This window comes from Plecotus auritus, assembly GCF_963455305.1.
Source record: "Plecotus auritus genome assembly, chromosome: 3".
NCBI lineage: Eukaryota > Metazoa > Chordata > Mammalia > Chiroptera > Vespertilionidae > Plecotus > Plecotus auritus.
The window spans coordinates 19,303,015-19,591,372 of NC_137772.1; the positions used below are offsets into that span (position 1 = coordinate 19,303,015).

Below are 288,358 nucleotides of genomic sequence, written 5' to 3' on the forward strand. Positions count from 1 at the left end.
TGAAAGTATGGGATGCCATCCTTCAAGATGCAGCATATGCACGAAACCAGAGACCTCTACAAAGTGCTGTGCCCTCAATAGGAAGACCACATGAATCTGAGAATCAAGGGTGTGGATGCAGGAATGGCCTTACCATCACTAAATGTGACTCACTGGGCGAGTTTGTGCTTCCTGTCCCCTCAGCTCTGGGCTCTGCAGGATTAGAGGTTCTGGTCCCCAAATGGGGGCACATTCTTGCCAGTTACAGCTGCTGCCTGGGCACTTTGAACTCCTCATGCCTAGGAACCAGCAGGTTAGGAGAGGAATCACAGCTTGGGCAGGCATAATTGACCCTCATCAGTAGGAGATAGTGTTGTTTTAAACAATGAGGGCAGGAAGAAAGAGATGTGAATAGAATCCACATGGCTCCCTCTTGCAGTCTCTTGGTACTTCCAAGCCCCATTGCATCTGCTAATGGAACTGTGCTGCAACCTCGACCGGAGAAGGGTATGGTTACAAGAGATCAGACCCCTCACCAATGAAGGCTGAATCACACCACCAGGTAAACCAATGAGTCCTGCCAATGTGAAGCCTGAGGGTGAGGGATCATTAGCATGATGGTGGAGGAGGAAGAAGAAAAGTTCCTGCTGTGGCCCTGAGATCAAATGCAGGGCCAAGGGTTGTGCTTTATTCTACCAACTTCCCTTTTCTGAGTTGTTCTCTTAGGAATCAAGGTCTGTAGGGACCACATAGAAGGTGGTCCTTCAGCTTAGAGGAAGACGTAGATCTGTGCAGCTCAAACAGAAGCCTGTGGTGGCCATGAAAACACATCTCTCAGTTTTCCCTTAATTGACTCACAGACCAGCTGCTGGCCTCTGAAATCAATCACCACGTTTGCATTGAGGCTGTGCTTCCCAATGGCCTCTCCCAGCCAGTGCCTGAGTGTGGCAGGGATACTAAGCATGTTTGTACCTCTAAGATGCTGGCTGCCTCTGCAGGGTGACTTTGGCTTTGGACTGTCCATAGGCCTGGCTTGAACTTTCTTAGAACTGTAAGAAACCCTCTTCCTAGTTTCTTCTTTCTTTTCCTTCAGAGGGGACAGACCTGCATAATCTTCTGATGGCTCCTCCACCAGCTCCTTCTCCATTTTCCCTCACTGGCATTTCCTCTAGTAAATCTCTGCACATCTAATCCCATCTTGGAATCTGCTTCTTGGAAGACCCAGACAGATGGTTTGCATATGTGCCTGTGGGCATCTAAGGCAGGATGGCAAATACATCAAGCTTGTATGCTAAGTTTAGTCAACTCATGGCTGTCAGGAGTTCTGAGTTGAGACAGATTCTAGAGCTGTATCTGATCCTTCGTAAAGAATGCCATGATCTATTGGCAAGGTCTGCCATGAGGGCAAGGGAGGAGGGCCTTGACCTTTCATTATAGCTATTTCTGAATTGGGATGCTTCCAAAATCTCTATCGAGAAGGTCATGGTGAGAGGGGTATTGTATTTGAAGCTGTTGTTAATGATGAATGATATTCATAATGATAGTAATGATTACTAATAATTATTACTAATAACGATATAATGATGATATGACATAATGATGTAATAATATATAGTGACTATATAAGTAAAGATAATGTTGAATTCGAAATAGTAATTATAAAATGGTATATCATTAAGGAGCTGAAAATCATTATAATATAAAACAATATGTAGTTTAATTGTATTAGATAAGCAATAATATTTTCACACTGAAAGTGTCACATGGCATCTAGAAGAAAAAATTCAAAGCATAGGACTTGTTAATGGTCTCCAGCTCTCACTTGGGGTGACTGCTCTGATGAGCTGATGTGATTATTTCTGTTTCCTTAGCAGGTCTGTATTATGGAGCCCATCATAACATGCTGCTCTTCATTAATATTACTTATTTCCCCATGTGACTTTATACTTGTCAAACAACATTATGACATTAATTCGATTTCATAAATAGATTTTCCTACTAGAAAGAGAATGTACTGATCAGTTGATTATAGGTATTCTTATCTATCTAGCATTTATTTCCTTCCTGTAAAAACTCATTTCTAAAATTATAAAAATAACACAGGCTTATCATTAAATAATTTTAAAAGTATAAAGCAAAATTTAAAGTCCACTTCTTACACACAGTCTCCTTTCAGTCCTACTCTGTAGGAGTAACACTTTTTTTTTTGTTGTCAATGAATTTTCTCCACTGGATACCCAATTCTCCAGGTGCTTTCTTTATGACTTTGTTAAAAAGAATTTCTTGTGTATTTACCCAGAATGAACTAACAAAACTGAGCTTCTAAATACACAAAACCGAGGGTCAACCCTTTCATTCAAAGTTCTTTTTATCTTTATGAGTCATTCTTTCATTAAGTCTTTTATGAAGGCAAACATATGCTTTGCAAAAAGTGTAAGCTTTAGCTACCTCTCCCAGAATATAAGAGATTAATTTGGGAGATTATGTGTAATGCTCAGTGCTCACTGCATTTTATGGTTTATTCAGTCTTATGAACTAGCACCACTTATTTGTTTTTGTGTGAATTATATTACTTTATAGTTATTTTCCCAAGGAGACTTTTCATTGTCCCAAGGATAAAGTGTGTGTGGGGTGTCTGGTGTGTGTGTGTGTGTGTGTGAAAAGTGACTTAGTGTGAACTCAGTAGGCACCTATTTCAACAATTAATGAAGACAACTCAGAAATGATTTTAATCAAGCATGGAAAACTCACGGCCATGTGGCCCACAATGAATATTTTTGCAGCCCAGCCATTATAATGGTATGTAAGAAACATTTTAATAAAATTTTGTAACTTAATTTTTACAATATCCTGTTATACATAACTAGAGGCCCGATGCATGAAGATCCATGCAAGAATGGGCCTTCCTTCCCCTAGCTGCCGGCACTGCCTTCGCTCAGGCTGGAGCCGCCTTTTTGCTCTGACCAGAGGCCCGGAGCAGCTAGGGTGGTGTGCAACGCCTGCTCAGCACCTGCATATGCAAATTAACCTGCCATCTTTGTTGGGTTAATTTGCATACTCACTCCTGATTAGCTGGTGGGCGTCTCGAAGGTACGGTCAATTTGCATCTTACTCCTGTATTAGTGTAGATTATTAATAATGAACTACAACGTTCACTAATGACTGATTACTATAATCGTGTTGCATTCATTTCCCTTACGTGCCCTATGCGCAGGCACACTGTTTCTCTCCACTAATACTAGCAGCAAATATTTTAGCAGCCGATTGCCATGTCATTAGTCTTGTACTGACTTGTTAGGTGTGAGCAACAGGAAATATTTCCCTTTCGGAGAACAAGAAAAATAGGTTTTAATAAACATTACATTTATTAATTTGTGCAGTTTTCAGTGTCTGGTAAGTTAATGTTCAAGAAAAAATATTAATTTTTATTAAAATGTTCTATTATTTTATGCCAATGATTACTCATTTATTTCAGCCCTTTGTATTCAGCATGTCTCTATTGAAATAAACTTACGTTTCTATGAAAATTGAAGCTTTTGTTTTTTTGTGGCTCACATAAACTTAAACCTTGTTTATTTGTCCCATGTTAGCCTTTGAGTTTGACATGCTTGATGTAGATTATAGATTAGCTCTTTTTAAAAAAATAAAGTTAAGATTATTATTGGCCATTTTCAAACTCAAAGCAATTTCTGATGAGAAAAATTAGTTTCTTAAGATGAATAAGGGTTAAACTTTTAATGTACATGAAATTTATTTCAAAAAACACTTCTTCAATGGAGAACATCTGGATTTTTTTTTTTTGAAAGTGCTTTTATTCAAGGGTTTATAGATGAGATCCTTGAGCTTAAGATTCCCAAGGGAAATTCTTATTTTAGAAACAGAAAACACAACTTATCAAAATATTGTTGAGCCGAAACCAGTTTGGCTCAGTGGATAGAGCGTCGGCCTGCAGACTGAAGGGTCCCGGGTTCGATTCTGGTCAAGGGCATGTACATTGGTTGCGGGCACATCCCCAGTGGGGGGTGTGCAGGAGGCAGCTGATCGATGTTTCTAGCTCTCTATCCCTCTCCCTTCCTCTCTGTGAAATATCAATAAAATATATTTAAAAAAATATTGTTGATAAAACAATAAAGACAAATATAATTTTGTAACTCTAGAAAAGCTTAAATAATGGTTTTACTTAAAGAGGGAGAGACTATATACTTTTCCTAAAAGAATCAACTTACAAAGTGTACTCATTTTATTTAAGATTGATAATTTAAAAAAAGAATCTATATATATAAAAGCTTAAGCAACTGTTACGATGAAATGACCAGTCGCTATGATGCACAATGACCACCAGGGGGCAGATGCTCAAGTCAGGAGCTGCCCCCAGCCCACAGGCTCCTATCACCAATGGGGCCTGCGACCAAGCTCCCAGACCCTCCCCCTGGCTGGCAGGCCCCAATCTCCTGGGCCCCTGGGCTGGGACGTGGAGCCAGGGGTAGGTGGCGGTGGACATGGCTCCTTTCCCAGGGGGGCCGAGGGCCAACTCCCTCCCCAGGGTTGGCCACCACCTCCTGGGCTGGGACAGGGAACCGGTGGTGGGTGGCAGCGGACATGGGCAGCGAGGGAAGGTGGCGGGGAGGCGGGAGGCGGGGAACCACATGGTTGCAGCGCACAGGTGGCAAGGGAAGGAGAAGGCAGGGAGGCGGGGAACCACATGATGGTGGAGTGCAGGCATTGAGGGAAGGAGGAGGCAGGGAGGCAGGGAGGAGGGGAACCTAATTGGCCCTGATCACTAGCCAGGCCTAGGGACCTCACCCTTGCCTGAATTTTGTGCACCGGGCCTCTAGTTTCATATAAAACCCAAGAAAATTTTGTGAAAATAATTTTTAGGTGGGACAAATATTATGATGAACAATAACACATATATCTGGTAAGTGTGGGGATAAAAATTAGAAAATTTTTTCATGTAGATTAATTTGCACATTTTCCCCAAAAAAACAATTTATTTTCTCATCCTTTCATAAAATTAGAATTAATTTTTTTATTAACATCAAAATATTACCACAGAAATAAAGATACTCTAAAATATTCCTAGACCTACTTTCTAGGAATTTAGATCTCTTTTTGATTAAAGAAAACATGGAATTATTTTGTAGCATATTTCTTATTTGCCAGTTTAATAAAATGGAATGCTGTAAAGTCACTTGCAAAAATGATCGCTACAAATATCCAGCATGAGTCTGTGATTTAGTAAAAACTGCACTTGTTCAAGGAAGTCCTGGAGGTGCACGCCCAGTGTTCATATTGCCTCTATTCTCTAAACTTCATTCCAATGTTAGGAGTTAGATAGAATTTAATAACTATCTGAGGCAAAATTACTGTACCTTTCACTCTTCACATAACAAAGATCCATAGCAGAACGAGAATGACATTTCAGTTGTCGGACCCACCAGGTTAGATTGATAGGTTTGATCATCTATTTGAGATCAATGATTGTTGCTTGAGGAGCTTTAACAGATTTGCTTTGATCTTTTCTTTTCAAATTGAAGGTCACTCATGGTTTAGGCAAAATACCAAGGTCAGAATGAAAATTTGCACACTGCCTTCATATTGAATTTATCTCTGGCTTAGGAGAAACACTGCTGTGCCTCCATGAGGATAACAGCTTCACTTGTCCCAATGCTGTGTGATTCTTAGTGCAGGTGCTAAAATTAAAAATGCAGTAAGACCACTGCATAGGTTTATGCCATTCTGGCATACGATATCAGTTTACCCTGAAAAGTTCCAATTTTATTTTTTTGTCCTTATTTTCATATAGGTGGAGTGCAAATTTACTTTAGATATCAGCATACACGAATAACCTTTGCATTGCCATTTGAATTGCAATAAAAGTTTGAAGGCATAGTTGGCAAATGTTATCTCCTGGCTCAGCCAGATGATAAAACATTATTAATAAAGTACTAAAATAAACAAATGCTCTCTAATGGCACATTTTTTGGTCTTCTCAACTTACATATTTTTCAGGTCTGATAGGCCTAGTTTTTATAGATCTGATCTAAACTTGAATTTAGAAGCCAGGCCAACTGGATTTAAATTCCCAAAGATACCACAAATTTGGGGGCACAAATCAAATAACAAAATAAATACACGGTAAGATCAAATTTTGATTGATATGAGGGCCCAGTGGAACTAATCTGCTTTCTGAAAAAGAAATAAGAATCCAAAGTAATATTACACACATATAAACCAGTTTATTAGATTGTCAGTGATACTTTGAGACATATTCAAGTTATTTTATTTTACTTCATATAAACAGAGGAAGGGAAGAAAGTTTTAAACTTCAAGCTTTGTTCAGCATGTGTGCAGTTAGCATCCACAAAAGCACCATTGGATATGGAAGAATTAGCACCACAGAATTTTAGGACCTAACTGTTAACATGCATCACTGAAACACTTGGGACATGAAAACACAAAGAAGTACGTGGTATGGTCCATTATAAACAATACAAGGCAATTTATGATTTGCTTTCATATAGTACAATACAATCACCAATCGATGAGAACCTTTTAAGTACAATACAGGACAAAAAACACTTTGTACCCTGTTAACACTAAAGCAGTTACAGATTTAAAAACATGTTTCTTATGAGAGGCAGGGGACTGAAATTATCACTCCTCATCAATTTTTAAATTCAGAGTTATATAGTTACATGATCTCTTAAGAAAGTATTTTCAAATTTATGTCTCTCTACCGCAATGTTGACAGATGTTTTTTTTTAAACTGAAATACTTGATAAATTTTAAAAAACAAAAACCTGATAAGAGTCAAGAAGTACTCCAGCGTGGTGGAAGATATTCCACATAAGATCAGTTTGAAAAGGATGCCAATGGTGTTGACACTTGTCTTCCCTTCCGTGGAGGAATGTCAAGTACAGAAGCCTTGCATTTGCGTTGAACTTCAGTTCATTTCTTCCACTCAATGTCTTTATTCTGCAGTGTAATATAAGAGACATTCCTTATTCCTCAACTGTTTTTGTAGTGTTACAGGGCTGTTCCTTATGCTGGATTTGACAACAGCGAAAAGGGTTGATATTCTCTCTGGATTTAGGGTAAATTGTGAGCTAAAGAAAAAATTTTAATTTAAATTTAGCATATGTGAAGTTTTAAAGGGAGTTTCACTATTTTCACAGTACAAACGCATAATGAATTATCACTGAAAACCTTTCTGTTAGAAAGCATGTAACAAACCCTCGATTTTAAGTTGGGTTTAGGCCAATTTTGGCATATTAGAAGATTACTGTATAAGAAACGTGCAATAAGAATAGATAGGTACAGGTATATTCAGATCTCAATGCACTGTCGCCAAGGAAAATATATTTTTAGTCACCAAGAGAAGAATATATCCTGAAGCATCCATGCAGACACATGAGTCAATCATGTGTCTGCCCACCTTCTAATTCTGGAATAGTGATAACAGGGTCATGTAGGAAAAAGTACTCAATAACAGTATGGCAGCAATTTTATATTATGTATTTTAACAGCAAAACATTTTTGAAAATAGATTCAGTACTATATGGTAAGTTTACAATTCACCATTTCTATACTTGTAATACATGCATATATTTGTTTTCCCAGTTGTTTTTTTAAAAAAACAAACCCACTAGGACCAACATCTTTCAGAACAACAATCTAACATTAAACAAAACCTTCTAAGGAAAATATTTTGCATCACAGAAATTTGAGAAAACTCGGTTACTCAGCATCACCAAATACTCAATAGATGTACATTTGAGATTGTTCATGCCATGACATAACACACCTTTGGGTTAATATATCTTATTATAAAAAGAAACAAAAGAAAGAATTGGCATGGAATTTATCTTTAGCCTGTCCTTGGTTAGAGAAGACCGATCTCTAATAAACTTGACTCCTTTCCGCAATGATAACTGTTTCTATGAAGCAGCATTTATATTTAATAAAACTGCTTAAACTAGTGATGGAAAGAATGGTCACCACAGAGAAAAAATTAAAGATAAGTAAAATTATAGACAAATGTTTTTTTCTTAAATGAACCATTCCCAAACAAAAAAGAAAGCAAAGTTTGTTCACTTTCAAACGTTCTTCTGTTGAAAAACATTCTTGGAGGAAAGCTAGCCTATCCTTATAAATGTCAGGAAGATGTAAGTTTTCACTTGAGAAAAAAAGTTAACTTTTGAAAAAAATTATCTGTTGCTTTTCTGTTGAATCAAATCCATTATAGAAATGAACTAGTAATTTTCTGAAGAGAAAACAGCTATACACAGCAGCACATCCGTGATACTAATTTCAATTTGATGATTCAGCAGGCATGGCTGACTTGAGCTGGAAGAAACAACTGATTTCTTAATGTCTTAGGGTTGCGTTAAAATAACCTCAAATAAAACAAAATTGAATTATGACAGGCTGGCTTACTAGTTTTGATTACCTTTATATTGGACCAACATTTCAATACAAGATAGTAGCAATTAAAATAAGATTTAAAAAATAAAAGCTGTCTAAAATTGTTCAATGAAAAAGCCTTGAAAGTTTGCATTGTAATCTCAAATGATTGTAAGACTTAGACGAACAGTTTTGCCACTATCACATCACTTTTGTTACTCCATTGTTATTTCTGTATTGTTCATTGGTTATATTATATAATACTATTTTCTGATAAGTTAAAAAGGTTTGACTTATTATATTACATAAGAAGCTTTAGAAAGACACATAGGTAGGATACACTTATAAAAGGATAAGTAATATTTTTATGGTACTTTAGATGAATTCTATACAGATAAATAAATAGTTCAAGGTCATAAAGTGCCTTCATTTCCAGGTAATTAATTTTTCACTAAAATATTTTAAGGCTTTATAATATCAGAAGCTTGATAATATATGCGTTTTGTAATTAATTAGCATTCTTTTGTAATCCTTATTTCATTTAATCTTTTAATCCATATTAGGTGATTTTTTAATAATTAGGAGCTTAAAAAGATGACATTTGAATTGTAAATTATGAATTCATTTTGAGAGGAAAGGAAAAGATGTGTAATTTCTAAATGCTGTGATTTGTACATAAGACTCACATGTTTAAAAAAGAGACTCACATGTTGCTTCTGAACAATCCAGCTTATATCATAATATACTAGAGGCCCAGTGCACAATTAAATCGTGCATGTGTAGGGTCCCCTAGGCCTAGCCTGCCATCAGGGCCATGTCAGCCACCCCGAGACACCTCGCATGCTCCATGGATGCTGCCGGCGCCCCTCCCCACCCGCCGCGAGAGCTGCTGCTCGTTTGGTCGTGATGCCATTACAAAAGGCCTGTGGTTGTGATGCTGTTATGGCGTCACGACCACAGGCGTTTTATGATGTAGATAGCAGCCAACAACGCTCAAAAATTCAACAGAATATTTGATCCCTTGGCAAACAGGGCCATCATTTCATTCATTTATATATTCTGTTGTCTTTACACTTAAAATGATTGTGCAGCCTCAAATAAAAAAAAGACTATAAAAAATCTAAGATGAATTCTTCAAATACAAGCACAATAAATATATTTTATTGCAACAGCTTGTGTATAATCTGTATTGATGCCAACATCTAATGTTGAAGCATTTATATTTGTTTTCATTTTGCTTCTACCCCCCATGAATGTGTCACAGTAAAATACTGGTAACCTCAGAGAAGTGTGTATAATAGCCATAATCATACAGAATTCTCTTTCTTCTTACCAACTCTTTATGGAGGGTATGAGGGTATTTATGCACAGCTGTGTACATAGTTGTGCTGGCAGCTTCAGATTTTTAGATAAATTACAATTTTATGGACATCAACTTACTTAATTGGTTATGACCAATAAAAACTAATTAAAATGCTTGAATATTATATTTCAGGAACTTACTAACATGAGGCACAAGATTAAATAGCCATGATACTTAAAATGCTTTGCTAATTACCATTGGATTAATTTAAAATGTTCCTTAAATTAAAGGGTTTTGAGGTTAGGATGAAGGAGGAAAGTTAAAACTCACTGCACAGAATGGTTTAAATGAAACGTTCCACATAATTAGGAAAGAGGAACTTACCAGTAGGGAAAAAGTGCTAGTCTTAAAATTGGTTTTGGTTTTGAATTTAAAGCCTGATACAGGCAATTCCTGGGAATTAAAACTATTTTAAATGGCATAAACTTTTCTAATTGCACATTCCTTTACCAAAGTGCCACAAGTTACTTTTTTTTTTAATGCACACAATGCTACTTTTCAAAATATAAGTACATATGAAGTTTTACTTTTTTCATAATAGTATAGTACAGTTTCACACAAACTTGGCACAAATATAACCAGGACGACAAATTTTAACTTCCTAAATACAGTATAGTGTAATTAAAAAAAATAACTGTTAGAACCTTGGTCATGATGAGATTCAAATCCAAGTCTAGCCAAAGCATTGCCATAAAATCTAAAAACATCACAAGAGTTTATTTAGGTAAATTTTAGCAATACTCTGCCATGCAATGCACAGACATACGTTTTTTTAAAAAACATTGGTTCACTTATCCTTTTTTAATCTGACTACTTATTATACTTACTCTCTTTAATCATTGAAGCCACAATACATGTAATAACTGAGTTTTGAGAACAGTATTAAACACTGAGGTTTCTAGCTCATTCCCATTAAGCATATGAATGTTTGATGCATTGGCTATTAATTTTTATGCTTCTGTCTCTATTCTAAACAGAAGAACTAAATAGAAATGTATAGAAATAATATAATAAGAACAAAATGACATTAGAAACCAAAGCACCAATATATAGAACAAATCTATACTAATAAAAGGGTCATATACTAATTAGACAGGGAGACCTTCCGTACGTCCTTCCAGACAAAGCCATGGTGGCGGGGCCAAGGCAGAGGTGGTTAGGGCAGTGGTCGGCCAACTCATCAGTCAACAGAGCCAAATATCAACAGTACAACGACTGAAATTTCTTTTGAGAGCCAAATTTTTTAAACTTAAACTTCTAGCGCCACTTCTTCAAAATAGACTTGCCCAGGCCGTGGTATTTTGTGGAAGAGCCACACTCAAGGGGCCAAAAAACCACATGTGGCTTGTGAGCCGCAGTTTGCGGACCACGGGGTTAGGGGCAATCAGGCCAGGAGGGGAGGGAAGTTGGGGGTGATCAGGCCGGCACGGGGGCCAGTTCGGGGCAAGCAGGCCGGCAAGGGGGGGCAGTTGGGGGCAAGAAGGCTGGTAGGGGAGGCAGCTGGGGGCGAGCAGACTGGTGGGGGCGGACAGTTGGGGGTGAGCAGGCCAGCAAGGGGGGGCAGCTGGGGACAAGCAGGCCGGCAGGCAGAGTGGTTAGGGGTGATCAGGTAGGCAGGCAGGTGAGTGGTTAGGAGCCAGTGGTCCCAGATTGGAGAGGGTGCAGGCCGGGCTAAGGGACACCCCCACCCCGTGCATGAATTTCGTGCACTGGACCACTAGTAAAATAATAAACAAGTATGTGAAAGTTCTTCATATTAATAAACTTACGTCAGGGGAAGACAATAAAAACTAAGATCTTTTTACCAAGTAATAATTTTATTACTATATATTTAAAAATTAAGTGGAATGCATATAAAGTTCAATTTTAAATATTTTGTTGTTGTTTGAGTGTGATGAAGTTGAACTAGAGATGTGTGTCATTATAATCTGAGGGACCCTCCCCCCCCACCAAAATCATATCCTTTAGAGGAAAGATAATATAAGATCATGATTCTCAATGACAGGCCACCTGTCTTCTATTATGTCACAGGCTAAACATTGTGTTGTAGTACCTCATTTGATTAGGGTGAAAATGCTGGTAAAAATATAAAAGTGCTCATGTTAAAATTAGGAGTAGTTCATCATCATGGAACATTAAATGACTATCAAAAGAGAACCCCTTCCTTTTTCAATAGTTTGAGAATCTCAATCTTGGATATAAAGAATGATTATATAAAAGCACATAAAAGAAATACCCAAGTCTATAAATTCTCCATCTTCTGAAGATGTAAAATGGCATATAAATTGGTATCTTAGTCCTCTGAGAGAATTAACAAACTTTAAAAACATAAGTAAAATCAGAAGGGGTCAGGCATGATAAATCATTCATAACAACTCCCCCAAACCCAGGATACTGATAGGTGAATCACAGAAATGTTAGACATCCATTCTATATAACTCAACAAACCTTCTTATAGTTTCTGAGTATTAAAATATAATCCCTTGTTGGTATGTAATAGTCTTGGATAGTGGCAGCATTTAAAAATGGTTAGAGAATTACTTCAAATAAACATGGAAATGCAGACTCTTAATAGATGCTGTAGACATGTGGAAACTACACACTACATATGATATGCCAACCTGAGTTAGCTCATGTAATACCCAAAATAATATAAGATTCCACAATCTCTCTTGCTAATACACAGATATTTTCTTGACTTTGAAAAAGGTAGGCAATTGTATTTACCTAATTTAGTTTTTCCCTGGTAGTAGTCCTATCGTGATGACATAAATACTGAACATACCTATGAGAATCATTCATTCCTACGATATCATTTAATCTTGTTTTCTATTATTCAGCTCTTTTACAGCACTTTTCGTTTCCAAAATGCTCTGCAATTAATTATAACAGTTATTTCTCATTGTATTGCTACAAGGAAGGCAAAGTTAATAAATTGCTTGTGCAGTGGGGGAGCTACACAGGGTTTTAAAAGATCATATGTATGTTCTCTGCCCTGTAGGCAGGTATCTAGCATTGCCCTATGCTGTGAATCTATACCACATGCTCCCTGGGGCCAAAGACTAGATCTTGTTGCCTGCTGTATATCCAGACCTAGCAGAGTGCTTAACTCATGCTGTATGCAAAATAAATATGTTGATTTAATAAAGGAGAAATGGGATTGAGAAAATAAAATAAAGAACTTCAACATACTTGCCCCTCACTATTACTTCCCCACAGCTGAAAAGCTGTGCTTGCCTACTCTTGTTTCTCCATGACAACAGAGTAGGTAGTCTTACTCATCTTACACAATAGGGCAGTGTTACTCACTCTTAAATCATGATGGCAAAGCCCATATGGTGTGTGTACTCCAGATGATATGATTGACTGTTAGTCCAACTATTTCTAAAATTTAGAATTACCTTTCCTAATATCACATGATCTCACTTATTTGTGGAATCTAATGAACAAAATAAGACCCGAAGCAGGAAGGCATGGAACAGACTGATATACCTTGATGGGGTGTTGGGAGGACAAGAAGAGATAAACCAAACAACTTATATACTTATGTGCATAGCCCATGGGCACTGGCAATAAGGTGGTGAAGACCTGGGGATGTGAGTAGTGGCTTGGAGGAGGGAGGAATGGGGGGAGAAAATGGGAGATACCTGTAATACTATCAATAATAAAAAACATATTATAAAAATGAATTAATTAAAAGTTGTGCTTCTGCATATGATAAGCTATACATTTCTTAAGCTAACTCAGGCATAAAGAATCAAAGAAATAATTCTCACAGCTTCAATCACAGCACAAATATGGAGAATGTCAGAAGAGAATGAAAAGACAGTTACACATATACATCAAAAGGAATTGGGAACCAGTGGCTCTTAAATTTCTTGGAAATAAGTGCAGGAAAGGTGGGATCCTTGTAAAGATAGGATTTTAGTGACTAGGTGAATGCGGAGGTTAAACCAGATAGTGTCAAGTCTCTTGGAATTCTAAAATTCTATTCTGTGTTAATTGGTTCCTCCTCTGATAAGATGGGAATCTGTACAGTATTCAAAGTTTATTTTATTTTTAACAATAGTTAAACTAAAAAAGTTTAATGTTTTAGAACTTTTGAACAGTTGTTCACAGTTGTGAATATTAAAAATTGCCTTTAAACCATTACTTCTCCTTTTGCAACAATGCCATGTAAAGCCTTTTAAATCCTGAATACATCTACTTAAATTATATCAATATAATGTGGATATTAGCATAATTTATATTGCCAGCAAAATTAGTAGCTTGGAGTTTGCTCCTACTCCTACTACTTCATATGAATGTGTGCCCTGAAGAACGGGCCTTACATTCAAGGTCTCATTTCCAATTTCAAAGAGGGGAAGGAAACACTATCTTATATAATAAAAGGGTAATATGCAAATTGACCTTAACAGCAGAATGACCAGAATGACTGCTGGACCAGTTACTATGAGGTGCACTGACTCCCTCTTGGTCCCTTTCCCCAGCTGGCAGGCTCCGATAGCCTGATGGCCACCAGCTGTGGTGGTGGGGCCAGCGAGTGGGCGGGAACAGCCAACCTCTCAGTCCCTTTCCCCGGCCATCAGGCACCGATCACCCAATGGCGAACGGGGAACTGGGGGTGGGTGGTGGTGGAGGGTGGGGCCAGCTGTGGGCAGATGGCCCTGACTGCAGGCCAGGCCTAGGGATTGTACCCATGCATAAATTTCATGTGCCAGGCCTCTAGTCCTATATAATAAAAGGGTAATATGTAAATAGACCGAACAGCAGAACAACCAAACAACCAATCAAAGCATAATATGCTAATGTATGCTAAGGCTGCTCAACTGCTTGCTATGACGTGCACTGACAACCAGGGGGCAGACAGTCAACTGGTCAACCAGTCGCTATGACATGCACTGACCACCAGGGGGCAGATGCTCCAACTGGTAGTTTAGCTCGCTGCTGGGGTCCGGCCGATCCCGACTGAGCGAGATGGGCCGGACATGCCCTGGAGCCCTCCCACGGTCCCTCCTCAGCCCGATTGTGCACTGGTGGGGTCCCTTGGCCTGGCCTGTGCCCTCTTGCAATCTGGGACCCCTCAGGGGATGTTGGAGAGCTGGTTTCAGCCCGATCCCGCAGGCCACTCCCTTTGGGAGGGCACCAGACACAGGACTCATGGCTGGTGAGCACTGCTGTGGCAACACAAGCCTCTCCCAATCGGGACTGAATGGGTGCGAGCCCACGGCAGGCACACTGGGGCCGGGATGAGTGGGAGTGGCAGGTAGGAGCTGCAGGCGGCATTGGACTGCGGGTTTTGGCCCGATCCCTGCAGGCCACCCAGAGGGACCCCACCCGTGCACAAATTCGTGCACTGGGCCTTTAGTTTCTTATAAAAATTAGAGTTCTGGTTTTAAGCATATCAGTAGAAAAACAAATGGCTATGCTATTAAGTTTGAATCTCTAACTTAAATTGCTATACATGTTAACAAAGACAGGACTATTAACTAGAACATTTTGACTGAGAAGCAACACAAACATTATTAATTCCAAAACTAGGAAGCAAAAATCTAATTTTTATTAGCCAGAACCATAAATACATAGGAGAAAAGATGATTTACTATCAGCTTTAATTTATGATAAGCTAGGACTGTTCAAAACCCTTCAAGCAGCATGTACTCACTAAAAATCAGGCCCATACCCTTCTAACACTAAACTGGCATCATTACTCATACTCAGATGGGAACAAGGACCATGGTCTCATTTTTCCACATGGCAACAAACATTATTGGCAGTTAATTAAAATTAATTACTAAAACTAAAACGATGATAAATTGCTTAGAGAATTCTTGCATATTGCTCAAAAGTAGTTAATCATCTTTATAGTTTAGAACATACATCCTTGAAGTTTAGAATGGTAGCAATGCAAGTCCTCCTACAGATTAAATTATAGTAATGAAATTCTCTTGGTAATTCAAATGTAACTGCCTTTTTGTAAGAAATAAGACTTAGGATAAATTCTACACTAAAGCAGGTCACAGTAAAGGGATGTTTCAATGCACCTGCCCAGCATCTCCGTTTTAACAGAGTAATTTAGAGTTTACCAAAACAGTACCTCTTGATGCATATAGCATTTAGGTGGGAGAGTTGTTTGAATGTTAGGAGTACTGTCATTTAATATTAATATTAGAGGTTATTTTGCTCCCTCCATTATGACTACAGGTTTGCTGCCATGATTTTAATAGTAGTATGTGTCAATATACTCAGTAAAGATCTGTTTGTTTCTTGCCTGTTTTAAAAAAATATCAGCCATAAAAAGGTACTATGTACTGATAAACCGAACAATGTGGATGATCTTAAAACTATTAGGCTGAGTGAGAAAAGCAAAATACAAAAAGTACTTGTTAATTTATATGAAATTCCAGAATAGACAAAACTAACTAACCTGTGGCAACAGAAATAAGATCAGTGATTGCTTTTGGAAGGCAGGATGGGGTGACTGTGGGAGTGTTGACTGGGAAGAGGGTCATGGGAATTTTCTGGGGTGAGAAAAATGTTCTGTATTGATATTCATCAAACTCAAGAAATGGTATATTAAAATTTGAGTATTTCACTTTATGTAAATTATACCTTAATAAAAATGTTAAAAAGTATTACTGCTAAACACAATATTGTTGCTGAAGCATCAGAGGTTGAATGGCATTTTTCTTTTTTGCATTTCAAAACTTCTCTCTGCACACTATCACCTTGAGAGCAGCACATCCTAGAATGGGATCCATGACTAATAGTGTACAGAGGACACAGAATTTATATCAGGGTACTGAACCAAAACAGGTTTTTGTTACTGAAGAAAAAAGAAGACAAATTCTTTTATGGATCATACTAACTGTATCAGTTCTAAGAAGGGACCTAAAACATCTTATGTTTAAAAGGTACCTTAGGATAGAAAAGGTTTTCCCAGTCAGATTTGTTATTTGAAAATACTAGTTTCTAAAGCCATAAAAATCAATAAAAACTTGGTTCAAATGCTACTTAAAAGTGATCATGGCCGTATGGCCTTCATTCTTTTTTTCTTTTCTTTTCTTTCTTTGGTTCTCCAAGGATGAGTCGATACTGGTGGAGTAAGTAGTATGGCAAAGAGACTAATTAACTTAAAACATGTAGGTGGGACGGAAACAAGATTTTACCTTATGCTGCTTGGTGCATAATCAAGTATATATATAATATCACATTTTAAAACCATTTTGAATGCCAGTAATTGGGCCTAATATATGATTACCTCACCATTTCAAACCCAAGGGGCCACGTGTTCATCAGCTTTAAAGAGGTTACATGCAAAATCAAAATATCTCATGAGTTCCCAATCTCCTGTAGAAATAACCTTGTAACACTATCTGACAATTCTAGAAATAAAAAAGTAAAAAATAGTCTATTGGTCTGAGAAGAAAATAGTAATATCCTGGAATGACAAGTATTCATGGGCACAATTAAAACTGCAATCAAATGTCAGATAATTATTTCTCCAATTTATTTCTTTGTGTAATTCTAATTCAAACCCACCAAAAAGTTTATGCTGTCTTAAATGCACATTTCATACAAAAACATTTAAAATATATAATTTTACTATTAACCATCATCTCCACCTGAGATTAGAGGAAAAAAGAAAAAAAAAAGGAAGCAATTTCCCTAGCACAATGCCTGACCTATAGGAGGAAACTCAGTAACTATTTGTTGAATAAATGAATGAATGCTTTCATTCCCCTCAAATTGCCATCTCCTACCTCACATATTGGCTTCTTACTGCATATTAAAAATTCAGTATGTTTGAAAAGAAAAAGCACAGGCACATCCTTAATTAGCTAAAAAAAAAAAAAAAAAAAAAAAAAAAAAAAAAGCATTGCTCTGAAACCCTTAAGCTACATGTCATTATTGCTGCTACTGCTATTGTGACATAAAAATCACATAAGCATAAATTGACACAATTGTAAAACAAGACAACCTATATTTTTGGCTATAAAATTTTCCTTTTAAAAAATTAATGACATTAAAGGACATCGTTTGCTTCTCTAGAGTGAACAATAAAAACTTGGGTAATTAATAGGATGGTTAGCTGTGTGATGGTTCATGTATACAATTTTCTAAATAACATTTTTGTTTGAAGGCTACCCTGCAATGTAGGTGCCAGGACAAGACCTAGGTCAACAGGACAGGAAGGAATTTATCTGTATTCTAGTCATCAGGATCCAGTACTGGAAGGCTCACTAGGGTGGAAAGCCCAGGCAGTAAGACTAAATGATAGAGAGGGATCAAAGACTCAGTGATTTCAGGTGAAGAGGCTGAATCTAGGCAAGTGGTTTTTGTGTACACCGAATACCAATATAATGACTTGATATGCCTTCTGCCAGGGCTAAACCTGATAGTGGAGTGCAGAACTGAGCCTAGAGATGTGACAAAAACAGGAAAATATGTAGACTACATTTAAAAAGCAACTATTTAAATTGGCTATAAAACATGTTTAATTGTACCAAATTGATTTGAAATTTATCATTTAAAATTTCTATAGTGTTATTATGAAGGTTTCAATGAGTGGTGGGCTCTCTATAAACCTTGGCATTTGATTATGTCACTAAGTGATCTCAGTAAGTCATTTAGCCTGCCTGGCCCTGCTTTCTCCATCTGTTAAGTGAGGATGGTGATACTGAACTAAACTAACCTAACTCAGTATTTTCATCAGAATGAGATGCAACATGTGAAAGAATTTTGTAATATATGTGAAATTATATGTAAACCAGAGGCCCAGTGCACGTAATTCGTGCACTCGGGGGATCCCTCAGCCCAGCCTGTGCCCTCTCGCAGTCCGGGAGCCCTTGAGGGATGTCCAACTGAAGGCTTAGGCCCGCTCCCCATCAGTCAGACATCCTTAGTGCTGCCGGGGAGGTGGGAGAGGATCCCGCCACCACCACTGCTCTTGCCAGCCATGAACCCGGCTCCTGGCTAATTGGCACTCCCCTGTGGGGGTGCACTGACCACCAGGAGGCAGCTCCTACGTTGAGCATCTGCCCCCTGGTAGTCAGTGCGCGACATAGCAACCAGTTGTTCTGCCATTCGGTCAATTTGCATATTAGCCTTTTATTATACAGTAGGTCCTCAGGTTCCTACAGCGCGACGTAATGCGATTTTCGCTGAAAGTTGGAACCCACCTACATAAGCACCTATGGCACTCACATGGAGTACATACACAGCAGTAATGAAGCAAAATAGTAAAAAATGTAAAAGAAAGATAACAATTTCTGACCTTTACTTGTGGTAAATAAATAACAAAAAACATAAAGCACATATGTACTTATGTGGAAATGACAGAACCTTTTTTTTATATAAATAAATGGGAAATGACGACGTAACCACGAAACTACGTACGTCGAGTCTGACGTAACCACAGGACTGTCTGTAAAGGATTATTATAATTTAAAATTCCATATTCTCCCCCCTCCATATTCTTTTTACATTTAATTTAATTAGAAAATATTTCAGAATTAATGGCCAGTTATGGAAAAATCTTAAGGATAAATGAATCTTTTGCACCAGTAAGTAATTGAATTTATCCATTATTGGCTCTTCACTGCAATGTATCTACAGTGAAAATTATTATGATTTCTGTTTTACAGTCATGGTAGAATCAGGCTTATTTCTTTTGGTTAAAACATTGGTGAAATATTCATAATTGAGAACACTGATAGAGTTTTGTAAAACACATATGGACAGAAAAGGAGTTTGTGAAGGTATTTTATGTGTGATGAGAGTGAAATAAATGAAAGTAAGGATGAATATAAAAGTCTAGGGAAGGAAGGGCAAATATGTGATATTAGCTGTCCCTACTCCTTGCATTCCTCATCCTCTCCCCAACTCAGTTCCCCATGCTCACACAGACATCACAGCAGCCTTTTATGATGAGCCTGCATGGGGCTTCACAATCATCTCCAACCTAGAGCTCAGGAAGTCATCACAGCTTGAATAGAGTAGGCACACCAGATGAAACAGATTATTATTTTCACCCTAGGACATCAAAAGAGATTTGGCATGGGGAAGACTGAATTATTGTTTAAGATAGTATCACCGTAGTTCTCTGAATTTGCATCAATGAAATATATTTTGAGCAGTATAACAGAATGTAGATAATTACTCATATTTAAAGGATAAATTGTTCAAGCTAAAATAACATGCAGCATTTTATAATAGATAGCGTCAAACACACTTCTCATATACACCAACACACTGCCTGACACGTGGCAGATAATCAGATTAATATCTGTTGAATAAAAAAATGACAGTTTGATTAAGCTACAACAGCTGCTTTGAATCAAATAATTTTGGACAAGGCACACTTAAAGCTAATGGCAATGGAATATTTTTATTTTGTAAATTATTGTAATTCTATTCCTCAGCACAGGGCCTGGCACAGAGTAACCACTGAGTAAATGGAACAGGATCATTTATCTATAAAGCAAGGGAGAGGATATTTTTGAAGTAAAATTCAGGATGTGCAGTAAACAAAATATCCCATATTCTACCACACCCTAATGTGTGAGTCATTCTTTGAAATAAAGTGATATAGTATTGCTTACCAGGTTTTAAAATTATCACTTTTATTCCCACTTGTCACCATTTTGATTGGTCTGTTAAGTACTGTGATCCCGAAGAAACAAGATTTCTAAGGCAAAATGAGAACAGGAACAGTTTTTAAGTAAAGAGAGATTATTTCAGTCATCAGCACAGTGCTAGGTATTGAGAGGAACATAAAAGGGGAAGAAACAGTCTCTGCGTTTAAGCTTACACTCAGGTTAAGATGATAGGAATTTATATGGGAAACTAAGCTTAAAATTTTAAATATATTTAATCAAGTTTTAGAGTGTCTTAAAAACATCTTTTGGAACTGGAAGAATGGCCTATTTAAAGCTTTGTGTAGAGGGCCAAAAGAGAGATAAAAAATTAAGTGGCAGGGTCAAGAGGGATCTGAGCAACTTAGAGCAACAGTGCACAGAAACCTTTAGTGAAGCAACCATTACGAAACCTGAAGGATGCCAAGAAGGAAAGGGTGGTCAATAAATGCCAGCAGAAACAAAGAGGGTGTGGAAAAAATGAGAAAAGGCCACAGAAGGACGTAAAGGTAACTCTAAAGAGAGGTTTCTCTGACTCTAGGGATACAGAAAGTGAAAGGGTTCTTAGGGATCATCTGCTCTGATCCAATCCCTGCAATTGCTGGGTAAGCAAGTTGGGCCCCACAGAGGTTAAATGACTCGCTCCAAGCCCAGCTGGAAAGCACAGAGCCAGGGCTTCTCAGCAATATCACAGCAGCCCTACCTCTATCCCACACTGCTGTATGCCAGGAGGGCAGAAGGGAGATTCTTTAAATGCCATGAGTGCTTGAAATAATAGTCCAAATAATACACAACTAAAATTGTTTTGGTTTTATCAATTATAGCACACAGATAGCAAGTAATTTAGCATTCACATTCATTTTATAGTTATTTTGTAACAAAGTTATTAAAACTAAGTTGTTATTTAGAATTAAATTATTGAAATTCTAATTTAAGAATCAAGTTTTGTGTTTACCTAAAATATTTCCACATAAAATATAAAAAAACCTCCACCAAATATAATATAGATTTTCTGTAATATGTCTCAAATCAGAAACAAATCACCTTAATGGAAGGTATTGCTTGAATCCCAGCTTGGTATTAAATTTAATATTTGGGTCTTTTTTTTTTTTTAAAGAGTCAAACAACAAATGGTGATTAACAAACCAAATCACACATAGTTACCTAATGACCCAAAGGATCCCTTAAATAGGAATAGTTTAATAAAACTTGAAGAATAATAATGCAAACTAGCTTTAGTCATAAATCAAACAGACATCCTTTATTCTAAGTAAATTTAATATTATAATTGATAAAGTAGGTAAATAATTGTCCAAAAAAAAGGCTCAGAACTCGGGGAATTTTCAGGCTGGATTTACTATATTAAAGAGTCCTACTGGCAAAATATTAGTGCCTAGTTTATGTTAGACACTACAGAGGAGAGGTTAAGTTCCAGGCTGCTGAGGGTGTGTGCCTGGAGGACTGCATGGCGCTAAGTGAATTATCTTAAATAGCGATGGAAGCTCTGCAGAGAAAAAAAGTAATTGCTTAGTATGTTACTGAACCAGATATACCACAACTCTTTCACTGAATTTTTCAATTCAAAATCTTTTTCTCCTTACTAAGGACACATTCCTAATTTTATAATGGAAATCAAAGGAATAATGAGACTCAATTGTAAAGAATTTTTTTGAAGTAAATACTATCCATATGTTGCAGATCATTAAAGAAAAATCTATGGGCTACAAAAATTATGGAATTATTTTAAATTGCTCTAAGTAAGTTGCATTTGTCTGAAAAAACATAATACATTGATATTATAAATTGTATTCATAAAGTGAAGAAAGATTCAGTTATCATTATCTAAGAATCATAATCAACTAGTTTTTGTGTTAGTTTCAAGATAATTTAGGCCAAGAAAAGGTAGATCTTTTACTACGTCAAAATCATAAGCCCATTGCTCATAATTATTGCATTTCTGGTTAGTTACATGGATATTGCTCGCAGGATTTCAAATTTTACTAAAAAATTTAATTACAGAAGACACTTTTTTTTTGCTTTTGAAAAAACAAGAGTTTGAAGAATGTGTCTTGGCTTGTGGTTTTTCTTACTGTTAATGATTTTGAAAATAACATTTGAAACACTCCATTTGCTGAAATGCACTCTTATTTATGCTTATTTCCTCCCAAATTATGTTTCTAATAAAGTTGCTTGAAGGGAAACAGTGTTATATTGTACTAAGCCTAGACTTAAAAATCATTTATTAAACAATAACACTGTCCAATTCCAGGAAAATTTCCAATCTACTACATAAGTAATGTGAAAACAACCCTAGAATGTTCATAGCAAAAATATACAGATATTCCAGGCTTTATGCCTAATTGCCCTGGTAACTCTAACCTCAAACCTTCAATAAACAAACAAACAAAGACAAAATGTCCCTCTGGAGTCCTCTAGGTCTCATGGGATATCAAGGGTTAGCTTTCCCTGTAAATCAGTGGAAAGATTCCAGGATAAAATATCCTGTATTTGCAGACACTCGAAGACTATAAAAAAATCTCTTAACGTAAGTACAATTGCTTTTAATTGTAAACCTTTTTACATGTGAGAATTACAACAATACAGAATAAGAATACTATAAGGATTATACTTGGATAGCTAAGTGGCGATAACTATAAATCCATTATTTATGGGAGAAGGGCTAAGCAAATATCTTGCTTGTTAAAAAAAAAAAAAAAAGGCTGAGAAGTAGAATGGTGGTTGCCAGGGGATGACACAGTTTGGGTTTTGTAAGATAAAAAAAAGTTCTGGAGAGTGTTGTACAACAAGGTGAATATATGTAACAAAATACTTAGAAATAGTTAAGAAGGGTTAATATAATAAGAAATGGTTACGATGGTTATGTGTGCTTCTTTTTTAACCACAACTAAAATAGTTCAAACAAGACCAGAGAGTAAGGTATTCAGATTGACTAAGGATATCTTTTCTACATCCAATAAATTGTAAGTAGATATCTTTTAAAAAAAAAGGATTGAGAAAGTAATTTGAGCTTTAGAGGGTCAACTTGTGAGAAAACGAAAGATAAATCACCTATGAAAATAACATTTCAGGCTGGAAAGACTCAGAATGTTTTGGTTGGGAAATCTGGGGAGCATACAATCAGTGGTTAAATGTCAAGTAGTTTGAATTTGAGTGGGTGGGCAAACTTTTTGACTCCAGGGCCACAATGGGTTCTTAAACTGGACCGGACCGGAACAAAAGCATGGATGGAGTGTTTGTGTGAACTAATATAAATTCAAAGTAAAGGAGCAGAGGGGAGAGCAAGAGAACCGGATAGAACAGCCGGATCCGGCCCGCGGGCCGTAGTTTGCCCACGGCTGGTTTAGGATGTGGGGGAGAAACTAGCATTCCCGTGATTATTGCCCAGGAAGCTAGCCAAAATGATAGTACAAAACCTTAAATACTTGCATTTATGTATTTAGCTTCTCTGTGTTTAAAGTGAGCCCTAGATATTATTTATTTAATTGTATAAAAACTCATTTTTCCCATGGTGTTACTTATGGCTGACAGTATTAAAACCTAAACAATTCCAGCTGAAAAAATGATATGAAAAAAAGGCTACAAGTCTAAGTCCCTGACAAAGAATGGCTAGCAGACCACTTGTATCACAAACAGCAATTTCTGAACCCCACTCTGGATGAACCAAATCGGAATCTCTGGTGATGGGATCCAGAACCTACATTTGCAATGCACGATGTACACTAGTACTTGAGAATGACTGGTCTACATTTCAAAGGGAGCAACTGCTGTCATTTTAGTGGAAGGTTAGAACTCATTCGAGAAAAATATGGAGTTTAATGCTTAAGGGCGTTCTTGATGACATCATCATGGCCATGAGGCTTTGAGTTTCTCAGGGGTGCACTGAAGATTCTCTGCTGTTTTAAAGGAGGGCCTGTTGCAGTAAAGCAATCTCTTTGAAGTATCAGAAGAGACACATTCCGAGGTGAATCAAATGGTAGTTTGTGCTGCAAGAGCCAGCTGTTGGGCTTAGATCAAAATTTTTAGAGCTACAATGAGAACTTTACAGCTCTAAAGCAGGGATGACAAATAGCAAATATTTGGCACAAATACTGTTTCTCTCTCTTTCCTTCTGGATGCAGATTTCAAATTCTCAATATAGCACATTAAGGCAGTCAATCAATTATAGTAACAATCAATTGCAGTAACTTCTCAATGGGAAGGGAAGGGGAGGGATGGGATAGGACTGGGTTCTCTTTATAATTTACACACACACACACACACACACACACACTCACACATGATATTTGTGCACAGTAAAATTTACTTAGCTAAATATTTAGGAATGTGTAATACGGATATAGTTTATAGACTTTGGTGTAATATATTTCAACTTAGGTCTCTCTCTAAAAGGTATTATTTGTCCACTAGAAATTTGGAAATGTTACAGTACCAGAAAAAAACACAGCTGACTGAAAGAAGTGACAAGAAAAAGTGGACCCTCCAAGTGAGAACTGAGTTTCATACTGGTTCATACTAGATCCCTGAATTTACATATCATTGCTACAACTATCTTGTCTATCCTTAACAGAGCCTGAAACTCTCCAGGAGAGAATCACACATGTTATTTGCAGCAATAATCAACTCACTTGGAAACCTATTTTCTAATACTGGAAACTTAATATGAAATTAGCAAACTATGTTGGTTTTTTCCATCTTAAGTTAAATTAGTAGTGCAAGAAAAAAATAAAGAATGAAAATATTTTATTGCTTCAACCTTTAACTAGAACTTAATCTGGATTTTTATTAAGATAAACTTTATTTGCTAATATCCAATTATTTGGTTTTCCAATTTACTGTATTATCTCTCATGTCTTTCCAAATAAACCCTTAGCGGCTACTTTTGAGTAGCAATATATATTCCTTTTTATAATTGTTTCTAAAAGATGATTAAAAGTGAAAATTTTCTCATAAAAATTAGAAAAGCTAATTTCATAGAACCTATCTTAACTAAAGGCATCAAATGAGCATGTAGATGGATCATCTCAATTTTACCCTTAAGGGCAGAGAGAAGACAAATTACTCTTTGTAGATCTGCAATTTTATTTTCATTAACCAAAAACAAATGATCATGTTAAATCAGTTGTAAATAAATCTTACCAATATTAGTGAGAGTTTTATTGACTTATTGCCACTTTTTCCTGCCATCTTACTCTTCCTACATTGTTCAGTTTCATATTTAATTACTATGTTTCCTCTTCTTTAACTCCCAACAGGATAAACTGAAATGGCTGCCCTATTTATAGGTAGACGTTTTTTCCATTACTCTAGGCCAGTGGTTTTCAAACTTCAGTGTGAGTAAGAATCCCCTTCAGGGTTTGTTAAACCATAGATTGGTGGCCCCCATCTTCAGAGTTTTGTTCCCTAGGCCAGCAAGGAGGGGCCAGGGGAGGACCAAAATTTTGCATTTCTGACATCCCCAGGTGAACCAATGCAGCTGATGTGGGGACCATGTTTAAGAACCACTGCTGTAGGTTGATGTGATTTTACCTTAGCTACAAAAGATAGTGAATGAAGGAGGAACATGGTCAAAACAACTGTAGCATCTTAGAAAGAAGATCCAGTGCTACTCATTCTGACTTGAAAAGTTTATAAATCTTAAAACAAACAACATTTTTTATAAATTGACTAGAGCTTAGGTTAAATTTATTTTCTTTTTATCCTTTCACTATATTTAATAACTTTTCTTTGTTCCCTCTGATTTAACTAATTAAATGAATTAGAAAAGCCTTAGTGTCTGTCTGACCGTTTGACTGGTAGCTATGATGCGCAATGACCACCAGGGGGCAGATGCTCAATGCAGGAGCTGCGGAGCTGCGGTGACTTGGCAGCTGTGGTTCTCGGGTGACGCACCAGAACCAGAGAGGAGGGAACCTGATTCCGGGGTGCGTCACCCAAGAACCGCCCTCTTGCAATCCAGGACCCCTCGGGGGATGTCAGAGAGCTGGTTTTGGCCCCATCCCCACAGGCCAGGCCAAGGGACTCCACCGGTGCACGGATCTGTGCACCGGGCCTCTAGTAGTATTATAAAAGTTTAGAGTAGGAGGGAACCTTAGTTTTAGCACAGTCTTGTTCATTTTTCATATAAGGAAGCCATTCAACAAAAGTTACATCATTTGCTCTGGACCAGGCCATCCATTGACAGGATTAGGTATTATTATTCTTTCTCAAATGCTCTTTTAAAGGTTAAATAGGGATTTAGTTTTGAGAATGACTTATTTCTTTATTTCTGTTTCTGTTAGATTGATTTATTTGGTTATAGGCAAGCAAAATAACCAGCATATACCATTCTCTCCTCTTTCTTATTTTATATCAGCTACCTCTAGGCAACAACCTCATCAAATCCACAACAAATAACAAAGAATATCCTGAAGAAGAGTATTATCCAACAGAACCACTTTCTCTAAGAAAAAAAAATTAAGTATTTCATTATAGAGGAGTCTCAGATAAAATAAAGTCTGACTTTAATCAGATCAAATACAATTATCAGATTTATACCATTATTTTGATAAAGGCAAAACCAACAAAAGTGACCCCTCCCCAATCTTACACTTTGAGCAACTCTAACTTTTATACACTATGGACACTTTTCTTAGGAATTACTTTCTCCCCCCTCCCCCCTCCCTTTTTAAAAAAATATATTTTATTGATTTTCTTACAGAGAGAAAGGGACAGAGATAGAGAGCTAGAAACATTGATGAGAGAGAAACATCCATCAGCTGCCCCCGCACACTCCCCACTGGGGATGCACCTGCAACCAAGGCACATGCCCCCCACCAGAATCGAACCCGGGACCCTTCACTCCACAGGCTGACACTCTATCCACTGAGCCAAACCGGCCAGGGCCCCCCCTTTTTTTACCCCTACTATTTCCTGGGAACAATGAAAACTTTGAATGGAATAACACAGAAACCAAGTATAATGGGGTAAATGAGAGGACAGACAACTCCTATTCAATCTTAGAAAAAAGTCAACAACATTCAAGAAGAAACTATACATTCCATTTAAGTATTTTTTTCATATTCGCATCACAAACTAACTTCACTGTGGAAGTACTAATTCATTATGAATATGTTTTTATTTACTGGTAGATGCCACTGGCCTCAATCAGAATAAGAAATTACTCAAAAGAGGTATTCAAAAGAAAGTAAAGATTTTAAGACATAAATTACCACGAAGCACCAACATGGGAAACTCCTTGATTAGTGTGGGAAATGGTTAGTATTTTTTAGCCTAAATTTAAGCAAAACTCATTTTAAAGAAGAATTTACCTTCCTTTTGACCCCTCTCTTCAAATAAGGAACAATACATATAAACCATTTTAAACGTAAACAAGTAAATACCCAGATATCATTACCAATGTTATAGATTCTGCAAAAGATAGTTATTTGTCATTAAAATAAAAAAAGCAAACTCTTTTATGTTTTAAAAATATATATTTAAGAGAATCCTGTTTTCTAACAACACCTCTCTTATTTTACAAACAAAATCATGACACCAATTATGGAGATATGATTCTAAAGTTTAAACCAATGCTTACATTTTTTTCAAACCTTTTTAACATTTTTGTAAAATTTACAGAAACCAACCCATTAAAAAACTTCTTTCTCAACCCACATATTCTTTAAGATAAGCCTAATAGCATTGGACCTTTTACCCTGGTTGCTTTAATTTATGATTAGATAGTATCCTTCAGGATTCAAGTATAAAACCTTTACTTTTTCAGATAACAATTTTTCTTGGTGGTCCTTAGAAAAGTGACTTTAAATGCCCCCTTGATATGAATAGAAAGAAAATTGTTATTTTTTGGGGAAACTATTACAGCAGTTTCGTCCATATTTTCAGGAATAATAATTATGCTAACATCATTTTTAAACAATTATATTTGCTATTTTATATTTTTCCAGCAGAGAATGGAGATGGTTTAGCTGTACTTGCAACATCATAGCCCCAAAGTTTTTACTCTTTCCCCAAATCATCATGGTGTCTTCTGGTCCCAAGGATATCTGACTGGCTCTGGGTTCTTCAATGAGGAATCAATGCTTTAAACAATCAGGACTAGTTTTATCCCTTTGTTTAGTCTTGGATTTGACAAAGTTGTTAAATGAATTATTCATAATAACTTTATGTCTTTCTCACCAAAAACATTAAAGCTCATGTTAATAAATCAAAAGATTTCAATAGAGTATAACATAATTTTTTGCTATAGTTCTAGTACTCATTTGCTCTTATAACTCATTCTCTTTTTTCTAAAGAATAAGAATAGTAACAGAACCACTAAAATTGGACTAAAAGTGATAATTTGTTAAAACTTTTGATATGGGTGTTTTTCATTAGAGAACCCAGTTAATCTAAAATAATATGTGGTTAAATAATTTAATGTTCTGCTGGCCCTAATCTGTATTACTTCAGGAAAAAGATCATAATTTTTTGGGAAGAAAGAGGGAAAATAGGAAGGCAAGATGGCGAGGCATAGGGAAGGGAAACTGCATATTTATACATTTTAAAATTTATACACATAGTATTTGCATTTTAAGTAAATACCAATGGGATTCACTCAAAATTTTCTTAAGGTTCTCTTTGTGTAATAATATGGTTCAAATTAAATGCTCTGTTAGCTAGATCAAGTACCAGTATAAAAATAAAAGGAAAGAATCCACTTATAATGACAGATCTAAAATTGATACTACTGGGTATAGAATAGTGTATGTGATATGTTTTAATTTGTATGTTCAAAAAGGATGTATGTATGAATTCATATGCTTGTATATGCAGAGTAACTCTAGAGACATATACAAGAAATTGGTAACATTGGTTGCTACTTTTCATTTTCTACCCATCTGTAGATTCTAAATATTATGTTTTCCATATTAAAAAATATTGATTAAAAACCCACTACTGAAATAAATTTAAATTACTTAAAAAGTCATGTCAAATTAAGAAAAAAGACTTTTTTTTCACATTATACAAAAAATTCACAAACACATATTGTTTTTCTAAGACCCACCAACATAAATTTGGGTAAATTTACTTTATAACAGAGTAACTGTAATCTAAAAACTCAGTTTTCACATGACATTAAATTGGGAAAACACATTTTCCCTGTACCTCACTGCTACAACATTGTGGACTATGGATTGTCTTAACAGCATGCTAACATCCGAATTCTCTTTCTCTGATGGGCTAGTCATTATTTTCTTTATGAAATTTGAAAAATCTTTAAGGAAACTTCAGAAAGACTTTAAGAATCTTATTTGGCAGTGATAAATATTTATACCTAATCTGTTAGCATAGAATAAATTTTTAACTTCTCTTTGTGGCTTATTTTAGACTTTATCCCGCCAAAGATGTGTGGTGTTTTGGTAAAGACACACTTCACACTATGTGGTGACTAAGCAAAGTCCTTAACTAAAGCTTGGAATCAGATTTTTATAAATAGTTCTAATGAAAAACATTTTGAAATATGCAGGAAAAGAAATCTTATACTTATGAAAAAATTATTTTCAGGACACCACTTAAAAACTCAAATTAAGTCCTATTCACTTAAATATTAAAATAAACCATAAAGCAAAATCTAAAGGAATGATAAAACATTTTTCAATGGTAGCTGCTTATTCAAAATGAGTGTCTGAGGGCATATTCCAATTTTATCCTCTTCAAATTGTGCAGCTCAGATATATTTTTATTTTACTGAAAATATTTGCAAAATTACCATATAAATACATGATTATATTAAGATAGGATGACTATTTATAATGTATTCTTATCCATAGATATAAAATGAATGCAGTAAATATAGTATACTCTCGATGAATTGTTAGTACACAGTGTTTCTTAGTAAAGTACATACAACCTATTATTAAGCAACAATTATCTAGTTTTCAAATGTACATCTCAGGAAAATTTTAGGATGAAAGGATACAATAAGTCCCCCAATACTATTTGTGTTTGGTGAAAGTTAGTTCTTCTGCAAATTTTGAAATAATATATTTATCTCAGCAATTGTCCTTAGGCACTTTGCATTTCCTCAATTTGAAATTTTATTTTTTTAGTCTGGCTATTTTCTTAATGACACCAGATCAGCCAGCCATACTTTTAATTCTAATACAGACATATACTGTCTTTTCATTAGTCATTTAAACACATATCAACAATGAAACAGAATCATTCAAAAAAATTTGTCAGCACAAATTCCAAAAATTAACTTTTAGGGTATTATGGGGAGTCTCAACTAGATATAGTCTCAACTGTAATATTAATCTGGGCTAGAAATAGTTTTGTTTTTTAATTGATTTTAGTCCTTAAAAATACAAATATGAACTCTACTTTAAAATTCTTTGTTAAATGTATTGGGCTTTGTTTCAAAAGCATCTTCTATCCTCCTTCTCCATTACATCAATTTAATGGAAACTTGTTAGTACAGCAGTTCCAACACAAACATATGCATGCAAGAGATCACCCTATAGATTCTAACTACATAGTAATTGAAACACATCCCACCTGTCAAGTGGCATAAATGTACATCTTTTATATACAAAAGGTAAAGTGCATTATTAAATTAGTGAACTGACAGATTGTCTGCCTGGATCATATAGCTTTCAAATAGACAAATGTGAAATTCTCTCATTAGAACCAATTATTTCAAAAGGTTCCAACTAGCTTTTCCACCCTGTCATTTATTTTTTGGCCATGCTCTTTAGTGCAAATAAGCTCGTGTTTGACTCAAGTTTAAGGGACATGGCAATTTGGGGCTTTAACAAGAAAAATTATAAAATGTGGCAGAACATTAATACTTTTATAATACATTGCATCTTTTGCATATAAGCAACAGATTAGTGCTGCTTTCAATTGCTAGGAGCACACTGCCAACGATTATGAGGAACCCGTTTCCAAATTTCATACTATTAGCTTATATTATTACAGTTTGAGTCTGTACCACATTATGCTTGGGTTATTATGTGCAAACATCACCAGTGTTTTACAATTGTACAGTGAACTAGTAATTTTGGTTACTAACTTTAATGCTCGTTTTTTGACTTCTAACATCCTCTTGCCTTAAGAGTTTAATGTCTTCACGGCAGGGATCCTGTTATTTTGAAGAATACCATGTACACTTGCAAGTCCATTTATGTCACAAATGACAATAAATAAAATGTATATTGCACAGATAAGAATAGTAGCTTATTTTACAAGATACATGGCAATACATTTGAACTGGATCTTATTTGATTATGGCTAATGATTGACTGGGAATTTTAAGTATCAAAAAAAATAGCATAATTTCATTTTTCAATGAATACATTAACTATGAAAAAGTGAAACAAAAGGACTGGCAGAAGGCTAATGATTCTAAAGCATATTCAGTTGCCAGTAATAGATGATATATAGACATCTATCCAATCTGTAACTTTGAGATGGTAAAAACTTTGAAGTATACATACAATTAGAAAATTTGGCTGCTTAATTAATTCTTTACTTAAATATTAGTGCAAAATTAAACTAATAATATTTATATACAATAAATTAAAGATATTTATCTTTAAATCTGACATAGTATTGTGTATGTATATATACATATATAACACATATATACATACACACATACGTATATATATATTATAGACACACTCAAATCTTACCAGACTAAAAACCAAAAAAGAAATCATTTAGACTTAACGGATATAAATATTTTAGAAGGGAAGGTTTTAAGAGAGAGTATACAGTCACAACAATAGTGATAGGAACACTCAAATACTGGAATATTCACAGCTCCAGCTTGCCAAAATCTGACAGGTTGATTATTATTAATAGGCACTATGATGGGCAGCAATAACAATCAGTAGTACAATAATTCAAGTGCATACCACTCCTTCACATACCCAAAATGACTTTTATCAAGCCTACAATAGTTACTTTACAGTTAGGACTGTTTAAATATCCTTGATACTTTTAGAGTCTAAATACCCACCATGTGCTATTAACTCTAGTACTAACATTATCATCTAACCTTCAGTTGTTCCGAAGTGATCCAGATGGTCCACAATTATACTGAACTAATGACATTCCTTCAGACTACTTGAGGAAATGTGAAATACAGTCTGCAAACCAACACTAGCATATATGCCTGGGTTACTGAATGTTTGTTTTTAAGTCACATAAACCAGTGAAATTAATGTTCTCAATTCATACCATAAAGCTTCCTTAGTGATCTTCCTTAAATGTATTTGGGGACAAACCTCTGAAGGAAAAAAATTTGTTAAAATAACCTTGAGTTACTTATAGCATATAAAAGAAGAGCTATATTCTGATCTCAATCCATGCAGCCAGCTCTCATCAATGAGAGCTATATTTGGGGGTTGAAATCAGTGTCTGGCCCTTAAACACGATATTATGGACTTACTGTGTGGGAGGGGAATACAGCCAAGATAAAAGACAATCATTTCATTCAGAATAAAATGCAGCTCAACAGATAAAAATCAGTCAGTTAATACAGGGTGGGTTGGTACACATATACACTATAACCACTTGTTTAAAAAATTGCGTAGGTGTTGAAAAATTGCTGTGGCACTTACTGGAAAGTAATTTTTAATATATGTAAATGGGTGAGTCTTGTGTAAAGTAAACCTTTTTAAGTATTATAAAGAGCACCTTGGAAAATGCCTGAATTTTCCTTTCAAATATATTTATAACCAATCTTCAAATAATATTTTTCCCAGGCTGAAAATTTACATTCTAAATGTTTTTTAGAAAAATCATTTTTCCCCCTTGGAATTAAAACACCTGTAAAAATCAGGTTTATACTGAAAGTGTTGACTCAGTTTTAAGGGTAGCAATTGCAAAAGTGCTACCAAAATATATTGTTACAGATGTATTTTTGTATCAGCTAACTGGTGCACCAACCCGTCTGAAATAGTGTTAAAGAAGAAGCATAAAATATAACACCTTGAGTCCATGATATATTTTGGGAAAAAAACCTCTCACAACCTTCAAATTAGCATGAAAAGCTAAAACAACAAAATTTCCATGGCAAAGCCACAGGATGACGCTTTCCCCTCAATAATGACATAAAAGTAATTCCTGAAACTTTGGAAAGTCAATAAAAATCTATGATACAATAAACAGGAGTGAAGATGGGATTGTAACTAACTTAGAATAAGCAATTAAAACTCTCCCATGGCTTTGATATGGCAACTATAAACTATAAAGTTACCACACAATTTTAAATTATGGAATACTATAGTAACTCTAAGATTTTATTCTTTAATGGTACTGTTTAATATTCAGTTATCCAATGGACAATTAATATATTTCTACTTGTACTTTTATAAATAAATATATTTATATTATCCTTGAGGCAAATTTCTGTTCTGTGATAACTATCCTATAGTAAGCTTAGGAGCTTTTAATGAAGAAGGAATGGGATACTTTTTTTTGGGAACTTGTTAAATAGTAATTCACACTTCCATATTAAATATATGTATCTTTTTTCAGGATTATGTCATAGTGCAATGTAAATCTTAGTTATGGTATTTAGAAGGTCAGAATGTCACATTTTTGTGCTGATTTGCATAATTCAATAGTCTGGAGCAGATGAAGCAGCTAAACTATTTAGCTCTGGGAAGGTGGGAATTCCCATAAGAATTATAGTGTTCTATGTATAACATAACATGAGAATCGGACTCCTTGAAGTATAAACTATAGAGGTATTACTAATAACAAAGGGCCAAAAAAGAGGAAAAACTTCTTCAAATGATTACGGATCAGTACTTTTAGCCAATTTATGATTTGAAATTTTGCCTGATGGAGTTCAATTTCACTCTAGTCGAGGCATTCTTGTTCTTCACCACTGGCCCTTCTGCCATCCATTTTCTTTTCTTTATGGCTGTTGCATATTTTCCTCATCTCTTCTTCATACTTGATAAAATTCTCCCCAAACCTTGTCCAAGCTTTGAACGGAACAGTAATAGTATTACGGTAAGGTGGTCTCACTTCACTTACCTTCAGGAAAATTCCATATTTATTAGAGCCCACATCAAAGTAGAACCTTTTATTGTCCACTCTGAAAGAAGTCCCCTCTGGGAGTTCAAGTGGGTCATCGTCTCCACCTCTTCGTTCTTCTATGTCCCCTTCGCCATAGTCTTCAATGAGCTGAACCAAGGCATCACGAAACTCAATCATTCCTTGTGCTGGGAGGACGATAGTCTGTTCTTGGCCCAAACTGTGACCAAAATAACCTATCATGCCTGTCCCCCGCATCATGGTTTGTCTAATCCTTAGGAAGCGACCACGCTGATTTTCCTTTAGGTCTAGGTAATATTTCCTATTGTCCCTCTCTATGTAGTCCGTTTTGAGGACACTGTGAGGGTGCTCCTCGGACCCCACGGACACAGGTGGGGAGGGTGCCAAGTGCTTCTGTCTCCTCCTGGAGCCTTGCTCTTTGCTGAGGCCATGCTCTTGCCGGTGGCCCTTCAGGCCCAGGTGGGCGTAATGCTCGATGAAGTCCCCTAGACAGTCCTTCAGCTCCGCTGCCACCGACAGGGAGAGGGTCAGTTTACTCTTTCTGATATTGTCCTGCCGGCCTCTCCCTATCCAGACTTCGGCTATCTTTAGGAATCGGCCCCGGGAGCTTTGCTTCACGTCTAGGTAAAACCTCTTTTTCTGGATGTCCACTCTTTTGGAGGCCAGCTCCTGGATTTCGGCTGTGCCCCCAGACTGATTAGAGGTGGCTAATGCCGCGTAGTGGGGGTAGTGGGAGTGCTGGGCCTGGGGATAGAGTCTACTCTTGCTTAGGCCAGAGCCCCCTACATTCTTGCCTCCACGGCCGCGGCCGCCGCCGCCTCCCCTTCGCCTGGCTCTTTCCATCTTCAGCTGCAAGTGACAAACAGACACACGGGGCGGGGTGGGGGAAGGGTGTTGAGAACAATCGCAGACGCCCCTCGGCCTGGGCTGCCCCCGCCTCCGCCCGGGACCCCCACACAGGGCTCGGCTCCCAGGGCGCTGGCCGCCCCAGCGCCCAGCCGGATGGTCGTCGGCAGCCGGCGGCATCCCCGGTTCTGCACCGCGCGCGCAGCATCCCTCCGCCGCCCCTGGCCTCCCGCTCCCGCTCGCGGCCGGGCGCTGGGCTCGGGCTCGGCAGCCCCGGGGTCCCCAGCCAGCAGACACTCACATCAGCACTGCCATCACCGCCGTCGCCGATGCCCTTCACGACCGCCGCCGCCGCCAGCTCTCGGCCCCTCTGCAGCAGCCGCCGCAGCCGCCGCCCCCCGCCTGCTATCCCGCCGCCGCCGCCGATCGCACCGCCCCCCGCCGGAGCAGCGGGGCAGGGGCATCGCCTGCGGCGCCCACCGCCACCGCCCCTCCTGCGGCCGCTGCGGGGGCCGCCGCCTCTCTTCGGGCACCGGCCCGACACGGACCGGGGAGGGGGGTGGGAGGCGGGGAGGGTGGCGGCGGGGGGCGGGCAGAGGACCCCGCCTCCTCCAGCACAGCCCGCTGATGGGAAGGGGGGATCTCGCGTCCTCCCTTGGGGCGCGCCCTGACTGAAGCCCAGCGAGTGAGTGCGAGGTGACGGGACAGGTGTGAAGATGGTAATAAGGGCCGGGTGTCGAGAGTGTTCTGACTTGTCCAGGTTCCGCCAGGATGCAGGATTCTCGAGGCCCGCGGCACCCGCACAGAGACTACAATTCCCGGAGTACTCAGCGGCAGCGCGAACCACCGCGCATGCGCACCGCCTAGCCAGCTGCGCTGTGATGGGAGGGCTGCAACCCCGCGGCGCGGCGTGGCGCACGGGGGCGGAGCGGGGTCCGGAGGAAGGGGTGGGTCCCTGTTGAGTGTGCGCCTTGGCGCTCCATCGTCCGACCCGAAGCGCGGGAATAAAGTGTTGAATTGGTGCTTATCCTGGATGCCATGGATTCCGGGCCGTGCTGTTGTGGCGCTCCACACGTCATCCAGCTGAAGAAGGCCCGTTGAACTGGTTCTTCTCCGGTAACGTGTGCTCCCCACCCCTGCTTCCGCCAGCTCCAGAACCTGGGGTATAACTCTAGCCTGCTCCATCGTTGGAGGTGCTCAGTCCCGCAGAGCAGGCCTCTGTAAGGTGTGTGGGAGATTCCTCTGAAACGGAATCTCCGTCCTCCTCCCGAGCACCCCGGAAACAGCCCCGACCGCCTGCAGGCCTTCTCAGAGCTGCAGTCAGTCAGACAGGATGCTTCCCTGCCCCTCCAGCCACCAGCTTGTGCAACTGGTTGCCCAAGGGATTATGTCTTTTGCATTCGGTCTTGACTGCTCTAGAAATTGAGCCACTCCATATTTACACAACAAAGTCAAGAGAAATAACTTGCTATGTGTAATTGAGCAAAACTATGTTGTATTTTTTTTAAGTTGAAATCACCTAGTCTTTAATGTGTTTTTTAAATGTCTTTTTTTTTTCCAATTACATTTGACATACAGTATTACATACAATATTAGTTTCGGGTGTGCACCCCTGTGATTATATAACTTACTAATTGATCTTCACGATGAATCTAGTGCTCATCTGACACCATACGTAGTTATTACAATATCATTGGCTATATTCCCTATACTGTGTTTTACATTCTCATCATGACTATTCTGTAACAACCAACCAATTTGTACTTTTTAATCCCTTTGATATCGGAGGAAGTGGGGGGGTCCTTTCCCCCACTGCGTTAGAGTTTTGCCAAGAGAGAACAATGAAGGCAGAGATGGATTTTGAAGTGAAGGGAATTTGAAGGAAATTGTTACTCTTTATTTTAAAGTGGTCAAGGGGAAGATGACTGGATAAAGAAGATGTAGTACATATTTATAATGGAATATTACTTGGCCATAAAAAGAATGAAATTTTACCATTTGTGAAAACCTGGGTGGACCTAGAGGGTATTATGCAAAGTGAAGTCAAACAGAGAAGGACAAATACTGGATAATTTCACTTACCAGTGGAATCTAAAGAACAAAATAAATGAACAAACAAAACAGAAACAAACTGATGGTTGCCAGAAGGGAGGAGGAAGTGGGGCTGGGTGAAAAAGGTGAAGTTATGTCTAACACCTGAAACTAATAAAATAATATTGAATGTCAACTGTAATTGTGGAAAAAAAAACACCCAAAATTGGTTAAGGAGGAAATAAAGACTATCCAGGGTGAGCAGAGTGAAAAGGTACTAGGATCATTGGAGTATACATAGGTCCCAGTTGGATCAAAAGATTGTTTGAGTTGAGTTTCTAGAGGGAATGAACTTGAAAAATAGGAGATGATGATGATTGGAGGGTGAGATGCTTGGAACTGAGATTATGGAAGGATTCAGTCACTGATAATGACATGATATCCTCATGTGAACAGATGAGTGGAGCAAGGTGTAGGTAAGATTATTGGAGGAGAGCTAGTCAGAAAACAGGGACACTCTTTCTCAAATGTTGTGCATCGAAGGTTGTGACCCACCGGGTAAGTAAAAGGAGTAAAAAAATATAGGATATAGATATAAATGTCTACAATATTGACGGTGATGGTGATGATGGTAATGGTCCGTTAACACCCAAGTCAAAAACCATCAACTTGATCTATATCTAACATTGGAAAGTTAGGTATTGAGCTATGTATGGTTACATGGTAACTCAGTTAACTCATAAGCCCTTCATGGACTTTTATTCTTTGACCAAAGTGTTCTCATAACAGTGGCAGGTGACATAGGCTTCTTTTCTTAGTTGTCAGTTTGAAATTCTTCACCAAATGCTCATCATAATGCAGCTTTTCTTGGTTTCCTGTGTAAGCTTCTTCTTGGGCTTGCCTTATCTCTCAGGGTTGTGAAAATTTACTGGTGAGAAGGCAAGCAGAAAAGGAATACACTGTTACCTAGTAATTTCATATCTATGGATCTGTCCTATAGAAATAATAATATGAATGTCTGAAGGTACGCACAAGGGTGTTCATTGAACATTATTTGTGATAAAATTTGCAAGCAACCTGTTATCTGTAGGAAATAGCTCATATTCAATAGGGATATCAATATCAATAGGGGTATAATATCAATACAAATAGGTAAAGGAAATGGAATTCTATACAGGTTTCAGAAAATCAGATCAAGAATTGACATTAGGTATTATCCCATTCCGTCAACAGGGATGCTTTCAGTGAAGTTAATGGAAAAACCAAATTAAACTGGCTTTAGCAATGAAAGGTTATTTATTAGTCTAGTTAATTGATACATCCTGAGGTAGAGTGACCTTCAGGCAAGTTCAGAGTTCTGACTATTTTTCTGGCCCTGTGCTTGGACCTCTTCCATGAAGAAGTCATGAAGGTCTTTTTCTTCAGGGTGTTTTCTTGTGTGGTTGTAAGATGACTGTGCGCCAGCATCCATGCTATATATTTCTTTCTTTACATCTAGCAGGAGCAAAAGCATTCTTTCCCTTGGAAGGATAATCCTGAGCTTTGCTGCAGTTGGACCACCTTGGATCTAGTAATTAGGGACAGGAAATGGAGAGGAGAAAACTGAGACTTGGATTGTAGTTCTCATCCCTGAAACAGCCCTGCGGCAATGGGAATGGGATTTCCCTGTTGGCTTTAAAACCATTGGGTTTCCTTCCTGGTACTGGTGTTGAGGTCATACTATTCAAAATGCTTTGCCCTTAGGCCTTGAGGGTCCCAGGTGGAGACTGCTAAATGAGCTTGTTACTTTCTTCCTAGTATTAAGGTAGTCAGCCTCTTTTTGCCCCTCTCATTCTTAATTTCACTCAAACAGAGACTGTTTATTCTAGGATCCCAAATTGGAAAACTATAAGTCACTTTACCTTCATGATTTACAGAGGCCCTTCAGATTAGTCTCAGGTTGAAAGAAAGAGGTACAGTAATCCTGGAGGGAAGAAGGGAGGAAGGGAAGGAGGGAGGGAGGGAGAAAGAGAGAGAGAGATCTTGCTTATTGAGAAAAAAAACAAAACACAAGACACTATCCAGGCGTCCTCAAACTACGGCCCGTGGGCCACATGCGGCCCACCGAGGACATTTATCCAGCCCGCCGGGTGCCGCTGCCTGTCCTGCTTAGCAGCCGACTCGTCCCGGGCCTGCAGTGTGCATAGGAATTTGTTCGTAGTTTTTTTTTTTAAACTATAGTCCGGCCCTCCAATGGTCTGAGGGACAGTGAACTGGCCCCCTGTTTAAAAAGTTTGAGGACCCCTGCTAGTATAGACTATTAAAACTCTCCCTTCATATACCTGACCTCAATTCCATTTTTTCCCCTGTAAGGGCCCCTATTAACTGATATGAATCCTCCTGGATTATTCTTTGCATTTACAGAGACACAGAGTTTCATTTTTTAAAATTTAAATGGCAACTATTACTCACACTTAGTTTTCCTGATTCACTTAGCACATACAGTATGTACAGAATTTATCATCCTGATACATATAGTTGTATTTTATTCTTTTACTATTTATTATGCCATATTATGGATGTGTCATTGTTTATTTAACTATTAATTTACTGTACTAATTGCTTCTAGAATTTTTATATTACAGCTGACATAATGTATATCAAGCATGTCAAACTCGTGGCTGCCGGCTGGGAGTTTGACATGCTTGATGTACATCCTTTGTTTACATCTTTGTGCATATGTGTAGATGTACTTCTATAGGATAGATATAACTACTGGCTTGAAGGATATGCATATTTAGAATTTTGATAACTTCTACCAAATGTCTTTGAAAATGGTGAGCCAGTTTCTGTTCTCTTGCAAAAATTGTGGATGATGAATCTATTTAATTTTCACTGATAATGGTTTATTGGAACTGTAGACAGTTTTGTTGGACTCATTTATTGAATACTTTGTTCTTTCTTAAAGATTAGAAATGCTTCCTTTATCATGTGTCATATTTCTGTATTTACATGGATCTATTTCTGGACATGGTATATTTTATTCCATTGATTTATGTCTCGAGTTAAACACTGTATCTCCAGTTACACACTATTTCGATTACTGTTGTTTTTGTGCTGTTTTATATTTGGTAGAGTAAGTTTCCCTTATTGGTTTTATTTTTCAAAAAATATTTACAGTTCTGAACATTTTCTCTTTCCAGTGAACTGAAATAGAAACTTGTGTGGTTTCATGAAAATCCTGCTGACATTTTTTCTTGGTATTGCTTCTTCAGTGTATTGACTTAATTAATATATTTACAATTTTGAGACTAAGTGTCCAGGAACTGAGTATATCTTACCTAGCTATTTTTTGATGTCTTAGTAAACTTTTCTAGTTTTTTTTAAATATATTTTATTGATTTTTTTTTTTTTTTTACAGAGAGGAAGGGAGAGGGATAGAGAGCTAGAAATATCGATGAGAGAGCAACATCGATCAGCTGCCTCCTGCACACTCCCTACTGGGTATGTGCACGCAACCAAGGTACATGCCCTTGACCAGAATCGAACCTGGGACCCTTGAGTCCACAGGCCGACGCTCTATCCACTGAGCTAAACCAGTTAGACAACTTTTCTAGTTTTTAAGATGGTTCTTATATATTTTACCTTAGGTTTATTTCTCAGTAGGTTGTCATTTTTTGCTGTTACTGCCTTTAGATATGTTAGTTATATTTTCTAATTGATTTTGGCTCAGATAAAAAAGTACTTAATTTGGATATGCTTATCTTGAACCTGGTCATCTTAGGAATATTTGCTGATTTTAATCATATAGATAAATTACCTGCCCTCAAAGGGTTCCTGGGGAAAAATTATTTACTTTTGGAGACTTTAGCTTTTTGGTAAAAGTTAAGCTTACCTCTTATAAAAACTGGTTATTGATAGCAGTCACCCTCTTTCAAAGGTGCTTGTCTTTTTTTGAGAAAATGCTTAATATAGAGGAGGATTAAGAAAGAGGATGGTTTTTGAATAACTTCTTCATAAGAAATAAGAAATTGGAATAATTTCACATTCTTCCCCTAATAAGTGAAACCAGTGACCTTCCGTCCCGTGCCTACTTCAAGCCTATGTTTCTTTCTGACTCCAGTGTTTTTGTCACTGCATTTTTCTGATCTCTTCCACCATTGGTCTGATAGGCTAGCTCTGCAGGGGCGGGCAGGGATTCACCCTCTCTCCCTTTAGGTCTTTCTGAGGCTAAGAAGATAGAAGTATGGGAACTTCCTAATCTATGGTAGGAGAAATAGAAGCCATTGGAAACAATATCAAAGCTTTGTTGTTTCTCCTGGAAATTTGGATGTACAAGCATGAGACATCATCCATTGATTGGCACCTGATGTGCTTTTGCTGTTCATTCATAAACTGAAGGCACTGAAGTACAGCAGAAAGATAATTGGACTAGAAGATAACTTTTGCCTTCTTGGAGGTGTCATAAAATTGCTGTTTTTTTTTTTCTTTTATTAATTTTACATAAACTTGCCCTGTCTGAAGAGATTGTATTAGAAGTTCTTATGGAAGAACTATATTGGCTAAATTTATGATTACTTTTAGAATTGTGTATTAATTTTCCAACTTCTTTTTCACCCAATTTCCATTTTTATCTTTCACTTGTCCTCCCATACTTCACTTGGTCTTACTGTAAAATTTATACATTTTTCCTTCTACCTGGCAATGCTGAATTTCAACCCAATGAAGAGCTTTGCTTCTGAAAGTTAATATCACTCACTCCCCTTTAATTGTTATAATTTTCTGTTTAATTGCTATTTAATGTTATTTTGATTTTTATTCTTACTTAAAAAGGTTTTCAAACTATGAAAATTTTATAATTATAACTTTATGTGGCTATTTTGTTTATCATTATAATTTATTTAAGATTAGAGGCCCGGTGCACGACATTTGTGCACTATGGGGGGGTGGTCCCCTCAGCCCGGCCTCCTGCCACCGCCACTGCGCTCGTTAGCCATCAGCCTGGCTTCTGGCTGAGTGGTGCTCCCCTTGTGGGAGCTCACTGACCACCAGGGGGGCAGCTCCTGCATTGAGCGTCTGCCCCCTGGTGGTCAGTGCACATCATAGCAACCGGTCGTTCTGCCATTCGGTTGATTTGCATATTACCCTTTCATTATATAGAATAAGGTATTAAAGGAAGAAAAGGATTGACCACATAATTTTATTTTCATTTATGTTTGTGTATTACTTGCAATGCAAGCACAGAACTTGATTCAAACAGGCTTAAAAGATAAGGAAATTTGTTGTTAAAATGTAACTTGAAGGCTGAGGTAGAACTGACTTGAAGACTGGTTTAGTCCATTGACTGCGATTCATTTTTCATCTTTGTCTTCTGTGTGCTGGCTTTGTCCTCAGGCTGACTTCCATCACGGTGGCTTCACCTTCTTAAACAGAGGGCATCTCATTTGGTAGCTTTCTTACAAGAGCAAGACAGTGCCATTCTCAGACACTCCCCCTCCCCCAAACACCCCCTGATGGGTCATTGGCTTGAATTAAATCATATATTTTTTTCTTAAACCAAATCCAGGGGAATGCCTTAGTTTAGGCCTGAGTTTCTGAGTCACCATTGTGGCAAGGGGAATGGGGTTACCTTTAGATCCACTGGGTTTACCAGGGGAGGTTGGAGTGGGGGCAGTTTTTCTTACTCACATTGACTTTGTGGGTAACTGGTCATTACCTGAGTTAAATTTATGGTACTGTAAAAAAGGGTGTAGGACGGAATGGATGTCGTGTAGGCAGTCATCAATGTCCACTTCATAATGAGTCCTATAAAATTTCATCTCAAGCCATAGGAACTAACAGTAATAAATATAAAAGGGAAAATAGGCAGACTGAGCAAGTTTTAAATGGACTTACTTGAAAACTTTCTCTGCAGTTTCCCAGTTTATAATGGTTGATTTTGCTGACTGGCTATAGCTACTTACAGAACAGAGGAAATTCATTAAAAATAATGAATTATTCAGTTGGACAGTGAAATTCAGTTATAAAGCACTTCCTGTGCTGTGGATTCAGTTCAGGTCAAGTCCCGTTCTGGTTTATGGGCAGTGCGGCTTTTCACAATGACACAGCATAGAGAGAGGCTTTTTTTTTTTTTTCCTTGATGCTAGCATTTTAATGGCATTTTATTGTATTTATTTGGTTGGTTCCATTTACAATTTCAGTTGACTTCATTAACACAAATTTTTATATTTATTAGGACAAATTATGTATCTATACTAATAATAGAGAAATATACCAATTATCCATTACACTGTAACGTCACGACTGGATCAGCAGGCTGCGTCCCCGCACTCTGCTCAGGCGGCTGCAAGGCCCGGGGTAGGATAGGATACGATAGGAGGGGATAAGAAAGGAGAGGGAGAGGAAGGCAGGCCTGCATGCAGACAGGCCGAGAGGAGAAACAGAAATACAGAAAGGAAACAAGAAAAAGACACAGGAATGGAAAAGGAAAGGAAACATGGGGCTGCACGTGGGAGGGGCTGGCGATTGCGGTGGGGGGGGGGGGTGGCGAGGGGCAGTGCGGGAACCCCGCCCAGATGCGGGAGGAAGGAGGTGGCCCCTGGCGCAGGCTGTTGGCGGGGAGGTGCCCATGGTCCAGGACAGAGTGGTGGCCGGGCTGAGGCCTTCTGGGGGGAGGTGCTCCTGCTTTGCGGCAGCAGCAGTGCCCGGGCCACGGGCCTCGGCCACCCTTGCTGGGCCGGGCGTCCCGGGCAGGTAATGGGAGTAGGATGGCGGCAGGAGGCTGGGGAAGGGGGGGGCGGTGAATACCTGGCCGGGGCTAGCCCTGAGCTGGGGGTTAATGTCCACCCCCCCCCCCAATGGAAGCTTTAATAAGGAGGGAGGGAGGGAAGAACTTTATCAAGGAGTCAGTAGAGAGCAGAGTTAAAGAAGGAAAGAGGATGTATGAGTGAACTGTAGGAGCTATAATGAAAATCAAGTATAGTTGTGTACTGGGGATAGATTTTAAAAGTAGGAGTCAGAAAAGAAAAAAGATAAATGATAGTGAATTAGGCAGGTAGATAGATAGATAGATATTAAAACAGTGGAAGTAAGTAGAGAAGAATGTATGGGGAAGGTAGGATGAGAGAGAAAGAGGGAGGGAAGAAAAGTTTTAAAGGGGAGTGCGGTAAGGCTTAAAAGGAGAATGGGAAGAAGAAAGAAATGGGGGAGGGAGCAAAGCAGGTCCGAGGGAGGAAGTGAAGAAAAAAATTAAGGTGGGAAGGAAGGAAAAGGGGAGAGAGGGCAGGGATAAAGATAAAGGAAAGAAGGAATGTGGGGAGGGAGGGAGGGTAGGAGAAAGATGGGAAGAAGGATTATGGAACAGAAGTAGGAAATAAGGAGGAAAGAAAAGTTTATAAATGATGAGTCAGTAGGAAAAAAGTGTTACATAAAGGAGAGAGAAAAATTGAGAGGGAGAAGCCAATAAGGAAGTCAAATACAATTGTGTGTGAAGGGGATACGATTAAAAAATAAAGTTAATAGGGGCAACCAGGCCGGCGGGGGAGGACAGTTAGGGGGATCAGGCTGGCAGGGTAGGGCAGTTAGAGGGATCAGGCCAGCAGGGGAGGGCAGTTAGGGGGATCAGGCAGGCAGAGTGGTTAGGTGTCAGAGTTCCCGGATTGCGAGAGGGATGTCCAACTGTCAAACTGGCAGTTGGACATCCCCCAAGGGCTCCTGGATTGGAGAGGGTGCAGGTCGGGCTGAGGGACTCTCCGCCCCCATGCATGAATTTCATGCACCAGGCCTTTAGTTATGTAATATTTGACAATAATGAGAATTTGGTGGGTACTTATAAAGAGCTAAGTCTCAAAAAAAAAATCATCCTGTTACTTTTTAAAATTGCAGTGACTTACTGTAGCCAAACCAAATGCGAATAGGTAGTTTAATTTAGCTTTTTTAGTTTGCTTGCTTAGGTTATTTGGATGGAAATTAGGATTAGCAGAAATCTATCAATAGGTTAATGAAAGTCTTGAAGGCCTGTTTAGGGAATTTAATGAAGGCTTTGTCATGGATTCTTTGATTCCTCTTTGTTTTTCTCTTATCACCTCCTATTCCTGTTAGTGCATTGAAAAGTAGAAAGGAATTCTCAAAAACAATACAGTTAATACCTTAAAAATTACTAGCCCTGGTCAGGTTAGAGCAGGTGGGCTGGGGACAAAGGATCACGGGCTCAATTCCCAGTCAAGGGCACATGCCTCAGTTGTGGGTTCGATCCCACGCCCTGGTTGGGGCGCCTGTGGGAGGCATCCAGTTAATGTGTCTTTCTCACATTGATGTTTCTCTCTCTCTCTCTCCCACTTCTCCCTCCACTCTCTCTTTAATAATCAGTGGAAAAAATACCTTCCAGTGAGGATTATCAGTAAAAAAAAATTACATCTTCTATAATAAAGTATAGGTTATGTGTATGCATATGTTACAGGAGAGGAGAGGCCTTGTCTTCCCCGATTGCTCCAGTAGGGTTTTTGGAATACCCCTGGAATAAGCATTTCCAGAGGCCCCCATGGGAGGGTGAGACATAGTAGAAAGTTTTACATCGCTGTGTTTCCAAAGTCCCATTTCCCTTAGTCCAGTCATAGAAGAAGTGTAGCTAGGGCTTCAGTAGAGCTAAAATCAGAGCCAGCGTCCAGGGATTCCTTTCCATGGAGCCGGGCCCAGTGCACATCAGGCTAGCCTAGCTGTGTCTTCCCGCTGCAGTCCTTTAGTCCATTGTGTGGCGCCCGAATGGCCGTGGGCTATAGAGGCCAATACTAGAGAACCAACAGGGCCCAGAGGAACAAGAGTCTCAAGAGAGTGAACTTCTTTGCTTATGGGATTATGCATTCCCAAATGTTCTGCTTGTGGCCACACCCATTCTGTCAAAACCATCTCTGTCACCAGGTGTGATTGACAGGGAAGTACATGGGCATGTGTCTATCTTCCCTTTGTTGAATCCCTGGGGAGTATAAAATTGCGGCATTGAACTACTTACTGATAATTTTGTCCTGGACTTGAAATCATTATTTGTATGTGCCTTTGAATTTACCAGTGTGATTTTCTTTTTTGAGATGCATTTCAGAACGGTTGGGATGCTTTATTCAGTTTAGCCCTCAAGAAAATAGGCAAGTCAGTTACTGTGTAACAATAGGTATTAATTCCCTTACCTTAGAGGTTTTAGGAACAATGAAATCTCTGACCTAATCCACTGAACCCAATTTTCTCTTGAGACTAGTGTTAAGTCTGTCCACTCTTTATTATTTTTTTTTTTAGAAAAAAAATTTTTTTTATTGATTTTAAGAGATAGAAACATCAATGATGAGAGAGAATCATTGATTGGCTGCCTCCTGCATGCCCCCCACTGGGGATTGAGCCCACAGCCCGGGCATGTGCTCTTGACCGGAATCGAACCTGGGACCCTTCAGTCTGCAGGCCAATGCTCTATTCACTGAGCCAAACCAGCTAGGGCAGTCTGTCCACTCTTTAGAAGATAACACCATTCTAAGTGGAAAGTGTTGTGCTCTTGAGATGAATTTCTAGTCTTTTAGAATGAAGTCTAGAGCATGTTTTTAAAGCTAGATTATTAGAAAGCTACCACTTCTTCGTTAATTTGGAATGTAATTGGTCTTAATTTTCCTAATGTTGTTCTAACTTAAATTTTACTGGTGTGATTTTTTTTGACATGAACTAGAAGTGCCTTCAGTAGACAGCTTGTTTTACTATCTAATTGCTGTGAAATAAAAGCACTTAAGATGAATTTCTTTTGAAATATGCTATAATTTTGGCAGATAAACTCTTAATATTTAATTGACTAATATTACTAAGCCTCTAACAAGCCCACTAAATTACTAGCTATCATAAGGTTCATTTTGCAACTATTCTTTAAAAAGGCTTTATTAAGAAGTTGTATCCTTATTAGATATCTTATGAATGTATTATGGTTATTAAAAACTAGCTATAGTGGGTTGTTAATAGCAGCAACATTGGACATTTTCCAGTCTTAGAGCATTTTGTCTATGTTCTCTAGCAGCAGTTGGCAAACTGGCCAGTGGGCCACATTTGATTGGCTGCTTGATTTTGTACTGATTATGAGCTAAATGGTTTTTATATTTTTAAGTGGCTGAAAAAAAATTGAAAGAATTTATATAAATCCATGTTTCACTATCTATAAAGTTTTATTGGAACGTAGCCGTGCTTATTCAGGTGTCATTCATGGCTTTTGTGTTACAATGACAGAGTTGAGTAGTAGAGACAGAGACAATTTGTCTATGAAGCCTAGAATATTTACTGACTAGCCCTTTAGAGAAAAAGTTTGCTGACTCTTATTCTATAGTATAAAAAAAATGTAGCCTTGATTGTTCATTGAAGAAAAGTCTTTCCCTCTTTTACTGGCATATCCCACCCCCACTACTAAGTAACACATTTTTTTTAGAAAATTTGGAATATGTAGAAAAGTATAAAGAAGAAAATTAAAAACCGTCTGTAGTTGTGGGATAATCATTAATATTATGGTGTGTATTTCTCCAGACCTTTACAAATATATGGTATATTTTTTAATATAATTATACATTATGTAATATATGTACATATACAAATACATTTATTTTTTAAAATTAGTCTAACTTGCTTTTTTCACTTGATAAATTATAAGAACATGTTTTTAATAACTGCACAGCATTCTATTTTACGGGGTAACTTATTATTTAATCATTTTTCCTTTGTTGTCAACCTTTTATTATTATAAATATATATTACATTTTAAATATATATTTTATATATTTAATGTGTATTTTATATTTAAATATTATATGATGTATATTTTAAGTATTATTATATATAACATGGATGACTATCCTTGTTAGAAATCTTTCTGGGAAATGCTGGTTATTTTTGTAAGATTCTTAAAAATGAAACTATGGGTAAAATGGTATAAAAACTAGAGAAGTATTTTGAGAGAAATCTTTGTATTACATGAAAATACTTCCTTGGCCTGCCTTTATGAGGAAGATGGCTTCGATTGCATTTAGCCTGGGTTCTGGTTAGATATACTAACTTTTGTACTAGACCATCAAACCAGTCATTAAAAAATTTGACTGTTAAATAACGCTTATGGTTGATACTGATAAGTAGAGGCACTTGAAGAACTGGGCCAGCGCCCTACTCTGGGTTCATGGTTTTTAATCACAATTCTGCAGCTTGGGAAAGTAAATACTTTGCTGGGGGGCACTCCTAGCATGATTCTCAGAGCCATAGAGTGCAGTAATGCTCCAGGCCATAATGAGATGACACAGTAGGCTCAGAAATGGATGGGGGTGGGGTTGAAGGGGATAGGCTCCATTCTGAAGATCCACTCATTCTGTAGTGTACCCACAAAATTGTGCCCAAGTACTTCACTCAAAGAATGATGTGTAAAGGGTATTGACTTAAAATATTTTTAGGGATACCCACACCAGCTGTTAGGACTGATCTGTCCACAGCAGAGGTTATTAATTGAGAGGTGGAGTCTCTGAAATTGATATCAAATGGACGATAGCATAGTAACATCTAGTTCTTTGTCTTCTATTGAAAAATTGGAAGGTCTAGCAACACTGGGCTCATTCTGACTTTTGCAAGAGATAGCTGGAGCAAAGTTGGTGGCTTCCAATTTGTTCTGCAGCATAGTGATATAGGTTGCAAGTAATTTAGCAAGATTTTGATGGTTGCATATATTTTTATAGCTCTCAAACATATAAAAGCATTTTATAAAACAAACATTCAGAGATTTATAATCGGCAAAATTATATTTGAACATTCTTTATGTAGATCCTTTATAAACTACTTGAATTCAGAAACATGTATGGCTATGCATACTAAACATGGTAAAAAAGAGTTGTGTTGTGGCTATAACATGTAGTAATTCTCCTGAATTTCCTGTTAAATAATTTCCTCTCTAATTATTACTTTAATTGTATATGTATATGCTATTTAATCATCAGGAAATTTATATGTGTTTGTGTACATAAAATTATCTTTGTCTTAATTTTCATAATTATACTGTTAAGATAGAAAAGAGCATGAGTGTTAGCTGATTATTATTTTTATGATATTTAGTGTTCTATAATGGAAAACAATTTTGTTAGTTTTTTTGCTTGTTGTTTAATTTTTAATTATTATGGGCTTTTGATGTGACAATTTGTCAAACCCGAGTTTGATAGGATTCATTATATGTTTGACTTTAGAATTTAAAGAACTAGTGCTTATATCTAAAAATAATTAATAGTTGAACATATATAATTCAATTGATTCAATAAAGAAAATACAGGTGTTGGCTTGGCTGGTGTGGCTCAGTGTTGAATGTCAACCTAGGAACCAGGAGGTCACTCTTCAATTTCTGGTCAGGATTTCTGGCTTGGTCCCCAGTAGGGAGCATGCAGGAGGTAGCTGATCAATGGTTCTCTCTCACCATTGATGTTTCTATCTCTTTCCCTCTCTCCTTTCCTCTCTGAAATCAATAAAAAAAAATTTTTTAAAAAAGAAGCTAGTTACAAGATTGCACAATTAGTAAAGCCCAGATACCTACCTCACTGATCTTTGTTCCTGCCTGTATGGAACACTGTTTGGGAGCAGTGAGGAAAAGGAAATGGAAAAATTGCCATTTGAATTATTCTATTAGATATGTTGAAGATTTGTCAAAGACATATTGTTACCAGAAAGGGGACCTGGCCCTTGGGGGGGGGGGGTCTGTCTAGGACCAGATGGTAGCGTGTGGGTTCTTGACTTCATGGAGGAAAAATTTCACAACACGAGTCCGATGACTGACTATGAGGGAACATGTATTGAAGCTGGGGATATAAAACAAGAAAGGGCTTAGATGGACACAGACAACCAGGAGGGTGCGGGCATGTGCTGGGGGTTGGGGGTGGCCAGGGAGAGGTCAATGGGGGGAAAAGGAGACACATGTAATACTATATGTAATACTTTAAACAATAAAGAATTAAAAAAAGGGGAGAGGGGCTTAGCATAGAAGAAGCAACAGGAGAACCGAGGCTGGGCTGCCCTAGCTCTCTGGGAAGTCAGAGAAAAGGGGGCCTTGGAAACAGGTTCAGCGGACCAGCCTGCAAGGAGTTGCCTCTGCCCATTGCTCCCCAGGTTGCAAGTCTCTTAGGGTCCCTTAGGGTTTAGGAGATGCATGCCTATGAGGGAAAAAGTGAGGGAAGAAGAGGGGAAAGGGAATGGTGAGGTTGGGGGTGCTCCACAGAGGGTGAGCATGAGCTGGGTCTAGGTCCTTTGTCTTGAGGTTTTATCTCTTTCTCTGGTGGGAATCTCAGGGGATGTCTCAGGGTAGGGTATTAGCAGAATATTAAGCAGTTCTCTAGGTGTGGTTCTCCAGGGCCCTGGTTTCCACTGATTGGTCAGTGTAGGGCAGGGGGTCTTAGTCATTGCAGCTGTTCCTCGTGGCCCCACCGATTTTGCTGCTTTTCTGGGTCTGGGGCTGAAATACAACTGAGGCCTAGATATTATTACAGGGAGATGACCTTCTGTATCTCCTGTAAATTGCTCTGCTAGTTTGTTCAGCTGTCTGCCTCAGTTTCCCTGTTCCACTTGTCCAGGCTTACTGGCCTATCTCATAAAGACGATACTAAACCAGAACATTGTTTAATTCAAAAGGTGTTCATCGCAGATGTGAATCCATAAATATTGGCAGTGGCCCTTAATTAGAAGGCTGTATAGAATTCTTGAAGAAAAACACCTGAAACAACATTATTTACTTGGTAGAGAAGTTCCAAAATCAACAGCGGATGAAATATTCAAAGTGAAAACAATGAATATTTTGAAACATACAAGATACAGTATAATGGAATGGTGGAAGTTGGGAATTGGTAGTAACAGGAAGGTATAAAGGCTTTACATTAAGTTCAATAGCACTGATATATTATCTTATTCACAGAGAAGCTCTTGTAATATTAAAATTTCCTATAATTCTGAATTCCACGTTCAGTGATGTCATAAAATTGGTGAGCCTAATGAAATCCAAGCTGCTACAGTGCCTTCTTTCAGCATTAGGTGAATAAATGTGATTAGCTATTTCATTGCTAAAATGTGTTGATAGTCCAAAGGAAGATTTATAACTAAAAAGAAAAATTTAAATTACTCTGTGTGAATGATTCTTACTTTGCAGATTGTTGAAGTATAGTTATTGGTTTAAAAAAATGATATCCTTAACTGACATTTTGAGCACTTGAATTAATTTAAAAGTGCAATGATCATGTGGATATAAATTAACGTGTACTGACAAAGTTTATGGGTTCAGAGTAATATTTCAGCTTTGAGAGAGTAAAGTTAAAATAGTTTTAGAAGTAGTGTTTAATGGGTGTTATTTGAATCCTAAAGAAGAATTAATGAAAGTGAAGTCAGTGTGTGCCTGAGACAGAGCTTTAGCAATATATTGAAATACTTGATATAAAAAAATTCATTTGTATTCAAAGCCTACTTACATCATCAGAAGAATTAACATACTTCTCAGAAGAAAGGGAGAAGCTATTAAATTTAAAGATCTTAGCACTCTTGAAGTACAATTTAAGGAGATTGAATTGTTGGAAGGCTGGTTAATCATGAAAAAGGAGTTTCCACTGTATTGGAGCAAAGCCGCCTCCTCTTTTGCCTTTTGCTACTGCTTGTGCTACTAAAGCTTCTTTGCAATGGTTGCTATATAGAATATTTAGAGAATGTTAAAAAGGCTTAATCACGAGTTGTGTGTAGCCTTTTTAAGCATAAAACCTTATATACAAAAGTTGTGTTCATCTAAACAATCTCAAGTTTTTTATTTAAAGAGTTTGGAAATTTTATAAAGAAGATATAATAAAAGTTTTACAAAATTTTATATCACATTCCTAGTTGCCCTTCCCAGTGTATCATAAAAATATATTCATTTTCTGAATGTGCCATGAACTAGAAAATGTCAACTCCTGGTGTAGACCTTCATTTATAAATTAAATAGGCAATTGAGAGTCATGTATTTAAAGAAAAATCAATAGATATCAAGCTCACTAAGGTGAATAGTTGACCCTTCATTAAAAAATAATTTTTAAACCAAAAAAGAATTTAAGGAAGTCCCTATAAGTTTTATCAGTGGATTCAATAGCACTTATGTTTATACAAGAACTGAAAATGGTGGGAAAGGAAGATTGGAGAATAGGAAAGGAATTAAAACATAATTCCTAAATGAAATACTCAGTTGAATAAATGTTGTAGAACAAATATGGCCAAAAACTACAGATGAAAACTATAAATAGATGTTTGTTGAGTGAACTGAGCAACTGGTTGTTCCTAGGACGCTTACTTGATCATTCCTATCAGAGGACTTTCAGGGGAGTTGTACTGAGGGGCTCAATGTGCTGGTGGGCTAGACCTTGAGATTGCAACTTTGGAGACCTGTGAATAGAGAAATAGCCTCCTGATGCTTCAGTAGAAAACTTAGTCTCTTGGTCCCTTGTTTGCAGCTTCCTGAGGGATGCTAAGAGCTGATGAACGCTGATGGTAAATAGAGTTATACAGGCCAAGTAAAATAATAGTTCACATAAGGAATCCAGTATCAGTGGAAACAACAACAGAAGGTACAGAATGGGAAACTCCTATTCAGACAGTTCTTTTTTTTTTTTTTTTAAATATATTTTATTGATGTTTTTACAGAGAGGAAGAGAGAGGGACAGAAAGTTAGAAACATCGATGAGAGAGAGACATCTATCAGCTGCCTCCTGCACTGCCCCCCAATGGGGATGTGTCCGCAACCCAGGTACATGCCCTTGACCGGAATCGAACCCGGGACCCCTCAGTCCGCAGGCCGACACTCCATCCACTGAGCCAAACCGGCCGGGGCTCAGACAGTTCTTTGAACTATTTAGATTATAGTTTTTGCAAAAGAAAGAAATAATAAGCACATTTAGGGAGTCTCAACTAGAGGACAAAGAAACTTTCTAGAACAGTCAAGATCTTAACATTATAAAAATTCTGTTGACAACTGAAAGAGGAGTGTCACTGTCGAGAGTGAAATTAACATCTTGCAAATTAAGTGCAAGAAGTATCTTAAAATACAGAACAAAATTAAAGAGGTGGTAGTCAGGAAGGAAAAAATAGGGACTAGGAGAAGAAATTTATGCAGGGAAAAATTCACTAGCATGTGAGTAAAAGCTGTAGACGGAAATAAAAGAATAGATATGGCAGTTGATTAACTTAATAATAGGGGTAGTTTGCTACAGCTGCCATAATTACCACAAACTGGGTGACTTAGAAATTGATTGTCTCACAGTTTTGGAGTTGTTGGTAGAGTTGGTTCTTTCTGAGGACTGTGAGGGAAGGATCTATTTCAGCCTTTCTTTCCATGGCTTGTAGTTGACTGTCTCCTCCATGTCTTTTTTCACATCATCTTCCCTCTATGCATGTCTGTCTCTGTGTCCAAATTTCCTTTTTATAAGGATACCACTCATTTTGAATTAGAAACCACTCTAATGACTTCATTTAAATTTGATTACCTCTATAAAGGCTCTACAGATTAAATCACATTCTGAGATACTGAGGTTTAGAACTCCAACATACCTTTTTTGGGGGGAGGGATACGGTTCAATCCATAGTAAGGGGAAACTTTTCTGATCTTAAGAAAAGATTTTGCAAGGAGTTCTTCCCAAGGACCCACTGATCCCAAGGAGAATAGACTTAAGAACTTTAAAACAGAAATCCTTGAGAGTCTTTCCAGCTCCCAGATGGAAAGAAGAGATTACTCACAACTGAAAAAAGCATCAGAAAAACAATGGACTTATTTTTAATCTTCACCTGAGGATATGTTTTTTATTGATTTTAGAGAGAAGAAGGGAGAGGTGGGGCGGGGGGAGGGAGAAGCATTGATGCTAGGGAGAAACATTGATAGGCTGCCTCCCATATGCGCCCAGACTGGGGATCGAACCTGCAACCTAGGTGTATGCCCTGACCAGGAATTGAACCTGCAACTTTTTTTTGGTGTTTGGGACGATGCTCCAACCAACCAAACCACCCAGCCGGGGTAACAGTGGACTTCTTACTTCAACATTAAAAGGTAGAAGATGTTAAGAAAACATTCACAAACAACTGAAAGACTGCTACATTGAGCTAATGCATCATTCTCCTATTTGAAAAAATACATTTTTACATATGCAGGGATCAGAGTTTATTACTTACATATTTCATCTGAAGAAAATAATTGAAAAAGTCTGCTAATCGAACAATTGAGTCAGAAGAGATATTCAAGAAAGGGCAGGATAAAGGGAAGAGGAAACTAGTATGTATAGTAAGCAATATATATTAGTACATTGAGGTATGTATTTAAATTTACACATCCATTTATACCTAAATGGATGGTGAGATTTATAACATAAGTGCTTAGAAAATAGTAAGGATTCTTAAATTATAAGAACAATATTAAGAAAACTAGCCACACATCAGCAAAGAACAGTTAATAGGGTGAGGAAGTGAAAACATTTTAAGAGTTTTGCCTTGCTGGGTAGAGAGAGACGGTGCAAATGTAGGGTCTCGGTGGGGAAGGGATTTAGTTTTATTATTTTGTTGAGATAGTACAGTAATAGCAGGATGGAAAAAGTGAAATTTTAACACTGACAATGGGAAAAAAAGTATGAATGATAATTTCATCCAGTCAGGAAAAAAATAGAAAAGAATAAGAGGAAACTGAAGAAAGTAAGGTGAATACTAATCAAAGTAAGATGAAAGGGGAAACTCAAGTTCTTACACTAACTGTGAATGAGATGAATTTCTCCATTAAAAGAGACATGTTCAAATTGGGCTATTCAAAAAAAAAAAAAAAATGACAAAAATGACAAAAATTCTAGGTGTAGTTTAAAGACAGTCTTTAAAAAAGTGATAAAGGTTGAAAAGTGGCAGATTGTGTTAGATGGATAGGCAAGATGATTCCAGAAAAGACCAAAGCAAATCAAAACACTTTATTTACTTCAAAGAGGAATTTAAGATCCTTTAATGGTACAGTGTGAAGTATTATGGAATGATAAGAATTGATTTTAGAAAAAGATGTGTCAAAGTTCATACTCAACAATGTAACAGCTAAGTATATAAATAAAAATTCTATTATTCAGTGACTTAGCCCTTCCAAGAAAAATCTTTATCTGATCAATGATTAAAACACTCATGTATGTTGAAGAATTTCCTTACTGCAAATTATTCTATGGCTTTAATTTTCTTTTTGCCTTTTATCTGTCCCAAGATCTAAGTAAACTTGACAAAGATGTTAGATTTGTACAGAAGTTTATTTTCAATTTTTTGCCTGGAAGCATCTAAAAATTAGACATTTAGAATTAAAATGATTTTAGCATTGTAAATGGCTACAGGGAAGAGTTATTGAAGTTTATTTTTGTTTTGGCAGTGTGAATTAATTAATTACAGAATTCCAAGATTTTATAGTTTGTTTTTATAGCGTTGTATATTATTTGCAGAAATCTCAATTTTCTGGCAGTTTTGCAAATGATCTACTCTGTGTAGCAAAAATTTGTTTTCCAGTTTTATAAAATATATTTTAAGATTAAGAACAGACCACATATGCACACACACACAAAACACACACTTGAGGACCAACTTTTGATTCTCCTGTCAAGGGTTTTCATTTGTGGCAAATATAAACTCAAGAATAACCACTAAGATTTGTATAATGCTTTGCAGTGAATAAAGCATATACATTTTTACGTATTTTATCTTATTACATATAATGCATGTGGTAACACCCAAGACGTGAGTTGTCAGTTCTGATTCAGTGAATCATAGATTTTACCCAATACCAAACTTTGCTAATGATGCAAAGAATACAGGCAAGCACCAAGTACAGATGGAATATTTCTTTTTTTGGAGGAACCCCAGTGGTTAGACACAGATTCTAAAAATTTTATTATGCATTAGGACATGTTATGATTTTGTAATAACAGTTCTGAGCAATGTGTGCAAAAAATTGCACAAAGGAAGTTATTTAGGTTTTGGGATCTCCTGTGTTTTTTGTTTTTTTGTTTTTGTTGTTGTTAATCCAAACCCAAGGATATTTTTTTCCATTGATTTTTAGAGTAGGAATGAGGGAGGGAGGGAGGGAGGAGATGGAGGAGGGAAGGAGGGAAGGAAGGAGAGAGTGAGAGAGAAAGAGAAAGAGAGAGAGAGAGAGAGAGAGAGAGAGAGAGAGAAAGAGACAGACATCGATTTACTATTTCACTTATTTATGCATTCACTGGTTGATTTTTATATATGTTCTGACCTGAAATCTAACTGCAACCTTGGCTTATCAGGATCATGCTCTAACATGCCTGGGCTGGTTGAGGTCTTTTATTCCTTCTTTGCCTTGTAGGGAGTGTGAGCTACGAGCCTGCTATTAACCCTTTCCCTCCCAATGCATGAGAGTGGTAGAATTTGTTCTATATGGAAAATTTTGCTAAAGTAATCTTTAAAATTTTCCTTCCATAAATTTTCAGTATTCTCAGTTTTGGGGTTTATGCTTAGGAAAATGAGCAATTAAAATGGATACTTGTTGGATATTGTTTAATTTCTTCAGAGTTTATAATGCTAAACATCAATAGGGATGACAGGCTATCCCTAAATAATACATATCCCTAAAAAATACTAGTTGTTTTATTTCAAATCAATCGCATATTTCATCAGAATAATTGGTAGGTGTATGTTCAAAGCTGCTGCCCCTTTAATAGAAACTTGAAATGGTTGGAACTTGAAAAATTTTATTAAGAATTAAAGGCTGCGCCGAAACTGGTTTGGCTCAGTGGATAGAGCGTTGGCCTGTGGACTGAGGGGTCCCGGGTTCGATTCCGGTCAAAGGGCATGTGCCTTGGTTGCGGGCACATCCTCAGTGGGAGGTGTGCGGGAGGCAGCTGATCGATGTTTCTCTCTCATTGATGTTTCTAGCTCTCTATCCCTCTCCCTTCCTCTCTGTGAAATATCAATAAAATATATTTAAAAAAAAAAAAGAAAAAAAAGAATTAAAGGCTGCTTCAATTTAGTATAAGTCACATGACCTCATGGATCCATTTTACCTTTAACAAAGTGAATATGTATGGTTCTCTTATTCATTGTTTTCTGTAACCATTCTTGAAGTTCCACTCACATTGAGGAGATCCCTCAAGGCTAGTAACAGGTTTTTAAAAAATATCCTTTAGGGAACTCTTATTCTTAGGGAAACTTGTTCACTTGCTAGGGCAAGAGCATAAGAAAAAAAGAAAAAAAGAAAAGAAAACACCTTAATATAGAAAAGCTGTTATTTGTCTCAGAATTCCTTTTCAAGTAGACTTGTGAACAAAACTGTTTGCTGAGTTTATTTAGGTCTTAGGTCAGTTGATAAGAAAATTAAAGAAGTCAAAAAATTTATAGCAATTTATACATCCAAGGATTCTCATTGTTAATGAGATAAAGATTATACTTTGAAAGGATCAAAATCATAGAATAACATTTTGAAATTGCTAGAACTTTAAGAAGTCAGTTAAACCGGCTCACTTATTTTAAAAAGAAGAAATGCCAAATGTATAGTTATTAGATCTGACATATTGAATCTGTTTCTTTTTTTCTTTTTTTATTTTATTTGGGCCCAGATGCTATAACTGACTCTACGTATGTGTTGTTTGGTTCTTTAGTGTAGCGACAGGCCTCTCTCTGAGTGTTCTTCCAAGATGGTATTTATTTATTCACAGAGTAATTGTTTTTCAGATTTTGCAACAAAACCTTTTAAAGATGAATGAAAAACAACTGGAAACTCTACAGCAGCGGAAACTTCCTGAATGGATGTCTATGCAGAATAAGAGGTGTGCTGTAGAAGAAGGAAAGGTATGCAGTTCATCAGTTTTTCCTTCAGACGGGAAATTTATGTAAACCTGGCTGTAAAGTGAGTCAGTCAGTCCTTTTTTAAACTTCAGGTCATTATTTAAGTTAGAGTAGCTATTGTGTAAATGAACAAGAATCTAGTCATTGAATGAGTGAATGGGATTACCTTTTGCTTGGGTTTACAAAATGAGAATTCTTACTCTGTACTTTTCCCTTTTTTTTTTTTCAAATCTAGTTTGCATGGTTGACCTTACTAGTTTGTTGCAATTCATATAATTTAGACAGTATTTACTTTGCTGAATTTTTATGGTTGAGCAAATTTAGGTCCTCATACGTTTAAGACACAACCAACCAGTCTTTAGCATTTTATGGCAGCATTATTACATCTAGAATCCTATATAATAAAATATGCTAAGTGTTGACCGTTTGGTCGACTGCTTGACCAGTCGCTATGATGCACACTGACCACCAGGGGGCAGATGCTCTGACCAGTAGGTTAGCTTGCTGCTGGACAAGAGGGCCAGACATGCCCTGGAGCCCTCCCACAGTCCATCCCCAGATGGCCGGCGCCCATTGGCCTGATTGGGACTGGGTAAGACAGCCCTGATCAGCCCCAATAGCTGGCCAGGCCGAGGGACCCCCCCCCCCACTGGTGCACGAATTCGTGCACTGGACCTCTAGTACTAATAAAATTACAGAAAAAATCAATAAAATAAATGTTTTTATGGAAATAGTATTAGAAGTTTGCAAATACACTTGCTAGAAAAATAACTTTACAGTGGATGGCTTTATCTTTGTTACATTGTCTTTATTACTTCATTAGGCTGTAAAGTATTACTTATTAAAACTTAGAACTATAATTTGAATGTTTCAGGGAACTTTATTATTTCAATGAACATTTATTATTTAATGTGAACTTCATTTGCGCCTTTTTGGTATTTTGTTTAACTCAAGGCATCTGTTCAGAAGAGTGTTTTTGAAGATGACCTCCCGTACTTGGAATTCACTGGATCCATTGTATACAGTTATGAACCTAGTGATTGTTCTTTCCTATCAGAAGATATTAGGTAAGAGACTTGAATTTCCTAGTTTCATTGGAATTTGGACCTTAGAAGATTACTAATATAATATTTGGAGTATATTGAGTTTTGCAGTTGAGGTGGTTTCTATGGATAATTATTTATACCTGTAGAATATCACTGATAAGTTTTAATTCTTTTTTATAAATATATTTTTTACAGAGAGAAAGGGAGAGGGATAGAGAGTTAGAAACGTTGATGAGAGAGAAACCTCGATCAGCTGCCTCTTGCACACCCCCTACGGGGAATGTGCCTGCAACCAAGGCACATGCCCTTGACCGGAATCGAACCTGGGACCCTTCAGTCCGCAGGCTGATGCTCTATCCACTGAGCCAAACCAGTTAGGGCAGTTTTAACTCTTTTTTAAGTAAAAACTTAAAATGACTGAATTAAATTACTTGTTTGCCTGTTTGTTCATTCATAAGCCTTTTTACTATTTTAGCTAATTATTTTACTTTCAACACTTAAGATAGAACTACTGAATATATTATGTTTATCTCACTAACTAAGGAAAGAAATGCAATAATTATTCAAACTCCAAGTGCCTCTTTATATTTTATTAAAACTAGAGGCCCGGTGCACGAAATTTGTGCACTTGGGGTGGGGGGGTAAGGTTCCTCAGCCCAGCCTGCTCCCTCTCCTAGTCCGTGAGCCCTTGGGGGATGTCTGACTGACGGCTTAGGCCCACTTCCCACGGGGAGTGGGCCAAAGCCATCAGTCGGACATCTTTAGCGCTGCCACGGCTCTGGCTGAGCAGTGTTCCCCCTGTGGGAACACACTGACCACCAGGGGGCAGCTCCTGCATTGAGTGTCTGCCCCCTGGTGGTCAGTGCATGTCATAGCAACCAGTCATTCCACTGTTCAGTCGATTTGCACATTAGCCTTTTATTATATAGGACTAGAGGCCCGGTGCATGAAATTTGTGCACGGGGGGGGGGGGGGCAGGTGTCCCTCAGCCCAGCCTGCACCCTCTCCAATCTGGGACCCCTAGAGGGATGTCCGACTGCCCGTTTAGGCCCGATCCTACCGGGATCGGGCCTAAACGGGCAGTCGGACATCCCTCTCACAATCCAGAACTGCTGGCTCCCAACTGCTTGCCTGCCTGCCTTCCTGATTGCCCCTAACCGCTTCTGCCTGCCATCCTGATCACCCCCTAACCACTGCCCTGCCAGCCTGATTGATGCCTAACTGCTCCCCTGCCAGCCTGATTGCCCCTAACTGCCCTCCCCTGCAGGCCTGGGTCCCCCCCAACTGCCCTTCCCTGGAGGCCTGGTCACCCCTAACTGCCCTCCCCTGCAGGCTTGATCGCCCCCCCAACTGCCCTCCCTTGCAGGCCTGGTCCCTCCCAGCTGCCCTCCCCTGCTGGCCATCTTGTGGTGGCCATCTTGTGTCCACATGGGGGCAGCCATCTTTGACCACATGGGGCAGCCATCTTGTGTGTTGGAGTGATGGTCAATTTGCATATTACTCTTTTATTAGATAGGATACCAACATAGGAGTATTAATAATGGTTGTGATTGGTTCTGTTGAATTTAGTTAACAACAATTACAGCAAATGGTCCTTAAAATAACATTTGGAATGACTGTTAATAGTTTAAAAAATTGTCTTGTTAAAATAAGACTCTGCAATAATTCAATTTAAAGCTCTTTAACTATTTTACAAGGAGTAGTAGTAGGGAATTGATTCAGGTCTTTTTTGAAGTTGTTATATCTGTTTTGTTTTAAACTATTTTACATTGGGTTAAAAGAAGCAGAGGTAAGCTACTTATTAATGGTTTTCTGGTGGTAGATGTAGTCTAGGAATAGCATTCAGTTGTCCTCACTTCCACTACAGTTTCCTTGAACTTTCTGGATCTGTTTATAGTTTTATCAGATTTGAAACTTTTCTTCAAATGTTTTTTTCTTTTATCCTGTTACTCTTTTTCTCCTTGTGGCACTCTCTATACACACAAGTTAGATACCTTGATACTATGTCATTGGTCCTGAGGCTCTCTTTCCTTTCAGTCTTTTTTGTTGTTGTTGTTTTTCTTTCTCTCTCTGTGTTTCAGTATGTATATAGTCTCTTTTACCATGACTGCAAATGCACTTACTTTGTTCTGTAGTGTCTGACCTGTTATCCCATCCTGTGAATTTTTATTGTATTTTCCTCTGTAGAACTTATATACTTTAAAATATGTTCCATTTTGGCTCTCATCATATTCATGTTTTCTTTTTCTTTTTTTAAAATATATTTTTATTCATTTCAGAGAGGAAGGGAGAGGGAGAGAGAGAGAGAAACATCAATGATGAGAGAGAATCATCTATTGGCTGCCTCCTATACGCCCCACACTGGGGATCGAGTGCACAATCCAGGCATATGCCCTGACTGGGAATCGAGCCTTGACCTCCTGGTTCATAGATGGATGTTCAACCACTGAGCCACACTGGCCAGACATTATGTTTTCTTTTAAATCTTTGAACATAGTCTGCATATTTATAATAACCATTTAATGTCCTTGTCTGTATGTTTTTTTCTATTAAGTGATTTTTATACTGGTTTATGTGTCACATTTTTCTGTTTATTCTCATGGCTGGGGATTTTTGATTGGACATTGTGATTTTTATCTTGTTGAATGCTAGATTTTGTTGTTTTCCTTCAAAGAAAGGAGCTTTGCTCTGATGGGCAGTATCAGCTTTACATTTTGAGGCTTACTTTTAAGCTTTGCCCCGGTAGGTTTCTACATTAGCTTTTACTTTGGGGGTAATTTAGCCATGTAATAAGGTGTGAGCCTTCTGGTGTCTTTGCTGAATGCTCCAGGTGATCAGCAAGAAACCCTACTCTGACTTTTCCGAACTTGAATGCCTCTTATTTCTATGGAAGCCCTAGGGATTGTTAAGCTTACTTTCACTGATTGTTCTTTGTCCAGCCTCGTAGTTTTACTCTGTTCTCGAATGTCCTTACCCGCCTTGTTTCCTCCTCTCTAGAACTCCACCCACAACTTCCCCCTGCCTCAACCTCTCTGGCCCTGACCCTGTCTCCCCAACTCAGTGCTCTGCTTTGGATCTTCTCCCTTCTTGCTGTCTGGAAAGTGTTCCAGGCAGACAGCTGGGGCGGCAGTAGGGCAAACCTTTATTTCCCTTCTCTGAGAGAGCACAGTCCTGTACTGCCTATTGACAAGTTCTGAAAACTATTGTTTATATGTTTTGTCCAATTTTATTTATTTACTAGAGGCCTGATGCACAAAATTTGTGCAAGAGTAGGCCTTTCTTCCACCGGCTATTGGCACCGCTTCCTTCCCTGTGGCACCTGGGACCCAGGTTTCCCTCTAGCCTCCGGTAGGCACCCGGGACCTGGGCTTCCCTCACAGCCCCAGCTTTGTCCGGAAGGACGTCCGGTTTAATTTGCATATAATAATAAATTAAGTAAATTTATTATTGTAGATTTATTTTTAAATTATTGACTTCAGAAAGAGGAAGGGAGAGGGAGAGAAAGATAGAAACATCAATGATGAAAGAGAATCATTGATCCACTGCCTCCTGCACACCCCCGACTGGGGATTGAGCCCCCAACCCAGGCATGTGCCCTGACTAGGAATTGAACCATGGCCTCCTGGTTCATAGGTTGATGCTCAACCAATGAGCCATACTGGCTGGGCTATTTTGTCCAGTTTTTTATTTGCTCAGGGAAGAAAGGTATGTCTGATCACTGTTATTCCATCTTGACCCAAAGCAGAAATTGCGTTGAAATTTGTTTTTAAAATGCATTTTTAATTTAAAAAAATTGTGAAATAGGCAAATATAAACAGTAATAGATAATAATATAAGCACTACTTATATATCCCACCTAGCTTTATCAAATCTTAATATTCATTTTCTTCAAATCTTTATTAAGAAATGGAATAAAATATTGCTGAAGCCCCCTGTATGTCCTTTCTGATTCTCCCCTCCACAGCCCACTGAGGTAACTTCAGTCATGAGGTCAATGTTTATCATTCCCTCACATGTTTTCTATAATATTCATAATCTTATACTTCAAAATATCATATAGTGTATGCCTATTTCAAAACTTTAAAAAATGCTCTCACTTTATATGTATATTTTGGCTACTTGTCCTTTTCACTCAATATTTTATGTTGTTGAGATTTTTTGGTATATATAGTTCTATTTTAAACTTTATTTAATATTTTATTATTTCATTATGCCACAGTTTTTCCATTCTTTTGTTGATGGAAATGTAGTTTGTTTCCATTTTTATCAGTAGTAACAGTATTGTAATGAACATCCTTAGACATTTCTGTCTGGTTGTGCACATAGAGTTTCATATACTTATGAGAAAACTTGCCAGGTGATAGTGTTTATACATCTTTAGCTAGAGATTGTCAAGTTAAACCTTCACCAGTATATGAGTGGTCCCACTGGTAGATATCCTTCTCAGAGCTTGATGTTGTGCGGCTTTAACTTTTGCTGGTCAGATAGCCGTGATATTGTATAGATTTCATTTGCATTGCTGTGATTTCTAGTCAGATTCATGTCTTCACAGGTTTATTTGGTTTTATTGGCCATTTGGACTTCCTTTTTGGAATTGATTGTTCATGTTTTTCTCCTTTTTTTACTGGATTATTTGTGTGAGTTTTTTGTGTAACTTTTCAAGGACTTGTTCATATTTTCTGGCTATTCACTAGCAGTTGTAGTATCATAGATATCTTCTACCACCTGTGGCTTATCTTTTAACTTTTTGAATATCATCTTTAGTTATGCAGCAGTTGACATTTTAACATAACTAATTTGCACTATTTTCCCCTGTAGCATGAGTCTGTCTGATGGAGATGTGGTAGGATTCGACATGGAATGGCCACCAATATACAGTAAAGGGAAACTGAGCAGAGTTGCACTAATTCAGTTGTGTGTGTCAGAGAGCAAATGTTACTTGTTTCATATTTCCTCTATGTCAGGTTGGTATCTTTTCTCTTTGTTTCATTTTTTTATGTTGTAGATAATTATATTATGTTAACATTTTCCCTATAAAATTAAGCTCTTGAATTAGCTGGCACTTTATTTAAGTATTTATGTTCCACCTGTTTCACTCATATCCCTGGTTAATTTCCACATCTCTTTCAGACATTGATATTATTCCTACTTAGAGAGTAAAGAACTGGAGTTTAGAGGGGCAAATGATCAGAAATATACCATTAGTGTTAGCAGAGGTAGCATTCAAACTAGTTGTTTTTCTTGTCATCAATCAGGGCTTTTTGCTTTAGGTAAAAAAGGAAATACTCAGGTGAATGTATTTCTGAATTTTGACTTAACATGAACATAAATACAAATATAAAAATATAATGTGTCAGAAGTAGAAAATAAATCCATCGTACCTAATAGAACCTATGAAAATGATAATAAAATGTTACAGTTTTTCCTCAGGGATTAAAAATGTTGCTTGAAAATGAAGCAATTAAAAAGGTCGGTGTTGGAATTGAAGGAGATCAGTGGAAACTTCTACGCGACTTTGACATCAAATTGAAGAGTTTTGTGGAGCTAACAGATTTTGCCAATGAAAAGGTAGTGATAATACATATATTATTTTCACAAACAAGATAAATTTGTGTTTCATATAATGTCGCTTCTATCTGAATGTTAGACTTTTTGAAAAAATAATTTAAGCTGTATCGTTTTGTAATAAAGAAGTCCCAAATGAGTGTTTCATAATGAGAGCCTTCAGTTCTAACCTGTTGCCTTAGCAAATAGTTTCTTTAAGTAAGTACCTCCCCCATATGAGTACTGTTTCACATATTTTCAAATTTAAATACTGTATTTTAAGTTTATTTTGTTAATCCATTTATATCAATACCCAGTACCGTTTGTTTTTCTAAAGGAAGAGGCTAATGCAGCTCTGGTGGTAGGATGCTCTTACCTTCAATAGAACTTTGACCATCAATTCCATCACCCATATTTCACATATTTTATTAATGTAGTCATTAGGTTAAATTCTCATATTTAGCCAAGTATTCATTTGGCTGGGAAGTAGAAAGCGTACCAGTCTATTCAATTTTTTTCCATGAACAATAGTTTTACAGTCTAAGAATTTTAATAACTATATTGGGGAAATTCCAGAATTAAATTCTTATAATGTAGGCTGCAAATGAAGTTTTTAATGACAGAAAATTGAAGACTATCTATGCTTTATATTTTGGTATAATATTTCCAGCTTTATATATAGCATGGTCATTTGATGGTATTTAGGAATATATGAAAATAGAAGGGAGTAATTTTTGCTATGTTGGTTGTTCATTATTTCTAGCTAAGAAGTATGGAGACCTGGAGCCTCAATGGTTTGGTTAAACACCTCTTCGGTAAACAGCTTCTTAAAGACAAGTCTATCCGCTGTAGCAATTGGAAAAATTATCCTCTCACTGAGGTCCAGAAACTGTATGCAGCTACTGATGCTTATGTACGTACCAAAGATCTTTAGACTATGATGTATATTTGAAACCTAAAATAATTTACTTTAGAAAAATTTTGTTGTGGTAGTGGCACAAACTCAACTAAGATATTTTAAATCAGTTTGGCATTAAAAATGTTAGGAAGGCATTCAGTGAAACTGTTAAGTCTCAATATTAATTAACAAGTACCCATCAGCAGATTGTTCAATGCTAGTTATGTTTATTGTCATGAAGCCAAAATAATGTCCAATCTGTATGTAAAAAATGTGAGTTCTCTGAAAACATGAAAGGCGAATAAGCTGGGACTGAGTATGCACAAATGTTATTGATGATATGTTTGATTTATAAGTGTCTTCAGAATAAAAATAATTACAAGACTGTTTCTATATGGAAGCTGGCCTTATTTCATATATTTATATTTAAAATGTGGTAAATTTAGAAAAATTGCCTCCAGATTTAGTTTTTATTGCTGTTAGTCAGATGCATTTTCATATTTATATATTCGTACGTAGTGAAATCTGGGCTTATCTTTATATATAGCATTTTCAGTATTTTTTTTTCTAAGAAGCATATTTTACGTCTCAGTGAATTTCTTTTTCCCTAATTCATACTTCCATTTTGTAGATGAATATCTTGTTTCCCCCCCTTTTTTTGTGTCTATTTTTTAGGAATAGAAACTTTATTTATAAACAAAAAAATTCAGTTTTGTTGGAAAATAGGTTGATAATTGTCCTTTATGTTCTGTTAAAAAAAATCATAAAACTTGTTGAGAACTAGCTCAAATTCTGTAGCATTTTTATTTATGAAAAACCAGTATGACTTGATTGTTCCTATCAACAGTAGCCAGAAGGATTGTTTTTTACACCTATTAACACTCTCAGCTGATTTAATGAAATAGGCGTAATGGATATCTGTAATCAAAACATAATTCTCTTACTCGAGTGTATTTTATTAAATTCCATTTCTGAGTTATTTGGTTAGATACCTGCTTGTGATATTAGATGTTAAAACATGAGACTTAAACTTTTATTTTAAAGCATAGACTGCTTACTTTCTCCATTCTCATAATTGTTGTGGTGAATAAACGAAGACATTTATATTTTTGCATAACATAATGGGTTGAATTTAGCTTTTTGGGTGCTTTGGGAATCATTGTTTTGGATTTTTTGTGAAGATGGGTCATAATTTTGGTGATCGTTAGTATGCTCTTTTCATTTTTCTGTTTTCCATAGGCTGGTCTCATCATTTATCAAAAATTACAAGTTTTGGGTGATGCTGTGCAATTGTTTTCCATAAATAAAGGTATGTTATGATCTAAAAATAAAAAATTTGACTTTGCTCTTTTGTGAGGTTTGGCTCAAAAAAGACAATATTCACACCTGTGCAAAGTGTTTTGTATTATTACAACTTCTTGAATACTGAGCAGTTTTGATGTTAGTTTAACAACTATTTGGCCAAGGCTTGGGGTTTCCAGCATGTTACTGTGGCAAAGCAGGACTTCCTGCTTTCACTCTGTAGCATTGCTGCTTATTAGGCTGCTATAGTTGGGGCTTTGTGGCTTTACTATATGGGGATACAGGAGTGTGAATCTGTTCCCTGAAAGGATAGCCGCCCGTTTTGTGGGAGATAAAGATAAATTAAAAAGGTAGTTGCAATGTGGTTAGATGAGTCCTTTGATGTGGGAAAACAAGGTGCTATGGTTAGCACATCGGAGAGGCTTCCAGTGCATATTTGGAGGTATTAGAGAATATTTTCTGGTTAAAGTGATATTTAAGGCAAGACCTATGAGCACGAGTTAGCTAGCTGAAAGGCGGAGGAAAAATGGTATAGACACAGGAGGTAACAGGTGCAAAGTTTCAGAGGTAAAGAGAAATCATGGTATCTATGGGCAATTGAAAGTAGTGCAGTGTGATGAACTATTGAATATGACAGGGTAAGGATTGAAGCAGAGGCAGAAAAAGAAAAGCACATAAGTCATGTTAAGGAGTTTACATTTCCTCTTAAGAGTTATGGAGGGTTTTAAACCGCAGAGTGACATGAATTACATTAAATAATAACTTGGGCTGTAGAGCAGAAAATGGATTGTAGGAGGCAGGGGTCCCAGTGGGAAGAAGACCTATTAGGAGGCTATGCCAGTAATCCAAGTGAGAGGTGATGGTGACCTGACTTGGTTGCTTGTATTGAGGATGGAGAGAAGTGGATTGATTCAGAGTAGATTTAACAGAGCAGTAGACTCAACAGAATTTGATGTTAAAGTTGAGAGCCATGTGTCAAGGATCACTTCTGTGTTCTTGGCATGAGCAACAGGGATGAAGAGCATTGAAGAGTTGGAGTAGTATTTGGGGATGAGGTGTCATACAGTTGATATTATGTATATTAAATGAAGGAAGCCTGTGTGATAGCAAATGTAAGTAGCCAATAGACACTTAGATATACAGCCTGTAACTTGGAAGACAGTTTGAGTTAAAAATAAAGAATTGGGAGTTGGAGATAAAGAACTGGGTCTAAGACCTAGCCGGTTTGGCTCAGGGGAGAGACCATCGGCCTTTGGACTAAAGGGTCCCAAGTTCGATTCCGGCCAAGGCACATACCCAGGTTGCGGGCTTGATCCCCTCAAGTAGGGGCATGCAGGGGGCAGCCAATCAATGATTCTCATCATTGATGTTTCTACCTATCTCTCTCCCTTCCTCTCTGAAATCAATAAAATATATATATAGAGAGAGGCCCAATGCACGAAAATTCGTGCAAGAGTAGGCCTTCCTTCCCCCGGCTGCCACCACTGGCTTCCCCCCGGGTCCCGGGCTTCCCTCCTCTGCCCGCTAGCAGGCACCAAGGACCCGGGCTGGCTTCCCCCAGGCTGCCCGCAGGCACCCGGGCTCGGACTGGCTTCCCTGTGGCCCTGGCTTCGTCAGGAAGGACATCCGGAATGATGTCCAGTCTAATTAGCATATTACCCTTTTATTATTATAGATTAAAAAAGAAAAGAATTGGGTCTAAGAAGCTTGAGAAACTCTCAGTATTTAACATTCGCATGGAGGAGGGGACTTGAGAGGAGTAGCCATAGGCATAGAAGGAAATTAGGAGGTGTGGTGTGCAGAAGGCGAAGTGCAGAACATGTTTTAAGTAGGAGGATGTTATCAACTGTTTTAAATTCTGCTGAAAGTTTGAGAAACTGGGGACTTAATAATTAGATTTGGCAACATGGCAATTTTTGTAACCTTTTACTACAGCAGCTTTGGTGTAGTGAGTGACAAAAGAGTATTTCGATGAGAAAGTGGTCATTTAGGGCATGTACCATTAAAATGGAAAAGGGTCCATAGGTTTTGGTACATGAAGGTGGGATAACCTTAGTGGAGTATTGGAATGGTGTGTGTGGAAATCATATTAACATGAACAGAAGACGAGTTAGATCTAAGGAATGGGAGAAACAGGTGAAAACAACTTTTTTTTTAGAAGCTTGGTTTGGAAAGGGAATATTTGTTTCTGTAACATGCTTGTTGGATGTTTATTATGGCTCAGGCACCGTTTCGGTTGCTGGGGAAATTCACTGAAGGAAACAGACCAAGCCCCTTCACTTCATTTGACGGAAATGGGAGGAAAGGAGCCACATGATATTTGAGGGTCGGAGATAGCAGGCATAGAGGGAAGAAAGAGCAAAGCCTCTCAGGGTGATAGCTTGCCTTGTGTGAGGAATAGTGAGTATAACTGAAGTGAAATGAGTAAGGGTGATTGTAGCAGGAAATGAGGCTGGAAAAGTAGCTTGAGCCAGATAGATCATTTAGGGCCTTATAGGCTATGAATCTGACTTCATATTTTATTAATTAAAATAAATACAGTGATAAGTGATGGGAACACCCTTACAGGATTTGGAGCAGGAGAATGACATGATTAAAATTTTATTTTAAAAGGATTTTTTTCTGGCTGCTATAAGAGGGCAAGTGTTTAGGCAGGGAAGTCAGTCAGGAGACTATTGTAATAGTCTAGGCAAGAGATAATAATTGTTTGGATTAGGCTGTTAGCAATAGAGAGGAGAAGTGGTAGGTTCCGTATATATTTTGAAGGTTTATATTGTGAAGGATTTGCTAATGAATTCTGCATAAGGGGTGAGATGTCTAGACCAGGAGAACAATCAAGATATTTTGGTTGGATTAACTGAGTGAATGGAAGGGAAGGGTCAGTTAGTTGAAAGGTTATGGGGAGGAGCACGTTTTGGTGAGAAAAAAAATCTAGATTTACATTTTGGACAGGCTAAATTTTAATGCTTTTTGATGTCTAAGAAGATATCTTAGTTGGAAATGTGATTCTGTAGTTAGGGGAAAGGTTGACTTTGGAGATGTAACCTTGGGAATCATACAGATGGTAGATAAACAGTGAAACTGGGTGAGATAAGATAGGGAGTGAATGGAGTGAAGAACAGAAGAGGCCCAGGTATTGACAGCAAGGGCAGCAAAGAGGACTCTCTCCAGGAGGAAGAGAATGCAGCAAAGAGGACTGAGAGGACGGTAATAATGGAGCAAGTGTAGGAGGTGTGTTCAGAAGCCGAGGGAAGAACACGGTTTACGTAGGAAGAAGTTACCAGCTGTTGGAAATACCTTGGAGAGTTTGAGGGAGATGAGGAACTACAATTAACTATTAGGTTTGGCAGTGGGCGGCCATTGGTGACCTTTCCAAAAGCAGCTGTGCTGTGCTGGTGGGGGTGAAAGTCACTTGGAGTCAGTGTAGGAGAAAATGGGAGGAGGAAATGTCAGACAGTGGGTATGGATGACTCTTTCAAGAAATTTTGCTGTAGATGGGAGGAGTGATTCTCATACAGACTAACTGGCAGATTGGGGGTGGGAAGATGAGATAGTTCTCTTCTTGTTTCTATTTTCTTAGTGAAATAAGAGATGAGTTCTCTGAGTGAAAGGAGTGACAAGCTGATATTGGAGGCTGGAGGGAAAAAAAGAAATATGAAATAGTCATCTTGAGAGTGGGAAGTGGGAAATGTAGAATGATTAACAGTCATTACTGAGAGTGGGAGGTCTGTGTCATGAATTTAAAACCAAGTGAGGTGAATCATCATAGTTTGTTTTATTTGTGAGTCATCATAGTTGTGTTTTATTTTCATCTATATTCAACTACTTGGGTCCAGGCATCAAGTAGGTAAAAAAGCCGGGTTTAATTAGAGTAAGGGGTTGATCCAGGTAAATGCCAATGGAGGGGTGAAGGAGCAAAAGAGCTGAGTCCATACAAGCGAATGATTAATATGGGTAAGCAAGGAAAGTAAGACATGGTGAAGAGTGGCAGTGGGAAGGATAATGGGTAAGGAAAAGGTAGAGTCAGTGGATTTGGTTCTGAAACTGTGAGAGAACTGTTGTATGGGGAAAGCATCTTTGAAAGAGAGCATGTTGGTCTTCAGAGGGTGGCATGCTTACAATTAAAGTTTGGAAGTGGTGACTTCATTGGAAGTTATAAGGTCACTAGAGGTCCAATGCATGAAATTCGTGCAAGGGTAGGCCTTCCTTCCCCCGGCTGCCAGCACTGGCTTCCCTCTGGCACCCGGGACCCGGGCTTCCCTCGCAGCCCTGACTTCGTCCGGAAGGTCATCTGGAAGGATGTCCAGTCTAATTAGCATATTGTGCTTTTATTGTTATAGATGACTGTGGGAATGGGTGGCTGAGGTCCATTGAGGAAAAGATAGTTGGAAATGGAGGGATTAAGGAACTGAAAATGCTACACTTTTAGGTGGAGCATCTCTGTGAATGTTGAAATCACTAGGAATTATCACAGGAGCGGTAGTGAAGGGAAAGACAGTGAGCCAGGTGCTAAAAATCTTCCATGAATGAGAGGATGTGATTTTGAGATCATAAGATAACTTCAGCAATCAGAAATAACGATGTTAAATTCCTCCAAAGGCTGGACTTTTTGAAGGACAAGAGAATTGGTAATGAAGAGTAAGAAATTCTAAGCTGGGAATAGTTTGAGAAATAAGAGCAGATTTTGTGGTGTAAATGGAGAATATGTGCCAGATAGAATGAAGATGAGAGTTTGGAAGATGATCAGTGGTTAGAAAAGCTTGCATTTTATTTTGTTGATGACTGGATAAAGGGAGGGCAGTAAGGAATGACTGTTGGGTAAGGCTTTGTTTTACCAAACTATATTTAGTAAGCAGCCCACATGGTATTATATTAATTTCTGATTTTAAAATAGTGCAGATGGGTTCAGATTCTCATTTCTATCTTTCCTTTCTGCCCTGGCTGATAACCACTGGGTTGTAATATGTATGAATGCAGATCATGTTGAATTTATTCTAAAATTTAAAAAGTAAAATTTGAAAGGGAAGTAAAGTGATTTGGAGACAGGATAAGGAGGTCTTTTTGTTGCCATTTATTTAAAGAAAGAAAATGAAAATGTAAGCCCTAATACTGTTTAAATAAATGACTAAATAAATATCTTTGCTTTGTGGCTTGCAAATTGATATTGACTCTTTTTTCCAGAGGAAGAAATACTACTTAGTGATGTGAAGAAACAATTGACTTCAGTCTCTGAGGAGATGATGGATCTGGCTAAGCATCTTCCTGACACTTTTAGAAAATTGGAAAACCCACAGAGGTTAAATATCATTTTTTAAAATCAATTCTGTTAATTCTTATTGCATATGAAGAATTACTATTCATTAAGGTAGACTTATATAAGTTTGCTCAAATACAGGCACACAGACCCATGTATAAATTTGAGAACTATCTTTCCAGTTTTAAATTATGCATCAAAAAGTTTAGGGTTTTTCTGTCTGCTTTGTAGGATGTCTTAGGAAGCAAAGCAAAATTAAATGAATAAGTCCACGTGAAGGAAAATATTATCCAAAGTTGTCTTTGTGTCTTGGGGCATCTTTCATTTCATTATATTTATAGTTTGCTCACTTGAAATCTGTAAGTAAAAGCAACTCATATACTTACTAGCTTCATTATTCTGATTATTATCTCATTATTATGTAAGAATTCTACCCAACCAGTAGACTATTAGAATAAGAGACATTCAGATTTAAAAGATCATTGTAGAGCTAATGAAATAGTTAACTTGAAGTATTTGGATTAATAGACATAGGACATAGGACTGACTGGTGCTGGGTAGCTATCTCCTTTTGGAACCAGGCCTTGACCTAGTCTTAATTGCTGAATGGCTTCCTTGTTAAATCTCTAAAAGCAGGATTGCTCTGGAACAGTGAATGATTTACAATGTGGCAATATAATTTTGAGGCAGAAATACTTTGTAGCAATATGAAACAGTTAGTTAAAATAGAATTCTGACTGACAAATGAATGTTAATGTATTCTCTGCTGGATGAGATTTGTGATATATTTTGATACAGAGATTTCAAATATGATATAGAAATTCAGCTCTTTTTCAAAGTCATTTTTCCTCCTAGCAATATTGTTTTAGTAGTTTTTATGTAACTTTGAGACTTTTGGAAAGATATACCTCTCATTTTCCCCCTCCATGATGTTTACGTACATTTCTGATTTTTTTCCTAGCAATTAAAATATCTATGAATGCTTTGCTTTGTGATGCCAAAGATAAATAGGTTCCCTTAAAACTTGAGAATGGAAAATACTAGGTTCATTTTTAATAAAGATACATCTTGTAAAGTTTTATTGTCAAAACAAGAACTTGTTAAAGCTCTGATTTCAAGTTCTTTGTAATAAGTCTACAGTAATGCCTCATTTATTGAGATTATACCTCAGAACCAGAAGGGAACGAAAAAGGCCCTTGAACAGCCAAAATACATGCCATAAACATGAATTCAAGCTCACTTAACTCTGTATTTCCAGTGGCGTACATGAGGCCAGTCAGAGCATATTTGCTTTCTGTTGATAGACACAGTTTGACAAGCTTAGATATCCAGTTAAAATAAAGACCAGGTATGGATAAGGAATGATATATACCTGACAACAGCTGGAAGTTATATTTAATTAGCTCCGAAGTAGAGGACAAAACTATAAAAATTTAAGAACTCTTAAAGTAGAGCAGTTTGAGGTTTGTTAACTAGGGAACAACTTTATGCTGCAGTGGACCTGGGAAAGTATTGGTTTGTACAGTACTACTTATTGATTTAAATTCAGTACATATTTGTGGTATTGCCTTTATGTACTTGACATTCTGCTGGGTGTTGAGGTTGTCTGTAGGCTACTAAGATACATAATAATAAACCTTAGAAAGAAGGAATAATGCAATAATCCTATGCATTATTGAAGAAAGCAGTGCAGCTTTTGATGTATTTAGAGTAAATAATTACCCTACATGAAATGTGTTATTCTCTGATGTTAACAGGATAAATGAGCCCTTAGAGGCTTGTCGATCTTTGTGTCACTATTGCTATGTTTATATGTCTCAGCGTTCCCCATGCATTTAACAATTAAACTGCGGTGCATATCTGTTCCTACTAATGTTTTACATACAGGTCTTATATTTGTATATCTATGTATTAATGATAAATAATCTTTATAAGATTTGAAGAGTTTTAGAGCAGGGGTAGGCAAACTTTTTGACTCGAGGGCCACAATGGGTTCTTAAACTGGACCGGAGGGCCGGAACAAAAGCATGGATGGAGTGTTTGTGTGAACTAATATAAATTCAAAGTAAACATCATTACATAAAAGGGTACGGTCTTTTTTTTTTTATTTCATTAGTTTTATTCATTTCAAACATTTTAACAAGAAGAATGTAAACACTAATTATAATTTGAAACTTCAAAAAATGGAGGAATCATAGCACAATAACATACCTTATATTGAAGATGGCAAAGGCAAAATAAAATTGCCTAACAAAGGAAAGGTACAAAAGCCTTTCAAATTAAACTTAAATATAATAAAATAATTTAAAACTAAAACAAATAGAAAAGAACAAAATGTGTAAACAGTAAATTGAACATTTTCTTTAGTGCAACTTCCAAATTATGCCCGGGACGTAGATGTAGATGGCAATGTAGACTGGGTTGAAAGGTTTTTGGTCTTTAAAACATCAACTTCAGTGGGAACAGTGTTGTTGGTCTCCTTTTTAGCTAATGCATCAAAGTCTGGAGTTAGTTTTGTTGTGGCTATTCTCAGGATAGATCTGAGGTGTTCGTCAGTTAAGCTGGATCTGTGAGGGGCTTTGTTGATGTTCATGACGCTAAATGTCTGCTCACAAACATAGGTTGACCCAAACACTAGTATCTTCTGTGCCATCCTCCGGATGTTTGGAAAAGTGGCTTCATTAAGTGAAGCATAAAATTCTCTTAGTTCAAGAGAGCTGAATTTCTCATTTAGGACAAAGTCAGACTGAAGATCGATGAGTTCCAGTTGCACCTCTTCTGGTGCTGTTTCAGGGTTTTGTGACAAAGGACAGGCCACCAGTTGAAGTGACTGGTCAATTTTTTCAACATCAGAAAACCGACGACAGAATTCTGCATGCAGGGTCATCCAGTGATTAGCTGTATTTCTTCACGTTTTGGATGGTCTCCTTCTGTGTGGCTAGTGTGGCAAAATGAGTGAAGACTTTGTCTGAAATTTGTCTGGAAAAGAAAATCAGCTTCGATTTAAAGGCTTTCACATTAGTGTACATGTCATGTACATACTGATCTTTTCCCTGTAGCTTCACATTTAGCTCATTCAAATGTGAAAATATATCTACAGCAAGTGCAAAGTCACACAGCCAATTCTTGTCACTCAGCTCAGTAAATTCGTCAGACTTCCCCTTTAATTTCAAAAATGCACCAATCTCTTCTTTGAGCTCCCACACTCGTTGGAAAACTTTGCCCAAACTCAACCAGCGGACACGAGAGTGGTAAAGTAAGTCGTGGTGATCCGCATCAGTTTCCTCCAGAAACTTAATAAACTGACGGTGCTGAAGTCCCTTTGCTTGAATAAAATTAACAAGCTTTACGACTGGATTAACAACACGATTAAGTTGTAATATAGACTTGCACAATGATTCCTGGTGAATAATACAGTGAAGAAAAATAACATCTTGGTTAGGGTTTTCCTCTTTCACTTTATCCTGAATTCTTTTTAGCAGTCCAACATTTTTTCCAGTTAAATTTGGAGATCTATCTGTCGTGACATTAGCAAGTTTACTCCATGGTAGCTTCATTTTCTCGATGACAGTAGACACCCGGTCATACAAGTCCTCTCCCCATGTTTTTCCTTTCACTGGCTCCATGGCTAAAAACTCCTCCGTAATTTCAAAATTGTCACTAATCCCTCGGATAAAAATTAAGAGCTGAGCAGTGTCCTTTACGTCATTACTTTCATCCAATGCTAGTGAATAAAACTTAAAGAACTCTGCCTTACTATTTAACTTGCTGGCCAAGTCTTCATCAATCAGTTCCACTCGACGAGTCACTTGTCCTGCGCGATAAGCTGAGTTTTTCAAACTTGCCTTTGCTCTCTGGACACAAGAGACCTGCTGTCTCTATCATACATTCTTTCAAAAACTCGCCTTCAGAGAGAGGTTTGCTAGCTTTTGCTAATTTGAATGATAGCATAAAACTTGCTTTGGTAGTTGTCTCTTGAATTGCAGTTTGTCTGTGAAAGACATTTTTCTGAGCCTGTAATTTAGCCATCAACCTCTGTGCAGTAGCCTCCCGTTCTTGAGGTGACTGCTTGCTAGCATAGTTGCCATGCTTTGTGGCAAAGTGACGGCTGAGATTGTATTCTTTGAAGACTGCAAGTGTTTCCTGGCATATCAGACATACCGGCATTGATCAGATTTTGGTGAAAAAATATTTTGTTGTCCACTCCTTCTTAAACACTCGGCATTCACTGTCCACTTTCCTTTTCTTTGGTCCACTCGTGTTTAATATTGGGCTAAAACCAACAGTACAAGTATTTGCAACTTTACAAGTCATGTCAGTCCGTCTTATTTTACTTAGTATGACATTCTCTAGATCTATCCATGTTGTTGCAAATGATAGTATTTCATCTTTTCTTATGGCTGAGTAGTATCCCATTGTATATACGTATATACCACATCTTTTTTATCCAGTCATCCATGGAAGGACATTTAGGTTATTTCCATGCCTTGGCCACTGTGATTAATGCTGCAATGAATATAGGGGCCCATATATCTGTATGAATAAATGTTTTCGAACTTTTTGGGTAGATACCCAGACGAGGCTATCTATTATGGTAGCTCTATTAATTTTTTGAGGATCCTCCATACAGTTTTCTGCGGTGGCTTTACCAATTTACATTTCCACCAGCAGCATATGAGGGTTCCTTTTACTCCACAACTTCTCCAGCATTTGTTACTTCTTGTCTTTTTTATAATAGCCATTCTGACATGTGTGAGGTGGTATCTCACTGTGGTTTTGATTTGCCTTTTCCATATAATAGTTGAATTTGAACATTTTCATATATCTGTTGACCATTTGTAAGTCTTCTTGGAAGAAGTGTTTGTTCAGGTCCTCTACCCATATTTAAATTGGATTATTTGTTATTTATTGTTGAGTTGTATGAGTTCTTTATATATTTTGGATGCTAGCCCCTTATCCGAGGTATTATTTGCAAATATCTTCTCCTACTTGGTTGAGTGCCTTTTTGTTTTGTTGATGGTTTCTTTTACTGTACAGAAGCTTTTTAGTTTGATATAGTCCTATTCATTCATTTTTGCTTTTACTCTCCTTATCTTTGGGGTCAAATTCATAAAATCCTTTCTAAGACCAAGGCCCATAAGTTTAGTACCTATGTTTTCTATGTATTTATTTATATTTATGTCTTTGATCCATTTTGAGTTAATTTTTGTCTATGGTGACAAATAGCAGTTTAGTTTCATTCTTTTGCTTGTGATTTTTTTATTTTCCCAGCACCATTTATTGAAGAGGCTTTCTTTTCATTGTGTTTTTGACTCCTTTATCGAAAATTATTTACCAGTATATATGTGGGTTCATTTCTGGGCTACCAATCCTGTTCCATTGGTCTGTGTGTCTGTTTTTCTGCCAATACCATGCTGCTTTGATTATTGTCACTTTGACAATATGATTTCACTTGTATGTGGGGTATAAAACAGAAAACAACAAATGAACAAAGAAAAACTCATAGGCACAGACAACAGTATGGTGGTTACCAGAGGGGAATGAGGTTGGGGTGGTAGGGGAGGAAAAATGGGGTTAAATATATGATGATAGAAGGAGACTTGACTTTGAGTGGTGAATACACAGTGCAACATACAGATGATGTATTACAGAATTGTATACTTGAAACTTAGTGTTACCCTAATAAACTTAATAAAAAGTCATGAATATTTTATTAAGTATTGATTATAATTCAGAAAAATTAGAAGAGCTAAACAAAAGCATTAGTTAAATTGTATAACATGTCTTTGCTCAACAGATTCCCTTTTCTCCCTTTAATTTCTACTTTTATTAACTAAAAATTGCTTTAATAAGCCCTATAACCAGTATGTAAGATAGTGTGTCTCATGTTATACTCTAGCAGGGGCTTTCGTATTCAGTTAACCAGGTTTGTTTATAAATAGCCATTTAAAGTCAATTAAAATGCTATATTAGCAACTATATTTAAGGAGTTAAGAAATTCACTTCATATTTATTCTATATATCTTCTTCATATTTTTTCACTTCTTATAAACACTCTATGTGTTACAGTTGGGACTAGTTTGATCAGTAAATTGAAAAAAATAAGATAAAACCTGGGATCGTTTTAAACATTTTCTTTTAACAACATATTAATGTGTATGTATTTCTAATTTTCTGTTATGCATCATGGCGTTTTCATTAAATATAGGCCTGATGTTTGGAGTTTTGCAGTGTTTCTTGTTTAAACATATCCATGTGTATTCATAATTTCCAGTTTCAGTTTCTTTAAAATGGAGTTAAAATTTAAGACCCTTGAAGCAATCTGAATGTAGATTCCTATGATTTGTCTTCCAAATTTTTATAGTTATTTGAGCTACAGTTAATCAAAGAGAACTTATTTTTAAAGGGGAAACATTTGCTAAGTCTTTCCACATGTTCAATTTAGAACTCAAGGAAATAGTGTTTTTGTTTTTAGTGGTTATGTAACATTGTTGTCATTTACATTTAATTAATTGTGATAAAAAGTATGACTGTTACAAACAATTAGTTTGGGACCAAACACTGCTGCACTTAATAAACATACAAGTCAACTGTTGATTGCAGAGGTGCATTGCTGATTAGAGAGTAGCCTACCAGCTATAAGTCTACAGCGGGCATTAGGGAATGAAGAGCAACTTTAATGTATAATTGAAAAATCAAAATAAAACAAAACAAAACAGAGTGTCCTTGAAGTAAAGGTCAGTTTAGAAAGCTATTTGTCCAAAAGCATTAAAACTTGTCCTTATAGTTTATTTAATTAAGCTGAATTAACCTTCCTTAATTTTTTTTTAGGGTTTCTATACTATTGAAGGATATTTCAGAAAATCTGCATTCACTGAGAAAAGTGATATTTGGTTCTACTGAGACCGAACCGAGGTCCAGCATTAATAGTAACTTAGTACCGTTTGAAGATCCAGCTGGTGGAGTACAAGAGAAACAAGAAGAGACATGGGACACAACACTTGATAATTTAATTATACAGGATGGAGAAAATGTGCTTGGAAATGAAGTGAAACGAGAAGGTGGACTAGAAAACAATACATTGAACAAGAATACAGAAGGAGGTTGTTTAATGTCGTTAGATATTACAGAATATGAACTGCAAGTTTTGGAACTGCAGGCTCAGGGAAAGAACCTTAGTGAGGTTACTTGCAAATCTCCTGAGGTACTAAATAAAAACAATTTTTATTCACCTGTAGGGGTTGGCACATATTTTTATGTAAAGGGGCACATAGTAAATATTTTAGGCTTTGTAGATCGCACAGACTCTGTTGTAACTACTCAATTCTGCCCATTTTGTGTGAAAGCCGCTATTGACAAATGTAAACAAATGAACTTGTCTGTGGTTCAATTAAATTTTATTAACAGAAGCAAAAAGTGAGCTGCATTAGGCTTGTGAGCCACATTTTGCTACTTCTGACTTAGTATAATAAGCAGCATCTTATAGTTTTGCAGTGGAAAGATTTTATAGTGTGAGCACACATTTATTGGAATTTGCTATTTTAGCATCTCTACTGCCGTTTACCTAAAAGCTATCTCTGCTAACATCTGTGTTACCCTTTAATTTTTTAGAAATTTCGTATTATGTGTATACTTTGATGTTTCATATAATGATACAGAATTATGATCAGGATTTCATGATCTGACTGACATCATTTACCCTAATTATTGCTGTTTTTTATTGTGTAATAATTAGTAGCATTTTTTATTTATCCATGAAATACCTCATTTAAAATGTAAAAGAGTTAAAAAATTTTTAAGTTTAAGCTTAATATTTTCAGGTTAATTAAGGTTCTACATTCTTTTCCTACTTAAAATTTAAAGATTAGACTTTTTGGGTGGTCTTCTTCCATCTTTTGTGCAGATTCGTGTGCTGTTGGACACTTGCTTTCTGGGGATTGCCAAAATATTTTAAAGTTTCCTCATATCTAAACATCAGCAATCTATAGAATAAAAACCCAGTGGTCGTAACGCCGTAACAACCAAAGACCAGTCACCAGGAGGTGCATTGAGCACCTCTCGCCGGGCCCTCCCTCGCCCCCCCACTGTGAGCAGCGACTCTTTGGGCGAGGTGCAAGCTTGTGCACAATTTTGTGCATGCTGGGACTCTAGTAGCTAAATAAATAACTTATCTGACATTGTTTTTCAAATATATGTAGATGCTATTTGTAAAATATTGATTTACTTAAAGGTATTTTTATGATCATAGATTGTTCCCGACTTTGTGTAGAATTTTTCAAACTATCAAAGAGGTTCTTATGCTCAAAAAGTTTGGGAAACACAGTTTGACATTGTTTAATGATAGTTGAGCTTGACACTTTGTGTTCTCATTTATAGTGTGGGCTTTATTTCAAATCTGTTAATGTATCTTTTTTTAATCTTTCCAATTATATTTCTTTCTCTTTTTATTTGGTTCCTTGTTTTCTATGTTTATTCCTCCTTCCTTCTTCCTCCCTACTACCCTTCTTCTGTTCTGTCTTTCTATCATAGAAACATATAAATATGTATTATAAATTTATCTTAGAGAAGAGAATATTTTGTAGAAGAGAGGTATGGAGTCAATGAAACTGAAATTAATGTTTTAAATCATTTTTTTTAAAAAAGGATTTATCTTCCAAGGATAATGAAGAAGATACATCTTATATAATTGAAAGTGATGAAGATTTAGAAATGGAGATGCTTAAGGTATGTTTAAAATTATGGAAAATTACTTCCAGTTCTTTCAAAAGGACATTTAATTAACTAAAAAATTACCTAATTCTAAACTGGGTTCCACCACAACGAGATTGCTATCAATTATGTAACATTAGATTTTGCTTTTCAATTCATAGTTCTTTATATCTTTACTAGAGGCCCGGTGCATGAAATTCATGACAGGTAGGGTCCCTAGGCATGGCTGACGATCAGAGCCGATCTGTGGGGCGACTGGCAGGGTGATCAGAGGGCCCCCACTGGCACTCGCCTTGGCTAGCCTGGCGTTGGCCCCGCCCCCCCCCTCTGCCACCAGTTGCCTCCCTTTGCTGGGCAACCAACCGGTGGGGTGATGGAGGGGTGGGGGGCCCTCTGGCACCCTCCTTGGCTGGCCTGGGACCTGTGGGCTAGGGGCAGCTCCTGCGTTCAGCGTCTGCCCCCTGGTGGTCAGTGCATGCCATAGTAATTGGTTGTTCTGCTGTTCAGTCGATTTGAATATTAGGCTTTTATTATATAGGATATGTTCTATGAATAATGTTTTAGTAGTAGAATACTAATTTTTACAAAGTAAAAAACATATTAATATGTTTTCTGTGTTCCCTTTTAGGTCACTTTCTTTTAATCTTTTCCTTGAGGGTGGGTTGTGGTTCAGCTCTCCAGTATTGAAATAGGTTTCTTTCTTGCCATTCATGTATATCCCCTTTTATATAAAAGTTCTGTATTTATACATTCAGTATTCTTTTTTCTTTCTTTGGTTTTACTTACTGTGAATATTTTATGTTTATTATATATAATCTAATGTTGTAAATTGTTCAGTTTTCTCCTGTTATCAAAAGGAAATTATTGTTTTAGTAGAGTCCCGATGCATGAAATTAGTGCAAGGATAGGCCTTCCTTCCCGTGGCTGCCGGCACCGGCTTCCCTCCAGCTGCTGGGACCCGGGCTTCCCTCCAGCTGCCGGCAGCCAGCCCTGCCCCCCGCCTGCACCCACCTTGGCCTGGTGCTGCCCATGTCTGCTGCCATCCCCTCTTCCTCCTCAGTTGATCATCCCGCTGGCCGATGGCCTGGGCCTCCCTCTGTGGGGCGATCGTGGGGTGATGGCAGGGCCCCCCTGACCAATCGCATCGCACCTGCCTTGGCTGGCCTGGCGCCAGTGCATGTCATAGCGTGGTCGTCTGGACAGTCGTTGCGCTGTTTGGCCGTTCAGTTGATTTGCATATTACACTTTTATTATTATAGATAATTTGTTTATTTTTAATATATTTTTATTGCTTTCAGAGAGGAAGGGAGAGCGAGAGAGAGATAGGAACATCATTCATCGGCTGCCTCCTACATGTATGTCCCCAGTGGAGATCGAACCTGGACATGTGCCCTTGACTGAAATTGAACCCAGAACTCTTCAGTCCATAGGCCATTACTCTATCCACTGAGCCAAACTGGCTAGGGCATAAGTTGTTTATTTTCTACCTCTTCACCCAACCTCTATTGTTTTGGTCAGGTCTGTCAATCAAGGATGATAGTGAGAATGAAAAGCCTGAATTCAGCCAAATTAAGTGAAAATGAAGTGCAGAAGTTCACAATTATGCATACTTAACTATTTCTTATTTTTAGGTTGATGTGATATTTTTTAAAAATGAAATGAGATTAGGCTCCTGATTCTTTAGTTTTGAGGCAGAGTACTGGGTAGTGATTAGGAATGTGAATTCTAAATTTAGATGTGGGTTAATTCCAGCATCTCATTTATTAGCTGTGTGAGTTTGAGCAGGTTTCTTAGCCTTTTTAGATACTAAGTTAACAGTTGTAATTATTACTTAAGGTGTTACTTTTGAAGAGCTTAGTAGAGCCCGGCATTTTGTAAAGTGTTTAATAAATATTAGCTAATAGTAATAATGGAACATAAATGCTAAATCATATTCCTTTAATTAACCATTTCTCTAAAGAATGCTGTTTAGGTAGTGAATTTATAGGATACTTGTAGACTTCTATAAGCATATTATATATGGAACCTCTTAGATGACAACTTGGTGCCCATGTGAGAGAACTTTATTTTTAAAATGCTTTTCTAGTATGTTTATTAACTTGAATAAACAATCAGGAACAGAACTTTTATTTTCCTTTTCCAGGCCTGAAATGAATATACCTTAAAAAAACTTTAAAGTCAACTTTATTAAATGGAATTTTTAATAAAAGGAGAAAATTAGAACTGTAGTTTAATAATTCTTCCTGTCACTTCTCCATAAAACAATTTTACAAATGAAACAATTTTGAAATATCCTAACAGTCTTTAACTACATAATCTTCATTTAGGAAAGGAAATCAGATATTGTCAGACAAAATAAAAACAAAAGAAACTTTATTTTACATTTGTAATATTTCTCGCCTAAAAGTATTTGAATCTTTTTGTTGTTGTTTTGACAATATCAAAAACACATTTATTGTTTGCTTATAGTTTAAACCTTATTCTTACTCAAAAAGAATATGAGTGATGTGTAAATATAGAGAAACTCATTACAAAAGTAATATTAAAATACACATCTACTGCTTAGGAATTGAAAACATGGACATATGATGAAGGAAAATTGTTTTAAATCATATAAATTCAAAATTTATGATAACTTTTCCTAGGAATAGTTCCTTATATGCTATTAATGACCTCTGTTTATGCCGAAAGTATTCCATCTTTGGCCTATGCCTTAGAAACCATTTTTGAGCATATATTTAAATTAGAGCACACGTGTTCTTTTGTGGTATTGCTTGCACATCTGCCAGCTTTGAACAAAATTGTATGCTCTGTTAATAATACTCTTTTTGTATTTGGTGAAAAAGATACTACACTGTCTATGGTTTTGCTTTTAAAATTATTTTTAAACTCCCAGTCTTTAGAAAACCTAAATAGTCGCACAGTAGATCCAATTCATTCAAAATGCATGGATGTGGAAAGAAATCTGGATGCTCCTTGTAAAGAAGAAGAAGATGAGGATGAAGCTATTGAAGAGGAAGAAGAAAATGAAGGTAAGCACTGTAATATGAAATGACTCACCTCTGATACCTACCAGTGACTTTAATTTAGAGTCCAGTTTATAAATGTTTTGGAGGTCAAGGGTTTTGTGGCATGTAGTTGATTAATTCCTATAAACTTGTCATTAAATCCCTTAGTGCTTTGGTCTTCATAAAGCACAATCTTACTATTTATAAAAGTAGAGTAATAGAAGTGTCATTTGGTGGCTGTGGTGATATGAAACTTTTCATCCTGAATTTTATATTTTGTTTGTCAACATTATAAAAAATTATTAGTAAAGAATTAATGACTGATATTAAATATTATTATAAACTATAGGCCCTGTGCATGAAATTCATTTATGGGTAGGGTCCCTAGGTCTGGCCGGTGATCAGGGCCTATCTGTGGGGCAACCGGCAGGATAATCTGGGCCCCTACTCGCACCTGCCTTGGCCTGGCACTGCCTGCTCGCTGGCCTCGCCCTTGCTGTCGCAGCTGCCGGTTGGGGCCTGTGGGCTGGGGGCAGCTCCCATGTTGAGCGTCTGCCCCCTGGTGGTCAGTGTGCATCATAGCAACTGGTCATTCTGCCGGTTGTTCCGCCGTTCGGTCTATTTGCATATTAGGGTTTTATATAGATAGATGGGATAGATACATAGTATCTGTTTTGCATGAGCTTATTACTTAAAACAAGTGGCACAATGTGAAATAGCAAAATAGACTGATTATTATACTGTGTATACTAACTAGAGTAAGATCACTAAGTGAACCTCCTATTATTTAAGTGATGTAATAGCATCTATTATGATAAACTATGGATCTTCTCAAGAAGTAGAACGAACGCTCTCTAAAGCTAGATTTTATCAATGTTATAATGTGGAAATTTAAGGTACATTTTCTAGGTGGAAAATATATGAAGATGTTAAAAAAATGTTTCCCCCCTTGCTTTCTTGAATTAAATAAATGTTATCTCCAAATCAATTTAGCATTTTATTTAGAATTGTTAAAGCTGAGAAGTATAATAGTGACTTTTCATTTGTTTAGAGATGAGTTACCTTGATTCTTTGCATTGCTCTTTCTTGGCCACTCTAAACCCTTCAACCTGAGTAGAAAATGGAAATCGGTTCAGTAAAGTTAGCATATCTCCCTTGTGCTATGCAGTGAGAATTTTGGTCAAAGATTAGGTGGAGTGGTAACTAAGGTGAAGATTTTATCGATGGATTTCATTTGTGACTGTAATCTAATTTCTTGTTATTATTAGTTGAAAGTTGGTTATATTATAAAATTTGGATTGGTGTATCACTTGCCATGGTTGGGTCTAATGTTGATTTTTAGAGGGATAGCAAATTCCAAAACATCATTTTATTTTTTACAGTGTTGGCAAAGCGTGAACCTCAATAAAGTTCTAATCCTTAGAATTAGGTAATTGTTAAGGTGTTTACCTGGAGTCATGACTGGTGCCCAGAGGACCAAATTGTTTGGATTTAAAAGACAGAAAATAGTAACCTTTGGTACCTATCACTATATTCTTTACAAGAAGCCCATGAAATAAAACTTTTATTCCCTCTCACCATATGAACGTCTATTTTAATGTAAGTACCTATTTTATTTTATTTTAAGACCATTCAATACCAGAACCCAATGAAAAGCAAATTATTTGCCTCAAGACCTACTTTGGCCATTCCAGTTTTAAGCCGTGAGTATAATCTCAATTTCTTTTTAAATTTTTAATTATTATTGTCATTGATTCTTGGAGAGGAAGGGAGAGAGAGAGAGAGAGAGAGAAACTTCGATGTGAGAGCAAAGCATCCATCAGCTTCCTCCTGCATGCCTCCTGCATGCACTCCACGTGCAACTTGGGCATGTGCCCTCTCTGGGAATTGAACCTGGAAAGCTTTCGGTGCATGGTACGATCCCACCAACTGAGACACACCACACAGGGCTGTAAGCTCAGTTAATTAAATTGCATATTTATTATTTCTTCACAAGAGAAAAAAGGCAAATAATCCATCAATTTAACAGTAATAGTACAACTTTACTATAGTTTATATATGCGACACTGTATTTCCTATTAGTGCCTACAAAGTTAGTTTGAAGTAATATTTGTATAAAATTTATGTCTACCTAGTATACATCATTTTTATAAGCAAGGAAAAATGGCTTTTCTTACCATAGAGAGTTCTGGGTAGAAACTAGTTTTAATACACTAGTAAATGAATCTTAATTTTTGCTGACTTGTTTTTTGTTAAGTATGTATCCGTGTGCCTATTTTGTGCATCTGATTGTCCATAGCATGCTGATGTTACAGAAATTCATAAGACAACTGTTTGAAGAATAATGATAATCTTACAATTTTTAATATATTTAACTATATTTACATTGAAGGGAGCACATTTGCAAATATTATGAGATGAGGAATAAATACATTTGAATAAACTAATAAGAATGTAGATATCTAGATTGGATATTTTTCTCTTCTGGGAATTTAAAATTAAATCCGTGGAAAAATAAAAAATTGTTCCTGTTGATCTTAAAATTAAAAAAAAAAATTAACTGTCTATGTACAGAAAAGTGCGTATAAATGTACAGATCAATGAATTTTCACAAATTAGGCACCTTGTGTAAGCTAGCACTCAGATAAGGAACAATAGGTTGTTATCGGCATACCGGAAGATCACCTTTCTAATTGATTTTCCCCCTCAATATTTTATTAAAAAAATTTTTGAGGATGTACAATAAAGTTGAAAGAATATTTTTACTATGAATACCTTTATATTCAACATTTTAATATACTTTCTTTATCACATACTCATTGATCATCTCTCTACTTATTCCTTAATTCATCCAGTTTTTAAAATGCTTCTCAAGGTAAATGTGAATGTCATTCCACTTCCCCCAGAGTACTTCAGCGTATAAATCACTAATTGTAGTTAAATATTTATTTATTTTTCTCTTAATGTGAAATTTACATAAAAGGAAATGGTCAAGCCTTAAGTGTATGTACATTTGCAGATCTTAAGGGCACATGCACACATCCATGTAACCTATATTTAAAATGCTAGGGTTCAGACATTTTTATATTGAAGCCCAGAATGTAAAATACTATTAGAGGAAGTGGAAAAATTAAAATATGTTTAAACTTGTCTCTTGGGTTTCTTGTTAGTAAAACAAAACAGCCTTTTGTGTTTTCACTTTCCAGGGTTCAGTGGAAAGTGATTCATTCTGTATTAGAAGAAAGAAGAGATAATGTTGTTGTCATGGCAACTGGTAAGTTGTGCTTAAGCGAATAGCCTAATACTTAAAAAAAATAAAACGTAAAGGTTTTTAAATGCCTATCCTTTCATTAAACTTTCAGAATACAAATAATAGTAGTTCCCCCTTATCCACAGTTTTACTTTCTGTGGTTTCAGTTACCTGCTGTCAACCAATGTCTGCAAATATTACATGGAAAATTCTAGTAATAAATAATTCATAAGTAAAATGCTCACCATTCTGAGTAGTGGGATGAAATCTCTCACAGTCCCACTCTGTCCTGTCCAGGACGTGAATCATCCCCTTATCCAGTGTATCCACGCTGTTCTCCCTGCCCCGTTAGTCACTTAGTAACCGTCTCTGTTATTGGATCTGCTGCCACAGTATTGCAGTGCGTGTGTCCCACTAATCTTTATTTTACTTAATAATTGCCCAAAGCACGAGAGTAGTGATGCTGGTAATGTGGACATGCCAGAGAGAAGCTGTAAAGTGCTGCCTTTAAGTGAAAAGGTGAGGACAGCACAGTAAGATACTTTGAGAGAGAGACTATATTCACATAACTTTTATCACAGGAGATTGTTATAATTGTTCTACTTTATTCTTAGTTATTGTTAATATCTTACTAAGTCTAATTTATAAATTTAACTTTATCATAGGTGTGTATGTACAGGAAAAGAGATTGTAGGTATTGGGTTCAGTGCTATCCATGGTTTCAGGCATCCCCTGGAGGTCTTGGAACATATCCCCCATGGGTGATGGGAACAACTACAAATGGTGCAAAATATAGAAGAGAGTGAACTGAGAGTAGATGCTTAAATTTATGCAGGAATTAGCTCTTATGAAGAACACATTAGTAAGTGATCCTTTATCTCATTCAGGTGCATTGTAAGAAGAAATCAAAGTACCAAGGCTTTATTTTTATTTCAATGAGTATATTATTTTTATTTCCAGGCTATGGAAAGAGCCTGTGCTTCCAGTATCCACCTGTTTATGTAGGCGGGATTGGCCTTGTCATCTCTCCTCTCATTTCTTTGATGGAAGACCAAGTGCTCCAGCTTGGGTAAGTAATGTTTTCATTGCCACATTATCACCTTTTTCTTCTCCTGAGAAGGAAAAATCTAGTCTGTCATGCATTTTAAAATCTAGTTCCCAGGAACACATTACTATAAGTGCTACTTTATTTTTATAAGTAATAAATGACATGTTAGTGGAAGAACTTACCTTCTTAAGTTCTCTGTAATTCAAGGCTACCAGGTGGTCCCGATAAATTTTTTTAAAAGCAAACTAAAATTTTTTCTTAACTAAAATATAGGATTCCATGTATATGGAATCCCACAGAAAGTGTTTAAAAGCCAGTTTAAATTGCGTATCTCACAATTCTGTTCTCTTTCTCTCGGTATGAACTGTATACATGGAATCCTATATTTTAGTTAAGAAAAAATTTTCAACATCTTTAATTCGAGTTTGCAATCTTGTTGAAAAACAAAAAACAATATCCACCTTAACAACCTGCCTTCTAATATGGCCCTAGAAGGAATTTGTTTATCAGATTAGTAAGTTACAAAAAGAGCGAGGATTGCAAAGAAGAGGAATGTATTTTTTAAATAATATTTCTTTATTCCTTCTCACTTAAGAATGAAGTTGATATTTGTAGTGTGTATGTACGTGGCTCCATTATGTGTGTATTTTTTTCCTTATAGAATGTCCAACATTTCAGCTTGTTTTCTGGGATCAGCACAATCACAAAATGTTGTAAAGGATGTTAAACTGTGAGTAATTTATATGATTTCTTTTTTTTTTTTTTTTTTTTTTAAATATATTTTATTGATTTTTTACAGAGCGGAAGGGAGAGGAGGGATAGAGAGTTAGAAACATCGATGAGAGAGAAACATCGATCAGCTGCCTCTTGCACGCCCCCTACTGGGGATGTGCCCGCAACTAAGGTACATGCCCTTGACCGGAATCGAACCTGGGACCCTTGAGTCCGCAGGCCGACGCTCTATCCACTGAGCCAAACCGGTTTTGGCTGATTTCTGATCAGGTGTCTAGGATATGTGAGAAAATTTTGTATGCAAAAATTTTTTATTTAACACATGAACAAAATATCTATGATTTTAAAATGCATTTTCTTTTTTATAGTGCTTTTACAGAACTATTAATTTTAAAATACTTCAAACTGAAAGAAATCTATTATTTTTAGTTCTCGACTTTAATGTTAACATTGTAATGATGGGATTGTAAAATTTTGATTTTGGAAGAGAACTTGGAAAGTTATCTAGTTTTGCTTCATTTTACAGATGAGGAAACTGAGTCTCAAAGTAATTTGCCCCAAATCACTCACTCAATGAATTAATGGCTGAGCAGGGACTGGATTCTAGATCTCTTGCCCCACTAATCTCATTATGACATAATTCCTTACTAGAATAAAATTGTTAGACACACAGAAATAAGTGTAGATATATTAATATAAATATTTGTATATTAGTATACAAACAAACATGTATTTACTGAGTATTGATAAATGCATATAAATATTTAACTCAAACCCTTAACAAGATATGCAGCATTACTGTATTTATGTTCTTTTATGTTCCTTTATGTTCCTTCCCAATTTATCCTTTACCCTTCATCCTAAAGCAAACCACTGTTCTAGTTTTTTTTCTACCATATTTTTGTTTTGCTTGTTCTAGAATTTCATGTAAATGGAGTCAGACAATATGAACTCCTGTGTAAGACCTCTTTCATTCAGCATAATGTCTTGGGAATCCTCCATGTTGCATGTATCAGTAGTTTTTTAAATATCAACAGTATTTAAAAAATTTTTTTTAAATCCTTACCCGAGGACATGTTTATTAATTTTAGAGAGTACCTTAATGCTGAGCACTCCCTAACAGGCATTGCCAGCTTTTTGGTGATGGGTTGAAGTGAAATCAAAGAATAATATATATATATACACACACACACCTACACACAATGTTTAGTTTTTAAGTAACTAGCATAATGTATTATTTAAAAATTTATCAGGAATTATGGTTTTAAGTTGTTATCTATTAGGCCAGTGGTCGGCAAACTCATTAGTCAACAGAGTGGCAAACCGCGGCTTGTGAGCCGCATGTGGCTCGCGAGCCGCAGTTTGCCGACCACTGTATTAGGTTATTGTTTTCTTTATTGTAGAATATTTCTTGTCCTATTTTTTGTTGTTTGTTTTGTTTTTATAGAGGCAAATACCGAATTGTATACTTAACTCCAGAATTCTGTTCAGGTAACTTGTACCTGCTTCAGCAACTTGAGGCTGATATTGGTAAGTGATACAATAGGATCCTTACAAGTATTTATTAAATAGAGTTACCCTTTAAAGTTAAACTTATGGATGGGTATTGAATTTCACTTCTGTTAAAATCTATTTTAAACACTACAGGCCAGGTGCATGAGATTCGTGCACTGGGGGTAAGGGAATCCCTCAGCCTGGCCTGCGACCTCTTGCAGTCGGGACCCCTTGGGGGATGTCCGCCTGCTGGCTTAGGCCTGATCGACCCGGGGATCGGGCCTAAGCCAGCAGTCAGACATCCCTCTCGCAGTCCAGGGCTCTCACAGTCCGGGTCCTCTCGCTCCTACCAGCGGCATGCAGCAGAGGTAGGAGAGGCTCCCGCCACCGCTGCTGTGCTCACCAGCCCTGAGTTGGGCTTCTGGCTGAGCGGCGCTCCCCCTGTGGGAGCGCACTGACCACCAGGGCAGCTCCTGTGTTGAATATCTGCCCCCTGGTGGTCAATGTGCGTCATAGTGACTGCTCGTTCTGCTGTTCGGTTGATTTGCTTATTACGCTTTTATTATATAGGATATAGGATTAACTCTTCCAGGAAATCTCTGACTCCAACTTGGTGTCTCTACTGCCTTATTCCATAGAAGACTGGAATTCCTTCTGCCATAGAAATACCGTAGGCTTCTATATTATAATTACCAGTTTACATATGTTGTCTTCTGCTACACTATAAACTTTTTGAGGAAAAAATACCATTCTTATTTATATTTCCATAGTGCTGTATGTGGCACATAGTAGGCATTTACTTGTATTGTTGAATGAGTGTTGAGTCTTAGATTCTATGAAATTACAAATTTTTAAAAATATATTTTGAATCTAAATTAAATCAGTGTAGTGGTTCCCTACCCTTGTTGTTCAAGAGAATCACCTTTCAGACTTTTGAAAAATATAGGATCCTTCCACTGTGAAAATTCTGATTAAATGCCTAGCCTTGGGCCCTGGCATTTGTAGGTTTTCACAGGTGATTTTGATGTGTAGTCAGGGTTGGAAACCACAGTACCTTTGATTAGTTGCCTCCAGTGAGTATGATTAACTTAAAAAATTCGATAGTAAGTTAGAGCTTTTTTCCTAGAACATTTAAATATAGAATTAGTCAAAGGCTGACACCATTTTTTTGTACTTAAAAATTTTTTTTGTCTATTATTTCCTTTTTTATGATTATGTTCAGCTATCCAAGAGTTGCCATCAAGGTTTCTGTTGCAAATGCACATATTTCAAACATTCAGTTGAACCAACCAATATTAGTTTTCTAATATTATATAATCCTATATAATAAAAGCCTAATATGCTAAGTGTCCGGTCATTCTAATATGCTAAGGGCCCAGTTGTCCAGTCGTCTGTTCAACCAATCAAAGCACAATTCTATATAATAAAGGCCTAATATGCTAAGTGTCTGGTCATCCAGTTGTCTGTTCAACCAATCAAAGCATAATATGCTAATGATATGCTGAGGCCGCTCAACCGCTTGCTATGACGTGCACTGACCACCAGGGAACAGATGTTCAATGCAGCTGCTGCCCCCTGGTGGTCAGTGCGCTCCCATGGGGGAGCGCTGCTCAGGCAGAAGCCTGGCTTATGAGTGCAGCCGCAGTGGCGGGAGCCTCTCCCACCTCCGCAGCAGCGCTAAGGATGTCCAACTAATGGCTTAGGATGTCCAGCCTGGCCGTCAGTCTGACATTCCCTGAGGGCTCCCAGACTGCGAGAGGGCACAGGCCGGGCTGAGGGACACCCCTTCCCCGAGTGTACAAATTTTGTGCACGGGCCTCTTGTATGCTAATGATATGCTAAGGAGGCTCAACTGCTCGCTATGACGTGCACTGACCACTAGGCACTCCGACCGGTAGGTTAGCTTGCTGCTGGGGTCTGACCTATCGGGACTGACCGAGACCGGCTGGACATGCCTGAAGCCCTCCTGTGGTCCCTCCCTGGCTGGCCAACCTCCTGCGTCCCTCCCCGGCCCCGATTGTGCACTGGTGGGGTCCTTCGGCCTGGCCTGCACCCTCTCGCAATCCGGGACTCCTCGGGGGATGTAAAAAGTATTATCAAAGAAAAATGGAACAGCTCTTTTTTCAGGTCGTTACCATTACAGATGGTTCATGAGTGATAGTCTTGAGGACAGGTAATAATAAGTATTTCATTTTTCTGAGGAATAATGATATATAAATGTTTCCTCTGTACACTTTTAATCTGCTAGTATGTATTCCCACTCTTCTCAGTAATGATTTTTGGTGTTAGCTGATGCTATTTATGCTTGTGTTTTTGTATGAACCAAATAGTTTGATTTCATTATTTATTCTTTCTGTAATACATATTCTGAGTGAAGAAGGTAATATTGACTTAGACCAAGTTATTCCTTCTTTTTGAACTTTATTTCCCCCATTTACTTTTTTTTATTCTTTTAATAGGTATTACTCTGATTGCTGTGGATGAGGCTCACTGTATTTCTGAGTGGGGTCATGATTTTCGAAACTCATTCAGGGAGTTGGGCTCTCTAAAGGCAGCATTCCCGTTGGTAAGCTGAATCTCACTAGAAATTGGACTTGCACATCATCCTCTAGTATTTGTCTCCTCATTTGCTAGGTTCCAGCTACCCTCTTCTTGATTTTCTGCAATCATGCCAAGCATGCTCCTATGTTAGGGCTTTGTTCCTGCTCTTCCCTGTCCCTGAATATTTCACCCAGGTAATTCACGTGGTGTGATCCCTTAACTTCTCTCAGGTCTTTGCTGAAATATTACTTATTTAGGCCTCCTAGGCCACCATAGGAAAAATCTCAAATTAACCCCTCCTCCAACATTCAATATTTCTCATATTCCTTTGTTATTTTTAATAGCACTATCACTGTTTATTATATTTTGTTTATCGTCTGTGGGCCTCCACTAGAATAGTCTTTGTGGGGAGGAGTTTTTGATGGGTTGGTTTATGAAATCTAGAACAGTATATGGCATATTTTGGGTGCTCCATAAATAATTGGGTAAATGAATAAATGAATCATATGTGGAAGCTGATAATCAGATAAGTAACTTTCTCCCACAGATAGTGAGTAGTAGAGTTGGGCAGTAGCTACACAGTGGGACACTGCTAGTTTCTAAAGCAAACAATTTGAAAGAAATATAAAACTTAGCTTCTGCCCTAAAATAGCTCATAATCCAGTAAAGGAGATTAGATTCATACCTATAAAAATAGGAGCAATGGCACCAAACAATGTTATGTGGAACAGTATGAATGATATAGAAAGATCAATAGTGTTAATGGTACATGCATAGAAAAAGAAGATATTTGTATGGTGAAAGTCGGTAAGCCAGTGTACCTTAGCACTTCTTTCCAGTAATTTAGAATGGTTTTAAAAAATAAGCTTTTGGAAACTAAGAAGATTGCTTTCTGTAGTCCTTTCCTAGACCTTTGAATCTAGAAGGATTGTGTTAGAGGAGTTTTAAATATTCTATGCAGCTCTTAAACACATTTTAGTGTTGAATTTAAGTCTTTTATTATGTTTGACTTTGGACTCCACTGGAAAATTTTCATTTCTTAGGATGATTCAGTATATAGCACAGAGTGTTTGTCAAGCAATGGCTATGAAATCTTTTCCCCCCAGTGTTTTCCTGAATTCTTTTTATTACCTAAGTGGTGAGAAATGCCACCTGGTGGTTGTGGGACTCCCATTTTCCTCACTGTTCTCAGTGTCTTTTTTTTCTCCTTCCCACTGCAATTACACTGGGACAACTGGTGTAAACCTGCAATGCTTCACACCATAGTATTTCAATAAATTCAAAAAATAGCAAAGAAATCACTAAACTGTTTGGTATAAAGATTCCAGTTTGGAGAGAGTCAGACAAAGCGAGTCTCAAGAAAGAGCAGCCAGGCAGAAAGCTCTACATCAGTCTTAAAATCCCATCGAATCCAAATAAGAGAACTTGCGAGATCCAGCAGACATGGTGGTTCTTTCCATTACTTTCTCCCCAGTCCTTTCAGGAAGACCAGTGTATAGTACACACTCAATAACTAATTGGAATGAATGAATGAAGCAGGAGAATGTTAACAGACGGGGACCGCCTGGAGCGGGTCTATCTCAGACCAGCTCAAGTGTGTGCAGGAAAGATTTCATAACAGGAGTCTGGGTGATTTTGAGAGCACATTTATTAAAGCTGGGGTCGGTGAAACTAAGGAAGAGCTTAAGGTAGAAGAAATAACAGGAGAGAGTAGCGCTTTGCTTTGGCTTCTTAGAAACGTTACAGGAAAGAAGTGAGCCAAGGCGAGGCTGCTGTTGGCTCAGTGGGAAGGTCATAGGGAAAGAAGTGAGCCACTGCGGAGCTCCCTGGCAAATCAGAGAAGAGAGGGCCTTGGAGACAGGTTCAGGTGGAAGCCCAGGAGCTCCCGCTGCTCCCGATTATAAGTCTTGTGGGGCCCTTAGATTTTAGGAGAACGAAAATAAGAAGTTCATGTCTGAGAAAGGTCCTGGGTGTACTCCAGAGAGAATCCATACTGGCATCCTTAGTCTTGAGGGTTCTTATCTCTCTTCTGTGGTCGAGAAACTTAGGGAGGGAGAGTTTCAGAAGAATATTCATCAGCTTTTCGGGTGCGCGTTTAATATGCTGATGCATCAGAATGAGTATAGAGGGGAGTTTGGGATTACTCTTTGGTTGGCTTTACTGTTTTACTTTTATCTTGGGTCTGTCTGGCTTGAATCGGGTTTTTGTTATTTGTTCCCCAGACTTCATCTGTCCTTGGGTTTGGCTGGTACAACTCGCATTAATTGGGTCTCTGTCTGCTATCTCTCCAACCAGAGTAATTTAAGATATTTATTCTCTGGTTAGGGAGGAGAGGTAGAATCTATTTGTTTTCAAATGTCCTTGGTCAAGGAAGATAAGGTTTTGCTGTCTGTAAGTTGTTTAGATTATTTGGTTTTGTTAAATTATTTTGTCTCAGTTTCCCCATTCCTCTTGCCTAGGAATTTTCCTAGCTTCTTACTGTCCTGCCTTAGTGTTATGAAGTTAGAATTAGCAACATGACCCAAATTTAGAAGCAGATGGAATAGTTATATTCTCTGAATCTATAGTTGTATACCATTGAAGCATATGACTAAGTCATTCCTAAATTTATAGTCACAAGATTAATTTCTATTTTATTGCTTGTTTTAACAAAACTTGACACTTATTACCAAGGAAACATTTTTGCCAGCTTAAAGAATAAGAGTTTTATGAGTTAAGAACTTCATATAGGTGACAGTATAATTATTAGAGGGTGCAAGCTATTATTAATTATGTCATGATAACAGCATAAACTGGGAGCGTCCAGCAAACCAGGATGTATGATCACCTTTCTCATAACCAACCTATATATTATTTTTAAGCTTCATCCTCGTTTATAAATTTTAAATGTCATAAAGCACAACAAACTTCTAAGAGGAAAGATTCTATTCATTTCTGAAGTGAAAGTAAATAACTGTTGTTTCTTTAAGTTTAATATATTCCATTACTTTATTCTATTTTCTTTTTGTGGAAGCAACATTCTTAATTTTGACCAATCTTAGAGACAGAAGACTGAATTTATTGTGATTTTTTGTTAGCAGGTCACTTGAATAGGGATTTTCTAGTGGCAAAGTGGGAATTTTTGTTAGAAGAGAGTCTAACATCATGTAGCTAGTGCTCTCTGTCTCCAAAATATTTTGATGAAAAAACTGAGGCCAGGAGAAGTTAGCCCTTGCCAAAGTCAGTGGCAAATCTGGGAGTAGTGCCCAGGGTTCTGAAGTTCTTGTATAGAGTTCTTTTTACTTGTTGCAATAACAGTAATAGCTGAAACTTTTTGAGTGCTTACTGTGTACCATGCATTATGTTCAGGGCATAATTATGGAGAGCGGCTACAGTGTTTGGACAGGTTCAAGCCTTGGACTAATAAGAGGGCACAGTCCTCTCATAGCCACATGCAAGCCCCAGCCTGGAGGGCAGAGCCCTCCCAGCACAATCATAGCCAACAGCTATAGTTGTAAGCTTGAACCTATGGTCTGAACACGTGCCTAAGTGATATAGGCTGCAAGTAAACAAAGCTTGGTCAGGTGCATGTAATTGAGTAGGATGGAAACTCCCCTTACTTTGTCTTGTGGCATCTGGCTATAAAATAAAGACAAGGCTTATAGTCTGTTGCGCTGTCTCTAGCTCTCCATCAGAGAGGATGGTGTCCCACCGAGACCCAGCTTTCATTCTCTTGTCTGTCTTTTCTCAATCCTTCACCGCCTCGCTCAGGTTCACCCTTGGCCGTGCTGGCATGGCGCACATAATATGTTTTATTTCATTTGGGCTTCACAATAACTTGATGAGATTGTTGTAATTACTTGTAGCCATTTTATAGATGAGGAAACCAAAGTTTAGAGAGTGAAACAAGCAGCTCAAAATCTCACATCTAGTTAGTGGCAAAGGCAGGATCTTAACTGGCAACTGATTCTAAGCCAGAGTTTTTCACTAATGTGCTGCTGGTTTGCCTGATTTTTCTGTTAACTTCTTCAAGAGGTGTCAGGTTTCATGCTTCTTTCCTTATTTTCAGACATGCCTTGCCCATCCACTCATACATTACTTAGAACCAAACTAAACCCTCTTTTCTTATAGTTTTTATCCTGAAAACTTCTTTCTTTATCTGTATATGCAGTTAAACAGCAGGTATTTTATTAGTGCATTTATAAATTGTTTCAGTAAAGCACTTCAATTGGTGAAAATGCTTTGTTGCTGTATTGGTGAGGATGTGCATGTCCCAAGAATGCCTAATATTTAAACTTCTCTTATTCTTAGTTTTATATTTGATAATCAATATTTTTATTTTATATATGTTTGATTAGAGAAACTAACTTCTTTATAAATTGGCCTTTTCATCTCTAAACTGTTAGGCTGGTATTCTTTAAATTCAGAGAACTGTCTGATTACAAACCAGAAATCAATGAAGTTAATTTGGGGGTTACTGTTTTAAATAATTTAAGGATAGGGAATGCAAAAATGCTAATCACCTTGTCAAATTGGTTTTGATACATTTTTTCCATTAAAAAAAAAATGACTCCCAAACCTACTTGATACTTTTTACATGAGCTTTGAGATAATTTTTTATTAGAGCTATATTGATTGTAAAAGTAGTTTTTAATAAATTGTTTTTCAAATTCTATGAGTGCTTTTTAACAAATTGCACATACATTTTCACTTACTAGTACATAAAAGAGAATTGCTTAAACTGATTTTTGAAGTAGTTGTAGTGTATCTGAGAGCAATTTTATGAGGGTATTGTTTACTGTATCTGTAGTGGGCCAAAAGAATATTTCAAGAGTCCTGACCAGGTAACTCAGTTGGTTGGAGTGTCATCCTGATACACCAAGGTTGTGGGTTTGATCCCTGGTCAGGGCACATACAGGAATCAACTATTGAAGACCAATGAATGCTTAAATAGAGTGGAGCAATAAATCGATGTTTCCCTCTCTCTTTAAAAAAAAAAAAAAAAGAGGATATATTATGAAAGTTGTATTCTTAGATATAGAACAGCTGATGATTTAGGAATAACTTTAAGACCCAGTCCATTTTTTTCTTGAGTATGAAATAATAGCATAGTTGATTATAACTCCCTAGAGAATAGGGACCAAAATGTTAAATCTAGTTTTGTGGGAAGTATGTTGTTATAACTTCTTTAGAATTTCTGAAAGATTATGTATTCATATTTTTCCTGGTATGTGCTGTGCCTCCAGCTTTGGCTGCTAATCCAGTCAAAAAGTCAGTGCTAAGCTGAAAATAGAACATGACTTGATTACTCAAGGAATCAGTTAATAATAGATGTCTCATTTTATGCATTTTTCTCATTTATAGTATGTCATGATTTACTTAGTGAAATTGGAAGTAGGATATTCAGGTCATTGAAAGCTTTGCTACTAGATCTGAGAAGCTCTAAACCAATATATTTAATATCAGAGACAAAAAAAGATTCATTGCTTTGCATAGTTAGATTTCCAGTGAATGAGTTTATAATTTGTGACTTACAGATTATTAAAAGGCATAACAGAACCCCCACTTATAGCAGCACAGTTACAAATACATATAAATAAATATCTACCTAATTAAAGAATAATATGCTAATTGACCGTACCTTTTGACACCCACCAGCCAATCAGGAGTGAGTATGCAAATTAACACAACAAATATGGCAGGCTAATTTGCATACACAGATGCCTGTCGGCTGGGGGCGGGGCGGGATGCACCACCCAGCCGCTCCGGACCTCTGGGCAGCGTGGGAAGGCAGAAAGGTGGCTCTGGGCCGGAGAAGAAAGGCGGATCCGGCCAGAGCCAAAGCAGTGCTGGCAGCTAGGGAAAGGAAGGTCCATTCCTGCACGAATCTTCATGCATCGGGCTTCTAGTTAACAAAAAATGAAGTAGATAGCTAGTAAGAAGCCTTAATTTAATAAGGCAAGGTAGACTACATTTTGAAATCTAATGGATTTAGTATATTATTTAAATGATTCATGATTTTTAAAAAAGTAAATGTATTTTAGAGGCTGAGAAACACATAAGTAGAAAGTTTCTTTTCTTTTCAAAAAAAGTTAATTTGAAAGTTGCATTTTAAACACTATTTCTTCTGTTATTGTTTCTACAGTGTCTTTGTAAAAAGGCAGTACAATTTTTAGGAATTAATGAACTCTCTCCTTTTTGAAAAATTGATGAACTTCATCAGGTTCCAATAGTTGCTCTCACTGCTACTGCAAGTTCCTCTATCCGGGAAGACATTGTCCGTTGCTTAAACCTGAAGAATCCTCAGATTACTTGTACTGGTTTTGATAGACCAAACTTGTTTTTAGAAGTTGGACGAAAAACTGGAAACATCCTTCAGGATCTGAAGCAATTTCTTGTCCAGAAAACAAGGTGAGGATTTCATGGTTGATAAGTTTTGGTAACTGTTTTTTGTTTTCTTTTTTTGAAAAAATTATTATTTTATTTTTCTACTATTTCTTTCTAATGTGTATTTAACCTACTTCAAATTCTACTTAGCTTTGGTTCAAGTCAAGTGTGGCATTATAGGATCAAGATAGTGACTTAGAGAAAGTCAATTTTTGAAGTAAGAAGTGAATTCTTCTAATATTTTTATACTTCAGGCTGTTGCTTGAACAGAACATACACTTTTTTAAATGATTTTTTAATATGTTTTTATTGATTTTTGAGAGAGAGTAAGGAAGGCGGGTGAAGGGAGAGAGAAACATCGATTGGCTGCCTCCTGCACACCCCCTGTTGGGGATTGAGCCTGCTACCCAGCCATGTGCCCTGACCAGGAATTGAACCCTCGACCTCCTGGTGCATGGGACCATGCTCAACCAACTGAGCCACAGTTGGACATACACTCTTAATAATTGACAAGTAAACACAGAAACAAATGAGTCTCATGTCTGAATTTAATCTATTTCACTAATTATATGACAAACTTGAGTTTTAGGGATTTTTTTAAAGTCATCTTATAATAAACACTTTTGCGACTATATCATGTGCCAAGTACTATCCTAGGCACGTTATGTGAGTGACCTTCCTCCTCCTCAGTGTTCCTTGTTGCATTCTCTACACAATTTTCAGATTTGTCATCCGAAAGTATATCCCCAAATCTTGGTGTTCTTTTCTGGTGGCTCCCTCTTGCCTGTGGACTAAAGACTAGACTCCTTAGCCTAACATTCAAGCCCATCCAAGATTTTGATATTTAATGTGACAGTGGTTTTTCTGAAAGCAAATTAAATAGGATTTTGTACTTCAGTTTCAGTCCTCCAAGAAGGGTGATTGTAGCAGGGAACGATTGGGAGTCAGAATGATTTCTATAGATCTTAGGCAAATAGAAGTATTTAATGAGCAGTGAGATGAAGGGTATTAAAACTTCAGAGTATTGCTTTTTATTTCCATTTTCTTTCCTTCATTTAATTCTGCCATTTTAAAAAATCAGTATTCACATTTTTTCTGTTCATGATACATTTAAGTTAGATAGCTAAACCTCTCTCACCTCTCTACTTTAATGAAAGATAGATTTTTCCTCCTTAGGAAATTGTAAGGGAATAACAGCCTTTATTAAATACTTGGCAAAGTAATGAATCCATATGTATTAGAAATTTTTAGAGGAGAAACCAAGATGGCGGCATAGGTAAACACCTAAACTGCTGCCTAGCACAACAATTTCAAAACTACAACTAAAAGACAGAACGGACACCATCCAGAACCACAGGAAAGCAGGCTGAGTGAAAATTCTACAACTAGAAGGAAGGAGAAAAGCTCACAGAGAATTGGAGGTACGGCAAAGGGGCTTTGTGCGCGCAGAGAGGAAGGGCGACTGAGAGCCTGGCTGACTTTCTCTGGCGGAAGGGGGAAGGAAGCCTCCGACCGCACTGAACCCCAGTTCTGACTGCACTGAACCCCAGTTCCAGGCGAGCCCCTGGGGACCCACGCTCTTGTGGGGGGAGTCTGGACTCTCGGGCGGAGACTCGGGAGCCAGGGAAGGCGGAGGACTGAAAGTGCGCACGCGCTGGTGCGCACAAAGGCTGCGGGGGTTGCCACAGGCTTTCCCTAGTGGAAGGGAGTCAGAGGATTCTGACTGCACTGAGCCCCAGTTCTGACTGCAGTGAACCCCAGTTCCAGGCGAGCCCCTGGGGACCCACGCTCTTGTTGGGGGAGTCGGAAGGCGGAGGACTGAAAGCGCACCCGCGCCGGTGCGCACAAGGGCTGCGGAGGTTGCCGCGGGCTTTCCCTGGTGGAGGGGAGTCAGAGGCTCCTGATGGCACTGTGCCCCAGTTCTGACTGCAGTGAACCCCGGTTCCAGGCGAGCCCCTGGGGACCCACGCTCTTGTGGGGGGAGTCTGGACTCTCAGGCGGAGACTCGAGCTGGGGAAGGCGGAGGACTGAAAGCGCACGTGCGCGCAGGGGCGGGGCTGACAGGAAGCCAAGACTGAGGCTCCACCCCATCCAAGCTGAGCACAGAGGCTATTGCAGTTTGGCAAGTCTAATCCTATAGGGCTGTCTCCAGCACCGGGCTTCTCCCAGCATAGACACAGCTGATCCTTACAGCCAACTGACCCGGAGGTCAATTCTTCCCAGTGATACCAACAACAATAAAGACTTAATTACAACAAGGCTGTACACACAGTCCACAAAGGGGTGCACCAAGAGTGTCTACCTCAGGTTAACTGGGGAAGCAGACCCACTGGGCCATATTGGAAACCTAGCACAAATATCTACCTTACCAACTCAGGGAATCAGTGAAAATGCGGGGTCAAAGAATCAGATCACAAACGAAAGAAATGGAGGAAAACAAACGACTGGATATAGAATTCTAAACCACCGTTATAAGACTTTTTAAGAATATCCTAGAAAAGGCCGATAAATATAACGAGACCCTCGAAGATATGAAAAAGGACCAACTAGAAATTAAACATACACTGACTGAAATAAAAAATATTATACAGAGACCCAGAAACAGAATAGAGGAACACAAGAATCAAGTCAAAGAAGTGAAATACAAAGAAGCAAAAAACACTCAACCGAAAAAGCAAAAAGCAAAAAAAAAAATCCAAAAAGTTGAAGATAATGTAAGAAGACTCTGGGACAACTTCAAGCGTACCAACATCAGAATTATGGGGGTGCCAGAAGAAGAGAGAGAGCAAGATACTGAAAACCTATTGGAAGAAATAATGACCGAAAACTTCCCCCACCTGGTGAAAGAAATAGACTTACAAGTCCAGGAAGCCCACAGAACCCCAAACAAAAGGAATCCAAAGAGGACCACACCAAGACACATCATAATTAAAATGCCAAGAGCAAAAGACAAAGAGACAATATTAAAAGCAGCAAGAGAAAAACAGTTAATTACCTACAAGGGAGCACCCATACGACTGTCAGCTGACTTCTCAACAGAAACTATGCAGGCCAGACGGGAGTGGCAAGAAATTTTCAATGTGATGGATAGCAAGAACCTACAACCAAGATTACCCAGCAAAGCTATCATTCAGAATTGAAGGGCAGATAAAGAGCTTCACAGATAAGAAAAAGCTGAAGGAGTTCATCACCACCAAACCAGTATTATATGAAATGCTGAAAGGTATTCTTAAAGAAGAGGAAGAAGAAAAAAGTAAAGAGAAAAATTATGAACAACAAATACATATCTATCAACAAGCGAACCTAAAAATCAAGTGAATTAAAAACCTGAGGAACAGAATAATCTGGTGAATATAATAGAATCAGGGGCATAGAAAGGGAGTGGACTGATAATTCTCAGGGGGAAAGGGGTATGGGGGGTTCATGAAGAGAATGGACAAAAATCATACACCTTTGGATGAGGACAGTGGGGGGGAGGTAAGGGCAGAAGGTGGGGTGGGAAAGGGGTGGAGGGGAGCTATGGGGGGGAAAAGGAGAAATAATTGTAATAATCTGAATAAAGATTTATTTAAAAAAAAAAGAAATTTTTACTCTTTTATTTTTTCTGCTGTATAAGTTCAAATTTTTATGTATTCTACTTACTAAAAATTTAAAAAGTGACACATAGTATTAACTTGAACAATATAGATACATATAAATTCAAAAGTACTTCAGTCTTTTAATCTCGTTCCTCAGTTGTAATCACTGTTGATATTTTGTCATTCAGCTTTATAAACTTTTCTATGTCTCTACTGTGCAGATATGCACTTCGTTTTCAGTGTTGTTAAATTTATGCAGTAGTTTCACAGTAGATCCATTTTTTACTGTTTTTGTTCCTTTAAGTATCTTTGCTATCTTTTCATATGTTGTGTTTTCTTAAATTAGGGTCTTAATGTATAGGATATTACAATATCCACATTTTGATAAACAATTTTTTTCTTAAAAATGTTTAAGTGAGATTTTGGCACATTAAAAATAATTTGTATTTTCTCTCCATAAAGTTATCTATTTTGAGTTTTTGATATGGAAGCCCCATTTGGTCACTTTAAAAATTTCTTTGAGTAGATCAGTGGTCGGCAAACTCATTAGTCAACAGAGCCAAATATCAACAGTACAACGATTGAAATTTCTTTTGAGAGCCAAATTTTTTAAACCTAAACTTCTTTTAACGCCACTTCTTCAAAATAGACTTGCCCAGGCCGTGGTATTTTGTGGAAGAGCCACACTCAAGGGGCCAAAGAGCCACATGTGGCTCGTGAACCGCAGTTTGCCGACCACTGGAGTAGATTATTCAGTAATACTCTGTAATTACTCACTAATTTTCCTTCCTCTATTTATGTTTTTATTTTGCCATAGTCCTTCTTGAAGGTTTTATATACATTTAAATGTTTTAAAAACATTTTTGTTGATTTTAGAGAGGAGGGGAGAGGGAGAGAGAGATAGAAACATCAATGATAAGAGAGAACCATTGACCGGCTGCCTCCTGCATGCCCCCTACTTGGGACTGAGCGTTCAACCTGGGCCTGTGACCTGACTGGGAATGGAACCATGACCTCCTGGTTCATAGGTTGATGCTCAACCACCGAGCCACACTGGTCAGGCTACATTTAATTTTTTAATGTTTGCTTAGTATTTTATAGTTGAATGTTATAATAATGAACATTTAGATTATTTTCCACTATTATACTTTTGCTATGAATATTTGTGTATATGTATCTTTTAGCCAAAGTGTAAATAAATTTGTAAAATAAGTTACTAAACTTGAAATTGTGTCAAAGGATATATGTATTAGAAATTAAATAACCTTTCCTAAATCTAAAATAGAACATTCTTTTTATATTCATTAAGTCATCATAAATGAATGTATTTATGGAAGTGAATATATTTATGGAAATGAATATATTAAGGAATTAAATAAGGTCTATGGAAATCATTATTTACACTTTTAGTAAATAAGCACAGGTTTTTAAAACAGACTTTCTAATAAATGTTGTCTATGACAGTCATAGTTTCAAGATTACTAGTAAATACTTCTTTGAACTATAAAAATGATCTCTTAATAGTACAAGAAAGCCTTTGCTTTTTCTGTAAACATAGAAACTCAATTTGATCATAACAGAGAATAAGAATAATGTATTATACATTTTATTTACTCTCCTATGTATATATTTACTTACCTTATCTAAATGAAGACTAATGCTTTGTATTTCCAAAAGTATGGAAATTGCATTTCCAATAGTTTCTAAGTTTTTATCAAGGATTCTGCTTAAATAAATAAACTTGTCTCTGGTTTTAATTTGGACAAAAACTGAGTCAAAGCTGTTTAGGGTTTAACATAATTCATTTGTTAAATTAATAATATGTTAAATTAATTAACATATTAACATTTGACCCACCATAATGTTTTAGATTTTTATGTAGTTAAATATATCATTGTTTTCTTTATGCTTTCTCCTTTAAGTCTTTTACTAAAAGGAAAATTAAATTAAAATTTAAAATTTAATTAAAATGCAGTTAAAAAGGGAAAAATTAAATAAGATAAAATTTAAACTGGTCTGAATCACGCATATATATATTTGTTCTTATGTTCTTTTTCTTTAGTTATGCCTGGGAATTTGAAGGTCCAACTATCATCTATTGTCCTTCCAGGAAAATGACAGAACAAGTTACAGTTGAACTTAGGAAACTGAAATTAGCCTGTGGAACATACCATGCAGGCATGAATACTAGTTCAAGGAAAGAGGTTCATCATAAGTTCATGAGAGATGAAATTCAGGTGAAGATCCATCATCATTACTCTCTATCCTCCATAGTGGTAACATATTCCTCTATTTACCAAATCTTTACTGAATGCCTTCTTTGCATTGAGCATAAAACAGCTCTAATAAAGGGAATCAGAGTTTAATGTGGGAGGCAGTTATGTGAACAAACCATTGCAGACTAGTATGGCTAGCAGCCTGTACATAGTGCTTAGGTGCACAGAGGAGGGAACGCTAGCTGTTTAGGTAGGTTATTAAGTAATGGGGATGGTCCACCCAGGAAGAAGCAATTTGAGTGGAGTCTGAACAGATGAATAGAAGTTTGTCAAGTGTGCAAGGCCAGTAGGTGAAGAGGGAAAAGGAATTGGGTTATAGAATTCCAGGAAGGAGGGCTAGCATGTGCAAAGCCCTGTGAAATGAGAGTGCAGGAAATTGTAAATAGTTCGGAATGGTTGGAGAGAAAGAGAGTGTGGAGTAGGAATGCAGGGGTGGGCAAACTTTTTGACTTGAGGGCCACAATGGGTTCTGTTTGGACCGGAGGGCCGGAACAAAAGCATGGATGGAGTGTCTGTGTGAACTAATATAAATTCAAAGTAAAGGAGCGGAGGGGAGAGCAAGAGAACCGGATAGAACAGCCGGATCTGGCCCGCGGCCCATAGTTTGCCCACGTCTGGCTTAGAGTAAAGGTACAAAGGCAAGGAGGAACTGTTAGAGACTCAGAGCTAGTTGAGTGGGTTGGTTGGCCAGGTGATAGAGGACCTTACAACTTGTAAAGAGGCAGGCTGGGATTGGTGTGAAGTGCCTCTCCATTGTCCAGACTACTTTAGCCTTATAATTTTTTATTTAAATGAAATTTTATATAATAGGTAAGGCAGGTTAAAGTAGAATAATTCTTATTAAAGTTGATGTGAGGGAGAAAGAGCTCCAAGAGCCTCCTTATCTCTAAGACAGTCCTGTGGGTGTCTTATAATCCCCAGAGCTCCACAGAATGGAGTTTGAGCACCATCTATTCTGTGTTTCTGTGCAAGATAATATATATTATAGAAACACTAGTGGCCCGGTGCATGAAATTCATGCATGGGGGGTTTGTCCCTCAGCCCGGCCTGCACTCTCTCCAATCTGGGACCCCTTGGGGGATGTGCTACTGCTGATTTACAGGGATCGGGCCTAAACCGGAAGTCAGACATCCCTCTCGAAATCTGGGACTGCTGGCTCCTAACTGCTCACCTGCCTGCCTGCCTGATTGCCCCTAACCACTCTGCCTGCCGGCCTACTCACCCCCAACTGCCTCCCGTTGCCAGCCTGATCACCCCCAACTGCCCCCCCTGCTGGCCTACTCACTACCACCTTCCCTCCCCACTGGCCTGCTCGCCCCCAACTGCCCCTCTCCTGGCCTGTTCACTCCAAACTGCCCCCCACTGCTGTCCTGATCACACCCAACTGACCCCCACTGACGGCCTGCTCGCTACCAACTGGCCTCCCCGCCGCCCTGATCACCCCCAACAGCCCCCCGCTCCACCGGCCTGATCACCCATAACTGCCATCCCATCCTGGCCTGATCACCCACAACTGCCTTCCCCTCTTGGCCTCTAACCTCCTCTACCTCGGCCCTGCCACCATGGCTTTGTCCAGAAGGTCTCCTGGAAGGTCTCCCAGTTTAATTACCATATTACCCTTTTATTAGTATAGATAGAGGCCTGGTGCATAGATGGGGGCCGGCTGGATTGCCCTGAAGGGTGTCCCGGATCAGGGTAGGGGTTCCCTTGGGGCGTGGGGTGGCCTGGGCGAGGGGCCTGTGGTGGTTTGCATGCCGGCCACGCTCCCATGGGGTGAGGGTCACCGCTGGGGGTGTGTGGCCAGCCTGGGTGAAGGTCTGATGGCTGTTTGCAGGCTGGACATGCCCCCCAGCAGGGACTCTTACTCCATGGGGGCGTGGCCAGCCTGGGTGAGGGGCTGAGGGCTGTTTTCAGGCTGGCCACACCCCCCTTCAGGGTTGGGGGGTCCCCACTGGGATGCCTGGCCATCCTGGGTGAGGGGCTGATGACTGTTTGCAGGCTGGCCACACCCCCCAGCGGGGACCCTCACCCCATGGGGGTGTGGCCAGCCTGGGTGAGGGGCTGAGGGCTGTTTTCAGGTTGGCCACATCCCCTTCAGGGTGGGGGTCCCCGCTGGGGTGCCTGGCCAGCCTGGGTGAGGGACTGATGGCTGTTTGCAGGCTGGCCAGGCCCCCCAGCGGGGACTCTTACTTCATGAGGGCATGACCAGCTTGGGTAAGGAGCTGAGGGCCGTTTTCAGGCTGGCCACGCCCCCTGGCGACCCAGGTCTCCAGCCACTCCTTGAGTGGAGGCCAAGGCGGGTGTGAAGCTTGGCTTCCTCCGTTGCTAGGGGCAACCCAAGCTTCCTGCTCCCTTCAGCTCTGTGGCCACCACCATCTTTGTTGGGTTAATTTGCATACTCGCTCCTGATTGGCTGGTGGGCGTAGCGGAGGGACGGTCAATTTGCATGTTTCTCTTTTATTAGTGTAGATGAGACTGGCAGCACTAAGTAGGTTTGATTTGAAGGAGAAAAACTGAAGAGAGGAAGGGTATCCATGAAGTTACTGTGAAGTGCTACAGTGGTTGCAGTTATATAATAATTTCAAACTGTAATGATTGGAATCCTGGTCCCATGGGTGCCATACAAAATATTTGGAAAGATTTAAATTTAAGCCACGTTAGTAGGTTTAAATAAATAACTTCATCCTGTCAACATTATATCCACAGTCACTATAAGCCTGTGGCCAGTCCTCCTCTCTATCCAGCTCTCCCTATTATATGTAGTTGTTAACCACCCCAAAGCAATATTGTTCAAACAACTTACCTCATGTCTGGTGTGTGTGCACTCTCTATAAAATTCACTATGAATTGTCTTGTTGTAATGCACACCTGCTGGAGAGTATCTCTTCTTTTTCTTCCTCTTCTTTTCAGAGATATGAACAGCTATCACAACTGCCTGGAATAGAGATTTAGAGATTTTATCCACATTCATAAATGCTTATACTTTTATTTTATTATCTCAGGAGCTTGAAAATTGTCAGATAAAATGTATTAACTGGCCCTGGCTGGTTTGGCTCAGTGAATAGAGCATCGGCCTGTGTACTGAAGGGTCCCAGGTTCGATTCTAGGTACATGCCTCGATTGCAGGCTTGGTCCCCAGTTGGGTGCCATGCAGGAGGCAGCCGATCAGTGATTCTCTCTTATCATTGGTGCTTCTCTCTCTCTCACCCTCTCTCTTCCTCACTGAAATAAATAAAAATATGTTTTAAAAAATGTATTAGGTGCTGCTTACTGAATCTTTATAATCAGTGTTTGAGCCATTAACTGACCAATGATTTCATCTATTATGGTGTATTACTCATTGTTCATTTAGGTAAAAACATCTCCTAAGAGACATGAGAGAGTACAAACTTTATCTACATATAGTTTGTTGTGTTGGGAGACTTGTTGGATGTATCTGGGCTTTCTGCCAATATAGCTTCATTGAAACATTGCTCTTAAATAAGGCTTTAAAAGCCAAGCCTCACAGCAATCACCAATTAGACCTAATACTAGAAGGGTATATGTATGTATGTGCTGTTATATTTACCCTTTTTATGGCAGGATGTCACAAGTGTTTATCCACATTATGAATATTAATAGATTAATATTGATTGTGTCATCGAAGGCTGACATTAGGGTTTCTCTTGTGTCTGACAACTGGCCATTGTACTCCTTCTTTGCCATTATAAAGAATTCTAAAGTTTCACATATGAAGTGAGTTCTCACACACCTTCTAAAGAGGATGAAAATACATTTCCTCATCTATATAAAATAGTTTGGTGCTTTTGGTATTGACTATTTGCCATTGAGTATTTATTGAGTACCTATTGAATGCATACATATACAGAATTCTCAATATTCACACTCCTGTCTTTTTATAGTTGATTTATACTTTAGTATGAGCCTAAAAGTAGAGTTCATCTTCCCAGCTCACTTCTCTGGCTCTTAATGTATTGGACTGAGTAATGCTTAGAATCTTAGTATTTTCCATTTTATAATTGTAGAAAAACTTTTTTTCTTTCTGATTATTCATAATCAAATCTAACCACCTTTGGATGTAGTTTGCATTTTTAGTCTATGATGATTCATTTTTACTTTTAATCCTAACTTTTCGTTTTATGTCCTTTTTAATTTGTGCTTTCAAGATGGCTTGAATATTTTATCTTTCTGAAATGAGGTTGTGAATTAATTATTTGATAAAATATCTTTATTTACACCTGAGAGAATAGGTTGGTCTCATCTAAGATTAGTATCATATGATGAAAATTAAATCTTAAAAGTTCTCTACACACACACACACACACATACACACACACAAATGAACTATGTGAGATGATGAATGTGTTAAGTAACCTTATTATAATCATTTAACAATAGGTATGTATATCAAACCATCACATTATACATCTTAAACTTACACAATGTTATATGTCAATTATATCTCAATAAGGCTGGAAAAATTGAATAAGACATAACATTTAAAAAATAAAACTAGAATGATGTTGCTTATTTACTCTTAAATTTACCAAAATTGCCTAGTCTTAATCACAAAGCTTTTTCTTTTTTTTTTTTAAATAAATCTTTATTCAGATTATTACAATTATTTCTCCTTTTTCCCCCCATAGCTCCCCTCCACCCATTTCCCACCCCACCTTCTGCCCTTACCTCCCCCCCACTGTCCTCATCCATAGGTGTATGATTTTTGTCCATTCTCTTCATGAACCCCCCCATACCCCTTTCCCCCTGAGAATTATCAGTCCACTCCCTTTCTATGCCCCTGATTCTATTATATTCACCAGATTATTCTGTTCCTCAGGTTTTTAATTCACTTGATTTTTAGGTTCGCTTGTTGATAGATATGTATTTGTTGTTCATAATTTTTCTCTTTACTTTTTTCTTCTTCCTCTTCTTTAAGAATACCTTTCAGCATTTCATATAATACTGGTTTGGTGGTGATGAACTCCTTCAGCTTTTTCTTATCTGTGAAGCTCTTTATCTGCCCTTCAATTCTGAATGATAGCTTTGCTGGGTAGAGTAATCTTGGTTGTAGGTTCTTGCTATTCATCACATTGAAAATTTCTTGCCACTCCCGTCTGGCCTGCATAGTTTCTGTTGAGAAGTCAGCTGACAGTCGTATGGGTGCTCCCTTGTAGGTAATTAACTGTTTTTCTCTTGCTGCTTTTAATATTGTCTCTTTGTCTTTTGCTCTTGGCATTTTAATTATGATGTGTCTTGGTGTGGTCCTCTTTGGATTCCTTTTGTTTGGGGTTCTGTGGGCTTCCTGGACTTGTAAGTCTATTTCTTTCACCAGGTGGGGGAAGTTTTCGGTCATTATTTCTTCCAATAGGTTTTCAGTATCTTGCTCTCTCTCTTCTTCTGGCACCCCCATAATTCTGATGTTGGTACGCTTGAAGTTGTCCCAGAGTCTTCTTACATTATCTTCAACTTTTTGGATTTTTTTTTTTGCTTTTTGCTTTTTCGGTTGAGTGTTTTTTGCTTCTTTGTATTTCAATTCTTTGACTTGATTCTTGTGTTCCTCTATTCTGTTTCTGGGTCTCTGTATAATATTTTTTATTTCAGTCAGTGTATGTTTAATTTCTAGTTGGTCCTTTTTCATATCTTCGAGGGTCTCGTTATATTTATCGGCCTTTTCTAGGATATTCTTAAAAAGTCTTATAACCGTGGTTTTGAATTCTATATCCAGTCGTTTGTTTTCCTCCATTTCTTTCGTTTGTGATCTGATTCTTTGACCCCGCATTTTCACTGATTCCCTGAGTTGGTAAGGTAGATATTTGTGCTAGGTTTCCAATATGGCCCAGTGGGTCTGCTTCCCCAGTTAACCTGAGGTAGACACTCTTGGTGCACCCCTTTTTGGACTGTGTGTACAGCCTTGTTGTAATTAAGTCTTTATTGTTGTTGGTATCACTGGGAAGAATTGACCACCAGGCCAGTTGGCTGTAAGGATCAGCTGTGTCTATGCTGGGAGAAGTTCGGTGCTGGAGACAGCCTTATAGGATTAGACTTGCCAAATTGCAATAGCCTCTGTGCTCACCTTGGATGGGGTGGAGTCTCAGTCTTGGCTTCCTGTCAGCCTTGCCCTTGCGTGCATGTGCGCTTTCAGTCCTCCGCCTTCCCCAGCTCGAGTCTCCGCCTGAGAGTCCAGACTCCCCCCACAAGAGCGTGGGTCCCCAGGGGCTCGCCTGGAACTGGGGTTCACTGCAGTCAGAACTGGGGCTCAGTGCAGTCAGAATCCTCCGACTCCCTTCCACTAGGGAAAGCCTGTGGCAACTTCCACAGCCTTTGTGCGCACTGGCTCGCACGCACGTGCGCCCTTTCAGTCCTCCGCCTTCCCCGGCTCCCGATTCTCCGCCCGAGAGTCCATACTCCCCCCACAAGAGTGTGGGTCCCCAGGGGCTCGCCTGGAACTGGGGTTCACTGCAGTCAGAACTGGGGCTCAGTGCAGTCAGGATCCTCTGACTCCCTTCCACTAGGGAAAGCCTGTGGCAACCTCCGCAGCCTTTGTGCGCACTGGCCCGCGTGCGCCTTCAGACTTCTGCCTTTCCCAGCTCGAGTCTCCGCCCGAGAGTCCAGACTCCCCCCGTAAGAGCATGGGTCTCCAGGGGTTCGCCCGGAACTGGGGTTCAGTGCAGTCAGAACTGGGGTTCAGTGCGGTCGGAGGCTTCCTTCCCCCTTCCGCCAGAGAAAGTCAGCCAGGCTCTCAGCCGCCCTTCCTCTCTGCGCGCACAAAGCCCCTTTGCCGTACCTCCAATTCTCTGTGAGCTTTTCTCTTTCCTTCTAGTTGTAGAATTTTCACTCAGCCAGCTTTCCTGTGGTTCTGGATGGTGTCCGTTCTGTCTTTTAGTTGTAGTTTTGAAATTGTTGTGCGAGGCAGCAGTTTAGGTGTTTACCTATGCCGCCATCTTGGTTTTCCTCACAAAGCTTTTTCTTAACATATTTCCATACCTATATTTATTTTTCTCTCACCTTTTTTGTTCAGCATTTTCTTTTTATTCCTTTTTATTTGCTAATGTTGGTCCATATTAACACATTTTTAAAGGCATTTTAATTTTTATCAGTTATGCATGTACATTAAGAACTAAATAGGTCTACAGTTCTACAATGAAAAGCATCAGCCCCTCATTCCTTCTATGTATTTCTAACCTCATTTCCTACCAATATTAGCATAAAATTTTTGATTAGTCAATATATATTCAAATATACTTATATACATAATTATTTCTCTGTAAATTGTTTTTATTGCTAAGCCATGTAGTATATTATACTTTTCTTACGCAACTTCCTATATTGTTAATACTTTTAAAAATCTTTAGTTTTTGTGTTCTTGTCATTAATTCTTCCCTTAAATTTCTCCAATTATGTAAATCTTCATATTAAAGTATATTAGCTGTTCTACCAGTTTTATCCTTTTAAAGATGCAGAGATAAATTCATGTTTTATTTTACCATTTTTAATGAGTCACTTCCTTTCATATTAGGACAGTGTTAGAAAATATTACGATACTATGCAATCAGGTAAGGACTTTTGAAACTTTATAATAACACAAAAGTCTCATTTAATATAATAATTATTTTAAGATCCTCTTTTGTGACTTGTACTTATTGCTAAAGAGAAAAATCACTTTTAATTTTTATAGAGAGGAAACAGAAGTTCTATTTTATGCTCACTAATCCTTAATCTGTAAATTGGGTGGGTAATCTTTTAATCTGTAAGTGATTGGTTAAAATCATATTAAGTTCAGTTTTATGCCAAGGACTTTAGCTAATGAACTAATTATTCTTATTAAAAGGTAAAAATGTAAGATTTTAGTTCTGCTAAATGTTTGTCAAACTATGTTGTTATTTATTCTCAGTGTGTCGTAGCTACCATAGCTTTTGGAATGGGCATTAATAAAGCGGACGTTCGCAAAGTCATCCATTATGGTGCGCCTAAGGAAATGGAATCTTATTACCAGGAGATAGGTAGAGCTGGCCGGGATGGACTTCAAAGTTCTTGTCACCTACTCTGGACTCCAGCAGACATTTGCTTAAATAGGTAAAAACATGTATTGCTTTCACACTTGCAGATTTCTTTTCTTTCTTTCCATATAAGCTTTGAAAGCATTTGAGGCAGCATCAAAAATTTCAATTAATGTACTTACGTGCATTTAAAAAGAAACAGAGGACATCTAAGAACATTTGTGGTAAGTGCTGCCACCCAGAGGAGATGACCTACTTTAGCCAGACCTTACTTAGTGTGAAGAATTAACTAAATCAGGACTCTACAGAGAATGTAACACAGATCCCATGTAATAATTTCCTGATATTGTGCACCGATGAGCTGTTTATTTTTCCTCAGGTGCTTTCAAGTTTTGGTTTGTCTTCAGCCACAGTTACTTCAGAAACCATTAATTTCCTTATTGGTTTTTTCATCCCATGGCGCTCATTCCAAATGACTTCTGCTCATCCCTACTTGGATATCTTTACTATTTGTTTCCTTTGTCAGTTCTGTGAGAGCTTGCCAGCTGCCCTTGACAGCGTGTGATAATCATGTTGTTCTTTACTGATTAACTGTCATGAAAAGAATTTAAGTGTTTAGAGTTTAAATACAGGAAAACCATTCCATGTAAATACTAAACAGCTATTTTGTTGGTACTTAAGTTCTGTGAAATTTATATTGGAAAGGAAAACTTCACCTTGCAAAATTTTTCAGGGCAGGGTTTAGCAACTGATTCTCTCATCCATGGGGGAGAAAATGTTAGGAAAAAAACTTCTATGTGGTAACTGATGGGCCTGCCAAGATGAAGAATTTTCAAAATGCACCTCCATGTAGCTGGATAAATTGAGCTCTTGAATGGATATATTATCCCATTTTATTAACATTATGAGAATGCCTATCCAATACAGTTTTAATTTATTCATCATTTAACAGTGCCCCCCTTTTAGTGCCCACTATGTTCCAAGCATTAACCTTCCTGATGGGGATACAGTGATAAATAAAAACAGGTATGGTACCTGTTTTCATAGAGCTTACAGTGTAATGGGAATGGCAGATCCTAATCACAGAATCATATAACTATAGATACATAGGGTTCATTTTACTATTCTCTTTTTCTGTTTGAAAATTTCAATAATCAAAGGGGTTTTTTAAAGGATCATGCAAATATGTGTAAAATGACAATTATGGTAAGTGCTATGAAGGAAAGTTGCATTGAGTAGTGAGTATATAATGGGGTGTGTGTTTACAAGCTGAAAAGGCCAGGAAAGCCCTCCTTCAGGAAGTGATAGGGTAAATTGAGATCTGAAAGAAGAATTAAGGATTAATTAGATATAAAAATGTTTGCTATAAATGTTAAGCTCTTCCTTTTACTAGTAAGAGTAGTCAGGAGCTTTTGTTGCTTAACATAGAATCAATAAAACTATCCTCTTAAACAGGACAATTACTATTTAGGAAATTACAGGCATACCTTGTTTTATTGCACTTTGCTTCATTGTGCTTCACAGAGGTTGCTTCTTTTACAAAACTGAAAGCAAGACCCTCCCCCAGTAACAATATTATGACATGCTTTATTGTGATAACTTGCTGTATTGAGGTGGCCTGGAACTGACCCTGCGATATCTCCAACCTATATATGGAAGGGTGGTTAGTGGTGTCAAATGATAAGAATGTTTTTGAATAAGACATCATTTGTGTGTTCAGACTTTGCAGAAATCAGTTAACTGGATTCCCTGCTGGTGTCATTCTTGAGAGTTGTACAGAGGTATTATTATCAGTCAGAAGTTTGGATAGTCGAAATATGAGTGAGTGAGGTCTGTTTAGATGACGATCAGTATTATCACCTAGATCCTATAAGTAAATCATTGTTTTCTTTTGAAATATACAAAACATATTCAACTAAAACTTCTATTTATTCTTGGAAAAAATTATTGGAAAGATGTGTAATATATTTAGGAAATTGTCATCATCTGATATCTGCTATTCATAGAATTTCTTCACAGAAGACTGGAAGAAACAGGATGAGTTATAGCCACATTAACTTAAAAACAAACATGCCTTTGGAATTATTAACCATTTAAAATAAATTTAATATTATCGAAAACACATCAGTTTTAGTTGTTTGAGGAAGGAACTTAATTCCATTACTTGACTGGTGTCTCATTATAATGCCCTGTAATACAAAGATAAATCCTCTGAAGAGCTGAAAGGGATCTAGTTTCATGTTTGGATCATGAGCCTCTTTTAGTATTCCTTACATAGCTGCTTTAGTTTCTCCTGTAAAATAAGAGAAAAAATAACTTTTAACTAGGAAAAGGTGAAAATTCATATATAGTAGAAGGATTACCCAAAAGCATGTAGCATATAAATCAAAATGAAAAACTTTAGGGTTTATAAAAAATTTTCAAAGATAGCTAAAAATTGATGCTTGGACACAGGTAGAATTCTTTCAACAATAATTTTCATTAAAAAATCAGAAAAATGCTCGCTTCTTGTGAGGGACATTGACTGGCAGGGGGCACATAACTTTCTGGAATGATAGAAGTGGTCTTTGTCTTGATAGGGGTGTGGAGTGATTAAATAACTAAAAAGTAACAAAATCACTAATGCAATTTTACATATTCCTGTGATATTTTTAATTGACAGGCACCGCCTTAATGAGATACATAATGAAAAGTTTCGATTATACAAATTAAAGATGATGGCAAAGATGGAAAAATATCTCCATTCCAGCAGATGTAGGCGACAGTATGTATTATTTATTTTATATCAGTTAATTATATAGATTTATGGGTTGTGCCCTTTTAATAAAAATTTTTGAAAAATGATTAAAAGTATTTAGAAAGAATATTTTGTTGCTGTTGAATATATGCTGAATTTTTAAGGCAACTTTCTTTTTGCCTCAGTAAACCGAAGCCAAATAATGAGGTCCCAGGTGAATCAATTAAAGATGATTTCACCTCATTATTTTCAGCAATGAATTTAACATATATGTTTTTGTTCTTTTATTTAATTTTAAATCTTCTCTTGGGTAGACTCATCTTGTCTCATTTTGAAGACAAACAACTACGAAAGGCCTCATTGGGTATTATTGGAACTGAAAAATGCTGTGATAATTGCAAATTCAGGTAAAGATTTCTTCTTCTAGATGAACATTCTAAAAGTCTGTTTCTCTTTCTTTGCAAATAATTTTTAATTGAATTTTTGTTAATAACTATATCTATTATAGTTATTTATATATTTTTATTTTTAAATGTATTTTTATTTATTTCAGAGAGAGGAAAGGAGAGGGAGAGAGAGAGATAGAAACATCAATGAGATAGAAACTTCAGTTGGCTGCCTCCTTCACCGCCCCCTACTGGGGATTGATCCTGAAACCCCGGGCATGTGCCCTGACCAGGATTCGAACTGGCGACTTCTTGGTGCATGGGTTGACGTTCAACCACAAGCCACACCAGCCGGGCATGTATTATAGTTTTTTAAAACAAAATAAAAAAAAGATATTTAAATAGATGATAAAGCAAACAACATTAGAGTATTTTGCTTTATAAATAGACAAACCAATAAAGTGGAAGACCTAAATCTAAACATAGCAGCAGTTACATTAAATGTAAATGGTCTAAAACATCATTTAAAGGCTGACATTCTTAGAATTGGTTTAAAAATATGACCCAACTCAGAACATTATCAGAGGTAAATAAGGACATTACCTGATGATAAAAGGGTCAGTCTACCAATGTATCAGTCAGGGTTCTTCAGAGAAACACACACAAATACACACACACATATAGAGAGAGAGAATTTAAGGAATTGGTGTATGCAGTTGTCGGGGTTGGCAAGCTGGCAGGCTGAAAAATTGGGCAGGATTTCTATGTTAATAAATCTTGAATCACAATTCCTTGTTTTCCAGCAAAACTCAATTTTTGCCCTCTAAGATCTTCATCTGATTGGATGAGACCCCCTCACATTACCAAAGGGAACCTCCTTTATTCAAAACAACTGAGTGTAAATATTAATCACATCTAAAAATACTTTTATAGCAACATCTACATTAGCCTTTGACCAAACAAGCGGGTACTAGATCCTACCCAAGTTGACACATAAAGTTAGTCATCATATCCAAGAACACGTAATCCCCATATGTGTACATATTTTTTTTTTTTAATATATTTTATTGATTTTTTACAGAGAGGAAGAGATAGGGACAGAAAGTTAGAAACATCGATGAGAGAGAGACATCGATCAGCTGCCTCCTGCACGCCCACCACTGGGGATGTGCCCGCAACCCAGGTACATGCCCTTGAATGGAATCGAACCTGGGACCCTTCAGTCCGCAGGCCGACGCTCTATCCACTGAGCCAAACCGGTCAGGGCCATATGTGTACATATTTAACAAAAGAACTAACAGAATTGAATGGAGAAATAAATCCATAATTACAAGTGACTTCAACCTCTTCTCTTGCTAATTAATAGAACTAGTAGACAAAATCAGTAAGAAGATAGGAGAAATGAACAGAAGATAGGAGAAATGAATAGGACTGCCAACAGACTGAATCTAAATAACTTCTACAGAACCCTCCACCCGACAGCAGCAAATACACATTCTTTTCAGGTGCCGATGGAACATTCACAAACCCAGGCCATATTCAGGGTCAAAAAAACAAACCATAACAAATTTAGATTATAAAATATATGGCATGTAGTTAAAGCAATCCTGAGAAGGAAATTTAGAGCATTAAATACTTAGAATAAAAGTTTCCAATCAGTAATTAAGCTTCCATCTTAAGAAACAAATAAGAGCAGTTAGCTAAAAGGAAGGAAATAAGAAAGATAAGAGTGTAAGTCAATGAAATAGAAAACAGGAAAACAATTGAGAAAACCAATGAACTCCAAAGCTCATTCTTTGAAAAGATCAATAAAATTGATAAACACTTTTAACAAAAAAAAAACAACAGGAGGCACAGATTACCAATATCAGGAATGAAAGGAATTTTGCTACAGACCCAACAGACATAAAGAATAATAAGGAAACACTATGAGTAACTCAGTGCACGAGATGAGATGGAGTAATTCCTGATAACCTCAAGCTAATGAAACCCACAGTGAAATAGATAACCTGAATAATCATGCAGCTGTTAAAGAAATTGGATCCTTGTTTAAAAAGACCTCTGAAAATAAATTCCCTAGCCCAAATGGTTTGAACAGCAAATTATACTAACATTTACAAGAAAAAATAATACCATTTCTGCAGTATGATTCCATTTATATGATATTCTCCTAAACATAAGACTACTATCAGGATGAAGAAAAGATCAGTGGTTGTCAGAGGTTTTAGGAAGGGGAAGGTGTGATTACAAAGGAATGGCACAAGGGAGTATTTTACAATGATGAATTATGTCCTGATTATGGTGGTAACAGTTGCGGGGGTGGTTAGATGAGTCTATGCATTTGACTCCATGGATGTGTTTAAATTTGTAAAACTACACATACCCAGACATACCGTAAATTTAACTGAATATTAATTGAAAAATATAGTAAAAACAAATGATATACCTAGTTGAATTAACTGTATACCTAGGTGTGGTAACTATATTACTGTTAGACAAAATAAGTATTCTTTAGGATGGAGATGTTCTCTCTGTAGCAGTAAATGGTTCCTTCACCAAGGGAATAGTCTTGTTCTGTGTACCTTAAAAAACAACAACTCTACAAATGTATAAAGCACAAATTGACAGAACAGTGAGAAGGAATCAACAAATCCACCATCAAAGTAGGAGTCTGATACAAATTTTTAATTATTGGTAGGTTAAGCAACCAAAAAATTAGTAAGCTCTTGAAAATTTGGTCAACATAGAAATAAGTTTGATTTATCAGACACCTTATACCAACTAATTAGAACAGTGTATCTCAAACATTTTTCTTCATGCCTACATAGTTTATGATAATACCTGTATAGCACCAGAGGCTCATTGAGTCTCAGTTCTGTCCAGACCCCTAAGGTCTGAGTGCTTAACCTTTCAGCATACCTATTTCCATTTGCAGCACACTGGTTGGGAAGCAATGAATTAGAGACTACACTTCTTACACATGCATGGAATATTTATAAAAAATCAACTATGTGTTAGAGCAGGGGTTGGCAAGCTATGGACGTGGGCCTTGCCCTTTTGTTTATGTATTATCTACAGCTGTTTTGCACTGTTTGAACTGAGTAGAGACCATATGGGCCACAAAGCCTAAACTGTTTACTCTTTGACCCTTTAAAAAAAAGTTTTCTGACACCTGTACTAGGCTACAGCATGTCTCGAAAGTTTTCAATGTGTTGGAATCAAACACACCACATTTCTCCACAATGCAATTGAATTAGAAGTAGATAGAGGATAAACAAATTCTCACCCATTTTGAAAATTGAAAATGACACTTTAAAATAACTCATGGATCAAAGGAAATATAAAACTGGAAATTAAAACATTCTTAAAACTTAGTGGTAATTACAATTATGTACATTAAAACTTGTAAGGCCCTGGCCGGTGTTGCTCAGTTGGTTAGGCGTCATCCCGTATACCAGAGGTTGCTGGTTCAGTTCTCATTTGGGGCACATGCCTGGGTTTCAGGCTCCATCCCCAGGAGGGAGCATGCAGGAGGCAGCCAATCATTGTTTCTCTCTTTCCCTCTCCCTCCTCTGTCTCTAAAATAAATAAAAATATATTTTTAAAAACTTGTATGAAGCAGCATCAGGGGTACTTTGTGGGAATTTTAAATACTTATCTTGGAAGACAAATTAAGTATCCTACTAAAGAAGCTAGGAGTATAAACAAGTCTTTTTTCCCCTAAGCATATTATATCTGGGATACTGAATATATTCTTACTAGAGGCCCGTTACTGGGATCAGGCCTAAATGGGCAGTCAGACATTCCTCTCACAATCCAGGACTGCTGGCTCCCAACTGCTCACCTACCTGCCTTCCTGATTGCCTCTAACTGCTTCTGCCTGCCAGCCTGATCACCCCCTAACCACTCCCCTGCCAGCCTGATTGATGCCTAACTGCTCCCCTGCTAGCCTGATTGCCCCTAACTGCTCTCCCCTGCAGGCCTGGTCCCCCCCCAACTGCTCTCCCCTGCAGGCCTGGTCCCCTGCAACTGCCCTCCCCTGCTGGCCTGGTCACCCCTAACTGCTCTCCCCTGCAGGCCCGGTCACCCCCAACTTCCCTCCTCTGCAGGCCTGGTCACCCCTAATTGCCCTCCCCTGCTGGCCTGATTGCCCACCCTTGCAGGCCTGGCCCCTCCCAACTGCCTTCCCCTGGTGGCCATCTTGTGTCCACATGGGGGCAGCCATCTTTGACCACATGGGGGCAGCCATCTTGTGTGTTGGAGTGACAGTCAATTTGCATATTACTCTTTTATTAGATAGGATTGCTATTTCAAAGATATTTATTATAAAGAAAGCAACTGAATTAGGTAGTTGAACATTATTAGTAGATTTTCTCTAAGGAGTCCTTTTGTTCTCAACCTGCTTGAAAGGATTCACACTTGTACTAACGATAACTTTAAATCTACCTGAAGGATGGCTTAGGAATTTAACTTCTAAAAAGGACTTAAATAACAAGTTTATCATCCGTGTGTCATAGTTTACAGTCATCAGAGTTTAAACTAAAAATTTATTGCATAGATTTGTTTTTAAGTTAAAAAAATTTTTTTTATACCAGACCTCTTTTTCTAACAAAACCTAACACAGAAGTCCAATCTATAATGATAAAAGCATAATATGCTAATTAGACTGGAGGTCCTTCCGGATGTCCTTCCAAACGAAGCTGTGAAGGAAGCCCAGGTCTTGGATGCCTGCCGGCAGCCAGAGGGAAGCCCAGATCCTGGTGCTAGAGGGAAGCTGGTGCTGGCAGCCAGGGGAAGGAAGGCCTACTCTTGTAAGAATTTTGTGCATCGGGCCTCTAGTCTATACTAGAGGGTAATATGCTAATTAGACCGGGAGACCTTCCAGACATCCTTCCGGACAAAGCCATGGTGGCAGGGCCAAGTTAGAGGCGGTTAGGGGCGATCAGGCCAGGAAGGGAGGGCAGTTGGGGGTGATCAGGCCGGTGGGGGGTCAGTTGGGGGGCGAGCAGGCTGGCATGGGGGCAGTTGGGGGTGAGCAGGCTGGTGGGGGCGCAGTTGGGGGTGAGCAGGCTAGCAGTGGGGGTAGTTGGGGGCGAGCAGGCCAACAGGGGGGGCAGTTGGGGGCAAGAATGCCGGTGGGGTGGGCAGTTAGGGGAGAGTAGGCCTGCAGGCAGAGTGGTTAGGGGTGATCAGGTAGGCAGGCAGGTGAGTGGTTAGGAGCCAGCGGTCCCAGATTGCGAGAAGGATGTCCAACTGCTGGTTTAGGCCCGATCCCGAGGGGTCCCAGATTGGAGAGGGTGCAGGCCGGGCTGAGGGACACTTGCCCTGTGCACGAATTTCGTGCACTGGGCCACTAGTATTTATATAATCAGTAATGCGAGCTCTTCTAGCTGTAATTCTGCTCTCTGATTGCTTGAACTTCCTTTCCTTCTGTCTTTGGTCTGAGGAGCTTCCTGTGAAACTTGGGTTCTAGGGCACTAGGGTTGAGAACCATCAGTATAATATATCTGTGATGCTATATTATAGTTTGCATTTCATATTTTACATACTTCACATGCTCTTGGCTGTAATGAACTTTATAACTTCTGAAGCAGTTGGCACATTTGCGATATTTTTTTACTTGGCTAATTATTACACTGTATTTTTATTTCTATAGGTACTTGCTTTAACTATGCTCTCTAACATATTATTTTTATTTAGATTGTATAATTGCCTTTCCATTGATGACTCAGATGATATGCCACAGGACTTTGGTCGACAAGCATTCCAGCTTTTATCTGCCGTGAACATCTTAGGAGAAATGTTTGGAGTTGGGGTTCCAATTTTATTTCTCCAAGGATCTGTAAGTATATCTGTGAATCACCTTCATAGTTCTCCTATTATACTTTTCTTCAGAGGTTTGCTGCATTATGACTGTAGCTTTGGCTTTAGATGAGTTATTAGAAACTCAGAGAGTCATATTAAGTTCCAGTTAAGGACCACATTCATTACTCTTGACAAAAGCTGTGTGTATCATATCTACTGCTGTTTTCATATTTCAAGCTGATGTTCAGTTCTGAACCTCAGGCTGGAAGCAAGTTTATTACATCGCAGTTGGATAATCCCTAGGATAGTTTTTCTTAGGATAATTTTAAAAAGTTAACTTTCATTGTGTCAAGGGACAAGTAGAACAAAATTGTATCTTTTGGTGTCCTGGAAAGTAATAAATTCTTTGAGTAAAATTTCAATCTCAGCAATTATTTGTAAAAGCAGTATTTGGCAGTATATTTTTTTCTTTCCTTCTATTCTGTTTCTTATCAGAAGTACTTAGAATCCACGGAAGTTTTCTTTTTTTCACTTTACCAATACTTAAATAGTCAATTCATATACTTTTTTTGATTAATGTGTCAATATTATGCTGACAATTGCAGGTAAACATGAGTAAGTCACGACCCTTGCAATTAAAGAGCTTTGTCTGTAGTCCTTTTGTTTATATGATTTTATTCCTGATTTAGAAGTTGGTAGAGCAAAGCTATGTATTATATGTTTATATTAGTTGAATAAATCAAAAGTGAAATGAAATCCTTTGCAAATATGTATATTTATTAAAAATGTACTTAAAAGTAGAGATTAAAATTCTCACTTTATATATAGAATTAAAAAAATAATTTAGGTAAGCATTTATTTGTTAAATACCTGAATACTTCATGTAAATATTTTCTGAGTTTTTATTTTGCTTAGAAAGGGACATGTTAAATTAGTTAGTCATAAATACTTTTAATGAAATATGTTAAAAACATGTTAACTTTTGGGGTACTTATGTTTTTAGATTCTGAATGGAGTTAAACATTTGCTTTAAATTACAAGTTAGATTAGAAATTTAATAATAGTGTGCCTAAGGAACTTGGTTTTAGCTGGTATGAGTTCATTTTTTTTTTATATAAAAAGAATTTAAGTTGAAAAGGATAGGTTAAATATAATTGAGATCTATAAAAATATCTTCTGTCTCTGTCATTTTCAAAACCTGTGTATCCCAGTTGAATGTATAATTTATAAAAATTATCCTTGTTATAATTTGGTTTAATCCAGTAGTATCCAGTATCAACAAATAAGTGTAAGTGGGCTCCTAGACAAACTTGTGCTGGTCACAAGAGGGATCAGATTTCACCTATTACTTGAAAACCAAGTCATTCTGCTTATACTGACAGTCTCTTCTGGGAGTCCTCAAATTAAGAAGTTTATTCTTTGTGAAATTTTATATTACCCTTGCTAGGTACAGGTGTAAAACTTTTTAAAAAGTACCCCTTAATGAAAATTTGTGGACATTAACTACAGTGAAAATAAGGCAAGTTTTTTTCTCCCTTCCATTTCAGTGATCTTGATATTGTTTTAAGATTTATAATTGTTATTCCTTTGGGAATTTAGTAAATTGTCCACCTTAACGAATTTAGGCAAAATTAAAACATTTGTATATAATTTTGATCTGTAAGATGATAAATTTCTTAAACTGAGAACTCTAGGAATTTATTTAAAGAGATAATATTTGTATGTATTTGCATTTGAATACAGACAAAATGTAAAAATGTTGAATGACAGGCTGTACCTGTTTCTAAAATTTCAGACTGCATTTTATATTGAAATGTTTTGAAAACACTAACCTCTTTACGTGTTCAAGGGCTGAATGCTTTGAAACATGAATACAACCTAAAATACAGTGTTTATATTAGAAAGCTCATAGTCACTCAATTTAAACAGAAAGGTACTTATTACTGGGTACCTTTAATTAAATAGCTCATAGAATTGTTGATATGATTTTACTACAAAATAGTCCACCACGAGCTGCTGCCTCTTCTCTGATCGAGAAGTGATTTGTCAATTTTAGAAGCTGCCAATACAGCACCTGACCTCACATAGCACTGAACAAGGGAGCTGTAACAACCAGGAAGGTTCTACTTCTCTTGCTCTGGAAACCACCCCAAACCTGTGTGTGATCTGTGTCACCAAAATGGATGCTTCTTGGTACTTAGGAAGCTAGCAGTTGTATGCTAGATTCTTGCTAACACTTTCTTGTGAAAAGCAAACAGCTCCACAGTCATGCACCTGCAAAAACAGCAGAGGAGTCACCTAGCCTCACTTTTCTGTTTGTAATTGTCATGTAAATGCCTCTGATTAGTGGAACTTAAATTATATTCAGAACCCTAGCTGGAAGGGAGCTTGAGAAATAGTATTTGCAACTTCCCAGATTCTGTAGTAGAAGTTGCAGCGGCTGAAGGTTAGAATGACCCTTGAATTACAATCTGCCATGTACACCACACATACATTAGATAGGAGCAATTTTCCCTAAAGCCCCATGTTACTTTTACTACTATATACATTTGAAGGTAATATTTAAATGTGTGGGATGAATAAAAGAGGTAGTAAGAGGGCAAAGTAACTGGAAAAGTACTTTATAGAGAGTGAAGGTGGGCGAGCCACCTACATTACAGGACATGACAGATTAGGTTCCCCACATTTGTAGAACTTGATGGCCAGGAAGAGTCTGCCATTGAAATGCTCTCTTCACTTAGGACAAAATACCTCAAAAGCAGCAGCCTACTTTTCCTGAGTGGTATATCCGAGTGGATTAAGTAAACTGGGCTGTTGTACCATACACACACTGCTGTTAACACCCATACTTGTAGTCTAGAGCTGTAGATTATGATCACTGATTTCACACAATAATGTATGTTTCTAAAGGTTCTAAATATCAAAGGTTAAATATTGCAAACATATTCAAACCTATACATTGGGAAATGCATGTGAATTATGTGTGAAATTGAAATTTCCTGCCATTACTTTTAAGCCACAAAAGGAACACTATTTTGATTATATTTTTATTTGTGACTTAAGTATTCAGAGCAAGCAGGATGGTTAAAAAAATTTTTTTTAAACATATTTTATTGATTTTTTTACAGAGAAGGGAGAGGCATAGAGAGTTAGAAACATCGATGAGAGAGAAACATCGATCAGCTGCCTCCTGCACAGCACACTCCCTACTGGGTATGTACCCACAACCAAGGTACATGCCCTTGACCTGAATCGAACCTGGGACCCTTGAGTCTGCAGGCCGACGCTCTATCCACTGAGCCAAACTGGTTAGGGCAATTTTATAGATTTTTAAAGCTGAAATTTAGTGTTTAAATACAAAGGATCAATAGGCAGCTTTGTGTTTTATTTAGCCTGTTTCAATAAATAAGCATATTTAGATACTGATTTTTTATTTCTGATTTCAGAATTCACAGCGTCTTCCAGATAGATATCGCAGTCACAAATTATTTGGCAGTGGCAAGGATCAAACAAGGAGTTGGTGGAGAGCTTTTTCCCATCACCTCATGACCGAGGGATTCTTGGCAGAAGTTCCTGGGCATAATAAATATGTAAAGATTTGCGCCCTTACAGGAAAGGTAAACACTGTGGAAGTCTACCTGTTTGGTTAATTTTCTTCACTATGCATTAAAAGATTCTTCTTGCGTTCAATAGGGTAGAAATTGGCTTCATAAAGCCAATTCAGGATCATCTCCTCAGCAACTTATCCTTCAAGTTAATGAAGAATTGTGTCCAAGGAAGTTTCATCCACCAAGGTTCATTTTTTCACCAATTTTTTTTTTTTTTTTTTTTTTTTTTAACATTTGGGGGTTTGGGTCAGTGGGAGAAAGATAAATCATAGAACACTTTTCTTGGTTGATAGGAAGTAGTTGAGGATAGTATTTAGAAAGCTGCTTTCTCATTGATTAAAAAAGCAGCATTGAGGGCAATGTTGAAGAATCCATATACCATATTTCCTGCTGATGTATAGAGGGTGGGAGGGGATACACTTGTTGACTACCTTTTAGTATCTTTACATGTTATCAGTCATTTATCAGGTTTTAAAAATTGAGATATAATTGACATAACATTGTTTAAGTATGAAGTGTACAGTGTGTGTTGGTTTGATACATATATTTATTGCAATATAATTGCCATAGTTGCCTGAGCTGACATCTTTTTTTATAAAGTCACATAATTCTTTTTTGTGTTGAGAAAAATTAAGATCTAGTCTCTTAGCAACTCTGAAGTTATAACATAGTATTTGTAGACTATAATCACTGTGTTGTGCATTAGATGATCGGTTTTTCTTTTAAACTTAAAAAGCTTCCGCTTTAAACTTTAACTTTAAAGAGCTTAAAACACTTCAGAGCTTTTTCTGGGGGAAAAAAATCAATTTTAAAAATCATCAGTTCTAAAAGTAATTTAATCTCATCTGCCTTTCTGAGTGTGGAGATACGATGATTAGATAATTACATTCAGGATATTAGATTATTACATTTTAGATAATTACATTTTATCATTCTCGATAATTGAACTTTATTGTTTTCCAGTTCTAAAACTGTGTCTCCAGGCACTGAGCAGCATTCCTCTCACCAGGTGCCCACTGACTTAACTTCGGAGAAGAAGGTTTGTTTTTATTAAAGAGGTGGTTCTTAATTATTTCATTTTTAAATTTTTTATTTATTTCATTTTTACTTCTATTTTAAAATTTTATATTTTAATTCTCCTCCAATTAAAGAGGAAAATGCCATACATAACTGAACATAAAATTTGGAGAAGTAATATGAACAGGAAAAAAATGTGCAGTATATGATTTCTGGGGTCAATAGAAGTATTTGAGAAAGTAACACTTTTAATCTTTTAAACCTATTTTATAACTCCTTTGTCTTGAAGTTTTGTGTATGTGTGTGTCTTTACATATTATGATACTAGTATAGTAGATAGAAAAATAAGCCTGATTTCTAAATAATCTCATTAAAGTCACACACACACACACACACACACACACACACACACACACACACATACACACATACATTCTTGCTTTGTTTTTGGATCTTAGGTAACTATTACAGATTAAATACTTACCCAGAGGCAGACTTCAGCTAATTAGAACACGGGGGTAATAGAAAAATCTGCTGAATTAAATTTTTTGGTGAACTTTTTCTACTTTATCAAAGTTATGCAGAATGTAATCGAATTATTTTTGTAACTTGGGCTCTTGCTATGTCTCAAAGAATTCTTTTGATCATATATTTTCTATAGATTTGGGAGGAATGGGACATTATGTTGCATTTCTAACTGCTTTTAGAACCCTAAAAGTTAGTAGTCAAGAACTTAATTTATTTGATAATTTGGTTAGTCAGAGGAAAAATTGTCATTGTAAGATGTTGTTTTTTATTTTCTTATATTTAAGTTTTTTGAAATTTCTAATTTTAAAAAATGGAATTCTTTATATTTAAAATCAGTCTAACTTGAAGAAGATGTATTCCTACAAAGCACTTGATAAAATTTCTTCAGGGAGTAACATTCCTACAAAAAGGTACAGTTCAAAATTTTTATTTTCTATATTTACTTTATCAGCACTTTCTCTCTGTCCTAAAGAGAAAGGCTTAGCAGACATGTGGCCATTTCATTGGCAAAAGGAAGTTAAAGCATAAGCCTCCAGTGTTATAATTTTTTAAACAGAACTATAAAATGATACTGGTAATTTTAATATAATAGCTAATACTTGTGGGTATTATTGTTTGCCATACTCTATGCTAAGTGTTAAGCATTTTATATGTAATAGTATCGAATTCCTTTTTTAAATTTAAATTCTTTGTTGTTTAAAGTATTACATATGTCTCTCTTTTCCCCCATTGAACATTGAATTCTTACAACATCCTATGATGTAGCTACTATTATGTATCTTCATTTTATAGTTGAAGATACCAATGGTTAAGCATACAGTGAATGGCAAAGCTGACTTGCAGACCTATATTTGTCAATCTCTAGCATCTAAACACGAATCTACACTAATAAAAGAGAAACATGCAAATTAACCATCACTCTGCTACGCCCGCCAGCCAATCAGAGCGAGTATGCAAATTAACCCAATGAAAGATGACGGTTAATTTGCATACGCAGACTGAGTGAAGACTGAAGATAGCAAAGAAGGAAGAGGGAGGGAAAGCGGAAAGTGAGGCGGTGGTGTCAGCGGGAGGGAAAGTGCAGGGGGGGGCGGTGGCTGCGGGAGGGAAAGCACGGGTGGTGGAGGGGCGGTTGCGATGGTAGGAAAAGTGCGGGTTGGCGGCGACTGCAGGAGGGAAAGTGCAGGGTGGGGGCAGAGGCGGCTGGAGGGAAAGGAAAGCACGGGGTGGCGACAGGAGGGAAAGCGTGGGGGGCGGGAGGGAAGCCTGCTGGAAGCCCTGTTCTTACAGGAATCTTCCTGCAATGGGCCTCTGGTTACTTATATTTGTATGAAATATATATTTTCATCTAAACATTAGTTAATTGTTTTTGTATGAAATAGATATTCTCACTCACATTAAAAAAAAGACTTTATGGCAACATAAAATGGTAGGTATTAGAGTTGGTAGAAGATAAAGGCAATGTATTACAGGTATGGGCAAAAGTAAATTTACAGTTGTTTTTATGGAAAATAATATAATAATTAATAAACAATGCAAGAATAAACTCTGCTTTGCATACTCACAACTGTAAGCCTACTTTTGCACACCCCTGTATTGTACTTTCAAGTTTAATATTTGACTTGCTGACTTAATAAAAGTGTGGAGAAAGTACAGAATTACAGAAGGTCTTAAGATGGAGCATTTGAAAAACTTGTTAGGACTTAATTGCAAATTAAATGAACTATCCTATATAATAAAAGGCTAATATGCAAATCGACCAAACAGCAGAACGACCAGTCGCTATGACGTGCACTGACCATCAGGGAGGACACTCAACGCAGGAGCTGCCTCTTGGTGGTCAGTGCGCTTCCACAGGGGGAGCGCTGCTCAGCCAGAAGCTGGGCTAATGGCTGGTGAGCGTAGCGGCAGTGGCGGGAGCCTCACCCGCCTCCTCGGCAGCTCTAAAGATGTCCGGGGAGCGGGCCTAAGCTGACATCTGGACATCCTCTAGGGCCATGGTCGGCAAACTGCGGCTATCGAGCCACTTGCGGCTCTTTGGCCCCTTGAGTGTGGCTCTTCCACAAAATACCACGTCCTGGGTGAGTCTATTTTGAAGAAGTGGCGTTATAAGAAGTTTAAGTTTAAAAAATTTGGCTCTCAAAAGAAATTTCAGTCGTTGTACTGTTGATATTTGGCTCTGTTGACTAATGAGTTTGCCGACCACTGCTCTAGGGCTACCGGACTGTGAGAGGGCGCAGGCCAGGCTGAGGGACCCCCCCTCCCCAAATGCATGAATATCATGCACCGTGCCTCTAGTGTTTACATACATATTGGATGAAAGAAAATTAATGTGCTTTAATATTCATTTTCTAATGATTTGCTCACTTACATACTACTACTTTGGATCTGACATAAACATTTACCATAATACCAGTCTCCCGCCCCAAACAGTTTCCTTTTTTTGGATATGTAATATGTGATCGTTATGTTTTGTGTAAACAACAGGTCTAAGAAGTGTACAAAACAGTATATTCACTCAACATGCTGAAGCATTTCTTCATCTAAACATTTACTGTGTTTTTACTAGTCTAGGCCCTGGGAGTCAGTGGGGAATACTGGAGACGTAACAGAGACTAGTTTATACTCTAGTGGGATGTTCAGGTAAGGGAGCATAAACATCCAGGGTCGTGACACTTTGGAAACACATTTTGGAAGTTACATTTGAGGCTTAAGTTTACGTCAATCTAGTGTAGTGAGGGAAGTTTTCTAAGCAGAGGAATGGCTCACTTACTAAAACCGAAAACCAGAGAGCATATGATATGATTGAAGAACTCAACAGAACGCTAGCGATGACCTGGTAGAAGGAAACGAGGAGGTGGTAAAATTTAAGGGTGGGGAATTAAATCGGATCCAGGATATGCAGTTCCTTTCAAGCACTCAGGTTGATCATAAAGGCAGTTTGGAGCTAAGAAAAGGTTTTAAGTAAAACAGTGACATAATCAAATGTATGGTTGAGAATAGAACTGACAAACATTTTCTGTAAAGGGTCAGATAGTAAATATTTTAGGCTTTGAGAGCCATGTGGTATCTGTCTCAATATACTCAACTCAATCATTATCATTATGGTCTCACAGCTGCCATAGATGATAGGAAAATGAATGAGTGTGGCTGTGTTCCAATAAAACTTTATTTGTGGACACTGAAATTTAAATTTCATATCATTTTCACATGTCACAGAATGTTCTTTTGATTTTTTTTTATTCATTTAAAAATGTAAAAGACCGTTTTTAGCTTACAAGCTTTACCAGCATAGACGGATTTGGCCTGTGCACCCTAGAGAGCAGATCCTTGACAGATGAGTGGAGGGGATGGATTTCAGGATCAGGGTGGTAGACACACAGGTAAAGTGGCTATGCAGAAGCCTTTGCAAGAGATGATGGTATTTTAGATGAGGGAAGTGGCAGTGGACGTGGAGAGAAACAGATTTGTAAGATAGGTAGGGGACGGAATTGTTAGGGCTCAGTGATGAAAAGATAGGTGGGTTAAGGAAAACAGAGGATTTGAACATAACCCTTAAGTTTCTGTCTTTGCAGGCGCCAGTGTTGTCATTTCCTTCCCTGGGCAATAAGAGGAACACAGGCTTGAGGGGCTGAATGTTTAGGAAGTGAGGTTAAAATTAGGAGTTTAGTGATAGACACACTGAGTTTGAGGTACCTGTTGAGTGGTCCAGAAATGAATTTTAATATATGAGATTGGTTTACAGAAGTGAGAAAGATGCTACCTATTAATAACTATTATTTTAAAGTTCATTTGCATTTTCATTGAAATAATACATGAAGCCCTAGCCAATTTGGCTCAGTGGATAAAGGGTTGGCCTGTAGGCTTAAGGGTCTTGGGTTCAATTCCAGTCAAGGACTCGTACCTTGGTTAAAGGCTCAGTCCCCAGCCTGGGTCAGGGAGAGTGTGGGAGGCCACTGATCGATGTGTCTCTCTTCATTGTTTCTCTCTCTGTCTCTCTCCCTTCCATTCTCTGAAAATCAATGGAGAAAATATCCTCAGGTGAGGATTTACAACAACAAAACATGTACGTGGTTTTTAAAGTCCATTGATACCTAAAGACATAACAGTGTATACCAGTTCACACCCTTCCCAAACCCACTTGGTTTTGTTCTATAGAAGCAGTCTTCCTCAAATATTCTAGCTGGTTTTTCTGGTACTTGCCACCATATATCTAAGTGACATGCTTAGATTACTGTTTTTTGACTTAACAGTTTTAGAAATTTTCTGTTGACATCTTATAATGATAGATTAGGGCTTGTCTCCCCCTTCCCTTCTTTCAGCTCCTTCAGTCCCCCCACCCCAACATAATTATATTTCATGTTTTGGTCACATTAATAACTTGTTTTTACATTGTTATCTATTCAAATATTATATACTGTTAAGCCAAACTGTTATTATGGCCACAACTTAATTTTCTTCAATGATAATAATTGTCTTTGTGTGTTTTTTTTTTTGCTTGGTTTTTAGTGTTCCTGTTACTAATTTTCCTTTTTTCAAACTCTTTTTGTTTGTTTACTCTCTTTGGAGAGCTCCTTGACCTTATATCCCCTCCCATCTAATGAATTTTTATTTTTTAAGTATATAAATATATATATTTAAATATATTAATACACACACACACACACACACACACACACACACACACACACACACACATATATATACTAGTGGCCTGGTGCACGAATTTGTGCACACTGAAAGGAAAATAATTAGAAGAAATATTTTAATATTGCTATTTGCCTTTTTCCTGTAATGGAATTGTCAGAGCTGCCGCTGGTTGCTGTCTGCGGAGTGATCAGCGGGATGATTGGGCCCTCACCTGGCTCCCTCAGCTCCTGGGAGCTGGTCGGTGGCCCCCTCCCCCGCTGCCGCTGGTCGTCGTCTGCCGGGCGATCGGGCCCCTGCTCGCACCCGCCTTGGCCTGGCACTGCCTGCTCACCTGCTCCACTATCCCGCCCATCGGGGCCGGCAGTGCCTTCACTGCCGCCCACTGCCAACGCCGCGTCCCTGACACCTGCCATGTTCCACGCTGCTCCCTGGTAGTCAGTGCATGTCATAGCAAGCCGTCAAACTCCCAATCACCTGGTAGACAATTTGTATATTAGGCTTTTATTATATAGGATATATATATATAAATTGACAGTATTACAGATATTTCCCATTCCTTCCCCCTTTGCCCCTCTCTGCCCAGCCCTTACCCCACCTTATGCCTTCACCACACTATTGCACTCTTGTCGGTGTCCATGAGCTATGTATGTAAGTATTATAGTTATCACATATTTAGCTTTTATGAACTATTTCTTGCTCTCTTCTTTCTTTAATAGCAATCTTTTTTTTTGTTTCATGGATACAGTATCTCCACTTACCTCTTTGGTGTTATTCATTATAGTTATTTTGAATCTTTCTCCTTTGTACTTGTAATAGCATTCATAGGCAAAATGTTGTTTTTTTTTTAATGTATTTTATTGATTTTTTACAGAGAGGAAAGGAGAGGGATAGAGAGTTTAGAAACATCTATGAGAGAGAAACATCGATCAGCTGCCTCCTGATGTGCCCGCAACCAAGGTACATGCCCTTGACTGGAATCAAACCTGGGAGCCTTCATTCCGTAGGCCGACACTATATCCACTGAGCCAAACTGGTTAGGGCAGCAAAATGTTTTTCATTTAACATTTTCCATGTGTATTTCTGCTTCAGGGACATGTTATCCAGAATTTTGCTAGTATATATGATGATAAAACTTATTTGTGAAATAATTTAAAATTCCTTTTTTGCAATAGTACATTATTATAAAGATTTCCATAAATGATAAGATGATTGTCAATATAATTATACTAGAAGCCCGATGCACCAAGATTTGTGCAAGAATGGGCCTTCCTGTCCCTGACTGCCTGCACCGCCTTTCTGCTCTGGCCCCGAAGCCGCCTCTTTGCGCTCCGGCCCTGCCTTCCCACGCTGCCCAGAGGCCCTGAGCAGCTGGGGCAGTGCGGATTGCCTGCGTTGTCGCCATGGCGATGACGCAAGCATCCCGCCCTACCCCCAGCCGCTCAGCGCCTGCACATGCAAATCAACCCACCATCTTTGTTGGGTTAATTTGCATACTCACTCCTGATTGGCTGGTGGGCATCGCGAAGGTATGGTTAATTTGCATCTTTCTCTTTTATTAGTGTAGATTATTTATTTATTTATTTATTTTTAAAATATATTTTATTGATTTTTTTTCAGAGAGGAAGGGAGAGGGATAGAGACTTAGAAATATCCATGAGAGAGAAACATTGATCAGCTGCCTCCTGCACACCCCCCACTGGGAATGTGCCCGCAACCAAGGTACATGCCCATGACCGGAATCGAACCTGGGACACTTCAGTCCGCAGGCCGACGCTCTATCCACCGAGCCAAACCAGTTCGGGCAATTAGTGTAGATTATTTAAAACACATTTATAATTTTCTTGAGTAACCTGATTTTACTGATTTTTTGCACTGCAGTTATCTTTCTTCGGGTTTAAATCTAATTTTAATGATAAAATTTGATCATTGTGAAAATGAAATCTTCCTTTATATGCAGATTTTGAATTCTTGCTATAGAGAAATTTGTAATTCTTAAATAGCAAACATGTTCTTCACTTTCTCCCCAAAAGCAGGAATTTATTTAAATTTGGTGTCTTCATATAAGCTATTCTATAGTTTCATTTTTATAACTTTTCCTCTTTATAATTAATAAATGAGATGTGCTTATAAATATTGATTTTCTATCTAGTTTGCTGCCTAGTACCTTTCATACCATGTTGTTTGCTAATTATCCTTCCTTTTTAGGAGTCAAAAGCAAAATTACTTCTTTTGGCTTAGTTTTGTTTGATTTTAAAGAACATTGTGAATAATTTCATTAATCTCATGCTGATGTTTCCCACTATCTAAAGATGAGTAATATCACAGCAAAGAATCATAGATTGTATCCCTTTTGGCTAAAAAAAAAATGTTATCTTCTATATAGGGAAGGAGTATTTTCTTTCAAAGCATATGGTTGAGAAGGAAGATGTGGCAAATGCTTAAGTACACTAATTTTGTGATGAATTCATATTACAGTTTTAACTTTACCATGGTAATGAATGTATTTGACCCCAAATGTTTAAAATCTAAGCTGCCATATAGGTAACAATGCTTTACTGGTATTGGGAAGAATACAAGTTAGCATGAGACTTGGAAATATATTCTTATTTTGGGGTGAAATAAAAAATGAACTTGGAGAAAGAAGAGATTTTATTATTTATTTTCTTTTAAATATTTTAGCATCACGGTGCCATCACCAGTAAAGTCTTACAAGTCTTCAGAACCTGTTATTTCGGCTCAAGAGCAGGAGACTCAGGTATGACTTTTGTAAAAAGGCAGGTAGTTTTTGAGAGAATGGTCAAGATTCTATGCATGCTTGAAATTCTGTTGCCAGTATTTTAAAAAATTGTTCTTAGTTAAGAGTCTGAGATAGAGTTCAGTTTTTTTTTTTTATCCTAAGGGAAAATGTAATATCTGAAGCTCTTAAAATGAAGGACTAGATTTTTCTAACTATATTTTTTAAAATATTGAGTTGTTTCTTTGTTCTTTGTTTAGACTGTATTATATGGCAAATTGCTAGAAGCTAGGCAGAAACTTGCCAGTAAGTTGGATATTCCTCCAGTTATCCTGGCAACAAATAAGATACTGTTGGATATGGCCAAAATGAGGTAAACTATTTATTTGTTTATATTCCAACTTAATTTTCTTCTAACGTAATAGGTTTGTAAAACATATCTTAAGTGATAATGACTATGGCTCCAACTGTCACATCTGTTGGATTTGATATTTGTCACATCAGTTGGTGACTTCCAAATCTTCCATGCTGCTACCAGTGACCTCTTCTCTGAGCTTTAGGCTCAGGCTTCTACATGAATGGAAACCAACTGTCTCCAGCAAGAAGATCCAGTACATAAACAATCTGTCATAATCCACAAACACTCCTTACATGGATTTCATTTAAGTATCAAAACTCTTCTTTCTGAATTCCTTGTTTTTGTTAGATCATGATGTTCCCAATCACGCATGTTTAAAACATATGATATTATTTTCACTTCTCTAACCTATGTCCCCTTTTATTTCAAGTTTCTAGACTTTTTTATTAAATGTTTCTGATATGTCTGTCTCTGCCTTCCTCCCTTGTTTTAGTATCACCGTGTTTGTTCGGACCATTACCCTTGGCTTATTGCCAAAGCCTTTTAATTAGTTACTCTTCCCTCAGCCTCTCTTTCTGTTTCATCTGATATATGACTACCAAATTAACTTTTATCATGTGTACTTCTGCTTAACTAGGTTCCCACTATGTTAATTTCTTTAGCTTACAATTCAAGGCCCTCCATGTATGAACTTAAACCTACTTTCCATCTGAGTCACAGAATTTTAAATGGTTTATCTTATTTAGGGTTTTTACCATTTGTTGAAGACCCCTTTTCAACCTCCATATACTTAAAATGGTGCTTCTTGCTTGTTTCCTTGATTCCCCAAAACTCCTGTTAGGAAATTCTTCAAAATCTGGCTTTGTTATTTTCTCTATGAAGTTTTCTATGTCTGTATCAGCAAAGTAATGCCTGTCTCTGGAATTCATAAAGAACTTCTAAATATAAATTTTAAAGATGCTTCTACAGCACTTATCACACAATGCTTTATTTTTTTGTTATTAGTGACATACATATGTTATATCATCTAGATTTTAACCTCTGTGAATAACAATAATATGTTCCTCATCTTTTTGTGTGTTTCAAAGCACCTAGCACAATGTTTACTAAATACTATGTGGTCAATAAATATTTAGAAGAAATTGTTTCCAAAGAATAGTTGCTTCATAATTTTGCCTCTTATGCCTCCTTTTAAAAAATTCTTGTTACATAATAGTCATGGGGATGTAAACTATAGCTTAGGGAATAAAGTCAATAATATTTGTTAACTATGTATGGTGTCAGATGGGTACTAGATTTATCAGAGTGATCACTTTTTAGGTTACATAAATGTCTAATCACTATGTGGTACTCCTGAAATTAGTATAATTATGTCAACTGTAATTGAAAAATAAAAGTTTATTTTAAAAATTGTTTATGTCACTAAATTTCATCCATGAGATGTTTCATTAGTGTAGAATTTTCTAATATTACATAGTACTTGTATTTTATAGTAAGTATTTCATTAAAAATAATCACAGTCCACCTTGTAATATGCAATGAAAATATTTGATGTCATTAGATTGGCATATTTTTAGAAAGAAGACATTATACAGTCTCTTGGATATTGGATAAGAAACATTGAGATAAAAGACTAAAGTAGTTTGGTTTATTGTTACAGGTAAACACTATAAGTACTGCATGAGATTTTCTGAATTTCTTAGCCTCTTAGTTGTTTTCAGTTAGTACCTCATAGTTTTTCTTTTCATATCTATAAAAATAATAATAATGATAAGATCAGTAATAGAGTAGAACATTATGATAATAGCCTATTTACCAATTAGTACTGTGTTTTTGTGGTAATGGTGGTGCTGGAGTTTTTATTCATAAATTACTAAAACAGCTAACTATCAGCTGTGTTGCTGGAATATAATGTTTCAGTGATTTATTGACTTAAATTTTTTTAAATGACAGACCTACTACAGTTGAAAATGTGAAAAGGATCAATGGAGTTTCTGAAGGCAAAGCTACCATGTTGGCCCCTCTATTGGAAGTCATCAAACAGTTCTGTCAAATAAATAACGTTCAGGTAAAATACTGTGGTGGAAGGAGTTCTGAAAGAATAAATATTTTTGACAATTTCAAAAACACCCTTCAAACGCAACATTTTCTTGCTTTATTTTAATTTCCACACCAGATACGTAGAAAATGAATTCAGATTGTTTCTACAGTAAATTAGTTAATAAGAACATGTTAGTTACCTGATTTTTTTTTAAAAATATATTTTATTGATATTTTTACAGAGAGGAAGGGAGAGGGATAGAAAGCTAGAAACATCGATGAGAGAGAAACATCGATCAGCTGCCTCCTGCACACCTCCCACTGAGGATGTGCCCGCAACCCAGGTACATGCCCTTGACCGGAATCGAACCCAGGACCCTTCAGTCCGCAGGCCGACGCTCTATCCACTGAGCCAAACCGGTTTCGGCTAGTTACCTGATTTTTAAGATGATACTGAAGTAGTTGTCCAGGCTATTTATGTCTTTCTATTTTGTTGGAAAGTATTTTTTTTTTTTTTAATTTGAGTAAGTACTGTGTTTTTTCAAGTATAGATAGAAATTAAAACTGTAAAGTTATCCTTATTATCAGTTGGTAAGGGGTTCAGCCACTTTGTTTTTTTAAAAAATGTTTATTTTATTTTTCCATTACTATGCCCTCTTTCACTTCTACTCATCTCCCTTTCCCCCTCCCCCGTTGTCCATGCCCATGTTCTCTCTCTCTCTCTCTCTCTCTCTCTCTCTCTCTCTCTCTCTCTTTTTTTTTTTTGCTCAGTCCCTCCACACACCCTCGCCCAGTCTGTATGCTCTCTTTCTATGAGTTTGTCTGTATTTTGCTTGGTAGTTCAGTTTATTCATTTCCACATATGGGTGAAGTCATATGGTACTTGTCTTTCTCGGACTATTTTTCTTATTGTTTGTTGTATTCCCTAATTACGCTCCCATGCCAGTCATGCTGTCTTTTGAAACTAAGAAGGTTTCATGGTATTTTGTCCATCGTAATAGTGCTTTCTTTGTATCCTTTTATTTATTCTTGCTCCACCACGTATGACCATTTTCACAGGCTTGTTTGGGTTTCTTCTTAAACTCCATATGCGACTCCAGTGACTGGATCCCACTTTAAAAATAATTCTCTAACTATAAGCAGAAACTCTTCTGCTTTTTGTATGTGACATATCCCTCTTAATATAGTATATCTTTGGTAACTTTAAATTTTCTTTTAATATCCTATATAATAAAAGCGTAGTATGCAAATTGTCCCCTCGACTGGGAGTTCATCCGGGAATTCGACCAGGTGGTGGGGCTGGCCCGGGGAAGGGAGGGAGGCCCTGGCTGACGGCGGTGGCAGGTGGCCGGGAGGAGGGAGGGAGTACCCGGCTGGCAGCCAGCAGCCACTAGGGACCCTACCAGTGCATGAACTTCATGCACTGGGCCTCTAGTGCTTATGTAAGACATCACGTGAAAATTCCTTATATTTCATATTGGATTTTTTTTTAACAATTTGATAAAAAAAATACTATACCAGTAGTAACTGAATACATTTTTTTCTCTTTGGACACTTGATGGTAGGATCTTCTTCATGAATTAGTGGTTTGATTTAATAATGAGAGAATTATCCTCCTCAGACCCTCCTCAAGAGTAAATTGAAGTAGGGTAAAAATACCAAATGCTCCAAAGGATAGGTATGAAAATTTTGAACCTTCTGGATAGAGAAAATGACTGTTAATTTCTGGTGGTTAGGAATTATGCCTGCACTGTTGTACAAATTGAAACCATTTACCAAAGAAATAAGTTAATAAACTTTAGTGCTTATTAAGCCAGCTTTGTTATTCACTACTTTCATTAAGCTTTAACATATTTACTTAAAATTTTGAAGCAAAACTTAAGTACGTCATAATACAAGTCAAAAGTTATAAATATGAGGACATGGGTATTAAACCCATTAAGATGGCCATTTAAGAAAAAGAAGTTAAAATCACTTTGTAGAAATACATTATATGAGAATTATAATGTTTTAAAAATGTCTAGCTCCTCCAAAGATGAATTCATAGTTGGCAGCTACTTAAAAAATCCTAAAAAGAGACAACTATTTTTTTAACTATACATAAAAAGTAGATTGAAACGCATACTATAGTCATACTGGTACCTGTAACAAACTAATTAAAAAAGTTAAAGATCCTAGTCCCTTGTTGAATAATGTTGGAATCATTTTGATAAGGTTATTTATTTTTGTGGTTCATTATATTACCTATAGATACATGAGGAAATATATTTATGAGCTTTTATTTGGGAAAAAATGTAGTTTTTGTATCCATATCCTATCATTTAGGAATTTTAATTAAAAATTATAGTAGAAAAATTATAGTTGAATATTGGTTTATTCCTTGGTGAAAAATAGAAATGTTTCTGTTTGATTTTTTTCATCTATATGACATCATCACATATATGGTGCCTAATTTTAGAATTTGAATTATCTGACCTAAAGCAAAAATTGTGTTTTCCAAATCTTTTTGGCATTTTACTTTGCATATTTCAGAAGAATATCAGCGCTGTATTCTCACATTAACACAAAGGATAATTCCAATCAAATAAGCCTAGGGGTATTCATTTGGTGTTCTAAACATATAATACATCTAAATAAAACAGGCAGGTGTTACATATTTCTGTTTCTATTTTAAAGCTTCAGAATAGCTGTGTATTGCAGATTTTAGAAAACATGTATCAAGACAGATTACATATTTTCTGGGGAAGCCCAGCTGGCTGCCCACACTGTGGCATTTGCCATGGTCTAGGCGAGGGTTTCAGTCCTCTTTCATGCAATCTTAAAAGTCTGATGTCTTGTCACAAAATAGTTGTGTTTTGGGGAGTAGATTTGCATTCTTCTTCTTTGTGAACTTGGTTTTATGTGTAAATACTAGAGGCTCAGTGCACGAATTTGTGCACGGGTGGGATCCCTTGACCTGGCTGGCGGTTGGGACCAATCGGGGCTATGGGAGGTTGGTTAGGGGGAGGGGCTGCGGAAGGTTGGCTGTGGGAGCACACTGATCACCAGGGGGCAGTTCCTGCATTGAGCGTTTGCCCCCTAGTGGTCAGTGTACATCATAGCAATTGGTCAACCGGTCGTTCAGTTGTTGGGTCACTTAGGCTTTTATATATATAGATAAGTGTATATATTAGAATGCAAATTCATTGATTTATAGTGAGAAATACAACTGGAAAATTTCACTTGACCCAATGAGTGTGTTCCCTTCTTTAGAAGCTGGCTTATTTGAAGTTGTTTAGCGAACCTGGAATCTAACAAGGGAAACGCTGAGAGTGTCTTAAATAGTCTCTCAGCAGCAAAGGCAGGATGAGGCTTTCTAAGAAACTGCTTGCCAAAGGAACTTTAATATTCAAATCTAGTTAGTTAAGGCTGCTTCTCATCTGAACAGCACTTGGATAGGCATTGCCTACTTTTGTTTTTCCGCCTTTCCTACTTACGTTTTCATAATTGATTGTTCACATAGTCTTTTATCTACATAGAGCATGATTTGATTAGATTTTTTTGCATATTAGAATCACATTCTAGCCCTGTCTTCTTGAGATTATTACTCTTGTATTAATTTGCTGATGTTCCCAAACACTTTTAGTCACACATTTACAGATGGTAGCATGATTTTGTTCCATATATCTTAACATCTTTATGTATTTGCCAGTATAACTCCCAGTGATCACATTTCTAAGACCTTGGTATAGGGGTATCCCATGGTTGCCTGCAGGGGGAGACTACCCTGTAATCCTGAAGAATCTGGCTAATGGAGTTTGATTTCAGTCATTCCTAGAAACTTAAGGCCAATTCTGACTGTGTTAAGGTCTCAGATGGAAACACTTTCATTTCATTTAGTAAAATATGTAATATGTTCTTTGAAAGCCTAGTGGTGCCTGGAAACAACCCGGACCTTAGGGTTAGGGTGTTGTCTGGCTTCTCTGTTCGCCAAGCTGCAGTTGTCCCAGGTGTCTGTGAACGAATCTGCAGACTCCCTTTCTGTTTAGGATAGCAAGGGCCTAGTGTGGGTTACAGTAAGCCGAGTTCTGTTGGATTTAATTATTTTAATTTAGTATTGGTTCTTACGTTTTGGATGGTAAAGTTGGCATTTTGGAGGAAAACTATTGATATATTGATGTTAATCCTATATGATATACTAATTCTGTCATAACTACTACTTGGCCTTTACTTTCTTCAGGCTTTAAAAAAATCCTAGTATTTCTTCATTAATTTTATTTTTTTAACCCTTTCTCCCTTTTTTCTTTTAAATGTCTTAATGAATCATATTTAAGAATTTACATAATGCTTCAAGAGCCACAGTTTGTATGTATTTTTTTTTAACTATATGTACTGTATGTAGTTAATGAGAAATTTTCTTTAAGATATGTTAGCACGGCACGCCCTAACTGGTTTGGCTCGGTGGATAGAGCATTGGCCTGCGGACTGAAGGGTCCCAAGTTCGATTCTGGTCAAGCGCATGTACCTTGGTTGCAGGCACATCCCCAGTGTGCAGGAGGCAGCTGATCAATGTTTCTCTCCCATCGATGTTTCCAACTCTCTATCCCTCTCCCTTCCTCCTGTAAAATATCAATAAAATATATATATTTTTAAAAAGATATGTTAGCAGAATTTGTGGTTTTAGTTCCTAAATTGGAATATTAATTATTTTTATTTATTCATTTAACATTCACTTCCAGGGGGCTTGGGGACTTAATATTTAAAGGCCGAATGGTCCTCATTATAGTTCATTTTTTCTTTCCTCTTATTGGCTGAAGGAAAGACTAGGAATTTCTAGTTCTACAGCCATATTTATTATTACAAATATTTGATTCCCTCTAGCTTTATTTTTCCTTTGAAATTAATAAGTAAAACATAACACCAAACACCTTTTATGAGCTCCTCATAAAAGGAATTTTTTTGCTGTTCTTTGGAGGTTTTATTTGTGTTATTTTTACCTCCTAAGCTCTACTGATCATATTGATATTCTTTCTGTCATTATTTTGATATTATTATTCACCATTTGTGCTACTTTTAAACTTTTGTAGACAGATCTCTTTTCAAGTACAAATCCTCAAGAAGTTCAGAAGAAAAACCTGGTGGCAAAAGACAAAGAATGCTCCCTCCCACCTTCTACGGCTGTCACGTATTCTTTATTCCAAGAAAAGAAGATGTCTTTGGTAAGTGTTACATTCATGTTAGAGGGAATTTTTAAATTTATCTAAACATGTTTTATCAACTTTTCAGTATTAAAGTTGTGACTTGGGGTACATTTCTTCTAATCCTATAATATTTTACATTGTTTCATTTTGTATTTAATTTTAGAATAGAATGTCATTTCCTTTTTCTGTTAAGCCTACCTCTGTCAATTGAGTAAAAACAGCAAGTATAGCCCTAACCGGTTTGGCTCAGTGGCTAGAGCGTCAGCCTGGGGACTAAGCGGTCCCGGGTTCGATTCCAGTCAAGGGCATGTACCTTGGTTGCGGGCACATCTCCAGTGGGGGGTGTGCAGGAGGCAGCTGATCGATGTCTCTCTCTCATCGATGTTTCTAGCTCTCTATCTCTCTCCCTTCCTCTCTGTGAAAAATCAATAAAATATATTTAAAAAAAAAAAACAAAACAAAAAAACACAGCAAGTATAGTTTGACCATGATTATCTTATAGCGATTATATCCGAGGTACTGATAAACACATTTATAGCTCAGGGATATTAGAGCAGCCATATTGCAAGACTGTTTTTTAAAAATTGGATTAATAGTTTAGAAACTATCAGCCATATGTATTGATAAAAAATAACCTCCAAGATACATTAAGTTAAAAAAAGGAATATGCAGAGCAATGTGAAAAACAAACATATAAATATGTACATACTTGTATATTCACTAAACTTGCTGTTCAATCTATATCCTTTAGTTCTCTTCTATTTTTTTTAACCAGGCCTGATGCTCTTTGAAAAAAATCTACTGTGAAAAATAGCCACGTTTAATGTTTTTTCACTGTTCTGGCATAAATCCTTAAGACTGTTGAGTATTTTTTTAATAAATGGTGTGGGCAAAAGTAGGCTTGTGGTTGTGAGTACATGAAACAGAGTTTATTCTCATATTATTATATATTAATTATTGTATTATTTTCCATATGAGTAACTATAAACCTACTTTGCCTCATTCTGTACAAAATAGAGAGTTAATCTTAGTGGAATATAGATAGAATGAGGCTTCCAGCTAAGTTTTACTAATTTGAATTCCTATTCTCTCTGACCATAAATTGATTGGTCCAGTGCCTGGTTTTCCTCTTCTGTGTCTTCATCCATTAGGACACATTACACACTTTTTATTCTGGTTAAGGTCTAATATAAATAAGAATAAATAATTCATAGCTTGTCTTAATTACTTAATAGATGTTCTAATTTGATAGTCAGGTTCCTTAATTAAAAGTACAGAATCCATTACACAGGAAACCAAATAATTGCAGTGTACTATTTTTGAAACACGTTACATGATAAATAGGAATTAAAGTTCTGCCTCTTAAATAGTAACTTAAATGTACATGTTAAATATACTTATATTACATAATTTGACCATATATGCGTGGTATAACTGAATATAGTTTCTAAGAAAATTTGGTATAGCCTTCAAATTTTCTGAAAAAGTGCATGCTAATACTCATCCATGATATGAGGTTTTATGTTTTATATTACATATTCCTGGTTAAAAATGTGAAGAGTAGCATATCTTCCTTTACATCTTTTGCTGTTATTTGGTTGTATATTATTTTGTAATATCATGGTGTAATTATCTCTACCTCCCAGGAGTCTGAGACTGTCTTGCCAGTTAACTACAAAATTAAACATGCCTAAGGACTAATTAATCAGGAGCAATAATGCAATTAGTTTTAGGTAATTTGATGCCTGGTATCAAGTAACCCTGATATGCACACATGGTTACACTGTCTAGTAGAAAAGGGTAGACATTTAATGAAAGTAATTTAAAACCTACCTTTGAAGGATGAAATTATTGCTTTAAAGGCTCTTTTTCTATGAAAGTGTCAACATTTATACAGATCCAATCCAAATTCAGACTTTCAGGTTGAATTAAAAGAGAGTATTATGAATTAATTTAGAGCCGAGTGACTAAACTCTTGGAGTGTTTAAAAGAATATTATATCTAATACATAATCTTAAATGAATTTGGGAGCTACAGTTGTGTAAAAGCTACAGAAATATGTAACAGTATCCTCAATTTTAACACAATTCTTTAATTCAGTTCTAGGCACATGATATATTATTTCAAGTATTAGAGCATTGGATTACAGTTTACTATATTTTCAATGGTTGTGGCAGCTTTTAGTCTTAAATAGTGCTCTCTGCCACTAATAGGTTTTAAAGTGAATAATTACGGAGAGATGAGGATTGATTTCTTAGCTAATGCAGGATGATTATGTTGTATTCAGTATAATAATTGTAAAAAGTAAAATCTGTGGAGGTCTCTAATGTAGGTAGTTTTAAAAAAATTGATTATTTGAAGGTTGAGTACATTGTTTATTTCTCAGTGAACATTTATTACCTGAAGGTTTTGGACATTTTGTTTTCATACAGTACAGTGGAAACTTGAAAAAACTGACTGGTTGTTTTGCTGCTGTTTCTCTAGAAGAGTGTAGCTGAGAACAGGATTCTGCCTCTTGCAGCAGTTGGCATACACTTATCCCAAGCGGTGAAAGCTGGCTACCCAGTCGATATGGAGCGAGCAGGCCTGACTCCAGAGGTTCAGAAGATTATTACTGATGTTATCCGAAACCCTCCCATCAACTCAGGTGATAACCACCACCCTGGTCTGCAGCCTTAATGACTTGAGTCATTGAACCCAGATGAAGTAAACTAGCAATCCACTAATATTTCTCAGTTTAGCATCAACTCTTCATGCTACTGTGAAAGCTTTACTTTTGTAAGGTTTTTTATTGTGTTAGAAAAACAGTCTTTCTTCCCATTATCACTCAGGGGAAAGCCTGAGTCAGAGAAATTCATGTGTTTTTTTTCAGCTTCAGATGACAACATACACACCAATCCTAAAACAGTGCACTTTCATTCTTTCCTGATTTCTACCTCATCACTTGGGGGTGGGGGCGGGGGCGGGAATACCCAGTGTTTTCTATATTCATTCCCCAAAACTGACTCCTAGTTTTTCCCTAAATCTTTCTGTTTCCTTGTCATTGGTTTCACTTAAGTAGCCATTCTAATCATTACAGTCAGTGGGATCTGTCACTGTGACCTTGAAGGATGGACCAAGTTCTCTAAGCCTTTGTAGGAGGGTTTCCTCTTCTCACTTTGCTGCAGAACCTCAACTGTGCTCACTTTGCTTGCCCTGCAGACATTTTTAAATAGGATGAGGTACATTAGAGGATTTTCCCTCCTAAATGTACAAATATAAACTGGTGTGTTAATAACTCAATAAATCATGATAAATTTATTCAGACTGTTAGGACAGAGCAGTGGGCATATGGCTGCCATGCAAATAATTTTTTATCTCAGATTCTTCCCCACTTGGGAATAACTATACAGTCCTCCCCAACATTTGGAAAAGAGAGGAGTAAGATCATCCTTTAAAAGCACAATCAATATTAAATTCATTAGAACAAAGACATTCAAGTCCCCTTAAAAGGCAGTATTAATTCTAGGCTGAGCAAGACTTGACTGAAGGTCTAAGAAAGAACACCTCCATCCCTTCCATTGATCAACCATGGAAGCATGGGGAAAGGAGAGACACAGGCAAGTTTGGGCAGTGTCATGTAAGTAAAACCCAGGGAACTAAAGTTTTTCTTTTTTTACTATATCATACTAAACTTGTGCTGCCAACTATTTAGAAGAAAAAAATAAGCAATTTCTAATCCTGGCAATGAGACTTCAAGTGTATTAAGAGTTCTCAGGACTCAGAGAAATGAGTGTCTCTGATGAGCTGTTGGAATAGGCAGATTTTTCCTGTTGACAATCATGTATGCAATCATTTAGCTGCCTTCCTTAAATCCTGAAGACTGATGGATGGTGTTAGCCTAGGAAGAGCAAAGGTTCCCGTAATAGCTGATCTGATTCAGGTCTTGGCTCCACCATTTAGGAGCTATGGTACTTTGGGCAAATTACCCACTCTCCCAAGCCTCAGTTTCCTCCTCTCTTAAACAGGGAGGGAGAATATGCCTTTGTTACAGAGTGGTGAGAAATAATTAGATACTGCGCAGAATGCTGTGGCATTGGTAAGTAGTTTGCCCTCTGGATCCTTGGGCTTACACCCATGGATTCAACTAACTGCAGATCGAAAATATTTGAAAAAAAAATTCCAGAAAGTTGATCCCTAAACAACACGGTATACTAACTATTTACATAGCATTTACATTGTATTAGGTATTATAATCAGTAATGGGGAATATCATGATGAAGAAGTAGATGGCAAGATTTGGTGGCTTCTTAAATATACCCTTTGTGATTACTTTAATATTCTATTATTTTAGAAGCTAATTAAAAAAATATGAAGTTAATAGGTATACCAAAAGGGAAGTTTCAAAACTATGGACAGGGGGAAATGGGAGATTTAAGATTTTATTATTCAGTCAGGTACTGGCAACATCTATTTTATTTGGCTATGGAGAAGAATAGAGGGGCTGCTAATCTGCTTTCTAAATCATATAGTTGTAAAGTTTAATTTTTCATTTGGAAAGGAAATTGGAAATCATTATATTTTCATTTTCCTACTGGCATCCTGTTTCAGAAATAGGAATTTGAGGCCTAGAGGATTGCAAATTGTTTTACATTCACATCAAGGTTAATGACAGAGCAAGCTTTCCTTTTTACTAGACCATGTCAAAGTTGTGCTGCCGACTCTTTAAAAGAAAGAAATATGCGATGAAAAACCAAGATGGTGGCATAAGGTATACACCTGTACGTGCTGCCTCTCAAAACCACACCAAAACTACAAATAAAAGATAAAACGTCTATCACCCAGAACCATGGGAAAGCTGGATGAGTAGAAGTTCTACAACTAGAGGGAAAGACAAAAGAGCATTGAGACATGCACAAGCGCGGAAAAGCTGAGGTATGGAGGCGCGCGAATCGGGCTGGCGGCTGGTGACTGAGTGCGCTGTTTTTTTCAACCCGAAGGGAGACACAAGCTCCCGATTACTCTGAACTCCAGTGTCCGGCGAGATTCTGGGGACCCAGACCCCTACGGGGAGAAGCTGGACTGTCTGCCATCGGGTCAGAAAGTGAGGGTGGCTTTCTTGCAGAGGTGCATGCAGGAATCATTGTTTATTGCGCTGGGGCACAGGACACGGGGACATGGAAACTCGGAGATGCAGAGACAGCTGACTGGCAGCCATCGCTGTTTGCCACACCCTAGCCTAGTCACGCCCTGAGACCCCGCCCCGCACAATCTACAAACCCACCCAAGCTCCAAGCAGCGGCTTTAGCATATGAATGACCTGCCCTATTTCAGCTTAACCTAGCAAACTTGTAGCCCAGGTCAGACAGCTCCAAAACCTCCAAACCCCAAGCAAAGAGGAGAAAACTGTAGTTCTCGCTGTAGCGCCTGCCGGGTGGCCTCAGACAGTAGCTGACCTGCACCCCATTAGAGATCCAGAAGCCAGTGTACCTAGTGGTCAGTGTGAGACACCAGATTTCAACTCCTCACATCCATAAGTGACATATTCAAGAGGCAGACTCAGTGAGCACCAAAGCTCCACCGAAACAAGTCCTGCACCATAAGCGTGTCTCCAGCACAGCAGTTCTTCCATTATAGACACAGCGGGTCCTCACAGCCAATTGGCCTGGAGGTCAGTTCCTCCCAGTGTACCAACAGCAATCAAGGCTTAACTACACCAAGACTTTGCACTCAGCCCACAAAGGGGTGTACCAAAGGCGTCCACATCAGGTGATTGGGGAGGCTGAGCTACTGGCCCCTATAGGTCACCTACCACACAAAGCCACTCCATCAACGCAGGGAAGCAGCAAAATGCGGAGACAAAGAAACATGTCACGAATGAAAGAAATGGAGGAAAGCAAACTACTGGATGACATAGAGTTCAGAACCACATTTATAAGGTTACTCAAGAATCTTCTAAAAACCACTGAGGAACTTAGTGAGACCTTTAAGGATCTTAATGAGAATACCAAAAAAGTGGAAAAGGACCAGTCAGAAATTAAGCATACACTGTCTAAAATAAAGAATATACAAAAATTCAACAGTAGACCAAAGGACCCCAAGAATCAAACCAAAGATCTGAAATATGAGGAAACAAAAAACACCCAACCAGAAAAACAAAAAGAAAAAAGAATCCAAAAATATGAAGATAGTGTAAGGAGCCTCTGGGACAACTTTAAGTGTACCAACATCTGAATTATTGGGGTGCCAGAAGAAGAGAGAGAGCAAAATATTGAAAACCTATTAGAAGAAATAATGACAGAAAACTTTCCCTACCTGGTGAAAGAAATAGATTTACAAGTCCAGGAAGCGCAGAGAACTCCAAACAAGAGGAATCCAAAGAGGACCACACCAAGACACATCATAATTAAAATGCCAAGGGCAAAAGACAAAGAGAGAATCTTGAAAGCAGCAAGAGAAAAACAGTTAGTTACTTACAAGGGAGTACCCATACGACTGTCAGCTGATTTCTCAACAGAAACTATGCAGGCCAGAAGGGAGTGGTGAGAAATATTCAAAGTGATGAACAGCAAGGACCTACAACCAAGATTACTCTACCCAGCAAAGCTATCATTTAGAATTGAAGGTCAGATAAAGAGCTTCACCGACAAGAAAAAGCTAAAGGAGTTCATCACCACCAAACCAGTATTATATGAAATGCTGAAGGGTATTCTTTAAGAAGAGGAAGAAGAAGAAAAAGGTAAAGATAAAAATTATGAACAACAAAATGACAACAAATACATGCCTATCAACAAGTGAATTTAAAAATCAAGGGAATAAAAAATCTGATGAACAGAATAAACTGATGAGTATGATAGAATCAGGGGCATAGAAAGGGAGTGGACTGACAATTCTCAGGAGGAAGAGGGTGTGAGAGGTGTGGGAAGAGACTGGACAAAAATCTTACACCTATGGATGAAGACAGTGGCGGGGGCTAAGGGCATGGGCTGGGGTGGGGAATCAGGTGGAGGGGAGCTATGGGGGAAAAAAAGAGGAACATCTGTAATCTGAACCATAAAGATTTATTACAAAATAATTAAAAAAATAAAAAATATGCAGTTTCTAATCCTGGTAGAGGATTTGGGTTTATAAACCTCTAATTGATGAGTAAAATAAATATACTTAATTATATTTGGTTTACTATATTTGTGTATCTTGTATCTTTAAATATCCTCTACCTAGAATCCTCTACATTCTGAGTTTAAAATTTTCAATTTTCTTATGTTATAACTTTTAAAATTAAGAAATATTAAAATCCAGCAGATATATAAACATGGAAAATTTTCTATAATTGCACAACCTGATTCAACAAATATTAGGGGCATGAGAAAAACATTTGTAATCATTAGTGACTATAACAGTAGTTAAAACATTTGTCTTTACCATTGTATACTTATTGCAAATAAATTTTCGTTCAGATAAATATTAAATTGAAATTCCAAAGAACAATACAGAATACTTTTGAACACATTTCATTTTTCTGTCAATATACCATATGTAGGTTGTACATCTTTACTAAAAAAGGGTAATATGCTAATTAGACTGAACAACTTCCAGATGATCTTCCAGACAAAGCCATGTTGGCGGGGCCAAGGCAGAGGAGGTTAGAGGCGATCAGGCAGGCAGGGGAGAGCAGTTAAGGGGATCAGGCCAGCAGGGGAGAGCAGTTAGGGGGTCAGGCTGGCAGGCAGGTGAGCGGTTACAAGCCAGAGGTCCTGAGGGGTCCCAGATTGAAGAGAGTGTAGGCCAAGCTGAGGGGACCCCCTTCCCAGGCATGAATTCGTGCACCGGGACTCTAGTATAATATGAAAAAGTATATTATTGTAGTTTACTGCCAAAGCCAAAGTTGAGATTGCAAGAACCATGAGCTCTACATTTTATTTCCTTTGATTGTACTTTTATAGCTTGTAAGATAACATTTATCGATGTGAGATTTTGCTTTTGAAATCTTCTTTTTCCTTGATAAAAACTATTTGTTCTTTTATTGGAAAAATGTGTTATAAATTATAAGAAATGAGGATATACATAGTATATTAATTATTCAGAGATGTTATTTTGATCTTTTATTTATCTGTAGCCATATTTTATAATTTGGTATTTTAATGAACAAGTTTGATTGGCATTTAAATTTTATACAATCCTGAATTGAGAATTTTCTATATTTTATTATGGTATAATCTTATACCTAAAAATAGAGTGTTGAATTGATATATCTAATTTGCTATGTAGATTTTTGTCTTTCTAACTTAATATTTTAAATGAATTCCATACCTTGTTATTCTCTTAGTTTTATCATGTTTATATATAATTTTAAGCTGCTGCTTTTTTGGAGTTGAGATTCTAACTATGCTTAATAATAAATTAAGCAAGACATTTAATGAGGTGCCTGGATAATATTTTGAGTAATTTCATTCTCCCATTCTTTATGTGCATGTGTTTGGAAATTAGGGCTGGCTTCCCAGGGACCTGCAACAAAAGTAGGGGTAATATGATCTCTTTTAAAGCAACGAAGGAGTGCAGCCAGTGCTTATTATTTTACTCTCCAGTAGATATTTTTAACACTTAGCTGCTTGGAAAATTAGGGCAGAATAATATGCATCTTTACAGCTAGATGCCACTTATTTGCATATGTATATTGTGGGATGACTTTAAGATAAAAATATAAAGAGTACTTATAAGAAATGTGTAGGTAGCCAAAACCGGTTTGGCTCAGTGGATAGAGCGTCGGCCTGCGGACTGAAGGGTCCCGGGTTCGATTCCGGTCAGGGGCATGTACCTTGGTTGCGGGCACATCCTCAGTGGGAGGTGTGCAGGAGGCAGCTGATCGATGTTTCTCTCTCATCGATGTTTCTAGCTCTCTATCCCTCTCCCTTCCTCTCTGTGAAATATCAATAAAATATATTAAAAAAAAAAAAAAAAGAAATGTGTAGGTAAATATATAAATTTTCTAATTATATCTTGAAAATATATTTTAAGTACAGTATAACACCTGTACATTTATTAAATCACTAATAGTTTAATATCATAGGCAAATGTTTATATATAATTTATGAAAAAAGAGACATTATTTTAGAAATAGTTTCAAATGGAATAAAATACCTTATTTTTTCTTTTTAAAATAATTCATTTAGCCAATAATGATATGATCGTACAAGATTGTGTCGCTGTATCCCCCCAAATTGGTTTCTATGTTTTACATTTATAGTATGATGAGACTAAGGATATACTAGTATAGTTTGTTTATTCAATATTTATTTATTTATTTTTCATGATCTAATAGATTTTTTTAAAATTCTTTACTGATTTAAGGTATTACATATTTGTCCTTATCCCCCGTTCCTCCCCCCAATCCCCGCTCGTGCCCTCACCCCCCCCTGTTGTCTGTGTCCATTGATTAGGCTTATGTGCATGCATACAAGTCCTTTGGTTGATCTCTCTCCCTTCCCCCCACCCTCCCCTGCCTTCCCTCTAAGGTTTGACAGTCTGATAGATGCTTCTCTGTCTCTGGATCTGTTTTTGTTCATCAGTTTATGTTGTTCATTATATTCCACAAATGAGTGAGATCATGTGATATTTATCTTTCCTCTGACTTATTTCACTTAGCATAATGCTCTCCAGGTCCATCCATGCTGTTGCAAATTGTAGGAGTTCCTTTCTTTCTAAGTGAAATGGAGGCATGTTTATTCAATTTTTAAATATCCACAGAAGAAAATTAATTTAGTACAATGTGGTGTATTAGTTGGCTAGGGTGTGGGAAAATTTGAATGGTTTTTCTAGAGCAGCACTATCAAAAGGAAATATAACATGAGCCAAATATGTAATTTTAAATTTTCTGGTAGCCACATTTAAAAAGTAAAAATAAACAGATGTAATTAATTTTAATAATATGATTTAATTTAACCCAATATATTAAAAATGCTGTCATTTCAATATATAATGAGTATAAAAATTGTTAATGAGGTTTATGAGGTTTTTTTGTACTAAGCCTCTGAAATCAGGTAGGTATTTTATATTCATAATATATCTCAATTCTTATGCTAAATTTTAATTTGAAATACTTAGTCTGTATAACGCTTTGATAAAATTCACATTTGAATAAAGTAAATGAAGATACCCAGTTTGTTCCAAACATATCTAAAAGTATCATTTTTAAATTTAATTTAATTTTTGGCTTTCAATCAAGCTTTTAATGAAAAGGTCATAAAATAACAGTTTCTCATCTCTGTAAAATAAGATTTCATGCTTCTGAATAGAGAAATAAGTTACTGATGAATTGCTTTCTTATGACACTTGAGGGCTGCATACTTGCATTAGAATTACTGAAAATTAAATATTTGAGTTCATCAGCCATATTAGCCATATTCCAGGTGCTCAATAACTGTGGCTAGTAGTTTGGTATTGACAGCAGAGTAACAGAGGTAGCTTGGCAATATGTATCAAAGGTTACAACTTTTGAACTAGCAACCCCACTTCTGAGAATCTAGAAAATTGGAAAGATATTTGTAATATAATATTCATCAGAACTATTTTTTTTTCTAAAGAAAAATTGAAGACAAATGGAAGAGAACTCTAAGTAAATTATGATAGACAAATACAAAAGAAGATGATTTTAAAAATGATGAAGTAGTAAGATTGGCAGAATTTCAGTGGTATTAGCATGATATGACCAAGAGACAAATAAAATTTTAGTTTGGTTGATAGATATTACAGTCATATTGCTGATTTTCTTACATTTAGAGGTAATCTTATATTTCCAAGGTTGTGATTAGCATCAGTTTTACATTTTAAAGCTTTAAAGTTAGAAACAATATAAGCCAAATAATTAGATAGACCACTATCCTAAAATGTATTAGCTGTGTTACCTTCTCTTCCTAACTTTTTTTTTTTTTTTAAAATCTGCAGTTTTATTTGGGAAGTCCTGTCCTGGAGTAGCAAGATATGAACTTTGGAAGGAAGGAGAATATAAACCTGCAAACTGTAGTAATTTAAAGACCACCTTTTCAGAGTGTCATTTAAAAATACTTGGTGTCTGGCTGCTAATTTGAATTGGGTGTCAGAAATGTATGATACCAGTTTTATAAACCACAGGAAGAGGAGGGAATAGGTTCTAAGCTGGAGAATTGCAGAGGAATGTGATGTTGGAAGGAAGTACTTGAAACATCAATAGTAGTCTGTAAGGCATCGCTACATAATTTGTAAAGTTGTGAAGAGACAGACACAGTCTGAATCAGTTCTGTTGAATTACAAAAATTAAAAATTCCTTGATTCTGAAAATAAGATACACCTTTTCTAGGAAACTAATTTAGTTACTAATGTGCATTTTAAATAATTCACGTGTTTTGTTATGCTACCAAATCCATTGAAAGTATCACTTTATTGGCATCTTATTTACAGGTATGGTTAGCTTCTATTTTAAGAATAAATTATTTTCAACACATTAACTTGTAACTGATATTTGGAATTTGAAGCATATGTAATTCCTTTAGAAACAATTCTGGTTATGGTGGCCTTTATTCCCAGACAGTGTGAAACATTGATGCAGCGTCCATGACACTGACCTGATTTTGGATCTTGTAGGTAAAGGGTGAGGTAGTGCAGGAGTAAGGGACACATTTCACCCCATTTCCATTCTGTAGGACTGGTGGCATTTGAAAGAGGAACATTTTCTTTGGCCACCCTTCTCCTTTTTTTCCTCCAAAATATTTCACCATTTCCAGCTCATGGGTTTTGGAAAATGTTCTGTGTATTTTATTTTTACATCTTATTTTTTTCATCTTTTACAGAATTGAATAAAATTAAACTCATTAGAATGTTTGTTCCTGAAAACATTGACACGTACCTTATCCATATGGCAATTGAAATCCTGGGAAAAGATTGTGACAACAGACTGTTATGCCAACCTTCATGTGATTCCAGCAAAAAGAGATGTTTTCCCAACTCTGAAGCGAGCTGTTCAAGTCCTAAGAGAAGCAAGGAAGAAGTAGGCCCTGATACCAAGGTGTTAATTATATGAAGAATTTTCATAAAATATCAGTTTGTTCAATTTGCATATTCTGCCACTTGAATGCTGTTTTTTAAACTGTCATAAATTCTGATATAAGGTTACTTTTTAAATCTGTGTGCTCTATTTCCATTGCTTTTCATCACTCTGAGCTGAGAAAAGTGATTTCTTACATGACAAAAGGTGAATATAGTCTGCCTTTTTAGCTTATTGTGTAGAGCAGTGGTCGGCAAACTCATTAGTCAACAGAGCCAAATATCAACAGTACAACCATTGAAATTTCTTTTGAGAGCCAAATTTTTTAAACTTAAACTTCTAACACCACTTCTTCAAAATAGACTCGCCCAGGCCATGGTATTTTGTGGAAGAGCCACACTCAAGGGGCCAAAGAGCCGCATGTGGCTCGCGAGCCGCAGTTTGCCGACCACTGGTGTAGAGTATTAGCTTAAATTTTTTCTCTACCTCATATTATATAGCCTGGAAATTATCTATCTTTATAGGTAATTAATACTGGCTTTAAGCATATGACAGTTTATGTGATTAATGAAAATGAAAACGAATTCTAGTATAAATGCCTCCCAAATTGGTGTTTGTTTCATTTTCTCATTCATCAGCTCAGGTACAGGATAATCGCGGTTCCTAGTCCTGAGCGTATGCCAGTGCACTTTTTGCATAATCAGAGAAAGACCATGAATTTAGTATTCTTTTAGGTGGCACATTTTATTAAAAACAAATGCTTTCAAAATTATTTCTCTGTGTCTGTTGTGAGAAAAATTCTTTGACAATGTGACTCTATTAGATGATGCTATACATTTGAAAGTTTGGCCTTCAGTATCTTCCAGGTCGAAAATTACAGGACTCCATGTGTGTTTGTGAAAACTAATAATTAACTAAAAATTATTTTAGTTCCTAAATGATAAATTCAGCATGGTTGTAGGCGGTTACTAATATTTATATTGGAGAATTAGGAGCTCCATTTCAGTTCTAAGATGATCTTTATAGGCTTTCCAATAGTTAAACTCCTTTTCTCAATAGCTTAGAAATAAGAGAACTGGTCTTACTTAACTGTGTACCTCAATTAGGTTTGTTTATTGTCTTATTCCAGATAACCTCATGAAATTTGATTTATTGGAATTCTTTACAATTAAGTTAGCTCTAAGGACAATTGAGTTAGCTATAAGGACATTAAAGAAAGTATAGGTTGGGTGATATTAGTGAAATTTGGCTTCTATGCCAGCCTTTTATTTCTGAAATCTATACCAGGTGCCTAAGACCTTATTTTTCTCCAACTTCTATTTATTAATACAGAAAAAAGGTATAATTTTTCTTGAATATTGAAATACATTTATATAAAGTATTATTTTAACCACACATCAGCATTTTGCTTTTCCTCTATTAAAATAACATCAGGTACCAAGAACAGAGTGGGGAGACTTTGGGGGGGATATATTTAGCCTTTTTTTCCCATTTAGGGGAGCAAGGGTTTGGGGGCTGGGAAGTAGATTAAGAGGTGAGTGAGCCAGCCAAAGTATTTTATCTTTGATCTACCTCCTGCTATGGAAAACTACTCCAATACTGTCTATCAGAGTTCTATTTTCAGGGTCTTTCAAATGACTTGGTTGTATCCCTTCGTGTATTTCTTCTTATAATTCTAAGGCTTCTGATAGAGAATAATGTCAGGACAAGATTTAGTTTTTTTATTAGTTGGTGCATTGTTAGATTTACAACTGTTGTGATTGTTGTTAAGATAGAGGCCCAGTTGTGCCTATGTTTAAAGGAGGAAGATTATGTCTTGATATGTGGTAGCTGTGAATTAATATACAGAGGTACACAGTGGGTTCTTTAAATATGTAAATATTTTATTTCAGAAAGTTTTCTGATAGTTTTTAAGATTTTGTTTATTTCAGGAAACTTTTCTTAAATTTTACTTCTCATTTCTAATTCTCTCTTGAGCTATTCTTCACTCAGTTTTGAGTTTTTCTGATTTATGAAGTTCTTTCATGTTTTGAATTACTTTCTTAATGTTTTTCAGCTCATTTTGAGAAGTTAGTTTTATTCTGTGTCTTAGAAAGTCTTTCTGGTGTCTGGGATATGACCGTGATGCTTTTCTGTTGCTCATTTTCATGTGAAATGAATGTTCTTTCACTTTCAAAAGAAGGCATGGTTCAGGATAGTTTTCCAGGTTCACAGAGCAGTCCCTTCTGTTGTTCTTGTGTAATGTTCAAAATATGGAAACTTGGCTTATGAGGCACCCTCCTCTGCCACTTTCACCTGGGCTTTCTCTTCCCTGTGTCTCTGCTAGGCCAGTCCTGCTTGGTTTTTAGTTCACCCCAGCAGTTCCCGTGAGTGTGGGGCCTTCTTCTGGAAGGCAGCCTTGCCTGGTCAGGAGAGTTCTCAGGAGCCAGCTGCTGTAGCCACTCAAAGGGCTACTGTGGACCCCTTTCGGCCGCCTGCCAAAGCCCTCCCACTTTCAGATGCTGTTCTCTGTTAATCTGTCTTGCTTTCCAGTAGACTGGGGTTCTCCTGTTCTCAGTCACCTCGCTGCTTGCCTCTGCTTCTCCCATACAGATGCTGTACTAGGCAGGTCTATGGCTTGTCTTCACATGCGTACAGCTTCGGTTTCCTGAGGATACCTTTCAGCTTTCTTTATTGTAAAAATAGATGATGAATTTTTGTTTTTCATATCTAGTTCTATCTGATTTAGTGCTGTGATTCAGAGAAATTTAAAAACTATGCTGCTGTTTCTAGCATCTTCCTAGCACCCGCTCCTCCTGTATCACTTTTTTCCTTCTTATTTTTCCTGACTTCCAGAAGAGAGAGACAGAGAGACAGAGAGAATTTCCTGCCCTGCCACTGAGTTTCATTATAAATTAAAATATACAATATTATTTGCAAACTATTTTAAGATACTCATAAAAATGCCTCATAAGTAATATTACTACAATCATTGTTAAAATTCAATACCTCAGAATAATAATTTTTTTTAAATTAAATTTATTGGGGGTGACATTGGCTAATAAAATTATATAGGTTTTAAGAGTACAATTCTATAATACATCGTGTATATATTGTATTGTGTTTTCACAACCCAAAGTCAAATCTCCTTCCATAACCATATATTTAACCCTTTACCCGTTATTACATCCCTCCCCCGTGTCCCTCTGGAACCACCATACTGTTGCCTGTGTCCATGAGTTTTTGTTTCTTGTTTGTTCATTTGTTGCTTTAAATTTTACATCCCATATATGAGTGAAATTATATAGTTCTTGACTTTTTCCATCTGACTTATTTCACTTAGCATGATATTCTCAAGATCCATCCATGTTGTCACAAATGGCAGTATTTCAATAAGAATTTTCTTAAGCTTTGCTTTGTTAGGCATAGTGTTTTTTAATAAAATAGTGCATGCTGTAACTATTTTGTATGCCATAAAAATGTTTAAGATTGATAGGAAATATCCTATGATTGTTCTCTGAAGGAGAAGAGTCACAGAAATGCACTAACTTCTTGGAGTCAGCCATCCAGTGATCCAGAAATAGAAGATTTATTTACGGATTCTAAGTTACAGGTAAAATTAATTAGTGAAATAGTTTTTGTGACAAATACATTAGGCTTGATAACTAGTATGTTTAGATATATCTTTGTTTTATATGAATTGAAATACCAATATAGATATTTCTCTATTTGTTTATATATACATATGCACATAAAATCAGCAGATGAGTTAATGTTTTGTATGCTCAACTTAATGATAATAGTTTGTTAATAGAATTTAGAGTATCAAGAAGATGTAAATGTCACCTTTAAATGTTATTATGATTGCTGGGAAGTTTAGTCTTCTACTGATGAAGGAAGTCATCTCTGACAGGCATTGTTTCTGGTAGGTGAGCTAGACTTCATAATTAAAATTTCCCCAGATACTTATTGTTGAGACTCAAAAGATACAAACAGTGTAAGCAAGCTTTCTCTTTTTCTCGCTGATATGAAATTATTATTATACTTACAGAAAAAATGCTGAAGATCATATTCTACAGAAATGTTACAGAAGTTATATTAGCTACCAATTAATGAGTGTCATGAATAAATCAGAATGTCTTTTGATGTTTTGCATTTATTCTCACTTAATTCTCCAAATCTAGTAATGTTATGTACTGTTATTCTCATTTTCTTTTTTTTTTTAAATTTAAATTTTTTTGTTTTAGAAAAAATTCTTTTTTAATAGAAGTATTACAAATAGTAGTACATATGTCTCCTTTTTTTTTCCCCCCCATTGACCTCCCCCCGGCCTCCACTTCCCCCCAGTACATGCCTTTACCTGGCCCTCCCCCCCCCCCCCGCCCCAGTGTCTTGTATCCATTGGTTATGCTTATATGCATGCGTACAAGTCCTTCAGTTAAATCCAGCCTAGCACCAGGAATGCTCAGGGCCTACTCAAGAATGCAAATAATCCTTTCCACTAATATTTACAGGGTAAACTAAGATTGTTGGTAGAGTGTTATTCTCATTTTCTGTGTGAAGAAATTGAGGTTTAAAGAACATTCATTAGGTCATTCATTTAGCAAAGTGACTCCATTAGAACTTAAACTAGTTCTGTCTGGGTTCAAAGTTTCTGCTTATCCCATGGTATTCGGGTACAACAAGACCAGGTTTTTTCCTCCTAGATTTCATGCTATGTTTTAGTGTTTGGCTTTGTTATAATCTTAACTGTTCTCCTTCTAAATGCACTCAGGGTCCTAACTCTAATTGTAAGCAACTATAGTTGTCTGTGCCTATAAGGGATGTTGATATTAAGGTCTTTGGGGAATAATAAATATTTCTGTGCCTATTTTATATCTACCCAAAACCTTTTATCTGTGCTACTTTATATCCCTAATATTTATTATCTATAAGGCAAACATTGTAGTAAATCTAATAATCTCTTCTCCTGATCATCTCTTCCCTGTGAGGAAATAAGTGCTCAGGAGAAAAGGTACTATATTAAACAGCTTCTTTTTTTTTTTTTTACTTTTAGCTTTTGCAAAAATGTGAATAGTCCTTTCTTCTACACTTGATTTCTTTAAGTTGGAACAGCTAACAGATTTTACTATTTTCATTTTTACTTATTTATTTATTTTATCCTCACCTGAGGATACAACCTTTATTGATTTTTAGAGAGAGAAAAGGAGAGGGAGAGGGAAAGAGAGAGGATCATTGATGTGAGAGAGAAACATCCATCAATTGCTTCCCTCACACTACCCAATTGGAGATCGAACCCGAGACCTGGGTATGTGCCCTGACTGGGAATTGAATCCACAGCCTTTCAGTGTACGGGATGACACTCCAATCAATTGAGCCATACCAGCCAGAGCAGTTTTTACCTTTTTAAATATAGGCTCTAGAGTTTTTTTGCCAAGTATCTTTTACTCCTCCCCGCCCCCTCGCACCATCCTTAAATATTTAGAAACCATTTTTTAAACATAGAGAACATAATAAAATAGTAAGCTGTTAATGCACAATATATAGGTATAGTCTTCATTTTTTAAATGGAATAAATCATACTTTTGTACCTTTGGCTAGCAGACATTATAACTGAGATGAGGCAACCATATCATAAAGTCCTTCAAATAGTTCTGATAACTAAACTAACTCTGCCGGATTCCACAGTGTACCAATGGTAGGATGATTTCTCTGTCATGTCCTCAAACTAAGATAACACAGGTTAATACAATTTTAGGCTTATGGAACACTTAACCTACTTAAAACTTACATTTTTTTCATGTGTGGATTGTTTAGTGCACAGTCACTGTCTTTGGTTCTTAAAACAATTTTTCTTCAGGGATTTTTAGGGTTCTGAGGCTTCATTTGGTGCACGGACCCCTAAAATTGTGCAAAGTATTGTACATGGATAAGTTTGTTTTGTTTTTCTCAGAAGTGGATTTCTGGTCTTTAGCAGATTCTCAAAAGTCTATGAAATGAAAAAAAATTTAAATTTATTCAGCAAATTTATTTGAGTATCTTCTATGTCTCAGTAACTCTGCAAGAGACTGAAGGTGACTGAACCATTCTTCTACTCGGTCTACCATTGTACGTGTAGAAGTTACATGCTTTTCAGATGCCTAATATAACTGGGTGTGTGCATGCGTGTTTACGCACACATGTACCCAAGCAGATATATTCCTCAGAGCATTAAATTCGCCATTTTGGTCACCCCAAAGCACATACACTGTGGGACCTAGACCTGAAATAATACCTAGCTTTTTTCTTCCCAAGTGAGTGTCTGTACTTGAGTGTCTAAGCATACACCAAAGGATGGCAAGTAAATTGCCTAAAGCAGTGGTCGGCAAACTCATTGGTCAACAGAGCCAAATATCAACAGTACAACAATTGAAATTTCTTTTGAGAGCCAAATTTTTTAAACTTAAACTTCTTCTAACGCCACTTCTTCAAAATAGACTTGCCCAGGCTGTGGTATTTTGTGGTAGAGCCACACTCAAGGGGCCAAAGAGCCGCATGTGGCTCGCGAGCGCGGTTTGCCGACTACTGGCCTAAAGCAATGATATAGTGATCTTGTATCTCTTTATTTACTTTTTGATCCATAAATAAATTGTATAGATTTCACTATTTTGTTTTATTTGGCAAAGGAAGGGTGATAGCTATATATTTAGTAATCTATGTTAGTTTTGTTTCTGATACATTTTCAACAGTAAAAATTTCCTTTTCTGTTTCTTTCTTATAGACTTCATCCGAAACCTCACAGAGAAAATTACCTGAGTGGTTTGCCAAAGGAAATGAGACTTTAGCTGTTACCAGTAAGAAATCAATGGCCAAAACAAAAAAGAAGGGTCTTTTTAGTTAAAATGGCAGCTGCCAGAAGAATTATGTTTGTCTTGCTGTATTATAAGAGAGGTACTGTATTTTATTTCTGAAAAGAGTGGGAAATAATATTTAAGCTTAAAAATTATTTAATCTCAAAGTAAAATTCATCTATTCACTAATCAGCTGTCATCTTAAAACAGCCTTGTGCTATTTCCATAAAATCGAGTCTTCTGAGTATGTCATAGAATGCTGAGTTTCCTTTAAGATTGCTTTAAGAAATTGTTATTGCCCGGTTTTCTAATCATTTTATGTCAGCAGTATTTTTGGAAAATGTAATTTGTGTGATATGATACAGATAACAGATTAGTAGTTGTCTGGTGATAATGTGTGTGATGTAAAACATTCCTGTATTACCCAGATTCTGTCTTGTACATGAGGAAAACAGTGATTTTACAAATAGCCTTTACTCTCTTTAGACAGTACTCCTCTACACATTGCTAAATGGACCAGAGCTGTGAAAATGAAACATTTTGGGTTCCATGTAAATAGGGAAAAAGAATATAACAAAAGAGACCATTTGTACTGGAAAACTTCATTTTCTACAAAATTTCTATTATTTTTTAAATAATAAACTTTAAAATTGTTATACTGAATGTTATGAAGAGTATATATAAATCTATTTTAAGCCTTTGTTTACTTAATAACATTTTTTGAGGGTGTCAGAATTTGATTCTAAAATCTATTAATGTCATACATATAACTTAAATATCTGAAACCCATACTTTTGACTCTGATTTGGGTAAACCATAATTAATATAGCTTTAAGCAGTTTATCATATGGCCTTAATTGACTTGGTAAATACAAATAACTGTGGTTAATAAAGAAGAAATATATGCATGCTTGTTTTAGAAAAACGAAAAAAAGAAAAATCACCAATAGTCCCACCAGTTAACCCCTTTTATGACATTTGCCATAACTTTTTATATTTACTTCTTTTGTAAGTTTGTTACATGAATAATATAAGAAAGAATTTTCTTTGTAAAGCATTCAAGCTACACTTAAAACATGAAAGTCCCCACAGTCCTGTTTCCTCACATGCCATTTCCAGCCTTTATCAGAAGGTAACTTCTATCATATATATGACATGTGGTTCTCTAGTCATTTCTTCTGCATTTACATGCTTTTGCATTTGTATCTGTACATAGTCTTTTTTTTTAAACTAATGAGATCATGCTATAAGTAATTTTCTGCAACAAACTTTTGTACTTAATATATCATGAAAATCTTTCCATGTCAGTACATATTGATCTCATTGTTTTTTTACAGTAACATAATACTCTCTTCTGTCCTATAATTTATATAATCACTTTTCTATTGGTCATTTCTATTTGAACAGTTGTGCCATTGAAAAATCTTCCACAGAATCTGTTTTGTGGCTTTATGTGGTACAGGAATTCTCTGAATGTGGTCTGCAGACTGTTTGGAGTCCCTAAGACCCTCTTAGGGGGTCTTCAAAGCCAAAACTATTTTCATAATACCAAGATGTTATCTGCCTTTTGTATTATATTGATATTTGCAGTGAGGGTGCAAAGTAATAGAGAGTAAAACCACTGGTATTTTAGTGCAGTGATCGCCAACCAGTGGTCCGCGGACCACTGGTGGTCCGTGAGGTCCAAAAGGTTGGCAACTGCTGTTTTAGTGCAAAGCAAGGCAATGGTACCAAATTATTGATTGTATTAATTCTTAGTCCTTTTCAGTATTCTGTGTGATGAAATGCCAGTATGCATAAAGCTCTTCAGCTGCCAAAGCATGATGGTCATCTCCAGAAACAGCACTCCTTTGATTGTTTGAGTTGTCCCCATGGAACACCACTTTTATTGAAAAGAATGACTGATGGAAAACTATGATTAGTCAGATTTGGGTGTTTGGTAGACATTTCCTGAAAACTAAGCAAAGTCATCCTCTCACTTCAAGGAAAACTGCTGATTATTTGTCTCCAATGATAAAATTGGAGAGTTCTAGTGAAATTTATAATTTTGAAAATCTTGTGTCTATTACCAGGAGTTTGACAGCTTCCCATACCATAACACAGCTCTTCTAATGAGATGGAAAGAGTTAATTTTTTTAAACATTATTGATTTTTGGCAACATTTAGAGGATCTGCATAACTCAGAGAACCAATATTTTCTGAATGATTAATACATCTATATATATAAAAGTTTAAGTGACCATTAGGATGGAACGACCAGTTGCTATGATGTGCACTGACCACCAGGGGGCAGACGCTCAACACAGGAGCTGCCCCCAGTCCACAGGCCCTGATTGCCGATGGGGCCTGCTGGCCACCCTCCTGGTCCCTCCCCCTAGCTGGCAGGTCCTGATCGCTCGATCAGGGCTGGGCCCCAGGCTGGGACAGGGAACTGGGGGTGGGTGGCGGCAGATGCAGGCAGCGAGGGAAGGAGGAGGCAGGGAGGCAGAGAATCTGATTGGTCCTGATCACCGGCCAGGCCTAGGGACCCCACCCGTGCACGAATTTCGTGTTACCGGGCCTCTAATGTCTTATAAAATCATGCATGGGCAAAAGATCCATTCAGAGTGCACAGTGGACCAAAGGATTTTAACATAGCACAGTAAGAAACTAACACTTGTCCAGTTTGGATATAGTTTCAAAGAAGAATGTCTTCAATTATCTAGAAAGGTTATGAAAATACTTCTTTTTTTTCCAACCATATACCTGTTTGAGATCAAACTTTCTTCATAAACTTTGGCCAAGACAGCATATTGAAACAGATTTAATGAAGAAGCAGATCTGAGAATCCAGACACTTCTGTTAAACCTGACAACAATGTCACTTTTCTCACTATTGAGAGTGGGGTTTCCAAAAACTGTATTGATGTTAACATGTAATACTGCTATTTTTAAACAAATTAATATTTTTAAATTTTTTCTCAGTTTTAATTTCTAAAAATGGTAAATACTGATAGCTATTACCTACATTAACAAAAGCTCTTTGGGGTTCTTAATAATTTTTGAGGATACAATAGGGTCCTGAGACTTAGGAGGTTGAAAATTGTTTATATGGTATTTTATTATACAGAAGACATCTATGAATTATTTAACTAATTTCATGTTGGACATTAAAGTTGCTTCCAGTTTTTCTGCTATTTTAAGTACAACTTTGAAATGAAATATGGACTAGTCTCACACCAAATACCAGAAGGAGAGAGAAAATGAATTTTGTTGTGGACTTGATGCCTTCCCAGCACACATGGTCCTTGGTTTCTCTTTGGGTTGTTGCAGGAGAATAATTCTGGCCTCGATATGCGATGGCACCTACAACCTCATCTGAGCTAGTCCTTGGCCACAGCCTTTGGATCTGGGGTGGGCACGTGTCCTCAGCTGTTGCAGTCAGAGTGAACCTCAGGATTTTTATGGAAATGCTAAAACAAATGTGCTCTTCCCCCTGCTGTTACTAATGAGGAAAGAAGTGTGAACCTTGGGAGCGCTGGAGCAGTTTTAGGGTCATGCAGAATCATCCTTTAGTGAAGCTGACTCTGAGGTAGGCAGGGTTAAAATGTGGCTCAAAATCAGGTTGCTGGTGTTATTTCTGGGCTCCTAGTTCAAGCCTTTCCTAAAATCAGACATAACTTTGGATATTTCAGATACATGGGGCATCAAATTCTCTTCACCTCGTTAAATCTGTTTCAGTGAGAGTTTTTTGTTTTACTTCCAATTGTGTGCAGTTGTCACAACAGTACATCATGTGGTTGATAGAAAGGCCCAACAGACCCAGACGACAAAGTTTCTTTATTGGCGAAGGATACAGAATCTCAGAGAGAGAGAGAGTTCTGCAAAGTGGATGACAAAGCACATGCTGCTGGGCAGAGGCAGAGGTTCCAAGATCTCCCAAGTTCTCATTTTTCATGAGTTCCCCTGTGGTTTTTGTATCCTCCCCTCTCCAGGCTGCGCCCCCTCCCCACCAGCAGAGTGTGTTTTGGAAGCTCTGCCATATGGACCTGCCTGATCACCAGGTGCAGGTAACTGGAACGAAATGACCACAGAACATTATAGAGTATTTACTGTAAGAATAGATGGACTGAACTTGAGTTTCCCAGGGAGAGCACCATTCTTCAGCAGTCTCAGGCCGCAAGTCTATCTCCTCCCGAAAGTATTAATTACTTTATCTTCATGTTGTCAGGCGAATCTCTGACAGTTGTTTAGAATACAAAAACACTGTAGTCCCATCAGATTGTTAAAATAACAGAAAAGAAGATTTTTCCTATTCAAAGAGGCTGTGATAGAATTAAGCAAGAGCATGAAAGATCCCGTGGAATGACCTTGAAGTCATTTTAGAGCTAAATATACTGTAGGAAAAATAAAGGTTAGCTATCCTCACACTTCACCTATAGCCGTGGTCGGCAAACTGCGGCTCGTGAGCCATATGTGGCTCTTTGGCCCCTTGAGTGTGGCTCTTCCACAAAATACCATGGCCTGGGTGAGTCTATTTGAAGAAGTAGCATTAGAAGAAGTTTAAGTTTAAAAAATTTGGCTCTCGAGAAATTTCAATGGTTGTACTGTTGATATTTGGCTCTGTTGACTAATGAGTTTGCCGACCACTGGCCTATAGCAATGTGACGGGGCAGCCCCATTGTAATCAGAAGGCTGTTAGTGGTTTGGTTAATGAAAGGGGGGGTTAAGTAAGTCTGACATTTAAGGGCACAGGGCTAAATTTCTCAGGGTACCAAAGTAACTTACTTTTCACTTAACGAAGGGTGCAAAGGGATGGGCATCCCAGAAGCTTTTAAGGAAACCTTTTAAGCTTAGTTGGAATAATAAAATATTTGGAAGTTGATGGAATATTCTGTTTCATGAATCGGTATCTGTTAAGATAGTCTTACAATTTCTGAATATAAATTACTTTTAATTTCTTCAAAGGCCTATTGTAGCTGATTAAGGGTAGGGATATTTAAGCTGGGGAGTGCTGAATGTGCAAGATAGTGAGGAACAAGGCAGGAGAAAAAGGCGTCTGCTGGAACTCTGTAAGCCTTAGAGAAGATGTGGGGCTTATCAACCCCCAGGCCCTCTTTGTCTTAGGACCTAATGGGGGCACTTTATTATTTTTGTTGATTCACTTGAATTTTATACAGTTTAAAGCATCCAGCAAGAATCTGTCAGTTTCTTTCTTTTAAAAAATGTTTTAATAAATGTATTGCGGCGACACTGGTCAGTAAAACTACATAGGTTTCAAGTATACAATTCCATAATATGTCATCTGTACATTGCATTATGAAAGCAACACATGAACAAAAAAGACAGTTTCTTTTGTTCCTTTGGCTCATTTTCATGCTGTAAGTGACTAAAGGAACATTTACTTCACTGGTTCAAGAGCACCATCTACTGGTTAATTCTGGTAATTCAGATTATATGGTGCACAGGAATCCAGATCATTGGTTTCTGGTTATGGGTTCAGGTCTGTGGCTAATGGGTCGAGATGTTAAAGGAGAGAGAGGTGTTTACTCTGGGCCAGTTTCTGTGACCCACGTAGAAGCTGGACTCTGTGCATTCATTTATAGAGCAGCAGGAATTTAAGTCTAAGTCTGTCAACCAGTTCCTATGTGCTGGGCATAATAGAATTTATTTCTCTTGTCAACTGGAGATCTTCCTTGGACCTATACTGAGAAAATTTCGTGGCTTCCTACAGTTTAAAAAGGAGCTTCTTAAACATTTTTTTATCTTTTCACCTATCCTACCCCCCAACAGAGAACTCATTACATCTGGTCTCCAAACCTCGATTCTAAGTGTCTTGGAGATAGAATTGAATTCCTGTAGAGAGCATCTCCGAAGCCTCTGCTAAGTACCATACTGCTTACCACCCTACATGGGACCCATCTTCAGGCCACCCATCCCATCTGTGATAACCGTAGTCCCAGGATAACTGTGTGTTATGAGCTCAATTGTGTCTCCTGTCTCCCCCCAAGTACATATGTTGAAGTCCTAACCTCCAGTGCCTCAGAATCTATTTTTGAATATAGGATTTTTAAAGGGGAGATAAAATTAAAATGGGGACATTAGGGTGTTCTTATTAGAAGAGGAGATTAGGACACAGACACTTGCAGAAGAAAGACCAGGGGAAGGCACAGGGAGAAGACGGCCGTCCACAAGTCAAGGAGAGAGGCCCCAGAAGAATCCGAATCTTCTGACACCTCGATCTTGGATTCCAAATGTCTTTTGTGTAAACCACCCAGTCTGTGGTACTGTATGACAGCTCCAGCAAACGAAAACACCTTGCGTCTTTCATTGTTTAAATTTATCCTGTAAAACTGGATAAACCATTTAAACAGCCTTTCTCTGAGCAAAGTTTTTTCATTCGCACACATCCTGTGGGGTCCTGTGACTATTTCTTCGATATTTAGACCATATTCAGGAGATGCTGAACTCAGTAGAGGGGAATGGAGGAGAATCAAACCAGGAGTAAGCTCCTGGGTGTTTGCAAATGCCCCGTCTGTATTGTTAAGGACTCTAAGAACCTCTCACCTGGAACACAAGGCCTTTTGCAGCTTGGCACCAACCCTCCTTATATTAATACTAAACTGAAAAGCAAAGTCGCAAATACAGTACATGTTCATTGGAAAAAATAGAAATGCAATTAGAAAAATAAAATTCCTATAACATCCCCACTCAGAATTAACTATGGTTTTCAATTAGGGGTTTGCTCTCTTGTTCACTTTGATATAAATTCTGACATCTTGTCATGTTCACGCACATTTGTTTGTTTTGTCTTGTTAGTCCTCATCTGGGGATATTTTTCCCCATTGCTTTTCAGAGAGAGTAGAAGGGAGGCAGGGGCAGGGTTGGGGTGGGGGGGACATACAGAGAGAAACATCTACGTGAGAGAGACACATTGACTGTTACCTCTGCCACGTGCCCCGACCCCACAACTGAGGTATGTGCCCTGGAACCTATGACTTTTCAGTGTGCAGGCTGACATTCTAACCACTGAGAACACCGGCCAGGCCCACAACACATTTTTAATGGCTACACAGTATATTGTTGTACGACATGCCATGCTTTATTTAACTCGTCTCCTAATTTTGGGTACTTAGAACATTTCTATTTGCTGCCACTGTGCTGCAATGGCAATCTTTTAAAATACTTTTAAGAAATGAAAATCCTCGCCGAAACCGGTTTGGCTCAGTGGATAGAGCGTCAGCCTGCGGACTGAAAGGTCCCAGGTTTGATTCCGGTCAAGGGCATGTACCTTGGTTGCGGGCATGTCCCCAGTAGGGGGTGTGCAGGAGGCAGCTGATAGATGTTTCTCTCTCATCGATGTTTCTAACTCTCTATCCTTCTCCCTTCCTCTCTGTAAAAAATCAATAAAATATATTAAAAAAAAAGAGAAAGAAATGAAAATCCTCGACATAAATTCCTGGATATGGACTTGTAGGGTCACAACTTCCCATTTTAAGGCTTTGACATCTATGATCAAATTGTTCTCCATAAAACGGACAGTCATTTCCTCAGCCTCACCAGCACTGGTATTACCATTCTTTTGTATTTTTTGCCAACCAGATAGGTCATATAATTTGAATTTCTTTCATTATTAGTGAGGATCAAACATTATTTCTTGAGTTTCTTGGTAATTGTGCTTTTTCTTTATTCATTAAAAATTGTGTCTTTTGAAAAGCACCTAAAATTATGAAACCGTTTTATGGGTTAAGAATTTAACTTTTTCTCTGTTATATTTATTTCTAATTTCCCTCTCTTTTGCCATTTACCTTTTAATTATATTCATATACCCATTACACAGGAGGAGATCTTGGTGCCTATCTGGGTCCACCTTGCTTCTCTATGAGTTTACCAGAAAAGATGTTGCTCTTGCCTCTGCCCAAGTTTTCAGGCAGGAGAATGGGCTGGAGTCCAGAGAGGTGAACAATGCTTCCATTCTAGTATAATTTTCCTGTCAATGGAACTGCCTGGCAATCAACTAATTGACTGTCCATAAGGAAAAATTTTAAATAAACAACACAGTCTAATCCTATATGAAGAAAAGAGTAATTCTTTTATTAGCAGAACTCTGGCTCTGCCCCTAGGAAGAATGGTTCCCATTGTTGGGCTATTTCTTGCTTTTGATGAGTCCTGGGGCATTCAGATAGGCCTCACCAGATTTCAGTGTCTGCTTTATTTATCAACTAACAGTACTGAATAGGATTAAATTCTTATCCCAGATGTCACCTCCCCTCCCCCCCCCCCCCCCCACCACCTCTCCTGTCTCCGTCATTGAACTTGGCATACTTAGCTTGGACTCTCCGCTGAGTGTACCTTGGAAAAATCTAGAGTTCACTCCATGACTTAAAAAAAAAAGAATCCCAGGTTGTTATGATGTACTTTGCTTCTGTGTCAAGAAGTGCATTCTCTTCTCAACTTCTTCCCTTGTATACCAGTGGGAGTGGAATTTATTCACACAGGAAGACTTTAAGAGCCGTATGGGCTTTCCTAGGGATTTCAGCAGGCGGTGTGAATGCATGTGTAGGGGGTTACACGTTACACTCCACGGCCAGCAAACCTATCTGGATATTCTTGTCCTTCCCAAAGTCTCCTTTAGGCCGTTACACCACTGGGGGTGTCCTCATGCTGTGCCCAGCTTTAAGGCTCCTTTCCTTCCTCCCCACCCTAATTTCTCCCGAGAACTTCAGGTTCTTCCCCCTGAGCAGCATGGGCCCTCACTCTTCGGTTTTTATTGTAGGCACAAGCCAGGCCCTTAGCGGGAACTCACCTTTCGCCTCCAGACTTATCATGACATCGACTCAAGGGAAAGTCACTGCTTCCCTCCAGAGGATTTCTGATGAATACAGTTACCTCTGCCTCTTCACACACATGTGCACAAAGACCTCCTTTGGAAAAGGGGTGACAGGGTGTTCTATCTAATTCCAACTTCCTGCAGGGGCTTCCATGAGGCCAATGGGGTAGCTTTGAAGTGTATTCCCCACAATGGGAAACACAGGGACTGGGTCTGACACCTGCATAGGAACCCAGAGGGACTGAAGCTGCTGTGGTGGCATAGCCAGGAGAGGTGCTTGTGCTGGGAGCAGCCTGCTCTCCTGGAATGCGTCAGGGCCCAGGATGTGTGACTTCCCTATGGACACACGTGGACCAAGTGGGAGGGAGACCTGGTGGGTGGTCTCCTCGGCCTGTTGTGCAGGGTTGACTGGAGGAGTGAGGGAGACTCAGCACGAGGAGGCTGGTAACACTGCCTCTGGATGCCAAAGGGTTGACGAAGGGGTTGCCAAGAGGCCCCCGGGTCATGGGGACCTTGAGGACCTTCTGAAGAACCTGTGGAAAACACCACCACAACTCGTGTAGCTTGCAGCCAGACCCGTGTGGGAATACTCATGATGCAAGAATCCCACACCTCCTCACTCATTGCCATCCCCTTCCATCCCAGGAGGGGTCTGAAATTACAGTTTCTCTGCAAGGAAGAAGTAGCTAGGGGAGAGCAGAGGGCAGAAGAACTACACACCCACTCCTCATTTCTGAACTGAAGCCAGCAAAAGTGGAGGGACGGAGAAAATACAACACGGAGCTAAATCTGGGAACTTCCACTGTTATATGGGACTAAGTATTTCAGCTTTTGAATTGATGTTATTTTTAAAAGTGACCGAAGGATATTTTATTATCTTCCAGGAGTTCAGAATGTCATGTGTCCTGCACCCAGCCCCACGCTCACCGGTGGTGCCCAGCACCTTCATGCTCTCTGTCTTCTTAGAATGCTCTCCATCCAGCGAAACCTGGCTCTCTCCTCAAGGCCCAGCTCAGCGTCACTCCACCAGGAAGCTTTCATGGATCCACCCAAGTAGAGACTTTTTTTTTTTTTTTTTTTTTTAATTTCAGAGAGGAAGTGACAGGGAGAGAGAAACATACATGATGGGAGAGAATCATTGATCGGCTGCCTCCTGCAGGCCCCACACTGGGGATCGAGCCTGCAACGCAGGCATATGCCCTGACCAGGAATCAAACCGTGACCTCTTGTTTCATAGGTTGACACTCAGCCACTGAGCCACGCCAGTTGGGCCCAAGTGGAGACTTTCGTTGACCCCTCTACATCCTCTTAGCACCTTAGTTAAATTATTCGGTTAGTATAACATAGACTTGCACCTAGAATTTCACAGAAGTCTATGCTAAGCAGAAATAGGGTAATTTTCTAACCCTGAAACAAACTAGTTCTCGCTTTTGCATCGATGTCAGTCTCTCTGTGCTCCTGAGAAAATGAGAAAAATATCACTTCAAAACTTGATGGAAAAGAAAATTAAATTCTTAGCCCTGGGGCCTGTGGAATCGTGAACTGTCACCTTCACTGCCATCCCAGCAGGGGTCCACACCCTCCACGGCTGGTGAGTTTAAGAAGCTGAAGCACAGCTGAAGTGATACGTTTTTATTTACCCTTCCTGCTTGTGGCAGGCTGCGTGCTGTCAATTTATTCCTGCGGTTTCTGAAGGGCTGCAATCTGATGCTTTCCTCTGCTCTGAGAGCCCCTTCCTGCCAAGCGATGCCTGCCTGGGGATACATACTACTGCAAAAAATGGAGCCAGTCACAGAAACAGGTCACAGAAAAACTTAGGACCTTGTTGAGGTGGAGAAGTCACTAAATTGGGAGACACCATGACTCTGAAATCCCAGGGTCCCAGAATGTTGCTGGAACTGGGGTTTTGCTTTGTATAAGACTATGGTGGCTGGGGAATGTCTAAGCAAACCCATTTTTTTTTTTTTTTAATCTATGGGAATAACAACATTATTGTCATCTTTTATTTATTTTGTTTTATTTTTTCATTTTCACCTTCTTTTAAATAAAAGAAGATGGGCCTCATTTAGAGGTGTTGGTGTCATCCCCAGTTAAGGCAACCTCAATGATGGTGTTAAAAACACAGTTTAGTTAAGAAGAAAAGGAAATTATGAAGTGTGTTCCCCCTCCCCAATCCTTCCTCTTTACCCAGTGAAAACTTCAAGCATATTCTTGGCTAAATGGTTCAACCTTATCAATTTCTTCAATGAAATTTCCAGTTCATGAATGTAAAAAATACTTCAATGGCTTAATAACAAAATGAACGTTCCCCAGCAAACAGGAGGATTTTCTAAGACCAAAAATAAAGAAAAACAAAAGCAAACAGAAACCTCTCCAGAAAGGACAACAATGAACAACTTGGTATGAAAAACTAATATGTAATTGGATTCTGAGTACCAATGGCCTATCATAGTTATTTTTAACTAGAGGCCCGGTGCACAAAATTTGTGCACGGTGTGTGTGTGGGGGGGGGTGTGTCCCTCAGCCCAGCCTGCACCTTCTCCAATCTGGGACCCCTCGAGGGATATCTGACTGCCTGTTTAGGCCCTAAATGGGCAGTCAGACATCCCTCTCACAATCCAGGAGTGCTGGCTCCTAACTGCTCGCCTGCCTGCCTTCCTGATTGCCCCTAACCACTTCTGCCTGTCGCCTGATCATCCCCTAACCACTCCCCTGCCAGCCCGATTGCCCCTAACTGCCCTCCCCTGCTGGCCTGGTTGCCCCTAACTGCCCTCCCCTGCAGGCCTGGTCCCCCCCCCAACTGCCCTACCCTGCAGGCCTGGTCCCCCCCCAACTGCCCTACCCTGCAGGCCTGGTCACCCCTAACTGCCCTCCCCTGCAGGTCTGGTTGCCCCCAACTGCCCTCCCCTGCTGGCCTGATCACCCACAACTTCCCTCCCCTGCTGGCCATCTTGTGGCAGCCATCTTATGTCCACATGGGAGTGGCCATCTTTGACCACATGGGAGCAGCCATCTTGTGTGTTAGAGTATGGTCAATTTGCATATTACTCTTTTATTAGATAGGATCATTCCACATAGTATTTCTAGGTATTTATGGGCTGAACTCCAAACAGAAAAATGAAGAGGAAGAAGCAAGCCTGTTGCATAACAAGGATTATACTTCATAGCATCCTTCCTGTAAGTGTGGTTTAGTTCAGGTTACCCGAGTTTTAGCTAAATTTATGTAAGAATGACATCTTAAAAATTATTATAGGGATTAACTGTATTGCTAGTCAAAAAAGCAAGTTTCCTTAACCTGTAAAAGTTTTCAGCTATCTGGGTCAGAGGAGGCCGAGGTTGCTGGATGTCTTGCTAAGAGACCTGTTTAAAAAAGTAGAAAAATGAAAACCTCACGGTAGTTCACTTTTGGAGTAAATATATGCTTAACATTCTGAGGGGATCTTTCAGTGCAAGAAAGAATTTTCTAGTACACTATGCAGAAAATCTAAAAGATGCATTTTTTGGGGGAGTGGGTGGGGGGGGCTCTTTGACCTTTGAAAATATTCTATTTTCTCCCACAAATGGGGTACAGTTTTTTGCAGGAGAAACATTTTGAAAATAATGCTCCTGTATATGAAGTTTCAAAGCTAGTTCTGAACTATTAAACTTTTTTTCTGCATTGAACACTTTGTTATAAAGAACAAGTCACTTAAAAAATAGATGCCTCCTTTTCACAGTCTCACTGTGAGTGTAAATGGAAAAGATTGCTTTCAGCTGTCACTCTCCCTGGCTTTGTCTCTCACCCACTTTCTTTATTTTAAGTGGGAGGGTTCGGTTTCAGTGCATGACTTGTGTCTTTCTGTAGATTATTTGCTAGAAGTGCTGGGGAGGAAATGTGATAAAGCTTTACTATGTGTGAACGTCGCATCCATTTGTGGCTAGGGTTCAAGGTCTGGAGAAGGGGCTGCGCACAAATGGATACATTAGACAAGAAATATAAATTTAGATTGCATGGGGAGCCAGATGGAGACCTTCCTCTCTATCGGAGAGGCTCTCTGACTTTCGGTCTCCTTTCCTTTTATTTACTAGAATACACATTTGCCCTTTAGCAAAGCAAACAGACATATCAATGGTAAAGTTTGGTAAACAATAAGAGGATTATCAGGGGATTGCATTCAGCCAGCAGCAGGCAATATTATGCTGATTTTCAGCCCTGCCGAATATCAAAGTCCATTAGCCTTCTAAAGGACTTCTCGCTAACTACTCGTTGGTCTTAGCCTCCAGCAACTATGTTCTCCAGGACAACACTGGTAGGTAGAATGGTGTTTATTCTCCAATATGAAATCAGCCTTGGTAGGTGGGGAGAGGGGCATATGACCCTGATTTCAGGTAGGACACTGGGGCAGCATCTTCCCCCTTTTCAGCCTTTAAAAAATTTTATTGATTGATTTTTAAAGAGAGAGAAACATGGATTTGTTGTTCCACTTATTTATGCATTCATTGGTTGATTCTTGTATGTGCCCTGACCTGGGATCAAACCCACACCTTGGTGTATCAGGACAATGCTCTAACCCACTGGTCAGAGCCTTCAGTCTTATTTTGCTTTTTCTTTCTTTTTTTTAAAAAATGTATTTTTATTGATTTCAGAGAAAAAGGGAGAGAGAGATAGAAACATCAATGAGAGAGAATCATTGATCGGCTGCCTCCTGCATGCCCCCCATTGGAGATTGAGCCTGCAACCCAGGCATGTGCCTTGCCTGGGAATCCAACCATGACCTTCTGGTTCATAGGTTGACACTCAACCACTGAGCAACACCAGCCAGGGGCTTATTTTGCTTTTTCATTCTCCTTTCCTCCTTTCTCCTCCCTCCCGCCTTCTCTCTACTGCCCTTCCTTCCATTTTGTTGCCCCTCCTCCTCCTCCTCATGGAACTTTCTGGACCTCTTTCCAGAGTTGGCTGGAGTTCAAGGGAGAGGCCCCTGGCTCAGGGATCACATGATTTAAACCTAGAACAGATAGAGAAGCTGCTCTTAAATCCAACGGAATGTACTGATGGTTCCATGCTCTGGTCTATTTCCAGTTCTGAAACCAACTCTCACACATTTCCACTGGTGTCTCAAGGAAATCACAAAATCTGAGGTTTCAATGAGGATCAAGCTGGGACACAGCAATAAGCCACCTGGCCACCCCACTGCCTCTAACATTTCTGGGTACAGATTTCTAATGGTTCCCTGACCCCGAAGATTGTCACATCAGCATACAGGGGCTGTTCCCCATTGGCTCAACTGTTTCTTCGTTTCTAAATATATCAGCACCAGGAATCAGCACTTTAAAACACCTTTTTTTCTTTTATTGTTAGTAGTTTCTGAGGAGTAATTTCTAGAGCTTTTGCTCCCTAAGCATGGTATTTTCAGTACATTAACATGCTCTACATTTGTTTTCTGGCGTCAATGCCATGATGCCGATTCCTCTTTATGGGGAAGGGCATGTCCCCCAAGTGCTGGGACCGCAGCCAGAAGACAGCCTTCAGCTCCCTCTGGAAATTGCCCAGGGCTGTTCTTGGGGGCAGCCCGCAGTACTGACCGGTTTCTGAGCAAATGCAGGGCCAGCTGCCCTTACTGCAACACCAACTCAGGGGCCGGCCCAGCTTCTCTGTGCCCCAAGGAAAGGGACATCAACGCTTCATTGGAAGAGGATTAACTGATATTGAAGAAAATACCTTTAATCATGTATAAACACTTAACAGCTGAAGAAAAAGAAAGCGCGGGAAACCAGTTTCCATTAGAAGAGGGATTGGCAGGAGGCAATTTGAAGTAGTTCAAAAGGTGACAGTTTGACTTGGAAGCTGTGCAATCAGGGGCGGGTTTGCCTGAGGAGCCTGGGCTCCAGGATGCACTTGCATCTCTTTAAGAGCCACCATCCATCTGCGAGGGAGGCTTTCCTGAGGGAGGCCTGCTGGATTATCCATCCGTGTAGAATCAGCTTGTCGAAGTGATTCCTTAAAATAAAGCTTCGTAGCAAATTATGAGACTGGCGTGCTGCCTTACTGTGCTGAGGAGGCAGGTACTTTGTAGCAAATTAGAAGGGACATTTTAAGAGAAAAGAAACTGCTAGTGACAGCTGACAACAAAGTTAGAGACAGAAGGACTATTTTGACATAACAGGTGACTACTGAGGACACCAATCCTATTGCATCGGGCTCCATCCCATGACCTCATTTAACGGAAATTTCTTCCTTGAAGCTCTATCTCTAAATATAATCACATTGGGGATTAGGGCTTCAACACAGGAATTTTCGGTTTTTTTTTGCAGGGGGCGGAGGAAACAAACATTCAGTCCATAAGTAGAAGGACTTGCCCCTGTGCCATCTGGGCTCCTACAGGGCATGCACCCAGCAGAGAAATGTCCCCTTAAGTGTTTTTATTCCTCCATTGGTAACACTGGCTAATGACCAGTAAGAATCCTTCCTGCCTGTTTCAGGGGCTAGGTCCTGAGGGTGGGGGATGCAGGGGTCTCCTGGGGACCCTGAATGCTGCAACTTCCTGGTGAAGCAGGCTTATTGTCCAACTCAGCTCCCCCAGTTTGTTATGTCTGATTCGCTTTGCTCCCTTCCTTTATTAATACTAACTAGCTACCTATGGTAATAAAAGTAGAGGTTGTATTTCTCAATAATTTCAGACAAAGCCTCGTTTGTTTCAAATTCAATATAGAAATAACTTCCAACGTAAAACATAATTAAATAAACCTTTTATTCTTCTAAATAGTAAAAAAAAAAAATCACAACTAAAAGGAATTACTTCAATTTTGTAACCGGGGTTGCTTCTCAGTAATGAGGTGGTGGGGGCAGAGAAAAGAGATACATTTTAAAGATATTAAAATGATGTGATTGTTGGGCTTTGGAGTTAGGGGAGGAACCTGGGATAGTGCCCAGTTTCTTGTTTGGGTGAGTGGTTGGATGGTGTTGTTTTAACCAAGGCAGGGTACTGGAGGTGTGTAGGGCTGGATTGAGAAGACAATCAGTGTGTGTCTGTTGAGTTTAGGGGCACTTCTGAAATGTGCTGGTAGGAAAGTAGAGAAGAATGACTTATGGAATAGAATTTAGGAGAGAGTTCCAACCTGGAGATGCAAATTTGGGTCCAGGGTTTGGAGATGTTCTTGTAACATGGATAGAGGTGCTGATTACACTAATTCTCTTAAGGAAGGTCCTAGCTATAAGACAAATCAGGAGACTCATGTGTCTCAGGGAAAGGGAGATAATATTTCACTTCTGCTCAGCAGCCAAAAGGGGTTGCAAAGTGTCCCTCGAGAAGATACTAGGGACACACTTGTCTGCTTCACAGTTTTGTCTTGGCCTGGCCCAGATGGTGGTTTCTGAAGAAATGCACTGAGTTTCAGGGGGCACTGAGCTGCCTCCTACCTGGGCTCCGAGTGTGACTCACTCTCAGTGACAGCAGGGTGTTGAGACAATGAATTGCTGGCCACCTGCCTCCCTTTAGGACTGAATTTAGCTGAGACTTTTCTGCCTTTTGTCATGTTAAATGGTGCCTGCCAGTATCTTGCTTCCTGGAGGCTTGTGCTTAATCTGTGAGAGAAATAAGTGACTCACTCTCTATTCTCAGTCTGCTCTTAAAGAACTCAAGCTTTCTTAAAAGGACCCCAGGGGAACCCCTTCAGGCTCAATATGAAATTCATCTTTATTTCTGAATTACTCATTCCTTTCAAACTAGTTTCCATATCCTGGGAGAAGCAGCTCTCTGCCTGTTTAGTGCTTATTTCATGGGGGCTCTTTTTGCTAGGGTTCTTCTTATGCAGCGTCATCTAAAGTTCTCTCAGACCGATGAATAGCCATCCTCCACATCCTTCAAACCCACTGATAGTTTGATAGCCTGTTCTTATCAATCCAACCTCCAAATGCTCCCAGGATAAGGGCCCTGCAGAAGAGACTGAGAAGAGAATCTGTCTTCAGAACAACCATCCATTTCAGTGTTGTCTGAGTAGAGAAGTGGTCGGCAAACTCATTATTCAACAGAGCCAAATATCAACAGTACAACGATCGAAATTTCTTTTGAGAGCCGAAAACCAACTTCTGCGCATGGGCCACGAAGTTTCAATCGCACTCTACGTGTGTGCCCACACGTGGTATTTTGTGGAAGAGCCACACTCAAGGGGCCAAAGAGCCGCATGTGGCTCGCGAGCCGCAGTTTGCTGACCACTGGAGTAGAGTATATGGGGTGTTATCCAAGGCGTCCCTTGAGATAAACTTAACCGTGCAGGTGTTTGGACATTAAGTAGTTGCTAGCAAAGAGACTACTCTAAGTAAGCAGGACCGAGGGTAGGCATCATCATCTGACCTTACATTAATATAGTTAAAACTGCTAGAGGAATTACGCCACACAAATATATGCAGTTGCAAATCACACAGCACTTTATTACTCACACAAATTCCTGGTGCCGTGGGTACAGGCTTAATGGGATCCCAGAGTGTGGCTTCCTCGGTGGGGCAGCTACGATGTCGTCTGGGCTGATGGCTGGCAAGGTTCCGGTCAGCAGGGAAATCTCCACGGCTTCTAGCACCTGAGATCTCGTGGAGTTGGATCGCCGCTCGAATGGGGCTGTAAGGCCGTGAAGACCCCCGGTAGGTCCTTTGGCAGAGCGACGACCCCAAATCAAACGCCGAACTCGAGTCTCGATGCAAAAGCAAGAGGTTTCTTTATTCAAGCGCGGCGCAGGGACTCAAAGGCAACAGCTCTAACAAGAAGCTGCTGACTGGAGCCCCGAGCTAGGGTGGGCTACAGACTTTTAAAGGCAAAAACCACACGCAGGTGGGAGGCAAGATAGGTTGTTTACGCAAGATAGATTGTTACAGAAACCATAACTTTAACAGAAACCAGAAGCTGGGAGGTTGTTTACTGATAAGCGCTGAGGGGGAGGTCAGCATGCTCTTTTCTGGGAACAGGGCTGTGCCTGCTTACTCTTATCTATTCCTGCCTCCCAGAACAGCCTCCGGGGCGCCTGCTCTGGGAGTGCATTCTTTCAGGGCTTCAGCCGTCTTCCATCGTTTGGCGTGGAGCAGGACACAGAGTGAGCGTGGATTGTCAGTCCATCGATTGTCTTAGGTTTGGGTCCCTATTATATAGCTAGGTTGTTTACCCACGGTAGTCCAGGTGCTTATCAATTAGGGTGCAAAACAAGTTTCTATCAACGTACCACAGGTATGCACTTAAAAACAAGTATGTTCAAAACAAGTCCTTATCTATGGGGTACACTCTTCTAAGTTACTTCACAAACATGTTTTTCCAAAAATGTTCAAAACAACACACAGCTGTTTATCACACTAAGTTCCACACAAATATTTTTCTACTATAACATAGTTTCACACAAATATTTTTCTACTATGACAAGTGTCCACTCAGAGTCACCAGAAAGTTCAATTTCTAAGGGCTTTGGGACTTATCTTTCCTTGTATTAGGCAGGATAGATAGCTGCTAGGGCAGGCAGAAGGGAAGGGAGAGGGGAAAGAAAGGGGAGTTTATCTCACCCATTGAACAAAAAAGTCAGCAGTCTTGGGATTTGCCAAGATAAAATCACCAGATGTTCTCATAAATTCTGGGGAAAGTCACAACAATGTAAAAGGGGAACTTGGTATCTAGTCTATCAAGCAGGGAAACCTTGAAACCTATAGGAGGGAAAGATATAAAACTCTTGAACCCCCACCAGGAGGGGGCACTCAGACTAGCTGAGTTGCCCACTTGTGCTTTATGCCAAGTATATTCTTAATACATTCACTTGCTTTGCTTCCTTAATAAATTAGCTTGCGTTGCTTCAACACAGCTTTCTGTCACTTGTCCGAATTCTTTCTTGTGAGCATGACAAGAGCCAAGGAGAAGAGAGCCCCTCTGACTTGGGCAGCTCTCCAGTAACACTGAGTTTATTTACTAGAAAAGCCTTCACCAGGTGTGCTGCTTTAAGGTTGAACATGCTCCACGCCTTGCAGAACTGGAGCTTGTGATCATAACAATACAGGGTTTGAGGTCACCTTTAACTACCCCTGTTTGTTAGTTCAGGGCATCAGAGCGTGAAAACAATAGTTTTCCTTAGGGCAGTGATCTAAATAGCTTTAAATAACATTTACAGTGAAAAAGATTTTAAACTGGACAGACTTCCTGAGGAGCTGCTGCTTTTTGTTTTTTTTTAAATATGTTTCTATTGAGTTTTAGAGAGAAAGGAAAGGAGAAGGATAAAGAGATAGAAATATCGATGAGAGAGAACCATCAGTCGGCTGCCTCCTGCAAGTCCCCTACTAGGGATTGAGAATCGAACCTGGGACCTCTTGGTTCATGGGTTGACACTCAACCACTGAGCAATACTGGCCAGGCCTAAGGAGCTTCTTTTTAAGAGGCCACAGAAAAAGATGAGGGAGTAGGACATCTATAACCTTCCTTTCTTTAGCCTCTTGCAACCTCAGGCCTTTCAGTTTCCCTGCTTTTCTACTAGTGGAGTGATGATGCTTTCCAGAGGAAGCTCCTGCTGTATCTTTACTTGTAAGAAGTAGAGTTTCCTATATTTTCTTTCTTTAAAAATAGATTTTACGGGGGGCGGGGGAGAGAGAGAGAGAGAGAGAGAGAGAGAGAGAGAGAGAGAGAGAGAGAGACAGACATTAATGTGAGTATATGCCCTGACCCGGAATCAAACCCACCACCTTTTAGTGTATGGGATGATGCTCCAACCAACTGAGCCACCTGGCCAGGGCTTCTATAGTTTCTTATATTTCCATCAGCATTTTCTCTGTGATGACCGACAGCACAGGAGGATGAGAGTGGTGGATTGTCTTCTGATGCCAGAAGCCCTGATTCATGATTAGTCACTACTTTTTAGGTAACACACAGGCTTGACTTTAATAAAATAAACAAATAAACATGGACATTTACCAAAGGTGTAAATTAAGGGCATGTAAATAAAAGAGGGGGAAATATTGATCCTGCTCTGAAAGAGAGAGAGTACAAATATGCCTATGAGATAAATCACAATACCAGAGACTATAGCTATACTAATGTTTGGGGAGCAAAGAACTACCTTCTGAAAAACTGGGTTTCACACTATTGAGTGTCAAATGTTATAAATTCAAGGGTCCTCAAAGTGAGCTTATTACTTCATCTTTGTTTTCCCCCCCTGAGATTGAGAATAAATTCATTTGAATGATGCTAAACCCTGAACGTAGAAGAAAATTGAAGGGCTTGTGCCTGGAATACAGGTACCTCTAAGAATCAAGTTTTTCCTGAAACTCAAGGAGGAATAGACTTGGTAAAGTTGGGTTTTAGGCTTGACTTTAGAATAGGAATACAAGCATACATCAGAGATATTGTGGGTTTGTTTCCAGGGAACTGCAATAAAGCAAGTAACACAATAAAGGGAGTTGTTATTTTTTTGCTGGTGTTGGTGGTGGTGGAGGTGGTGGTGGTGGTCGGGGAGTGGCGGGGGGGGGGGGGGTTGCCTTCAATTTTTAAAAATCACAACATCTGTGAAGCACAATTAAGTGAAGCACAATAAAACCAGGCCTACTTTCACTGTAGTTGGAAAGGAAAACAAAGAAAAGGCTGCTAATTGAGCTGGAGGAGGAAGAAGAGAAGTTCTTTAGGAAAAAGATTGAGATCTTAGCGGTCAGGTCAGACAGATATAAAACATGTCAGATCTGTGTTCCTTTCAGGATTGAGCGTGGGAAGGGTTCTTGTGACTCTTCGTAAATTGTTCACTTGTTTGAGGAGTATACAATTTATAATATCACTCTTCCCCGTCTGGATTCTAACTAGTTAAATATGAAGATGCCAGAAACATAAGACTCAAAAGGAAGTTGGGCATTAAAAGACTTTAAAATATGTGGAATGAATCCCAGGGAAGAAAGAGAATCTCAGGTAAAACCTGGAGACTTGGAGGCCCTACCTGCAAAGTCCTCTATTTTGCTGTGTTGGAAGAGATCACGGGAGGATGTGACTTCTGGTTGACCCTGGAGCTGCATCCGAGCAATCAGAGGCTCCCCACCTCTTCCTGATCCTTGGAATGTAGGTTCCACCCTGAATTCCCACAGCCGGAGCCATTTCCAAGGACACAGCCTTGAGAGAGCAAAGTGTTATTGAGACCATCTGGATGGTGTATGTGACTCAACCCCATTAAGACCTCCATCTAACCGAAGATTCTGGTGGGTAGGCGGGTATGGAGATTTACTCATCCGGTGGCGCCCAAAACAAGTCTCCTAAGTAAGTCCCTTGCTTGTGAAACCTGCCATCCACCAATCTGGATGGTGCATCTCTTTCTTAGTCCTCTCCTTGCCCTCCGAGGGGGAATCGTTTCAGATCACACCTGGGAGGCTCCTGAGGTTGTTGCCCTACATGCTAGAGGCAGAGTTGTCTCAAATGCCCTTCTTAGAGAGGTCTGCAATAGATATGATGAATTATTTTTCTTAGGAAAGCAGGTGTATAATGTCACAATACCTTTTTGGTAGCATATTTCTCCTAATGGGATTGCTTTAAATACTGGGTTTGGAGAAGATTGTTTTTGTTTGGAGTAACTATGGTACAGGAGCTGGTCATTTCTGTTTTCTACATTTTGTGCCTAGTGCTATGCTTGGTATCTTCTTTTTTATTTCCCTTTTTACGCTGACTCTTTGACAAGTTGTTTAAAGGAGAGATTTGAGTTTGGTTAATTCAACTTGGGAGGTGATGAAGGCGCTCATTCCATGACAGTTAGGCTTGGCTACTGAAGCAGGGACCTGACTCAACCCAGGGATTGGGGTAGGAGTCTCTAAGACTAAGCAAAATAAGAATTTGGGAGGGGAATGTTTCAGGGATTCATTTTTTTCCAGCCATACATACAAGGGGATTTTATTTCTGGAGTCCAATATCTCTCTAGACACTTAGTACTTGAGGGGATGCATATTGTTTAAATTGGGTGCATATTTATATTATTGCTAAAGAATTGGGGATTTAAAATGTCTTTTTTGCTCTTTGCACATGCTTTGGGGAGTTCATTAGACAGTGCAGCTGGGTGTAATTGGAGATGGGAAATACGTAGGGAGTGAATCTTGTTCCTAGAAGTTAATTTACTAAATGTTCAATTTTGACCATTTCAGATCCTTTAGGTACAAAAATATCATCCACACAAGCCCAAGGAAGATACATAAAGAGCAGTAACAGGTATAGATGGAGAAGTCTCACAAAGGTGGAAGCAAAACTAGTCTGATATGCTACAGGTTTTCTTCTCAGAGAGAGCCATGTTCCCAGCTCATTATGAACTTGGTTGACCCAGCACTGAGGCAAAAGAGTAAAAGGTGCATGTGTGTGTGCATGCATGTGTGTATGTGTGCCTGTGTATGTGTGTGTGTACAGGAGAGGGAGAGGGAGGGGGAGGGGGAGAGAAAGAGGGGAGAGGAAGGGGAAGGAGAGGGGGAGAGCGAGAGGAGGAGGGGAAGGGGGAAAGGGAACGCGGAGCGAGAGGGAGAGAGGGAATGGGGTTGTATTGTAAGATGTGGTAAGGTGTCTATTATTTTTGTTGCCTGTTGTGAGGGGAATTTCTTCCCCATAGTTCCTGCTTTCAGGGAGGGCCTAAGCTGTTGGTTGGATCAGGGAGGGCCTACGCTTTTCTGTGAGGAGGGGGTTAAATCTGCCAGAGGTCACTGCTCTTGCATGACTTGATTTCTCCCTATAAGACCTTTCTATCAGGCTTCATATAGTTTTCCTGGCTCGGTTCCCCAGTTTTCTAACTGCTCGGTGTTAAGTTAGTGGGTAGTTGAATCAGGTCAGACCTCTGCTGCTGCCATCAGGGGGTGTGTGGGGCAGTTCTATCTTGAACTTGCTGAAGTACTGTATGCTCTGTGTGTGCAATTTCCACGTTAGCCACTGGATGGCAGGCTCAGTTCACAAAAACACAAACCGGGCATCCAGAAGTTCCTTGTTTAAATTTTGTTAGCAAAAGACACAGAAGCCAAGACTGGTTGCTGTGTAGAATTGAGACAGAAACTTTAAATAAATAAATAAATAAATAAATAAATAAATAAATAAATAAATAAATAAATAAATAATAAATCATCCTTTTATTGAACAATCATTTTTGGCATTTACTGCTTGATGTGTGTCTTACAGAAGCTTATTGCTTTTTTATTCCTTATTCTTTCAAGAAACTTGATTTGAGAAAGCACTCAATAAAGATTAATTTAGACAACCTGGTGCCACAATCACATAATGATCAAATTCTGTTCTGCAACTAGACCAGCTGCTGCTCATTCTGAGACCCCACATATCTAACATACCCTTCGTCCTGGCCATGGACGGAATTGCATTCCCCCCGCCCCCCCCCCCCCGCCCCGCCCCTCAATGTGACTGTATTTGGAGATACAGCTTTTAGGAAGTAACGAAGGTTACGTGAGGTCATAGGGTAGTAATTCTATAGATTGGTGGCCTTAGAACATTGGTCGGCAAACTCATTAGTCAACAGAGCGGCAAACCGCAGCTCGCGAGCCGCATGTGGCTCGCGAGCCGCGGTTTGCCGACCACTGCCTTAGAAGAACAGAATTCAACATTTCAAGATTATTTGAATGATAATAACTGGGTAGTTGAAGAAGCCCTAAGACATAAGAATGGTATAATATTTTTCTCTTTATTCCCAAGTCTCTTAAAACAAACAAACAAAACAACCCTGAAACTTCTGACATATATTTATCATATCATATATATCACATATTATATATATCTCATATATATAATATCATATATATGTACTTTTTATTTAGGAAGTTAGCTGATATCCAATCTCACAGAGCCAGAAAAAAGTGAATTGATAATCTATTGCCAAACTTCCAGGTGTCTCTTCCCTGCCAATTTTCCCTAAAATTCATTAACTGGGAACAGGGCCATTAATTCCAGTTTGGAATGAGGCTTAAAAGTACTTATCCCTAGTCCTGGGCAGGTAGCTCAGTTGGTTAGAACATCATTCTGATATGCCAACATTGTGGGTTCCATCTCTGTCATGGCACATACAAAAATCAACAAACGAATGCATAAATAAGTAGAACAACAAATCTCTCTGTCTCTCTCAAAATCAATAAAAAAGTACATATCCCTGGGTAACGTATTATCCTAAATCTATCCCAAGGTATAAAAGATGGATTCTTTCACACGTAGATGCTTCAAGGAAATAATGTGTGTGTGTGTGTGGGGGGGGGGGTGGCAATCAAGAAAGGGGAGCAGGGGTCCTCAAACTACGGCCCGCGGGCCACATGCGGCCCGCGGAGGACATTTATCCGGCCCACTGGGTGCCGCTGCCTGTCCTGCTTAGCAGCCGACTCGTCCTGGGCCCGCAGTGCGCATAGGAATTTGTTCATAGTTTTTTTTTTTTAAACTATAGTCCGGCCCTCCAATGGTCTGAGGGACAGTGAACTGGCCCCCTGTTTAAAAAGTTTGAGGACCCCTGGATAGAAAATGAAGGGGTAAGAAGATAAATTATCCTCTGGTCTAGATCTGTTCAATAGCTTCCAGATTTTGTAGTTTTCTTTCCTTCCTTCCTTCCTTCCTTCCTTCCTTCCTTCCTTCCTTCCTTCCTTCCTTCCTCCCTCCCTCCCTCCCTCTCTCTCTCTCTCTCTCTCTCTCTCTCTCTCTCTTTTCTTTCTTTCTTTCTTTCTTTCTTTCTTTCTTTCTTTCTTTCTTTCTTTCTCTCTCTCTTTCTTTCTTTCTTTCTCTCTTTCTTTCTCTCTTTCTTCTCTCTCTTTCTTTCTCTTCTTTCTTTCTCTCTTTCTTTCTCTCTTTCTTTCTTTCTCACTTACAAAAGGGATAGACTCAGAAATGGAAATAATCTAAACTTGAGCCTTAGACCAGAATTTGAGATTCAGTTCTGGCACTCATGCCTTAGGTGGGTAAGGTGCTTTCTGAGCCTTTCTATCTCTAAACCAGAGCTAGTGCCTCCCCATGGAGCTGTCCATCCGGAGGCGCAAATGAAATGAAGACTACAGAGCCTCTCACCTTGTGAGGCACAGAGCTGGTGCTTGGGGTTATTTGGGAGTGGGAGGGTTAAGAATCACAATTAAGAGTACAGCCTTTGGGGTCAGACAATTTGGCCTAAATCCAGCTTGGCCACTAACTAGCCAGGCTGTTCGAAAAGCATGCTTACAAGTTTCCTCATCTGTAAGCGGAAGGTCATTTTACCTCCTATTGTTTTGAGGCTAAGACAACATGCATCCAGCTCCGTGTTATGAGAGGGCTACTCACAGGAGTTCAAAAATCAGCAGCTGATACTGTCACCAATAGGCTCTGATACTGACCTTGACACTGGGGGAAGAAACAGGAGATGGAAACGGCAGGTCTCTTCTGCTCAGGACCCTGCACTTGCTTTCACACTGTCTTCCCCTTACCTAGATCTGATCATGCATTCATTGTTCATGCATCAATATCTACTGCAACATTGTTCAATTTTTCAAGCCTATGACTCCTTTTGATAAATGTAACCCCCGCCCCGCAAAAACAAAACAAAACACAAAACACAAAAAAACAAAACACACCACCACCTCTCATATTCCTTTCAAGATTTTGATTTCTTTTTTTTTTTACTCTTTTATTTTTTTATTTTTTAAATAAATCTTTATTCAGATTATTACAATTGTTTCTCCTTTTCCCCCCCATAGCTCCCCTCCACCCGGTTCCCACCCCACCTTCTGCCCTTACCTCCCCACCACTGTCCTCATCCATAGGTGTATGATTATTGTCCAGACTCTTCCCGCACCCCCACACCCCTTTCCCCCTGAGAATTATCAGTCCACTCCCTTTCTATGCCCCTGATTCTATTATATTCACCAGATTATTCTGTTCCTCAGGTTTTTAATTCACTTGATTTTTAGGTTCACTTGTTGATAGATATGTATTTGTTGTTCATAATTTTTATCTTTACTTTTTTCTTCTTCCTCTTCTTTAAGAATACCGTTCAGCATTTCATATAATACTGGTTTGGTGGTGATGAACTCCTTTAGCTTTTTCTTATCTGTGAAGCTCTTTATCTGCCCTTCAATTCTGAATGATAGCTTTGCTGGGTAGAGTAATCTTGGTTGTAGGTTCTTGCTATTCATCACATTGAAAATTTCTTGCCACTCCCGTCTGGCCTGCATAGTTTCTGTTGAGAAATCAGCTGACAGTCATATGGGTGCTCCCTTGTAGGTAATTAACTGTTTTTCTCTTGCTGCTTTTAATATTCTCTCTTTGTCTTTTGCTCTTGGCATTTTAATTATGATGTGTCTTGGTGTGATCCTCTTTGGATTCCTTTTGTTTGGGGTTCTGTGCGCTTCCTGGACTTGTAAGTCTATTTCTTTCACCATGTGGGGGAAGTTTTCAGTCATTATTTCTTCAAATAGGTTTTCAGTATCTTGCTCTCTCTGTTCTTCTGGCACCCCCATAATTCTGATGTTGGCACGCTTGAAGTTGTCCCAGAGGCTCCTTACACTATCTTCAACTTTTTGGATTTTTTTTTTTTGCTTTTTGCTTTTTCCGTTGAGTGTTTTTTGCTTCTTTGTATTTCAATTCTTTGACTTGATTCTTGCGTTCCTCTAGTTTGTTTTTGGGTCTCTGTATAATATTTTTTATTTCAGTCAGTGTATGTTTAATTTCTAGTTGGTCCTTTTTCATATCTTCGAGGGTCTCGTTATATTTATCGGCCTTTTCTAGGATATTCTTGAAAAGCCTTATAACCGTGGTTTTGAATTCTATATCCAGTCGTTTGTTTTCCTCCATTTCTTTCGTTTGTGATCTGTTTCTTTGACGCCGCATTTTCACTGCTTCCCTGAGTTGGCAGGGTAAATTTGTGTGCTAGGTTTCCAATATGGCCCAGTGGGTCGGCCTCCCCAGTTAACCTGAGGTGGACACTCTTGGTGCACCCCTTTGTGGACTGTGTGTACAGCCTTGTTGTAATGAAGTCTTAATTGTTGTTGGTATCACTGGGAGGAATTGACCTCCAGGCCAGTTGGCTGTAAGGATCAGCTGTGTCTATGCTGGGAGAAGTTCAGTGCTGGAAACAGCCTTATAGGATTAGACTTGCCAAATTGCAATAGCCTCTGTACTCAGCTTGGATGGGGTGGAGTCTCAGGGCTGAGCAGACAGTCTTGGCTTCCCATTAGCCTTGCCCTTGCGCGCACTCGTAGACCTCTGCCTTCCCCAGCTCCCGAGTCTCCACCCGAGAGTCCAGACTCCCCCCACAAGAGCGTGGGTCCCCAGGGGCTCGCCTGGAACTGGGGTTCAGTGCAGTCAGAACTGGGGCTCAGTGCAGTCAGAACTGAGGTTCAGTGCGGTCGGGGCTTCCTTCCCCCTTCCGCCAGAGAAAGTCAGCCAGGCTCTCAGCCGCCCTTCCTCTCTGTGCGCACAAAGACCCTTTGCCGTACCTCCAATTCTCTGTGAGCTTTTCTCTTTCCTTCTAGTAGTAGAATTTTCACTCAGCCAGCCTTCCTGTGGTTCTGGATGGTGTCCGTTCTGTCTTTTAGTTGTAGTTTTGAAATTGTTGTACGAGGCAGCAGTTTAGGTGCTTACCTATGCCGCCATCTTGGTTTCTCCCAAGATTTTGATTTCTTGCCCCTTTGTCCACCTTCTACGGGCCACTTGGGCATTGCCTTCAGGGGAAAACCTCCCATTCAGAGGTGCCATTGCCTCCAGGCAGAACTTCTTATTTGGGCCAAGGCCCTTTGAGTTCTCCAGTGGCTTGTAAGGGTGACAAGGAGATCCCCTCAGTTGGGTGGGGATCAATCCACCCCCCTTCTATTTCCTGGTGAAGTCTATATTAATGCTACAAGTTCCCCCTCAGACATCTGTTCTCTAGGAGCCCTTTTTGAGATGAGCCTTGGGGTAGGCAGAATTCCAAGATGACCCCCAGTGACCCATGCTCTTGTCTAAGCCACTCCGTGAGTGCGGGCAGATCTGTGAATATGATGTAATCACATTGCATGCTATAGCAAAGTTATAGGGATGTGATGTAGTTGAAGTACTGAGTAGTTGAGTTTGATTGTCCTAAGATGGGCCTGGCAAGCATTCTCCTGCTGGCTTTGAAGAAGCAAAGACTACACTGTGAACTGCCTCTGCAGTGAAGAAACAGCCAGGGAAGTTCAAGTAAATCCCCAAGAGGAATGTGCAGTGCTAGAAGGCAGAAGATGCCTGGCCGGTGTGGCTCAGTGGTTGAGCAATGACCTATGAACTAGGAAGCCAGTGTTTGATTCCTGGTCAGGGTTGTGGGCTCAGTGTGGGGCAATGAATGTCTCTTATCACTGATGTTTCTATCTCTCTCTCTCTCCCTTACTCTCTGAAATCAATCTATACTAATAAAAGGGTTATATGCTAATTAGACCGGGAGACCTTCCGGACATCCTTCCAGACAAAGCCATGGTGACGGGGCTGAGGCAGAGGCGGTTAGGGGCGATCAGGCCAGGAGAGGAGAGCAGTTGGGGGTGAGCAGGCTGGCAGGGGTGGGGGGCAGTTGGGGCTGAGCAGGCCAGCAGGGTGGGGGTAGTTGGGGGAAATCAGGCCACGGGGGGGGGGGGGGCTAGTTGGGGCAAGCAGGCTGGTGGGGGGCAGTTGTGGGCAATCAGGCTGGTGGGGGGGGGCAGTTGGGGGCAAGCAGGCCGGTGGGGGGAGGGCAGTTGGCGTGATCAGGCTGGCAGGCAGAATGGTTAGGGGAGATTAGGCAGGCAGGCAGGTGAGTGGTTAGGAACCAGTGGTCCCGGATTGCGAGAGGGATGTCCAACTGCTGGTTTATCGGGCCTAAACCAGCAGTCAGACATCCCCTCAGGGGTCCCAGATTGGAGAGGGTGCAGGCCAGGCTGAGGGACACCCCCTCCACCCCCTCCCCATGCATGAATTTCATGTACCGGGCCGCTAGTAAAAATAAAAAAAGAAGGCAGAAGAAGCCAACTGCTTCAGATAAGTAAGGGCTGAGAAATATCCATTTTATTATCCATTTTAGCCATCAGGTGGTCAGGGTGCATTTGGTGGAATGGCAGGGACAAGGTCATATTGCAGTGATGTGAGTAGTAAATGTAAGATGAGTAGATAAAGCAAGCACAGATAAATCTTTCAAGCAGTGGTACTAGGAAAGAGAAATAAGGGGGCAGTGACTAGAGGGGGACCAAGAATCACAATTTGTTTTTTTTCAGAATGAGAAATGCAGGCGCTACTGGGGAGGACAAAGCAGAGTGAGAGAGGTGAGGAGAGGGTACTTCATGGCATGAGGCTCTTAAGGAGGTAATCCTGAAAAGAGAAGGATAATTTCCCTAGGCAGGAGGGGGCTAGCTCTTCCACTATCCTTGGAGGAAAGGCAGGTTAGGTTCAGATGCAGATGAGTTTGTAAGGGAGAGTGGTTGCTCAATCAGGTAGGGCAGGAAGATGAAGCATTCTTACTGATGACGTCTGTTTTCTCTGTGAAGTAGGAAGCAAAGCCATTCACTCATAATGAGATGGTGAGGGCAGGTTTTGTGGCAGGGAATTAAAAAATTTTAAAAATATGTTTTTGTTGATTTTTTTTTAGAGAGAAAAGGAAGGAGGGGGGAGAGAGAGGGAGATAACCATCTATGTGAAAGAGAAATACCTATCAGCTGCCTCCTGCACATCCCCTACTGGGGTTTGAGCTGCAACCCAGGTATGTGCCCTGATCAGGAAGCAAACTGGTGACCTTTTGGTGCATGGGAAGATGCTCAACCAACTAAGCTACACTGGCCAGGGCAAAAAAACTCCAAAACCCCTTTAATATGAAAGTATAACACAGAGAAAGTGGACAAATCATAACTACACTGACCAATAAGTGATTACGATGTGAATCCACACACATAACCACCATTTTTAAAAGACGTAGAACATACAGTACCCCGGAAGCCCTTCCCATGCCTCCACAGAGCAGCTAATGCATCCTAAAGTGACCACAACCCTGACTTCCAACACCAGAGATTCATTTGCCCTTTTATGGTACTTTATTTGGCTGGAGTTATCTATACTAATAAAAGCCTAGGTGGTCCTTGCGCCCTCGTGCACAATGTCGTCACAAGATGGCCGCCACAAGATGGCTGCATGCACAGCAGAGGTGGGGCCCGGCGGCCGCTCCACGCGGTGAGGCCTGGGGGTCCTGTGGCTCCACGTGGCGCGGGGGAGGCCGGTCCTGGCGTCTCCACCACTTCGTGCGGAGGAGGCAGGTCCCAATGAAGGAGGCGGGTCGCAGCAGGGGAGGACAGTTGTGGGCGATCAGGTCGGCAGGGGAGCAGTTAGGTGTCAATCAGCCTGGCAGGGGAGCGGTTAGGAGCCAGTGGTCCCGGATTGCGTGAGGGATGTCCGACTGCCAGTTTAAGCTGGCAGTCAGACATTCCCCGAGGGGTCCCAGATTGGAGAGGGTGCAGGTGAGACTGAGGGACACCCTCCCCGTACATGAATTTCGTGCACTGGGCCTACAGTATAGTATATAATGTAAAACTCTATGATACTTGATTTTATTCAACATCGTGTTTGCAAGATTTACCCAGTTTGTTGGGTATAGAAGTAATTCGTTAACTTGCATTGCCATATAGTAATCCATCTATGAAAATGTCACAATTTATTTTTCTTTTCTAATGTTGATAAACATTTGGATTGTTTCCAGTTTTGGCTCTTGCCTGTAGGGCTGCTATATATGTCTTTTGGTGTCTATATAGTACATTTCTGTTGGATAGAAATATAGGAGTGGAATTGCTGTGCATTAGGTTAAATGTGTATTCTGTTTTCAGATATACTGCCTGGGAAGGGAAGATCTGACAGCAGTCCTGCAATCAATTTTCTCCCTTTATTGGGGATGCCTGGAAAAGAAAGAAAAATGACCCAGGTAAACCATTTTATAAACATGCTAATGAAAGACCTGCTGGCAGATACACTAATGGTATTTACTACTATGAGAGTTCTTATCTATGGAATGCTTTTTAGCAGCATATACTTGAAGAGTTTATGTTGCTCTTTGTAAACAAACCAGAAATGTATGTCCTTATGGTATATGACTTTCAAGAAATGTCATCTAAATTATTTAATTATCAGAATAGAAAATGTAGATGTTTCACACCTGAAAGAGCTCCCACTGGCATATGTGATGCCCGTATGCATTGCTTACATCCTCCTCACATGACAAAGAAGAATGTGGAGAGTGGCATTACGGATCACCAATCTCTCCTTGCTTTGCCTGTGGGTCACAATTACCTGGTAATTATACGTTGATATGGGGTATGACCTTTGATTTGACAATCTGATTCTTTGTGTTATCTCACTACCAAATAATTATTCACAGTGATTGTTCCACTTTATCCTTCCAATGGGAGTGTAGGAGAGTTGTAATTGCTTTCATTCCTCCTAACACTTGGCAATATTGATCTTTTTATTTTAGACATTCTGGAGTGTGTGTTAGTCCTTTGACTACTTTGTTTCTTCTTTTCAAAAATTGCCTTGACTATTCTTGAATATTTTATTTTCATTATGGAATCACCTTATCAATTTCCACAATAAATCTGCTTGGTTTTGATTGAGTTAGCACTATATTGAGTTAGCAAAATATTTTCAATATTTTGTGTTGTTGGATGAATTGTTTTCTTCAAAAGTTATGCTGAAGGCTAATCTTGATACCTATGAATAGGACCTTATTTTTATGGAACAGGGTCTTTGCAGTAGTAACCAACTTAAGATGAGGTCAGACTGGACAGGGTGGGCCCCAAGTCCAACTACTGGTATCCTTATTAGGATAAGATAATTGATTTTCAGTCTTCTTTCCTTCTAGATATATTTTCTAAAGACTAAATTCCCTTCTAAATACAGGTTTAGTTGTACTGTCCTAATTCAGTACACTTATACCTTCATTTTCATTTAACTAAAAATATATTTTTAAAATTTTGTCATTTCTTCTTTGACTCATTGGTAATCAAAAATGTTTTAATTGGAAAAATGTGGGTAATTTCTAGTCATACTTCTGTTATTGAATTCTAGTTTAATTTTATTATGATCAGATAGGATATTCTGAATGGTTCTGATCCTTTGAAATGTATTGAGACTTATTCTATGGCCAATACATGGTTAATTTAGGTAAGTATTCCATATATACTTGAAAAGAATGTGTCTTCAGCAATTCCTAGGGGCAGTGTTCTGTATAAATAGATCAATTTTGTGTTTTTAAATTGTTTTCTAATCCTTAACTGCTTCTTTTTTTCTGCTTGTCCTGTCAACTCGTCATAAAGATATTTTTTCTCAGTATTATTGTGAATTTGTCTATGTTTCCTTTAGTTCTAACAATGTTCCCTTTATTTGTTTTTAGGTTATATTGTTATGTATGTGCACATTTTAAATTATTATGACTTCCTACTAAAATGGTACTTTTATCATTATAAAATATCCTTCCTCATCCTATACAATAAAAGGGTAATATGCAAATAGACCGAAGGGTGGAATGACTGGTCGCTATGACGCGCACTGACCACAAGGGGGCAGATGCTCAACGCAGGAGCTGCCCCCTGGTGGTCAGTGCACTCCCACAGGGGGTGCGCTGCTCAGCCAGAAGCCCTGAGCTGGGCCCATAGCTGGTGAACACAGCAGTGGTGGTGGAAGCCTCTCCCACCTCCGTGGTAGCACTAAAAATGTCTGACTGTGGCTTCAGGGAGTGGGCCTAAGCCACAGCTGGACATCCCCTGAGGGCTCCCAGACTGCTAAGGACACAGGCTGGGCTGAGGCCTCCCCTCCCCACCACAGTGCGCTGAGCCTCTCGTCTGTAATAAGTCTTCTTGCCCAGAAGTCTATTCTGTGTGATGTTAGCATAGATACATAAACTCTCTTTTGGTTAGTGTTTGTATAGTGTATAGTGAATCTTTTTCCAATTTTTACTTTAGGCCTTTTGGTGTCTTTAGATTTAATGCATGTTTCTTATAAGGAATATAGAATTGTTATTTTTTCTTAAAATCTACCAATGTTTTTCTCTGAGTTGGACTATTTATAAGGCAAAATTAATTGTAATTACCCAAATATTTGTTTTTAAACCTATCATATTATTGTTCGTTTTATATATGTTCAATCTATTCTAAGTTTCCTCTCTGTTTTTCTCTTTCTGTTTTCCTATTTTGTAGGTATGCTTCAAATATCCACTTTTAAAAGGTATTTTTACAGTGCATATATAGTATTTTAGGTTAAAATACTTAGAGGTTATACTTTTTTCCAGTTGTTCAATCAAACACTAATGTTGGTGCTACTTAGAGAGATTTTCCAAATCTAAGTAAAATCCCAAATCAAGCGACCTTAAAGCAGAGAGATTGTTTGGGTAGACCTGACTTAATATCATGAGCTCTTTAAATCTGGGTCTAGATGTCAGAGACAGAGAAAGTCAAAGATTTGAACCATGAGGAAATTCAGTGTGCGAGAATTTCTCCGTTGCTGACTTGAAGATGCAAGGGACCACATGGCTAGGAATGCAGGTGGCCTCTAGGAGCTGAAATAATAGTGTCTGATTGACATTCAACAAGGAAACAGGCACCACAGTCTTACAACCACAAGGGGCTGAATTTTGCCAAAACCATGTAAGCTTGAAAGATGTATTGGACTGCCAAGGCTGCCATAACAAGACGCCACAGACTGGGTGGTTAAAGGAGAGAAATTTAATCTCTCACAGTTCTGAAAATCAAGATGTTGGCAGGATTAGTTTCTGGTGAGAAGTCTTCCTGCCTTACAGACAGTGGGCTTCTCACTGTGTTCTCATATGGCCTTTCCTCTGTGTGAACTTAGGGCAATGTGATGTAGGGTGTATGGAGAGAGAGAGAGAGGAGAGAGAGATTTTGTTGTTTCTCCTCCTCCTCCTCCTCCTCCTCCTCCTCCTCCTCCTTCTTCTTCTTCTTCTTCTTCTTCTTCTTCTTCTTCTTCTTCTTCTTCTTCTTCTTCTTCTTCTTCTTCTTCAAGGACAGTAGTCCTCTCAGATAAGGGCCCCACTTTTATGACCTCATTTAACTTTAATTACCCCATGAAAGGCCCTATCTCCAAGTACAGTAGGTTAGGGCTTCAACGTATGAATTTTGTGGAGACACAGTTTAGCGCAGGACAGGAGACCCTGAACTCTAGACTAGAACTGCAGTCCAGGCCAACACCTGGTTTCAGCTAAGTGAAACTTGGGCAGAGAATCCAGACTTGCCAAGCCTGGCCTCTCCAGAAACTGAGATAATAAACTTTTGTTTCACAGCTAAGTTTGTGGGAATTTGTTATGAAGTAATAGAAAACTAAGACGGGCACCTAGAAATTCTGAGCTAATATCATTTTACTCATGAAGAAAATCATGCCCAGAGAAGTACAGAGAGGAAAGTGATTTGTTGAGGCACTCAACAACATGATGCTCAGTCTAGACCTCTTAGCTTTTACTTATCGACCTTCTGCTGTTGTTGCCAATGAGGTTTTATTCTAAAAGGACATTTTTGGCCTCAAAATCCTCTTCCTTCTGCTTTTCAGAACGTTGTACAGGTCATGAAGAAAGCATGATCCTTGTTTAATCCCACCAGTATTTCACTCTGGAGATTTTACCCCAGACCCCCAACTTCTAGAGAGTTCTTCCTTCTGGTTCACTTCTGTGCAGGGTTTATGTAAATATGGTCCATAGACCACCCCTATTTGTATCACCCAGGGTGCTGGCTAATATGCAAATTATGTCACCCCTTCATCCCCCAAGAGATTCTGATTCAGTAGGCAATGCTGATCCACAACAAAGTTGCAGAAACACTATGACATACTTTATGCTGCAGTGTGTGCCCTTTCCTACTTGTTGGCTCCTCAGAGATTGAAACATCTGTTCATCATTCTATGCATAATAAGCACTAGCATAATTTTGATTACCTCATTCCCACAAGACTCCAGCAAGATGGGTTTATCTTATAACCATTGGAAGGTGTCCAATGTTAGGAAGCTTATAGTCATACCTCAGCACTTTGCCTGTTTTTCCCAGGCTGCCACCACCTCATCTTTCCCTTTATTCTGCTTGATTCAGTCAACCCCATTATTACCAAAGAAGAATGGTTATTAGGAAACACCTACATGATTCCCAATGATTAAGAAAGAGTCTGTTATTGAAACTTTGGAGTTTATATAGAGGCTGATAGTTTGTTTGTTTTTTAGAGCTGTTAATATCAAAAGACTTGTGTTTCAGACCATGTTCAAAGTTCTGGACTTCATCTCTTTCTTGGATGGTGCGGGGAAAACCCTGCACACTTGGTTAGAAATCAAAGTTACTACCACTTTCCCACGTCAGCATTAAGGAGGCTGCTTTTCAGTTCTTGGATTGAATGATAGGAGTCTCTGCTTTCCTTTCCTTATTTGGCTCCCCAGCCATCTATGTGTGATTGCTCAGCATTTATATTTGCTTTTGTCAAAGTGCTTGCTTTCTATTTGGGCACATGGTCACACAAAGTTCACTGGTCCTTTCTACATATTATGCAAGGAAGTTATAATTCTTGGGGGTCTGAATGCCATGTATGTTTTGGATCTAGTGAACTAGTCTTTTCCATAAAGATGTATGCATGTATGTATTTATTTATTTTCTTTTGGCCATTTTATTTTATTTATTGAATTTATTGGGGTGAGACTGGTTAATAAAACCATATAGGTGTCAAGTGTACAACTAACTATATAACACATCATCTGCGTACTGCATCATGTGCGCACCACCCAAAGTCAAGTCTTCTTCCAACACCATTTATCCCCTCTTTGCCATCTTCCACCTCCCCCCACCTTTCCCTCTTGCAATCACCATACTGTTACCTGTCTTTATTTTTTTTCCGTAATTCTTTTTCACCTCTCCTTTGATAGCTGTCAGTCTTTTGGTCTCTGTACCTTCAAGTTTGTTTCTATTTTGTTTGTTAATTTATTTTGTTCATTAGATTCCATATATAAGTGAAATCATATGATGTTTGTCTTTCTCTGACTAGCTTATTTCACTTAGCATGATACTTTTCAGGTCCATCCATGCTGTTGCAAAAGGTAAGATTTCCTTTTTTTTTTAAATAGCTGAGTAGTATTTCACTGTGTAAATGTACCACAGCTTTTTTATCCACTTATCTACTGATGGGCACTTGGGCTGCTTCCAAATCTTGGCTATTATAAATAGTGCTGCAATGAACATAGGGGTGCATATATTACTTGGAATTAGTGTTTTGGGTTTCTTCAGTTATATTCCCAGAAGTGGAATCACTGGGTCATAAGACAGTTCCATTTTTAATTCTTTGAGGTAACTCCATACTGTTTTCCACAGTGGCTGCACCAGTCTGCATTCCCACCAACAATGCACAAGGTTCCCTTTTCTCCACATCCTTGCCGACACTTGTTGTTTGTTGATTTGTTGATGATAGCCATTCTGACATGTGTGGGGTGAGATCTCATTGTGGTTTTATTTTGCATTTCTATGATTATTAGTGAGTTTGAGCATTCTTTCATATGTCTTTTGGCCATCTGTATGTCTTCTTTAGAGAAGTGTCTATTCAGGTCCTTTGCCCATTTTTTAATTGGATTGTTTGTTTTCTTGGTATTAAGTTGTATAAGTTCTTTATAAATTTTGGATATTAACCCATTATCAAATATATCATTGGCAAATGTGTTCTCCCATTTAGTGGGTTACCTTTTCATTTTGTTCATGGCTTCTTTTGCTGTGCAAAAGTTTTTCAGTTTGATGTAGTCCCATTTGTTTATTTTTTCTTTTGTTTCCCTTGCCCGAGGAGACATATCTGCAAAAATATTGCTATGAGAAATATCTGGAATTTTACTGCCTATGTTTTCTTCTAGAATTTTAATGGTTTCATGACTTACATGTAAGTCTTTAATCTACTTTGAGTTTGTTCTTGTATATGGTATAAAGAGGTATCTAGTTTATTATTTTTTGCACATATCTGTCCAATTTTCCCAACACTGTTTATTGAAAAGAGTTTTACCTCAAAAGTCTTTTGCCTCCTTTGTAAAATATTCATTGACTATAAAGGCATAGGTTTATTTCTAGGCTCTCTTATTCTGTTCCATTGATCTACAAGCTTATTTTTATGTCAGTATCATGCTGTTTTGATTACAATGCCTTTGTAGTATAGTTTGATATCAAGTAACATGATACTCCCAGCTTTGTTCTCCTTTCTCAAAATTGCTGAGGCTACTTGGGTTTTTTTGTGGTTCCACATAAATTTTTGGAATATTTGTTCTAGATCTGTGAAATACACCATTGATATTTTGATAGAAATTGCATTAAATTTATAGATTGCTTTGGGTAGTATTTTAATGATGTTAATTCTTCCTATCCATGAACATGCTATATGCTTCCACCACCACCTTTGTAGGAAGTGCTCAATAACTGTGTGTATGACATGTATTATTTTGATTAAGTGAGTATAGGGGTCCAAAACAGGCCTCTCCAAAACATGCCACTTTGGCATGTGAATTATTTTGAACTGAAGTCAATCAAGACTCTGCAGGCTCACAAAAAAACTCTTCTCTCTCCCATAATAAGAGTTATCACCAGAAATAACATTTTATGACCTCTCTATAGGGCAGCACAAACTACTAATTACTGAACATCTGCTCTTCTTATTGTCCTGAATGACCTTCCTCCCTTCTGAAGCCCCAAGGTATCTTACCTCATCCTTAGCTCAGAATGTCATATACATCTCCTTTTAACTGGCTTTGAACCTCTCATGTATGTGGGGTCTCTGACCTCTCATGTATTTGGGTTACCATGCATACTTATGTAATTAAATTTGGTTATTTTCCCATTGCTAATGTCTCATGTAAATTTAATTATTAGACCAGCCAAGAGAACTCTGAGAGGAGAGAAAAGTCTCTTCCTCCCCCACATGGGAAAAGTCACCACTCTCATCTCCTCTAACCATCACTGTGTTCTGCTCCAGTCAGATCAGGGTCTCTGCCTAAGAATTTGATCCAGAACGTATTTTTATAAAATTCAAATTTCATAGCTTCTGGCAGTTCTTTAAATCACTAAAGTTATCTCAAGGTTAATAATCAATTTAGTTAAATTTAGCATAGCACATTAGTGAGTTTTTAGATATGTAAATGCTGGCTATTACTGAAAGAATTTTCACCTAAGGCTGATTTTTAATGGATCTTAGGTACCCAAAACATTTGTCTTATCTTTTACTGTTTTGAGGTTCAGCAGAATAACATTTTTCTAGTCATCTAAGGTCTTTAATTTCTGGACTTTATTCTCTTTGATATCTCCTTCCAAACCAGCCAATTCTTTCCTGAGCTCATCTCTTATAGTATCTTGCTAATAGCAGCCAATAACAACCAAGGTAACTGCAGGTACCACCTCCATATTCAAAACAGGAAGAAGAGAAGTCAGTACCAATAGACTGGTAAACTTTCCCAGAAAGTTCTTGTTTTTCAGAACTGTGATGGCCAATCCTAGCTGCAAGGAGGCTGCGAGAGTGAGTATTTCACTTTCCTGGACATTGTAATGAAAGATGATAGAAAAGATGGTTGGGAATGACGGTTTTGCCAGTCAATCAACAATCTACCACATCCACTACCTTTTCCTCAACAGTTCAGCCATAAGAAGAATGCCCTATAATTTATCTTTCAGGATACTTTTTAGAGTAGAAGAGGAAACTATTCATAAGTATGCCAAGAAAACAGAAGCTAACTGGGACCATTCTGGGCAAACTGGAATATATGGTCACTCTAGTCATAGAAAAACTAGTCTGAGAATTTAGCCTCTCTTCCTGGAACAGTTTGACCAGGGCACTGAATATCTGCTCTTCTGGTGAGTACAGTATCTTGGGCTGGACCCAGAGTCTTCCAATGTAATTTTCTGTTTATGCTTCCATCAGACTTCAGTTTTGGAGAAGGACAGACCCCTTTTCTCTGGGAGCCTTTATTAAGATCATTTGGCAAATAATGTTTGGAGGCCCTTCCTTCTCTAACCGCTATGCAGTCCAACCCTTTTAGAGCACATATTATCTCTGCCTCTCTCCTACCTGCCATCCTGCCTGTGACAATGAAGATGACATTGCTTCATGAAGCTAAGAGATTCTCAGAAGTTAGATGTTTGTGTCCATCTACAGAGGTTGGGGGTTGGGTCCGCCCAACTGACTGATTTCATAATAGTTTCCCCATGAAGATAAAAAAGTTTACCAATAGTATAAGTTGAAACCTCTCAGAACATTTGATTTTTCTATCCTGACTTTACACCTTTATTCATTCATAAAGACAAAATAATCTGGGAGTGAAATTTGTGCCTGTTGCCATGATTCTAAAGAGGTATAAGATTATTTCTTATCTTATAGCTAGAAATAGTTTCTGATGCCAAAGTATGTTGCTATAATACTAATACATTTCTGATTCTACTACCTTAAATTGTAGTTATTTTTATGACTTCTCTTTCCAACTTCATTAAGACTTTTTCTTCTCTCTAACATCTACCTTTGAAACTTTCTACTATAAATAAAATGCATTGTTACTTTTATTTTTAAATTTTTGAAGGAATACATACTTTTAGGGGGAAAAATCAAATATCACAAAAATAAAAGAGCATAAAAAGTGAAAGTTCTCTGTAATCATTAACCCCACCACCATCTTTGCCAACTCTCAGAAAACACCACACTGTTAACATTTTGAGTGTGTGTGTGTGTGTATATATATATATATATATATATATATATATATATATATTTATTCATTCTATGTGTTAGTCACATATAGATGTACAGGAGTGGGCAAAAGCAGGTTTGCAGTTGTTTGTGTGGAAAAAGAGGTGCAGGTTATGGTTATTACAATAGCCTTATTAACTCTGTTTTGTGTACTCACAACTGTAAACCTACGTTTGCCAACACCATATATCTAATTGGTGAGCATACATATAACTTAATTTTTCACCTAAGAGCCAATTACTTCATTTTACACTATTCTCTTTCATGATTGTATTGTGTCATTACCTCTAATGGTATGAGAAAAACTTAAGATATGGGAATCATTGTGGATTGTGGAAGTTCTTTTGGATAGAAAAAATAGGATTTTTTATATGGCTATACTGGAAAACAGTATTACAAAACTACATTGTACTATGGAGCAAAATATACAAATAGGCTACAGCATTCTCCCATAAAATGTTATTATGAAAAATGAGATTTCTCCAAAAATATCTCCTGTTTTCACAGGGCAAGTAGAGATAACTTTGAATGAATGTCATACTCCATGATTTGGGAAGTTCTAAAAATACATTTAATTAACTGTTTTAATAGACTGGATGTCACTTCAAGGATCTTATATTTTTAAAAGACAAAAAAAAAAAAGCAAAACAACAACAAGGAAACCATTTTTGTAGTCTAGACACAATCACATTCATTAAAATAAGCATTCTTTTAAATAGAATGTTAACATTCTCCACATATTTGATATTTTTCTCTAATGAATACACTGTTGTCCTGACAGTTTCTCATAATGTGGTATTTTAAATCCTGCCTTGCCAACATTGTGAATTTAACCAGCATGAGCTAATTAATGACCCTCCGTTAATCTCCCTTTCCCTCTAAGTCTTAGCTACCCATCCAGATTTTTATAGTTCATTCTTAGATTTTAAGACCTCTTCGAATTTAGAAAAAAATTTCCTTCAATGTACTTTGATTATTTGCCTACATGCTCTAATCATTCACTTTTTCTAGTAACTCTTCTATGCTACAAAATTCCATTGTCTGTAATTCTGCAGTTCTTTTCTTCTAATCCCCAAAGCATAACTGTAGGCATCTGAAACTCATGCATGTAGTTGAGGCCAATTCTGTTTCTCTCATTGGGAAACGGTCTTTCTCTTAATTTTATTATGCCATATTCCCTAGTCATGAAACACTTGACATAATATTGACTTAAAAATTACACAGTAGACTTTAGGGAAGATTGAATCATAAAATTCTCAAGGAAGTCTATTTAGCTATTTAGTATCTCTTAACTTTTCAATGATGTGCTTTCGAAAAAACAACCACAGAAGCAGTGTTTGCTTTTAAATCCCTTTACCTTTGTCATACAACCTCCAATAATTGAAAGCGTGATGCAAACACAAAAGCGAAGGACCAGTGTACAAAAACTATACTTACCCCCTAGGGCAGCAGTTCTCAATGTGGCTCACAGCAACCTTTACCAGTCTCTGTCCCTTTCATTCACTCCTTCCTTTACACCTAAAATTGCTTCAATTTGACCCTAAGGCTTACCAAGGCAAAAGCAGAAGAAGAAAAGAAAAAAAGGTCTGTTGAGGACTTAAACCTGATACAAAAGCTTTCCTACTGCACTTCAGAGTAACACATTAGCCCTGTTGTGTTGACAAGTATCTCTAAAGATTCTCACACTTTGTTCTCGCTCTGCAGCAGAAACCACTCATGTCAAGTGTAAATCCATTCTCAGTCTCTGCAGATTGTTTGGTCCAGTACCTGGCATGTAGTACATACAATACATATGTGTGGAATGTAAGAATTCAATGTGTCACCCAATCTGATTTACCCTAGATTTTATTGAAACATTGAAGCTGCAGGTGAGATATAATTATAAAGAGAAGGTATAGTACTAAAGAAGTTTTTAGTGTTTGTGAGCTGTTCTCAAAACTGGCATAAAACTATCAATTTTTAATTAAAAAATAAATTACTTTAATCCCCTAGAATTCAACATTGCTTCTTGGGAGGGCTACATTTTTGTGCAAATTTTATTTCCTCAGCTAGACCATCAACTTTTCTCAAGCAAGAGATGTTTCAATGCATATAAAAGCCATCCTAGGCCCAGATTTTCTAGGCAGTCTCAATTCCAAAAAACCACATTCTTTACTATAAAGTCAATATGCTTAAGATATAACATAGTGTTAGTTAATTTTTATCTTTTGTGGACCTTTATTTTAGTTGAAAAATCAGAAAAAAAGTATCCTTCAGACTCTGCATCTGTCACTTTATCCCCTTTCTCTTGCATAGTAACTAGCACAGAGATCTGCAGGAAACAGCTCACCATGTTTATGGATTATGTAATCAGTTAACCAATTAGTGGATGAATTTGTTATAAACGCGCTTCCCTAAAAACACATTCCTGTCATGGAATACATAGAAATTCATTTTCTTTGCTTTTAAAATGTCCTCAAGGAAGATAATGTCATAAAATGGCTAAGGAGATAAGCTTTGAATTTGAAAGATAGCATTTCTTCATTATGTGCCAATCTACCTACCTGCCATAAAAAAACAAAACTCAACACTTACTTTTCTATGCATAGGGGCCCAAAGGGGAAGGAAGTAGAATAAAACTTTGTCCTTAAAATTCTTACCATTGTTCACAAACTTATAGTTGGGAGGAAGGAAGGAAGGAGGGAAAGAAGAAAGAAAGAAAGGGAAGAAGGAAGGGAGGGAGGAAGGGAGAAGGATATGGTAGATTTATGCTCTAAAATGGTTCTTAACATTTTTCCATGCAGTAATTCCCAAGTCTCCACCAAAATACCTATAAAGACACACAAAAAATAGTAAAACTTTCCAAAATCAAATGCTGAGGCTGACAATCAATCTATTGCCAACTATGGGAGGAATTTTCCCACAGTCTAGGAAGCTGATGGTGTTCCAGTTGACCCTGCAGCCTCCGTGGCTCCCTTCCTAGTTAGAGCAAGCCACTCTAGACCTGCTTTGTCCAAAATTGTAGCCACTAGTTACACATGCTATTTAAATGTAAAGTTATGAAACAAAATTTAAAACCAAATTCCTTAAACTCAATAGCCACAGTGACTTGTTCATAAACTGTGCCTGATAGACATGCTCTGTACAACTTTTCTGGAAAGCAATTAGGAAATTCATATCAAGAACCTTAAAATGTTCCTACACTTTGACCTGATAATTCAATTCCACCTCTAGGGCTCTATTCTAAGGAAATGTTCTCAAATACTGACAAATACTGAATCTCTGAGATGTTCATTGCAAATAGGAAGAGAAAAGAAAAGAGACATTTCTCATAAAACAAAAGAATAATTAATATGATGTAATACATCCATAAACAAAATATTATACTCTGCTTCCATTAAAAATACAGTTTTCCAGAAATTTAAAAAGAAATGAGAAATTTCTCACCATACAATGTAAGTTAAAAACAAGCAGGGTGTGCCCAACCAGTGTGGTTCAGTGGTGGAGTGTCAACCTATGAACCAGGAGGTCATGGTTCAATTCCTGGTCAGGGCACATGCATGGGTTGCTGACTTGATCCCCAGTAGGGGGCGTGCAGGAGGCACCCAATCAATTATTCTCTCTCTCATCATCGACATTTCTATCTATCTCCTCCCTTTCTCCCTGAAATCAATAAAAATATATTAAAAAAACCCCAAAACAAGCAGGGTATAAAAAGGCAGGATACGTCGAGAATATGTACACTTTTTTTTTTTTTTTTAATAATGGTTAACTCTAGAAATGAATTTTGCAGTTGATTTGATTTTAAAAGTTTTTGGACTGCTCATATTTTCTACTGTGTGTCTACATTGCGTGTAAAAACAGACAGAAATGTAAATACTTTTTATCTGATGTAAAACTAAAATTATTGGTTCAGCATCCAAAAGGCTGCAGCCTGTGACTGAGTCCATGTGAAATTCATTACGCGAATGTGACAGCTAATTTTTCATCAAGCCCACTTGTGAATAAGCCTCCAGGACTTCCTCCATTGTGTTCCACACAATTTAACACTTGATGATATGCTGTTGTGAGTGTTCTTGGGTTTCTTTACTATTAATGCATATGTTTTAGCATTACTGAATTCAGTAAACATTTATGAAGCATCCGTTCTGTTCTAAGCTCTGTTATGCTACTATGTTACTTCGTTTATTTATTTAACTATCACAATAACCTTAAAATATTCTTAGTATTAGCCAATGTTTAATGATGTTAAAAGGAAAAGTGAGCCATGGCTGGTGTGGCTCAGCAGTCAGAGCCTGCACACCAAAGGGTCTCGGGTATGATTCCCAGTCAAGGGCCTCTACCTGGGTTGCAGGTTCAATCCCTGGCCCTGCTTTGGGTGCAAGCAGGAGGCAAACAATCAATCTCTCTCTCCCTCTCTCTCTCTCTCTCTCTCTCTCTCATACCCCCCTTCTACTCTCTAAAAATCAATGGAAAAAATATCTTGGGGTGAGGGTTAACAACAACAAAAAGGAAAAGGACTTACTCAAAGTCAGAGGGGCAGAACTGAAATTTAATCGTAGGTCTATTTCCAGCACTGCTTGGTAGTCCCACTAAATAGAATGTGTTAAGTCTCTAACTTTTTCTTCTCACCGAAGGTGACCAGAACACTTAGCACCTACTCTGTAAGTTATTTCATTACCCAATGGAAGTTGCCATATGAAGGAGGGCCACAATCCTCTGCTTTTCAATCTGTATAGAACACTGAGCTGTCCTTATTGAATTCTAGATTCGTGCTGGATTGTTTCTACACCCATTCAAGGTTTTGTCCTGAACATTTGCATCTGTGTTGAATGCATAGCAGATGCAGGGAAGTGTGACAGGATAGATGAAGGCAAACAGCACCACATTATGCAGTGCAGACGTGAAGATAAGTTTACGAGGGAAACTTACAAGCAGGAGGTGTGTAAGACAAGACAAGGCATGCCATCCTCCAAGTTGTCAGCATCCCATGGAGGGTACATCGAGGCCAGGCCATGTCGTGGGTTGTGCTCCAGGAGCGGTTCCCTTCCATGCTGTAACTCCATCATCTTACATAGGACAAGCAAGAAAGTGGCCTTTCAAATGGAGAAATGAACTAAGCTCACATCCCAGCCACTCTTGGGAATTGCATGCCTGTGCTCATATCACCTACAGACCTTGAGAGATGAGAATATGTGCTGCCCCGCCCGGGTGGAGGCAGGAGCTGGGGCCACTGGTCCCATTGAGAGCTTTGCCAGGTATACCTTACCTAACAGGTATCTAGGATCTCTAGGGCAGCAGTCGCCAGCCTTTCGGACCTCACAGACCACTAGTGGTCCATGGACCACCGGTTGGAGACTGCTGCTTCAAAGGTTTCCTTAAATCAGCGGTCGCCAACCTTTCAGACCTCACGGACCACTGGTTGGCGACCGCTGTCCTAGAGGATACTGTTCTCGCTGCAGAATATGTTAAGCCTTGAAGTTTTAGGTGACATAAAATAATTTACTTCATCTTTCTGCTCTTCCACTGTAAGATGAGGTTATACTAGCTGAAAGCCCTTTACACACACACATACCCAGCCTAGATTAATTGGGTGCCCCCTCCAATTAATTGGGTGACCCCTCTGATGGGTCTCTACAGCCTCTCTGATGCTCGTAGCACAGGTCCACGAGTAGCTGTGTATCTGTCTGACTCTTCTCTCAAGAATCCAAGTCTTCCCTCAACTTGCTGTGATTTTTCACCATTGTATCCCCAGAACCCAACATAGGCAAGTAATAGGGAACCAACAAATATTTATTTATTAAAAATGAACATGTAGCCCTGGCTGGATGGCTCGGCTTGTTGAGCATCATCCCATGCACCAAAAGATTGTTGGTTTGATTCCCGGTCAGGGCACTTGCCTGGTTTGGGGGCTAGATTCCTGGTAGGAGGTGTGCAGGAGGCAGCCCATCAATGTCCTACTCTCACATCTGGGTTTCTCTTTCTCTCACCTCTCCCTTCCTTTCTCTAAAAAAAAATTCAATAAAAATAATTTAAAAAATTGAAGATGTAAACAAATGGATCCCTTCCGGCTCTTAATTTACTACTTCAATCGAATACTCTGGTAACGCAACATGTCTGGTGGCTGTAAGCAGCCTCTAAGGCAATTTAGTAAAATAGCCCTTGGGCCCCTATGCTCCTAATCCTATGTACTTGTCTGTACTTTTCCTGCTCCTCCAAGTTCTTCCCAACTGAAGGCTCATCCAGTCTCTGGGTCCAGACCAACTGAACTTGAACATGGTGGTCTCATATTTTGTTAGTCTATAGCCCAAGTCTACCCACTTTGTAACCTAAGTCTTTTTTTTAAAATATATATTTTTATTGATTTCAGAGAGGAGGGAGAGGGAGAGAGAGATAGAAACATCAATGATGAGAATCATTGATTGACTGCCTCCTGCATGCTCCCTACTGGGGATTGAGCCCGCAACCTGGGCATGTGCCCCAAACTGGAATCGAACCTGGGACCCTTCAGTCCGCAGGCCGACGCTCTATCCAGAGAGCCAAACAGGCTAGGGCTGTATCCTGTCTTTATAGCATCTGATCATATCCTATGTCAGCAGCCCCAGGTTCGATCACTGGGCTCCTAAGTCGTCTCAGGTTATCACGTTTCTGCTTCCTTGTGCCCATTCCATGAAGACAACTTGTATTAAGGTATTAATTTCTTCTTGCTTTTACTGGTTATTTCCTGCCATTAACCATGCCTGTTACTCTACTGCCTGCCCTCCCCATGTCGAACAGCTGTCCACCTGGCTCAGACATCTTTCTCCCAGAAGCCTCGTCCTCTCACCTGGGCTTCATCCACACCAGTGGTTGGCAAACTCATTAGTCAACAGAGCCAAATATCAACAGTACAACGATTGAAATTTCTTTTGAGAGCCAAATTTTTTAAACTTAAACTTCTTCTAACGCCACTTCTTCAAAATAGACTCGCTCAGGCCGTGGTATTTTGTGGAAGAGCCACACTCAAGGGGCCAAAGAGCCACATGTGGCTTGCGAGCCGCAGTTTGCCAACCACTGATCCACACCCACCTGGAATGCAGCTACCATCTCTTAGAAATTTTGAATCATTGCTGTTTCCTGAATCATTACTGGGTTTGGGATATGCCTTTAAGACACTGCCAGGCCCGAGATGCTGGTCCATGTTTTCTGCCTCTAGGTCCCTCCAGGATACTCACAGGCCAGCCCATCTCAGGCTGCCTACCCCCTGTCAACATGAAGATCCCTCATGGCCACATCCAGATATGCTGCCGGGGCTTCCTTTGACTTCCCTTGCCCCAAATCAAGTGTTTTAGTAACCTGCTAATAGTTTTCATTTCTATCCTCATCTTTTATTCAATTTCAAACATTATTATAAAATGAATAAACAGTGCTTTAACACAATGAAAATATCCATTTTGTTTATATTTAAGACTTATTTCAGGACTCAGTTTATTTTGCAGTAAAGTATTCTCTTAAATGATTCAAGGGGCTCAAAACTTTGAATCTGATCAGCATTCTGGATCAAAAACATCTACAGTGAGAGGAAAAGTTTTCACAAATGTGATAGCCATGTTCCTTTCAACAAATCAGCTTCCAGCCAGATTTTAATTCTGCAGTGACTTCAGCTCCTTTTCAACAAATTAGTTGCTAAGTGTAATAGAAACAAACTTTCCGCTATTATTTCTATAGTGAAGAAAAATATTTTTCAGTTCTGCACATGTGGTTCCTTTCTGAGTAATCAATTTTCCTTCCCCTAAACTAAAGCTCTCTGGCTACTAAAGCTTGGCCATGAGGCTAATTTATCACAGGTAGGGTGACCAACCATCCCAGTTTTCCTAGGACCAAGGTTTCTGAGGATATAGGACTTTCAGTTCTAAAATCAGGACAGTCCCAGGTGAAGCACGATAGTCAGTCACCTAAGCCTATAGGGCAGGGATGGGGAATGTCAGGCCCACGGGCCGTATAAGGCCTGCAAAGTCATTTGGGTTGGCCCTGACGAGGCATTAGGGGTGAGTTAATTAAATGTTTGACCAAATATAAGCAGGCTACTTTTTAAACTGATAATTTTGTATGGCCCACGAATGATGTCATAAATATCCAAAAGGCCCTTGGCAGAAAAAATGTTCCCCATCCTTGCTAAAGGGTATGGGAGGGTAGGAACAATGAGAACAACAGTCTGTTGTGATGTGCAGAAGGCAGACATAGAACAGCCACTACCAGACAAGTGAGAAAAGTGGAAATTGCATAAGTAGGAAGAAGAGAGGTTTCAGAGTGAGCGTGAGGAGTAAGACTGTGCCAGGTCAGATCTTTCAAGGATCTGACCTCCCCAACCTGAATTAAGGAGACCTTTGAGAATATAGAAGCTCCAAAGAGGTCAGAGAAAGTAAAGTACAGGAAATGCTCCGCTTCCCATTTGGTTTCGTGGGAGGAGACCACCTTTCAGGATGACTCTTGGCCAACACGGGGCAGTTGCAACAGGACAGAAATGGCAACTTGGTGTGTAATGACGAGGCCTGGAGACCACACCCCCATGTTGAGGCAGTGAGTTGAGGGCCTACATCAAGGGCGGGAGAGAGGACTTGGTTAGGACTTAGGTTCTATCCCAACAAGAACCAAGGTGGGCTCCTATCAGCTGTTGGGCAGAGAAGGTTGTGTCTAACCATATAGATAGTATAAACCTCAAGTAACGATAGCCAAGTTCACTTCCACAGGGGATGAAATAAAGACAGACACCCAAACCCAGAGACTAGAGGTGAAGCCGACATCAGCAGGATGTCAGAGAGAAAGACCACACTGTACCAAGGACACGAAGAGGCTGCGAGGCTTCTCTGTGCCCCTGATGCCAACCTGGCATGAAAGGAAGATCAGGGGAGATTTTTGGAGAAAAGAAACAAACAGCCCTGAAAAGAAATCTGACTACTAAATTAATTTGAAATGGACTGAAGGCCTTTAGGAATAACTTTATATTTTTTCTATCAGCAGCAAAAATAAGGGTTCCAGTTGCCTTTTCCAGTTGCATTTGTCCCCAACTGTAGATAAAGGGCATTATTACTTTTTGTGCACACCTGAGCCATAATGTAAAAAATTATACTCTGCCATACTTCCATGGTATTCAATGACTATATACCGTTCTCTATATTAGTTCTAACTATATCCTTCTTTTCAAAAGTGATTACTATTTCAATAACTCTGAATGATTGAGATTGGAAAGATGGTTCCATAAAAATAGTAACACTGCAGACCTTGGGTTTCAGGTTTTTCATGAAACTGGAAGTCTCCCCCCTTTCAAAAAGAATCTTGGCTTCTTTCTTGTAACTGACATGCCTAATTCAGAGCCTTATTTTTATTCCCATTCTTTCTCTGCTATAACTGGAAAAAAAAATCCTAAAACATCCTTTCCTATTTTCCTTTGTACTCTGTGCCTTTGCTTTGCATATTTGAGATACGGTGCTTTATAGTTTTGGAAATCTCATGCAATTTAGTAACTTTTAGAGGAAGAAGTTTTTCAACAGGTGAGCCTGCATTGCTCAAATCTTGTAACATAGGAACTTATCGGTTTGGCTTACACGTGGGCCAGAATGTACGACTGTCTTGGCAGGAAACGAGAATTTCCCTCTGACTAGGAGTGGATTGAAGTTTCCTTTCTAGGAAGCACGCTGACAATGGTAGTCTGTTCCGAGTCAGGCCTGGGCAGGTGTGACTTGGCAGGATTTGGGGCATCAAACAAGGTATTGATTGTTACAACTGGAGTCATTTCATTCCAATTGTGCAGGATGAGTTTCTAATCTACTCAAGCAATAAAGATTTAATAAACCGCGTAAACTCTTATTCTCAAGAGGCACTGATTGCTATAAAAAACATTGTATTTTTGAAGCTTATCAGTTATCACACTGTTAACTTCCTTCATTCTATTGTCTCAGTTTAGTCAGACCTTGGGGCTTGCATTCCTCCTCAACTAGACCTAATTTTATGCTCTGACAATTCCTCCAGAAGTTAGCTTCCAATGTAGTCAGATTGTACACATGTGTTTCGAGTCATGCTACCTAAATACTTCCCTTGACAAAGCATCAGCTTTTACTCTAACACAACTTTCTTCCTTTTGCAGCCTTTACCCTTGGGAAAGTACATTGTCCAACAGTCTTGGTGAAAGTATGATAGATTGTATAGTGCGTGAAGCGCCTACACAAAGATGAGAGAGTCTGGAGAGGATGTGATGGCATCAGCAGAGAGCTAGCAACTCTGACTCGGAGAGCTCTTGGTTAATAGTTTACAGAATGGGGGTCAGCAAATGACTGCCTATGGGCTGAACTGGGCCTGCTGCCTGTTTTTGTAAGTGAAGTTTTATTGAAACACAGTCATTATCAAAGTTTTCATTCTCATATTGTTTATGGACATTTTTGCACTATCATGACAGTGCTAAGTGGTTGCAACGGTGACTGCATGCCCTTGAAAGTCTAGAATATTTACTATATGACCTTTTACAGATAAAGTTTGCCAACCTCTGGTCTAGAATTTGGATGGTGGACAAATTCACACATTGCTATTCCCCTTCCCTCCTGATATCACTAATCAATTAAGATCTTTCTTCTCAATGAAACTGATATGATCTCTGAATCCTTCCCTATATAGACAGACACCATTATTTACTCCAAGTTGTGACCCTGGGCTTAGAAGAAAAAGCTTTTAGGGTCATATAGGGCAAAAGAAAGGAAATCCTATTCCTCACAAACTATGTAACCCAAGTTTTCCTCTGAGTATCCATTTTTCTAGAGTTCTATAAAGTTAAGTTCACTACCTGGTTTTCTAAACTAGATCTGGGCTGGTAGAAACCACAAGGGATCAGTTGTTCTCTTTGTCTTCAAGATTTCCCTAGAACTTGGTAACCATTCCATCAATAACTGACCTGACCATTTCTATGAATTGCTAAGAATTTTTTCATCACCAGGGGAGGAAAAAAAATCACCTTTTAGAGCAACCTGATAACTGTCTAATGATTGTTTAGTTTTCCTTCTTCTTCTTCTTTTTTTTTTTTTTTAACTGTGAACCAATTTCATTTTTCTCTGTCATTGCAGAAAGGTTATCATCCTCGATACTTTCCTCTTAATCAATTTCCTTGCCACAAAGTTTTATTTTGTTGTTTGAGTATCAGACTTACAAGAAACTTGTCACTCTGGTGCTTCCTAGCCAAGGAAGCAGATTACAATTGCATTTTTTCCCTTAACAGCCCCCCCTTCCCCTAAGCATATGCACAGAAAAGCTACAGGGGAGCAATAATTTACAGCCAGGTCTTAAGCGAAGATTCTTCAGCAGCTACTTCTGTTCTCTAACTAAATGAGAAAGCACTTAACCAAAGCACTTAAAAGTGCCACAGAATACCCATGGTACAGACCGAATTATTTATCCTCCACTTAAGTACCACATAAGGAGATATTATTAATAAATGAAAATGGATCTTCCTTGGAAACTACCAAGCTCAAATCTCTTTCCTACCAATGCTGAGGTCTCTTTCTCAATGCCAGCCCACAAAGGAAAAACAATTTTATTTCCGATAGCCCCAAGATGTAAATCGAAGGTTTTATGTCTTCATTGCTGGGTTCTCTAGTGATACATCTTGCTGGTATCAAATTGTAAGCATGTAAATCAGTAAGCATTGGAGGTTATTAAAAGTCCTCATAGTTCCCAGCATACCCAAGTGGTAAAATGATGGCTGGGGAACAGATGATGCTTCATTAAACTTGCTTTCACAAAAAAATGTTAATAATAGTTATTAACACCAGTGTATCTTATTTCTTTATAGTCTTTATGTCTTTCTTCTTTAATCAGCACTTCAAACTTCAAGCTTAAGAATACGAGGTGTGCTACTAATGTGCCGGAAATGGCACCAGAAACTGGTTAATGCTCAGCAACTTGGAGGTTCTGAGACTTTGAGATGTTTATACTGGAAACAGTATGGAAATTTAGAATTTGTTGTTGTTGTTTTTTTTTTTTTTTTGAAAATTGCAGAATAGCTCTTTCTAAGGCATCTCCTGTATACATAGTCACTGAATAGCCACTCTCACATAACTGAGATCTTAACTTGAAGATAGTTTTCATTTTCCTTCAGAGGAAAGGAAGAGAAAAAGCAAGAAATCCTCCGCACCCATACAACACCCCCCCACAAACACATACTTAAGTAGCTGTTTAACAAATAACCTAAACATAAAACATCCCACACCTAAAATCCTGCCATATTTCCAAGACAATGGTGTCCTAAGGAGAGCCAGAAGTTGAGCACCATTATTATGGGAAATCAAAAAGGGATGAGAAAGCTTGGGTAACTCAAGTCTAAGAGTGGACTTGAAGAATAGTTCAGCATGAAGGTTAAATGACTTGATGAAGGTCATGGAAGAGGCGACAAAGCAGGAACCATATTAGAATATTAGCATTTGTCTCCACTCTCTGACATTTTCTATAGAGTATCCAATTCTATCTCTGGCTTCTGGTAACTGATGACGACAGAAACCACCAGCACTGAAGGTGAATTCTACATTTCAGTAAATTACGGTCCCACACTTGACCAGGCCCTTCCAAACCTCCCTAAAACATCAAGGGGAGCAGACAGCCTCGTTATTCCATGCTTTCTTTCTAGAATTGTATTGTAAATCACAAACTCTTTAACTTTTTAAAAAGCAGGTTTTCATGTTTAATCGAAGCTTGACTGTTAAAATGCTTCGTCCATTATGTGCTGTCGGTTTTCCACAGCCTTCTTTTTATTTCTGAACCACTTTTGCTCTATTATGAGCAGAGGTGCTGATTGGTGGCATTCCAAAGTCTGTATCAGACAGATATGCCAAGGAACAAATGCACTGTAAGGAGAAATGACGTAAGGAATTGAGAGAGTAAAATTCATGGTAGAAAAGGAAATTGAAGTAGGCATCGAAAACTCTCCTGCATCATCAACTTTTCTCTCTTTTGGATTTCCTAACTCTGGAGTGTCCTGGGCACTCTGTCACCTCTTCTCTATACTTTATTTTTTATTGTGATGAAAAACATATAACATACCATTTCCCATATTTCCCCCCCCCCAATTATACTAGTTCACATTCAATATCTCTTCTCTATACTTAATCACCCGTTGGCCATCTCAGACAGCCAACTTGTAATGCAACTATGTGTATCAGGTCTTACATGTATATCTCCAGCCCAAAACTCTGTCTTCAACTCCATGTAAAGTTTTAATAGGTAACACATGTTTAAAATATCCAAAACCAAACTATTGATCTTTCCCCAGCCCCCAAACCTGCTCTGCAGGCAGTCATCACCATTTCTGTCCGTGGCAACATTCTTGTGCTCTTCAAACCTAAAACCTTGAGGTCATGCTCAACTTCTTTCTCTTAAATCCTACATCTCTCCCTGGCAACACAACATCCTGACTGGTCTCTCTTCTTGCTCACTTGCTCCCTAGCAGGCTGTTCTCACCATAGGCACCCACTTAACTTAGAGTAAAAGCTTGTTTTATGTCAATGGTCTGCAAAATTCTGATTGTCTACCTTTGCCCCACCTTTGACTCTCCCACCACTTTCTGCCATTCACTGTCAGAATTCACCTTTTACCACTTTTCCCTGTGCCCACTTCATTCCAGCCACTCTGGGCTCTTTGCTGTCCTTCAAGTACACTAAAGCATGCTTTACACTGACTATTCTCTCTAGCTGGAATGCAATTTCCATATGACAACCTGGCACACTCCCTTTCTTCTTTTAGTTTCTGCTCAGATGTCCCCTTACTATGGAGGCCTAGCCTGAAAACCCCATTCAAGCTTACAACCACCCTCTGCCAACAATCCAATGTCCCTTCCCTTATCCTGCTCTATTCCTTTCCTCTATGTTACCTATCTAATTCTAGAATTCCATTTAGTTCACTGACTCATGATGTTTATTGCCAGTTTTCTCCCATTGGAATCCAGGCTCTTGAAGACAAGGATTTTTGTTAGTTTTGTTCACTCGTGTTTCATAAACCCCCAGAGGAGACTTGGCATATAATTGGCACTCAGTAAATGTGTTGGAAACTGAATGAATGATGAATCAGAATATGAGACAGAATACAGAATTTGTGAATGACAACAATCACGTGATATAAAACAAAAAGAAAAATAGCCTATGTCCGATATGGACTATCAATCATGCAATACAACATTTTTCTTCTTTCTCAAACTTCTCCATGACCTCATTGTACTTTCCCCTTGAAAATAACTAACCTTTAGCAATATTCCTCCTGAGCATGTAGGTGACAACATACAACCTTATTCTCTGGAACTAATGACTCTCTGGGAGGCAGGGGATTTACTCTACCCCAAGGGCTTCGAGCAGTAAAAGACAAGGCACTCCGGTGAACTGGAACTCTCTAAGTAAGCAAACATAGAAACATTATTTCTTCTTATAGCTAAGTCAGAATTTTTTTGTCGTTGACAATAAAACTTAAGTGGTTGCCATGGTGTCAGGCTTGTGTCAAAATTTCAAGTGTTTGGGAAAAGTGAACTGACTATTCACATACAGAAAATGACAAATGGTAGCATAGGAAATGAGGGTATGTATTAAAGGCCAGAGGCATGAATCTATAAACTAAGCCAACTAATTCTCTTAACCTAAGTCTATGTTGTTAAAAATCAGCTCAAGATGTGCAATTATAAACTTGATGATTTTTAAATTAGGGGAATTGATCAATTTCCTCATTTTTCCCATTTAACTGACAAGCATGACTCATTCAGTTGAGATAATGGCAAAAATTAGGAATTTGACCCAAATGGTGGCTTGAAGCGGCACTATACCCTAACAAAAAAAGCAAACCCACTTGAGACTTTCAAAAGTACATTTTACTTACCAGCCCGTCAAGTTAAGCAGTGGATGATAGAGCTAAAGATGGCTAATGCAGAGTGAAATGAGGATGATGTTGTGCAAGAGTGAAAAATAAACTTATTTATGAAAACAAAGCTAACGTCTCACACTTTGCTTTCTGCTGAATCCTATTGCTATAAATATCTCGAGATTAAATTTTTTCGTATGTCTATATTTACTGTTCTGTAAAATGGCTAGAGAGGCATTTTGTCCATTTTTCTACCATTCATCTTTTCTTACTGAATCATAGATCATATCTCTATATTATGGATCTTAACAAATAGTTATATGTGCAAACCTACAACAGTAACCTTAGCAAAGTTAAATATATTTTTCTGAACCTCAGTTTTCTCATTGTAAAATGGAAGAATATTATTAAGTGAAGAAATAAATATACACAGTATGAGCTTGTTGAAAGGAAAATGAGGTAATATAAGTAAAATATCTAGTACAGTTCTTAGAATATAGACTCGACCCCAAATTGTCTGCTCCTATTGTCTAGATGGCCCCATTCTAGATGTTTTAATTAACTAATCAAAGTGTATAGGTCAAGAGGCTTTAACATGTGAGAAAGGTGACATACAACATCAAAACTTATTAAATAAAATCTGCAATATTAAAAGACAAAATGTTCTTTTTTAAAGTACCCAAGTTTGTGTTGAACTTTAGCCAAACCAACCTAATTCTATTCATGAGTAATATATTAGCATATAATTCACTTCTGGCTTATCTCACAAGGCAAAACTACTGACTGCTGGGCAGTTCTCTAAGGCTCACCATCTGTCTAATGTTAATCCCTTTGAATTATGGAGGCCATGTCCACACTGTGTACTTTTTTTGGGTTTGTTTTGTTTTTGTTTTTGTTTTTTAGTTAAATGCCATAATTATAGAAAGACACCCTAAGTAGGTTCCACTCTGATACCTCTCAAGTCCTCCTGGCTACCTATGTTTCTCTGAGCTAAGAAATTACAGTATTAAACATAATTGTTCTTTCTGTGGTCAAAATAACAGTTTACTCCAAATAAGTTCCCAAAAGTTACGCTACCCCCTTTTCCCCAGAATTTTAAAAGTATTAGTTCTAAGAATTCAAATATTCAAAACATTTCAGAGCACACTCTATGAGGCAAGTCTTTGTTTGCCCTTAAAAAAACTGACCATCTTGTTGAATAGCCAGGTATAATTTAAAAATTTTATTTTATTAATTTCAGAGAGGAAGGGAGAGGGAGAGATAGAAACATCAATGATGAGAGAGAATCATTGATTGGCTGCCTCCTGCACGCCCCCTATTGGTGATAGAGCCTGCAACCAGGACATGTGTCCTGACCTGGAATCAAATCAGTGAGCCACACCAGCCAGGCCAGGTATAATTTTTTAAAATTCATAATATACAGGGGTGGGCAAATGTAGGTTTACAGTTTTAACACAAATAAACAATACAATAATTAATAAATAATAATATAATAATAAACTCTCTTTTGTGTATTTATAACTACAAACCCATATTTGCCCACCCCTGTATATACACAGCATAATACTGTATCTTATACGTAAATGCAGACTTGGTATTCAAATAAAATAAAATTCAAATAATGTTGTTATTTGGTCATAAAGCTCCTATTACATTTAAGGAAAGCATTCATTGACAGTTTGACAGATTATCATATTTTACTCTCTAATAGTATCAGCTAAAAATTCAGAAGTCTTATAGAGCAAGGGCACAGCTCTGTTGGAAACTAGAATTCAAACTGAGCCAAAATGGACTTCCTGATATCACAGGGTGAGTCTTGCAACACAGCCTCCCAATCACTAAGCATTAAGATGATTTTTACATTTTCTCTTCTAAAGACAAGGTCAAAGCATTATTCTCAGGATGAAAATTATATTCCACCTTGGAAGAGTTAGTTTTTAAAATAATCCAGAAATAATTAACTTGGAGATGATAATATCTTAACTAGATTTATTAAACTATGGGATCTAGTGTCATACAAAGAAAGTGATCACCCCTAGGAAATTTTATGGAAATATCAAAGAATGATTAAGAACATTGTATGGAATCTTCAAGGAGTTTTAACTCTATTCTGGCCTCCAGCTTCCTACTGATGTACTCTTCTGCTTTCATTTCTCATTGATTCCATTTACTTTACTATGAATGATAGTTTGTGAGGGCTCCATTCAGGTGTATACTATCATAATTGTGCTATGAAAAACACAATCTGTAAGTGAAGGAAATGGTCTTGATGTTACAACTCATAAAATACTTTCTACTTTGCTTCTAATAGTTCTGGTTTTTTAATTGAGGGTAGAATGAGGTATACTTTCTTGAAAACTTAAATGAGCCTCACAGAAACATTGGGAATTTCCAACATTGTAGATAAAACAACAAACGTAAACTCTATAGCCAAAAGCAAATAGAGTAAGGAGGATAGAGAAGCCTGGCACGAAGGTTAGGAGTAGGGGAGGGAAGAAGGTTCCAGACAGAAAATAGCACATGTAAAGTAGCAGAGATAAAAGAATGAGTGAGCACCACATGTGCAAGGACCTGGAAGAAGTGCAGGAAGGCCAAATCGTAAGATCGGAGAGAATGGCTTGTGTTGAGATGGGACCTTGCATAGCTTTTTAAGTTTTGGGCAAGAACGTAAATTTAATCCAATGGCAAAGAAAACCACTGAGGATGTTAAGCAGGATATGACATAATTAGTCTCATTGTTAAATTGTTGCTTAACATAAAACAATATAAATTTAATATAGTTATACCCCACTATATCCATTTCTAATAGGAGAAACCAACTATCTCTGGAGTTTCATTTGAAATCCTACCTCAGATTAAGGAACATTTCCCCCCACATCTACTGGGTGTTTGCTCCTGCACCATCTCTTCAGGAGAGGAGAGCTGGAAGCAGTTAACTTTACAGTGACAAAATTTTCCATTTTATTTTTAACTAGAGGCCCAGCGCATAAAATCCGTGCACAGGTAGGATCCCTAGCAGCTACCAGCTGCTGGCCGGGGCCTCCCTTCACCCGGCTGCCTGCCACCCCCACCGGCTACGGGGAAGCTGATGTCTGCCATGTTCTGCACCGCCCCTGGTGGTCAGCGCACGTCTAACTTCTGGTCGGTCAAACTCCCGCCTGTGGGAACAATTTGCATATTAGCCTTTTATTATATAGGATGCTTGTTTTGAAGTAGTTGTGTTTAATTAAATTATACTTAATTACCACTTTTCCCTGTGCCCACTCCACTCCAGCCACTCTGGGCTCTTTGCTGTCCCTCAAGTGCATGCTCCTGCTCCAGGGTCTTTACACTGACTATTCTCTCTAATTTTCTCAGCACTGTTTATAATAGGGATAATTTCATTTATTGTTCCCTTTGTGATGTCAATTTGTTTAGTGAATGTGCTTTGTTTGCATTGTTTTTATTTTCTTGGGATTTTAATTAAGTTTGATTACTAACCAGTGAATATCATATATGCAGGTTCTAATAGTGAGCATATTCTTAAGTGTAAAAAACAATAGTTATAAAAGAAATTAACAAGAGCAGGTACACAGCCGCATTATAGAGAAATTAATGCAGAGAAAGTTGTCTACTAGTGTATGTTAAGACAACGTTTTCCTAATGTTAACTATTGAAACAATAATTAATTATTGGAATAATTGGGTTTATTTAATAGGATTTGTCATTTTACTTTAAAATGGATGTCCATTTTGGGTTTCAGTACTGCGGAGAATGTCACTTAAAAAATATGTTTATTGTTGAGATTACACAGACTGCTTTGGGGAAATGTTATCAGGGAAAAGGCAGATGGTAAGAGTGAATGTCCCTTTGCCAAGGTTTCTCAACAGCAATTTGAGCCAGATAATTGACACTCTGAACCAGATAATTCTTTGTTGTGTCGGGGGACTCTCCTATGCATTGTAAAATGTTTAGCAGCATCCCAGGTTTCTACCTGCTAAATGCCAATAGCACCCCGGCCCCAGCTGTGATCATCACCACTGTCTTCAGACCGTGCCAAATGTGCCCTGGCTTCTGAGAACACTGCCTTGGACCAGGAGGTGATGCAGTAGCTGCACTAGGTGGCTCAACCAGATGACGTGGCAGCAGGAATGGAGAAGAGTAGAATATGCTGAGAAATATTTGGGAGGGAAAAGCACTGGATGGGTGACAGATAGAAAGTAGGAGATGTTAGAGGAAAAAGAAAATGAGGTTGAGGACCAGATTTGTAACATGATCAACTGCATGGCGCCATCTATTGGGTTAAAGAATAAGAGGAGGTACAGGATTGGGGGTGTTGATGAAAAAAATCAGGAATTTAAATTTTTCATGTTAATTGCATTATAAATTTTGCAATGTTTCTTTTCTTCTTAAAAAAGATTCCAATTATTCACAGGAAAAATTTCAGAAATCTTTAGCATGGCTTCTAAAATTCTTCCCAATCTGATCCTCTGTCTTCTTTTTCTGGTGTGTCTCTACTTACCTTTTAGGCTTCCTTTCCATGTACTGACATGTACCATGGGCTTCCTTCGAATGAACCTTTGACCATTTCTTGAAAACATCACACACTTTAAAATATTTCTTTATCTTGTTCAAGCTATTCTTCGAACTGGAATTCCCTTTCTTCTCCCTTCCACGGAGTGCAATCCATTTACATTCTTCAAATCCAATTCAAATGCCCAATCCTCTGTGAATTCCCTTATCCTGCCTGTAAGAAGTTAGTAATTCTTTCCACCGTGCTTCCTTGGCCCTGACATAAACATTTTTACTGCAACATTTGACACCGTCTGACCTAGCTTAAAGCAACTTTGTGTGTCATCCTAGTAAATTATGAGCATCTTGAGAGATAGAAATTGACTGGTTCATCTTCCTAAGTGTTCCATGAAACCTAGCAAATTCTCTGAACATATAGGCTTTTGGTAGATGTTGCAGAATTAAAATCAACATCTGAAGAAACAGGGAAGCCACTGGGATGGTCTCAACCAGAGACTTACAGGCATGCTCATTTGCCCAAGGGCACTAGTAGCTTTCTTGTTATAAGTTGCCTCCTCGGCCTCAGTCTCCTGTTCAGTTTTCACACCCCACTGTGACATCATATTAGCTTCCGCCCCACCCCATCCTCATTACAGTATTTTAATATTCTAATTATATCTTTAGGTATTCTTCATATAAGGTACCTCAAAACCTTTCTCAAATTACCTTTCTCCAGGTATTTGTCCGCAGAGGTTTGTTTCATTTGAGATCTCTGTTTAATATGGTAAAGTCCAACATTCTGCAAACTACTTAAGGACTCAGAAATGGGAACAGCCAGATATCGTGTGCCTACTAATGTGGTCCGATCAGAAGCACACAGACCCACCTGTGTAGTATTCTTGCCCAAAAAGTTGAACTTGAATCAAATTGATCCTCTAGACCAGTAGTCGGCAAACTCATTAGTCAACAGAGCCAAATATCAACAGTACAACGATTGAAATTTCTTTTGAGAGCCAAATTTTTTAAACTTAAACTTCTTCTAACGCCACTTCTTCAAAATAGACTCGCCCAGGCCGTGGTATTTTGTGGAAGAGCCACACTCAAGGGGCCAAAGAGCCACATGTGGCTCGCGAGCCGCAGTTTGCCAACCACGGCTCTAGACTAAGTCCTATTTTAGAAAATACAGGGAACAATAGATCAAGTTAAATAACATTACAAAGAGAACAAAGGAAGAATAAAATGGGTTAAATTCTAGGACCACTGATTTAATGTTTATAACATCAATGGGAAAACGTATGTGTGGGGTGGGGAGGAAAGTGTTTTTTTTTTTTTTTTTAATAGTGTAAGAAGTTAGAAGGCAGTGTCAGAGAAAGAGAAAACATGAGAGCCTCAGAAGGACCCTCCTACAGGGAAATGGGTATAGTGTCCTGGAAATAAAAAAATCACTTGTGTAACTCCTTGACTCGGAGACCCTGCTTTTCTGAGCTGTGGCCTCTACCAGAGAAAAGTGATGTGATCACTAAATTTCCCCTGGCCTTGCCACTACCCTTTGGCAGTTCTGCCAGACTTTCTGTACTTAGGTTTAGTTTCCTTCAAAATTGAGACTGTCACAATAGCTAGCGGAATGAGAGGAAATGGGTCTTTCGGTGCAGCCTTCTGATTGAAATGACCTTCCTCCAAACAGGTGACACCTCCAGCAACAAGCTCCATTAGAGTAAATGAACTATAGAGCCTAGCTCGCTGTTAAGAAGCCAAGAACAGCTCTCCTGACTTGCCTCATTGGCTCAGTGTGTGACTGAGGAGTTTAGAAAAATAAGCAAAAGGAGTGGCCAAAGAGGGCTCCGAAAATGTCCCCCATTAACTGACCATCCTATGAAGAAATGTGATGTCTTCCTTATTGCCAGCTCCGTGCTTTTATCATGATTTACCTGGGTGCCAATGCATCTAGTTACAGGAGAGCAATCACATTCCTTAAAAAAAGGTAAAAAAATAAAGAGCTGGCCTAGCCTGGTTCAATTAAAAAAAAAAAAAAAAGTGAGGGAGCATTGCTCTTTGTTCCCCCTGCTTTCATCCTTTACCCTCAGATGATACTGAGGGACAGGAAGTATCTTCCTTGCGCTTTCAAGTAAGCGCAGAAGAAATGCATTCAGCTAAAGCCATAGAATGTTGTGATGTGGTAGAAAGAGCAGTCATCTCAGGGTTTTGTCACTAGAGGAACCCGGGGCGAGCAACCTCTCTGCAGGACAGCTACTAGTATATGGGAAATCATGCAGCCTGGCTCACGTGGAAATGGGGTAATGGACATAATGGCACTTTGTAGACTCTCAAGCTCTCCCTGGATGTTAAGAATCACTACTATAAGGTTCGTTGCTTCCCAGAATATTAAATGGCAATCATGAAGTTCCATTTGAAAAAGAGACTCCTTTTTTTTTTTGACCAGGTACTAGATAGAAAGTCAAATCCCTATCAGGCTAGCAGTCAAAATTCTTAAAATAGAGAATGTTTCTGGTATGTAGATTTCACAAATTTGTCAACAATTGAATAAAATAACCTATCATATTGGTGAGCAGAATTACTTGCTGTTCTTTTGGAGTCATTGTGGATTGTTGCTTCTCTGAAAGATAAATGGTACATACTCATTTTCTTAATCAAATGAAAAATACTGAACCCTATTAAATATGCCAGCATTTGCACTCTTATCAGTAAAGTAGGACCCTAATATTTTTATTGTAATAGCACCTGTTGCTAAGCGTTATCTATCAAGTGAAAATGAAAGTCATGCTATCCAATACGTATGGAAACCCACTCTTTTTCTTCTATTATTTCTAACTAGAGGCCCAGTGCACCAAATTCGTGCATGGGAAAGGGGTCCCCTCAGTTCAGCCTGTATTCTCTCCAATCCTGGAGCCCTCAGGACCTCTGGCTCCTAACCGCTCACCTGTCTGCCAGCCTGTTCACCCTAACTGCTCTCCCCTGCCTGCCTGATCGCCTCTAACCTCCTCTGACTTGGCCCTGCCAACATGGCTTTGTCGGGAAGGACGTCCAGAAGGACATCTGGAAGGTCGTCCAGAAGATGTTCAGTCTAATTAGCAAATTACCCTTTAATTAATATAGATGCCACCTTGTCCTAAAAATGCAGGTTGCTCCCAGGTTTTCCTATCGTGGAAGGGGAGCCCGCAGTAGCATCCTGGGTTCTGACCAGGGCTTATGCACTTGTGCTTTATCTCAGCAGATGTGATTCCTAGTAGAAGACTCTTGGATGTACCTTGAACCTTTCTATCGAATTTGCCAAATCATCCTCCAAAAATGTTGAACCACTTTAAACTGCCACCAGCAACCTTGCGTGTACCCTCTGTCCCACTTTGATGCCAATATCATTGATTTCTCCCTAGAAGCTTCCCTCCTGTCAGCCAGGACTGCTTGGTACTTGAGCCAACCTCATTGTTCAGCTGGGGACTTGATTTCCCGACATAGAATTATGGAGGAGGAAAAATAGTTTTCCTCTACTTTTCTGAGTTCTTAGTGGAGGCCCTTGTAATGAAAGACAGATCACCAAGAGAAAAACAAAAGTTCATTAATATGTGTACCTTGTGTATATTTGGGAGATCCCAGGGAAAAATGAGTAACTCCTCAAGGTGGCTTAGAATGAAGATTTAAATACCTTCTTCTTAGGGAAAGGGGATGGAAGATGTAGGCCTCTTAGAGGAGAGTAAATGATTTTTAGGAAAGATGAATGGGGATGGGGGGAAATAGTTTGTAACAAAGTTTGGGTGTGATGTCAAATTCTAGTCTCCTGTCCTGTGACAGGAGTCAGTCTTCTCTGTCAGATGACACTTCTCCCGTCAAGGGACCTATGACATTTAAACTCATTTAGGGGGGGTCTGATTTTAGGCAGATCAGGAGACTTCAGTGAAAGCCTCTGCATGCATTTGCTGTTTTTCAAGCATCTGCAGCTCAAGATCATCAATATAACAACACAGCATATGTTGGGGTGGCATGTTCTCTGACCTTCAGAATAAACCCAACAAAAGTTTGTTTCCTCTCTTAGATGATTTGCCACAGTAGGTTATTCCCTGGAGATGGTATTCTGACCAGACCTTCCTGGGAGTGGTCATAACACACCCTGTGCTTGTAGAAAGGTGTGGGCCACATCACTAAATAAACCAGGGGCAGTTTTCTCAACTTGTGGAAAGAAAGATAAAGTTATGATAGTTTATCTCCCTTTCCACAGGTTTCTTGCAGGTTTGTGTCTCCGCTCCCCCACCCCTCACCCCCAGCAGCTCCAGCACCATGGTGGCAGGCCTTGGGGCTGCTGGGTGCAGGCATCCCTGTGGGTTTGTGTCTCCGATCTGGCCCCTGCAGCCCCAGAGCTGCCATGGCGAGGCTTGGGGTTGTGGGGTGCTGCCTCCCTGCGGGTTTATGTCCCCGATTGGCTCCCCCACAGCCCCAGCTGCTGGGTGCCGGCCTCTCTGTGGGTTTGTGTCCCCGATCGGCTCACTGCAGCCCCAGCACCGCCATGGTGGGGCTCGGGGCTACAGGGTGCCAGCCTCCCTGCGGGTTTGTGTCCCTGACCTGGCCCCTCGCAGCCCCTGTGCCGCCATGGCGGGGCTTGGGGCTGCGGGGTGCCGGCCGCCTGGCCGCTATGGGCGTGGCCATCTTTGTTGGGTCATTTGCATACTCCTATTGGCTGGTAGCGTAGCGGAGTGATGGTCAATTTGCATCTTTCTCTTTTATTAGTATAGATTGCATTCTCCTCTGACATCATCATCATCATCATCATCACCACCATCATCATAGTAATAGTATCTGGCATATATTAAGCACATATGTGTAGATACTATTCTGTTTTCCACACATTAAATTATTTGTATTATATATTAACTGTAAACAGTTTTTCATATTTATTTGCATTAACTTGCAATAACTTTATCTTTACCACCTTGTTTATGTACATCTCAATTCTGAGGGTGACTGTGAGATGTTCTTACCTACTATCAAAATGGAGTTTTCTATTCTGTAAGATAAGCAATTAAATGCCCTTAAAATCTCCAATAACTTTGAATGAATGTGGAAGGTAAAGATGTCTATGATTGTTGAATACAGAAGAAAACTTAATAAATGTAATCAGTTCTCCTGGTAGAGGGATCTCCTGATAAGAAACTGTACTTAATGAAATAATAAGGAAAGGGGAAGTACAGACACAGTGGACCACTAGATTGAAGGCATGAATTAGAATCTAATAACTAACACATTCATTATCTACTGTGTTCCAGATACTGAGATAAATGTTCTACATGTGTTTATTTTACTTAGTCCTCACAACTTTGAAATCGATCCTGCAATTGCTTTCATGTTGCAGGTGAGTAATTGAGACTTAGGTTAAGTAACTCAGCCAAGTTTCCATCTATTAGGTGGAGCAATTAGGGGTTAAATCCGTGTTGTCTAACTCTAAAGCAATGCCTTTAAATATGGCAGGGCCCTTTGGATAAGTCGTTTTGCTGTCATATTTCTTAACTAGTCACTTTTCTGAACTTTTTTTTTAGAGCAAACGTTCTTCACCATGACTCCTGATAAAATCCAATTCCTAGCTCTGTGGGCAGCCATTCACTCCATTTCCGTTCCCGCTGGCATCTGTAAATTAGCCACTGGTAATTATCTGTGTAGGAAGCAGCAGGCAGTGTACAGAACAATGTAACTGTTGGTCAGATTCCAACGTGGGAATTGAGTGTTCTTGAGTCATAAATCAGCCGACCATGGCCCAACTTGAGGATGTATTTGCTCAAGCTTTAAAAAAATAGGCTTAACTGCCATAGCTGTGGGCAAATACAACTTCATATACCTGAAACAGTAATCTTCAATCTGCTAGAGAGAACAGGTGGTCACACCTTGCCCTCAAAGACAATTGGTTCCCACTGTGTTTGACCAGATGGTGATACAATTTTAGGGCATCTGTCCTCCCTTGAGTTTGTCTTGTCTTCAGTAACAAAAGTTATGTACAGAGACTAGAGAAATAACTTTAATTCAAAAGTTAAGATTTAGATTCAGTAGCAGGAGAATAACTTCCTAAGAGACCCAAAAATCATAGAGTTGTGTGTGTGTGTTTTTATATGCCAATACTGTGGGGCACTCATTATAATTTATTTTAATCAGTGTTGTTCTTTAGGGGAACTGAAACACACAGAAGAAATGAAACTAAAATGACCCAAGAGAATAGATAATCTTGGGCTTAAACCAGGGGTTGGCAAACTACAGCCTGTTGGCCAATTCCCCTGCCACCTGCTTTTTAAATAAAATGTTATTGGAACTCAGCCACTTCCATTTGTTTCCATATAGTCTATGGCTGCTTTCATGCTACCACAGCAGAGTTGAGTAGTTGCAGCAGAAATCATGTGACACATAAAGCCTAAAATACTTACTATTTGGCCCTTGATAGAAAAAGTTTGCTGACCACTGGCTTAAGGCATGGTGAATTGAAAATTTTAATGTACTTACTTCTTTGGAAGTTTCTTACAAGAACATATCTCTAAATGAAAAAGCAGATGTGTTCATCGTCTTACCTATTTTTTCTCATTTGAGAAACCACATCCTAGCAATCTAGTATCAGGGTTACTAGCATCACTTCCATTAGCAGATGGTTATTGTGATGTTCCTGTAACATCATACTCTACCATCAAAATGGCTCAGTCCTCCTGGTAGAGGGATCTCATGATAAGATACTATACTTAATGAAATAATAAGGAAAGGAAAAATACGGGCACAGTGGACAACACAATTGAAGGCACCGAAGACATACTTTGTTTATTTCACAGCTATTCCTAAGCCTGGTCATGTTATTTTCTTACAAAGTGTGTCAAAAATAGAAGACCATGTAAACGAAGCCCAGAGTTCTAAAAGTGAAGAACAGAAAACATTACAGCTGATCCTTTGGTCTAAATAGAGCTGGAGGACAGATTCAAAGAAATAGCAACTACCAAAAGTAAATGAAAGAAGTAACTTTTAACATAAGTGAACCAGATACTGAGAGAAACGATGGTTATAATTTTCTACCGAGGATCTGGTCTTCCTTTGGACTGGTCTATTTCAAAATACCTGTCTCTCCTATTCCTGAATAATCTGGGGATTCCACTGAGAAAAACATCAACATAAATTAGAGTGGTAGATCATTAAGGAAAAACCTAATTAATGTTTTAACTTCAAAACAGTAAGACCCTTGAAATTCTAAAATTAAAAAGTCTCCTGAAGTACAAATTGGTATTGCATACTCTGTGAAGTTGGTGAACTGAAATGAGTCATTTAAGTAATGAGTGAGCACAGCTGACGGCCCAGTGCCCGTATCACAAAATAGCATTATATTTCTCTGTTCACCTTCTAGACGAAGCAACATTCATGAAGTGATTATAAAAATGGTGCCTTAAGGAAAACCACCTGCTAGTGATCATGATAGAAGAGAAAAACAAAAAACAAAAAACCACACACGAGGAAGGCTAAGAAAATTAAAGTTCTAAAGCCACAAAATAGGAAGTTTTGGGATACTTTATGGGTACATACAGTGATAGTTGTGAATGTAAACTTTTTGAAGTTCTACTAGCTATGCTCCATGATCATGCCAGGGAGGGAGTGGGGCAGGATGGTATAAAGACCAGAAGAAATCTAGTCATGATATTGTACATCCTGGGACTTGCTGTGTGTCATGTATACATTGGTTCAACATGTTGAAGAAATAAGCAGTGTGTTTTGGATGCCCTCATGGTAGAGGAGAGTATACATGAATACCTGTTAGATTTTAGAGGGGAATTAACCATAAACCAAGTGCAGAGAGCGGGGCAAGTGCTATCTCTATACACTGTATGATGACATACAGTGAAATTGAAAGGATTCAGCACATTTGACAGTCAACAAATACTGGTAGAAAAAATAGCATGAAGACTCTGAGGGAAAAATAGCAAGGCAGTGAAATAAATTGTCCTTCTGAAAGATCAAATGAGCAAATATCGGAAATTATTCAATAGAGAATCAAGCAAGAAACTTCAAAAAACTATTTTGCAGCCTCAATAAAATATTTAAATTTTCACTATAAAATAAGAGAATCCTGTTATATGGAGAAAAAGGGTCAGAATTAAAAAGAAATGTGATGAGATGGATATGAGTTCATGGGGGTTTAGGATCCACTCTCAGAATTCACTGGAACATATTATCTGCTCACCAATTTTCATAATTTATTTTTATTACTATTATTTTCAGATATTTTGATGAAAACATGTATGCAATTTGTGGGTGTAGACCAACTAATGGGTCATAGGGTATGTGTATATTCAATGTCAGTAGATTCTGTCAAACAATTTCCAAAGTGGTCATACCACCTTATACTTCCATTAGCAGTGTATGAGAATTCCAATTGCCTCCCATCCCCCCATCCTTGACAACACTTACCCTTTACAGTCTTTTTCAATGTAGCCATTCTACTATATGTGTGTATATGTATATGTCACATCATGATTTTAATTTGCATTTCCCTGATGGCTGGTAATTTGACCACCATTTTCTATGTTTCTTACCATTTGATAAGCTCTTTTGGGTTCATATATTTTAGCTATTTTCTATTGGTAATTCTGCCTTTTTCTTTTTAATTTGTAGGCATTCTTACATATTATGAATACAAGTCTCACCTGAGGCTTGCCCATTCAGTTTCTTAATCATTCTTTTGATAAACACATTCTTAATTTTAATATGGTCTAATTTATCAACTTTTCCTTTATGGTGGCCCTTTTTGTGTACTATTATGTGTACCATTAAGAATCTATCCTAGATTCCCTCCTCCCAGATTATAAAACATCTCTTATTTTTTTTTCTAAGCAATTTATTGTTTTACTTCTCATGGCAAGATCTGCGATTCATCTGGAATTTATTTCTGTGCAACAGGTTAGGTAAGTGTCAAGATCCATTTTTCTCTATTGATATCCAATTAAACCAATGCTATTTATTTGCACTTCAATGGAGTACCTTTGCCTACCACAATAGTCAATAATATGTGAGTCACAATTGAATCTTTATGATGTTGAGTGTCCTATCCACTGGTTCTGACCAAAGGCTAATCCTTGTAGACCCAGAGCACACTAAGTGCAATCTTCAAATCAGGGAGGGAGTTTATGAAAGCCATGTGGCAAATAGAGTTATGACCTAAGTCCCCACATGATTAGTCCAATGCAATGCTAAATCTATTCCGGAGATATTTTTTCTAGTTTCTATGTATATGTTTGGAATAGATATATTCAGACAGAACATCCACATTTGGCTTCTTGACCCACTGAGTAAGAATAATTATGCTAAGGGCCAAGTGAAAGTCCTTGGATCTACCTTCCCTACCAAAATAGGAAACCAAAAGTAATACTATATCCTTATGGGGAATTCTGAGTTTAGTGCTTGCTTTAGCAGCACATTTACTAAAATTGGAAAATTCTGAGTTTAATGCTACAAAGAATAACTTGAAAGATACAGGGTTGGTGATTGTTTTAACTCATCATTTGGTCTAGTCCAGAAAATAACTGGGTCTTAGAAAATAGCACTGAATCATTGCTTACTTTTATTGGAGCTGCTGTTCCAGATGTGGTCTCTTCATTGTGATAGATCAACAAACCCCATTTTATCTAGTAGCTGATATTCTGAGAAATGCTTTTTATCTAACACTCAAAGTAAAAAAACACACACACAAAAAAACAACCCAGAAGCATTTTGCTTTCATTTGGCAGGATCAGAATAACTTTTCAAAATTTTGACGCAGTATTATTTCACCTCTCCACAACTGATTGCTTTACTATCCCGAGTAACATTTCATTGGTTTACTATGTTGATATCATGATGATTGAACCTAGTGAACAGGAAGTAAGTAGGTACCAGATACATGCTTGTCAGTAACTGGGAAATAAATCCAATTCAGAGGTGATTTCAATAAAGTTTGTGAGAGTTTAGTGGTCTGAGTCATACTAGCTTATCTCCTCCAATATGAAAAAAAAGTTGCTGCACATTAATCTCACCAATGCAGCATTAATCAATTTTTGTGATTCACTTGGATTTTATGGAAAATGTACCTTACCTGGGTGGTCTACACTGGTCTATTTAGTGAGTGACCCAAAAGTCTATCAAACATGAGTGGGCGAGGAACAAGAGAAGGCTCTCTAACTGTCCAGATGCAGAGCAAGCAACTCTTTCACTTGAGCTTTGGACCCAACAAATTCAAGTTCTTAAATGTGCACAATCAACCACTATGCTGTGTGAAGACTGTAGCAAATCCCAGTGAGAAAACACAGCAAAATCCTATAGACCTTTAATAAATACTCTTTTGATGAAAACTTTGAGGTGGCTGCTAGACCTTAGTAGGGAGTTCATGCTTGACCTTCAAACATCAAGTGAACATGCAACTGGAGTGACTCATCCTAGATTGGATATTATTATCTGATCCCCTAAGCCATAAAAAATAGAGTGCCCAAGAGGACTCTACAATCAAGTGAAAGAGGTTTAAATGGGATTGAATTCAATTAGACATTATGGCACAAAATGTATGAGTTTGCTTTCTTTTCCCAGTGTACTTACTCATACTGTTCTATCATGTTGCCATCAACACATATTTATGACTTCATAAGGAGGTCCTACATTAAGTTGATAGAGAAGGAAAATATTTTTTCCTGGTTTACAAATAGCTCTGAATTATATGAGTAAGTCAGACCTTCCAAGAACATTGAGTTGCCAATTCTGTTGAGATGGAAAGATTGCCTGAGGTATGAATCTTTCTTTCTCAATTCATGAGAAATGGCTGATGGTTTTGGCCAGATGGTAAGGGACATCTAGTTGGGAAGCAAACATAAAAAGAAGGTTTGGAGAGAAGTTTGTGGGTACAAAGTATAGATTATTTGTATCCCAATAAACTGCTAATCAAAAGTCCCCTTCTGTGGATGTCTCTCTCAAGGAGGACCTTAATATAGAATAGTTATTATGAAAAGCTCAATAAGGAAAAAAAGTATAGAAAAGATAAAAGTAAATTGTACATAAATTTTTTTAAAAACATTTAAGGAGTACATGATAAATATATAAGACAGATGAAATAAATTTGTCTCATACATACATAAATACATATATAGTATATATATTTTATGTATATATATTCTATGTCTCTTAAATCAGACCCTCTCTATTTTTAAATCTCTGAGGTTTAGGTCTTGCTTCTTACATGAATTCTCCTGAATTCAAGCAAATACAGAAACTTTAAGGTGACCTTCCCACCTGTTTCTAGCTCTCTGACTCAATTTCATCCTTCCTGGTACATGTGCTGTCAAATCCTGAACAGGTCTAAATTCTCATCAGCAACACTTAGTTTCCATCGTCCTCTATTATGCTTTCAGTCTTCCAAAAATATGTTGACATCTCCTATCCATTGTTACCTTTCCTCCTATTCTATAAAACCTTATGGTTTTACTTATTTTACAATCGATTCAGTGAGAACTGGGAATGACAGAAAGATAAATTAATGTTTTTAACCCATTATTTAACAGCACTTTCATCCTTACCTTTTTAATCATATCCTTCTAGCAAAGGTACCATTTCTCTACAGTTCTTTTCCAAGCTCCCCATATTCCTGCTTGTTCCCTTTCTAGTCCATGTGGTCCACTCCCATCTCCATTCTTCTCTCATCCTGCCAGTCTTGATCTCCTATTAATCTTTTTCTGTGGAAAATGTTCTGGACATCAGATTCTAATAAATAGATTAGACAAGGTAAAATTGAGTATGTTTTGAATTTGATGGTGGTTCTCTGAAAACAAAACAAAACAAAACAAAAACAAACACACACACACAAAACCCACACACAAACAAACAACAAAAACTGAAACAAAGCCATCTGGCTCTTTCCCATGAAGAGAGGTTGCTAAGTTCTATGGAGAAAGTCTGCTTTGGTTGCCAGCCCATCTCTTATATAGGGCTCCCAGGTCCAGTCAGCTTACCACTCCTGGAATGTTGGAGTCTCCATAGTAACTATTTCCATGGTTTCTCACTTTTTGCACTTTAGCCATTTAATAGAATATTGAAGACTGCTACTTTTCTGTAATTCTCTCTGAAATTTCTTTCTGCTTCAGGACAGTATACTAATCCCATCATACATTAAGCTTGAGTTTCTAAAATGTTCTTTGGACATGCACACTACCTAGTACCTACATATTTACATATATTCTCTATCTGAACTCAGTCCCCAGGTGTTCTCATCTAGTGTATGGTTTTAAATACCATCTCTATATTGCTGGCTTACATATTTATTTTAAAATTCTTGCCTCAAGTTGTGTATATGCAACTGTCTACTCCACATCTCTACTTAGTTGTCTAGTAGGTAACTCTGAACATGACCAAACCAAGCCCCCAATTTTAGTATAGATGTTCCAACTTATTTCTCTTATAATATTCTGATCTGAGTAAACGGCAACTTCATCTTTTCAATTGCCCAAGCCAAATAGCTTAGTCTAATGAATAAAGACAATCTGATAGATACAGATATGGATTTGGATATGAATATGGAAATACATATATATAGAGATGATAGATAGATAGATAGATAGATAGATAGATAGATAATGGAATACTATTCAGTCAAAAAAAGAAGAAAATCCTACCATTTGTGAGGGTCATTACGATAAGTGAAATAAGTCAAAGAAAGAAAGACAAAGATACTGTATGATCTCACTTATATGTACAATAAAAAAACTCAGATCAGATTTGTGGTTGCCAGAGGTGGGGGCTGAAGGGTGGGGAAATTGGGTGAAGGTTTTAAAATATACAGACTTTCAGTTAGACGAAGTAAATTCTTAGGATGTAATGTGCAACATGATGACTCACTCCCCAGGTGTGACTATAGTTAAGAATACTATGTTGTATATTTGAAAATTGCTAAGAGAGTAGATCTTAAAAGTTCTCATCAACGAAAAAAGAAATGTTAACTGTGTGAGGTATTAGATGTTAACTAAATTTGTGGTAATCATTTCAAAATATATACACATTAAACCACAATGTTATATGTGCATTATCTATATATATAAAAGCCTAAGCGACCATTATGACCAAATGGTGGTCAGTGCACTCCCACAGCCAACCTCCCCTGGTAGGTCAACCTCCCGCAGCCCTTCTCCCCTACTAGCCGCCCCCCCTCCACAGGCCCTGATTGGGGGGCTGGCCGGCCAACCTCCCGAAGTCCTTCTCCCTGGCCAGCCGGCCCCCCAAAAGGCCTCAATTACTGGCCAAGCTGAGGGACCCCACCTGTGCACAATTTTGTGCACTGGGCCTCTAGTATCTCAATAAAATTGGAAAAAACCATTTAAATATAAAATAAATATCTTGGAGTCAATCTATACTACTCTTTTTCTCTCACACACCATAATAAATGAATTAGCAAATTCTGTTGGTTGTATACACAAAATATATCCACATCCGACTTCCTCTACCACTACTATTCCAAGTTGCTATCATCTCTCCCTCAAAATATGTTGAAAGCCTCTTAACTGATCTCCTTGCTTCTATTCTTGCCTTGAAGCAGTCCATTCTCAACAGAGTATCCAGAACAATTCTTCTAAGATTTAAGGCATATCATGTCACTTCCCTACTCAAAGTTTTCATTGGCTCCCCATTTACCCAGAAGTCTACAAACCACAGTTAGCCTTGGCTACCCATCCCCTACTACTCTACCCTCTTTCCTGCTCTTCTCCAGCCTGCCTCCTTACCAAGTATAATGCTTCCTTTGTACTTGTTATCCCCTCAATCTAGAGTGCTCTTCCCCAGGATATAGGACAATTTCTGAAGCTTCCACTTGGTCTTCCCCATATGTAAGCTCTTAACCTATAAGCCAAAAACCCAATGTGATAGTGCTACCAGCTTCCAAGTATGTTTATTCCAATGAGACCTTTCTTTTTTTCGAATAAAAGCATTTAGAGCTAGACATTTTCCTCTAAACATTGCTTTACTTGCATCTTATAATTTTGCTGTGTTGTGTTTTCATTATCATTCAATTTGAAATATTTCATACATTCTAATCTATCCTATCTAATAAAAGAGTAATATGCAAATTAACCATCACTCTGCCACACCCACAAGCCATGCCCACAAGCCATGCCCACCAGCCAATCAGGAGGGAATATGCAAATAAACCCAACCAAGATGGCTGCAGCCACAGAGAGCAGGAGGGAGGCTTGGGTTTCCCCGGCAATGGAGGAAGCCAGCTTTCTGCCTGCCCTTGCCGGCCTAGGCCCCCACTCAAGGCTACAAAGTTTCAATTATAGAAGATACATAAACCCAAACAGAAATGGCGGCAGCCACGGAGCTGGAGAGAGCAGGAGGCTAGGGTTGCCAGGGGCAATGGAGGAAGCCAAGCTTCTGCAGCCCTGGCCTGCTTTGGCCTCCACTTAAGGCTACAAAGTTTCAATTATAGAAGATACATAAATCCTAACATAAATGGCTGCCGCCATAGAACGTGCAGAAGGTTTGGCTCCAATCCAGGCTACAAAGTTTCAATTATAGAAGATAAATAAACCCCAGATCCCAGGGCCTCTGCTTGGGTCGCTGGGGGGCGTGGCCGGCCTGCAAACCATCACAGGCCCCTCACCCAGACCACCCCACTCCCCAAGGGAACCCCCACCCTGATCCGGGACACCCTTCAGGGCAAACCAGCTGGCCCCCACCCGTGCACCAGGCCTCTATCCTATCTAATAAAAGAGTAATATGCAGATTGACCATCACTCCAACACACAAGATGGCTGCCCCATGTGGTTAAAGGTCCTGCCCCCATGTGGACACAAGATGGCCAGCAGGGGAGGGCAGTTGGGAGGAACCAGGTCTGAAAGGGAGGGCAGTTGGGGGCAATCAACCCTGCTGGGGAGGGCAGTTAGGGGTGACCCAGCCAGCAGAGGAGGGAAGTTGGGGGTGACTGGGCCTGTAGGGAAGGGCATTTGGGGGGAACCCAGGCCTGCAGGGGAGAGCAGTTGGGGGGGACCAGGCCTGCAGGGGAAGGCAGTTAGGGGCAAACAGGCTGGTAGGGGAGCAATTAGGCATCAATCAGGCTGGCAGGGGAGTGGTTAGGGGGTGATCAGGCTGGCAGGCAGAAGCGGTTAGGGGCAATCAGGAAGGCAAGCAGGCGAGCAGTTGGGAGCCAGCAGTCCTGGATTGTGAGAGGGATATCCGACTGCCCATTTAGGCCTGATCCCAGGGCAGTTGGACATCCCTCGAGGGGTCCCAGATTGGAGAGGGTGCAGGCTGGGCTGAGGGACCCTCCCCCCCCCCCCCCGTGCACGAATTTCGTGCACCAGGCCTCTAGTCCTATATAATAAAAGACTAATATGCAAATCAACTGAATGGTGGAACGACTGGTTGCTATGATGCGCACTGACCACCAGGAGGCAGACCTTCAATGCAGGAGCTGCCCCATGGTGGTCAGTGTGTTCCCACCGGGGGAACACCACTCAGCCAGAAGACAGGCTCACAGCTGGCGAACGCAGTGGCGGTGGCGGGAGCCTCTCCTGCCTCCATGGCAGCACCAAGGATGTCCAGATGACGGCTTAGGCTCGCTCCCTGTCATTCAGACATCCCCCAAGGGCTCTCAGACTGCAAGAAGGCACAGGCTGGACTGAGGGATGCCCCAAGTGCACGGGTTTTGTGCACTGGGCCTCTAGTTTTTATTTAATATTTGACCCATGGATTACTTAGAAGTGTGTCCATTCTAATTAAGTATTTGAGAAATGGGAAAATGACCACTACGTGATTGCAGGACCCTCTGTGGGCCAGACTTGTCCAGGACTCCATTGAAGAATGTCCCTTCCTGCTCTAGTGGCATGGCTGAGTTGATTGGAGCCTCTTCCTGTACACCCAAAAGTTGTGGGTTTGATTACCGATCAGGGGACACACCCAGGTTCTGTGTTTGATCCCCTGTCAGGGTGTGTGTGGGAAGCATTGATGTGGGAGAGAAACATCAATTGGTTGGGAAGCAACCAATTGATGTGGGAGAGAAACATCAATTGGTTGGGAAGCAACCAATTGATGTGGGAGAGAAACATCAATTGGTTGGGAAGCAACCAATTGATGTTTCTCTCCCATATCAATGTTTCTCTCTCTCTCCCTTTTCCTTCCTCTCTTTCTAAGGGGCGGGGCGGGGTGGGGGGGAAGAATGTCCCTTCTCTGTTGCACCTAAATAACACAACCCAGCACCCTTCTAAGTCCCGAACAAGAAAAGCCTCTACAAAGTGGGTTTTTATGACTTGGGCTTGTGTCTTATGGTTTCTCTACACCTCTTTATAAAAAGGAAGGAGTGATGGTAGCCATCTACACCACAGAGCAGGCATTGAGAATTAATCATTCCATTACAATTGAGTCTTTGAGTATAAATACCACATCAAAGTCAATTATAATCAGGAGTATTTTCCAGATATGATTATGAGATTGGAAGTTAATGGTATTTGCCTATGAGAATATATTCATAAATATAACAACTTAATACTTGAAAACTTAAAACTGAATGAAAGTTTATCAACACACAACAGTATTGGCAGTGTTTGATGACAGAAGTAGATTCCATACTTGGATGTAAGGTGAAGACTAGCAGGAAAGGACACTAATTATAGGAAATGAGGAATAGGGAAGTGGTCAAGGGGAAGCTCAGAGTGGGCACTCGAAAGAACAGACTGCAGGCAGCAACAGAGGGAATGGTAGTCCTTGCCACTAGGGAATTACTTGAAATACTTGATATGGGTCTGGGCTTTCTGTGGTCACATAGGACAGGATCTTGAGGTTTTTTTTGTTTTTGTTTTTTTAAATGAATTTTAAAATGCCATTTTCAATGTTGCACCATTCACAAACATCTTTTTAAAGATATGTTGTTATTGATTTTAGAGACACAAAGGGATAAACGTTGACATAGAGAGAAACATTGATTGGTTGCCTCCTGCGCATACCCTGACTATGGATCAAACCCGCAACCTGGGTATGTGCTTTGACCATGAATTAAACTGGAAACCTTTTGGTTCATGGGACAACACTCAACCAAATGAGCCACGCTAACCAGGACATGAGTCTTTTTAAATTTTTTAATAACAAAGTAGTCAGTGATCCCAAAATGCTGGAGAAGGTGAGACATATGAAATGATGCTTTCTGTCTATGAAATTCAATATAATTAATCTTCATTAATGGACCACTATCCTAGTTTAAATACTTACATTGCAAAGTAGGCATTAATATATCCATTTTATGATGAGAAAACTGCAGTTCTAAGAATCAAATGATTAAATTTATTTTAAAAAGGAAAGGAATTGTGAGCTTAATTCTGTTTTGTCTGATGTCAATCCCTAAAATATTCTCATTACAGTACACTGTTCTGACAGTGCAGCTCACCATGGAAAGGTCATAAACTACATCTAATTTCAATTTTTCAAGACCTAATGCTATTATCAGAAGTAATGACCAGTGATAAGATGGAAGATACCTAGCTCCAAGAAATGTCAGATAATATATTGTTCTCGATAGATTTTTTAATAGAGCTTAAAACTCTTTTTCCTTATATCCACCACTATTTTTTACAAAGAAATTATATTTAGTGTTAGCTTTTTTACTTAGATTTTTTTGTCCTTGCAGAAAAAGTTTGGGGATAAGATTTAAAATGTGGAGAAGTTTTGATAATTTATGAATAAAAGAGAACAGAATATTTGAAAAAAGTACAGTTGCAAAGTCTATGACTTTTGTTCCTAATTCAAACAAGAATTTCATAAGCCAGTGTGACTAGAAATATATACCCCACCCCCACCAACATCGACATTTTTTCCTTTTTTTGAACACGAAAACTAAATTTAACTTAAAGTTCTGGCTTTGGGTTTTTGAGGCTGGTAGCCTCTTTCATGATGATTGCCTGACCAATCAAGCACAGAAACAATGTCCTCAATAATTAGTTAATTGCGACACACTTGGGGAATAGCAGGGCAATTGAAACGCTTCTCTCTCATTCTGAGGGTGAAGCATGCTGACTGCACTTCTAATTAGCCAATTAAAGGTGCATTCTCCTCATTGAGCATTTTAAGCTCACTAGGAATTTTATTTCCGAATGCTGAATGAGAAATGAGTTCAACCAGTAGTTTCTGTATTCCGTAAGGTCAGCTTATTTTCTAAGTTCTCATTTAAATTCTAAAGTGGGATAGGGGAGGATGGGGGTAAGGGGGAGAGATCAACCAAAGGACTTGTATGCATGCATATAAGCCTAACCAATGGACACAGATACCAGGGGGGTGAGGGCATGAGTGGGGTTGGGGTGGAGGGGCAATAGGGGGATAAGGACACATATGTAATACCTTAATCAATAAAGAAATTAAAAAAGAGTTAAGTATTTTAAAAAATAAGTCATAAAAAAACCAAAAGACAATACAAATAAATATTGCACTTCTGGATGGCAAAGAAATAGTTTCAAACAGAAGAATATGTGTAAGAAAAGACTGACCAATCTGACAAAACAAGCTTTATTTATTTTTTGCCCTTTTTATCCCAACATATTAAAAACATATTCATGTACATTACAAGGTAACTGGGGAATGAGATTCACATATATGAAGGAGTAGAAACATTTCAAGATAATCTATACTAAATGTCAAACTAAGTATTGTTATCATATTGACTATGATTGTCAGAAAAGACAGGCCCATAAGGGATGAAGGGTCAAAGAACACCTATAGTGAAGATGAAAATTGAGTACAGTCTTTGGAATTGTATGTAAGTTCAATAGGCAGAAGAAGTGAATAGAGAATGCAAAAGGGGATTACTATGAATGAAGGCAGTGTGAAAGGAGTATATAGCATGTATGGGGCACTGTAGGATAACATAGAATGTATGTGGATACAGTGTGGTTCAGTAGAAAGAGCACTGATCTGAGTACTATTAAACCTCCTGAATTCAAACCCCATTCTACCTCTATTTCTTTGAGGGTCTTGGCAGTCACAGAGGTGGTTGATATGTACTGGTAAGAGATGGTAAAGTATCTTGAGGCTAACAGTAGTATAGAGCCATTATCCACTACTGCCTATGAAGGATCAAGGAAAGAGAATGGTTTTGAGAAACCAGAGAAAGCTGTGGTATGAACTGTAACCATATTTCCTCTGTGCTTTATGACAGGAAGCTGCGACCTTCATTTCTGAACTTCAGTAGGGGAAAACAGCTACTGTCAACCTGTGGGCAGAAAGGAAGCCCGGGAATAAGCCCCCCTCTTCTGCCCTGTAATTTTCTGTTTTTCTCCCCCATTGACTTAACACACCTGGGAGCCAGAGGACAAATAAAATCAGTTTACATGGTCCATGGAGGCCAGCTGCCCAGGATGCACAGAAAGGTGGACAAGGATGGAGAATGGGTTTGGAGAACAGTGGAAATATCCAGAACAACACTCACTAGTTAGATGACCTTTAGCAAAACACTTACCCACTTGGATATTTATTCTTCCCATCTATCCTATATAACAAAAGGCTAATATGCAAATCAACCAGTCACTATGATGCGCACTGACCACCAGGGGGCAGACGCTCAACACAGGAGCTGCTCCCCTGGTGGTCAGTGTGCTCCCACAGGGGAACGCTACTCAGCCAGAAGCCAGGCTCATGGCTAGTGAGCTCAGCGGTGGTGGTGGAGAGCAGGCCTAAGCCATCAGTCGGACATCCCCAGAGGGCTCCCAGACTGCAAGAAGGCACAGGCCGGGCTGAGGGACTCCCCCCTCTCCCCCCCCCCCCCTCCATGAGTGCACAAATTTTGTGCACCAGGCCTCTAGTATTATTATAAAACACTAGTATATAGTTATATTGGGGAAAAGCAAGAGGCAAAGTTAAGGATAAAAAGTTTAGCTATATATATAGTATTTTTCAAGAACCTAAAACATCTGAAAGTTGTGGGGTAACTATTGCCATACAAAGAGCAGCTTCAACGATAGTTTAGATTTTATAATCTCTGTTTCCTTTCGCCCTGTGAGATATTTTATGTGACAGCTTATTCCTTGAACTTAAGAATGGATCTGGAGAGTATTATGCTAAATGAAATAAGCCAGTTAGAGAAAGACAAGTATCATATAATTTCATTTATATGTAGAATCTAATGAACAAAATAAACTAACAAAGTGGAGACAGATTCATGGATACAGAGACTGACAGCTGCCAGAGGAGAAGGGATAGGTAGCTAGCTGGGTGAGAAGGAGAAGGGATTAAGCAAAGAAAAAAAAGAAAGACTCATGGACATAGACATCAGAATGGTGGTTGCCAGAGGGAAGAGTTGAAGGGGGTAGGAAAGGGTAAAGGGGGGATAAATGATGATGGAAGGAGATATGACTTGGGGTGGTAAACACACAATACAATATACAGATGATGCATTGTAGAATTGTGTACTTGAAACCTATATAATTTTATTAACCAATGTCACCCCAATAAATTAAATAAAATTTTTAAAAATGCAATTCAAATCAAACTTCAGAAACCATGGGGGGGGGGAGGCATTTTGAGCATATGATGATACGTATTTCCTTTCTTCTAAAGTCTGTATCAGTTATCCAGTGGTAAATAATCCCTTTGTCAATTTACTGTGGTAAAAGAAATATATTGTGCATTTGTGGAAATTTCAGAAAACCAAGTTTTTACATGTGCTAATTGTTTGGAATTATATCGCAACTGAAGAATGCCACTTTACAAGTGTTGTTAGGCATTCTCACGCTTACCTTAGTATTGCTCCCCTTACTGGACACATAGTCCTTTCTGAGCTGCAGTAGCACTGGTAGCTGTGGATACATACTGTAAACAGGAGGAGGTACATGAGAGTATTACAGATGTGCCCCCCCCCACTGCCCCCTCTACCCAGTTCCCACCCTGCCCCAGGCCTTCACCACCATATTGTCTGTGTCCATAGGTAATGCATATATAAGCATATAAGTTCTTTGGTTAATCTCTTCCTACCCCCCACCCGCTTTCCCTTTGAGATTTGTGAGTCTGTTCCATGTTTCTGGTCAAGTGATTTATACAATCACTGCAGTCTGCTCAGGAGTTACAATCCATCTCACACCACAGACAGGGGAGTCACCATTCCTGCAACACTCAGTAACTATGAGGGGCAGCGGCCACTGGGCTTCAGCTGACACTTCATCACAATCAACCATAGGTGATAATGTGATTATTGTGAGGCCACCACACACATGGATTACTAGTACCTTGTTTTCCTTCGGTAAACAGTGCAGCACTGTACTCAAACTCAAGGGTATGACCAAACTAAAAAAGCCCAGCACTAAAGGGCCATCTCCTGGGACTGTATCAGTCTTGATACCATCGGTCATCAGAAACTATGCAGTAGTTAGAACAGGGAAAGTTTAATATAAGAATTATCCTATATAATAAAGAGGTAATATGCAAATTGAACATCACACCCTCACAAGATAGCTGCCTATGACCAGGCCGGCAGAGGGGTTAGTGAGGGATGACCAAATGACTGAACAGCAGGCTGCATGGGGCGACCAGGCTGGCAGGAGGGGCAGTAAGAGGTGACCAGGCCGGTGGGGGGGTGCAGTTGGGGGCAACCAGACTGGCAGGGGGGGAAGTTGGGGGCGACCAGGGTGGTGGGGGGGGGAAGTTAGGAGTGACCAGGCTGGCAGGGGGGGCAGTTAGGGGCAATCAGGCCAGCACACAGGCAGTGAGGGGAGATCAAGCCGGTGGGCGGGGGGGGGGGGGGGGGGGAGGCAGTTAGGGGTGACCAGGCAGGCAGGCAGGCAGGTGAGCGATTAGGAGCCAGCAGTCCAGGATTGTGAGAGGGATGTATGACTGCCAGTTTAGGCCCGATCCCTGGAATTGGGCCTAAACCGGCAGTCAGATATCTCCTGAGGGGATCCAGATTGGAGAGGGTGCAGGCTGGGCTAAGACGACCACCCCCCCCATGTATTAATTTCGTGTACTGGGATTCTAGTTAATTATAACAAGAGCTTGCCTCCTAAGGGATAAAAAGAATTCTGAGGAATACAGGAATAGCATGTATAGAGACCAGTGACTGCCCCAGGGCTGAGTCAGAGCATCTGATGAAAGAAAACAATTTGAAACATACTCCCTCCCCCAGAATGAGACTCAGACCTCATTGGAGATGGTGAGTGAGGCCCCTGGGTGTCGGAGAGACGTTCTTAGATGCCATGTTGGCAGAGTGTTTGAGAAGCTGTCTTCCAGGGCCCTGGGGAAGGCTCGTGGGGAGATGCTGTGCTGGTGACATTAGCTGGGAAACCTCTGGTGTTCCTGGGGAATATAGTCCTAAGGAGGTTTCATGCCATGGAACCTGCTGGAAAGCTACCCATGAGGTGATGCACTGGGAAGTGACCCTCTAGCTTATCAGGGGGAGGTGCCCACAAGAAGTCCCACAGAAACGTACTGCTGAGTGTCCCACATGCTTCTGGCCAGTGCCGACTGCAAGTGCAAGATCAGGAGAGCCTAAATCAGCCGAGGGCAAACTACGGCCCGCGGGCCGGATCTGGCCCATTCGGCTGTTCTATCCGGCCCGCGAAGCCGAAAGAGCAGAGGGTTCTCTTGCTCTCCCCTCCACTCCTTTACTTTGAATTTATATTAGTTCACACAAACACTCCATCCATGCTTTTGTTCCGGCCCTCTGGTCCAGTTTAAGAACCCATTGTGGCCCTCGAGTCAAAAAGTTTGCCCACCCCTGGCCTAAATACTTCCCTCCCTTCCTCCCTCCTTTCCTTATCCTCTAACCCTATCTCTCTGCCATCTCTCCTCTCTCTCTTGAGACTCTGTACTCCTTTATCCTAAGGTAGTTTATTCAGAAGGCTTGGGACACTTCTGTGAGTCCATGGCAGTTTGTTTATCACTTTCCTATAAAGATATTAAAACACCTGTTTCAACTATGAAAAGCAGAGTTGATTTGTAGTTAGTCCTCGTACTATCAGCTGACAGCAAATAGGACTAAAAAATAGACAGCATAATGTATTGCATTAGGAGATCAGTTTGTCTCTCTCTCTGTGTACTTTGAATCTTGTTTTCTTATTTGAAGTTATTCATAAAAAGGAGTATTTCTGCACTGATATTTCCATAAGTGAAAAGAACACAAAGCCAGGAGACACTGTACCTAGGTTCTACCATCATTATTCAAATTGGAATTTATTAATTTTTTTATAAATTTTTTAAGTGTTTACTTTGTGCCAGCCACTGTGCTAGGGCTGGATATTTGTATCCTACATAGGACATTATTCTCCTCAGCTACCTCATGGTCCTGAAAATGAAACACAATGTCCCATTGTAAAGAGTCCTCATAAAAATCAAATTAGGTAATGGATTGTAAGCCTTTTGAAAAAGATAAGAAACCGACTCTATGCTAATATCGGTATCACAGTCATCACAAACCCAGGATGGCAATTAACTTACTGTGTCTTTTATTCACTGGCATCTGGGCTAAGGGGAAGATTGTAAGTGATTCAGGTAAGAACGGAGCATCTGCATTCCTAAAGAATGTTTCCTGTAAATTGACAAGCATTAAAATTAACCTGTGAAGTTAATTTCGGTGTCTGACAGGGATGGCTTTTGGCTTTATGCAGTTATGTTCTTGACCAGATGAGGTCTTCCTTTTATTAGTTTATGAGTCATAGGGCAAGCCTGGGTGCTGCACCGTGAATACTAAATCAGGATTAAGGAAGTGGAGTTGCTTCTGGCTTTGCAAAAAACACACCTTTGTGGCGTATCTACTTTGGTGGTTTATTGTGAATGATGGCTGCTCAGGGGGCAGCCAATCTCTCAAATGCTTGGTCCCTGGCTCTGCTGTGACTGTCTCCCTTTGTTTCTGAGGCTTTGGCTTCCAGAGTTCTGAGAGGGTGCCGGATCTCCTTCATTAGTTCTTGCTTCTCTTTTCTCTCTCCTCTCTCTCCCTCTCTCTCTTTTTTAATCACAATCTCACCAGCTCTCCAGGAGGATTGCGTCATCCACAGCTTTGGGTGCTGGGTAACTGCTCATGTCCTTCCCACTGCCTTCCACCAAGGAGAAGAGTGACAGATTGCTGGCTGAGAGTGTCAGAATGGCTGTTGGCTAATGATTGCTATAAATTCTGATAATAATAGCAATCATAAATAATATAAAGCAATAGCACCACAGCAGCTGGTATTTATGCTGTTCAGACTCTTATTTATAAAATTTAAAAAATGTTCAGACTTGTAAGAATTTGGGGTCATAGGATGCCACTTGGCCACAGGAATTGACACGTGGCAATGTGCAGGTGTTTTTGGAAGGGCAGACAGAAAGACAGGGCCACTCCCCTGGAGAGGTACCCATCCTACATCAGAATGGCATGAGTGAAATAAATCTTTGTGGCTTTAGGCCACTGAGATTTGGGGTTTTGTTTGTTAATTAGTGTAGCATAAACTATCCTGACTGATATGTACCGCTCATATGTCACTCATATCTCTGCTGTTAATATTTCTCATAAGCTAAGCACCAAAGACCCCATAGCCAAGTTAATTCTAATAAAAAACAGTTGTCATTCATTGTGCTTTTATCAAGATAGTGGTGTTTGGAGATGTTTGTGTCAGTAACTTTTAGAAGCTTCAGGGTAATTACACAAATTTTAAATTCCAATTAAGATGTTGTTACACAGAAAATTGCAGCTGCCCAACTCCCATCCAAAGTTTATCCCTGAAAATTTTACATAAGAGTAAATCTACATACGAAAATCTTGCATTTCAGAAACAAAGCACATTGATTGTGAAGCATGACTTACAGGGTTTGTAAGTGTAGCAAGCATAAAACTACAGATATTAGTTGGTTATGTTATGTGTTATAAATGCTATACAGAATTTATAATCTAAATCAAATTTTTGCATATATAGGAAAAACTAAACACGTGTGTATTAATTTTTAGATCAACTATGAGCACAAAACCTATCTCTGTACCTTGAGTAAACCCATGTCATCATGTGGTCACCGGGGGTGGGAAAAAGGAGAATTCCTTCCTTTATCTTTCATAGAGGGGAGCAGGGCCCTGGGCCTTACCAATTCTGTACATAGTGGACTGGGAGAATTTCCTGAAAATGGGAGAAGAAGGTGCCTTCACAACAAAGCTAGCCAGTAAACAATAAAAACTGCAAATAAATTATCATTTTGATTAGCAAACCAGAATACCTGTGAAAAGCATAGATTCCCTAGCATAGCAAATGGAGTAACAACACTGCTTAATTGAGTATCACTCAGTGAGTATATAAAGGTAATATTACAATATAAGATAAATGGATATATTTTTAAATGTAAGGTTAGCAGTGGATTTTTTTTTTCAAATGAAATCCTTTAGAGATCTCTGATACATCAAACAGAAGAGTTCTAGTGAAGCAGGTGTGGGACCAGAACTCCGCTGTTTAATACCATCCTTTCCCAATTCCCAGTGGCCAGGAGACTAGGACTCTTGGACCATGGTTTCAAAACTACTCATCAGGTTGGTGATTTTGAATCAGACCTTGGATTTCTGATGTGTTGAGTCATTTCATTCTCTGTCTTCTTACCACCCCCCCAGACCCCACTTGTACTGGATGAAACTAAAACAGAAAGAGAATAAAGCAAATGTCAAAAATCCCCAAACAAACAAAAAACGAAAAACTGGCATTCTCTTCTATTCCATATGGCAGTGGACCAAAACCCAAACCAAACCAAACAAAAAACCCTAAGTAAAAGCAACTTTCCATTGAGGTTGCAGGTAAGATAGGATCTTCTCTGTCACATGTTAATTGCGATTTGCGTTTATAATCTGTGATACGATGACAGATCAGGCTTCACTGCATTTTATAGAGAGTAGCAACTTCAGGTCCGGGTACTGGGCTTGACATCACCCAGTGATTATGTCATTTCTGGCAAACTCCACTCAGATGTGCTTTGAATGATTTAATTATTCTTCTCTTTGCTGAGCTGATGTGTACTCCACCTCAGGCACAAATCCCAATCAAGTTACTGATCCACTTAGGGATCAGCATTCTCAGCAGCCAGAGGAAGTTTAAGAGATATTTTCAGTCTCTTCATCCATCCTGACCCCACTCTTCTAGAGGAAGAGTGAAAATGAGAAGCTGAGGAAGGGAGGCAAGGAGATGCTAATGCCACGGAGCAGGAGAAGGTGGAAAGCCATAGTAAGCTATTAGTCATCTCTAGATGGACCGCTACAAAGATGCATTTCAGATTCCCTTTCTGGTCAAGAATGTCCCTTTCAGCTGAAACAAGTATCAGGCCAATTTGATGCAGGGTTACCCAGGAAACCTCTAAGTATTGCCATTCAGCTGCTTCTCAGGTCACAGTGTGAGTTCTCTGCTCAGAGACAGGGGCTCAGGTACTTCTTGGGGCCTATGGCTCTTGCAGTTTAACCAAAGAGAGCACACTACCAGGTTTTGCCTGCCTCCTTTGCTGCTCCTGAAAACTTGAGACCAGGACTTGGGTGCAGGTTGTTGAGTTGGGAGATGAAACCAGGAAACACAAGTGAGGAAATTGCCATGTGAGAAAGAGAAGGTGACACCCAGCATGGGTATATTAATAAATGGGTTACCGCTGTGGGCTCTCAAGAAAGTGTGTGTCCCATGACTGGGAGGCTGGGGCACTGATCCACGAACTTCTGCCCCCCGTTAGGTGAAGGTTACCTCCAGCTGTGTTAGTCCCACGGTTCTGGTTATAACTGAGTGCAGCAGATCTAGTTCTCTTGGTGCCAGAGAAAGCCCTATAGCTGAGAAGAGAGACCCAGGAGCTAAACGGAAGTAGGAAGTTGTCTGTGGGTCAGCAATTGTCGATCCTTGTCAGTAGGTGAACTCAGTTGGGTCAGAGGATTTGGTCTGAGGCACTAACAGTGACTGCAGCCTTGTATTTAGAATAGGGCCTAGAATTATCCTCTCAATAATAGGGAATCAAGAAATATTTATAAAATTAAACATTATAAAATGTTTTGTGTTTTGTTTGTTTGTTTTGTTAATCCTCACCGGAGGATATTTTCCCATTGATTTTTAGAGAGAGTGGAAGGGAGAGGGAGAGACAGAAAGAGAAAAATCATTGGTTGCCTCAGCACACACTCCCTGGTTTCCGGGATCGAGCCTGTAACCGAGGTACATGCCCTGGGCTGAAATTGAACCCAGGATTTTGACGGCCTTCAGTCTGAGGGCCGATGCTCTATCCACTGAGCCAGACTGGCTAGGGCAACAATGTAAAATGTTTTAATCTAGAATGAAGAAGTTTAAAACTAAGCGATCAGTCCAACTGGGCAGAAGTTGTTAAAGAGGAGAAATATAGAGAAAAACATAGAGAAAGAGGGAAACAGGAACAAAAAGTGAATTTCTATAGGATAAAAAAGATTTGTTCATTCAGAATATGTTTATTGAGCACCTATTGTATTCCAGGTATTGCTCTAAATTGCAGGGAACAGGACATTGAATAAAAGTCACAAAATTCTATGCCCTTATGAAGTTTGTATTCTAATGAGGAGATAGATTTTTAGGGAGATAACTGAGTTAAGTTTACAGTGTGCTTAGTGATCATGAGTGCTAAGGAAAAATATATGGCAGAAGAGAGGACTAGGAAATGTGGGGTTGGGAAAGTATTCTAATTTTAAGTAGGCTTGGCACTAAGAAGGGCGTGAGGGAGCCTTGAAGGTATCCATCAGGGAGCATTCCAGGTAGAGGAACAGCTGGTGCAAAATCCCAATGCAGAAACACACTTCTATGAGGAAGAAAAATGGTTTTTACTCTACCTTCCTGAGTTCTTGGCTGAGACCCCTTTAATATACAGATTAACAAGAGAAATATAAACAGAACCCAGGAAAAATGAGTAACCCAAAGAAGTGACTTTAGAATTCTGGCTTAAATACCATTGTACTAGGGCCGTGGTCGGCAAACTGCGGCTCGCGAGCCACATGCGGCTCTTTGGCCCCTTGAGTGTGGCTCTTTCACAAAATACCATGGCCTGGGTGAGTCTATTTTGAAGAAGTGGTGTTAGAAGAAGTTTAAGTTTAAAAAATTTGGTTCTAAAGAAATTTCAATTGTTGTACTGTTGATATTTGGCTCTGTTGACTAATGAGTTTGCCGACCACTGTACTAGGGAAAGGGCGGGGGGGTGGGATGTAGGCCTCTTAGGGGAGAGTAAATGATTTTTAGGGAAGATGAATGGACTCTTGGAAGAGTAGGTGGGAAGTATGATAGTTTGTGACAAAGTTTGTCTGGGTGTGGTGCTGACCTCTAGGCTCCTCTCCTGGGATGAAACCCTTTAGAAGGGGATCTGTGACACCTGAGTTCCTTGTGGAGGCTTTTACTTAAGGCAGAGAAGGGGAGTTCAGAGAAATTCTCTCCTTGCATTTGCTGTTTTTCAGGTGCCTACAGCTCAAAATAATATACCAAGTGTCATCTTTTGGAGTGGCATGTCCTAAACTCGTACTGTCATATTTTGGGGTGGCATATTTTGCTGCTTTCACCTGGCAAATTGGGTGATCAGGAAAGGAGACATGCGACTGAAGCAGCTGAGCAAGAGGAAGAATAGAAGGGTGTGGGGTCAGAGAGGAAAGCTCAGAATACATAAAGTAAGCCAGGGGCATACTTACAGGGCCTTGCATGCCTTTTTTTTTTTTTTTTTTTTTAAAGATTTACATTTCTACTCTGAGTACAATGGGGAGCCATTGGAAGGTTCTGAATAAAGATGTGATGAGATGAACTAAAGAAAGAAAAGGCAAAAATTATTGGGCCTATAGGGGAATGGCAAATGATTATGTGAACCTAGTGGCCTTTGTTAGTGTCACCTATCTTGTCCTCATGATAGCACTCTCCACAACAGGAACATTAAAAAAATATATTTTTATTGATTTCAGAAAGGAAGGGTGAGGGAGAGAGAGATAGACACATCAATGATGAGAGAGAATCATTGATTGGCTGCCTCCTGCATGCCCCACACTGGGGGTCAAGCCTGCAACCCAGGCATATGCCCTGACTGGCAATCAAACCTTGACCTACTGATTCCTAGGTTGATCCTCAACCACTGAGCCACACGAGCTGGGCCAAAGGAAACATTTTATAATGGGGCCTTATTTATACCCACTTGCTGCTCAGCTGGAAGATCCTGAGGTACCTGGGCATTTATCTCTCTCACCAACTTCTCTAAGCACTTTTATTTTAAGAGGTATTTTTTGCCCAGCTGGCACAGCTCAGTGGTTGTGCATCAATCTATGAACCAGGAGGTCATGATTTGATTCCCGGTCAGGGCACATGCCCAAGTTTTGGGCTCCATCCCCAGTGTGGGGCATGCAGGAGGCAGCTGATCCACGATTCTCATCATTGATATTATTCTCTCTCCCACTCCCTTACTCTCTGATTTCAATAAAAAATATTTAAATAAAATAAAAAATATTTTAAAAATAGGTATTTTCCATACTGAAAGACAAGATAAACATCTTTTTTGGGCACAGTAGAACAAATCTAGAGATTTCTTACCCTTGAAGAATTTGGAAGATCTGTGAAACATGTTCTTTGAAGTCACATGATTGTTGCTTTGAAACCAACAATATTTTGAAATTATGTTGTCATACATATTGGTTAGGCTTTTGGGTTTTAAGCAAAAGGGGATAATTTAATTGACACATTGTAGGGTGGCCAGTAGAGAAGTAATCGTTGAAGACCTTGCCTTCAGAAAAGGTGGGAACTGGGGAATTCCAGAAGAATTAGGTAGCAGGAGTGAATGAAGAGCCTCAGAGGTACCACCGTAACTAGGTTCCATTAGCTCCAATTGCTTTTGTTTTTCGCCATTCTTGCAAAACTTCCCTCCAAATCTAGTCCTGGCAGATGATCTCTAGCCTCACCTGGGCCACGTGCAGTGCGATAAAGTGGCTTCTGTATTGGACAGCATATTTATAGAACAATCCTATTGCCATAGGAAGTTCTTTTGCACAGCACTGCTATATGTGGTAATAATAAAAATCTGCATTATTTCTTTAATTATCCCAAACTTTATATTTGCTTTTAAAAAATACACTCTCACTTCCATGACAGTATTTAACGCCGGTTTCAGCCTTCTGATGGAAACAGAGAGTGTATTGTTATTTCCATTTTATAGCTGAGGAGACTGAGGCCATGATAGGAGGAGCACCTGGCAATGATGTCACCCAGCCAATGCAAGGTCACAGAGCCAGAGCTAGGACGGGGGCCACCTGCGTCCCAGTGCAGAGTCCCTCATACCAATCCTGCTGTAGCAGCCCAGACAATGGATGATTCGGTGTAAAGCTTCTTCTTACAATTGTGTGGTTGTCACAGTTTGAGTTTTTATAAATTTCCCCATCAAGGAAGTAAGCATGCAATCCCAGCAGGTATCTTCTATGCAGCTTTTAAAAGCTCCTTTGTCAAAGGAAACTGTATGCCCATGACATAAATATGAAGACGGATCGACAGGTAGGAAATACTTGGTCGCTGGCTGGAGAAAAATAGGGGTAAAGAAGCGCTCTCTGCCTGCTCTCGGTTCCGTAGAGGCGTGGATCTTGGAGTAGGAGGTCCCAGACTGTGCACCGAGGCGTGTCACCCAGCACTTGGGTCTTGTGATTGGTAGGAACCGGCAGTTTCCCCTGGGTGTATTTAAAGTGGAACTTGCAGGCTTATAAAGCGCAAGCTCTTATCACCACACTGCAGAGCCTTTGTAATGCAGTTACAAACACATTAGACTTGTTTCCATGCGCCATACATAAAACCAGGCCCACAGATTGGTGGGACCTGGAGCAAGACTATACTAGTGAGTAAAGTCTCATTTCCGATGTGTCTAAATGTTTCAAAGATGGGCCCATGGCTCAAACCACGGTCCCCCTGAGGGCCCCGTGGGTGGCTCCTCTCAGATCTCCTGGAGATCCACAGGTGAAAGGAGCCTCCCCCTCAGATATGCTAGCTGAAGGCCGGTGGGAGTGGTCCTGAGCCTGCGATTCTCAGTGGGACTGGACACTGGGACTGAGTGACTCAGTCAAGTGCCTCAGGGAGCCAGGGTGTGCGCCCCTTCTCCACACGCCACTTTTCTGGTTAGGACTTCCAGACAGTTCTAAGCTTTGGAACAGCACAGCAAATGGAGGGAGGTGACTTAGTTATGTTAGAAACACACCTGTTCAGACACCCACGTCAGGGTGAGTTGGAGTTGCTGCTCCTTTTCCTGGGCTTCCCTTTCCCCAGCTCGCCCAGCTCAGCTCTCAGCCCTGCGTCGTCGGCTGCGGGACCTGGTTCAGCTTGTGCCATGCTCCTCCCCCATAAGCTCATCTGCTCAGAAAATGACTGAACTTTCCAAAGAAATTTTAGAACCCCAAAAAACAAAATAAACAACAGTGTCTAAAGCAGGGGGTCCTACACTTGGTTCTTCTTAAACAAGATACATGAATGTAGAACAGAGGTTCACAAACCGTGTGTGCTACATTGCGTTGCGGTATTATGATCCTTTGATTTATTTTTGCTACAGCTGTGAATACACCTTGCAAGAATGCTGTCCATTGCATCCGTCACTGAGCTAAGCAGGTCCTCGAATGGGCTGTAGAGCAGAGCTCCATGCTGGAAGTTAGGGGCATGAGTGGTAGCACCTTGTCAAGTTGGCGCCAAAGAAGAATTAGGCAGTTAGCGGGACAAGTGACGACTTTGCCTGCCGACAGCGTGATCTGACTTAAAGAGGGCGATTTTAAAGTGACACAGTACTGACGCATGGCCATGTGAGCAGGGCAATAACTAGATGCTTTCAAAGAGAGTGAGACATTTTTTTCTAAGTATTTGTGTTATAATTATTCCTGGCTTGCTTAGCATTGGTGTTTTTGAATGCCAAGAGGTCATAACATTCAGAAAATGTGCCAACAAAGTCAAGAACTACTGATCTGGAACCTTTCTACTGTTTCCAGTCAGAGACCATCACCAAGACTTCCTATTGTCTGGAGAAAGGGATAAGCAGAGAAAACATCGAACCAAAAGAGAAAAAAATATTGTATGGTTTCAGCTTTGCCAGCATACGAGTTAATTGATGCCAGTTGTTCTGGTCCCATTACCTTTAAACCCCGCAGGGAGAGCTCTCCCATCAATAGGTTAATTGTGACACTCACATTTCCATATTTTGAAAAAAAGGTTCATTTACCGCCATGCAAATTGCCTTCTCTCTCAGAGCTCCTGATGGGGAACTGCAAGCATCAGGACCTTCCTGAGCTTTTCCTTTTATTGGCCACATCATATATTTACAATTTCCCAATTAATTTTTTTCCATCTCCATTAACCCCTGTGTGCCAGATCCCCAATCTTCAGTTAATTGTGGGATCTCTCTAGGGACACAGATTTAACCCCTTGCGAGTGGCAGAGTGAGTGTCCCACATTTACTGTGACCTTGCATTTCCCAACTCTAAACTTTCTTCCTATTTCTGTAGGTCTTCAGACCAGCAAACTTGCAAGGTTTTCTTATCCCTATCCCTGGTTTTGCACTTGGTGTGTCTCAAGAGCATGCCCTTGAGGGCTCAGTAAGAGGTGATATATCTCCTGTCGTACTTTCCAAATCATTGCCTTTCTAAAGTCACCAGACCCTGGATAAGGTCACTACTCTGATGCTCTAGAATCTAAAACATCAGAATATTGGCCACCCACCAATCCCAGACAAAATACCTGCCCAATAAAACTCTGGACCCTGATATGCAGGCCTAACTAGTTCCATAAGAACAGTCCCTGCTGACCACACAAAGAAGTTGCCCAATAGGCCTTACATCTGGCCTCTTTGGCTTCTAGGTGCATATGAGACCGGCAAGCCATAGATTATGCTTCTCAATTATTTTCATTGGTCAGAGAGCTGGTAAAAAAATGCGTTTTGCTTCTATAGTTTTAGAATCTCACCTGAGACTGCCTTGGCCCTAGCGATGAGTCTTCATGGTAGTTTGGCTTTGGTTTGCCTGTGGGAAAAATAAGTCATTCACCTAAGATTTGCAGTTTTTTTATTTTTTACTATATACATTATGCATAAAAATAGTTAACTATATATTTTTTTGTTGATCTCTTTGCTTACTTAGATGTCTGTGCATAATTCTTCCTCAGAGTTTGGAAAATTACTGTTTGATAGTCTGCGTTTCCAATGTTCTTGTGATTTAGTGCTTTTCTTTTGTAACCTTCTTAGGCAATTTGTGAGCAGGAAGGTCAGAAACTGTGAGTCACCTGCCTTCTTAATTTGACATCTGGTCTCATTGCTTTCAAGCTTCTCCACTTCAGAGCACTGTTACAAGTGAATCGCTGTTGTCAAATGGGCTTTGAAAGGCAATTAGACAACCAGGCTTAACACAACCAAGACATCCTTAACACAGGTGACTGCAGAAAACCAACTAAAACAACCCCCTTCAGCATCAGATTGTATTTTCCATAGCCAGGGTATTTGGGAAATAACTGTATAACTTATTCTTCTGCATAGTTTGATAACTACTCCATGAGAGCAAGTAATGTGAATGAACAAATAATAACCAGCTCCATTTTCAACCCTGTGTTCTCTAAAGATAATTCGAGAGATTATTCTCTTCTTCAGCCTCGGATCTGAAAGCATTTTTACACTAAAGTGAAAATGAAGTCTAGTCAGATCAATAGCACAAGTAATTTCTCATCGAAGGGTAGCAGTCTACTTTCAATTACCCATGGTGAAGTGAGAGAGGGTCAATGAAACAGCAATAATTTAGATACCTGTTCTAACCCGAAGTTGCAACCCCATTTCAGAACTATCTTCAAAGCTGTCTATTGCTTTGCAATGAATCTTTCTCCCACGTTCTCCTCTTCTTTTGGAGCAGGGAAATAGACCAAATGTAAATAGCAAAAACTACAAAGACAGCAAATAGAAAATAAAACAAATCTTGTTTTTTTTCCCCCCTTATTCTTTAAAATGCAGAGTAGTTTCTGGCATAGAATAGGTGCTCAATAAATGTTTGTCAAGCCAAACATATAATATGAATATTCAGAGTAAGAATTTGGATACTTTTGTCTTTCCTGAACACAAGAGGTTTACTCTTAGAAAATTTGGTTGGCTGGAGGAAAAAACTTTAGGTGCCTTGAGGAAAAAAGTAACTGGTGATATGTTGCTTCTAACTGGAGGCTGGCATCAGACCACCTCATAATAGGGCTAGAGAAGAGATATTGTTTGGAAGGGCCAGCTTATATTGGCGATGGGTTAGGATAATGCAATAGTAACCAAACGGGTAAGACAAACCAGGGGCCACCCTGGCTGGAGCCAAGGCAAGAGTCAAGCAGATAGTCACATGCAAAAAATGAACTCAAGCTTGACTTTAAACCAAAGTTAACTGGATCACAAGTCCAAATGCTTGCTTTATATATCCTGTCCCAGGATTTTTATTGTAATTTATGAGAGAGATAGGGTAGAGCATGCTTATCCCATCTCAGTGGACCTGAGATTACTAATTCTGCCTGCTCCCTCTTTTTTTAAACTAAGAAGTCAATTTTATTTTGTTGGTGATTAAATTGAAATGGAAATAGCACCAAGTTATAGCCAATGAGACATAGGGGCATCTGCTTAAGGCTCGGAGAGCGATATTTCTCCCTGATATAGAGAGTTCCATGGAGAAATTCAACTTTTAAAAAATCCTCACCTAAGGATGCTTTTATAATGATAGAGAGAGAGAGAGAGAGAGAGAGAGAGAGAGAGAGAGAGAGAGAGAGAGAGAGAAACATGGATCAGCTGCCTCCTGTAGGCGCCCAGACCTGGGATTGAACCCAAAACCTAGGTATGTGCTCTGACCGGGAATTGAACTTGCAATCTTTTGGTGTACAGGACGATTCTCCAACCAACTGAGCCACCTAGTTAGGGCAAAAAAATTTTTTTAAAAAAATTTCTTTATTGATTACAGTGTTACATATGTGTCCTTATTTCCCCATTACCCCCCCCCTCCGCCCCCCAGTTAGGGCAAAATTTTACCCTTCCTTCCTGCCATTGGATGCTGTACAATGGCATGATGCTTGGAACTGTGGCTGCCATGTTGCTCATGAAAGAAAAGCCAAAAATTATACAGAAGCCAAATTGAGGCCCAGGCATCATTGAGGGTTGAGTTAGCCAAAACTGGAACCACGTACCTTTAGACTTTTATTATATGGGCCATTTCCAGTGAGGTACCTTTAAATTCCAGTCTAAGGGATTCTAAATGATAAACTAGATTATTCCATTTTCTGATTTAGGAATTCAGCCATCCACAAAAAGAACTGTGATAGAATTAATGGATATCCCTTGATAATCTTTAAATTACATTAAAAAATCCCTGAGTTGACAGTTTATTCACTGAATAAACGATTTGACATAAGGGAAAAGATTAATGCTTTGATATTTTAGAACTCTAAAACCAAAAAGTAAGTATGCAGACTCAAAAGACTGTGATAGAATTATTTTTTATTATTTTATGGACTTGAAGATATGTTATAATTCTATTCTTTACGTTCCTTTATTCACCATTCAAAAATATTAATAGGGTACACATTCTGTGCCAGAAATTTGTTCTGGGTACTTAGAGTACTAAGATGAGCCACAAATGGGTGCTGCTCTTTTATGGTCAGGGAGTGGATATAGAATTATAAACAAATGCTGTGGTTAAAATGCAGAGTGAAATAGACTAATATATGGATATATATCAACATTATTTAGAAATATAAAAGAGAAAAAGAGCTGCTTTTGAGGTATAGTTTTTCTATTCAATGATAATCTGTTTATTTTTTGTCATAAATGAACATAGTACATTTCTTTTGGTTTTAGATTATTGGGTAGTGTAATATGCTTCATTTTCATAATGTGAGATTTTGAAAGGAATACTTGTTCTAGTTATAGATATGGGCCTGTTGTTCAATTTGATTTTAACCTCTATTATGTTATTTTTCTTATTTGTTGAGCTTTTAAATATGAGTATGTTTTTAATTTCAAGGATTTTCATTTTTTATGGCTTTATAGAAGCATTTTCTTATATCTTTGAGGATATTAACTCTCCTTATTTGAAAACAGTTTTTTCCTTTGTGTTAGGCTGTTTGTTGAGTTTGCCTCCTCTCTTTCATGGGTATTGATTTTCCTCAACTGTTCATTGACTTTTGCTTGGTCACTCCTATTTTTATTTGAAATTCTCCTTTTGCCTACTGGTGGCTCTGTGCACAGAACCCTGTACTTAGGTGGCTTGTGGGGAGATGGGGCAGGGTGACAGGCAGGTTGTGTGAGGCAGTAGTCTTCTGGGTGTTGTCACTCAGGGTCTGTGAGTTACGTTGCAGGTGGGGTGTACTCACTGACTGAATCAACCCAAAGTCCAGGCAACCAGATCTTCCACTAAAGACAGCTGTGCTCGCTGCTTTTACTTAGAGACTAAGGTCAGAGCCATCTGCTTCCTTTCCATTTTTTTTTTTTCTGTTGCTGTCTGTGTGGAAATGTAGCATTACTTTGGTCTCTGCTCTTCTGTTTTCTGCTTCCACTTTTTTTTTTTTAATCCTCACCCAAGGATGTTTTTCCCCCATCGATTTTTAGAGAAAGTGGAAGAGAAAAGGAAAGACAAGAGAGAAATATCCATGTGAGAGAAACACATCGGTTGGTTGCCTTCTGCAGGCGCCCTGACCAGGATCCAGGGTTGGTGAGGCGTCTGCAACCAAGATACGTGCCCTTGACCGGAATTGAACCAGGGACCCTTCGGTTCACAGGCCAACGCTCTACCCACTGAGCCAAACCAGCTAGAGCTCTGTTCCCACATGTTTACTCAGCTTGTAGTTCTCATCCTTGTTTTCACAGTGGGATCTCCTGGGCAGCTGGCTTTAGGAGGTACTGAAGACTTTGTCCTACCCCCAGAGATCTTGGTTTATTTGGTTTGGGGAGCAACCTGGGCACTGAGATTTTTTAAAGTTCCCAAGCTGATTATAACTTACAGCCACAACTGCGAACCACGGTGCCAAGGAATGGCCTCAGGAATATCTTTTACAAAAGTGTAGAGGAAATTCTTGGGCAGAAACTATTTTTATCTTCTGCTCACTGAAAGGAGTCTGCCTTTAATCATTTTATAACATAATTCTAGAATGATCATCATATTGTTTGTCCCACAGTCTTTCCTTCTTTTGTATCTGTTGACTTTAACTTAACCTGAAGTATGTAGTATTGCTTTTATGTCCATAGTTGTTTTTATTTTTTCTTACTTGTTTTGGTTTGAAATTCCTCTTTCTCCATTCTCTGCCATCAGCGATGTTCCATTTTCCAAGATTATTCAAAAATTTTGGTCTGACCCCCATACACGCAGTTTGATTGCTTTTGTGGATACCGAACAAAAGTTAACCTGCCACATTTGCTGCACCTTTCCTAAATTGAGTGCATAATCCCCCCTTTTCATCTCTGAAATCTAAGACCCTATTTCCCCATTTTCCAAAACATCCTATATATCCAATATTACTTCATTGTTTTTGGTATTCAATTGTATGTGTATTAAACTTTGAATATTTCCAGTTAATTTGATTATGTTAATTTTATTATTAATCCAGTTGTTAGAACTGACAAGGTATGAGGAAACTAATTTTTTTATCCCTCACAGAGAAAAAAATTTTTCTGGTCTCTTGATTAACACTATTATTTGTTTTTTAATACTGTTGTAAATTTATTTTAACTATTTATTTTTTGTTATTTCAGTGGATTTGAAGAGGAATAGATGGACATATTTGTGTTCATTCTATCAAATTTATTCCCTTCCCCTGTTTTATTCTCCATTTGTCTTCCCCCCTAATAGATCTATAAAATGTGGAAAGAGATATTTTACAATCTCTCGCAGCAATTCTATTTTTGTTTTATATAAATTGATGCTTTTATATGAAGCATAAAGGTTCATGGCTATTACAAATTTATGTAGATTTTGCCATTTATGAGTACAAAATGACCCTTCTTTTTCCATGGGAACCTTTTTGTCTTATATTAAATTTTGTTTGAAATAAAAAGGGCCTCATTTCCTCTCTATTTTAATTTCATTTATCAGACAAGACTTTGCTTACCCTTTAAAAAACACTTGTCAATTTAATGTGTTTCTTTAAGCTTAAACAGCATATGACTAGATTTTCAAAATCTTATTTTTAATGGGGAGTTGAAATAATTAAAATTTATTATCATAACTTGTATGCTTGGCCTGGCCTCTGTAATCTTATTTTATGATTCCAGAGCTTATACCTCCTTGTCTTTCTTTGGATTTACAGCTCCTACTTTGTATGCTATGCTTTGTTTTCTTTTACCTTTTCCAATGTTTTTAAAGGTAAACATCCCTCTTAAAATTTTTGTCTTTTGGTTTTTGGAAAATGATATTTAGTCTTTTGTTAATTCTTATTTTCCAATTGGAGTTCTTATTTGTACACAATAGAAATGGACTCTGGTTAAATTAGGCAGAGAAGGAAGGATAAGGAGGTGTTCACAGAATTGACAGGAAGGAAGACAGGTACACGGAGAGAAGCCATTGTCACAGGGCAGGCCACGCCCAGGAACAGCAGCTCTCTGATGCCTCTGCTGCCACTGTGGTCTCTGTGTCCCGTGGACACTGCACCAGACACTTCCTCAGTCACCTGGACTGCTCCTGCTCTGTCACTGGGCTCCACTGCTATCACTTCCAGGTGATTTCTGAATGGTCTCTGCTTTGGGGCATCATTTGCTTCACATTAACACCCCAAACAAGAACACATAATGGGCTAAGTTTACATTTCCAGCCTATCATAGAGTTAAAAGGTATTTGGGAGGGCAAGTTTCTGGCCTTTCTGCTTCTATAATGAGGCAAGGTCCTGCTGGCGCCGTTCACCATGTCCCAGATCTCTGCCTAATATTCAGATCTTCTCTAGTTTTATCACCATCCATTTTCAATATTTTATTTATTTATTTTTAAATGTTTTTAATTGATTTTTAGATAGAGAGGAAGGGAGAGAAAGAGAGAGAAACATCAATGAATCATTGATCGGCTGCCTCCTGCACGCCCCCTACTGGGGATCGAGCCCACAACCGGGGCAGGTGTCCTGACCAGGAATCCAGCCTCGGACCTCTTGGTCCATGGGAGGATGTTCAATCCACTGAGCCAACACCAGCCTGGCCCTTCTCAATATTTTATAAACAATGACTAATTACCATTCATAAACACTAAATACCATACAGTAGTAAAGAGAGAGGAAAGAAGAGGGAGTTTGGTTAAAATACAGAGTGGAGCAAAAGTAGGTTCACAGTTGTGAGTATGTGAAACAGAGTTTATTCCTGAATTAGTATTTATTAATTATCGTATTATTTTCCATACAAACAACTGTAAACCAACTTTTGCCCCACCCTGTATATTCATAGCGAGGAAGTATGGATAGAGGTTATGATCCTTATTTCTTCAACTGGTCATATGGCTGTGGGTCAGCACTGCCCAATGAGTGTTTCTGTAGTAGTAGAAACGTTCAATACACAAGCCATTAATCACCTGTGGTCAGGGAACCCTTGAAATGTGGCTAGTTAAGGTGAGGACCTAATATTTTCATTTTACTTGATTCTAATGAAATGTAGATTTAAAGAGTTATACATGACAGATGGCTACAATATTGTACAACTGTAAATAAAACAATGTTGTTTCCTTTGCCTTCAGCCATACTTTAGAGAATTGGGCTCTTTCCCAGTCCAATTTTATTGCCCAATTTCAGGATAACCCCGAAACCTGTATAATCTTGTCTGTGTAGGGCTTCAGTAGTCATCTGCTTAAAACTGACCATGAAACTTGTTAGGAAAGGATCCAACTACATTCTCCTCTGTCCATATGGGGGGAAAAAACCATCCTTATTTGTTTTTTATAAATAGTGTCGATTACCAGAAAATACTATAACACCTTAGTTTTGTATTCCTCCTGTGGCATAGGGAGCACAAATAGCCTGATGGCAACTCAACAGGATGCCTCGCTCCTTCCTTGTGAACAAAACTTCAACACAAGGGAGTAACAGAGTTATGAGATGAGAATGTCTGAAGTTTTTCCAAGTATATTGTTAGGTTTAATTCTTGGAGGTATCACACCCACTTCCACCAATTGGTTCCTGGACCCACAATCTGACTCTGGAAGAAGCAGAACATTCATGGTCTCCTTAAAGACTGCAGTCTATCCCGGCAAAATATTCTCTCCCACCTGGAGTGACTCAGTCTTCCACGGCTCGTTATAATGTTCTGTAAGCTGCTTTCAGATGATGGGACACATGATAAAGTTATTTTACGGCCTTTTCTTTCACTGTAAAGTCAGTTCCTTGGTCAGAAACAATGGTGTTTGGCACATCACGCTTGTATATAAGGCTTGTATATTCAGTAATGGGGGTACTTGTGGCAGTAGGGTAAGGAAAAAAGCAAATCCAGATCCGAATAAGTGAGGTCAAATGGCTACTTTTCCCAGGAAGGAAGGTTTCCAATACAATTAACTTTCTACTAGGCCTCTGGCTGGCCCATGAAGATCTCTATATATAAAAGCCTAAGAGACTGTCCGACCATCTGACCGTCAGCTATGATGCGCAATGACCACCAGGGAGCAGATGTTCCGACTGGTAGCTATGATACGCACTGACCACTAGGGGGCAGACGCTCAATGCAGGAGCTGCCGAGCTGTGGTGACTTGGCAGCTGCGGTTCTCCGGTGACGCACCCAGAAACAGAGAGGAAGGAGCCCAATTTCAGGGTGCGTCACCAGAGAACCACCTTCTCGCAACCCGGGACCCCTTGGGGGATCTCAGGGAGTTGGTTTTGGCCCAATCCCCGCAGGCCAAGTTGAGAGATCCCATTGGTGCACGAATCTGTGCACCCGGCCTCTAGTAGTATTATATTGGTCTTTTAGTGGAAATATTGAGCAAATAGCAGTAGCTTGGAAGGCCTTTGTAATGGTATAAACACATAGCTTCTTTCATACATAGCTGGGGAGGAGGGGTTCGCTGTCTACCTTATTATTAAAAGCTTCCTTGACAGTGGGCATTCATGTTCGATACAAGGCCCTTTCTGGGCCTTTTCTGAGAGCCCTCTAGAACAGCTGCTGAAATTAGAATTAAAATCTGCTCAAGTTTTGATAATCTATTTTAATTCTCTAAGTTCCACTTCTTCAGCAGGGTCTTCCTTTCCACTTCTTCTTTTCTTCTGCCCAGACCTCACTCAGGGGCAGAAGTTCTACCAGAGGCGATGCCCAGTGCAATGACAGAGTCCTGGCTTCCCGGGTCTTGGCATGTAAGGCAGCAGTTTCATGCTAGGAGAGGCAAGCTGCAAAGACCCGAGTCTACTGCACGGTATGCACAGCGCATCTGCCTTGAGCCAATGGCCAGTGTAGTTGAAGGCTAAGTTGAACATTACAAAGTTGCCCCCCAGGAAATATGTATCAATTTATGTTTCTACCAGGAGTGTATCTTCCTTTAGTACAAAATTTGGGAGTCATTACCATTTAAACTAGAAATTCCTTTCATTAGTTTTTTCTGCAGATTTTATTTCCCTAACTACTTTATTTCTCAAGGTGATCTGTCCTCATCTTTTTTCCTCCTTCAGAGAGTATCTACTATAGTTCTGTATTTTTGACATATATTTTGAGTTTTAAGGGAGTAGTCTATGAACTTGCCATGAGTTTTAGGAATTTTTCTGAGACCTTGAGACCTCACTAAGCTTTTCACTTGACAGGGCCTTTAATGAGTGAGGTAATTGCTTAGCTATTGTGGATGAAAATGCTATTAGAAAATAAAAATTGTTTCTGTGTTAGAAACACTTAATTTGACAATTTACTCAGATCTCATTAACTAGTTTCCTGTTTTCTTCTTATTTTTCTTAAGCCTAGATATCCAATGACATTTAAACTCATGTTCATAAAGAAAAGCAATTTAATAAGTCCAATATAATTTGTATTATTATTATTAAAGATAATAATATGGTTTAAGTTAAGAGATTTTTTACTGACACTTATTCTATTTTCACAGATATATTGCTATGTAAGTACTTCATACCAGGAGAGAAGTTGACTCAAGTAATAGATTTAAAGAGTAATACCTGTGATCATAATATTGGTTCTGACCTAAAGTAACAATTATCCCCCAAACTATTTATGGATTACTTAAACAATATTTAATCTTTATCTTTAGCTATTAGCAAGCAAGATTTAGGGTGAAATAGAACCAACATAAATGAAGGTAACTACTCATTTTGCCTTTTTCCCTCCCTGTCTTTATAGATTTCCTTCACTGTTCTCTTATATCCTCTCTATTTTTGCAAGGCATCTTTCTTACTGTAGGCCTCTCACTGTTTTAAAACATAAAAGGGAACATCAAAGACTTTCATCATATGAGTTTCGGGTCTAACTTTAACATATTTATAATATTGAGGGTCTCAACCTCATACCAAGCTGGTTAGATCAGTGGTCGGCAAACTCATTAGTCAACAGAGCCAAATATCAACAGTACAACGATTGAAATTTCTCTTGAGAGCCAAATTTTTTAAACTTAAACTTCTTCTAACGCCACTTCTTCAAAATAGACTCGCCCAGGCCGTGGTATTTTGTGAAGAGCCACACTCAAGGGGCCAAAGAGCCGCACGTGGCTCGCGAGTCGCAGTTTGCCGACCACGGGTTTAGATCAACAGTGTCCTTCATTTGTACTAATCAAAAAATTTCATTCCTGCTTGAATATTTGAAAAAAGGTTTTTGTTGATTTCAGAGAGAGGAAGGGAGAGGGAGAGAGAGATAGAAACATCAATGCTGACAGAGAATCATTGATAGATTGCTTCCGGCACACCCCCTACTGGGGGAGGGAGGGGATCGATCCCACAACCCAGGCATGTATCCTGATTGGGAATCAAACTGTTACCTGCTAGTTCATGGGTCAATGCTCAACCACTGAGCTACACTAGCCAGGCCCTCCTTGAATCTTTGATGATGATTATTGAGTGACTTTAGATCCATCTTTGGAGTCATAATCCTAGAAAACATCTTTTCTTGGGTTATTTTATTCTATTACTTGAAACATTCTGAAAAAAGTAGATATAATTCCTAGAAATGTATATAAAACTGGGAAAATTGAAATTAATAGTAGAAAGATCCAGTCATGTTATCCTTTTGCCCTATAAGATTGTGTCTTTGGGTTATTTGCTCCTTAAGGTTAAAAAGTAAGCTGGTCAAAATACTAATATAGCTCTCTGTTTATGTCCCAAATGATGGACTCTAAAAGTTGAAATACTGTAGCTTCAGATGGTGTTGTTTACATTCTAGTCATTTCATCTATTATTTATATTGTATGTTCTTAATAATTTTAGAAATAAAAATGAATTATAATAATTTGTTTTTCACCCTACCTGGTTTGGCTCAGTGGATAGAGTGTCAGCCTGCAGACTGAAGGGTCCCCAGTTCGATACCGGTCAAGAGCACATGTCCGGGTTGCGGGCTCGATCCCCGGTAGAGGGTGTGCAGGAGGCAGCGATCAATGATTCTCTCTCATCATTGATGTTTCTATCTCTCTCCCTCTTCCTTCCTCTCTGTAATCAATAAAAATATATTGTAAAAAAATTTAAAAAAAGAATTTGTTTTTCAACATTAATTCAAAACTAATCAAGGCCTGATATATATATTTACAAGATAAGTTCTAAATTTAAAAAGTAAGAGGCTTATGTTTTTGGACTTCATCCAAGGGAGTATTCTCAGGTAACGGTATTCTTTTACTGTTTCTTATAAAGACTAAGAGTTTCTATGCAAATAATTTGTAGCTTATATTTTCATACCTGCAGAATTGGGGAAGTAGCCCACAAAATTACCCTCACTTTTGAAATCAACTGTAAGTTTGTAGTTAGGGTTCTGGGGGACCTCCAAACTTACAGTTGATTTCAAAAGCTCTGATAATTTGCTAGAAGGACACACAGAATTTACTTAAAAGCTGCTATGTTCATGGTTATAGTTTATTTCAGCAAAAGAAAACATACTAAAGTCATGCAAGGGCAGACACAAAGGACAGAACACAGAATACAGGAAAGCTCAAAACTTGGAGCTTTCAGCTGTCCTCCCAACAGTCATGGACGGCATTAATTTCACCTGTGATGATGTGAACACTACATACATAGTATTGCCAACTGTGTGAATAGTGTTACATGTTCCTATGTAACATCAGGCCTTGGTGCCCAGGTTTTTATTGGGGCTTGGTTATGTGGACATGGTTGGTTAACCTCAGTGTCCAGCTCCCCTGGAAGTTGAGCTAATAACCACCAGTTGAGTGACCCAAAGCCTCTACCATAAATCAGGGTGTGGGAATATCTGACTTTGCCAAAGACACTCTTCTCAGATAGGACATTCCTTAGTGCTTACTTCTCAGGAGCTAAGGGTAAAGGCAAGACCACTCTTTTGGCAAGGTTAAATTCTTTACTACACAATCACAAATTTAGCACCTGCCTTTTGATGCATGAGGACTATCCTATATAATAAAAGCCTAACATGCAAATCGATTGAAAGGCGGAATGACTGGTAGAACGACAGGTTACTATGACATGCACTGACAACCAGGGGGCAGATGCTCAACACAGTAGCTGCCCCCAGCCCGCAGGCCCCAGGCTAGCCAAGGTGGCTGCCCGTGGGGGCCCCCTGATTGCTCCGCCAGTCACCCCGCAGAGGAAGGTGACTGGTGATGGCAGCAGGGGCCCGGGCTGGCGAGTGGCCCTGATTGCTGGCCAGGCCTAGGGACCCTACCTGTGCACGAATTTCATGCACCAGGCCTCTAGTTTTCTATATTTTGGGAAGGAGTAGTGATGCATCATTTCCAGAAGGTCACAGGGGTGTGGAGTTGACTGCAAGTTAGGACGAGGCAGCTGCTGTTTATACCTGTAGGTAGTTTGGTAGTTCTGCTGGGACCACCAACAGGAAGCATTTGTTCTCTGGCCAATATCAGGGTGGTTGCCACCAAGCATGTACAGCATACAACATGCAAATGTTCTCTAAAAGACAAAAAAGGAAAAACTTCTCTGAGAGCAAATTAGAGGAAACTAAGTTTATGGGTAGAGAAGTATATTTGCTTAAGGATTAAGAAAACACAATATCAATTTGACATTCCACTTAAATATATTTCCATTTGTTTAAGAAAACATGTCTATTATTTAGTTAGGAATAAACTTTTTGAGTGAGCAATGGAGAAGCAGATAGACGAGTGTCTTTCTGAAAGCTTTATGGGTAGAATTTTACAATAGGCACTTATTTGTTCCTCATTGTCTCTTCCAGTTTTGTGAGGATTCTGTGTCATCTTTCCTAGAGTTGCCCCCATATCTCGCCTATTAGATGAGAAGATGTGTACCAATCCATCTTCTACATTCTTCCCTATCTTGGTTAATCACAGCTCTATCCTTCCCGTTGCTCAGGCCAAAAACCTTATAGATGTCCTTATTAGTTATAATTGATGCATAACAAATTACCATGGGCTTAGTGACTTAAAACAAGAACCATCTATTTGTTCTATGGATTCATTTTATAGATCAGAAGTCTGGGCATGGTATATCTGGGTTCTCTGCTCAATCTCACAAGACCAAAATCTAAGTATCACTCAGCTGCATTCTCACCCGGAGCTTGGGGTTTTCTTCCAAGCTTATTCAGATAATTGGCAGAATGTGGTTACTTGTGGTTGTACAACTGAAGTCCCCTTTTCTTGCTGGATGTCTGCCAGAGTTTACTCTTAGCTCCTAGAGGATTTTCCCAGGTCCTAGCCCTTTTACAACATGGCAGTTTACTTCTCTGAACTAGCTGGATGATTTTTTTTTCAGACTACAAAGACAGACTCTTATATAATGTCACATAATCACTAGAGTGACTATCCCATTACCTTTGCCATTTAATGCGACCAAATCCAACAAGTGATTATTGCATCATATTCACAGGTTCTGCCCATACTCAAGAGGGCATTATCCAGGGCATATACACCAGGGGTTGGGAAACTGTGGGTCATCTTAGAATTCTGATTACTATCACCTCTTTGGGTTGTATCATATATTCAATAATAAAATAGTCATGTATTACTCTTGTAATCTGTAGAAAAAAATAATAAATTAATTTAGAAAGAAAAAAATAAACCAGGGACTTTAGCATTCAAATAAATGGGGGGAAGAAAATAAAAATTTCAATCTACCCAAAATTTTGGAAAGGATAAAAAGAAAAACAAATAAATTACATAGTTAAAAATAAGATGGCAAAATTAATCCAATTTTATTGATGATCTCACAAATATTCATTATTAAATCTGCTATCAATAGGAAGAGATTCTTAGGTTGGATTAAAAAATGCAATCTAACTTCATGCAGTTTATAGAGTTCCCCTGAAATATAGTGATACAGAAAGGTTTACCCACTCATTCATTCAAGCAATGTTTAAATTTTTCCCCCCAATTACAGTTGACATTCAATATAGCATTAGTTTCAGATATACAGCATAGTGGTTGGACATTTCTATAACTTAAGGAAGTGATGCCCCTGATAAGTCTAGTAGTCCCTTGACATCCTACATAGTCATTGCAATCATTCAACCAATGTTTGTGCCAGATATTTAGTTTTCAAAGACTTTCAGTTAGCAAATCAAAGTCTCTGCCTTCATGAAACTCACCTTATAGTGGGGGTGTTCAATATAAAAAATAAGCTGTATAGTATGGAGAGTGGTAAGTGTGGCTAAGAATAAAGTAGGATAAAGAGATTGAGTAATTTGGTGGGTGGGAGGGCCTTGATCTTTTAGAGGGGCTGTTGAGGGGTGCCTCTCTGAGAAAAAGACATCTGAATGGTTGAGAGGAGCCACATGGTTTCTGCAAGCAGAGTAAGTGCAGTGACCCTGAGATGGGAGTGTGCTCACATGCCTGACTACCAGCAGGCTGTGAATGTAGCTGAAGCAGAGAGGGCAGAGGAGGAGATGTTGGGGGAGAGCGTGGCAGAGGACAGACCATGTCTGGCTTTAAGTTAAAAATAAACGGATGGGGAGATACAGTTACTGAGCACCTAATTTGTACCACACTTGGTATGTAGTTTTGAGAACACAAAATCGACAGGACAGAGAGCTTGGTTCTTTCTCTCTTGAATCTTTTGCTGACTCTTCTATGAATTTTACCTACTGTCACAAAAACATAAACAACTACAACTTATGCTCTTTGGAAATGGCGGGTTTGCTCAAGCTCACCAAGGGCCATACAAACAATGAATTTTATTATTTCTTTCCCCCTATCTTTTTTAAACGCTATGGTCTTTGGTTTGTTCTTTTAGTAGTTAAATTTAGAATGCTATATGGCTGGGCAATTTTTGGTCTGTCTTTTGGTGATGAATTACTGATCATTCAACCATACAGCTATTTCTGGCTGTGCTGTGTTACCCAGCAGCAAGTTTGCCAAACAGCATTTTGCGTGACGAGCCACATTTTATCTGTATGCATCTGAGCTTTCTAAATAATCTTTGCAAAGTATTTATTTATGCCTCAGTTGTTTGGGGGGGGGGGTATTGGTTCCGAGGGAAGTAGAATTGGTTGCTTTCCCTATCCATTTTGCATGTGTTTCACCCCATTAAGTCCAAGATTGTGACATTTAGAAAAGGATTTATTTGTCACAGTTCAACTGCAAATGGGACATTCCCTTGTGAGTGTTTTTAAAAATGTGTGACGATCCCTTCAATGCTTCATTTGGCTGTGTAGAGATTGCCCACACCCAAAGCTTTCAGATTTTTGCTGAATGCAATCCTGAGAACACCTACTTTTTATTAACTGAGCATTAAAAACTCATGAGGAAAAAAATGGAAATTCCTGGAGTGGATGTTCTATGCAGGTGTGGGGAGGAGCCCTAGACAGCAGCAAGATTAGAATTCCCAATTTTGGGTCAAAATGAATGATAACTAACAAGACCAATATATCAATAGATATATTGAATCATGTTTGCAAATATGCAGAGGAAATTCAAGCTGAGTATGCATGCGTGTGTTTATTTCTCTTGAAGGTAGCTTTTGTAGCAGGGTTTGTTTTTTTCTCATTCTTCCTATTAGTAATCAGTAGAGGGGAATGCTTCTCTGATTCTGAAATTGTTTCCTGTAAAGAGAGTTCAGTTAGGTTGCCTCTGCCCCTACTTCACTGTGTCCTGGTGATACATAGAATAGCATCTGATTAGCCAATTAGATTAATTTGTATGAGTAATTAGATTAATTGTGTATATATATTTTGACTAGAATCAATAAGTCAGATAATAAGTGTTGGCAAGGATGCCAATAAATTGGAACCCTTATACATTGCTGGTGGGATTGTAAGATGGTGCAGCCTCTTTGTCAATACAGTGTGGCACTTTCTCAAATGAGTAAACATAGAGTTTCCATATGACCTACCAATTCCATTCCTAGATATGTACATAAGAGAAATAAAAACATGTTCATACAAGACCTGTATATGCATATATATAGCAGCATTATTCATAATAGCCAGTTTATCAAATAAAAGGTGAACCCCCCCCGCAAATGTCCATCAATGGATGTATAGGTAAACAAAATGAGGTATATCTATGAAAGGGAATATTATTTGGTCACAAAAAACAATGAAGTATTGATATATTTTACAACAATGAAGCTAGTCACAAAATTCCATATATTTGATTCCATCTATGAAATGTCCAGAAAGGGAAATGCATAGGGACAAGGTGGATGAGTAGTTGGGTCAGTCAGGGAGGCTGCAAGGATAGGAGAGTGACAGCTAAAGGTTATGGACTTTTTTTAAGGTGATAAAAATGTCCAAAAACCAACTGTGGTGATAGTTGCGTAATCTGTGAGTATATTAAAAACTCGTCAGTTTTACACTTTAAATGGGTGAATTGTAGAATATGTGAATTGTATCTCAATAAGTTTTTTTTAAATTATTAAATCAAAACCAGCAGTGTGTGAGAATTCCATTGCTCCATACCTTTGCCACCATTTCTTATTGTCAGATTGAATTTTTCCCCTCAATGATGAGGATTAAATGTTATTCTTTTCGTACATTCCTGATTAAGGTTGAACATCTTTTCATGTTTATTGGCTATGTGGGTTTTTCTCATCTGTACCTTTCCTTTTCATATATTTTAACTGTGTATGTCTGTGGGTAGTGTGTCTTTTCCTAATAGTTTTTGGAGTATTTGGAGACCCTAGTATGGACACCAAAGGTTCTCAGGTTTCCCTGGTTATTCTTATTACTTGGCTTTTTCATGAACAAAACTAGAATGTAAAACTAGAGTTTATAGTGATGCTCCAAATTCAAATTCAGGGCTAGAGTGTTTACACGAATGTGTTAAACTTACATTTCCAACTCCTTTCCCTCATACACACAATAGTTCCAGAATAACAACACCAACAATATGTACAGCCAACAATATAAGTGAAAATTATTTCAAAGCTTTTGTCCTATACATTTAAAAAACATTATTTTTGTAATTCCAAAGTAATCATTTAATATGGGAGTGCTCTAAATCAGAAAATTATAAAGAACAAAAATTATTTATTTAATAACTTATACAGTATATTATCAATGTGAACATTTTGAAATATTTGCCATTCTTGAAAATTTTTTAATACCAGGAGCTCATATCTCATTATTTTAAATGAGGAAGTAATAATGTGTTCCTAGCCCATATAAAAACCCCAACCAGTTCTTCAAATATTACTAAGACTAGTAGCCCTGCGCATGAATCCGTGCACCAGTAGGTCGCTGCTGCCCTCCTGTAGCTCCCCCCCCCCCCCCCCGCCCTGCTTCATAGCTTGCTGCCCTGCCCTCTCCTGTAGCTCTCCACAGCCGGCCTGCTTATAGCCAGTAGCTCGATGCTTCCCTCCTGTAGCTCCCCCTGTCCCCCCTCCCCACCTCATAGTTTGCTGCCCTGCCCCCTCCTGTAGCTCTCTGATGCCCGCTTGTAGTTCACTGCTCCGCCCTTCTGTAGATCTGTGATCCGATCCGGTCGTTATGTGGTCGGTCATTACGCCTCACAGCGTAATGGATAATTAGCATATTCCTCTCTTATTATATAGGATATTCTTAAACATTTATTGAGAAATGGACCAGAATTTTAAGTCTTTTATTTTATTTTATTTTATTTTTTAAATATATTTTATTGATTTTTTACAGAGAGGAAGAGAGAGGGATAGAGAGTTAGAAACATCGATGAGAGAGAAACATCGGTCAGCTGCCTCCTGCACACCCCCTACTGGGGATGTGCCCACAACCAAGGTACATGCCCTTGACTGGAATCAAACCTGGGACCTTTCAGTCCGCAGGCCGACGCTCTATCCACTGAGCCAAACCGGTTAGGGCGAATTTTAAGACTTTTAAAGCACCAACTACTTATCTAACATTTGATAATATCATAAGTGGATATATTTGTATGTTTTATGAAACAACACTCTATAGTGTTGGATAGAAATTAGATATTTCTCCTACATTGCAAAGAACATGTACTATAATGTAAATCAAACTGTTCAATATGTTAAGGATTGTTATGAACATAAATAATATTTAGCAAAATGAAATAAACTAAAAAAGGCACTTTTTTTGTTGTTGTTACTCCTCACCTGAGGATATTTTTTCATTGATTTTTTTTTTTTTTTTTTTTTTTTTTTTTTTTTTTTTTTTTTTTTTTTTTTTTAGCGAGAGTGGAAGGAAGGGGGAGAGACACACAGAGAGAAACATCCATGTGAGAGAGGCACATCGATTGGTTGCCTCCCACACTACTCTGACCAGGGCCTGGGGATCGAACCTGCAATGAGGTGCGTGCCTTTGACCAGAATTGAACCTGGGACCCTTCTGTCCAGGGCCGACGCTTTATCCATTGAACCAAACTGGCTAGGGCAGCACTTTTTTTATACAGAATATTTGTCAATTCTATAGCTGCCTGAATGAGGTTCAGTAGTAAAGAGAGATGGAGGTCATAGTCACTGTTGCTGCTGGGGGTGAGTGTCAAGGGTTGGTTGTTGGTGGTTTAAAGGATGTGTGCGTGAACTGGAGTTGGGGTGAGGAAAAGAGTAAATAAATGAGTTTTCTTCTTATCTAAATTAAAAAAAAATTGTGTTCCGCTTTCTCTTGTTACACCCAAGGCACCAAAAGCTGGTCTATTTTCCACAATTCAGTGGAAAAGAATGCTGCAACCTTAGTCTTAGATTTGAAGTACCTTTATTTCAGAGAATTCTATTCCCTTGATTGAAACACACATTTACAATTTGTCCCTTGTTCAGTCTATGAAATTAGGGTCAGCCAGGTGGTCTGCATGACTTATTTTACTCCTTATACAAGTGGCATTAATGGAAATAAATGGCAAGCCTTTCATTTTATGCAGTGCAGATGTTGGCTAGTTAAGCTTGCCTATAAACCATATTTTATCCATAAACTCCAGTGTATTCTATTTAGAATCACAGCGTCAGAAACTAATAAGTACAATTAAACTCTTAATGTACATTAAGTTCAGGGAGGCCCCAATGTTTGGCCTGATCAAAGTTTTATCTATAATCTTAATGGCTTGGTTAAAGCACATAAAGATACTGAGAAATTATATGTGTTGTGTAAAAATGAGCATTCCCAAAGAGTTCTGATTTAATGAACACAAACAACACGAAGACTTGGACATTAGGTAACAGGCTTCCCTTTTGAGCAATGCATATAGTATAGGGTACAAAATAAATGGTACACATCAGGCTGTTTGGTTTAACATTATAATTCCTCCTTAACTCTTGGATTGGGGTCTTGCTGAGTTTTGAAGTGTTGGTGGGAAATGGTATTGGTGTAGCTTGCAATGAACAGGTACAAAAAACGTTTTAATAGGATGTAAGTCTATCCCTATTTCAACGAAAACCTCCTCCCAGGAAAAGGGATCAGGGTGCATGAACCTAATCACCATTCCCACACTATGAGAAGAAAATAGGATGTTATTTTTTATCTTTTTGCACTACAATGATTAGTTTAAGCTCTCACACTCTACGTTTCTGAGATGCAATGTCTGTTTCCATGGGAACAGCAGTGGCAGGCAGCCCCTGAATTGTCAGGTGCTTCTAATAATCTGGGGGAGCTCCTGTCTGAGTCCAGGCTAAGTTCTTCCTTGAACATCTCTGGTCATTTAGCCACCCTTGCTTCTGAGCCCATAGAAATACCTTGAGGTAAAGGTAGTTGAAATACTTGTTATATTGAAATGAGTACATATATAATAGATATTACATATATAATTATACATATACTAGAGGCCCGGTGCATGAAAATTCATGCACTGGAGGAGGGGTCCCTCAGCCTGGCCTGCCCCCTCTCACAGTCTGGGAGCCCTCAGGGGTGGGAAGCGACCCAGTGATCAGGGTAAGGCGACACCCCATCACACCTCTGCTGCTGCCACTGTCGGCAGTACAAGCCTTGGCTGGCCCTGGTTACCTGAGCCATCCAAGGCTTACCTGCACCTTGGGCCAGCCCTGGATGGCTGGGCAGCCAATATCAGAGGCTTGCCTGCACCTTGGGCTGGCCCTGGGTGGCTGGGGGGCTGAGGGGACTGGGGGAATCCGGTGGCAGGTGTGTGGAGTGGCCAGGCCTGCCTAGGGGCGGACCCAGCCTTGCCGTGTGCTTGCCGCCCAGACAGGGCTGAGGGGACTGAGTGCCACCATCTTGTGGCTATGGGTGCTGCCATCTTTGAAGGCATGGCATTCAATTAGCATATTCCCTCCTTATTGGCTGTGGGTGCCTCCATCTTTGTGACCGCGTAAGGGTCAATTAGCATATTCCCTCTTTATTAGATAGGATACTTTTTATGGGAGTAAACAATGATTAAATAACATGATTTAAGGAAGGCCCTATAGTGTAAAACAGAGTTCCTGTCCTCAAGAAACTTGTTTTATTTGGATAAATAAATTTAGTTGGATAAGTCAAATCTCCTATATTCCATGCTCCAAATGCAGGATCTTAACATATACAGGGGATGTTCCAAGCAAGTGCACTTTCTTTATTCCTTATTCGAGCTTCTACCCTGAATCCTCACCTCTTTCCCTGTATTGTGGCCTGGGATATACAAACTAAAAAGAAACTTAACTATCTCTGCTTTTAAGTCCTTATGCGTCACAAGTCTGGGAAAATCCGTGGGTAGTTAGATCTTTAATTTATCTCATCTGGTCCTAACCCCAGACACTCTTGTTGCTAGGAAGGAAAGCTGTCTCCCCAAAAGGGCCCCTCAACCACATCTGTACCTCAATTAGCCTCTCAGAACTTCCCATCAAAGGCCTCACTAAGGCTGTGCTGCAAGAATCCCTTAGAACCTCACACATACATCCATTTACTCAGCAAATACTGAGGACTTACTATGTGCCAGGCCTAAAAGTACAGTACAGACAGACAGACAAACTCTGCCTTCATGAAGCTTAGAGTTTAGAGAGGAAAAGCTATTACAGAAGTAAACACACAACGCATTATGCAGTAGCAGGCTACAATACTAGCAAGTATTATATCTCTGTGGGGAAAAAAAATAAGGTTGAGGCCTAATTTATATTGGGGATAGCATTTATAGGAATTATTTTCGACATCCAAGTACAAATGCTGCATCTGAACGGTGTGGGGAGGGTCTGATAGAGGAGAGGATGCCTTCTGGGTTGGGGCCTTTGCTCAGCTTCTCTCATCTCTTTCTGCCTTGGCTATCACCTCTGTTGAGCATCTTGATGGTGGCCCTTTAGTGTGCTTTCATCAATTGTCTTTAACTGCTTAATAGATTCCTCTTTGGAGAAGGTGAGGTGAGGGGAGAGGGCTTGGGAGCCATGATCTAAGCACTCAGCAGGAAAATAACAACCCAAGGACATCCACATGTCAAGGAAGCCATACAGGCAGCAAGGGTGAATAAGGTCACTGGGTAGAGGTGGCTAAGGGGGTCTTCACGGGGAGGGAAGGACTTGGCTGGGCTAATACATTTCTTCTGCAACCAGCATCATGCTCTGAGCCAGCAGCTGCCAAGCCCAGAGCCGTTCTAGCTGGACTCGCTTCTCTCCCATGTGGCAGGGCAAGCGTGGTGGTGAGCAGGGCCCCGCTGCAGGTCAGTAACTGACAACTCGTCTGATGCCTGTGCAGCCTGGGAAATAGCCAGTGCCTTCCCACTTGTCCAGATTGATGAACAATTTATGCTCAGTGAGTAGTAATTAATTTTGACCTCATTCATTTTATTGTAATTATGGCTGTGACTGTGGGCTTTTTGTTTGAACATTTATATTGGTAGGTATTTTTATATTGCACAAAGCTGCATTAAATGAACAGGCATATTTCAAATGCTAACATAAAACTGTTAATGAATTAGTAATTCTATGTCTCTAAAAGCCTGATTTCTGAATTAGCTATATGAGGCGCACGCCTAATGAATCCAGGTATTTAATATTGTAGCATTTCCACTGGCCTGAGGTCTAGAGTTGGGAGCAAGTCTTTCCTTACTCCTTCTACACATTCAACATCCTGTGCCCTATCAAATGCCAGGATATGTGAAGGACTTTGAGATCTCCTGACTATTATATACAGGGTGTTCCAAAAACATACATACATACCTTAACAGCTGATAGCTCAACTGATGCTTCTTTTTTCAGCCAGATTAAGCTTTGAACAAAGGAAATTCATTCTAAAATGCTACTGGAAGCTTAAAATCGCAGTTGAAGTATAAGCACTGCCTTTATAATTATTCTAAGTGTATATAGATTTTTGGTGGGACACAGAGTATCCCAAAAATGTATACACACGTTAACAGCTGGTCACTCACTTAATTTTCACTGTTTCTCAGGTTTAACTGATTTGAAATAATGGGTGAAGCCAGACTAACCTTTGAACAAAGAAAATTTATTCACTAGACTTTTTCATGGGGATATATAAAGTTTACAGTACAAAACCGGCAGCAGTTTATGAATTGAGGGCGCCAAATACCAAACAAAATGATTCTTGATATTTGTGATTCTATCGCTTTGCATTATTAGCAGTGCCTGGACCAGAATGGTCATCAGTTTGAAAATAGGCATTAACAGCAAAAAAAAAATTATTCGTTTAAGAAGGAGTCCAACGATGAAAGATAATTTTGAAACGCATTGGGAGTCAGAGGATCTTCAGCTAAAGGAGCTAAAAGACTACCCCTTGTCTAAGGACCCCATGCTATTAACACAATTTGTCCTAAGGTAAGGTGGAGATAATATACTTCAAAGGGTAAGGTTTCAAAGGGTAGGGTACAGAAGCATTGTCAGTTTGGGGAATAGCCTACAGCTGTTCAGGTGTTTGGCCAACAGGAGGCAATAACATGCAGATTTAAGATGCCCTGAGCTGTCTAGCAGCAAACAATTACCCTATTCAGGTTTGGGGGAAGTGCCGTTTAGCTGTTCCAACAGGTAATTACATATGTGGCTCAGCCCTTGTTGAGCCCCCTAAGCTTCACCAACCTTGTGATGAAACTCTTGTAATTATGACATGCTGGAACTGGTTTCCAGCAAAAAGGTTGTTCCCAGAGGGCTCTTCCTTGCTGCATGAAAAACTCCTCAATGAGGCTCAGCACAGCCAATATTGGTTGGGCTGTTTTGTGAAACTCAGATCAGCCACACCAGGGGAAGAAACCCAGGCTGATGAAACCCAGGACCAAGCGCTGAGACCAAAGTAGTCCTGAGAGGGGGGCCTGTTCTGCCTGGGGCCAGGCTTGCAGGAAGCAAGACAGAGGCTCTGGGCCAGAGAGACACCCAACCAGGCAGCTGTGGGCACTTCTCCGGCCTCTCCGCCAGGACACCCACCCAAAGGACCTCTGAGCAGCCAGGAAAAGCCACGAGTTGCAACCAAAATTAGGCTGAGGATGGAACTCAGAGTGAAACTGCAGTCTGCCTGCCCCCACCCCTGACCCTGACCCTGACCCTGATCCTGATGCAAGGCTGGAGAAGGGCACAGTGCCAGGCCCTGCTGTACCCACCCACTGTGGTCCAGCCCAGTCCTGCCCAGAGTGGCAGCCAGGGTGCACCCTCGCTGGCTCTGCTGGAGTTGCTGGGGGCATGAGGCACGGGCGCCCTTCCAAAGCACATACTCACTGAATATTTACACACTGGCTGTCCTGGCAAGGCTTTCAACTGCACATATTTTTTATACTTAAAAAAATTTTTTTTTACAAAAAAAAAAGATTTTATAAAGCAATATATAAATGGATTTCTATAATCACTCGATGTGATACAGTATAAATATGCTATTGTTTGTTTGTTATGAACAGATATTCAGCAGTTATGGCTGTTGCCTGTAACTTGTAAGTACTGTAGTCTCTGGGTGTTGGGGGTGGCAGGGGCAGGGGTGGGGTGCATTTCCATCCTGGTAAACCCTTCATAGTACTCAGTCCTGTGTCGCTTAGTAAACATTACTCTTACTTAAAAAAAAAAAAAAAAAAAAAAAAAAGAGGGAGGCCCAGGCTACTCCGCTGCTGCGCTGTGGCAGCTGGGTGGGGTGGCCAGCAATCGCCAGGCAGAGGGAGGCCCAGGCCAGCCAAGCGATCGCACCCCATGCCTGTCGCCTGTAGAGGGAGGTGACTGTTGGCGGGGCCGGGGGGGGGGGGGAAAGGGGGGAGGGCAGCGCCACACAGATGGCAAGCAGTGGCAGCAGTGGGATGGGACCAGCTGCCGGCAGCCGGGGGAAGGAAAGCCCCAATAGGCTCTAATTGCCCGCCAGGCCTAGGAACCCTACCCGAGAGGTCCCAGATTGTGAGAGGGAGCAGATCGGGGCTTATGGGCCCCCCAGTGCATGAATTTTTATGCCTCTAGTTATTTTATATAATATATCTATATATTCTAGGATATATCTATATAGCTAAATAGTTATATATTGATCTATATTTAGTACATAGAGATATGGAAACATATATATACCTGTCATCTATCTATTTATCTATCTCTATACTAACAAGTTAATAGGCAATTCAGTGTGGTAGGGGTTATGATGAGAGCACACACAGGGTGCTATGGAATATTAGGAAGGAAGCACTTCCTGAGAACATGCCCTTGAAGCTGAATTCAAAGGGAGATGTAGATATTAGCTGGTGAGCTCTGTGTATGAGGAGTTGGGGAATAGAGGCAGTAGATGGTATTTGGGGTAGAGGAAGAATTATATGCTAAGTATCAAAGACAATGGAAAGTATACCTTCTTATGAAACTGCTTATCAGTTAGGGTTTAATGAGGAAACAGGCCATACTGTATATTTTATTTTATTTATTTTATTTTTTAAAATTTCTTTATTGATTAAGGTATTACATATGTGTCCTTATTTCCCCATTGCCCCCCACCTCCCATTCATGACCCTAACCCCTTGTTGTCTGTGTCCATTGATTAGGCTTATATGCATGCATATAAGTCCTTTGGTTGATCTCTCCCCCTACCCCCACCCTCCCCTACCTTCCCTGAGGTTTGACGTTCTGATTGATGTTTCTCTGTCTCTGGATCTATTTTTGTTCATCAGTTTATGTTGTTCATTATATTCCACTAGAGGCCCGGTGCACAAAATTCGTGCACGGGGGAGGGGGGTGTCCCTCAGCCCAGCCTGCACCCTCTCCAATCTGGGACACCTCGAGGGATATCTGACTGCCCGTTTAAGCCCAATCCTGGTGGGATCGGGCTTAAACGGGCAGTCAGACATCCCTCTCACAATCCAGGACTGCTGGCTCCCAACTGCTCGCCTGCCTGCCTTCCTGATTGCCCTTAACCGCTTCTGCCTGCCAGCTTGATCACCCCCTAACCACTCCCCTGCCAGCCTGATTAATGCCTAACTGCTCCCCTGCAGCCTGTTTGCCCCTAACTGCCCTCCCTTGCCAGCATGGTCACCCCTAACTGCCCTCCCCTGCAGGCCTGGTCACCCCTAACTGTCCTTCCCTGCAGGCCTGGTCACCCCAACTTCCCTCCTCTGCCGGCTTGGTCACCCCTAACTGCCCTCCCCTGCTGGCCTGATCGCCCACAACTGCCCTCCCTTGTAGGCCTGGTCCCTCCCAACTGCCCTCCCTTGCTGACCATCTTGTGGTGACCATCTTGTGTCCACATGGGGGCAGGATCTTTGACCACATGGGGGCAGCCATCTTGTGTGTTGGAGTGATGGTCATTCTGCATATTACTCTTTTATTAGATAGGATAGAGGCCTGGTGCACGGGTGGGGGCCAGCTGGTTTGCCCTGAAGGGTGTCCCGGATCAGGGTGGGGGTTCCCTTGGGGCATGGGGCGGCCTGGGAGAGGGACCTGTGGTGGTTTGCAGGCTGGCCATGCCCCCTGGTGACCCAAGCAGAGGCCCTGGTATCTGGGGTTTATGTATCTTCTATAATTGAAACTTTGTAGCCTTAAGCAGAGGCCTGGGTCGGCCAGGGCTGTAGAAGCTTGGCTTCTTCCATCACCGCGGGTAACCCTAGCCTCCTGCTCTTTCCAGCTCCATGGCTGCTGCCATTTCTGTTTGGGTTTATGTATCTTCTATCATTGAAACTTTGTAGCCTTGAGTGGAGGCCTAGGCCAGCAAGGGCAGGTGGAAAGCTTGGCTTCCTCCATTGCTGGGGAAATCCATTCCTCCCTCCTGCTCTCTGTGGCGGTAGCTATCTCGGTTGGGTTTATTTGCATATTCGCTCCTGATTGGCTGGTGGGCGTGGCTTGTGGGCATGGCTTGTGGGTGTAGCGGAGTGATGGTTACTTTGCATATTACTCTTTTATTAGATAGGATAAATGAGTGAGATCATGTGGTATTTATCTTTCTCTGGCCGGCTTATTTCACTTAGCATAGTGCTCTCCATCTCCATCCATCTTGTCGCAAATGGTAAGAACTCCTTCTTTTTTACCGCAGCGTACTATTCCATTGTGTAGATGTACCACAGTTTTTTAATCCACTCATCTGCTGATGGGCACTTTGGCTATTTCCAAATCTTAGCTATGGTGAATTGTGTTGCTATTAATAGAGGGGTGCATATATCCTTTCTGATTTGTGTTGCTAGTTTCTTGGGATATATTCCTAGAAGAGGGATCACTGGGTTAAATGGGAGTTCCATTTTTAGTTTTTTGAGGAAACTCCATACTGTTTTCCACAGTGGCTTCACCAGTCTGCATTCCCACCAGCAGTGAACGAGGGTTTCTTTTTCTCTGCATCCTCGCCAGCACTTGTCGTTTGTTGATTTGTTGATGATAGCCATTCTGACAGGTGTGAGATGGTACCTCATTGTCGTTTTGATTTGCATCTCTCTGATGATTAGTAACTTTGAGCAGGTTTCATGTCTCTTGGCCTTCCTTCTGTCTTCTTTCAAAAAGTATCTATTTAGATCAGTTGCCCATTTTTTGATTGGCTTGTTTATCTTCTTTTTGTTAAGCTGCATGAGTTCCCTGTAAATGTTGGAGATTAAAACCTCAACGTTGATATCATTGGCAAATATGTTCTCCCATGCAGTGGGCTTTCTTGTTGTTTTATTGATGGTCTCCTTTGCTGTGCAAAAGCTTTTTATTTTGATGTAGTCCCATTTGTTTATTTTCTCTTTAGTTTCCATTGCCCTAGGAGCAGTATCAGTGAAGAAATTGCTTTGGCATATGTCAAAGATTTTCCTGCCTGTGATTTCTCCAGTATTTTTATGGTTTCTCGTCATATGTTTAAGTCCTTGATCCATTTTCAATTTATTTTTGTGTATGGTGTAAGTTGGTGGTCTAGTTTCATTTTTTTGCATGTATCTGTCCAATTTTCTCAACACCATTTATTGAGGAGACTGTCTTGACCCCATTGTATGTTCATGTCTCCTTTGTCAAATATTAATTGAGCATAGTGATTTGGGTCAATTTCTGGGTTCTCTATTCTATTCCATTGATCTATATGTCTGTTCTTGTGCCAGTAACAGGCAGTTTTGAGAACAGAGGCTTTGTAATACAGCTTGAAATCTGGTATTGAGATCCCACCTACTTTGTTCTTCTTTCTCAGGATTGCTGTAGCTATTTGGGGTCTTTTTTTTTATTCCAGATGAATATTTGGAGATTTCTTTCTAGGTCTGTGAAATATGCCATTGGTATTTTAATGGGGAGTGCATTGAATCTATAGATTGCTTTGGGTAGTATGGACATTTTAATGATTTTGATTCTCCCCATCCATGAACATGGTATGTTCTTCCATCTGTTTATGTCATTCTCTATCTCTTTTTTCAGTGTCCTGTAGTTTTCCACATATAGGTCTCTTACCTCCTTAGTTAAGTTTATTCCTAGGTATCTTAATTTTTTTGGTGCGATGGAAAATGGGATTGCTTTTTTAGTCTCTCTTTCTGTAAGTTCACTATTGGTGTATAGAAATGCCATAGATTTCTAGGCGTTAATTTTGTATCCTGCTACACTGCCGAATTCATTTCTTAAGTCTATTAGTTTTTTGATGGAGTCTTTTTTTTTTTGTACAATATCATGTCATCTGCAAATAAGGACAGCTTTACTTCTTTTTTTCCAATTTTGATGCCTTTTATTTCTTCTTCTTGTCTAATTGCAATGGCTAATACTTCCAGTACTATGTCAAACAGGAGTGGTGATAGTGGGCATCCCTGTCTTGTTCCTGTTCTTAGGGGAAATGGTTTTAGTTTTTGCCCATTGAGTATGATGTTAGCTGTGGGTTTATCATATATAGCTTTTATTATGTTGAGGCATGATCCTTCTATTTTCATCTTGTTGAGAGTTTTCATCAAGAAAGGGTGTTGGATTTTGTCAAATGCTTTTTCTGCATCAATTGATATGACTATGTGATTTTTATCTCTCAATTTGTTTATGTGATGTATCACGTTTATTGACTTGCAGATATTGTACCATCCTTGCATTCCTGGAATAAATTCTACTTGGTCATGGTGTATGATCTTTCTGATGTACTGCTGGATCCAATTTGCTAGAATTTTGTTGAGGATTTTGGCATCTATGTTCATGAGGGATATTGGCCTGTAATTCTCTTTCATTGTGTTGTCTTTATCTGGTTTTGGTATTAGGGTGATGCTGGCTTCATAGAATGAGCCTGGAAGTGTTCCTTCCTCTTGAAATTTTTGGAATAGTCTGAGGAGGATAGGTTTTAGCTCTTCCTTGAATGTTTGGTAAAACTCCCATGTGAAGCCATCTGGCCCTGGGCTTTTGTTTGCTGGAAGCTTTTTGATGACTGCTTCGATTTCTTCCATAGTTATTGGCCTATTGAGATGTTTAGATTCTTCCTGATTGAGTTTTGGAAGGTTATATTTTTCTAGGAATATGTCCATTTCCTCCAGGTTGTCCAGTTTGTTGGAATAGAGTTGTTCATAGTATTTTTAAACAATCCTTTGTATTTCTGTGGGGTCTGTTGTTATTTCACCTCTTTCATTTCTGATTTTGTTTATTTGGGTCCTCTCTCTTTACTTCTTGGTGAGCCTGGCTAGAGGTTCATTAATCTTATTTATCCTTTCAACGAACCAGCTCTTGGTTTTGTTGATCTTTTGTATTGTTTTTTTGGTCTCAGTGTCATTTATCTCCACTCTGATCTTTATTATTTCCTTCCTTCTGCTTACACTGGGCTTTTCTTGTTGCTCTCTTTCTTACACTTTGAGTTGTAGGGTTAGGTAATTTATTACCATTGTTTCTTGTTTTTTTTTTTTGCAGTAGGCTTGTAGTGCTATGAACACCCTCTCAAGACTGCTTTCGCTGTGTCCCATAGATTTCGGATTGTTGTGTTTTCATTGACATTTGTTGCCATGATGTTTTTTATTTATTTTTTGATCTCTCTGGTAACCCAGTCATTGTTTAATAGCATGCTGTTTAGTCTCCATGTGTTTGATTTCTTTGGATTGTTTTTATTGTAGTTGATTTCCAGTTTTATGCCACTGTGGTCTGAGAAGATGCTTGGTATGATTTCTATCTTCTTGAATTTGAGGAGACTTTGCCTATGACCCAATGTATGGTCTATCTTTGAAAATGACCCATGTGCACTTAAGAAGAATATATATTCTGTGTCTTTGTGGTGAAATGTTGTGAAGATGTCAATTAATTCCATCTGGTCTAGTGAGTCATTTAGGATTGATATTTCTTTGCTGATCATTTGTTTAGAGGATTTGTCCAATGGTGATAGTGGGGTATTAAAGTCTCCTGCTATGATTGTATTGCTGTCAATCTCTCCTTTGATATCCTCCAGGAGTTTTTTTTTATGTATTTGGGTGCTCCTGTATTGGGTGCATATATATTTACCAGAGTTATTTCTTCTTGTTGGATTGCTCCCTTTAGTATTATGAAGTGGCCTTCCTTATCTCTTTTTATGTCCTTCACTTTGAGATCTAATTTGTAAGATATAAGTATTGCTACCCCAGCTTTTTTTTCATTTCCATTCGCCTGGAAAACCTTTTTTCCATCTCTTCACCCTCAGTCTGTGTGAGTCTTTTTTTCTGAGGTGGGTTTCCTGTAGACAGCAGATATATGGGTCATGTTTTCTTATCCACTCAGCTACCCTATGTCTTTTGATTGGGGCATTTAATCCATTTACATTTCAAGTTATTATTGATAGGTACTTATTTGTCACCATTTTTATTCTTTACCCCTATGTTCCTTCTTTGCTTCCTATTTCTTTTCTTTTCTATTTTTTTTTTTTTTTTTTTGCAGCAGACCCTTTAGCATTTCTTGCATTGCTGGTTTGGTGGTAATAAATTCCCTTAGTCCTTTTTTGCTGTGAAGCTCCTGATTTCACCTTCAATTTTGATTGATAGCCTTGCTGGGTACAGTATTCTTGTATTCAGACCATTCCTTTGCATGACTTTGTATATTTCATTCCATTCCCTTCTGGCCTGATGAGTTTCTGTTGAGAAATCAGTTGCTAGTCTCATGGGGGGTCCTTTGTAGTTAACTTTCTGTCTCTCTCTGGCCACTTTTAAGATTCTTACTTTGTCATTGGTGTTTACCAATTTAATTATAATGTGCCTTGGCGTCAGTCTTTTGGGGTTCATTTTGCTTGGGACTCTGTGAGCCTCTTGGATTTGTGTGGGTTTTTTCTTCCCTGTATCAGGGAAGTTTTCCGTCATTATTTCTTCAAACAGGTTTTCTATTCCTTGCTCAGTTTCCTCTCCTTCTGGAACCCCTATTATGCGGATGTTGTTTTGTTTTGTGGTGTCCCAAAGTTCCCTTCGGCTCTCCTCCTGCTTTTTATTTTTTTTTTCTAAAAGCTGCTCTACTTGGGTATTTTTCCCACCTTGTCTTCTAGCTCACTGATGCGGTCCTCTGTTTCTTCTAGTCCACTCTTGATGCTTTCTATTGAGTTCTTTACAGCAGCAATGTCATTTTTCTTTTCTTCTTGTTTCTTTATTTCCTCTTGGTTCTTACTCATATTGTTGAATTTGTCTTCCATTCTTTTCAGCCACCTTATGACCATTTCTCTGAATTCTTTCCCTGACAGTTTGCTTTTCTCCATTTCGTTTACTTACTTTTCTGGTGATGCCTGCTTTTCTTTCTTATGAGCGCTGTTTCTTTGTCTCCCCATGGTCTCTCTTCTCTGGATGTCTGGTTATGTAGTTCTCTCTCTCCTGCATTGATTTTAAGCCACAAAATACAACACAACCAGGTACAACACACAAGGCACTGAACAGAAATGTATTCACGATATTAATAACCCAAAATATAGGTGACCAGCAGAGAAAGGAAAATTAGGGGATAGGAGACAAAGAAGAAGAGAAAAAAAAGAAAGAAAGGAGTGCCAAAATGAAATTGGGAGAAGGAAAAAGAAAAAAAAAAGTAAGAGAGAAAGGAAAGAGAGTAGGAAAGAAGAAGGAAACAAACTGTATATATGGGGAGAAAACTCCAATAGAACAGCCACTAATCCAGCAAATGGCAGCAACAAGTACCTGGAGATGAATACAAACTATAAACAACAACTAATATCATGCGAGGCGAGGGAAAACAGGAGCAAAAAACAAACAAAAACAAAGCAAACAAAAAAACAAAAAAAATAAGAATAAGCAAAACAATCTCACAAACAAGCATAAAAATTGATATAATCAACATTCAAGCAAACAACAACAAAAGGACAGAGAGAAAAACAATTTTTTGGATAGTAAAGACAGAGAAGAGAGAGGTGTGTATGAACTCAGAGCAGGGGATTGGAAATTAGATATATAAGTAGGGTAAAATTTTAACAGGGGGTATAAAGAAAGAGTAGGGAGAATCTAAAGCAGGAGTCAGTAAGAGAAACAGGACAACAAAAGGGGGAAAGTTAGGAAGAGAGTGATGGCATAAAGGTAGAGTTGAGATAGAGTAGAATGATGCTAAAGAAAGATGGAAATAGAATGTAGAACACTAATCTCAAAGTCAAATAAAGAGAAAATAAAATGACACTTTTTAAAAAAAGAGGTAAAGTAGTAGTAGTAATAATACTGATTGAAAATAAAAATGTAATAATTAAAAAGGTAAAATCAAGTGAGGAAAAAAAATTAGTTTCTTAAGTAAAAGATGAAAAATAAAATAAAATGTGCAGTAGCGAAGGTCATTCACTTCCTCTATTGTTCTGTTTGGCACGCCTGTTTCCTAGTCAGGACAGTATTGTAGTTCCCTGAATTCCACTGCTCCTCAGTGTTGTAAGCCAGTCCTGATTTAAAGCAGCCATTGTGTCTTATTTTCTTGTATTCCTTAATTGTGATTGCACAAGAGTCAATTTGTGATTCAACCCCTGGGTGGCAGTGTTTCTGGATTGACCTCCGGGTCTATAGGTCCTCTCTAGCCTGTGCTTAAATCCTGCTTTCCCTGTGGCACTCAATACCGGTTTGTGGGAGTGGGCTGCCTCAGAGCTGGTTCTCCAACGGTCACTCCCTGCTCCGATCCCCAGGTTCCAGAAAAACAACTTTCCCCTGCACTCTCCTAGGGTGTCCCCAACTGGGTGATCCCATGCTCAGCAATCAGAAACAAGGATTTAAAGAGGAGAAAGCGCAAATGTGTGAACCGAAAGGAAGTAGAGGGAAATCTATAGTAAAAACAAGAGCAAACATCAATAAACAGAAATGAGACATAAGATAGAAAATTAACAAAGCCAAAGTTCTTTCTTTGAAAAGATTAATGGAAGTCATCAATATCTAGTAAGATCAATTTAGGAAAGAGAGAGATAGAGAAAAAGAGAGAGAATGAATACAAATTACCAATATTAGGAATAAAAGCCTGACTTTGTAACAAATCTCACACATTAAAAGTACAATAATGGACTATTGGAAGCAACCTCATGCTAATGAATTTGACAACATAGATTACATGAGGAAATTTTTTGAAAAATAGTATTTACCAAAACTTATCTAAGAAGTAATAGGAAATCTATTAGCTTAATATCTATTAACATAATTGAGTTAATAACCAAAAGCATTCCCTCAGAGAAAATTCCGGGCCCAGATGTCATCCCTGAAAAATTCTATCATAAATTTAAAGAAGAAATATTACCATTCTTACACACACTTTCCAGAATCAGAGGAGGAAATACTTCCCAACTCATTTTATGCAACCAGCTTAACCTGATACAAAAATATGACAAGACAAAAAAATTACAAGCTGATATCCTCATGAATATCAATGAAAATTCTTCTATAAATTATTACCAAAGTGAATCCAGCAATGGATAAATGGATAATACATCAGGACCAAGTGGGCACTCCATAGTTGGAGTCCTCTCTCTGCTTATTCTAGACTGTAGCTTCCTTCAATCTTTAATGCCAATCATAGAGGTTGCAATTTCTAATTTGGGGCTACCTCAAGGTCACCTCTTTAGGTTTAATATTCTATTTTTTAGATAGATTCTTGAGTTAGAAGCTTAGATCACTCATTCTCAAGTTTCCCCCTAATATATCCACTTAAAGATAAAAAATTTCCCTAAGCACTGCTTTAGCTGCATGGCACATGCTAGTTATTATTGCTCTTACTTCATTGTGATTCATTGTCATTCCAGTGTGATCAGAGAATATATTTTGTTTGATTTCAGTCCTCTGAAATTTCTTGAGACTACTTTGTGATTCTGTATCTATTTTGGTAGATGTTCATGTGCATTTGAAAAGTATTCATTCATTTCTTCCAGCTTTGTTGAGATATAATTGACAAATAACATTGTGTGAGTTTAAGGTATATAACTTATTGATTTGATATGCTTATATATTACCACAAAATGATTACCACTACAGTGTTATCTTACACCTTCCTCATGTTACATAAATATTTTCTTTTTGTGGTGAGAACATTTAAAACCTAGTCTCTTAGCAACTTTTAAGTATATAATTCAGTGTTATCATCATACCTAATAATAGACAAACATGCAAATTGACCATACCTCCTCTACACCCACAGCCAATCAGAGTGAGTATGCAAATTAACCCAACAAAGATGGAGGTTAATTTGCATACGTTGGTGCCCAGCAGCCTGGGTCCTAGGAACTTTCTCAGTACCCAGGTCACTGCGAGGTAGGCCCAGGGTGGGTCTGGACGATCGGTAGGAGCTGGGGGGGCCCTGCCCAGGACCCAAGCCTCGGCCAGAGTCTTGGGGCCTTGGCAGGGGCAGAGCAGGCGATTGAAGGGAGCTGGGGGGGCGCCCTGCCAAGGACACAAGCCTCAACCAGAGGCTTGGGGCCTTGACAGGGGCGGAGCCAGCGATCGGAGGGATCTGGGGGTCCCCTGCCCAGGCACTGAGGCTTTAGTCCTTGGCAGGGGTGGAGCCAGCAATCAGAGGGAGCTGGGGATTAACTCAATTTGTTAATAGAGTTTATTCTTGTATTATATTTATTAATTATTGTATTATTTTTCATTCAAACAAATGTAAGCCTACTTTTGCCCAACCCCATATAAGTTATATCATAGAGTATTTGGTTTTTTGTTTCTGTTTCCAAATCTTAGCTATGGTGAATTGTGCTGCTATGAAAACAGGGGTGCATATATCATTTCTGATTCGTGTTTCTAGTTTCTTGGGATATATTCCTAGAAGTGGGATCACTGGGTCAAATGGGAGCTCCATTTTTAGTTTTTTGAGGAAACTCCATACTGTTCTCCACAGTGGCTTCACCAGTCTGCATTCCCGCCAGCAGTGCACAAGGGTTCCTTTTTCTCCGCATCCTCGCCAGCACTTGTCGTTTGTTGATTTGTTGATGATAGCCATTCTGACAGGTGTGAGATGGTACCTCATTGTTGTTTTGATTTGCATCTCTCGGATGATTAGTGACTTTGAGCATGTTTTCATATGTCTCTTGGCCTTCCTTCTGTCTTCTTTCAAAAAGTATCTATTTAGGTCCGTTGCCCATTTTTTGATTGGATTGTTTATCTTCCTTTTGTTAAGATGTATGAGTTCCCCATACATGTTGGAGATTAAGCCCTTATTGAGTATTAGAGTATTATGATTAGAGTATTTGTCTTTATTTGTCTAACTTATTTCACTTAACAATGCCCTCAAGATCCACCCATGTTGTCAAAAACAGCAGGATTTAGTGATGCTGAGTATCTTTTTATGTACCTGGTGGCCATTTGTATGTCTTCTTTGGAACTATATCTGTTCAATTTTTCTGCCCATTTATTAATTGGATTTTTTTTGTTATTGATTTGTATAAATTCTTCATGTGTTTTGCATATTAATCTCTTATCAGATATACATGGTTTGCAATATTTTCTCCCATTCTGTAGGTTACCTTTCTATTTTGTTGATTGTTTCATAAAAGTATTTTTAAGTGTTTATTTTGGTTGATCTCGGAATTATTTTCTTTTTTTCCCCTTTTCATTATTAGTTACATTTTTCTAACTCTACATGTACCTATCTATATTCTGTTTTATGACAGGTAATGTGTATAGAAGAACCATGGAGAGTGTAGATGATGCTATTTTCATTAAAGAAGGTTCTCACCGTATTCTGTTAGGAAGGAAGTTTGAAGGGCACCGCACTTCAATCTAGTCATGAATTGGTCTGTGTTCAGACTGCATTAGAGTATTTTTAAGTTACTTGTGGATCTCTATCTCCTTAGCATTGACACACTAAGAGGGTTCAATTTGCACCATTGCAGGTTTTGAATATAAATCTGCTTTCCCAGCTTAGTCTCCCCAGCCTCCCATGCTGCCTCAGATCACAATGGACCCGTGGCAAAAACTGACCTGGTATCTGGGACTTCCCTAGTTCCTAATACATGTCAGCAGCTATGAAGCCTCTGACTTCACAACTTCCTTCTCTTTTCCCATTATAGTCCCTCTTTGAGAGCCAGTCTCAATCCTTGTGCTGATTTCAATGTTGTTAAATGACCCCAGGAAAGAAAATGGCTGGTAATTGTCGACTCTTCCAGCAAAGGCTTGTTAGAATATGAAATTGTAGTTCTAATCCTCATTGACTCCACAGATTTCTGATATATTTAAACATATGATTTTTGTAATTTATGTGTGTTTTTTCCTAGTTGCCAGGAGGAACATTGACCTACTACATCTTTTCTACAAGTGAAGTTCATATCCTGTTAAAGAGAGTGAATCCCTTGATCTGTAAACCAGTATGTCAATTTTAGATACTAAGCAAAATTCTAAAACTTATTATTTAAAAAGTAGATGGAGAGTCATTGTAAAGGGGCACAGCAAATAAATCTAATATAGGATCGTTGGGAATAT

General features: G+C 38.9%; 2 protein-coding genes across 4 annotated transcripts; one reads left to right on the plus strand and one right to left on the minus strand.

The window, feature by feature from the left end:
• Positions 1 to 6,203: 6,203 nt before the first annotated feature.
• Positions 6,204 to 35,726, minus strand: PURG (purine rich element binding protein G). Of its 2 annotated transcripts, XM_080660888.1 has the most exons (3): positions 35,609 to 35,726; positions 34,441 to 35,310; positions 6,204 to 7,088 (listed from the first exon to the last, which is right to left on the minus strand). In XM_080660888.1, the coding sequence occupies exons 2-3, from the start codon at positions 35,302 to 35,304 to the stop codon at positions 6,984 to 6,986; spliced, it is 969 nt and encodes a 322-aa protein (XP_080517014.1). In that variant the 5' UTR covers positions 35,305 to 35,310; positions 35,609 to 35,726; the 3' UTR covers positions 6,204 to 6,983. The 2 variants fall into 2 exon arrangements, with proteins under 2 accessions (XP_080517014.1, XP_080517013.1); XM_080660887.1 differs by lacking the exon at positions 6,204 to 7,088 and having other exon boundaries at positions 34,126 to 35,310.
• A 498-nt stretch (positions 35,727 to 36,224) lies between these two features.
• On the plus strand, positions 36,225 to 161,977 carry WRN (WRN RecQ like helicase). Of its 2 annotated transcripts, XM_080660885.1 has the most exons (35): positions 36,225 to 36,423; positions 58,054 to 58,170; positions 59,122 to 59,234; positions 64,032 to 64,177; positions 64,633 to 64,781; positions 65,521 to 65,670; positions 66,895 to 66,964; positions 72,139 to 72,253; positions 79,043 to 79,415; positions 80,855 to 80,935; positions 83,817 to 83,952; positions 85,556 to 85,631; positions 87,135 to 87,202; positions 88,139 to 88,247; positions 88,888 to 88,956; positions 90,406 to 90,488; positions 92,912 to 93,018; positions 99,196 to 99,383; positions 105,000 to 105,174; positions 113,105 to 113,286; positions 115,873 to 115,974; positions 116,262 to 116,354; positions 122,034 to 122,175; positions 125,585 to 125,755; positions 125,832 to 125,932; positions 126,710 to 126,785; positions 127,628 to 127,701; positions 134,621 to 134,696; positions 134,936 to 135,048; positions 136,987 to 137,101; positions 142,140 to 142,271; positions 144,738 to 144,900; positions 154,055 to 154,269; positions 157,751 to 157,840; positions 160,988 to 161,977. In XM_080660885.1, the coding sequence occupies exons 2-35, from the start codon at positions 58,078 to 58,080 to the stop codon at positions 161,105 to 161,107; spliced, it is 4,266 nt and encodes a 1,421-aa protein (XP_080517011.1). In that variant the 5' UTR covers positions 36,225 to 36,423; positions 58,054 to 58,077; the 3' UTR covers positions 161,108 to 161,977. The 2 variants fall into 2 exon arrangements, with proteins under 2 accessions (XP_080517011.1, XP_080517012.1); XM_080660886.1 differs by lacking the exon at positions 125,585 to 125,755.
• The last annotated feature ends 126,381 nt before the right edge of the window (positions 161,978 to 288,358 follow it).

Coding starts and splice junctions, on each gene's coding strand:
- WRN (XM_080660885.1), top strand. CDS start 58,078: ATGAATGAAAAACAACTGGAAACTCTACAGCAGCGGAAACTTCCTGAA. Junction 99,384..104,999: donor TTTCTTGTCCAGAAAACAAG/GTGAGGATTTCA, acceptor CTTTTTCTTTAG/TTATGCCTGGGAATTTGAAG. Junction 122,176..125,584: donor TTTTATTTCTCCAAGGATCT/GTAAGTATATCT, acceptor TTCTGATTTCAG/AATTCACAGCGTCTTCCAGA.
- PURG (XM_080660887.1), bottom strand. CDS start 35,304: ATGGAAAGAGCCAGGCGAAGGGGAGGCGGCGGCGGCCGCGGCCGTGGA.